Source organism: Lathamus discolor, chromosome 5, assembly GCF_037157495.1.
Source record: "Lathamus discolor isolate bLatDis1 chromosome 5, bLatDis1.hap1, whole genome shotgun sequence".
NCBI lineage: Eukaryota > Metazoa > Chordata > Aves > Psittaciformes > Psittacidae > Lathamus > Lathamus discolor.
Genome location: NC_088888.1, coordinates 336,515 through 624,872, shown reverse-complemented (window position 1 = coordinate 624,872; position 288,358 = coordinate 336,515). Strand labels below are relative to the sequence as shown.

The window sequence follows — 288,358 nt, the reverse complement described above, 5'->3', positions numbered from 1 at the left end:
AGGGAGTTCCTTGTATCTGCTTTTAAAGTGGACTGTGGACAAGGCAGTTCTGCTTTACCCCGCTTCTCTTCCAGCTTGCGCATTTATCTCTTTAGCTGTCTGAGGCATGCTGTCTCTCTTTGTTCTGATAAGAATAATCCGCTAATTCTCCTTCCTTTCCCTGCAGTATTCACATGGTGGCTGGCATGAACTGGCATCTGTATGGCATTCATCCCACTGAATGATGCAGGGAGCAGTGCAGGGCTGTGGGAGGACAGGTCAACTGGATAACCCTTGGGGCAACCGGACTGCCTCTTACCCCCAGAACTGCTGACCACTGTTATTGCACAGTGTAATCACACTGTATAACATCCCCCTTTAGACCTTTGCTGTTGGTTTATAACCTTCTCCTGGGAAACAAGCCTCCAGAGACTGTGCGTGTACATTTTAACCTGATCTCCAGGTAAAAAGCTTCTGACCTGGCTCATGCAGCATTTGCCCAGGGGATTGATAAACAACAGAAGAATCTGGAAGAAGAAAAGATTGGGATGGAAAGCCACCTGTACATCTTGAAGGTGTTGACAGCTACACAGTCCTCTGTGCAGACAGGCCCCACCTGTAGAGGTCAGTCCTACCCTGCTGCAACGGTGGGTTTGTAAGGAAAGGATGATGTGGTTAGCTCCGATTTCTTCTCCAGGTTTGCTGGCTTGCTGCCTGCTGTATTGTACATATTGAGTGCTTTGTGGAGTTCCTATCAGTATGGAAAGCACCATTATTAAGCCTTGGAATCCACCCTGGCTGCAATTGTGCAGACTTCAGCTGTCCCAACTGAATGCTGAAGGTTATTTCCTGCAGTAGGCATTTTTGTAAAGGAGCTAGAACACTGAATTTGAATCTACAAGACTTCCTGCATACCTTGCTGTACTGGAGGGTAGAAAAGTTTGAAACTAGTAGGAAATTCAACTGGAATTCAAAACCAGAGAGAAATCGAGGGAAAACTTAAACATTCCTTCCTGTCTGAAGCATATTAGGATATTGTTACTTAGAAGATCCTATAAATGAACAAACACCAGCAATTTGCCCACTGCTACCTCTCAACTAAGAAGAAAGCAGAAACATTTATTTCTGCTGCTTTGCAAATCCTAAGGAGAACTGTCACTGTTTAATGGCATGGTCAAATCAAAATCGTTGCAGCATAGTGCTAGAGTGTGCCTGCAAGCCATCGCTGTTCCCATGCTCACCTTCAACGTTCTGCTTATAGACATTTCATTACAGAAGGATGCTGAATACATGGAAAAGTAAGGGTTTGTTCTCAGAATGGGGATGCGTGCTTTCTGCCTCTCCTCATGCTCACAAAAGGGCAGAGGAACTTTCACAAGGTCACAAGGAAATACTCAGCAGGAATTGCTGTATATCTGAACGTTCCAAACTACCTGCTCCCTCAGAAACCCCCTTTGTGGAACAGCAACACTGCAGTTGTGTCTTGTTCGAGAAGCAGACAAACAGAACTTGCTTACAGAATCAGCACTCAGAAATTGACTTGAAAAGGCTGGAGATTGAAACCCTGTCAATGCTGGAAGTTTGTGAGGAAATACTGTGGGTAGACAAACCAAGCTCTGTTCTTACAGTTAAAAGCAGTGGGTTCACTCTTCCACTTAACATGCCTCAACTGGGAAATACTTGGAAGGCTGCGATTAAAAACACCCCAAATGTAACATAGCCAAAACCCCACTTCTTGTAGTTAATAGTGCAAAGAGCTATTTTACAGCTTCCTTGTCACTGTGCAGTTCTCATTTACAGTATCTGCATTCGCTTTACGTACCTACAGCTGATCAGACTGTGCACTACAGGCACTTCTGCTTACAAATACAACCACCCTTTTTTCTCTCCTTTGTTTGTCTGTTACTTTGAAAGGTCCCTGATGTTTCTTCTCCTCCCTAATACCACTGCTATGCTTTTCTAGTCCATTCAAGAAAGCTGCTAGCTTATGGCACTGGCACCTGAATCTGGCCTCACTACTCCCTCTATGCCCTAACCTCTGGCAGGAAAGGAGAAGGAAGGAGATAGCTGACTGAAGCACAAACCGAGGGGATGAGAAGGCAAAAGCTGAATAAAAACAGATCAGAAGCACAAGGGAAGTGCACAAGGTCATGATTCAAGGCTCAGTAATGACAGTGAAGGTAACTGACACGGGTTAAAATATCCTCTTCTTTTCTTCACTGTGCCTTCAAGTTGGTATGCAAAGGAGATCAATCATACCACATATTTAGAACTTGAAGAGCAAAGAAAAGGAAAGGAAAATGTACTGCTGCAGCACTATTTTTGTCTGAGAGTGCCTTTAAGAAACTTCCTTTAACTTTTGATACAGTACAAGCAACACTGTCCCATTTGTTCAGCAAAACAGAGCTTGAACTCCCTATTACATCAAGATGTGTAACCCGGTTTTGTTGCTTCATAGAACAAAATAATGCATCCATCAGTCGGTGAAGTTTCTCCTGTTCATTAAGTGACACTCTTGTCAAGAGCTTAAGCTTGCCCCCTGTGAGAAGGCAGGTGAGCATCCTTGTCAAACGATTCACTCCAATACTGCAGCCAGTGTCTGCTTACAATAAGGCATCTCATGCCCACTACACAATTTTCAGTTATAGAGCTTTCTACTTGAGTCCTCCTCAAGTTATTCCCCCTGATAACTTAGAGGAACATAACAGAGGAATGACTAACTCCTTCCAGCCTATGTAATCCTTGGTGTGCAGCGATATGGCCTTTTGGGAAGTGTGATAGAGTGAGATTTCAAGTTGCCAACAACACAAGGCCCCAGTAAAAGCCATTCTCATGGTTGAGACACACTGATTGCAGAAAGAGATAAAGCTATCATCACCACAAAGCTGTGTGAGCTCATGCCCCACGCCATGTGGTACTGGATCACAAGCAATGACTATCAGGCTAACTGTAGTGGGTTGCCCATCATATGTAGCCTTTAGCTACAGCTCTGGCAAAACTGCTTAAATCTGAGCTCCATTGCCTTACTCCTTGCAGACAAGGCTGATTAAATAATCCGAAAATGCCTACGGGCATGACAACATTGTGGAGGTCTTCAATATGAGCATGACATTCAACACAATGCATCTCTATTTCCAAAGTTAATTGAAATCCCCATGGGTAAGAAAAGCTTTTGTAACATTTGCTTCCCTCCTGACTCGCTGTGGGATGCAGCGATGACTCCCGGCTCACTGTGATGGATAGGCTCTGAACAGCAGTGGTTGACATTCTCTGTGTTGGCCCTTTAATATGTTTTATGTTTGCACAGTTGCAATGAACATTCTCCACTGCCTTTAATCCTGGCTGATAAATGAAGCATGAGTCTCCCTCTAACCTTGAACACTCTCGCAGCTGATGCTTGTTTGATATGATCTGCAGTTTTCCATGGATCCTGTTGGAAACTGTCCAATTAGCTCTCCCCCAGCTATTGAAGGAGCATTGCCACTGACTGCTTAATGCTTTTGCTAAAAATTATTAGGCATGCCTGCTTTTTTTTGCCATACAATAGTCATAAATATCATTTAACCAGTTCCCCAGATTGTATAAAACCTATACAAAAAGGTCAAGAGATCCTACAGCAAAAGGCAACTGAAAATCCTTAGACAAAAGAAGATGCTGTCTTACTGCCTGTAAATTGATTTAAATCCAAAGTCACGCAGCAAATCTGTGCCTTGGTTAAGTATATACCCATGGAAAACCAGTCTAATTCTGATGTCATATCTGGAATGATATGAGCATGAAAAAGAAAACAATAACACTAGGAATAATTCCCCCTCCTTTCTTTCTCACATGTCAGATTTCACTTGAAGGGCACTTTGTGATATATGGCTCTCCATGTATCTTTCCCCTTCTAGTTATAACCTTTTCAAAGCACACACTTTACTAACGAAAAAAAGCTGCAGATCAAAGCATGACAGTTGACACCACAAAAACAAAGAGACAAGGTTACTGGAATAAAACCAAGAACCAAAACTGATGAAAAGCCTTCAAGTCCAGAGTGGGCTGATGAAAATCAGTGTGCGCTGCATGAATTGAGTAAAAAGGGGATGAAACAAAAGAAAGTGGGAAAGACTGATGAAAACCAAGGGCTGAAGAAAGCACAGGAAGCTGATGACTTGGGTTTTCCAAACAGAAACTCTGCAATGCATTTAGAATTTAACGGAGAAACCACCGATGGTGGCATCAAACCACCAGACAGCTCTAGTGGAAGGTGTCCCTGCCTGTGGCAGGGGTTGGAACTGGATGAGCTTTAAGGTCCTTTCCAACCCAAACCAGCCCGGGATTCTAGAATTCTATTCAGAGAGGTGATAACAAACAAAGCTGTTTAACATTTATCTGAGTCTACCTGAAAGCCCATTGCTGTGTCCCCTGCTATTTTTTGAGCCCTAAAAATGGCTGGACAGCCCACAAATTGTGTAAAATTAGCCAGCAGCTAGAATGGGCTCCGATTCAATATCTGCATCTTCAGCTTCTTTTGCTGATGCTCCTACCAACCCCAGAAAGGAATAGGAGATGTTATTTCTCTTACAGCTTTCTCTTCAGTTAATCTCTTCTGGTATACGTAGGAAATGCAATTGCATTCCCACACACTTAGATGACAAATCTAGTGAATATCGCCAGAAAAACATTGCTTTTCTTTTAAGCGTCACCACACGACTTTAGTACATGGAATAAGGATAGCAGGAATCCCAACTCTTGCACCGTTGATATAGCCAGCAAAATATTATCTTGCCCTCCACCATCTAGCATGTAATGTATGGTCAATGCCTTTTTAATGCTACCTGAAGAAAGCAAATGATTTTTAACCACAGAATACTGCATTCTGTAACGTCTTTTTAGACTCTATGATACCAAGGAAACAAAGGGAGATCTATATTGCAGCTGCCTCGAATTCTTCAGTCATGCTCAGGTCCCGTTGTACTGTGTGTTCTCCTACCTTCAAGGCATGTATCAGTGCAGCAGACCTCATGAATGACATGAGAATACTGCAATGAGTGTTTAAACAGATTTCTGTCTGAATGCTTATGTCACTTCTAAGTCACAACTTAAAGAGGGAAAGAAAATTTGGAACAGCAAACGCTGGAACTTGGCACATTGGGAGGATTGCAGAAGAGGAAAAGAAGTTTGACATCAAACCACACTGTTTGTACCACAAGCATCCAGCTAATAAAGGATGATGCAGTTCAAATAAGACTTCCTCCCCTGTGCAGACACTTAGCCCTGCTCCAGTTTACCCCTATTTAAACAGTGCCCAGGGATTTAATCGTACTTTTGGGAAGTTTTTCCTTTTTTTTAACAGTATTTTTGTTAATTCAAAGCCAGAGGGAACTGGAGTCAGATTCACACATGCCCCAGATAAGGCAAGGGCACATTCCCAGGCCGTGGAAAATCCCATTCCTTTTCCTGCCAAAAAGGATTTGACCCCATAGCATCCACATTCACCAGAAGGAGCCCTAGTTACCATGCTGCTTGCTGGTGGCACCCCATACACACCAGGATTACTTCCAAGTCCTTTCCTCCTGCATCATACCAGACCTGACGAGATGCTGGTGAATATGCCCTGTCTTTGGGGTATTTCTTGGTGGGGTGGAGGCAGAAAAGCTGGGGTGCTGGCACCCTCCCTCCGTTTGCTGTCACAGGAGAGCTGGCCAGGGGAATGTGTACCCACCCTCCACATTCCAAGAGGCCTTAACAGTGAATCTGGGGGAAGACAACAAAAGAGCAGAGATTACAAGTTTATATTTAGGGTAGACAGATAATAATAGCCAGGGATGGGGAAGTGAATGCACTTCTACATCTGCTCCCCAGTGCAGGGTGCTGCTTTAGAAACAGTTCTTTAAACAGAAGAAAACAAAGAAAACCGAGGCTGCTGGGAATAGCCAAAGAGCTACTTAACACTGCAAAACACAGGAGCAGCGTGCACCGATTCCCAGCAAGTGCAGTGCATTGCGCCACGCCGTGCTGTTTAGCTCCCGGCAGAAATGGCCCAGGTGTCATCAGCACAGCAGACAGCACAAATAACATGAGGATGCTGCAATGAGAGCTTAAACAGATTTCTGTTTGGACACTTATCTCACTTCTAAGCCACCAAATAATTTCTGTTCAAGAAACTCCTTTTTGTTCATCACACGCAGTGACATTTCCTACACAGAGAAAATCAGAAGCACGGAATATGGAGGTAGTGATTTGTGTCTCGACAAATGACTTTTACTTCTGATCAGGCAATCTTGGGCAAAAGGACATTGCACATTAACAGCTGTGGAAACTAATTGGAAATGCGCTTGTGTGAATGACTGATGTACAAGATTAGGATTCCTTACATATAGGATCTGTGCTCGTAGAATTGTGTCACCTGAATATTCATGGGAAAATGTGGAAGCAGCACAATCGGGTGATGTGAATGCTTCCAGACTCTAAGATGACTGCTGCAGTGCAAGTTTTCCACTACTGGATCAGTGCTGTTTGGATAGCCTGTGAGTCCACTTATCTTTATACAGCCTTGAAATGCAGATTTAGGCAAACAGTGCTATAGTTTTGGGCAACGCAATGCTGTATTTTTATACTTTGCAAGGCTCACTGATGCATTGCCATTCTTGATGACCTTAAATGTAAGGTAAAACTACAATGAAGTTTGACATTATTATCAACCTGCTATTTAAACCTCCCAAGATGAACAGATAAAGCTGTTAAATGAGTGTTCTCCGATGAAGCTATGGAGATTATGCTACACAAAAATGATTTTTTCATTTATCTCTCTTTGGAAAATTAAGATTTCACTGCCCCTTGTAGTTAATGCACTTCATTGTTATCTTGGTGAGATGGGCTGCACTGGCCCGTTGGATGAGATTATCTTGAAGTGCTGCTCTGTGGGATCTAGTCAAATGCTGTCTGCACCATAGATCCTACCTTTAAGGTAGGTACATCTGTACGGACATCACTGCCCTAAAGACTAAATGGCAGTTCCGGCTGAAGCAGGGTGTGGGGGCCTTTTGCTTCAAAGCAGTTCTGAGATCACTCAGAGCAAGCACCCTGTGTCCACCGAAGCAGGACTGGGTCTGGGAAACTACCAAGCGGTAGCTCCCGTTTCTCACTCATCTGCTGCAATGGGGATGTCTCCATGTGCATGGCTCACATGCTTGCTCAGTGTGATTCAGGAAGCATCTTCTCCGTTTCACTGGAGGAGCTCTGCTTCAAAGGGCAAACCTACTCGTCACAGGAAGTAAGAACCTGAAACTTGCAGGGAAAAGGATGTGGAGTAAATGGAGAGCTGGCAGATGGAGCTGCATGCCAGGGATGGTCCTGCCAGCCCATAAATATTGATGACTTTGCAGTCTCTAAACATAGATTATTCAGGACCCTGAAGCCTGCAGCTGCACATTCACAGCTTGCTGCTCTCCGAAAGAGCATTCCTGACCTGCGAATGTGCATACTTCTGTCTGAGAATCCCCCACTGCTCTTTTTAACTCTGCTGAAACAATGCTGTCCTCCTCACGGAGCTTGTCGTTTATCATAGTAATGCAAAAGGCAAAAGAAAGGCGTGCTTTGCAAAACCCATTTGCCCTGCAACAGTTTAAGCAGGTTGCTACAAACCCAGGTTGCTACAAGGTAGGAGATAAAACTCTTCCCTTTCTTCTCCTCCTCCACAAATTGTCTTCATATAAGCCACTTTTTGTCTATTTAATAGAAAAAAAGCAGAATTTTCCAGATAGCAACAGGGACAGTTCATTTGTGTGTGCATCGTGAGTAACCTAAATGTATTTGGCGGATGGGATGCAATAATAAGAGCAAAGGGCAATCTTAGATTTGCTTATTTCCATTTGGCTATGGATCCAGTTAAACTCTGGGACTCAGATATCCTTAAGAGAAATGCTTTCAAGATTTGGGCTGCATCCTAAGTTCAATAAGCCAAAACTGGACCTGACATTCTGAGGATAATAAAGAAACATAGGAAAGTACCAAAGTACAAACAAGGAAAAGCCAAGCCACAAAGGATTCAGCAAAGTATTTCAGCATCTCTGAGAAAACGCAGAGTACCAGGAGCTCAGAGAGCCCATCATCAGGGGTTAGCTCATATTTTAAGGATAGAACTTAAAAGGGTACTATTTGACTCTACGACAAAACAGCAAAAGCTTAATGTTTGCTTATCACTTGGAAGATAAAAACATACAGATTGAGTTTATCATTCTCTCATTCTTCAGTACATGGCTATCACAAATTCATGCTTAAGGCCTGCTTTTTCCACATTAGGTAAGGTCTTACTCTACAAGTATTTTACTCCCTTACCTGTGCTCTCAGCCTTCTGTGCTCCAGCAGGGTCACGATCTCTCAATCAGCATTTGCAAAAATACTCAGAGGTGTAACATAGCTGCTGTAGATGCTCTGAACCTGGTCCACATGGAGAAAAGGCCAGAGCTGGGGCTATCAGACCGGATTTATTCCGGATAACTCTGCCACATGTTCCCAATTTTCCCCGAGCCTCAAACATGCATCAGGGCTTTCCTGAGGAGAGAGGCTTCTCTTCGCTGGGGGCTAGTACAGAAGGTGCTAATTGAATTAGGGATGGAATTGGGCACAGGTGTGTAGTGCTGCTGCGTGCAGCCAGTAACCTTGTGCCTTCAACAGCATCACAGAGTGATCGTTTCACCTGGGGCATTTCTGCAGTGGGTCAGGCACCACAGCTCACCTTTCACGTGGAAGAGCTTGCCGCTGAAACAAACCTGTGACAAAGCTTGCACTTCCCGTTACAGATTACCAGTAGCTTTAGAGGTTAATCAGTTAGTTGGAAATAGCTTTGGAATATTACTGTCACCTTTATTTAGGCCCTGTAGACATAAAAACGTCCTGTGTCTGTGCTGTTCTCAGCTCCTTCTGGAATCAACCTTTTTGCAGGAGTTCGGAACAGCCTTTTTCCCTGCAGCTGTGCCAGCACTGATCTGTGCTGTTTTCTCTCTGGCTTCAGTGTCCTGGTTTTCTTTCCACCTGAATGGCAGCACAAAGTCAGAAGCAATTCCTATTGAGCACACACATGCAGCTGACCTGGAGATATGTATGGAAATCCCAAACTGATAAAATAGTTACAAGAAACCCTTCCATGGGCTCCCACCAGTGTGTGTCAAGCTGGTTTTCTTCTTTCTCCTTAGCTCCCCTTTTTTTCCTTTTCCTATATAGTTTGCTTGCTCACAGTAAGGTCATTGCTAATGCCTTCCAAGACTTGACCAGAGCTGGTGAAAGAGCTGTTTTTAAACCACAAGCACTAAAAACTCACACTGAACGCACACCCAGACACTGTACACAATACACAAAAGTGAGATACCAGGTTTGAATCCAAATTGTTTAAAATGACCACTTTTTTCATCTCAAATCGCTACTAAGGCACACAGATAAACCCCTGTTTGAGAGCATGGGGCACTGATTCATTAGCACAAGCCTTTCTGTTATGGAAACCTCCACATGAGCTGCAAGCACAAACCACCCCCCAACATAAAGCCCTGGGGACCCGAAACTGCAGTGTCTTCAAAGAAAGAAACCTGCTGGATCGGCACATGTTCTTTTGCAGCTCAGGCTTTGTCCTCTGGCTCTCTGTTGGCTTGCCTTTCTTTAAGAATATGGCACTTGCACACTTGCATTAATGTTAATTCACTTTTATTTCACATTTTGATGTGATTTCTGTTTTATTCAGGGCCTCAAGCCAGGGTTTTCTGCAGCTCAACAGATCTTCAGTTTTGCTTGACTGCAAATGATTCATCCTTTCTTTAACAATAATATTTATTTCTACATTCACTTCAGAAGGTCTTAGTCTGTTGACACCAGCATGGTACCATTACCAATATATAAACAAAGAAAAATTATAACGCTGAGCCTGAATCAGACTCGTGCGTAGTGTCTGTGGTTGAATTTTAAATGGATGCAGCTCCAGAGAGTTTATCCACATAAAAGTAATAATTAACATTCCTGAAGTAATAACTGTTCGGCCACATTTCAAACTGCTAGCTCAGACATTTGCATGCTTCCAATATGAGCACGATACGGCTCAGTCTTAAAGCTGCCAAAGCACAGCAGGTTACTCAGCATGCATAAAAAGAACTGACATTACATTCAGCAGGGACTTTATCTTGTTTGAATAATCCTCCCTACAAGATCACTTCAGCATGCAATGTGTTTCATTTAAGCAAAGTCAGAGAATGCAAAATAATGTGGAGTAATTACGCTATTAAATGTTGCTATTACTTTTTTAAGCCCTCTGTCTCAAAGCATAAAGGGTTTTCTCAAGGCTAAAAATTGTCAGCAGAAGATCAAATGCACCTCTTGAGTAACCTCATTAAAAGCAAAGAAGTTTCCTGAAGATTGAAGTTGGTCCCTTGCGAAACTACACTGAGAACTAGGAAAAACACAGGAATACCATATATCATATGCTTCCAATTGGAATTAACTCGTATTTCTAGAACACCCCAACCTGAAGTTCTCAAAAGATTTTACAGTCCTCTACAGAATAGAATAACTCTCCTAGCAGACTAGCTGGTGACACCTCTCTGGGATAAGATGCATTGATGCTGTAACTGCATCCCAGCGGTGGGCACCTGCCAGTGTCAGCCAGAGCATCGGCTTTGGTTGCTATCTCACCGGGCTCTCTGTGTTACACTCATCTGGTTGGGAAACAGAAATGACACCTTCAGGTAGATTTAAAGAGAAACAGATGCCTAATGTTCCCAGGAATGTGTGTTTTGAAAACCTCTCCCGCAGCGGCTAACACATCACGGGCCAGCAGTCCTGAGTTCATCCCTAGTGCCCAATCCAGGCATGACACTGCAGAGCAACTTCCTGAGTAACTATGGACAACTGCTGCTCCTGAGGTCTGACGGCAGTCTCTTGCAGAAAAATATAGTGGAGTACTAGAGTTAGCAGTGGCTGTGAGCCATTCACACACTAGACTGAAATTCTCTCTGATTACTATTTGATGATAGCTTTGCTCGCCATGAGTTTGTAATCTCTCCACATCCTACACGAGATGGCAATGGATCATTATAGTGAATGAGGCAGCTATTGTAATTTTCATTGGAAGTACCAAAAAGGCCTTTTGTCTTTAAATACAGTTTATTTCCAGTCAGGATCAAAACATAATGGGGAAAACAAGAGGGAAGAAACTCAGCCAGGATTGCTGTTTGACAGAACATCACCTTCCCACTGTCCACAAAGACAGTAAAAATTGTGCTCGCTTCCTGAAGTTGTATTACTTTTAACAGCAAACACTTTTTTGCCTTACTGTGTAACCTTCTGTTTATTTTCATGGCTTTTTCTAGTGTCCTAGCCCTCAAAGGGAAGCATTCCTTACAAGCATACTTTATGTTGTTGTGACAAAGCTACATGGCTTATTGTAGGAAAGACTTGCTGGGATTTATTAGCTAGAGGGCTGCTTACTAACCTGACATGTGGAAAATCCTTTTCAGCTTTGCAACTGAGGATATTATCCAGTGGATGCCATCTGAGCAGTTACACAGAGCTGGTCTACTTGTACCAGCTGATATGAACATGTCAGTCTGGTAGAGCACTGATACTTGTATGTAAAGTTAAGCTCCTGAGCAATTACATATGAGCTCAAGTGCTGTGTTGGATTGAAGCCACAGGACCTGAACCAAAACTCATGGAACTTGATCAGAGTATTTTAAATAACTTCAGTGGATTCTGGATCAGGTCCATGCTGTCTGCTAGAGGTATTGGCTACATTTTTCCAAATAAAAGAAGTTAGGAATAATATATCAAAACCTTTGATCCAGGACTAGCAGGCCCAGGAATTAAGACTCAGTCCCTTTATATGATGAATTTACAGATTTCCTGAACTTAGGAAAGCATGAAAAACACTGACAAATACTTATGTTGACACACAAATACGTAGAGGAGACCAAAGGGTAGAAAAGGCATTTTAATCCTTTAAAAATATTGAACCATTCCAGAGCAGAGAGAGTCTAATGATTTCAGTCCCCAGTTGTTTATACAGCCCTAAACCCTGTATCCATGATGACATTTCATTTTACATCACTTGTTTCTTTAATCAGCTGTGTTTCATAAAAGCTCTCTTTCAGCCAGGTCAGCAGGGAATGTGCTGAGCTACCATGAGCAACGACTGGAGTCACTGATTTCATCTGCCTGCTTCACGGCCTGAACGTGTACGTGCGATCCCAACTCAGCTGCTGGGGGACCACAGTCTGAAGTCTGTGTGTCCCCAACACATTACCAGCTTTCGTAACTAGGATTACACAAACATCTCCTTAATGTCTGTGGCACCCTTTGTCTGTACTAAGAGTGTAATTTTTGACCCTGTCTCATACTAGTTGGTCCTTCTACCACGGCAATTACTGCTGTCTTTGAGTGCCTTCCAGTACTCATTAAGCAATGTGACTTCATATCCCTTACGTGTCACTTCTTTTTTCATCTTCCCCCGGAGGAGCTGTGTATACAGTGGAGCCCCTTGGACACAGTGTCTGCGGCCTGGTGCTGTGTGTTTAGCCAGTTTTCTTAGGGCAAGTTTATCTTGGAATATAAATATAGTTTCCAGGCTCAAATGGGGCAAATATCTGACAAGTGAAGCTTCAAGCGCTTCATTCATCAAAGCTAGTTACACTCACCAAAACAGACCACAGTATGAAAAACTCAACACGCACACACACACACACACACACATATATAATATATATATAAAGGATTTCTTTTCAGAAAACATTTCTTTTACAAAAACAAAAGAATCTAACATGCCCCTTAGATTTTTGACGGGTCAGCTACTAATTGGTATTTATAGCTGCTAAAACCTGTTTTCAGCCTTGAACCAAACAGTCCCCTGGCTCCAATTACTGATACCCAGAGAGTAGCTGAGAAGGGAGCAGCCACAAGCAGAGGAGGCCAGACAGAAAAGAAGAAAAGTAATTTATTGATTCTTCTGATCCCTCCCAGCTCTTTATTATTGCCGGGTGGTTTGAGCAGAACCATCCCAGACTGCCCAGGTTCTCCCACCCCTGCTTGTGTTCGCTCAGATTGCTGCAGCATGGCTCTTAGAAATATCCAGTGGAACACCAATCAACTAATACATCTACTTGGGGGGGGGGGTGTGTTCAAGCAAAATTACCTCCAACCAAACGTTTCTTTTACCAGGGTGCATGCTTGCATCTACTAAGTAAGTGTATGAAATTCCTTCTGCCTTCTGTCATCACACCTGATTAAACATCACATATACACTGTATTTCCAATATTTGTATTATCTTCCTCCTGATCACTTGCAGGCTGCTACTAATCAAAGAGCTCCAGCTGTAACTGCGAGAACAGTGACCTTATTGTAAACCACCAGAAAGATAGTCTCTGCTCCAAAGACTGTACCTGATTTGCATTGGACATGGACAAATGTTCCTGTATTTCTCCTGCAATCCTTGCCCAAGTGACCTCCAGCATAACTTTGGTGGCCTGAAGCTTCCCAAAATGCCCTACAATCTATCATGGCCCTTGTGACTATTTTGAGGCACCTGGAGGTGCTGTAAGAGCATGAAGAAATCTTGCTGCTGAGGCCACTGCTGAACTCTGCCTCCTTCCACTAGAGGTGGGCACAGCTTAGCACAGGGATGGTTAATTTGACGTATCTAAGAACTTAACATCTGAATTGGTTTCTTGTTTGATTTACAACTGGAGTCAAAGAGTAGGATTTTGCTCATGGGAAATTAACTTCATGGGTTTTGACACATAATTGCTGACTAAAGAGAGGAAAGAGATTTCAGTCTTTCCTCAGCACTAGAGTGCGTTGCATCTTCATACATCAATCAGTGAAGTAAAACTACTAAAGAAAATGCACCTCTCCCTGCGTACAAAATGTATCCATGTGCTGAAAGTGTTAGTAATCTGATAATTAATGGGAACACAGATGATTCAAGGACTTTCTTTCTTACTTCGTGCAAAGTTTTCCAACCTACTTGTGTTTAAAAGGCAAGAGTGGCACTCGTGCTTCGAAGCTTAACAGCTAAGAAGGGTATGTACCTTCCTTGAAGAAAACATTGTACTGAATCTATTGCTATTGTGTGGCACAGTGCCTACTTTTTTATCATTTCCTTTCCTTTCTATTTCAATTTCAATTAAATATCATGCTTCCCCCTGAAATAAAGCTCAAAGATGCAAAATGCAAACCAGTGCTAGAACACCCTGATAACAATATCTTCTGAAGATGGTAATGCTATTAGCATGAGTGACTGTTAGTAGAATTATTCTAGAGATAAATATAACCTGAATGGCGTGAAAGAGGGTGGAGGGAGCTCAAAGTGACTAAAAACTTACTCCTTTATACATTTCTGGGGTTGCGCTTGGAAACTGTAGTAACTAAGACGCTGTTACAGCTCCTAATTCCCCTCAGCCCTGTAGAATCAATTAGATGGGTTATACTCTTTCTTGCGAAGTCTTAGAAAGAACTGTTTGCTAGATTTCAATCCATGAGAATCCAGAGCTTACAGGTGTCAGAGGGCAGGTTTTGGCCTTCAGGCACTTTATGGCAGTTCAAGATGACTGAGAGGGGAGAATGCCACGTAACCTCAGTGACATGCATTTATCAAAGTGGCAGCTAAGAGACTCCTGCTCCTATTGCTGCATGTAAATCTCTGGAAGAGAACAATCACACAAACCCACAAGCTCATTTTTGTCTCTTTTAGCTTGGCTTGGTTGATTTTTTTCAGAGCAAGGCTCTACTCCAAGGCTGGAAAGTCTATGAGACTCCACAGGAGTGTTACCATGGAGTTTCATGGGCTTGGGCTCAAGCCATAAATATTTAAGTGGAAATAATAAAACAAAACCCAAAAGATGGCCAAATGCCCAAGTGAAACCATCTCGAGCCTGCAGGAGCTGGAGGTAAGGTTAACGTAATGTTGAAGATAAAGGAAAAGCAACATTTTAATTGACATATTTTCAGCTCCTATCATCAAGCCTTCAGAATGGGAGACAAGCTTGCTTTTAACATTAACTTCCCCTCGACAAAAGCACATATTTTAGTGAGGGGGAAGAAAAGTCACATATTTTAATAAAATAGAACTAGCAAGGACATAAAAATATGAATTTTGAAAGCCAAGCCTCGGTTTCCCAGTGGGAGGAAGTTCACGTCTGCCAATTTCCAATAGTTGGGATGCTGTGAGTACGCATGGTGTTTATTGACTTCTAAATTAAAGCAGTCCATTTCAAGGAAAAGCAGAGTGATAGGGGCCACTCTTCCCATTTCACACCGTGTGTGTAAAATAGCAACCATCAGCAAAACCTTACTGAATGAACTGCCACCAGTGCAGCCATAAGATACTTTGGAACAGGAGAACACCATCCAGCCAAATGTGCACCCGTTCTTTGCTTATCTTATCCTCATTTTCTGCTTTTTTCACTGTCTTGCTCAATCAATCCCATCCTTCCCCGCAACCAACAAGCAACCCTGCATGTCTCCTGGATTGATTTATATATACTACACACTTCAGTCATTCTCCTTCATTTGTTAACTTTTTCCAGATGACTGTCAGTAAAACTGTGTGAGTAATTCACAATTAATCATTTACTCAGTAAGTTTACCTTCTTTTTATGTTCTGTTTTCCTCCAACACATTCTTTGTTAGAAAGTATTCACTCACTGTGGGCTGGCATTGCAAGCGAGTGCCTGTTTAGCTACTGTTAAGCAAGGAACCCAATAGAGGTCCCAGTCTTACCCTTCGGATAAAGCTATTGTCCATCAATAACAAGATCAGGAAAAGATAATCTTTTCCACCAGGAAAACAAAATCAGTTGAGATGTCAGGGGTACAGCTCCTCCAAATTCTTCCCATTTAAGACAGAAGAAGGGAGTATGCCTTTTTCCTTTAACTTGTCTTCTTCCTCTCAGAGCCTGGTCCAGATCTTAAAAGCTCCAACATCTTTGCTTACTTACCTTGTACTACCCAGTATTTAAGCTCCAACCAGTTTTGATTGTTCTTTTTCTGTTGCATAGTTTAGAAACATGCAGTTCCAGTCACAAAGTCTTCTTAAATAAGCCATCAACAATGTATTTCAGTAGGGCAGACTTCTAGCTCTGGTTAGCAGAGAAGCTCCAGTGAAGGCAGCAGCATCACTTCATATTCACATGAAAGGAACTGAGGTGTGAGTGAGTGGCTGGGTGGGTATTTATCCATTAGCCAAGGCTAACTCAGCAAACAGCATGCCTAAATAAAGCACAACAAATACATCTTTGGCTCACCTTCTCTCAGCCTCAACAAGCAGGTGGTTGCTGCACTTAAAAGAGTGAGCCTGGGCCTCTGTTTTGCAATTGACTCTTCAAGTGGTGTTGAGGAAAAGTGCAAAAGTACTCCCACAGGGAAAACCTTGTGTTTAAGAAACTTACCAAGAAGAGGAGGGCCCTGCTTCAACACCTCTTTGCACATTTTCATCAGTGACCATAAAATATCATAAACATTACTTAGAATAAGGACTGGTCTTCACCCTGCCTTCTAAGTAACCTGAGCAATAGACCACAGCATAAGAAGGACATGGAGCTGTTGGAGCAAGTCCAGAGGAGGCCATGAGGATGCTCAGGGGCTGCAGCACCTCCCACATGGAGCCAGGCTGAGAACATTGGGGCTGTTCAGCCTGGAGAAGAGAAGCTGCGTGGAGACCTCAGAGCAGCTTCCAGTGTCTGAAGGGGGCCACAAGGATGCTGGAGAGGGGCTCTTCATCAGGGACTGCAGCAACAAGACAAGGAGTGATGGGTTCAGACTGAAACAGGGCAAGTCCAGGTTAGATCTAAGGCAGAAGCTCTTCCCTGGGAGGGTGCTGAGGCGCTGGCACAGGGTGCCCAGAGAAGCTGTGGCTGCCCCATCCCTGGCAGTGCTCAAGGCCAGGTTGGACACAGGGGCTTGGAGCAAGCTGCTCCAGTGGAAGGGCCCCCTGCCCTTGGCAGGGGTTGGAACTGGATGAGCTTCAAGGTCTTTTCCAACCCAAACCACTCTGTGATTCTATGATCCTATGTTCTTTATCCTTTCACATCTCTGGACCATCAACTCTCTAATTCCTTTGTTTTGAAAAAGCACTCAGTGTCATTGAGGAAACTATGTACCACTCAATTTCCCATGGAAAATGGTATTTGTGGTAAGGCACACTTAGAAGTGAAAAGATGTGGGTTTGACCCTCTAACTGAGAGCAAGAGCTTTCACCACAGCACTCATTCACACACAAACACCACTTACCATCACCATGACCATCTCAAGAGAACATGACCACAATGACGGTGTTGTGACGGATTAGAGTATTTTGCTGCACGAGTCTCTGGAAACACCTGCAAGATAAAGTGCCTCAAGAGCTTCAGGTAGAACAAAAACTGGTTTGGGGATGTCACGTAGAGCGGGGACACAATTACTTAGCTGGTCAAATCAGGCCAGTTTAGACCTGCACAAACCTCAAGGGACAACTGTTCTTTTGCCAACAGAATGTCTTGCACCCTTGAAGGCTATTGCTGAAAAACAGGCATTCTTAGGCATTCCATGCTGTAGGACGATAAATTATCCACTGTATTTACCTGATTTCATTGGGAGGTTTTTTCATTGTATCATTTACTCCTTTAGCACCTACTTTAGGAAATGAATCAAACCCCGAGAAATCTTCATTTCTTTCCACTGGCTGAAGACAGTCTGGCTTGGATGTATTATCTCCAATTCAGGCATCAATATGTTCTGATTAATCCCTCCCCAGACACATCGAGGACTGAATGTGCTTTACTGCTCGATAGCAGCTGAACAGGCCCTTTTTGAATGATAGGGTTTGGATTTAGAGCATCTGATTCTAAGAAAATGATGCTTTGACCACTCAAGTCTTTTCCTGGACCCTGCTTTTGCTGACCTTGTTGACAAACATTGTGCTATATGAATAAAACGGCATATCAACTGTTTTATATAACTGTATGCTGTGTTTGATAGAAATTGTGGAGCGATCTGTTGTCTCACCTTCTGCTAAAGGGATACCAATGTCCAGGTTTTCCATCCTTACTGTGGCTTAAACAACTTAGATTCCTTTGCCATTCATACACTGAGGAGATAGACACGAAGTTTAGAGTGGGAATGACTGTTTTAAGAGGGTGCTGTGTTAGAATGGAAAACACTACGCTGCTTCAGTGGGTAAGCATCTGAGCCTGCTTCCACATGAATTAGACATTTCCAGAGGCCTTGGCAAAGCCCAGCTGAACACAATGCTCATTCAGTTCATAAAAAGCGCTGCACTTTCTCTCCTGACAAATCTGACTCCCGAGCGCACAGCGTTGCCACAACTCACCTCTGAGCTCCCCTAATGCGAGCCAAAACTTCACAATATCCATTGATTGTTTTTCTTCATTAAGAACCCACATTCAAAATGAAATAAGCCTCAGGACCCACACTTTTCAAGACAATTGATGTATGGATTTGCCAGACCTATCACTTGCAGCACAGAGCCCATTTTTGTCCTTTTAATGTCCCAGGTATGTGAAACCCACAGCCATAAAATGGAATTCAAACAGGTCTAACAGTCAAGCTTGTCTAGGTACTTTTTGCCCCCAGAAAAAGTATTTGGTGGGTTGCACAAAAGTTCCACTGAGCTCTGGACTGCTGCAGGACCGACGGGCTGCTGAGCTTCGAGGAAACACGCAATCCTTTATTTTAATCATCTTTTCCTGTGCACCGCTTACCTTTATGCACATATTTGATTTGGAAGCACTCATAGTTTTCATACCTTCATTAATCATTGCGAATGAGCACTGGGGAGCTTTGGGGAAATTTCGGGGGGTGACATCATCACCGGGATCCTGAAAACGCTAATGAGGAATGACAGGAGAGCGCAGCTGGGAAATGAAGCTAAACTGATAACACATTGTGGCTGACTAATTGCAAAGTTTTAACCCACAAATCAAAGTGAAAGCGTTCCAATACTGCTGCGCAGTTGCTCTTCTATGAGCACAGCTTCAGTGTGAAAGATACAAATGCAACACGCAAAATGCTGGTAAAGAGTTAATTCGGCACCTTCCTGCTACGGGTCATCCTGGGAAAGTCACTTCTATCCATCTGCTTAATTTATGAAGTGAGCCAATGCTGTATGCGCATTTCTTGTTCTCCCCCCCAGGACCCACAGGGGCTGCATGCCTTCTCCCTGTCCTCATCATTAGTTGCACTGGATCTTATAGTCCAAGCATTCATAAGGAATGAGAAAAAAAATAGGAAGGGAAGTGGAAAAAGATTTACTACTAGAAAGAGTCTTGGACACATACATGTAATAAATCACAGGTCACTGAACTGGCCTGTAAGCAAACAGTTGTTTAGCGAAAGAAGTAGTTTATGTTCCTCTTATCAGGAATGACTTCATTAGCATTTCTAGAATTCTTCACCGAGCACAGAGCAGTTGATCCATCCTGCACAGAAACGGAGCTGAAAAGTGTCCAAGGCTTTATTATTTTTCCAGAAGAAAATGTCCTGGTTTTTCCAGCTGCAGGTTGGGCAAGCTCCATTTCGCGAATGTTTTTAAATCTCCCAAGCATTAATGTTAGAAGTAACAGAAGATTCATTAGCTGAGCTTAAAGTAGTTTTCAGAGGTGCACTTGATGGAACACGAGCTCATCCATGATGCTCAGAGGACATGGCAGATTACCAGTCATACAAAAGGGCGACTATTTGCTAACATACACATCAGGAAACCTTGGAGCCAGCCATTGAGATTCAGCACAAAACTATGTCTGACTGAACACTAAGGTTTTAGCATTTTGACATTGCTCTCAATTTGCTCGGGTTTTCATCCAGAAAGCAATGATTTAAAGACTAAAGGCTCTGTTTAGCAAAAATGTTCCACTGCTTTTGCAATGCTTAAGCCAAGAATGTCATGAAACAGCTTTTTGGCACCCAGACGAGCTATTAAGCAGCAGCTCAGCTGGGACCCCAAACCAGGTGTCTCCTGCAGAGAGCACTCAGGAGGTAGACTTTTCATGTTAACAGCTCTCCCCAGCCTTGCTCTGCTCCCAGACTCCATTCAGGACCGTGACCTCTCTTTCTGCAAAAGCAGTTTTCAGAAGTCAGTCTCTCCCATGACAAATGGTCTTGTCCCGAGCCCCACATTGTGAGTCCTGTGACCACACTGACTCCCCACCCAACATGGGCAGGAATTCTCTTCCCTCTACCGAGATTGCTCGCGGGTCTTTACACATCGTAGGTAACTGCAGACACTGAAATGAGCACGATTTCTGCATATGAGTCGAGCAGTGGTTGGTCTGCAGCTCCTCCAGAGACCTGCCAGCCCCCCGAGCTGAATGCTGCACGTTCCGAAAGCTTGCAGTGGGGCCCATTTGGTCTTTTCATCACCAGCCAAATCTCACGTGGTCCTGAAGAGAGAGGCAAATCAAACAGGTCCCTCTGAAAAGAAGGAAGATAAAAAACCCCATAAAGGCTCAGTTTCACGGCCGTGATTAAATAAAACAAACACTTTTGCCATCTGATTAGAGGTGAAGGAAAACTTCCAAAAACATTTGCTGAAAGTCATCTAAAGATTCCAACTGAGGGGAGAGTCTGGGGGAAGCGTTGGGAGGGTGAATGAACCCGCCTTGGTTGTGGGTTTGACCTTTCCTCATTCTCTGGCAATGTCTTGCAGCAGCAGTTAGCAGAGCAGGAGGCTGTAAATCAGTATCACAGGATATTTGCAGAACATCGGATTCAGGACTTCAAGTGCTCACATGTGAAACTACTCAGAGCAATGAGGCTCATCCAGAAAGCAGGAGATCGCAGGTGTCTGCTCAAAGCAAGTTTTAGTGCTGAACTTTGCTCTTTGCCTTGCAGATACAGCAATAAGCAGCTTCAGTGTAGGAGAAGCATCCCAAATAGGCTGGCAGGAACATTAATGTCCTACTGAGAGTGTTTCCTATCTTCAGTTCTCCTTAAGAGAATAGTAGTCTAGGAGTGAGACACCAACAACGGCGAGAACCATCTTCGTGCTCTTAGTATCAAGAAACAATTACACTGCTAAAATGTTCCTGTATTTATTAAGCTCCAGCTCACAAGAGGAATATTGGAGGAAAGGAATGGGCAGCCAAGGGGACAGGTGGCAGGGCTAAGCTTCTGTCAAAAGGGCCATCTTACAAGGGGAAGCAATTTAATACCGTGTCAGTGCCAATCAGTATTGCTTTCATGGAAGGCTGTAGACAGAGGGCTCTCAGGCCCTTGCTAATTAATTCTCATGGAGATATTGCTAACAGATGGTAAGCACACGATTAGTCACGGCATCTTTGGTGTCCACTCGAACAGAGTATCACGAAAAGGAAAGGACTGTACTGTTAGCTGTACAAGTTCTGAAGCTACTCACAAGATAATCCTACATTCACCGTGATAGCTCTGCCCTACAGGAATGGAAGTACCGTGTCCGTATTCTGCCTGGTAACTGTGAATTGTTCTGAGCAGAACAAACCAACACGCGGGCAAATGTCTCTGCCTATGGGAAAGCAAGGCTTAGCTCTGGTTTTTACATGAGATACCTCCCCGCTGCTTCAGTTCTCTGTTGTGAATGGCAAGAGATTGTTTCTTTCATTCAGAAACATTCTGAAATGGACAGAGCAACTAACATTCCTCACTCAGTAATACTGCCCATCAGCTTCCTATTCAGCACTTCCTTGTTGAGGAGAGAGTACACACATGGAGCTCCAAAGCATCAAAGGCTCATTTTATAAGTCTAATGTTAAAGTTATGTGCTGTTGCAAGCTAGGCCAGCTCCTAAAAGGCATGTAAAATCAGAGTAAATGGAGCCCAGCCTGGCAGCTGTGAAAACTTGGGCTGTTACTGCAGCCAAAGCAGATGCGGCGGCATTCAGCAGAACAGGCACCCAGGTCTGGCTTGTCTGGATGGAGGGCTGTCCAGGCTGGCACATGCCAGCATTCAGATGTGTTGTGTTTGGGTGTTGTCTACATAAAGGGACTGGAAAAGCATGCGGTGATAAACCTGGCATGTTCCAGAAGGAAGATACTTAAAAGAAACAGCATGAAACTAGATTATAGCTCAAGAAATCCCAACCTTGAAGTGAGCCTATAAACTACATACCAAACCCTCGCATGGCTGAAAGCCCCAGAACACATAGCACATACCTCAGAGGGGATAAGAAGGGTTCAGGGGTGGCAATAGCAGTGGTTCTGCAGGAGTTCCTTGGCTCCAGCCCAGCAGAGTCTGGGCTCGGTGCGCAGCTGGGAGCCAGGATGACCCAGAGGTGTTGGCACTGGCAGCCCCATGGCCTCTGTTTGCCAGCAGCTGGCACTCCGATGCTCCGGCACATTTTGTCTCAGCAGCACTTTGTTGCTGGTTTCTTAATGTGGCCCCAGTGCAGGAGCTCAGGTGTGAAAAGCTGTGGATGTGTGCTCGCTGTTCAGCCAGCCCTAACACAGAGCGATACCTGAGCACGCTTTTTACCTTCTTCTCAGGTCGAGGATAAAGCAAAAACCCCAAAACACGAGAAGTCTTTATGTGCTGAAGAGGAGAAAACATTTTCAAGGACAGTCACTGTGCTCCTTATGGCGGAGGTAGAGCCTAAATCCAGTGGGAGTCTGGCTGTTGACTTCAGTGGAGCAGCCTTGAGCCTTCACACTGCTAACACAAAATGTTCCCAAAGGGCCTGAGCAGGATGACTGCCCAGCTTGCAGGACAACCTGGGAGAGCAGAATGACTGGAACCACACAATGAAGTTAAGTACGGAGTGGAGAGTGCTTGAATGGGAGCTCTGAGCACAGGCTTTGTAAGTCAGAACCTTGCTAGGTCTCACCTTCATCCAGATCAGTTTTAAAACAGAAATACATGCATGTTATTAAATACATGGCAGGTCTGTATGCAGAAAGCTAACACAGTTTCCTATGCTCACTAGTGGAAGGTGAAATCACAAGTGTGTTGGTCTGAACTGAGTCTAACCCCCTGAGAAAAGAAAGGCATATTTACTGTCCATGGATGGAACGTTCTGTTGATACCAGGCTATATTAGGCTGTGTGATGTGCTTTGCTTTTTCCACTGCTTAAACTGTGTATTTTATCGTCCATTTCCAGGTGGTTTCCTGTGCAAAGTTCAAAGGAGTCAGAGAACTGCTGGATGAAGTTGTTTTTCCTGGGTGAAAAGATGTTTGAAATGCCTGGCAAGGTTAGCTAAGATCCAAACCCACTCCCATTAAAAGGCCAAATTCCAGTCCACAGAAGTTGATTTCCCGGTTGTAACAGTAGAAAATAAATGGTGTCTATAAGACACATCATGTGTGCCAGAGGGAACACTACTAAAAGGTGGCTTCTCAGGGACTGTCAATAAAGCCCCCCTCTTGCTTTGGTAGGTTTGCTGTTGCTTTTTCATCAGATAAGAGAGAATGGGCTCTTTCCTCCCCTGTGATCCATCTTGGCTCAAGTATTTCACTGCTCCAGCTCTCTCACCTTGCGTACCCCTGTTAGCTGCAGGGATGGTCTGGTATTTTCAGCGCTGGCTAGGAGGGACCACCTCCGAGAAAGGAGAAGAGAATCAATGTCCCTTTTGTGCCTCCTGGAACCGCATTGCCTTTCCCCAGAGTATTCAGCAGGATGGCCAGATCTGCACCCTTCCAACAGGAGCTCTGAGAGCCTTGACCAGAGACAAATCTCTGCACGCGCTGAAAGACTGCAGTCATTCAGGAGAAGCCTTTTTCCTTTCATACAGAGCTTTAAAAAAAGAGCAGGTTTTGCTCCGACCGAAGCCAGATTTTCGTGCTTGTTTCTGGCTGCCTACCTATACACACAAACTGGATTAGCTTATCCTCAAAACACAGCATTTACATTGGGGAGAGAATAGTTGGCAGTTATGTTTAAGATGTAATGAAAAAATCAGTTTGTCATCAGTTTGTAGTGGTACAAACATTTAGAGTATTGCAAGACAGCTTGAATAACATTGCGCTCTCCAAAGTAAAATGTTAGCGTTTGGTTAGTGGCAGCAGTGGGTAAAAGTGGATTCTTGCTGCTGGAATGGTACGGTTCTGTGAGGCTAACCACACTTTGGCCAGCACCAAGCCAGAAATTAGCCTCTTGGCTGCTAAGACAGCAGCCTAAATGTGCCGATTGATAAAGGAATAGCTGCTTCAGCCAATTCAGGGATGGGATAAGCGAGTCTAGCGTGGCTTTAGACTTGGTTAAACTAGGTCAGAAATTGACCCCCCACTACAACATCAATGCCAAAATGTAGTCCATCTGCTCATGATAATTGTACACCTCAATCAGAACTGGAATCCCTCAAATGAATGCACACAACCCCAGTGACCGACAGCTCACACAAGGGGTTAGCATCAGCTCTTCAGGCAGAGCTTGTTGAGGCAACAGGAGCCCAAGTTCCCCCATAGCTCCCATGAGAAGGACCATTGTTTAAATAGGTATGAATGTGCTGAATTTGAATCATTCAGGCAGAAAAGCTGTTGCTGCACAATTTGTTTCCACTTACACAGTTCATGAAAGCATCAGAGATTTGTGCGCAAGCGTATATCTAAAAACACAGAGGGCCTACTAACAACCACGGTCACTGGTTTTATGGTGACGAAACATCAGTATTTTATCTGTTGCCTTTAAACGTCCAGGGACTCTACAAGAACTTTCCACCCTAGAACCAGCCTCTCCCAATCTGTGACAGTGCAAAAAGGCTGCAGATGCTCGACACCGTGCTCTTGAAGTAGTCCCCCTGAGTCTTCAAAGGACAGGGTTTTGTCTGATTGCTGGAGTTAAAATTGCACTGAAGAGGAGAAACAGTTTTGTATTCAGTGAGATGAATCATTACAGTGTTTTTGACAGGAATTCCTTTAACTTCAATAGGAAATCCGGCACTTCATTTGTCATTGGCTTCCCCCAAAACAGGAAGTAAAGTCAAGTCCTGGCAAATATCTTCATGTTTATCCTTCAAATTACCTTTTACCTTTGAAGTGTATCAACCTATTTGGGGTCTGAATGTGCGAAGGGAACACAGATGTGACCACTGTCCCAGATGCATTCCTGCTATAATGAGGAAATGATGCTGAGCCTTCAGGTGCGAAAGAGGAACCTGGGACCCGACTTACCTATGAGTGAGTCTCAAAGAGCTTTACTGAAGGAGGCTGCAGGGGTTGCTGCGCTGGAACACACTCGCCGGCCTTTGATCTGCTCCTGCTTCAGGGCGGGAAGGCGGGAAGGCGGGAAGGCGGGAAGAGAGGAAAGCAGGCAGGCAGGAAGGGAAGGGAGGAAGGAAGGAAGGAAGGAAAGAAGGAAGGAAGGAAGGAAAGGAAAGAAGGAAGGAAGGAAGGAAGGAAGGAAGGAAGGAAGGAAGGAAGGAAGGAAGGAAGGAAGGAAGGAAGGAAGGAAAGGAAAGAAGGAAGGAAGGAAGGAAGGAAGGAAGGAAGGAAGGAAGGAAGGAAGGAAGGAAGGAAGGAAGGAAGGAAGGAAGGAAGGAAGGAAGGAAGGAAGGAAGGAAGGAAAGAAAGAAGGAAGGAAGGAAGGAAGGAAGGAAGGAAGGAAGGAAGGAAGGAAAGGAAAGAAGGAAGGAAGGAAGGAAGGAAGGAAGGAAGGAAGGAAGGAAGGAAGGAAGGAAGGAAGGAAGGAAGGAAGGAAGGAAGGAAGGAAGGAAAGAAGGAAGGAAGGAAGGAAGGAAGGAAGGAAGGAAGGAAGGAAGGAAGGAAGGAAGGAAGGAAGGAAGGAAGGAAGGAAGGAAAGGAAAGAAGGAAGGAAGGAAGGAAAGGAAAGAAGGAAGGAAGGAAGGAAGGAAGGAAGGAAGGAAGGAAGGGAAGGAAGGAAAGGAAAGGAAAGAAGGAAGGAAGGAAGGAAGGAAGGAAGGAAGGAAGGAAGGAAGGAAGGAAGGAAGGAAGGAAGGAAAGGAAAGAAGGAAGGAAGGAAGGAAAGGAAAGTAGGAAGGAAGGAAGGAAGGAAGGAAGGAAGGAAGGAAGGAAGGGAAGGAAGGAAGGAAGGAAGGAAGGAAGGAAAGGAAAGAAGGAAGGAAGGAAGGAAGGAAGGAAGGAAGGAAGGAAGGAAGGAAGGAAGGAAGGAAGGAAGGAAGGAAGGAAGGAAGGAAGGAAGGAAAGAAAGAAAGAAGGAAGGAAAGGAAGGAAGGAAGGAAGGAAGGAAGGAAGGAAGGAAGGAAGGAAGGAAGGAAGGAAGGAAGGAAGGAAGGAAGGAAGGAAAGGAAAGAAGGAAGGAAGGAAGGAAGGAAGGAAGGAAGGAAGGAAGGAAGGAAGGAAGGAAGGAAGGAAGGAAGGAAAGGAAAGAAGGAAGGAAAGAAGGAAGGCAGAAAGGAAGGAAGGAAGGAAGGAAGGAAGGAAGGAAGGAAGGAAGGAAGGCAGGAAGGAAGGAAGGAAAGAAGGAAGGAAGGCAGGAAGAAAGGAAGGAAGGAAGGAAGAAAGGAAGGAAGGAAGGAAGGAAGGAAGGCAGGAAGAAAGGGAAGGAAGGAAGGAAGGAAGGAAGGAAGGAAGGAAGGAATTTATACACTGCCTTATAAAGACAATTGCAAGGAAATAGCTACAAGCATCATGAGTGTGGAAATAACTGGAAAAGGGCATTTGTATTCAGTTTTTGTACTTCGGAAATCCTGCAGTATTCTTCTTGTTAGATGCTACCGTCTGCTGGACTTTGGATTTCACAGAGCATTTCTTAATGCTTTGTGAAACCCACATCCCTTTTTTAACACCAGGTCTTAGATATCCTGTGTGGTATTAGAGAGACACAACACATTCTGCAAGAGGCCGAGAGCTTTTGGCAAGTGGCAAATGCCCCATCCCTGGCAGGCTGGACACAGGGGCTTGGAGCAAGCTGCTCCAGTGGAAGGGGTCCCTGCCCGTGGCAGGGGTTGGAGCTGGGTGAGCTTTAAGGTCCTTTCCAACCCAAACCATTCCATGATTCTATGATTCTAAGATACCGGGCATGTTCACTCACTGCTGAGCCTGGCTTGTTGACCCCAGCCTCAGTTGTGCTGACTGCAGCTTCGCAAGTTTAAATGAAAATCCCACCCCTGCGCTTTATTTGCACCAAGATTAACGGAAGACACATGGAAAGCGCAAGGCAAAACAAAAATAAGAAGTAGAATTGCCTGATATTTCCTCTGTAACACACCAGTACATTTTAATATCACAGGAAGTCCGCCTTTGTCAAAATGCTTTATAACATACTGGCCTGAAGCTGCAAAACAGAGATAAAAGACCAACTCTGGAAATAGACGTGACACACACAATATCCTACACCTAAGCCCAAGGAAACCAGACAGCAAAAGCACTATAAATGCAAACGCTACATCAGAAATAGAGTTTATAAATACATATATTCGAAATATTTCCATGCCCTTCTTTTGGGAAAAAGAAACAACCACACACGCAGATATTAGGAGAGAGTTTGCAGGTTGTGTTGCTACTTCCTTCTTTTTAGAAGCTTTTGTTTCATTGTATAATACAGTACCAATAAAATAGCATGACTTCTGTCCTCTTTGTAATTCAGACATCAAATCGTGGCCTCAGAAAGCCATCACACTTGTACTGTCAGACAGTGTTTTTCAGAATTGGTTTGCACCGATGATTCCTGCATCTGACTTTGCCCAAATAAACTCAATACTGACTTCAAAGCCACTCTGAGTAAAGCCTGTGCTTTCCCCATAGGGTAAAATCCCTTGTGTTAGCAATACACGTGCACACAAAGCTGTCCTGAGACTTCAGGTCTCTACCACCAGTAAAAACCAACCTGCCCAGGACAAGAAGCAAAAGCCTTCTGGTTTTGTGATGGTTTTGGCGCCTGTTTGCATCCCTCCAGACTGTGACATACCCATGGCCAATCCTGATCCTGCTGATTCCCAGCTCGAGCAGTGCTTTGTCCCTACCGAAGGCCTACTGATTTCATCTGTTGCCTGAAAAAAGGCAGAGCCTGCAAGACCAGAGCCCAGCCTGCTCGTGGAGCTGGCTGCAAAGCAACCTGCTCCCACAGTGCGGAAGAGCAGGAGCAGTGACAGCCCACAGCTCCATGGGTTTAGCCAATTGTGAAACCACAGCGTAAGGCTCCCTTTCTCCACTCCTCGCTAGGCCAGCCCAAAGCACTAAACCCCAAACCTTTACTGCCGATAGATTATGGCTGGGAACTGAAGCATGCACAGAACATAAGCATGTCAGTGACACAGATACCGTCATCTTCTCAGCTAGGAATTTGACACAGGCCACTAAGAAGTATAGCTGCCTTCTCGTAGCTATACCTGCCACAAGAGAAGTTCCTGCTTTGCATTCACATTAAATTGTCAGGTTTTTCAACCTCAAAAATTACTGCAAGATGAGAGAAAGAGAAGAAGAAATGGTTTCCTGCTGAGCTCTGCTCAGCCCCTTGCCTGACTGCACTCTCCCTTCTCTGCCCAGATATGTGCAGTCAATATGGGAGCAAAGGCACAGGGGCTGGCTTTCAGCAGTTTACCAAGTCATTGCCATGGCTGTCCCCTTGCACGTGCTCCTCCTCGGATGGAAGTCCAGCTCTCCTATGCTCTGCTATAATCACTTGTCATGGAAGGAAAGATCCTTCCTCTGTGAGCTTTGCCACAAAGAATTTCTATCACCTTATAACTGTCACTTCCTTTAGTCTCCTTACAGCCCTGGAAATTGCATAGGATCATGACCATTTCTCAGAAGGGAAAACCAAGTTTTCCCTTTTTGGCATGTCAAACATGATAGCAATATTCAGTGACAAAACCCAAAATTCCCTGCTCCAAAACATGAACTCATGCCTCACCCATAGTGCTTCCTTGCTTTAACCAGTTATTTCTACTTTATTCAGCACATAAATTATTATACATCCCGACATATGTAATCCACTCTCCACTTGTATGTATGTCTGCCTAACACTCTCATCTTTGTATATTTGCAACATTGAACATCTTGCTGCATGTGGAGACACAACAACCGTAGGTGTTGCTATGTATGTGATCTAACTAATACAAAGACATGCCTTTTTAGGGAGCAGCAAAATAAATCAGACTCTTCCCTGAGGTGATATTTTATATAAGACGTAAACTTATAAAGCTATTTATGGAACCATCTAATTGCTTTATAAGGAACCTGAGGGCTCCTACTCTGCTGCAAGTCTTCCATGCAGCCTCTTCGTTTCCAAGCCTTTGGTTCCGCCTTATACAAAAAGGCAGATCCTTGCTATGAGCAGCAGTGGAGGAAAAGCACCACCAGTCCGAGCGATGGCAGGAGCCGGTCTCTGAAGACTGCAAGGTGCTGCCTACCTGCACTGGTGACAGTTCTCCCCGCTCGGTACCTTGGGCCAGCAATGACTCTGGGTGTCCCATGTCTCATTCTCATCTACTCTTTCCGAATTCTTGACCTGATGTGGATTCTGTGAGCACAGTATTTACCCCGCAGTGCCTGCCATGTGTGGATAACACTTCTGTGCAGAACTGAGCGCTCTAAACTGAGATCTTCTGGAGTATAAACTTAGGCAAAAATACATTAAGGCTGCTTTTAAGTACAGCTTGAAATCTCTTAAAGCAACGCTATGGACCTTCTGTGCACATAGGTGAGGAAAAGGGGGTTTCCTCTTCAGACACAAAAGAGAGACAGAGGCATTCATTTACACCATTACACGGCCTTCCCTGTGCCCAATTTGTTAGCCTTATACCACAGGACACTTGACAGCATAATGATAGGAAATTATGTAAAACGTAAAGGAAAGCAAACACCTATTTTGAAGAAATGGCCACTTAGCACTCAGCTCAAGCGCCTGCATCTCCCAGCTCAGCAATAACAGATTATTGGAGAACAAAGTACACATTCTCCTGCAAGAGTGGAAGGGCCCTGATGTATATTTCTATCACATTACATGCCTACCATCATGAATCTTAATCTTCACATTAAAGTCACAAGGGCTGCTATTGTTCAGATCCTTTCCATTTTCATCCCCCATCTGAAAACACACTCTTCCATTTGAAAAAATAATAATAAAAAGGCTTTGACACATGCCTGGATACAGGGAATTCCCAAGAAAAAAAAAGCAGTTTGGTTGCTATTCCTTCCAGTTGTGAAACAGGAATTGCTTTTGTACGAGCCTGGGTCTAACAGAGTGAGACTAAACATTTATAAAATCAAGTAGGGATTGAAATATAGCATTGTGGTTACTAACATGCTGCAGCAGCAGATCAAGTTTCACGTTTCATCAGCTGAATAGGGTCTGTGTGCTGGGCTATTGTGGTTCAGTAGCTGACAGCAGTCAAGTAAGTGCTGCTCTCTTCCTGGCTTAATCATTCCTATTACACTCAGTGTCAAAACAATAATGTCAGTGAAATGGGCTTGCTGACATTACAGATTAGAACTGAGTGATTCTGAATGTCCTCTGACTGAATTGCGCTTTATTTCCCCAAAATTACATGCTACAATTGCAAATTAAAGAGCTTAGATCTCAACGGGCTGTGTCAACAAATATGGAGCCGTGGACTCCAAGCTGCCAGGGAGATGATCCGTCATGAAATTCATGAGGTTTATTGTATACTAACAAAAGAGCAACTGCCGAAATCTTTGGCCATGTGTTTGCAGAGCATCACAAGAACAATCAGCTTTGTTAGGAGGGATGCATTCAGCTGCACAAGACCTGAGAGTCCCTGGGCTAATCTTAGAGATTTAAAAGGTGTTCCAGAACTCAAAAGAAATCACTCCCTTGATTTTCTATCTTCCATCTGCCAACCACCACAATTTACCAGGACTCATCTCCTGATCTTCACTCGGGGAACAGGTCGACACTCAGAATTCCTGAGTGACGGGCAGCTACCAAAAGACAAGAAGTAGGATTTAATGACCGCAGTCACCAGGACACTTACTGAGAAGAGCAGGGCATTGCTGACATCTGCCCTTTGGGTAGTACAGGGAGCAACTGCATACTTCAGTCTTTAAACCAAGTTTAAAACACATTCTCCAGACTATGAAAAGCTTCGAAATACAAAGGGTATATTACTGTTTGTGATTCCCTAGAAAATCAGCAGATCAGAAATTCCTCTGGAATTTGTAAAATCATCTGAGCCTCACAAACAATGAGTTTGATAGGACAAGGGGTGATGGGTTGAGACTGAAACAGGGCAAGTTCAGGTTAGATCTGAGGCAGAAGCTCTTCCCTGTGAGGGTGCTGAGGCGCTGGCACAGGGTGCCCAGAGAAGCTGTGGCTGCCCCATCCCTGGCATTGCTCAAGGCCAGGTTGGACACAGGGGCTTGGAGCAAGCTGCTCCAGTGGAAGGGGTCCCTGCCTGTGGCAGGGGCTGGAGCTGGATGAGCTTTAAGGTCCTTTGCAACCCAAACCAGGCTGGGGTTCTGTGACTGCATGAGTAGGACCAAGCTGGTAAAACTGCAGCAGGCACTTGCCTTTTTGGGAGAATAACCCAATACATTTTCTTACCTTGTTTTAAAGCAAGAGAGAGGGCTGCTGCAAACACCAGGCATTTGGTTTTTTTAAAGCAAGTACAGAACTAGAAGGCCACTAGGCACTTGTGTCTAAAGAACTGTTCATTCCTTTTAGGATAGCAAATCTGCAACAGCAGATCTGTGGACCAGAGAAAGGCAGTGTTGAGATGATTGCTGCAAGAATCAGTTACTCCTTGATCACAGGCTAAACTGTGTGTCCATAAAGGAACAAGCTTTGAATCCAGGTGGGCAGAGATAAGGGAACAATGAAGGGTTTCTGTTGCTTCGCCTCTGGGAGAAGATGTGACAATGTGCTAGGGAGTAAGTAAAGGTCTTAGCATCTTTCTTTTCTTTTCTTTATCTTGTAGTATTTTGAGTGTTTTCTTATATCTTCTCCTGCTCTTCTGTATCTTTTCTTTCTCTACTGCCTTCCTCCCCCTCTTCCACCCCCCCAGCTGTACTTTCCTAATTAACCATTCATGTACAGCTTAAATATCATTTTCTTGTTCCCTATTTTGTCTTCCAAACCTGAACAAACATACAAATACACGCAAATGTATACAAATACACGCAAATGTATACAAATACATGTAAATGTATACAAATACAGATAGAGGTGCGATTACCTATTGGAGAGTTTTCAATCAGAGAAACTGGTCACTTTTGTTCCTCTCAATACCTTCTAACCTCCTGAAAATACCCTTGGTGAACCTTTGCAGCTTCTCAGAGGAGTAAAGAAGGAATATCTGGGCTTAGGTTCATCTCCAAATCCAAGGCAAGATTTATTTTTCTGGTGTGAAATTCCTGATGGAACTGGGAGAACAAGGAATTCTGGTTTTCTCCTGAAACTAAGAGCCAGCTTTAGTCCTGTGTACATAACAAAGGGCAACAGAGCTGGTGCAGGGCCTGGAGCCCAAGGGTGATGGGGAACGGCTGAGGGACCTGGGGGGTTCAGATGGAGAGGAGAAGGCTCAGGGGGGACCTGATCACTCCCCACAAGTGCCTGACAGGAGGATGGAGCCAGGAGGGGCTGGGCTCTGCTCCCAAGGAACAAGGGATGGGATGAAAGGAACCAGCCTCAAGCTGCCCCAGGGCAGGTTTAGATGGAGCTGAGGAACAATTCCTTGCCCAGAGGATGCTCAGGCATTGGAACAGGCTGCCCAGGGCAGGGCTGCAGGCACCATGGGTCAGTGGTGGCCTTGGCAGTGCTGGGGAAGGGTTGGACTGGATGAGCTTAAAGGGCTTTTCCAGCCTCGTTGATTCCATGATTCCATAAGGTCATGTGTTGGTAGCAGAAGATTCTGACACATTTACCAATTGTGCTTTGATAGGAATTTTGCAAAATTCATTACTTTTACTCAATGCATGGTTACTGGGAAGCCCCAGCTTTACCCAGTTATGTGCCTGGCAACCTCCTTCGTGTAAATGAATGAGAAAGCGTGTCCTCATTTCATATTTAGCAGAAAGCCAGTCATGCACGTAATGAAGGGACAGGCTTTAGCACGGAATAATGGGTGCCAGGAATACAGCAATTTGTTATGTATAATCACAGAACATCTGTTGCTGTCTCGCCATGGGTGGTCCAGCTCCAAAACATCCCCAGTTTTGCACCTTTTGCAAGGCAGCCCAGATAAAGTAATGTCGTGCAGTACTGCGATCAGTGCTGCTTCCCACTTGCCACAGGCTAACACTGCTTTTCAGGGTGAACCTACTGTACAGCTCCAATAATAAAAGCAATCATCACCTGTAGCCAAAAGGAGAAATTGAAGAGTACGTGTGGCTAAACATACACACGCGGTTTTGGTTGATTTATTGTTACAGTCAGAAAAACACCTCTGGTTTTTCTGTCACTGTTTTCCCAGTGCTTTGCCAATAAAGGAATTCTTTTCTTCCTCCTCATAACTGTAGTGGTGGTGGCTCCTCAGGTCACCAATGACGCCATGAGATAAGGACAGTATGATCTCTCCAAGGGTTAGTTACGGTGTTTTAGCATTAACTCTGCATTTCCTCTGCCTTTTTCTTTCCACTGCCTCCTCCCGCCCCTCTCTTCCATGTTCGCAGAGTAAAGGGGACTCTCCTCACCCAGCAGAGCACTAAAGCTCTCTCCAGATGCTTCAGTCCTATCCTTCCCTGTGGATCTTGCTCCAGCAATGCGATGGAAGGATATTTCTTTTTAAGAATGCTCCCAATATTAAACCTTTATTAACGTGAGGTGGTTCCTTTCAAGTGACTATGGCAAACTTGATGTTAAGAATGAGAACAGAACCTGAACTAATAAGTTACAAAACACCCTTGTTTAGGGACTATAGACTGGGACACTATTCTGTTACGTGGATGGGCAACAAGAGGCAGCTCCTGGGTCTCTCAAAATCTAAAGTGCCTGGTTGCCGACATGCAAAGTGACTGACTATACGCTATATGACTATACACTATATGACTATACACTGTATGACTATACGCTATATGACTATACACTATATGACTATACACTAAAGTTCAGCAAAGACCTACCAAACCCTCAAGCATTCCTCAAGCATATCTTTGCCCCTGCGGTCACTTTTGCCTTCTTCCTGTCCCCAGAGCTCAGCCACAACTCAGTCCCTTCTGCCTGTCCACCTCCACCTCCATCACTTTTTCTCCCAAAGAGCAGAAACACCACCACCAAAAGGCACCTAAGGTGAGTTCCTCAGTAAGCAGCTTATGTCCCAGTGTCACTTCAGACAAAGAGAGGTAAAGGGAAGATTAAAACACATGAAGACACTTGCTTTTCCTAGATTTGGGCACAGCCAGGAGAAACAAAGGGCAGCTTTGATTTCCTCTGCCCACTCTCTGCCATGGGACAGGCTTATTCATTTTCCATAGGGAGGGAAGTATGGCTTGGATGGGTGGCAGCATCCAACCCACTCCTTGGCCAGCCCACAGCTATCATGGTGAGCCCCAGCTCAGGGCTGGCCTCAAACTGACCTTGGCTCACGGGGTCCTGCCAAACACTCTCACAACTGTCAACCTTAGGAAGAGTTTTAATGCCAGGACTGTTGCCTTGGGACTGCTGCCTTGAGATTATCACCTTGGGACCAAGCCCATCTCCAAGGCCAGCACATTTCAAAACAAGCTGAAAAAAAGACCTTCAGGAATAAATACCCTTTAAAGGGGTTTTTTACACTGCAGTGGAGCTCTGGCTCTCCCTTAAGGCACAGATCCACACGCTAATCAACAGGCAGAGTTTCAGCAGGAATCCGTGGAAATCTATACATTTTCCAGTCATTTCTATGAAGAAATATCACACTTCATTTTCTGATAAAGTCTTCTGACCAAGTTAATTTTAACAAAATTAGAATAAAAAGAGCAATGTTCTTTCTGGAAAGCCCTAATGAAGTCCAGGTATGTGGTCTAGGAAACACAGAGCTGCATAACCTGATGGAAACGATCATTTCCAATTGTCAGGACACTTCTGCTTCTTCTCACCCTAGTTTCAAGTACATCTGGTTTCCACCTGCTCTGTATAAAATTGGTTCCTCCCTTCTCTAAACATGAGCATCATGTTCTCTGATTTGGTCCATCACTCTCCAAGTGACATTTAACGCAAAAAGTCAACTCCACCTGGAATATGGATGCAGCCAGATGGGAAGGAGATGGGTGTCACAGGAAATTTATTTTAGCCATGAGGAAACATCCCAAACTTCAGAAGGGACATGGATATACCAAGCCTCTCTGATTCAAAACTTACACTGCTTCACTTTTAAGAACTGGATTCCTCAGCATAAGAAGGACATGGAGCAGCTGGAGGAAGTCCAGAGGAGGCCACGAGGATGCTCAGAGGCTGCAGCACCTCCCCTATGGAGCCCAGCTGAGAACACTGGGGCTGTTCAGCCTGGAGAAGAGAAGCTGCGTGGAGACCTCAGAGCAGCTTCCAGTGTCTGAAGGGGGCTACAAGGACGCTGGAGAGGGGCTCTTCATCAGGGACTGCAGCGACAGGACAAGGGGTGATGGGTTCAAACTGAAACAGGGCAAGTTCAGGTTAGATCTAAGGCAGAAGCTCTTCCCTGTGAGGGTGCTGAGGCGCTGGCACAGGGTGCCCGGAGAAGCTGTGGCTGCCCCATCCCTGGCATTGCTCAAGGCCAGGTTGGACACAGGGGCTTGGAGCAAGCTGCTCCAGTGGAAGGGGTCCCTGCCCATGGCAGGGGTTGGAATTGGGTGATCTTTAAGGTCTCTTTCAGATTAAACCATTCCATGATTCTTTGGTTCTGTCATTCTGACTTGTACTTTGATTAATGCTCTCCAATAACCTGGTTCAGCTGGCGGCCTTAAACTTTCACATCCTAGTTTTGCACTCTGTCTGGACGATATACCTCACCAGTGACCTGAAATCTCCAATGGAAAAGCATACCTTCTGTCTCCATTACTATATCCTAGAAGGTTTTCCATTTGCCACCAGTAGTGGCATTTATTGAAGGTAACGGTGGATTGTGAGACCTGTTAAAAATATTAATTTCATTTTAAATAGTCCTCCTAACGGTATAAAATGATATAAGTCTTAAATTCAATACCCAGAACTGAAGCTGGAACATGAGAATTTCTCCTTAGATGTAAGGAAAAGATTATTTACCATGAGGATCGCTGGACACTGGGATAGGAGTTCAGATTGGTTGGGAAGCTTTCTGGATACATGAAAGTCAGCTAGAACTAAAGTCCTGAGCATGCTAACTTTATGTAGGAAGACTGGATTACAGACGTCGGAGGTCTATTGCCACCTACACTATTCTGTGATGTGATTTTCAGCGTGGTTTATGTCCTATGACACCAAAATGTAACTACCAGGCAGGCTGCAGGATGAGGATCTAAAGGCCAAGAATTTCTGGCTGGTCCTTTGCTTCCACTTGTGGCAGAAAGGTCTCCCCACAACAGCCTGCAAAAACCAGGGGGATAGGAGCAGCACTTCCAAAGTCAAACTGTAGCTCTCAATGTACTGGAGCATCGTGACACTCAGCATTGTAAGGCTCAGGAAACAAGGCAGTCACCCACCATCAGATGTCACACTCTGGACAACTCTTTTGCCCTGTTCGAGATGAGGTTTCATGTATCAGGTTCCTTCAGGGGAGAACAGGATGTGTTAGCAACGCTGCAGCTGTGCTCTGGGCATGATCTGCTAACATGGAAGCCCCTGGAAAGAATCGTTCTGCTTGATACTGATCTGATTGTTCTGATCGAGGAAATCAATGTTTTCCCAAGGCAGCTGAGCTGATGCAACCACTGAAGTGGGCAATCTTCTGCTTCTTTCAGAACACAGCTTAATCCCCTGAAGTACCGGACAGCCCTACAATAACAGTCCCTCTCACAGATGTGTGATGCAGCTTTAGAGTGTTAGAACACGGATAAAGTGCTACTACACCTCCATGCAGATTGCTCTGCAGGTGCTCTTGCAAACCTTGGCTGTGCTGATCGCACACAGAGGATGCTTTTTCAAAGGACATCTCCTCATTTTATTTTCCCTGTTCAAAGCGCGATCCGTGCACAGCAGCCAGAGCCTGCCTCGCATCAAAGGTGTTTTCCAGGCTGCCCATGCAGGCCTAGCACCACGCAAACTGGAATGAGTCAGGTTAACGAAGCCTGCTATAGTTATGAAGACGGCAGAAGCTGCGCTGGGTGTGCAGCACTGGCTGAGGAAGGGGCCGACCCCCATGGTGCATGCTTACAGCAAATGAGGGCTTTGCCATGGAGTCAGTGCTTTTTCCTGCAAGTGAAAGATCCCTGGTGATCCTGTAAGTAAAAACTACGTGGCAAAGGTGCTGCATAAAAGGGTCCAGTTATCTTGCAGGCTGAACAAAGCCCATTTCCAGCACAGGAGTGATCCTCCTGCCAAATTTCAAGTTTCCATTACCTTTTGCAGAGGTGCTAGAACCATTAAAATCTCAAACTCTCTTAAATCATAAATTTTCCTTAATCACTTTTTCCTAACCTATAGGCTATTCAACCTTTCCTGACTTATATATGGGGAGAAAGTCACCCTTTGTCTAGGAGCAAGCATACAGATGTGCAAGTAAAGCTTGGAGAAAAATTAAACTGGCCTAAAGTAATTGAATGGCAGCAACACTTCATTGCATGTCAAGCAAATGACCCAGATAGAACCTTACAGAGTGTTATAAATGTTGCTTTCAGAGCCCCACATCATGGCATCAGCTGGTACCTCTGCATTAGTAGTTTAGTTCTGATCAGGGCTCTTTTTGAAGGGAAGAGTTGCCCCAGTTCCTGGGATGTTGTTCCCATCCTAGGACAGACTCAGCATGAAGGAACTGGGTTTCCTCAGTTTCCAGCCAAGACTGGTCTTTTAGTCAATGGGAGCAGGCTGGAGTTCGTGTGAAATCAAGCTCCTTGCACCAGGTATAGCTTGGATGGCAAGCTCTTCATGTCTGTTGTTCCACTGTACACATCTACTCCTATTGGCCCTTAACATTTGCTAAGGCAGAAATCCTGCTAAAAAGCAACAAATGCATGATTATTGCTGACAATGCTGCACACAGCAAGGTGGCATTATTGAAAATGCCACGTTTACTATGATTTGAAAACAGTAACTTAGAAACCCCCCCCAGTTCCATTGTAATAGTGCTGAAAGTGGATGCACAGGAATGATGAGTTTTGCCACACAAAGGAAGGGGTCAGGAAGATGTGTCTGATTTGGTCCTTCTCAGATGACTTAGTGTGAGGAGTCAGATTCTGAAGTAATTTCTTCTAGAAACCAGTTTACTGTCTAAGTAAAGCTGTTTCAAAGCCTACGAAATCTCTCCACAAGGGTAAGAACCACAAACTCATTTTGCATACAAGCAACCCAAAAGCAAGAGCAGATGGAAAATGCTGCCTAGAGAACACAGCCTTGGGGATGCTCCCACCAGCATCCTCTGGCTGTGGCTCCACAACTGCTGATGCTGGATATTGGGCACCGTTCGATTGCAGGATGACAGCTCTGACTTACATCAGAAGCAAGCAAACAGCCACATCTCTCTTGCAGTAACAAGAGCTGAAATTTACGCCAGCTTTCTGCTTTTACTTGGGCTGTACAAGGACATGCAGTATGTGATCAGTGTAGTCTGCTACTGCAAAGTTAACCTGTCAAAAGATATTGAACCAATTTGAAACAGCAAAGTGAGTTTACAGGGGATCAGCAATTTGCACCGCAAGGCTGTGGTACCTTTGTTCAGTGCTAGAAGTAATGGATTTACTGTACCATGGCCCTTTGGAGAATTCAGGCTACTCAGAAACATGTGCCCCCTGCTAAACCGACAGAAGCCTCCGATTCCCGTCTGCTGGAGCAAACGGTGACGCACTTTATGACATTATCACCGTTCCTCCTGCCAGCCGTGCCCCTCAGTCTGCTCCATCTGCTGCCAAGCAGTGGCAGAGACAGCAGAAGAGGAGGTGCTGCTCGCAGGCTGCACCCCCCCGATCTTGGTGTGGTGGCCAAGTCCACCATGAGGCAGCTGTGGGGTACACAGGAGCAGGATCTGCCACCAGATCACAATGGGAGGACCACAGGTAACACCCCCCCTCACCTGCCTTGCATGAAGGACTGTGACCCAGTGGCCAGTCTTTGTGAGGGACTTTGTGCTGGTCCCACATGGACCACTACACCGTGTCCCGCAGGCATTCCCTGAAACACAGAAGTAGATTCTATTTGCTGTCTCCAAGCACTTGTTTACCACAAATCTTCCAGGTAACCAGATCACCGGCCAAGCTAATTTGGAGGATATTAAATCGAAGACAGATGTATCCCAGAAACCATAGGCTTTCTAGGGACAATTCCCCATGGACATAGCAATCCATTGCAAATCCCTGCAAGTCCGTTCTTCAGCTCTCTGCCCTCTATGAAGCAGAAGACAGGAGGGAAGATGGGATAGTCTTGCTTTCTCTTTACATCAGATTTCAGGGTAGAGGAACTTGTTGACAAGATTTTATGTTTATTTGGTGAGAAGCAAATTGAAAGCACGCTTCAAAAAGCCAACAAAAACTGCTACAACAAAAATAAGGCAAAACCAATCCAGCAGTTGTCATGGGATTTAGCGTCATTCATACAGTTACAGCGGTAACTGTGAGTTAGTCTGGAAAAATAAGTCATGATACACTGCAGGCCTTTTGTTGTTTCCACAGGCTGTCTGTAGGTACACACAGAGGAAAGACCTAACACCCTAAATAATGGGCCATCACTTCATGTGTCATTCACAAGTGTGACAATTTGTTCTTCATGAGACAGATTTGCTCAGAATTAGCTGAATCCTGTAAATCAGCATCACCTGAAGGATGCTGGAACTAGATGATCTTAAGCTAGATGATTAGGTCCTTTCCAAACCTAATCATTCTGTGATGCCATTCCTCTACCTGGTCTGGTCAAGGGCTGTCTCTGCACAGGATGGCTGCATGAGCGTCTCTTCAGTCCTGAGGTGGATGGGTGATGCTCTTACACTCCATGCTCTCCCTGTATTTGTTGTGGTGACTGTTCTGGTCAGTTAACAACTGCTGTTATCAAAAGAACAGTTTTATTACCATTATTACATCAATCCCACAACAATAATTAGTTGTGGGAGGAACTAGATGTAAATTACTACATAAAAGCCATTCTATAGCATGCCCAGGAAGCTAGGCGGCTTCTGGATAATAGGCAAATTGAAAGAGGCTGCCAAAACCTTGTGGAGTACATTAAAAGAAATCCTTTAATTTACTAGGGAATGCGAGTGCCATTTTAAATGCAGAGAAATGCTTGACTGGGTGGTTATTATCAATTAGAACTGACCTAATGATTAACTTTTATAAATGGGGCAAATCCTGCCCAGAGGTAAGCAGAGTGACTTACCAGTTCTCAAAGGCACTTTCCTCTTACCTCCTTCCTGTGACCGAAACTCAACATTTACATCCCACTGGGGCCCCTCCTTGGCCCGGTCGGTTATTTCTGTCACTGCTGTGTTTTGCTGTGGGGCTGGGGCAGCTGGTGCTGCAGAAGGGAGTTGGTCAATCCAAAACCCAGGTGGTGCAGGCGAATCTCACGCACAGAGAGCTGAAGCGAACCCAAGCAATGAATTTAGCTGAAATGCATAGCCAGTTCGTGATGATCAAAGTGGTATTTAGACCATCAACCCTGCTTGGCTTCCTCAGCTCCAAGAGGAAGTTAAAAGAGGAAGGACAGGAGGTGTTAACACTGTGTATTAAAATTCCAGTGGAAGTATTTCCCTCCACAGGAAGCCCTGAATTTCTGGATCAACAGAAGTAAGCAAATAGGTATTGTGCAGTCATTTGGCACTTCAGTTTGATGATTTCACAGACCTCCTTAGATGAGGTGAATAATTACCCTTCCAAAAGACCTCAATGCTTCAGAAAGTCTTAGAAGTGGCAGGCAGTGCTTGCAAACACAAACTGTTGGCCTGGGGAGCAGCAAAATGTCTCTGAACATCAAGGGAATGAAGTCCTAGTACAGCCTTGAAACACAAATAGGGGAATGGGGGAATGATCTTGGAATCATAGAATAGGTAGGGTTGGAAAGGACCTTAAGATCAAATAGTTCCAAGCCCCCTGCCATGATCTTCAAGGTCTTTCCCAACCTAGTTGATTCTATAATTCTACGAGGTGACAAGAGAGAGGAAAATGACCCAGCTAGCCTGAAAATGAACAAACTCGCCTAACATAGGATAGAAAAGCAAATACAGTTCCTAAGCACTGTAAATTAGGAACTTTTGAGAACCTTAGGCTCATTGTCTTATCAAGGTCAGACATGAAAGTAGTAGCCTCAATGGAAAACACTCTTGAGGTACAGGCTTAAAATTCACTGTATGCATCTCCATATCTTTCTACCAAGCATCCTTATCTCTCTACCAAGTCATTTGGGCATTAGCTTGTTTTGACCACATGTATCACTACTTTGAATCAAAGCCTGTCTTAGGCAAAAAGCGAAGCACAAGTGCTGTGAAGATTTCAGTATACTTCAAGGTGTAATTCTGCTGGCACTCAGATACTTCTCAGGTTCATTGACAGTAACATGCTTTGAGACACTCAAGCATCTTTACATCTTTAGGCATTTTGAAGAACCAGAGCACTTAGGTAGGAAACTCAAACTTGGCTGCACGTTTCACCTACAGATCTCGACCTTTTCCTGAGAAATAAAGCTTTAAGAGCTTCTAAAGTCACTGGATGCTCAGGGGCCTGGAGCATCTCTGTTGTGAGCAGAGATTGCAGGAGCTGGGTCTGGTCAGTCTGGAGAAGAGCAGCCTGAGAGGGGACCTCATCAGTGCAGATCTCAAAGGAGGTGCCCGGAGGATGGTGCCAGGCTCTTTCCAGTGGTGCCCAGCGACAGGACGAGGAGCAATGGCCATAAACTGCACCACCACAAGAGTCACCTCAACACGAGGAAGAGCTTCTGTACGTGAGGGTGGCAGAGCCCTGGCACAGGCTGCCCCGGGGGTTGTGGAGTCTCCCTCTCTGGAGCAATCCCAAACCCGCCTGGACACGTTCCTGGGTGCCCTGCTCTGGGTGGCCCTGCCTTGGCAGGGGTTGGACGGGATGAGCTCCAGAGGGCCCTTCCAGCACCGATGGTTCCGGGATTGTGGGATTCTCTGGCTCCGGAGGTGCTGGAGCCTTCATGCCGTTAAGACCAGGCTGGAGAAGCACGCTCTGAGGATGCAGAGTAACCCAGCCGCACCGACGATGCGCGATGACAGCAGCCTGTCCCTGCCGCGCGTGGGGGGCAATGCGGGGCTGCGGGCCGCCCCCCCGTGCGCGCAGGGCACGGCGGCAGCCCCGCGCCCGAGGGCTGAGGGTCGCTCCGCGCTCTCCGCCGGTTTACCGGGGAGCTGCTGCCATCTAACGGCGCGGATCGGAAACACACCCGGGGGCCGGCGGGGCGGCGCGGGCGGGACTGCGGGCGGCTGCGGCAAGGGCAGCGTTCAGTACCTCGGCCTTCTCCTCACCCTTGGTCGCTAGGATGCCGCAGTACCCAGGAGAGGACGGGAGTTCTTCTTAGCCCCCCTTTTAGTGCTAATGTACTTGTAAAAAGGTGTTTTATCCTCTTCTATAGCCGTGGCCTGATGAAGCTCATCTTTAGAGGCTACTTGTGAGTGAGAGACCAGCTCACTCTGAAAGCCGTACAGTAACAAGTATTGCCTAACAGTGAGCCCGGGTGTTATTTCAGAGAGGGGTGAAGTGCCAGAAACAGGTAACAGTCCAAGTGCTCTCTATCCAAACAGCTTGCTGGCCCTCAGGATATCAAGAAGAGTACCTCTGCCTAAACACATGCAAACACGCAAGAAGCGAATCTGTGATTTGATTGAGTGATTTAACTGAGTTACACATTGATTTCCATTTAAAACGCAAGGTGGCAGGTAACACAAACTTACATGTAAGAACTGCCAGACGGTTTATAGGAAACTGAAGCTGGATATAAAAGAAAACTGCAAAACTTCCAGAAAATTCTTAAATGTCCTGTAGCTTTCCACAGCAATGCTGGAATTTGTTAGGATTACACAAGGCATTGGCAGACTTCAGCACGCAGCATTTTGGTTGAGTAACTCTAAACTTGGGGTGCTGAGCCCTCCGCATATCCTGCGTGATCGGTGCCAAGTCACGCTGCAAGTGGCTCCAGCAAGCCCCTGCCACACAGCAGCATCGCTCACGTCTTGTGGGATCTTCCAAAAGGCAAATGAAGGGGAAAACTCCAGGGCCCTATTATTATATGGTGGTTATCAATAAAGCTCTATTCAAAGAAGAATCCCACATTTCATGTCAGGTTTTAGGCCCTCTCTCTGAGACTGGGAGCCACAGGGAAAGCTGCAGCTGGTGAGGGAGGCTGCACATCCCACATCAGCCTGTGGCCACAGGAAGAGTGCAGGGATGGGGTGATGGCAGAGCAGGAATGGCAGGGAAGAGCACGCTGAGCTGCTTGTGCAGCCACCCTCCTTGGTTGCTGGGCACCACAGGCTCTGTGAGCTCCCTGGGGCCAGCAGAGCCCCAGGGCTCCTTAGCAAACCTGCTGCTGGTAGCTCAGCCCACTGACTTGTGCTTTAAAAGGTTAATGATACACTGAATGTTATCCTTTATTCTTTAGTAACCTCTACCAGTACCCTTCCACTGGTCACTTCAACAGCCAGGACAGGCAACAATATGAACTCCCCTCTGTGGTTCCTCCTCTCAAGGACTCTCGAAGGGAAGGCTGTATCTGCACACCCGCCTTGCAGTCAGTGCTCCACACACCAACACTTACAGCGTAAACTGCACGCTTCGGTTTAGGGCTTTTTGCGAACCGTGCATCCTCTGAAACCACCTCAGCATCTTGAGATCATCGACTTGCTGTGAGGAACACCACATCCTCTGAGTGACCAGGATGCTTGTTTCCCTTGGCCAGATGACAGTGCATGGGAGACAATGAATACCAACCACATTGTATAATGATGCGGTGCAACTATAAGGTTCTCTTTTTTCTCTTCAGGAAAAGCAGGAAAAGGTTTTTAGCCCTTTCATTTGAAGGCAGAGACCTGCTGAGTTCAAACTGAAAAGGCATCATAAATTCAGTGAAATGACTCTCTTACCCAGCCCAATGGTATGCTTGAAATACTGCAGAGGGAAGAAAACATGTAAAGAACATGCAGTCTTTTGAAGAAAATTATATTTTAGCCCATTTAAAGAAATGTTTTTCATTAAAAATCATTGTTTGGGTGTTTTCTCTGTGGTTCTCCTCATTTTGAATTACATTTTTGATACTAACCTCTGCTGAGGTATGGCTCTTTTTCATGCAGTAACCAAAGATGGAATCTGTTCTAAAATGACATCCATGGATGTTACATCCACTTTGCTGAGGCAGACTGGGGGATGCCTGCAGACATTAAAGGGTTATCAACAGGTAGGATCCATTCTCCTGAGTTTAGACTTTCAGAAAAAAAGTTGTTCTTTGATAGATTTCTGACTTTTAATTCTCTGAGGCTTGCGTCTGAGGAATTATTGTCCCCAGAAATCACTGCAGAAATAGCTTTGTGCTATTAATTGCCTAGAGACTTCATCCAGGAGAAGACAGAGCATCCTCTTATACAAAATCCCCAGCACAGTAACAAAATACTCTAGTCACATCTGAATGCCTAAGCCCCGCTGCTTACATTGTCTAGTACACCAGAGACTCTTCATGGCAGCTCATTTCAGTACTTGTAGCATTAAAATATCAGCTGGTTTTGAATAATAAAAAGCTAATAATTGCAAAAAAAAACCCTGAGCCCCTCATCAAATACAGTTTAAGGTGAATGCATGAAGTTGGGGGGGGGGGGGGAGAAGTCAGAGAAGTTCAGACAGAAGCTTTATAGGATCAAACAGAGACCATTTGCTGATCCGGTAGCTCTGTGACCTTCCGGGCTCCATCAGACCATGTTCTCCACAGGATAATACGGGAGCAGCTTTCCTTCAAACATGGCTTCAAAACGCTTCTTTCTTAGGAGTGACGTGAGAAGGCAGAAGGGGAGATAACACAGCCTGAGGCAGAACAACTTTTTCTGCCCAGAGCATAATGAGTGCTCCCTGCTTTCAGGCTGGTGAAAAAGGGATAAAATGGGATAAATGGGAATTGTTGTCTTTAAGGATCTCTTTCTGACTTTGACAGAAAGATCACAAGTTGCATTACAAATAAGTTAGAAAATAGAGTTCATGTTCCCCTATGCTCCCAGAGAATGACTGGAATACCATATTATACCAGTGATTTACAGCTTAATAACTGCAACAGTTTTTCATCCATGTTAATAAATAGACTGCCTGTATTCAAGTTCATATAGTATGAGCAGTAATAGCTTTGATTTAACAATGTTATTTCTTAGGAGCATGCACCTGAAGTATAGAGCTTTTATAATTGTGCTTTGGAAATTATGCATCCAGGCAAGGAAAGAAAGAATTTGATTTTTAGCTGGTTAAAAGAAAAGCACAGAATAACTATGTCCTTAGAAAGGCCTGGATGCTGCATTAAATAAATGATAATGCTATAGTGAAATTGTCATAGGGTGCATAGATGACAGAACTATTACTTAAAATAGTGACTGTTCACTCTTAAAAATAGGGAAGTGTGGAAGCACTACCTACCCAGTTTTCCTCAAGAGTTAATGTTCTGGGTAATGGACTGGAGTACTATAATATGAAAGGTGCCGCAAACCCTCTTCAAGAACTAAATCAAGATTCAAAGCGACTTGACAAGCCGGAGAAGTGGTCTAAAATGTGAAGGCAACAATTAGTACAGGCAGATGCACAGGAGGTTCATGGTGGATGATGGGTTAATTGTGAGTCAACAACAGGAGGCTATTGCAAACTGAGAAATGTTCTATACAATGTGTAGGAGATGATTATTGTATTCACCGCTGGTCAGATCCGAGCTGGTACTTTCAGCACCATAACTGAAAGAGACGGATGTAACTGGGGAAGGACCCCAAGGAGAGCAGCAAGTACACAGAGGGTTTAATGTGCGTTTAAAGAGGGTTTAATGTGTATATAAATGAAGTGGGAAAGCTGAAGTTCTCTACCATGTCTCTTTTAAACAAGGAGATTGAAAGGAAGTAAACCAACAACTTTCCATGGAGGGATAGCACACGCTCAGCTGTTCCTCCTGACCACAGTGGAAAGAAACAGAAAGAATCTGCTTGGTTTTCATCAAAAGCCACTCAAATCAGCCATTGGGAACAGCCTGTCCATCTGCAAAAATACTGAGGAACACGGGAAGGTGTGGAATTTCCCCTTTTTTGTGATGTTTTCGGTGGGTATTTGTCCTGGGTTCACCTGGGCTTAAACCACAGCAGTACGAAACCATCACTTGTGAACGGCTGTCCTCGTCCATTTGAAATTGTCCTTCTGCAGAAGTATGGACCAGATGACCTCTAGAGGTTCCTTCCAGTTCTTCATCCCTGAAGTTATAGGGAGCTTGGGGGCAGCAGGCAAAGGAAACAGCAACAGCTACTGAGTAACAGCTTACTTCACGGGGATGGTTTTTTTCTTCCCTGCCACTGGCATACATCCACATTCGGAATTTACATGCTGCTGAATTGCATCCAAATAAGTGTCTACACATAGTAACAAATATGTCCTGTAAGCCAAAATAATTGTTTCTTCTAACATGAATCATCTTGAAGAGCATTTTATTATTATAAATGAGAAAGTTTCTAAAAATATATTCTGCCCTATTTGGCATGGTATTATAAAAATAACATGGTATTAGCTTTGAAAATGTCCCCTCCAGCCAAGTCTTACCCAAGTTGACTGGTGTATCTGAGGGCAGAACTTGGCCTGCTGTAATTAAATCCAAGCACTGCATCAGAGTTTAACTAGCGCAAGGCCTTGCTTTTTGGTGTAAAGGCAGTGGAAATTTCTATTGTCTTTTTTTGTCAGTGTTTTTGGACAGCAACAGCCCTTCCATAGAATTTAATCATATGATGGACACAATTCAGAAGTCATGTATCTGCCCAGCAGGAAGGAATAACCATGGGTCAGTGGGACTAGAAAGGCAGAATTTAGAGCTAGAACTGGGTTTGCCCTCCCTGCTCTCCCTGTTTAGAAAGAGCAGACACTGATGCTACCTGATAGAAAAGCACATATGAAACGCGTGGACAATGTTGAATCACCACATGTGGACTCATCCGTGAGTGCTTATACATTTCTTGGCTGTTACTCTAAAGGTAAAAAGAGTGAGTTTTCATGGGACTGAGTTTTGAGAACTGTATCTTTTCGTTTGGAAAAGTACATCTGGAAGCATTATCCAAGTGCTTTTTTTCATGGGAGACAGCTGTTGGAAGCAAGCTGGCCCAGGATGCGGTTCTGTTTTGCTGGCTGACAAAACCACTCTCCCCAGTACCCAGGATGGGTGGCAAATCAGGTAAAAGACCGTGGGATAAAACCTGTAAAAACTGTAACATTTGATTAACTGTGAGCTGGAATTTTATAAAGCGATGTTATAGGAATGGTTCTTCGAGCTGAAAACCAGGTTCTGCTTTCAAAGTAGGTGTCAATTTGGCATTCCCACGAGCAGCAAACATCACTGTGAACACACTGCAGCTGCGAAGACAAAGTCATGTGCTAAATGATGGAGACTGGTTACAAACATTCCTATGGGACATGCCAATTTCCAGAACTCTCCAGAACTTCACAGTAACTTGGTTTCATAGCTTGGAAAAAAAAAAAGGGCTTAGCAAGCCAATAGTGTGTCATTTACCTTGCATGCAGCCAAACATGATAACATAGCCATATCTAGAACAGGAGAGGAGAGAAAAGGAGAGGAGAGATTTCTGCTGGAATGGACCTATGATGATCACTGAGTAGAACTGCAAAGTCTGTCCAAATCCCAAGGCAGTTGTTCAAAGTGTTTGTCTTTGCATTGCTTCAGAAACAATCCAGATCATAAAACTGAATTTTTCCTCCTTTAATCACTCTTCTATGAAATATTTTAACTAGACGTAGCAGAAGGAAGGTAGCTGGCCTTTGTTATTAGCCGGCTAATGCAGCCATTCATTACAAAGAGAGGTAAAAAAGGCAAATGATACTGGATGTTCCCGTTCCTATTCTGTATTATTTATGAGAAAGCCAAGTCTTCATTCAAAAATCCCTCTTAAAAGAACGGATGGCCAAAAGACAACAGGTAAGGAAAGGGTTGTGGGGGAAAGAAATGAGCCACTCGCACTAACAGACCTTAAACAGAGACTGATAGCAGAAACTGATAAAAGAATCTGACCACTAGTACAAATGCAGCAGCGCTCAAGGGATTCAAAAGAATTCCTGCATTCCCTAGGTGTATGTAAAAGGATATGCCACGCAATGTCAGGTGTCTGTATCCCATACACTGAACTAGGAGTGCTAGAGATCGAAGGGGAGGGGAAGTGGAGGAGTGTGAGAAGGTTCAGCAGTAGATTACACTAAGACTTGGAAAGATGCCTCTTCTAAGCTGTATTCAATACAGAAAAGGTCAACATTTCTGGCATTCAGAAATGCAGAAACTCAAACCCAAATGAGAAGGGTTCAGTATGGTGCAGCCCCTGGAACATGCTGTCAGCTCTTTAGCAGCTAGAAAAGATGTTATCAGTAGAGGCCAGAATGCAGAGGAATGGTCCTGGAAGCTTAAGGCAGATTAAAAGAAAGGAATAAGATGTCACTTGATTTTAACTCTTTCTCTAAGATAAAAAAGGTCTAGCAAACGAACTGGGTTTATAGAATAGGTGCCAGAAGAGAAAGTTTTAGTGTGAAGGGAATGAAAAAGAAACTCGTCAGTCATCAAAACTATTCCTCTTTGACACCTCAGCCAGGATGCCAGTGACGTGCAGCAGTACTTGGCATAAATACATGGCTGGCCATGGGATACAACAGTCTAGTCGTAGTAAACAGAGGTGAACAGGAGACCAGAAGCACATCTGACAGAATTAACCAAGCCTGCAGATTCATCCTTCTGCGTACCCCTCAGTGAAAAACCTGTGTTTAAACAGCACCCCTTCACAAACCAGGAGATAAAAGGCAAAGGTAAGACTGTCAGCCTATATATAGCCTTTAGCAGGGCATGTGGAAGTGTCTTGGTTCACAATAACTAACCAAGGTTCACTGAAAGCAGCAGCAAATATTCCAGATGCTTTATTAGGATAATAATAACCCTAATTATAGGAAAAACAAGTGTTTTTATATTGTCTAGTTAGCACAAAAGTGGCCCAGAGTCTGGAATTCTATTTCAGCCCCTGCCCTTAAATGGACTGCACAGTAGGTTACAACAGCTAAACCTTTGCTTTTATTTTACTGCCTCAGTCACAAGGTTTTAAGCTCTATTTATACAAGTGGTTTGAGTTATAAAACACACATTATTACTTAGGAGTAATTGAAAATAGCCTCCCAGACAAACAGAGACCTGGCCACCTGAACTGTAAGTGTGCCTAGCAAAGCTATAATTTGATAGGTGTGCGACAAATGGTAGATATCCGGCATTAATTCTTCTGCATGTCACTTGATACAAAGATGTAAGGAAAACAGTAGCAGAAGTATACACAGTTATTTCGAGCTGAAGTCACCAGGAAAATCATTGGGAAACTGCAAATGTCTCCCATTAACTTTTTAACTTTGTTAGTGTGTTTTCAATTTGGCTGACAGGCTCCTCCTCTGCAGGTCCCTCCAGGAATGCAGAGGAAAATAAGGTACTTGATAAAATGCTTCCATGCAGAATTTGGTTTCAGCTATGCAGCAAAATGTACACACTCACGGGCAGACTTCAGCCTTTTCCTCTTCAGGCTGGTGGAAACCAGAAACAGCAGAGAAGAAATGCTTTGCTTTCCTACACCCAGGCTTCTTCACCTACGCACCTTACCTGCCTACAGGGGAGTGGGTACGGAAGCTGCCATTGCCAAAAGAAAGGAAAACATTCACATTAGGGGGAAAGAGTCTTCTACCAACAAATGACTCAGGGCTTAATCCTGCTGCTGCCAAAGTCAAAGCAAATCGTTTCAACCACATTCCTTCTGACACAGGAATAAGGGCAAGTACATCTGGAGTAACTGGAATAAAAACTATCCCCGAAGTGTGGAACTTTCTGTGGCTACAGAGGATTGCAGCCAGATTTGTCATATTTCTGGTAAGCCTGGGCCAGATTTTCAAAGTCAACTGAGTGTCCTTGAAGCCTCACTCTTTGAGACGACGTAGGCACTTCAGACATTCTTACTCCATACCTCTTTCCAAACCACTTCTGCGTGTTTGCCTCCAACATATGCCCTTTAAATTGATGCCATGAGTGCACTTTGGACTGGAATGCAGCCAGCAGCTGGCCGGATAGATAGCAGCTCTGCTTAATTACAGAAGGAACCTTGTTTGCTTTTAGGCTCCTACAATCATCAGTATAAAATTCCAAATTCAGAACTTTATATGCTCATTTACACACTTCCAAATACATATTCTACCAGATGAAGTATACATTTAAGACAAACGTCAAAAACCCCACTACTGATGTTTTCTTTGCTGTATGGAGTGCTTTTCAGTAAAAACTAGGATAACAGATCTAAATCTCCATCAGCAGCATGGTTGCATGCCATGCCAGCAATTGTCTGAAGTGCAACTTCCCTTTAACTCCAAAGAAAAAGCCTGATTTCAAATTTTGGCCCTGATAGAGCTCTATCCCCGATTATACTGCCCACTGTTACTATTGGAAGTGCTGCTATAGAGGGTGACCAGCTAAACCTTAGAACAGCTTGGAAGGGAACTGCTGCTGTCACTGCTTTACAGTCAGCTGAACAATGAGAGAACAAGTTACATCCCTTTATGCTTTCTGTCAGATCATATTGAACACCACAGAGTTGACTTTTCTTATTTCCTTAACTCACATGCTGGGTAATAGAATTTTGTGTGTGTGTGCCCACAACCCCCTAAAACCTCATTAAGATGCTTCCACTGATTAAAAATAAACACTTCAGGCTTTATAACCATTCTAAGCATTTCTCAGCCTACAGAATGAGTAAGGCTTGAGCAGGGTTTCGCTAAGCAAGTAAGTTGGCACTAACAACTTTACCCCGTGGCAGTTGATTACCACAGTATCCGCATACCGCTAACATTAAGCTGATCTGGGGGGGACAGCCTGTTGTGCAGAGCATTCCCTGGGCTGAAGCATCATCCTGTTTGGAAGTGTTCTGGGCCAAACCCTACAGCCCTCACTGAGGCACGGCTCCAGCTGGCTTCATCGGCAGCATTGCTTGAGGCAGGGCTGCCGGGGTGTTCTTGTTGATGGGAACACTGATGCTACCCCTCGCCCACTGGAGCCCACAGAGGGCAAGTGACTCTGGTCTTCATGACCACCGAGGGGGCTTGGTGACAACAGCACTGTCACAACGTGTGCTACATGCTGCTTTTCATGAGTTACAGGCAGACTTCTTCAAACAGAACGGGGTGAAATTTTCCCTTTTGGAAAAATACTGGAAGTTTAACATTCCAAAACGTCTTTGGAGCCTCACTGAGCTTCGGCAGAGCACAAGTTGGAAAGGTGTGGTTTTCCTTCAGCATTGCAAATGTCTGAGACAAAGAGGCACTGAAGCTTGATTTCCAGACCAATTATTTCCCAATAAGCATCTGAATATGCTATTTGAACAAACTCTTTTAGCCTTTCAAAGCTTGCCCACCCTCAACTGATCTGCTCTTCAAAGCTCCATGGATTCTATAATACAGTAGCATTCTGAAACCAGAAGCAGGGCAGCACGGCTTAGTCACCACATGGTGATTAAAACTGCACATGAAGTAACACACACCACAGCCACATTTCCTACTTGGGTTATTCTGTTCCAGAAATCAAAGCATGTCATTGAGCTCAGTCTCCTATCATCAGGACCTAACCTCAAGGTTACTGAATGGTCTGGACAGCCCTGACACCAGAACTGGGGTTACACCATGCTACACCTGCAGACAAGGGTGGTCAGGGTGGGTGGCACCTCAGCTCTGAGGCTGAAGTCCTTCAGCAAGTTCTAAGTCTTTTTCACTGGTGTGAAGAGAGCATAATTTGGATCCTATGGAGATCAGTCGCGCAGGTCATGGTTTCTGTAGCCTAAATCACGCACTACTCTGTTAGTGGCGTGAAGGACAAATGTGTCCCCTCAAAAAAACCCTAAAAGATCAGTGACCACAGCTAATACAGCTTTTCTGACTGTCAGGGATCTCTACAAAGAGAGAAGAAATGATGCTGCTTATATTCATGCCATTGTGTCAAAAGACTATCATACTTCCTTTACATGATGCATTCCAAAAGGCTGCTGAGTAGCTTTTCATAAATGATACAGTACAGAGGAAGTTCCAGTGACCACAATAAACCCAGGAAATATGGAGAAAGGTGAAGCAGCTGTAAATAATAAATCAAGAGAAAAGAAAATCATGCTTACAATGAGACCTGAACCTTGGAAACATGAGGTGGTGACACCTGCATCTAAACTATCAAGCCAAAGTATTTGTGCCATTTAGACAGCCTGGGTAACATATGAACACTTATTTACATGCCTATCCTGCAGTTAAAATCTCTGCTGTGCGCAGGAAGTGACCAAATACCACAAAAGAGCTGCTTTCTGAATTTTGCTGCCTGATTGTGATCAGGGAAATGCCAGAAATATCGTGGGACCTTTTCCTTCCATTTGCACATTGAAAAAGTCTAAAGAAAAGCAGCTCCACTTCTGCAGCCTGTGCTGAGTTCATACCTGTGAGCTGAGGGTGATTGATGATTGAACAGTAAAGTGCCAAGGACTGGAAAACAGAGGGTGAAAGATACTTAATCTTCTTGACCCACCTCCTGGGTCATCTTATGATGGGATTTGATGGCATTTTTTAGGTAAGAAATCCTTGTTTTCAAATGAGACAGTTTCAGTTATCCTGTATGCTCATAGCTTCTGTAGTCACTTATCCCCGACTTTAGTGTTGTTTGAAATATTACATTTTAATCAGATCTGATAAAAGCACGAAAAAAGAACTGATGTGACTCTAAAGAGGCATTTTTTTATATAAGAATCTCTTAGCTAAAGTCCCTTAATGAGATCCATGTTCAAAGAAGCCGGAGTCCCAGAGTCAAAATAACTTCCATTTGAGCTGCAGCAGCCGAGGCTCGTTACTCAGAAAAACACCACAAGGTGGAGATGTTACAAGCTCTTAGTAGCAAATACCAAGCTGATGCTGATTTTCCCAGATCTTATCTAGGGAAATAGGCTCGTCTTTCAAATTACAATTGCCTCTAGTTAACAATTACTGGGCGATAAAAGGAAAGGAAGTTGGTAATAACACAATAATTAAAAGGAAAGCCATTTCTAGCTTGGCCTTGAAATCAGTTCCTTCTGTTTTGTAAAACGTAATGATACTCACTTGATTATTTCTTTATATGAAGTCACATGATTTATGCTAGTGAAATAAAGTGTGTTTGCTAATTATGTAGCTAGACTGCAAGTCAGATTTGCACAGTCATCCAAATGTCCCTTGAGACCTTTACACAGCCATGCAGAAACTATCTTGACTTTAAACTACAGGAGGGAGAACAGCAGAGAGAGAGTGAGAGCACAGGCTGGAGTGTGCTGCATTCCAGGTCTGATATGTACCTCTGTACGAGTGAATGTCACCTCCTCTTGCCATATCCACACCATAGGAACTGCAGGTAAGAGTTGCAACAAGCTCAGGAAACCTTCAAAAGAAGTAAAAGGCAAGATTCCCAATCGATCACATCTGTAAAGATAAGAAAGAGTAAGAAAGAATCCTGGCATCTGTATATTCTCTCCAGACAGAACGCCATGCAGGCAAGGCAAATGTGCATCCAGCTCCTCCCCTGAAATCTTTACAGTAGAAATTTGACTATAGCATCCTGACCACCTGAACCGTGAGGAAATATTCCTACAAAATGGAAGTGATGGATTCCAAACTTTGCTTTGAATAAAAAGGAAGGCTGTCCAATTGTCCTACTGGAATAGGTGTAAAGGAGCAACCAACACCTTCTCCTGACCTACATGACTTTTAACTGCTCTTGTGAGTCTGGATCCCAACTTTGCAGTTATTCACCTTCATGATTTTTAAAACCATTGGTTTTTCAGTGTGCAGTACAAATATCAGAAGAGGTTTATAAGATTGCTCCAAAACACAGAAGTTTCTAGGAATGATGGGGTTTTCTGTACCCAGAGAATAGTCTACTAATTTCTCTTCACTCTGTTTTCTAAATCCCTGCTTTTTGTATAGGCTGTGGGAATATAGAATCATAGAATCCCAGATTCTGGTTTGGGTTGGAAAGGACCTTAAGATCATGCAGTACCAACCCCCTGCCCTGCAGGGCTTTCCAAAATGCAGCATACTCCTGTCGCCAGTAATCTCAAGGTTTGTAGATGCAGTAGATGCTTTCTAGAGGAGTGGAACTTAATCTGACTGGGAACAGTGTGACCTGTCATCCTGAAGGGTTCTTGCACCACTATCTTGAGACAATTCAGTCGTATGAGATATTTTCTGACATGAAAAACATCTCTGGGGAGTAGTATTGGTGTTATCTACATCTGTTCAAATGCAGCACTTCAGAATCATTTACACTTAGGCATAAGCCATCTGTTCTCTTCTGGGAGATACAATCAGGTACAGAAGGAACTAGAAAGTTCAAGAATCATCACAGTTCCACATCTCCACAAAATGTGATAATGCTGTGTAATTGTTGGTTAAAAGTGGTGTATATGTTACATATTCATGGCTAAGAGTTGTACATTCACATACAGTGATAGCTTCTATCAAGCTCATCCTTTAGACCAGTAAAAATAATCCCTGTGGAGTTCTCATATTACGGAAATATTCTTGCTATGTGCCATGGGAAGTAAACAAATGGAAATTACAACTAATTTGCTCCTGTGTTTCACATATACTATTTGTGCCCCTCCATGTTCTTCTTGTGTAGTAATTAGGCTACCCAGAACAATGATGGTGTGGATGTTTCGTATGCTATGTATATATTTATCTACATAAACAGTTATTTCCCCAATTCAGTTTTCAAAACAACTTCATCATTCTTAGGAAGTCAGAATCTTTCTATTGCCAGCATGTTGTACAGCTCACGGTGACCCTAAATAGCAGTGTGTTACCACTGCTAGTATTAAAGATAAGAAATCCCTCAGACTCACCGACTTCTAATTTAAAATGCTAGATTCTTACCTCTCCTTTATGGCCTTACTGTATACATTGGTTTGACTTTACAGACTGCGTAAGGAAGATAGAAGAACTGCACAATGCCCAAACCAGACTGTAGAATACTAACTTTAGGTGAAACATCCTCCCTTGCAGAAGCCAGAAGACAACTCATAGATTGCTTAAGTGTATGGGCTGCAGCTGGCACTTCACAGAAGTTCTCTACCAGGCCCCAGAATGAAGTACTTAAGGCTGATCCAGACAAGTAAGGGATGGAAAGAGGGTTACTGCAGGAGGAAGAGGCTTAGCTGGTTTTTCTTCTTTATTTTCTGTCAGGCTCCATATTCATATTTGCAAACAGAAAGGACCTGGTGGTGTCAATTCTTTCTTATCAGCACATAACCCCACAATAACACATTCATTATGAGTCACTACCCACCTCTGCAGGAAGAGCTGTAGATAAATGCTGTTCTCTGAAAGCTGAATAATGCACCCACAGTTGTTTCTAGCCCAGTTAAGGAGGGAAACAGAATACATGTCTATGTGTGTTTAGATCAGCAAAGACCCTTACAAGGCAGCAAATCCTTAAAATCAACAGAAGTGTGAGCTGGTAGCCACTGTAATTGCTAGCAGTGAGTCGTGTTAACAGAGAAATGGTGAAATATGGCCTGGGTGATTATTATTATGAGGGGCTAGAGCTAGATTCAACTGAAGAATATAGGGCTCATGGGAAGCCTCATAAACACAGACATAATCAAGTATTGGTTTTAATACAAATTCATAAATTTTTATAGGTGTCGAGTTGTCAGGCAGATAATATATCGCCAAACTTGGGATAAAGTACATGGAAAAAAAGCATTCCAGAAGGACTGCAAATAGAACACGATCCAGCGCAGTGCCACCGAGGACTGCAGCTTTGCTGGGACCACAGCTGCGAGCGAAGGGGTGCACAAAGTGTCCTGTGTGCGGCTGCTCTCTGTGTTTCCCCAGTCAGCAGTGCAGTGTCACACACCCTGCATGAAACACCCCGTGTAGATGCTGGCAGCAGCAGGAGCACTGGTCACTCACCTCTCAGCTTTAGGCACAGGCTCTCTAGCTCCACACTCAGCACATGCAATGGGTGAGCTGCGGGAGATCCCAAGTGCTGCATCTCAGACTGGAAACAATGGGGATACAAAGAGCCTGAACCACCAATTTTACCATTGCAGAGCACATAAAGGAAGCATTTGAGAGCACAGATGGCTGCAGCTTCTCCCTGACTCTCACACACAAGAATGCGAGGCAGGGGCCCCTTTCCTCCTCTGCTCCATCACTGCTCTGCTTCCCCTGCAACCCCCTCCTCAACACTGCGCTTTGCTGGCCATTAGCCACTCACTGCTTCCCTACAGGCAGCTACAACTGCAGTTGCAGGACCAGGGGGTCTTGCCAATTGCGAAATAGTATATTCTGACATAACATCATCTCTCCATGTAAAATGGAAATGCATGCAAACAGCAAGCAGGATGGCTAATAAACTGAAGAGATGCAGGGGAGAGAAACTATAGCCTTGTTCAGATCAATGGCAGAATTCCCACTCTTCTCAGGGAGCCAGAATTTTACCCTAGATATTCATAACCCTTGTTAGCTACATTTTAGATAGCTAGTTTGGCAAATTCTGCAGTGCTTCATGCTGTGTGTAGGACTTCAGGATTTATATCCAGTTGATTGGGTTTGGAGCCCTTTTGCTTTGGTTACAGATCAATTCCAACCTCAAAATTACTAGTGCATTTGACGAATCAGTTTTTCCTGAGAAATACCATCTTCTTGCTGCTCAGGGGAGGTAACATAGCATTTGGGATGGTTACAAACTGTTTAAGGTGTTGATACTCCAAGCTTATAATGAACTTTATGCAACCAAGGGCTTCTGTTACATACTAAATTGCCCTATGCCTGCCCCAAAGGAGCCCCCTTACTGTCTGCATGCAGTGAGTCCCTGACATTCCAGGCCAGGCTGGATGTGGTTCTGAGCAACCTGATCTAGGTGAAGATGTCCCTGCTCATTGCAGGGGGTTGGACTGGGTGAGCTTTGAAGGTCCCTTCTAACCTGAAGTATTCTATGATTCTATGGTTCTGTGCTGAGACCTTGGATGCTACATGGCACCATCCGCTCCAGCCTTCTTCTGAATGTAACGTAAAGCCCCTTTTACACCCAGAAGGGATGCTGCAACTTCCCTCTGACAATGACTTTACATTTTGAGCAAGGTCAAAAATAGATCTGCCCCAGTGACCTGCCCATACACAAACCTTGTCATGCACCAGGACAGTTCAGTGCATCCACTGCACTGAGCTCCGCTCAAGGACATCAATAGGTACACTTCAGGACAGCACACAGAGAGAAAGGCAGGGATCTCTAAAAGTTACCTGGATCTATAGAAATCCCACGCTGTAGTAAGTCAAAAGGAACCCAGGTTTTAAAGAAAACGAAGTTCCCCACTCTTAGGAAGTTTGGCTGGAAACAGCACTGAAGTGAAAAACTGAGTCAAGTTCTCTGATCCATTCTGCAATACATCACATGCCATGTGTTGCCTTCAGTACAAAATTACCCTTCATCCTGGGCTGGGAATGGTTAGCAGGCTTTGGTAAAACTGAGCAGGAGCAAACAATTCATCCAGAACTTGTGCTCTTTTAATAACTGAGCTTGTTTGATGAATTTGTCTGCTTTGGACAGTGATTTAATCATTCTTTGACTCCAGACTCTCCCTGAAACAACCTTATATTTTAGACTCTTAAGGAGAGACAACCCTCTAATTTATGCCAGTTAATATATATTACAGTACCTTATAGCTAACATAAGCCCTTTGTTTTCCCTCAGAACATTACAGCAAGCCATATTATGAATCAATAAAATCTGCTGCCTTTTCCCCTTGTTCAACTGCATACACTTGGGGCCTGGGGCAGTGCCAAAGAAAATCAACACATACCAATGGAGGTCAGAGAGAAAGAAATCTTGACATCTTCTCCTGCCACTCATTTTAGCACAGGCAGCCTGGCTGGATGCATGATTTACTTCCCAGATAATGTGCTAGTTGATTCCTATTGCTCACCTCTCAGCAGATCTATGGGTCAAACCTCCAGCTCTCAGCTGATACTTCTGTTGTGTGAATACTTGTTGTGCTACAAAAGACTTCTCGTTAAAAGGGCTTTTTTCACCCTCTTCTTAATTTGTCCATGAGTGAGAATCAGGCATTCAAAGCTCGTTCTGCAGGGGAAAAAAAAAAGAACAAAAAGGAGGGAAAAAAGATCACAATTAATCAAAACTTTTAACCCTTCCAGGATTACTTCCTGAAAGCTCATAAGAAATAGCATCGTTTAGGACTAAAGGAAATTCACCCAAAACACGATGCTCCCTGCCTAAACCGCAGCATTTATTAAGTGTTGCCAGCCCTACTTCAAAGTGTGTGTGCTTGTTTCTATGGAGCACCCCTTCCTCCCACCAGGCTGTGGCTGTGTAAGCAGGCTGTCAGCACGAGCAGAATACTCACTGCTGAGTTTCATCTTCTAGACTGTTCGTACCACCACCTCCTCAGAAACGAACCAACCCTGCTCGCGCTGGAGACAACAACAAACCTTGGGTCTGCAACAGAAGCTGTTTGAAAGCGTAGCCAAGGATGAAAGAGGGTCAGGAAAGCTGGAGCTGCTCTGAGAGCCATTCCTGCGTTTCAACACTTCACACCAAAACACTGAAATGTCAACGTTTGGCCAAAGGCACTGATTTAACAGCAGTGAAGTCAGAGTCTGACTCCTGAATTCAACAACACTGGACTCAGCCCATCTGCCCTAATTCATATCTGCATCTCTAATTAGAAACAACACCACTGAAGAGTGAGTTTAAATAGTACTCTGGAAAGACAGGCTATACCTACATGCAGTTTAGATGTCCTATGCATCTCTAAATGCTCCTTTGTACCGTGGCTATGACAAGCAACCGTGACAAGAAACATGACAATAAAATAATATCACTTACAATTTTAGAGTTTGGAGCATTTCTTTTTGTAAAATAAAGCATTCTAAATGATTGAATCTAGAAATCAATGGATTTGATAAAAGTCCATTCAATACAATCTCCCAGCAATGGCTTAACAGCCTACTGTAGTTACAATGCCTGGTTTATAGATCTGCTTCTGCAACAGAGCTACTTCACAGCTGCTCACATCATGGAGAGGTTACAAATGATCTTAGCAAGCACACTTCCTCTGTCACCTTGCCAGCACTCGCTTTATTTTCCTGTGGGTCCAGACGAGTCTTGTCACTGTGATACTCCTCCCATTGACTTTAACAGCTCTGGAACAGCTACATGCTGACAGGAAAAGTCCAAGCAGAGGTAGGCCTTATGTTTGTAATCCATTACATTAATGTTTCCTTTAAAACACAACGCTCCCATGAATATGCAGACATTCTTTTGATCTGTCCACATTGCTCACAGAGACGCTGAACTGCATCCGTCCCAACACCGACCACTTGTAAGCTGCCATTGCTGAAAGAAGCTGGGGGCAGTCCTGGTGAAGGGAAGCCCAGCTTGAGTCAGCATCCCTGGCTGCCTCCTCATGTCCTCCCTGCCTCCAAGCATCCACAAGAGCTGCTGCTCCCCATCCTTGCTCTCAGCCAGTTCTTCCCCACCATCTTTTCCTGTGCACCTCAAAGCAAATTTGAGTACTGCTTTTTGCTATGTGGAAGAATTGGAACCTTCAGCCTTATTCATCATTCTTTAAGATAAATGCCTAGTGCCAGAAGGTCTTATGGTAGATAACAAAGAATTCATCTTGAATAAAATGTAGATGCTTCCAAGAAGAATGAAAACATCTGCTCAGACAGGACAAGAAGTGTTCAGACAGGATGGAAGTAGCAGGGTATTTTATCACCCACCCTCACAAATAATTCAGTGCAAACCACTGGGAGAGCTCTTGAAATGGATGTGCAAGTTTTACCCCACTGTAGCTCTTTGTCACTTCATGAGACAGCGTTTCTGGTGCAGAGCATCATTGTGATAGAGAACAAACTCTGTTATTCCCTACTGATCAATGTAGGATACATGGGGCCACATTCCAGTTCTTCATTCTCTCTCTCAAAAATACTACTACAGTTAATCTTGTAACCCGATTTCTCTGTTTAGTCTGAAGTTATACAACAAGAGTAATCCACCCAATTTCACATCAGTCATTTACAGGACTGGATTCACCGTGGAACTGCAAGTTATTTGCTTAAACTGCCAACATCTGAAGGTGTCTCTGAAGATAAATGCACTGTTGGAATCCCCCTGGGGCAAGATGGGACCTTTCCCTTCTCAGTTCTCCTCTCACTGCTTTCAGAAAGGGTGCAACTCAGGGATAGCTTTGCACCACCTCATTGCAGCAGGCCCTTGGGGAAGAGGACTGGCACATGTGTGCCTGCAAGGATGTGCTTGGTGGGCCCTGATGCACAGAGATTCCAGCATCTGCAGGTGGGATAATGCCCTGCTCTGCAGGAAGCAGCTCTGCTGTTGCCCTGTAACTGCAAAAGGAGAGATCTTGTCTTGCTCTCCATCAGAGCCAGTTCATACCCAGAGATGGGGATGTGATCGGAACATTCCGGAAACCCTTCTTTCTAACCTTTCATTTTCTCATCCAGTGCGACAGCTATTGAACATAGGTGCAGTCCTATTGCAAATGTTAACTCTTGATCATTCAACTTCAGCAAATTACAGAGACAGCTCAATGTAACATGGCTATTCTTTTACCATGACTATGGCCACACACCCTGCACAAAACATCGTGATACTGTTTTTATAAGCTCTCTCCTTTTAGCAGCCAAAGGCATTGGCCCTGGTTTGCAGTGATAATTGCACAGGGCAGAGTGAAAACCCGGCCAAGAATCTGCCTGATTTAGCTCCAACTTCATTTTTATGCCTTGTAAAGCTAAGGATCATTCGAAGACTATCTCCAAACTCCCAAGAGAGAGGAAAGCGCCTGGTGGCTTGTAAATATAGCCTAGTAAAATCGACGTGATGGGGTTTTAAACACGTGTACATTGTGCTCAGTTTGCAAACATGCAGCTGCATGCTCACTGCTTTGGGGTTTATTTAAACACTGGTTTCAGTTTAGGCTGGAATAATGCTTGACTGGAATAGTTAGTTTAGGCTGGAATAAATGTAAGCAGTCAAAGTATTTTCTATGTGGGCTGAAGTTTCTCCCAGAATCTGCTTTAAACCACACAAGACAATCACAGCGAGTCTCACAGAGTGCTATGGGCCTCGTTGGCTGCAGCCCTGTGAGAATAGGAAAAAATTAAGACCATCCTGATGATAACAAGGATAAAGCTTTATAACAACAACCATCAGAGCCACTGGATAAAGTGTAACTGGCTGTAAACCTCACTCAGGCCCATGTTAGGTTATTATGGCCAGAAAATGAAGATAACTGTGTTCCCAGCACTTCTTTGTGTCATAACATTATTAAAGACAGATTGCTTTACTTAAAAAGCACAGGATCCCTAAAAACTGAGCAAAATGCAAGTCTTACCAGAGGGAACTTGCATAAGAGACGTTTCTGCCTTCCAGTGGGAACTGATGTCCTTGCCAGGCTATCCCAAAACAATTGCTACAGAGACCAAATACAACCATTAAAGAAAATCCCTGTTCTACAGCAGTCTTTTTACCCTTAAACCCCATGAAAGCACTGTCAAATACAAAAACCACCTTTGTGTCTCAGCCTGGCTGCACATGCTCACCTAGTTCAGCCAGGTGAGGAACAGACAAGCCTCATCCCTTGTAAATCTCAATGCTAAAGAAGACTTCTCCCTCTGTAAGTAGGACACATGGATACTCTCAGTTAAGACAACTACATCTAATCTTAACAGGACAGTTAGCCCGGTGTTGCAAGTGCCAGCACACTGCCTTCATCCAAGCCCTCCTATCAGTTCGTGTCTCTGTGCTTTGCTTGGCACTTGAGAAACTTTGAAGGGCCGATTCAGCACGGTTCTATTATTCATCTGCTCTTGTACACCTTTCTCCTCTCTCTGGACTGTCAAAAGGGAGAGCTGGAAGGTGAACTGCTATTTTTATGCACTTGAAAATGAAGCACAAGCAGGAAGCAATTCCTGGGGAAACAGTAATAGGCAAAAACTATCTAAAAGAATGCACCAGAGCCTCTCCTCCTTTAAGTTTTTCCAGACATTGGCCAGGTGTCCTTAGCCATACATCACCGAGTGCATTAAAGCTCCATCCTGCACACTAGGTACCAAATCACTTGCAGATATCCTCTGTGTCATGCAGCGCTTCAACATCCATGCGGCAGTTCCTCCCAGGAATAGATCTGAGCGTTGCCCGCTTCAGGGTTCTCACCCTTTTACCTTTCACTACTTTGTCCTTTCTTTAAGGATAACTTCATGAAAACAGTGAGGAACTTTCCAAATGTGCATTTTTATCTGTCTCTCTCCTCTTGTGTGCAGAGAAGATTCATATTGGAAGGAATGGGAGGAAAAAACTTCTGCCAGCATGTTCAGAATGGGAATTGGCCTCTCCAGCATTGGAAGTGGCATGAGGATGAAGCAGAGCAATACTGAACAGAAGTCAAAGTTTTCTTGCTCTTCTGCTGTTTTGCAATCCTCATCACCACCTGCAATGGGACCTACAAACATTACCACCTATAATGGGAGCACTGAAGCTCCAGAAAGAGAACTGGGGCATTTGCAGGGAGTATTTCAATATCTCATTGTGGTTTCTGCTTTTCAAGTTTGTTTTGTTACGCATTCTGATCTCTATAACAGCACATTATTGTAAATAGGCGTCACACTGACTTCACCCCCAGGTCATTGTCGAGCTCTCTCCCTTGCCTTGCACTTGGCCGCTTGCTGCAGTCACTGTTTCAGATGCTTGAGTCCGAGTGTTGCTGAAACCTCCTTAATGTCTGTTTGGATTTCCTACCTGCTATACACCACAGAGCACTACCCAAATGTCATAGAATCATACAACCGTGGCCTTGCTTTTTGTGTCTCTAGATTTGTGTATCCCTGCATTTAGTGGTACTGATGCACCACTTGCTGTTCAGTAACTTCTGGACGTGTTCTCCAGCAGAATGCACACAGCTTGAACAAAACTGGGGGGACAAAGAGAACAAAAATCTTCTTATGGCTGAAAAAGTGATTTTTAAATTACTTGATCATAAAGACAAAAATATCATGAAAACCTAGGAACTTTCCATGTTTTTTCCAGCTGGGCTGTGGACCTGTGAAACCCATTTCTCGTTTGGCCATCATTCTGATGAACCTCTCAGACTTTTCAGATGGGTTATTTCACCTGTACAACAGTTTTCCAGGTCATTACAGGCTAAGGTTTGGGTGCTTTACGATGTGTTCTTAGAATTCTACAATGATTTTGCTTCTGCTTCATTCGCAGGACAAAAAAAAAGGTGTGAAAACCTATACACCAAAGTCCAGAAAGTTCCCACTTCTTTATGCACAAAGAGCCACCATGTCCTTGCAGTCCAAGTGACTTCCCTCAGATGAAATGGAAGGATGTGAGAAAGGACAAATGTTAAAGGCCCCAAGAGGGAGTTCCTTTCGCACGTTTCTTTGGGGACAGGCTGCCCCAGCTCTGTCACACAGCACACCAAACAAGCAGACTCCACATTTCATTAAAGAGCTCAATATAGACAAAAGATGACCAACAATGCCCAAAGCCCAATGATGCCAAAGTGTAATGTGTATCTTCTATACTGAAAGAGATAAGAGACCTAATCCCAGACAGCTCACAGCCACTAAAGATGCATAGCCACAGAAGTCTCCTTTGTGGCATAAAACATCAGATGCTTTTCCAGCAGAAAGGACCAATTCCTCTCAAAAAACATCCTGCCTATAACAAAGCTTTCTACCAAGATTTGTGTTTAAAAAAATGCAATCCAGACCATGTGGAAGAAAATTCAGCAGGAAATAAACCCCTAAATTGCACTGACAGCAGTGTTCTGGTATCTGTAAATCAGCTCTGACATGTTATATCCCCCTAGTCCTTTATGGTGTCGATTCAGCAGTAATGCCCTTATTCTGTCATTTTGTGAGCTATGGTATTCCTTTCACGGCTTTGAACAATATGTTCTCTGAGCTGCACTAAATAGGCCATGAAACACCTAAGTGGTCTTTCTTCAGATCAGGTGCTTGTATCTCTGATTTACCAATCATGATAGGTAGGTAGATAGACAGGTAGACAGACAGATGTGTAAACAGCATCTCTATAGACATCTAACAAAGCAAAGTTCAAACATTACTCTCAAAGTGAAAAGTTAAGGCTTGGAGAGCAACATCATTTAACCTGTATTTCTCACTATTACCTTATTGTATTGTCTTATGCTGTGGGACTGAAGGGACATGCTTCAAGGTATTCCTCACTAAAGAAGCAGCAATTCAAAATGCCACCCTGACCTGTAAGAGGACATTGCAAAGGTCACAGACATTTTATTCTCTGGATTTGAATTCAAAGTGAATCTGTTGTAGGTGTTGGCTGAGGCTTGAGTTCTCTCAGGTAAAGCTCACTTAAAAAAAAAGCATTTGGCACTAGTCTGGGCTTTATCAAAATATCCATCAAGTGATTTGTGCAAGAATTCCACATAAACATGGCTTTAGATCATGGAAAAAGTCCTAAGAAGTCCAAAGTATTTTAAGTTCTTAAGTGCTTTATATTTCTATAGGGTTTTACATCCTGGAAGAGCCCCCAGTTATGTGAAATCCCTAAATCTTTGGCCTGAGGTCCCTTTTGCTGCTGTTATTTGGCATTTAGTCTAGCTACATGCCGCCAGGAACCCCACATGAAGCCTGGCCATTCACGTGGTGACACACATAGGAAAGCTCTTCAAGGTAACACAAGAATATCACATCTTGTTGAATAATGAGGAAAAATAAGAATGCAATTGCCTATATGGAAATTTGGGTAACAAAATAACACTGACAACAGAATTTCTTTTAAAGAAAATGAAATTGATAGCTGATAGATGAAATCTATTCAGAGAGAGAGAGATAGATGAAATTGATAAATGGATGGAAGCTGGAGGTGCTGGCACTCCCTTTGCTGTGTGTGCAGGCTGGAAGGCTGATAGGATACTGCAGAAGGGGCCAACAGGTCACTCTTAACATTTCAGAGCTCTGGTAGACTAGTTCATTCAGGTCAGCTAACAAATGCTACCCAAAGACATTGCAAATCAGTCCCAACTCGTCAGGTCAGCTGCAAATGCTGGGGGTGAGTCCCTGTGTGGGATCACTAACTGAGAAGTTTCCAAGGTTTTCATTAAGCCAGAGAAAACCTAAAGATTGACTCTGAGCTTCTGAAATGCTCCTTGGAGAAGCTGCTATCTCGAGTGTAGTTTCATAATGACAAGACCATGAAAACTAGTCTGAATGACAGCAGTACTGCACCCACTGATATCACGAGGGAAAAGCAGTCACAACTGCATTGGGAAGCGGATGGGAAGCCTGTTTGCCTGTGCTCTCACATAGAAAAACTTAAAAAGAAAAGAAAATTGGTTTTCCAATGGAGGGATTTTCCAAAGTGGTGTTCCCAAGGTGAGTGTCGGCCATCCCAAACAAGTCTGTGTCAGGCTCTAGCTACAGAATGTCTTGGGAACTGCTTTCCTTCAACACCAACTAGACTCGATGCTATGGAGGCCAGACCTCCTTCCACCCCACAGCCCTCTTTTCCATCTCTTTCTGACTCTATCCAGTAGGGAATACAGATGTACAACCATCTGCTGAGTAACAGCTTTTACCCCACTATCACATCCAGAGGTTATTGGGATCCTGCCTGCAACTAATGACTAAAGGGGTATTTTCTAAAACTGAAGAGGACCTCATGTGGCAGAGTCACAGTCTGGAGCATTCGCAGGTGCTGGAGCACGAGGGCTCTCTTTTGCTGCTAGAATGGGTTCTGGCCCTTGCATACCTACACCAGTACTCTACAGACTGTTTTGTTGCTTTTCCTCTGCTTGTGCAACTCCCTTCACTTTACAGCCATGCAACTGCAACAAAGCTCTGCTCCCAGAATAATCCAGCTGCATCCCACTATGACAGTAATCCAAAAATCTAAGACCTCAAAACTTCAGCAGCCCTTGCCAGGTTTTCCCTCACCCTTCCTGGGTTCGTACTGCAGCCAGTTAAAACCACACTGAAATTACCTTTTAAACATGCCTTCAGGCACAGAGCTAAAGCAAAGATTTGGCACCGCTCATCGCGTTCTTAATGCTCTAATGCCATATTATTACTACTCATTGAAAAGCTTAATGCATTTAAACTCAGCCAGCGTGCCAAAACACACTGACGTTATTTAAGAGTTTGCCATATAATTTGAACTGATTGCATATTTATTGTTGAAGCAGTCTCAAACCGTAAAGCCTTCTGGTTTCCTCAGGAGCACTTACTCCTCTCACGCTGTGACAGTCTCTTCCCACACAATTGGTATTCACAGCAGGCTTCAGGGAATTATTTCTTTAAGAGGGAATATTTACATTTCTTCTGCCTTCCATCACTAGAGTTTTAAATCTGGGGTTCAGAGACTTTCCTGCTACAAAAGGAACAGCAATCTGCTGCAGCAAAAGGTCTCAGATTCTTCTGTTTCAAGACACTCCACCCCTGGCATACCCCGAGGAACAAAGATACAACTGCATTTTGGGATGTGTCTGTACATGCACCGCTAAGAGATGATCCCCCTTCTTTGTGAAAGCTGTTAAAAACAGGGTGAGCTACAACGAATACCTTTGAGGGATACGTCTGTAATTCCTGATGCCATTTTTCAGTTGAAAGATAGAACCTGGGTACCTGTCAATGGGCAGCCATTCTTTACAAGCATCTGAAATGGAACAGTGCATGTTCATGCAAGATAGGAAGGCACAGCAGAAGCCTCAGTATTTGTGTGAACAATTCTTTTTTACCATTTTACTTAAACTCTTTGTCCTCCTTTCAATACACATTTTGATTCCTGAGGCAAACTCAGAGTTGCTGGCAGAGTGCAGGCACAGAAAGATACACTTCTCACACAATTCACAATGGATTAAATACTGATAAATACCAGCTACACCCTCGAGTTACACCTGAGTTTTGTCCAGTGACAGTAGGACCCGCAAGCCAGTCAGTAGCATCTTTCCCAGCTGACCCTGTCTCTCACCCTTTCTTCCCCCCTCATCTTTCCCTTTACTCTCTGATATCCCTACATAGATGCCAGAACACCCAACTGCTAACTTCTGGATGCCTTTTCCCCATCCACTTTCAGGAAAAGCTTCCTTTCACTATATTACTCTGCTAGCTCATTTACTTGAAATACCCCAAGGTCAATTCCTTGAAGTAACAACGAAACACAGCAGTGCCTTCTATCACAGACATGAAAATAAGTCTCTTACAGCAAAGAGAGACACGTTCCATAACAGATCTGCTTCCCTCGCTCAAAGGCCTCCCTTTGGCAGCATGTTGAAGGAGAGAGAGATGCTCTGCAGTGACTGAGAACAAGACCAGGTCTCAAGTGCCCGCTGTCAGTCCACACAGAGGTAAATGGCAGAAGGGAAAAGTGTGCTCTTTTAGGCTAGAGCTCTCCATCTGGCCTCCAGGAAGGAAGACCAAGAGAAGCATTTGACCCTCTGTGTATTTAACAGGATCTGTGCCAGGAAAGAAAAACCCAGAGCCCACACACAGTCTGCAAATCTATCAAGAAAGCACATGTCAAGAAGTCAGGAACAGGGAGTCTTTCTGGGGCAACAACCGTGTCTGTGTTACAGATCACCTCTTCCACAACCAAACATGAGGAAGAGTTAGGATCTCTCTTTATTTCTCCTTTCCTTCCAGGCCTGTAAATCCGCACAAGGCACAAGCAGCCCCAAAGTCACCAAATGGGGCTTTGCTAACCCAGTTTATTTGTCTTTAAAACTATTGATCAAGCAGACTAGACTATGCATGCAGAGCTCTTCTTTAGGATGTGCCTTGTGCAAAAGTGAGGCTATGAAAGAGTTATAGCACCCAGGCCATTCATTTCTCTGGATGTTCCACTAATGGTGTGCTAAAATACATCTGCAGGCTAAATGGGAGCTGCTTTTAGACTAAAAGAGGACAGCGCTACAGAGGGTATGGGAGGCATGAAAAGAAACAAGGCAGAAAGCAAACCGTACTGACTCATGCTGGTCAATCAGGGTACAGCACTGTCACCCTAACGGAGGGGAGCAGAAACCCACAAAACTCCCAGCTTCAACCACATCCAAACAGGCCTATTTCACAGTGAAAGCTTCTGTAGGGACCTGCAGTGAGCCTGGAGCCACCCACAACGCGGGTATTTTGCTTGCTTGAAACTGACATGCTCCTGATGATAAATGAATGGGAGATGGAAGTGAAAGGGAATAAATAAGTCTCCCATGTAGAAATAAAGACATTTTCCCTCTTCACAGCATTAGGAAAAGAGCCCTTGCCAAGCTCTGAAACGCAGGGTGGCAACTGCGTGCCATTTTATCAGCTCTGAAGCCGATGGAGATGACGTCAATTGGAAAAATAAATCACCTTTGTCATAAAGCCTCTTTCAGCTTGATTTCTTGGTGTTAAATTAGGCAATACAAGTGAACTTCTGGTGTCAATGCTCAGAAGTCAGAGGCCAAGAGCTACAAGAACAGCCAAGAGACAGACAGTATTTCTCTAACATCTGGAAGTAAGGAACCACACTTGAACAGCTTTTGTCAGACAAAACTGTCACTTGTGTTCCTCTTCCCACCCAGATGTCCCACTCTGCTGAATGCCTCTATCTTACAAAGCTTTCTAATCTCCTCCTTCAGGTCTATGAAGTGCTCACATCTCCCCACTCTCAACAAACCAAGAGGCAGCCATCTCACCCTTAAAAGAGGCAGAGAAAAGACATGGTTAAAACCAAAGGTGGGTACATGCAGTCCCTGGGGAAAGAGATGGGCAGGTAGCTGGGAATCCCAGCATTCCCCATGCCTGGAAGGGGTTTTCTTACCAACTGCTCAGTGAGGCAGCTCTGAGCTTAGTGAAAAGCTATCATCCACACAACAGCATGTGGTGGATGAGTCCTCACACGTGGGAGCAGAGCCCATCTCCCTGGATCTTAGAGCAGGAGCTGCTCTAAGCCCTGGTAAAGGCAGCCCTGGTAAACCTGCTGCCATAAACTGCACAAACTCCAGGTTTTCCTTAACAGAGAGAGGAAGTTCCATTGGACAAGCATGTGAATACATTTGATTTTAGATGGTTCACCTGGGCAAGGTGTGAAGCCTGGATATGGCCCGTTTTCGTGATGTTGTAATGATGACCTTTATCATCATACCTTTTCCTAGGCCATTTTCTGCACTCAGTTTCACGAATAATCTCCTCGCTCAGTGACCACCAATTCACATCCTATTTTATATTTAACGTCTCTTTTCTTTTGACAGCTTTTCACAAAAAGCAAGTGATGCCAACCTTCCCCTGCAGTGATTTGTACTCCTATTTCTTTACCTTCAGAACACTGCACACGGAGTTGTGAGTTCCAGTGAATCACAAGCAAAGGAAGGATGGGACCTGCCATCTGGAAATGATTACAAAAACTTATTGTGCTACATAAATGTGCTGCTTGCTTTTTTTTTCCATCCCTGCTAATTCTAACACAAAGCAGTGATACTGAAACCAATGCCAGACTAAACAGTGGAGAAAACAATGCAAACATGAACTTTGCCACCAGCAGCCTAAGTACTCAGCTTGATCATAAAGGAAAGCACAAGCTGGAGCACACAAATATTCTGAAGTGGGTGAAATGGTCTGCGAGGGAAAGCAAAATGAAGTTTAGGTTAAGGGGGGGGGTTTGCTAACATAGGCAAAATTTGATATCACTGAACACTAGCTGGACCTAAGCTGCTGGAGTGTGAAATCACAGCAGAAAGATCTGGTTTCTAAAAAAGCCCTAGGAAAACACGCATCTCCAGCACAGAGGAAGTCAGAAGGAAATCAGCTCCAAAGAATGTCTGCTCGATTTCCTTTGAGACAAAGGTATTTCTATCTCCAGAAAAGGGGAAGCAACCCCAGCTTGCCTTGGGCCCCTCAGCCAGCTCATTCGGGTTCGGTAGATTTCCTTTCTGCAGTTGTTGTTGGGTTCCCACTGATGTGGCACCACTGTCAGGCTCCGTTTTAACGTATTTTCTTTTTGTTCAAATAATCACTGATTTTACATTTACATTTATGGCACTGGATTGCTCGACCTTGCAGGAAGATTCTCCTGTGTCCTGCAAATACAAGTAGCCTTGTGCGTGTATTTATCTGATTCGTCTCCTCTTGATTCAATCAAAACCAAGTTACCGGGAATAGCAACATCCTTCTGATGCCAACCACCCAGCACAGAGCAGGACTCACAGCACTGTGCTCACACTGAAGACTTCCCAGTCATGGCATGTGGCAGGAGTACATGGAGAGGGTGAGGAGACAAAAGACACACTAAAGACCTACCCAAGCTACAATCAGTTTCCTGCCACTGCTCTGCACCCCTCAGGGGACTTGCCGCTGCTCCCAAACTGTGGCGAGCCCCAGTAAAACAAGTTTACCACTAACTGGGGCTGTGCTACCTGTTGCACACCTCATCTGTAATGCTGGTGTGCTTCCATCATGATTCCCATCTCCTTAGCAGAAAAGCAGGGTTAAAGTGGGAAGACCAAGCAATAGGCTCCTGTTTTGTTCAGTGCCTGGTCCCTAGCATCAGGATGCAGCTGCTGTGTACCCAGCAAACACAGGATCCCTCCTACCCATTCTCATGTGAGAGCTGCACAGCAGCCCTTTATAATCTCTTTTGCCTGTTCCCCATGGTAGAGCCCACATACACAAGAGCTTTCAATTTTGTCCCTGCCTTTCACATAACCAGAAGCTGGACCTGCAATTCTATCAATCAATTTTATGCACAGACTGAGGACTTATTAGCTAACTGGTAGGCATAGAGTACTGTAAGTCTGCCGGCGAGAGAGCAATCTATAGATCATTTGTATTAGGGTGTAGGATACCTGAAAATGTAAAGTATTGGTGTTAACCACAGGGATGTTACAAATGATCTTAGAAAAACTGATATTACATATAAATGTAGATATTATTATGTAAAAACAAATGTTATTTTCTATGTTTTGCTGAAATGCCAGAGTGAGAGAATTGTCAGGATATAACAAGCAGCAGAGCATGAGGCATAAGGCAGCTAGGAAAGCACAGCTTTCCTCTCCTGCTCCACTGCATTTTTCCTGTGTAGAAGGGAGCACCCAAACTTTGGAAATTCTTGTGGAAAGAGGTGGCCCCAGTAAATAGCCATGAAGCAGCTCAGGAAATTGCCTGGCTAGGAGATGGCTCCACGCGGAAGTCACACAAGCTATACCCCAGTCTGTCTTCATCAGCCACAGCCAAAGGTGGTCTCAAGTCATCAGCCCAACCTGCCTGGGGGGAATGGTTCAAGGTCAAACTACTCCCCATGTGGGGCTTGACTCTTCCTGCCTGACAAAACGGAGTTGATTTGCCTGCGGCCAAGCCGAAGCATGAGCCAAGAACAGGAAGGAGGACGGTGGGAGAGCCTGGACTCCAGCCACAAGCCAACATGTAATTAGAGCACAGATAGTGCCAGAGAGCACTGCTGAAAGCAACAAGTCAGCTCTGGCTGAAACCAACAGTGCTGTGTTATCATGCAGTTATCTAGGCAGGTATTTGAGCTGGAATCACATTATCATCTGACTTCTCATGCTGCATAAGGGAAGGGGCTGATTTCTTTACAAGTCTTTGGCTGTGACTGAATGAGGCCCAGAAATGAGCAGGTTCTCAGGTGCTTCATCCTTAATATACTGACCAGTACTTAATCCGGTCAGTTAAATATCCCCAAGTGCTGCATTGCTTTCATTGATCTGAGCACAGAAGTGGGAGTTTTCAACACTGAAGTGCTCCAAAAATATGATCTGAAATTGCTACTCTGCCTCTTTAGGTTTCCAGCACAGTCCCACAACTACTCAACTGCACAACTTTTGTGTCCCTGCTTTTCTATTCCTGATGCCTTGTGGATACCAAGTCTGCTGTTGGCATCCAGGTGCCTGAATGGCCCACTGTCCTTCATGTCTCGGAGCTAGAGAGTATCTGGAGATGCTACTTTAAAGGGATGAATGAACTTTCATACAAAAGCAAGCAAAGTACATGACCCTAACAAGAATGATGAATAGGCTTGAGCAGACATCTGGGAAAGAAGATGGGCAACGAGAAAGAAAAAGAATGATGTACACAGAGCAAAATGTGAAAGAGGAGCATCCAAGGATGCGCAAGGAGGGCAAACTGCAGAATGCACAACAGGGAGAAGGAAAGCAAGGATGAGAGGTGGTTAACATGCTCCCAGAACAGCACTGCCAACGGCAAAACCTAACCCTGGCCAGGGCAGAGCTGAAGGAAAAAGTGGGTCAGCAGGCACGGGGGAAAGCAAGCTGAAATCTTTAAAGCTTATGCTTTAAACTGAATCTTTAACTGAATCTTTAAAGCTTATGCAGCAACCTGTGGTCTTGTACCCCAGTGAACTGTAAGACAAACCCTGGCCCTGCGCACTGCTGGCTCTTGAAGCGACTTTAAGCACCTCCCTATGAAATCAACCAGAGCAGCTCCCCTAGACCAGACAGCAATGGGGGACTCCTGACCCCAAGCCCACAGTTCGCTGGTTCTGTTCAGTCCTAGAAAACCCTTGCCGAGCACAACAAACATCTGCTTTGAGCTATTCCAGGCACAAGCAGCAGGTCTGAAATGCAGGCCAAGGACTGTGGTCCCTGAGGAACAGCTCTTTGTCTGCAAGCCCCTCAATCAGACACCTGCAAGGCTCTGCCACAGGCAGCCCAAGGCTGGGAGGAAAGCTCTCCTACACATCAGCTTCTAAACATGCAAGCTTCGTAATTCAAGCTCAGAAAACTACTATCAGCCTACTCACAGACGATGCTACCATGGAGCGCAGCACCTGGTCAACAAACCCCAGCCCCTTAAGGGTACCTTGATGCGACACCACACACAGCTGTCCTCTGGGGTCTGTATAGTCACTGCTTAGCAGGGAAATTCCAAAAGCATGTTGATAAATTGGAGAGGCTGCAAACGTGATTTGAGTGCTGGGGAAACCACAGCACCGTGAGAGCTGGCGAGCTCAATCTGTGCAGGTTATCAAGCAAAAAAGTGAAAGACTGATTGCCACATGAAAACCATCAGAAAAGACAGCACCAGTGACTAAGGGCTCTTCACTTTAAAGGACAGAATGATTAAGACCCGTAAACAGCCACCACAGCCAGACCAGAGTCAAATGAGACCGCAGGCACACATTTTAACTGCGATGGTGATTAACTACTGTGGCAAAACTGCCAAGGAAGCGGTGAGTTCCCCACACCTTGCTATTTGTCTTAGCATGAAGATAGATGCTTTTCTGGGGAGGATGATTTCAAGCAAAACAGAAGCTCAGTGCAGGTCTGAGTGGAACCCCGCAGCCTGTACTATACAAAAGACCAGGGTGGATAATCTAATGGTCCCTTTTGGCCTCCGAACTCTGGCTGTGGGTCTATGAGCCCCGTCCCTCACCTCCAGTCACGCTGTGTGCCAACACAAGAGAAAAGCCAGTAGCGGCCCTAACAGCATCCCTGAGAGCACAGCAGCGCTGCCACCCCTGCCAGGACGGCTCGCTGAGGGAGCCCACACCGCAGGACAGCCATGATAAATACACACAGGGAACCACCTCCCTCCGCCTGCTGCTCCCGCTGCTGCTGCTGCAGCCCAGCACGAAGGTGGTTTCTGGGCACTGGAGCGGCTCATGGTCAGTTTCTCATCAACCAACACCCCCAAGGTCTCCCCCTCAGGCTGCTCCGAATCACTGCCCTGCACAACCTGTACCTGGGATTGCCTCAGGCTGCTCCGAATCACTGCCCTGCACAACCTGTACCTGGGATTGCCCCAGGCTGCTCCGAATCACTGCCCTTCACAACCTGTACCTGGGATTGCCCCAGGCTGCTCCGAATCACTGCCCTGCACAACCTGTACCTGGGATTGCCCCAGGCTGCTACGAATCACTGCCCTGCACAACCTGTACCCGGGATTGCCTCAGGCTGCTCCGAATCACTGCCCTGCACAACCTGTACCTGGGATTGCCCCAGGCTGCTCCGAATCACTGCCCTGCACAACCTGTACCCGGGATTGCCCCAGGCTGCTCCGAATCACTGCCCTGCACAACCTGTACCCGGGATTGCCTCAGGCTGCTCCGAATCACTGCTCTGCACAACCTGTACCTGGGATTGCCTCAGGCTGCTCCGAATCACTGCCCTGCACAACCTGTACCTGGGATTGCCCCAAGCTGCTCCGAATCACTGCCCTGCACAACCTGTACCTGGGATTGCCCCAGGCTGCTCCGAATCACTGTCCTGCACAACCTGTACCTGGGGTTGCCTCAGGCTGCTCCGAATCACTGCCCTGCACAACCTGTACCCGGGATTGCCTCAGGCTGCTCCGAATCACTGCCCTGCACAACCTGTACCCGGGATTGCCTCAGGCTGCTCCGAATCACTGCCCTGCACAACCTGTACCCGGGATTGCCTCAGGCTGCTCCGAATCACTGCCCTGCACAACCTGTACCTGGGATTGCCCCAGGCTGCTCCGAATCACTGCCCTGCACAACCTGTACCTGGGATTGCCCCAGGCTGCTCCGAATCACTGCCCTGCACAACCTGTACCCGGGATTGCCCCAGGCTGCTCCGAATCACTGCCCTGCACAACCTGTACCTGGGATTGCCCCGACCCAGAGGCAGCACCTTGCGCCTGGCTGTGCTCCGCTTCACGAGGCTCGCCCAGCAGCCTCCCCAGCGCACGCAGGTGCGGTTTTATACCTCAAGTCACCAATAAAGCACGGCTGCGGAGCGGCCTTCCCGGAAGGGAATGCTTCTAACTCCCAGTAGGAGCGCGGCTCAGCGCCCGCTGCAGACGGGTCCTAGCGCCCGCCGCCGCGAACGGGCCGCCAGGGGGCAGCACCGCGCCGAGCCTGAGCGTGTGCGCGAGGAGCCGCAGAGCCGGTGAGAGGCCCCGGGGCCGGGCGGGAGGGAGCGGCCGTGGGGCTGTTCCCTCAGGAGGGGTGCCGAGCTGGAGCCGCCGGCTCAACGGGGGAGCTGAGGCCCCAGCTTCTCTCACTGAGAGCGGAGGCAGAAGTCAATGGGGTGTCGGCTTCAACCACACTTGTGGCGTTTTGAAGGGGTATGGATGTGTTGAAGCCACACAACCGTTGTTGCGTTATTGCTCGTACACCTGAGCAAGAAAGGGTTCCTGTGAGGGAAGCGACCCTGGCGCGCACTGGAATGAGTATCCATGGGGAAACCCAAGTTGTAAATGTCTGATTCTTCGGCTTGGTAACTGGTGTGGTTTAGGCATTTGCTATCCTTGTAAACTCGGAGGGTCTGGAGCTTTCGTAAGAGACGTGCTTGGTGAGCCAGCCCTGCTCTCTGTCACGCTGCATTTACGTGCCGAGCCTCAGCGCTGAGCCCATAAATGCCAGTTCCAGGGCGCTTGAAGAGCTCTGCGACACAGCAGTGGCTTGCACTGAGTTTGGCCTCCTTTCTGAGCACGCCAGGCAGGTGTACCACCTCTGTGCTGATAACCAGGCAGTTACAGCTTGCAGCAGAGCCATCCGTCACCTCCCGAAGCACCCAGCTCATTCCCAGGGTTTGTACTGGATCTGTGGCGATGCTTCAGGACACAAGTGATGCAGGAGTGGTGGAAGCATCCCAGTTACCCAGAAGATGAAGCTTGGCCTCTCTTTTCCCCCCATGCTGTGACTTTTGTATTTGCCAAGAGCAAACTACCAGGAAATTAGTTGTGGATTTGAAGTTACCGAGCATTCAGTGCCTATCACTGCAAGCCCCATTTAGACTTCTCGCTGTTGCCCTCCTAGGAAAAGAGCTCTCTTTGCCATTGCCATTTCTTTCATGTGATCAAATCCACATTTTCCACCCTAAGTCCTGCCTGTCTCCTTTTCTTACATTGGTGAAGAGCAGCAGGAGAATTGGCTCAATGCTTTTTTCTTAGGGTTCTTTATTTTCTTCAAAAGCCTCTTTTTTGTTCATTAAAAAAAAAAAAAACCCAAAACAAACCCAAAACCACAAGATTTGAGTTGGGATCTTGAGGGGATAAAAATCAAGAGGAGATTTTGCTTCTCTACTTCATTTCCTTGTATTCTGTCACTTGAAGGTTTGTGTCTTTCCTTGAGACTTTATCAGCAAGAAAACGAACAGTTTCTGATAGACGGCAAGTTGCATTCCCTGTGCTTGAAAGGGAAATGACAAGAAGTGATTCGGATATAATTCAAGAGGAAAGAACTGTACTTCAACACCATGGGCAGTTTCTTGGTTGTATTTGTAGATTTATTGGTTATTTATTCATTTGGACTGAGATTTATGTGAAATAAAAACCTGCAAGGTTTTCTAGTATCAGCTGTAGCTCCAGCATCACAAACGGTGAACACCCTCACTTGGATGAAACAGTCTGGAGAGCCCTTCAAACTCTTACCTATTGCTGCTACCTACTCACTGTCCCTTTGATGCTGAAACAGTTAAAAATGTCTGAAACAGATCGACTGGGCAAAATTACTCCCTGCAATTCCATAGAGTATATCAGGGATTAATTTAGCACCATTTCTCCAGCATGATAACAGCTCCATCCAGTCATTAGCCAGTTGATAAATTATTCAGGGGGTTTTCTTCCATGTGGCCCATTAGGGGCAAAGAAAATCCTTTTCTAATCAGTCATTGTCTTTAATTTTGGTACCATTTTAAGAACCACCCCCCTACATTAGGGAGTGATGAATAACCCAGGCAGGCAGTTGTGCTGGGTGCAGCTGGAGCCTTTCCCACAGCAAGCACCAGCAGCTTGGGGCTGAGAGGCAGGCAGCTGGTGTGTGCCCTGCCTCCCAGAGCCCCATGTAAGCCATGGGGCAGCCCCACAGAGCCCAGCTGCTGCACTGCTGATTGCTCACTCTTAGGGGCTGCCCAGGTGCTAATTGATGCCATTCCTGATGGGGAGCTCTGCTGAGCACAGGTGTCTGCAGCAGCAGATTCACACATACAACTTCCTGGTACTACTGACACAGGCCATGGCTAAAGATGTGCAATGAAAACAAAACTGAAGCCTGCATCATTGTGCATCCATCTGCACAGCTCGCCCCAGCCTGTCATTATACTTATCAGTGCTTATGGTGAACTTTTCCTGTTCCAGGGTTTTGGAAGTGGTCAGGCACTGAACACAGCATGGCACATCTGGGTTTGTTGATGGTGAGGACAATGTCACTGCCATAGAATAGCTGCAGTAGTCACATAGTGACTCAGCCACGTGGCTTTGAGTTCAGGTGCCCGAGTCCCACGTTGCTGATTCTTCTGCCTCCCAGACTCTACAAATACCCTCAATCTCTCAGCATCAGTTTCTGTTTCTGGCTGCAATGTGCAGCCGGAGGCCCAAGTCTTTAAGCTTGCTAAAGCCATGTTACATATCCAAACACTTTGGGGATTTCCCACCAATTATGCCTATTTCATTGTTATGCATATTGTAAGAATAGCCAGTGAACACCATATGCAACCTGGTGAGAAGCAATCAGATAAATTGTGGGAGATCTCAGCTAGAATCCCTTGTCCACCAACTCTTTCAGAACAGGACATTAAACTTCCATCTCCTATTTAAGTGAAATTCTCCCTCTTATCTGCATCAAGTCATCTTTAGTGAGCCCCTGTTAAACTTTGCTGAATAGTTTTTGGTTTGTAGACATATTTTAGCTACAAATCAGAGGATGGGCAGGGGTTGAGGTCTCCCACCTGGACACAGGGTTATGGACTCATTGCCCTTCAATGTAAATAGTTAACTGTACTGAGGATCTGCCATTGGACCTTACCATGAGCATCTGAGATGCATAAGCAGCCAAGAGGGACAGAATTTCTCATCAGAGGCCAAGAACAACAGGATGAAGGTGGTTAAAGGTATTTTTCAACTTAAATTGAAAGAAAAAAACCATGGAGAACTAAACTGTAATCACAGACTTTGATCTGGATCATTTAAAAGCAGGTCTGCCATGTAAATCAATGTTGAATTGGTAAAATAGAATCATACAATTTCTCTTTTCCCTAGTTCTGTTGTTTCACAGTGTTTCTAAAAAGGGATGGAAAGTTTTCCATCTGCCTAGCAGGAATGTTGGGAAACTGATCTGCCGAAAATGAAAAAGAAATCAAAACTATTGCTGAGTTCAGAAGTGCAGCATCTTGTAGGTCAGGCATTCACATCCACCTGGCATTTTAGGAGAGCTCTTAGGAAATGTGGGGAAGAATTACAGCAGTTTCTAGAAGGCAGAGGGGAGTATGAACTGTACTAAAGCTGTCTTCATGACATGGCAGTAGTTTTATCCCTATTTGAATTGTAGCATTCTTCTGATACAGTCTCACCATGAGATGAATACCTGGCCCACTCTCTCTTCTAGGGAAAGAATAAGCAAAGCCAGCAGTTGGGGTATGTCTGTCATACCAGTTTGGGCTCATTGCATCCAAAAGACAATGCCTAGCTGTGCAGCAGAATACTTGCTCTCTGTCATGCGGATGAAATGAACTCACATTAGGAGATAGAGTTACATGCTCATAAAGCAAACAAGCATGCCAAAGCTTTGATGCGTTATATAAAAACTCAGGATCAGTTTTCACTCCCCTTCACTTCTGCCTCACTTAAAAAATTCCCCACTCAAATCTGCTCTTTCCAATCCAACACAAATTCCTTGTGATAGAAGCGAGCACAGAGCACAGTCCTCTCCCAAACCAGATGATATTTAAATTAGCTTCGTCTATTTGCTTATTTAAAGCAGCATGACAGCAGGGATAGCTGAGCTCCACCTTGATGGCATAATAAACTTGAACTTGGTGATATGTGCAGGGGATTGATTTCTGCTGTTGACAGATTCTAGGCTCCAGCAATGAATGTGTTAGAGGGGATGTAAATGCAAATGGCCACATGGTTTCCTGAAGACATGAGTGCTCCTATGGTCTTACACTAATCACTTCCACATTAAACTCTTCTTTTTCTCTGTGTAAGCTCCCTGCTTTTCAGCAGAGGGTTATGACCATCCAGACTGAATGCATTCATTCACCAGGTCAAAAGGTTTGGGCATAATAAGCACCAATTCTAAACCAAACCAACCAAAACCAAATTAAACAAGAAAATAATTTCACTTTGAGAAATATCCCTTGAAGGTACCTTCTCATACCTGTTAGAACACAACCCTGACTAAATGAAAACTGACATAGGGTAAAAATCAGTATAAGGAACATTAACCTGTATTTCCTGTGTTGATAGAGATAAATTTATACTCCTTTTTTCATCAGTCGCAAACACCTATCTCTGATAACAACCTCAGGTTTTGCCAAAAGGCAGGGTTGGTTTTCTCCCTATTCCAACAGCCCTTATCTCTCTCCCCTTCTCAAGAACCACATAGCAATCTTTAGTGCCTGCTCTGACTGACTTCCAGAGCATGGGTGTTTTGCTGCTGGCTTGCAATAAGACAAAAAAGTCCCCGAGATGTTGTTACCTTTCCCCAGAATCCTTTGCCTTGCATAAAGCAAAACACAGATTTTGAGATACAGCAGTGTGAGAGGGGGAATCCTGATCCTTTAGCATTAGAATTGCCCACTGAAAACTGACTCAGTTCTCATCAAGATAACACAGGCGCAGCCATGCTGTCAGCGTGGTAGGGAACGCTCAGCTCCTCAAGATTCCAGGAAGCCCCACTTCAGACAGCTCCTTCCCGAAGCCTGTCTCATGCAAGCAGCCATTAGCATGGTTGGCTTTTTGAGGAAGGAAATTGCCTTGCCCGGAGGGGATGGGGTCACAGACAAACCAGCCCTGCAGTTAGGAGAGGAAGTACTGAGTGCGCTGCTGAGGTCACCTTTTCTCCTCTTGATTCTTGCAGTGAAGGAAACAGAAGCCAGGCACGGTTAGAGGAATATCTTGACTTGTGGTGAAGTCATTCTCACGGTTCAAGCTTCTGTGCAGCTCCTGACAACTTGGATGAAATTATGAACACAAGGGGCTTGACTTTGGTGTGTAACTGGTGTACCGTAAGTAATGGAAGGACAGACAGAGGCGGCTGTCCAACTGCAGCTTGGCGGGCAGCAAATACACTCACCTGCTGGCTGATACCGGCCAGCAAGAGGTGCCCAGTTTACAACATAAGCTTATTTCCTTGTCTCTTTGTATTTAGGCAGCCTTGGTTTTTGTTCTGTCTCTTCCCTTGTACTCCAAAGGGAGCAAATGCAAATGCATGGGTTTTCTCAGTTTCTCTGTGGAATTGATAGTCAAATCAGCGTTATAGATCTGTGGTTTGGGCAAGCTCTGCTCAGGAGCATTTTGTTTTCAAACTATAAAATACAACTTGGGCTCTGTTTGCCCTTGATCTTGAAACTGTTGGTGTTATTTTTATCCTTCCCCTAGAGACATTTAAGCTAATGTGAGCTTTTCTGTTGTAGTAAAAGAAAGAGAGAAAGAAATGTAATGCCAGGAGTCCAGAAAATGGAGCCTTAAAAACAAAGTCACAACTGTTAAGTAGCTTTGATAAGCTTGAGAGCATTGCATATCCTGCAGTAGTCATGCAGTCTCTGCTGTGTTACCATGTAAAGACGCACAGAGAATAAAGCTGGTTTAGCAACACCCATGTTACAGAAAGCCAACCTTTCAAAGCACACCAGGAAGCCAGCTCTCTGCGCTGGTTCCCTGACCCATGGCAATGAAACCGGTGGCAAAGTGCTGCTCACCACCCAGTCACTGAAGGCCCTCTCACAAAAAGTATGAATGACCAAAAAAATCATTACTGATTTTTCTTATTCTTTATGCTTAATGTCTTGGTTTTATTATACTTTTATTATTTAAAACTCTCAGAGTTATGGGCTATGGGGAAGTCTGTTAAATCATTACATTACACTTCCTTGTTCTTACGCATTTCCCTTTATGAACCTGAAACCTCACAAAGTTCTCAAAGCAGGATTTATTTCTCTTGTTTTAGAGAAAGGGAAATAAATGAGGTTGCCCCAGCTAAGGCCAGGAAATAATGTCCGAGTTATGATTAGGACCCTGTCGTTCAGCCCCAGGCCAGAATAGTCTTTGGTGGACAGGGGTCCATCATTGCAGGCCCAGAGGGGATTCAGCTGGAAGCTGCAGGAATCATAGAACCATAGAATTGTCTGGGTTGGAAGGGAGCTTAAAGCTCACCCAGTTCCAAGCCCTGTCACGGGCAGGGACACCTTCAACTAGAGCAGGATGCTCCAAGCCCCTGTGTCCAACCTGGCCCTGAGCACTGCCAGGGATGGGGCAGCCACAGCTTCTCTGGGCACCCTGTGCCAGTGCCTCAGCACCCTCACAGGGAAGAGCTTCTGCCTTAGATCTAACCTGAACTTGCCCTGTTTCACTTTTAACCCATTACTCCCTGTCCTATCACTACAATGCCAAGCTAAGTGTACATAACTGTGCTCAAGGAAGGTGCAGTTCTCCACACAACTGGGAGAAAGGGTATAGTCTGCCAAAAGTTAAATTCAAAGTAATAACCCAACTGAAGAGTAAAACTGCAATTTCACTAACCTCAGCTGTTTCCAAAAGACAGCATCAACCTGGTGCTAGCGTATAAAACAAGTTCAGTCACTTTAATAATGTTTGTAGCTTGGTCAGCTTGGTTAGAATTTAAGGGACTGTTGTTTGTGCAGCCTCTGTACAAAGTGCTTTGCTGTCAAAACTTGGGAGTTATCCTATGGACCAAAACTTCAGACACTGTTCAATTGGCCAGAGCAGAGTCTTGGATAGTCTTTGTGTGATCCATCTTTTTGAAGCAACATACACATGTTTCTTCCTGGAAAGCACAGCAGAGCCACAGGGGGCTGGGAGCTGGACAGTGTCAGAAGGGCAAGAAATCAGTATCTGAACAACCAAATCACACCAACTGTGCTTGGGTAATCAAATTGAAGCAGCCAGCAGGGCCGCTCTCCTTCCAGGATTTCTTCGTAATAGGCAAGAGAGATGAGTAAAATACTTCAGATTTCACTTGGCTCTGGTGTCTCTTATAACCTCCACAGCCTCAACACTCAAACCTGTGCATTTGGCTATTGTCACTATTGCAAAGTGTCTCAAAGTTTAGAATGCTTTGTGGAAGACACTTTGCATAGTCTAGTAATTCTTTGGCTAGGAAAATAATTCCTCCTTTCCTACCATACTTCATTCAACTTAAATTACATTCCTCTTAACTGTCTTTTACTTCATCGTAGTGTGATGCTGGAAAAGGCTGCAAAGCACCTCTTGGTACTTCAACTTATCATCCTTACTGTAAATTTTCACATACACTCACACTGAGTACTGTGTTTTTCAGTGTCATATCTGCTCACAGAAGAAGTTTCATCTACTTTTGAAGGGAAAAATGAGTTGAATGCCCCTGCCTCCAGGGCAGTCACTTTTTAAACGTTTTCATTTTATTTATAGCCATATAATCCAGCTTCAGAAATTAATTACCCTGCTCGGTGTGATGCAGTTGCTGTGATTTAGCAACTGTTCATTCATATTCTGGTCACAGGGTAGAAACCCAAAACAGGTACCCCGGGAGAGACCAAGATTCCTGACCTTAACTGTAGGTGGCATTCTTCATCTGTTCATCCGAGTTACTGCTCAAGAAACAGAGGCAGAGGAGTAATTTTCGTGTAGCCTTGATTAATGTTTGCAGCCCTCTCCCAAGTTTAATTAAACAGTACTTTTAGCTGGAAGGAATGCAGGTTAATAAAATCTGAAGCTGTGTAACTGTTACACCTGGAAAGATTAAAACAATTTTCTGCTGTTCTTGCCCTGGAAGCTGGGGAAATGGCAGTGTTTGAGTGATCTGGAGTGTTTCCAGAGAAATTCTTCCATCATGTGCTAGGAAGAAGAAAAAGCTGTAATGCCCAAAGGTTTATCCATGGCCTGGAGACCATTTGCAATTACCTTGCAGCGAGAGTGAGCAAATACAACTACATTTTAAATTATCAGTGTTATCTCTAGAGGAATCTCAAATAATTTCCTTTTAGAGAGGGGGTTTTGGCATGCACAGCGTTTCTCATGTGGACGTGGTTATCTGAGACAACTCCGCACTGTTCCAGCAGTAGAAAGGTTACAAGGGAAAAAAAGAGGAAATTTTATTCTCCAATTTAGCTAAAAATTGAGTGAGCTTGAGAAAGAGAAGTAATCCTGCTCGGCTAGAGCCAGGCTGAACTGCAAGCATGTTATCTTTGAGTATCCCATGCAGCTCTGAGCACATTTTGCTCTCAAAGCTTTCCCAGCCCTGATCCTTGCTCTGCTGTAATGGCATCAGTGGTACCAGATGATGCAGGCAAACATCCACCGAGGATTAGACTGAGGACACAGGGTTCATCTACACTTGTGACCTGGGACAGCTTCTAATCCTGTGAATCAATCTTCCAAATAGGAATGCAAGTCAATTAAATTATTCATTTCCCTTCTTAGCTTAATCAAAGATTAAACTACAAGAAACTTGTACTAGTGCCAGAGAACTGAAAACAGATGGCTAAGATTCATTTTGTTCGTCAGAGGCATTGGTAGGTCAAAGACATCAAACCCCTCAAATAGCAGGCTTTCTTTTTAAAGCAAATAAACCCCTCAGCTTGTGGGTGCTCGTTTTCTTTCAGCATTTTCATTTCTGTTATGACAGTGAGGTGCAGTCTAAACAGTTAAAAGAGCTGAGAGGATTCCAGGAAACATTCCACACATCCAGTTTTCCACATTGTTTTCTCTATGAAATGTGTTATCAAAAGCAAGACAATTTCAGCCTTCTCTAGGACCAAGTTAGAACCAAATCTTCTAGTCTTATCCAAGGGGAATGGTCAGATAAAGGCTAAATCAAATATTCTGAAAAGTTTAGATTTTTGGTGCATTAGATTATGGGGAAAGGGCATTACTTTATTGGTTTTCCTGTTTGCTCACCTACTTTGTAAAGCACGATTGTATGAAAACTTCAGAGACCTGCCCATCAGGCCTAATGGATGTCACAAAAGGCAGCCTCCAGCTTTACTGGGTATAGTTAAATCCCACCAAAATGCAATTATGGGGATACATTCCCAGGCTAGTCAAATGGTTGTATAACCTCTCCACTCTGCCCACTGTGAGATGGTTATGGATCCTCTACAGCAGCGCGGGGACTGAACTAACACATCAGGGCAGCTGCATTTCATGTCCTGTGCCATTGCACCAGAGTCTCACAAGTGGCTGTAGTAATTAGTTCACAAAACTGTTTTCTCAGGTTTAATAAAGGGATTTGGCTAAGCCAAAGATCACCGTATAATCTAGAGAGAAAGCGTTCAAAGAGAAATCCTCATCAGAGCATGGATTTAATAATCAAGCTCCAGGTGACTCACCTGGACCTTGTCTTTGCAAACCTTGCTGTGATTTTTCCAAATCAAGTTCATTCAGTGCTTTGGAAGAGTGCCTTGGAAAATGAATTCTTCTCCTATCATGTGGACAGTGTAGGCATATTTTCCCATAGTGTAAGAATAGATAGCGCATTTTCCCACTCCCCTAGAAACTGAGTCGATGCAGAATGACTAATTCATCTTTTCGGACTGTCAAAATGCTCGTTGTAAACTCAATGCATCATTCAGCGTAAAGTACATTGCAGCAAAGGATACAGTCCAAGGAACACAGTTTCTTTTCTCTTGATTAATAAAGGCTTGGAAATCATGCTTAAGAACGTTCTCTGGTCCCTCAAGGTCAAGAAAAAGATGCAATATTTATGGGTTAGAAGTAGTTCACTCCAAGGCACCCTACATTGCTCAATAATTTACTTTAAAAACTTCCATGTGGCTTTATCTATCCTTCCCATCCCTGCAGTGTTTTGCTTCCCCATTGGGATGAATAGTGCAGACCTAGGGCTGCCCACTCAATCTTCATGGCCTGGGCAGTGGTGGTTTGGCAGAGCTGTTGGAGGGAAGCACGAACTTCATTCTTTTATGGTGTCCATTTCATGGAAATACTGTGCAGAGCCCTGACAGAAATTAGGGCAACAACACAAATTTATTTGCCTTTTCTGTATGATTTCTTCAGTTTGGAATTTGCCAGTAGATAACGCAAGCTTACTTCACAAGTTTGCTATAAAGCACAAGGAAAGGTCGGGTGTTGTAGGAAATACAAGGTCAAGTTTTGTAGAAGCTATATGCAGCATCAACAAAGATTTTCCTTGCAGCCTTCTTCTCAGGGGTTTATTTCCAAAGTAAACTGCAGTGATTGTGTCAGCATTTAAACAGTCATTCCCCTGACTCCCCAGTGCTATTCAACTTTGTAATGCACATCAGGAACAGGGGGGGGTTCAGGCAAAGCCAGTCCATTTTTTCTGTCATAACACTGCTGAATAACAGCATAGGGAAGGAAAGTATTTATGAAGAAAGATCAACAAAGCAATGAGCATCACCTGGGAACAATCCAACTGATGCACGAGACAAAAGCTGGAGCAAGGAACAGTATGCATGACTTATGCAGACACAGTGCTGGACTCAAAAGCACTGGCTAGAAGGGGAAAGTCCACTTGGGACCACTGGAAACATGCTGCTATGCCCTCAGTGGTGAGCAGGACATTTGCAGTATTAAAATTCATTATGCTGTTTGGGGTTTTTTAGCCATTTAACAGAAAACCAATGATAGTATGGTTCAACACCATCTCCTGTTTTCTGTAACATCTTACATACACCTTATTAGTATAGTGAGTTTGGAGAACTTGGCTAGAAATGCTTTCAAATGTTTCTTGAAGCAGCAACACACTGAAAGTACTGTTTTCTCTCTTGAACCAATAAAAAGGCCTTTGAATGGCTTTCGTAATATGCAACACCAAATGTCCTGATTAACAGAACCCCAGGGGATATAGACTAGAGCTCATATCACAGGAGCAATTTGAAGGCCCAGAAGCCTAATATTTTGTAAGAATTACTATGGTAATTCAAATATGTTCATTAGGAGCATTTCTATTTTATCATCACTGGAATACTCTAATATCTGCTAGGCAATTTAGGAATGTCAGAGTACTGCAGGAGGAAAGCTGGATTTGGAAAGGGTGGAAGATGCTCATTCATCTCTCTCAGGAGCCAGTCTGAACATAGCAGGATAATATTGCTGTTTGGAAAGAACAGATTGGAGCACTAGAAAAAGGTGATTGTGAGGTTCAGGATTGTCTACACAGCATTATAAATCCATGTATTTCAAGTACCATGGATGGAGAAAAGGCCTAGTAAGAAAAAGAAATGTCAATAAATACATGAATTTCACATCCTAACAGTTCACCCTTATTTCCAATATTCCTCTATTAAAGCCCACAGTTACTTAATTATATCCAACTGAATCAAAAGCAAACTGAAGACAGAGAGTCTTTATGTGAATAAAAAATATAGCTAACTCTGCCCCAAAATGATAAGGTTTGGCAACAGCAAAATACAATGACCAAGATAAGGAGAGCAAACTGAAATACTCAAAAGTAAATGAAGCTTTAGTTAAAGGATGCAGTGGGAAAGGATAGGAGAAAGAAAAGTTCAGGAAAAATACGGCAAAAGGATAGAGCTTAAGCAAATGGGAAAGAAAAAAATAAACAAGGAAAATGCTTTTTTAAAAAACAGAGCATGAAATATTATATTCCACCCTCACTGAAAACAGGTCTAGTGTCTACTTCTGTGTGTAGAAGGGTAAACACTGAGTAAACCACACTGGCTTCCGAAGAGCGTTGCCAGCATCAGTGCTGCCAGGGAACATGAGCTGTGCCTAGTGCTTGCCCCAGAGTGAATTCTGTTGTTCTGACTTCATAGAATAGTTTGGGTTGGAAAGGACCTTAAGATCCTTCAGTTCTGACCCTCTGACCTCTGTCCATGCCTACCAGTACTGTAGGGACAAGATAAAGTAAATACAAGGTTACTTTAGATATAGAATGTCACTGAGCCTGGATTAAAGTCATGTTTCTTTTCCCTTTGTGAAGAGTTGCTATGGCTCCTCCACACCCTTAAGACACTCAGAATTATAACAATTTGGGGAGGAAAAGATGAAATATTTTTGTATCATGTTTGCATTGATTTAAAGAAAACCTTACCTTTACTTTAAAGAAAACCTGGCTTTGCCTTGAATATTCTTCCTTTGATGTAGGAAAGAAAGGAAACATCATACTTGAAATCTTTTCATGCATGAATGCAATATATACTGAATTCGTGTCAGGAACAAACATTTCTCCTCTTCTTCCTTGCCTCACCAATTAATTTTGCAATGAAATGACAACATTGTCCTTATTAAAATGCCTGAGTTTGTGGCCCAGCCTTTTTTTACAACTAAAAGTGTGAGCTAAAGTAAACATGACTTGCTCGCTGTCTCCTATGTATTTGAAAAGGTGGTCTATGAAGACACTCACTGAACCAAAAATACCCAGCGAGACATGGAGCTCTCAAAGCTATTTTTCCCATAGTCTGGAATCTGGAAATTAGTCCAAACTAGAAAACGCTTAGGTACAGCTGTATGATACCTATTGTTTGTAGATAGTAAGCACAACTCTCTGCAATGACCTTTCAAGGTTCACATACTGCTCAGTATTTTCTTACTCAAGAAGCAATGTTCAGCTGCCTCCTGTCTTCAATGAGGCAGTAAATTTCTGCTGACAACTATGAGTGCGCTTGCAACTCAGATTCCCCCAAAGCCTAAGTCATGACCCCATAAGACTGATTTCCTGTGCCACAAATAAATAATTTTTTGGTACTCTAAAGGCAGATCATAGAACTTAAAAAGAAAAGGTGTAATTAAGCAGCATAAGAGTATCAAGAAAAAACAGGTAACTGTGTTTCAACTGATCACAGCTATGAAGTTCAGCTAATGTTTAGCTGAAACATTGGACATGGTTTGTCTTTTAAGTCAGGAAACTAAGGGTAGAGTATACTGCAGATCTCGTCTGAGCAGACAGCAGTGATTTTTGTGGTGGAGAAGACGAACAGAAAACCTATGTCAATTATCTCAGGAGAGCACTGGCCAGCCTCTTAATAACAATATTGCAGAGTGTTTCCCACCAAGGTAGAATTATTTTCTTGTTTTTTCCCATACCCTATCTTGAGAATGAAGAACAGGCAACAAGAATCAGAGGATCCCAGACTGGTTTGGGTTGGAAAGGGCCTTAAAGCTCATCCAGTTCCAACCTTTGCCACCTTCCACTAGAGCAGCTTGCTCCAAGCCCCTGTGTCCAACCTGGCCTTGAGCACTGCCAGGGATGGGGCAGCCACAGCTTCTCTGGGCACCCTGTGCCAGCGCCTCAGCACCCTCACAGGGAAGAGCTTCTGCCTTAGATCTAACCTGAACTTGCCCTGTTTCAGTTTGAACCCATCACCCCTTGTCCTGTCGCTGCAGTCCCTGATGAAGAGTCCCTCTGCAGCATCCTTGCAGCCCCCTTCAGACACTGGAAGCTGCTCTGAGGTCTCCACGCAGCTTCTCTTCTCCAGGCTGAACAGCCCAATTTAACTATCCAGTACTAATGTTTTGAACATACCATGCATGCATGCATACATACATACATACATACATACATATGTGGATGTTCTTAAATGTAAAAACGGAATGCAAAGGTAATGTATGACATGCAACATCTGGGCAATTTTAGGGGAAAGGACATCAAGATCCCTGATTTTTTCGAATTTATCTTAAGATATATGAACAACATGTCGTGAATGTTCATTCTCCTTCCTTGGTTATTGTTGTTTGCTTTTGCTACTTTCGTATTTGAAAGGAAATGCAGGCTGGTTTAAGGGTGAAACTCAGCAGGGTTAGAGTAATGGTCTCCAGGTAGCAAATTCCAAGTCTTTCTGCCTGCCCTCTATGAAGTTAGTTGCTGTTTCTTTCTCCTTTCCAAGCAGCCTGACAATAGCAACTTACAGCAGTGAAAATGCAGAGTAAATACTCCTGAGAATGCTTGACAGACAAACAAGCTATCTCTCCAATGGAAAGCTGAAAAAGACATTTGTTTAATGGCAGAGCTTTTGCAGAAAGGTTGCTCTTTTAAGCCAATGATTCAGTAGCATTTTTGAGACCAGGAAATCCTCGCTCTACAATGGCTGCTTTGTCGTGCCAAGAGACTGATCCAAAACTGCGTTGTGACTCATTCCCAAGGCATTCAAACATTTTTATTTTCTTCAAATGTCTGGAGTTTGAATCATGCAAATCTCCATCAGAAGCAGCAGCGAGCGAGTGCTTTCCCCTCTCAGACGGGATGTTTTGAGAGGAGGCTATGCCTATGGCCAGCCAGCACGGACACGTGTGGTGTTTGCGATCTCCTGGGCGCTGAGGGGCTGCTTACCAACTTGTCTCTGCAGATTTTTACCTCTAATAGAGCCTTTCAAAGCGCAAAAGTACTTTGGCTGTGTTAAGGTATGTGTACATCATAATGGCTTTGTACAAGCTATGTACCGTTGAAATTAATCTGTTTAGACAAGTTCCTCATCTGATTCACAGCTTAAGTAATATACCCTGAAAAGATTTTCATGGGGTTTATTAATTTCCTGTGTTGCTTCTATTCAAGTAGTGCTGCTGTAAAGGTTTTTAGGTGAATACAGGAACAGCAAAGGTCTTTATCACTGACATGTATGGAAACCCCACAGATTGCTTTCAGAAGTGATTTTATTCTCTGGTACATGGTATAGATTAGAAAGCATCACTAAGGAGTTCACAGGGGGTTAAAGAATCAGTGCACAGATCTTTTAAGTCAATGACCACTTGTGAAATGTCACTAATAATCTGTGAGTGTTTTTTCTATTGTGTTCATGCTGGTTTTCATTCTGATCTTCTGCAGCACTGTTCATTGCTGAGCCCTTTTCACTTGTGAATAGTGGAAAATGGAGCCATAGGGGGAGAAAGTTACTTTTGATGTCTTCTCCCTTTTTCTTTTATGTGAGAGTGATTGGGCTTTCATCATAAGTTACCACTGCCTACAGTGAATTTAAAACAGATAGGAGATATACTACACAGGGTAAAGGAACAAAACCGTTGCCTTTTCAATCAAGTGCAAACCATACTATGCTGTTGGCTGAACAAGTGCATCACATCACAGGGAAAAAACTACTCAGCTCACATGGTTTGGAGCATATCAGTATTGAAGTGGTTGGTAACTGTTAATGGCATGTAGTTAACCAGTGCTCACTGAACTGTACATTCAGGATCAATGCTGATAATACAACAGATAAATCTCAGTACCGGGTTACTGACATGTTAATAAACACTTGACTATTCCCAAACACATTCCTAGCACTTCTGCTGTTTCCAGCCCAAGGGCTCACCACCAGCTGCAGCTCTCCATGCCTCTTTAGAGACCATCACCTTCTTCCAAAGCTTGTAACAACTATCAGTAAGCAAGAACTGAGAAATACCGAGGTTCTTGCTTACAAGCCAAGCGAATTAACTGAATTATTAGGATTTGTTCACTCAGCTGTCACTGAAATGAAATACAACACCTCAGATTTAAGATTCTGATCCTACAGGCTTCTAAAGCCCTTGTAGGACTGCCTGATTTTACCACAAGGAGTAGTTCCATTCGGTCACTGACACAAAGAATAATGAGAGTAAAGCAAACTTAGGAATGTATGCTAGGTTTGTCTTAAAATTTGGAATATTGAAACAAAGATATTCAACAGGTTAAGTTAAACTTGTTGACTACTTTGATTCAGTGCAAACTGCCCCTTCCCATGGCAGTGGGTTGGATCTGGGTGATCTTAAGGTCCTTTCCAACCCAAACCTATGATTTGATTTTAATAATAATCCAATTTCTGGTCTCTTCATTGCAGTCGTGATTCAGCAGCTATTTGCTACAAGCTTTACATATGATTTCAGATTATCTAGAATTAAGCCGGGGGGGGGTTATTTTTCAATAAGTTGGTTGACTATTCCATTAGAAACAAGTCATTTCACACAGTTTTAATACACACACAATGTTTAATCTGCAATGGGGAAATACAAAACCCCCCAGCTGCTTGCACAGCCTGGGAGCTCGCATTTGCACAAAAAGGCATACCTGAGATTCCAAGCTACAGCTTTCCAAGATTTCCAAGCACTCCACCTTAAAAAACCTTATCAACAGAAAGTACAGGCTCTCCACATCCTCAATACCCACTTCTGGCTTTTGCAAAGCAGACACTCAGATATTGTGAAGATTGAACATACACAGCATATACCATGGCCAGTGTGTCATGCATCAGCCTGTGCATTTCCACCAATGGCATGTATATGGCTGTAGCAAGGTTTAGGAGGTGCTAAATATGTAATTCCATATTTTATATTTTGCAATCTAAAATTAAAACCGTCTTTTCTTGCAATTTCTGTCCATGGTAATGGGCTTGGAAAAACCCTGGAATCTCTGCAGAGCAGTTCTACCACATTTGTTTCACTGTCAGCTAGATCATTACAGGAAAACACTCTACTTTTGTCTACATGAGGCTATTAACCCAGCAGAATTACCTATTCAGATTCAGAGATGTACATGCAATGGAGTATATTGTCTTTTCACCTGGAATACATCTATAGAAGAACTGACAACTGCAAAAATACTGGTAGGACAACAGACTACACCATGCAACCATAAAACCACAGGAGCACGGTTTAACCCCCCTTTCTGGACTAATTTGTCCTTATCTACTGTAGCAAGGCTTATTAAATACAGAGCAAGTTCAACATCAGCCTTTACGGACACTCACCAGGCACAGCAGGTGACATTTTAAGGTAGATCATAACTGTGGGCAAAATCCCAACCTCAGCCTCTCTCTCTGGAATGCCATTGACTCCAGGGGACAGAGGGCAAGAGACAGTTGGAATCTAATTGTTATTTGGAGAAAATAATCATATTTCAGAGCTCTTAAACAGCAAAGTAGACACTTTTGCTTTAGATGCTGCTGTCAACCAGCATCAGGCTGCATTTTAGTTTTCAAAGGCAAGTTGCAGCCAGTAAAAGTCAGTACTGACTGCTACTAACTTGCAGGGAAAACTGCAATTTCCACAGGATTCTGTACTCAGCTGCTGTTAGGGTGGTATTTTCCTTGGGCGCATTTGCAGCCCATACCATTAGGAATCCTCATGCAATAGTGGATTGAAGCTTGACTCATTGAAGTGTAAAACACAAACTGCCCTGGAACAGGATATCATTCATGTATACCAATCCATCATAGCTCATGAATGGCTGTAACAGCACAGTAAAGTCCCTTTGAATAAGAAACAATTAACTTCTAAACAGCACTCCAGCAGAAAGCAACCGTGAAGTCTACCTAATAGTAAAGCAAACAAACAGAACCTACTGGGAAGGAGCTTCGGCTATCACAGTGAGCCATGCCACGTATTTTCCTCCCTATCAGCCCTGTGGACCCAGGAAAAAGAAAGAAAACATGATTAATGCCTCTCTGCAGTCCACCAGTTGCTAGGTACCAGATTGTCCTTCTGTGCCTGTTGGCTGCTAGCACAGGCTGGAACCGAAGCCATGGTAATCTCAGCTATACTGTAAGGAAAACAACCATCCCACTGAAGGAAGGAACACTACAGTCTGCACAATCTCTGCTCGTCCTCCCCTGGTCCTTCTTCATCAAGAAGACTTCAATACTAAAAAACATGCAGTGCAGAAGAGTACTTTATTTGAAGCAAAATGTGTAATGAATATACAGAGCATAGCTCAAGACATGCAAAAAGCCCAGGAGTATTACTACCAAAATGATTCTCCAGGGGGCACATGGCATTCTGTAGCTCTAAATTCGTACACAATATGAAGACTCACGTGGTAACCACCAGGAAGCTAAGGAAGAGACTAACTTTTCAAGCGCTTTTCTCATTAGGAAATGTTTAACACAGCACATTTACATTTACAGTATTGCTGCTAACAAGAAGGAGCTCTCTCCTGGAAGAAGGCATTGGTGGTTTCTTTGGCCAAAAGACACATGGCAGCAATTTCCTTCAAGTAGTTCAGAGGGCACAGACTCCTGTTGACCTACGAGTTCTCCCAGCTTCACACCCGACTTCTCTAGGAATGCAGAATGGGAGACAGTCAGTATCTATCCAGATCTAGCACAACATGTCTCTTCCGAGCTCTGCTGCCAGCATAGACAACTGGCAACAGGTTTCCTAGTGTACAGAGACTAAGATAACCAGAGGACTAAGAAAAACAAGAAGTAATTGCTCATAGACCTGTAATCAGTCATTTATGCAATGAGATGGTGATGGAAGAAGTTGCCTTTTACTGTACTCCTGTCATGCATTCTGGCCAAGCTCATTTTAGATGTCCTGTGAGACTGTTCCAGAAGTGGGCATGACATGAAGCTCTGGCTCCTACCCCCATGCACTCAGCCTGGGCACTTCAGTGGTGTCAGCAACACTCAAAGGCTGCTGACACTGTGGTACCTGCTCACACATCCACGTCCACCGTAACACCCATCAGTGCTTTCCCTTGGGGAAAGAAAAAGCTCCTCAGGTGAACATACTCAAGGCAGCAGAAAGGAGGCAAAACATTCCAAGGCTGGTACTTTCCAACTGACCACTGCTGGTTACTGGTGACTTTGGACCATCCCAAACCAACGTATAGTTTCAAATGGAGTCATTCTCAGACACAAGGCAACAGGTTAACAAGGGCTGCATAAGAAACAGTGATGGGACTGCTTCAGAAACAGCCTTTAGAAAAACCTGTACTTTTCACTCATTCTTTACCTTAGCACTCTTATTATGAGTGCTAAACCCTTCTGTACTGCAACCATCAGTAATTGCAAAGCAAACATCTCATGTAATCATGCTCTACGGCTCTGATTCCTCCATCAATGTCAAAGTACTTTACAAAGGAAAAGAAATACTGCTATTCCTACTCCAACTGCATGGTTCCTGTTTCACAGATATAGTTACCATCCCCTCACACAGCAGTTATGCTTCCTAAGCGCAAGGGCTAGCTATAAAGAGATCCAGCCCAGTGGTGAGTTTGCACCAGCACACACAGGAGAGACAAACACACGGCTTGAAGCATTTTACTTCAAAGCCTGTATCTCTAGAGGACATATGAAGATTAGAGAAGATCTTTCTCACAGACACACAGGCCCAAACACCTGTATGTTCTTTGGGGCTGATTATATAGCATGATTTTTCTTTCCATTGTGTTTTCCCAGCACATCTTCCAGACAACTGCAAATGGTTAGAAACCAGCAAGAAAATGGGGGTGGGAGGGAAGCAGGGGGAAAAGAGAATATTTGCCTGCTGCTTTCAATATTTTCCAGATTTGAGGTTTTGGGGTGGGGGGAGGGAAAGGAGGGGCCTGTTTTTCTGAAAAAAAAAAACATGGGAATCCAAAAGTGGAAATCTTTAGATTTCCAAATGCCAAAATCCAATGGCATTAAGTCAAACCAGATGTTTCACTTCGTGTTTTCAAAGTGCATCTCAGTTTGAACATTGTCATTTCATAACACAACATTCTGCTTTAAAAAGTCAAGCTGTAAAGAGCTCCATTTGCCTTGTACTTGAGTCTTTTGGAAAGAGGTTTCTCCAGGGAATTTTCAACAGGAACAAAGAAGGGGAGTTCTGACCTCCTCTGCCTCCAAGCTTGACTTGAATCTGCAAAGAAAACAGCTCACCTCATGGTCTTTATTATGCAGTGCTCAGAAAAAGATGACCAGAGAAGGTGTTAGAATATTCCCTGTTGGACATTATATGATGATATAATGAATTATGGCCACTGCAGACACTGCCTTTTACCACTTAGAATTTATGGGGGAATAGTAGGATAGAAAACTGAAGAAGAGGCAGAATGTGATGCAGAAATGGTGTATTTCTTACCATTGCATAGCCCTGGGGTGTCTTTCGTCTTCTTTCACCTGACAAGTTTGTTAGAATGTTTAATAGACTTTTTGATGATCAGTGCTTGCCATTTAGTGGCAAGCATTTGAAAAATGGAATTATACTCACTTGAAAGAACCTTTGAGCAGCCCATGCAAACATACATATTGAGAGGATGCAAATGTACATGCCTCTGTATTTTCATTTTAATCTATTTTAATACCGAATGCCTTCGATACAAAGGGGGGAAAGGATTCTAAGCACTGATTTTCCTTGGCTTAACTGTTTGCTGCATGGAGAACACTGTTTGTGAATGATACAGTTGACACATTTGCAAAGAAATGCCAGTTCTCTCATGACTTCTGAAACAAATTACCCTCTGCAATCCGGTTCCCTTGTAGAGATTCCTGAAGTATGTTTACAGTAACGTTTATGCAGGTGTGCCCACTGGGGTGAGACTGAAGTTAAAGGGATTTTTTGGTACAACAGATAAGAATGATTGGAGAGGAAGAAAAAGGCAGTTGCAAAAGTTACAGTAAACAGTGTGGATCCTGTGTGGGGTGAAGGACTCCAAGGATTCAAGCTAAGAAACACTAGGATTGCTTTGCAAAAGGCAGATGTAGCTCTTGCATGCTGTTTGTGTCTTTTGCAAAGTCTAAACAGCACACTGGAGCTCAGGGTCAGGTTGTTCAAAACACAAAGGATGTAGGCAAAACAGTTTGGATGCCGAGGGGAAAAGTGTGTTATCTGGCATCTACCTACCTCCCACTGCAAATCGGGAGGTGAACAACCCAGTTGTGACTGTAAAACGTCAGCCCCCACCTCCACACGCAGACAATCTGTGTGTGAGCAAGCAGCACTTCCTCATTACCGTGTTTTTCCAAAGTGCCTCAAACAGTGATAGTGTAGGAGAGCTCTTGGGCAGAGAGCAAAGAGCAGCAGCAGCTCTGCGGTACAGCAGGGCATCGCTTTATTCACTGTGAAATCCACACACGTGGCTGTCCCTTCATAGTGCAAGAAAATGCATCCTTTGCGTTGGGTTCCTTCAGAGCTGGGCGATTTCAGAGGCCAGGAGGAAGCTCTCTGAAAGAGTGATTTTTGCTCCCTTTGCCTGGGCCTCACCCCCACCTGTCTGCAGTGCTGGGGCAACCTTTTATTCTCATTCAGATTACCAGGACTCAGACTTCAGAGCCTGGTGAGTTCATTAATGCAGAAGATCATCTCCTGGGGGTGATGAGGTGGCTCTGGGAGTGCCTGAGCGACAAAACCCAGCTCCTCGGGGAGCCCACATTTGCCTGTGGGTACCAGAGGAGCACTGATGTGTGAGGGAGGGGGATGCAGCATGTGTGCGATGGGTCAGCTCCATCCCTGACCCATCACAGAATGACCTTCTGTTTGCACCTAAATGTATTAACACTGTCCCTGTGCTGCTGATGTGGCCTGTCCCTGATTCAGCTTGCTGCCTACAGCGTGAGTAAATCCCAGTTTATGATGGGAATGTGCAGCTAACATGTGCAAAAGTTGCTTCTGGTCTGAGACAGGGCAAAGCACTTCTGTGCTTAGGAAAAGGTTGAAGCAGAACAGCAACTGTGGCCCAGAAAGCTCTCTCCTTTTGTGTCCATTGGGATATTTTCTATTATGCAATTTTAAGAGTAATCAAACCCAAATGATTCCAAGCAGCAGTTAAATACAGTAAAGGAAAAGGTGAATGTAAGATACAGAAGAATTTTCAGTGTAAGCAGGCAAGAGTGTGAGGTGTCTGCCCATGGCAAAGGGTTGGAACTGGATGATCTTAAGGTCCTTTCCAACCCAAACCATTCTGTGAGTCTATGACTCTAAGATGGGCGAGACAGTGAGACCATAAGGAGAGCACAGACCTCGCTCAGCATCGCAGAAGGTGCTGCTGAGAGCCAAACAGCTTGAATCTCACTCCTTTTCTCTAGCTATAAACCATGTGTCACGGTTCCCTCTGCTGCTCTTTAATGGCTCAGGAGTGAGTCTTCAGTTCACACACAGCAATTCTCCAACTTAGTTTTATTGTTTGGCTCAAACATCCCCCTCCTTAAGTGTGCGCTAGGACAGATGGGCATTTCTGATTCCTTAAACACCGTATGTTCATACGACTGTGTTTCAGCACCGAAGTCAGTTTCAGTGCTTACTGACATTGACAGAACACTATTTACACTTACGTACAAAATCGTTCCTACTCAAAATGGTTGCCTTTTCCCTCAGAATCATTACTTGGAGTTGTTTTTTCCCCTTTCTCCTGGTCCTTCTTGCATTCCCTTTACCTTTCAAACCCATCCTATTTGGGGGTCGGTCTCTGCTCCCAAGGAACAAGGGATGGGACAAGAGGAACCGGCCTCAAGCTGCCCCAGGGCAGGTTTAGATGGAGCTGAGGAACAATTCCTGCCCCAGAGGGTGCTCAGGCATTGGAACAGGCTGCCCAGGGCAGGGCTGCAGGCACCGGCCCTGCAAGTGCTCACACACCGTGGAGACGAGGCCTCAGTGCCATGGGGCAGGGGTGGCCTTGGCAGTGCTGGGAATGGTGGGACCGGATGAGCTTAAAGGGCTTTTCCAGCCTGGTTGATGCTGTGATTGTGTGATTCTATGACCTGCCACAGCTCTCATACAAACTGATTGGCAGCTTTGTGGGTTTTAAGATACAGGGCAGGTAGAGGGGTCTGACTGCCTGGCTGATGGTGCAGCTTCCCCAGAGCTCTGGCTCGGGCTATGAGCTGTTTCAGAGCTAGATGACATTATTACACATGATTACTTGCTCAGAATTAAGCAGGTTATGTCACCACGGTCTCAAGAAATGATTACTTCTCGACAGTCCCTTTGTCTTGCCATCAGCCTCTATTTTACTGTAACTGGGTGACTGAAGTGTTTCTTGTAGCATTTCATCATTACTCAGAGCTGAACAAGTGCAGCCAGTGATTAATAACACATTCATTGTGGGTCTTGGATACCTGGTGATCTGCATCACAGCTCTCAGTTCCCAACATCTGCTATGTGCAGAAAGCACAGTGAAGAATGGGGCCTTTGTAGTGTTCCTCTGAAGGTTTCTCAGCATGTTTGCTTGCAGTATGTTTACAGCAATCATGTACATTAGCCCCATGCTGGTGGAACTTGTGAGCCCTGAGCTACGTCTTGGCACCTGCATGCAGACTTTGTATAAATACATACAGAGGAGCTTTTTAGGCTGCTCAGGACTGGACTAGCTATTGCTTCCTGGCAGTATCTTAGCAGGCAAGTTTGTTGGCACAAATACTCATGAGTTAAAACAAGTCTGAAGTGGCTCTTATAGTTTGAATTGGTATTGTGTAAAGGCTTAGTAGGAGCCCAATTCCCTGAGGTATAGACATCTGATCAAGGAATGTGCTGGAACACTCTCATCCAGCAAACATGCTCAGCTTCATGCTCTTGAATGATATTAAATGATTGCAGAGAACTGACAGATTATGGCACCCCTCCCCATCCTAAAATTCCTTGTGCTCCCACTACACCTGGGCTTTCCATCAGCCAGTTCCCCAACAGGAGAAAACCTCTCCACCAGCACACCTCACAAGGAGAAGGGATGCTGGTGCCTCTGCTGCTGGGGATGTCCAGAGTGGAACTGATGGATTGCAGCCCCAAGGAGCAGCTTCTCTCCATCCCTGCTTGGGAGCAGACAGGCTCAGCCACAGTCTGCTCCACATCTGGTTGGCTGCTCCAGCTTCTGGCACTGAATCCACGTGGATTATTTGCAGTCTGTCGAGTGGTTTGATGAACATGTCAATATGATGGTCAAGCACAAGGGTTTCCATTTCGCCGCGCATTGCCAAAATATGGTTTTTATTTAAATTGAGGCTATTCTGAAACTCCCTTTCATTCTTCCCTGATGGCTCACAGATTACGGAAGAACAGGCTTTCTCCCTGTTGGAAAGGGCTAGATTCAAACCATGTGAGAACTGTCCCACAACAGGGGAGTCTTCTTCAACTCAAGATAGTACACAACAAGGAAGGAAAAGAGAAATCTGTTTGAATGAGCCTTTCTGTACCCAAGGGTTAAAATCTGTGCCCTTTCTTCCTTGCCCCTGTCAAATTCCCTGCTGAAGCATACTTCTGCAGCAAACCCTTCCCTAGGAAAAACTCCTACTCCCTTTCTACTCCTGAACCATTACAACTGGCTTTATTTCCCCCTTCTCAGTGGTTAGAATAAGGACTACCTGAAGGGGGAAGGAACGAGTATTACAGGAAGGCTAAAAAGCCTTCAAAAGGGCAAAAGGGGGCTCAGAGAGAACCAGAGTATCAGCCCAATCAGCCAGTCACTACAGGAGAAGTGTCCCAACATCATTTAAGTTCAGACTAACCTCTTGTTTCTATGCCTTTCTATGACATTTCAGATCACTTTTCTAGTCCTGCTTTGGGTTTCTAAGGAAGAGTTCTAGATGCAATTAATGGTGCATTTATGGTACCATTGCTTATGGTCTAACCCCCTCCCTGAGGTACTTCCAGGATGCAGGAATACACTGGTACACAGCAGCCTTCCAAAGTCTTAGTAAAAGGCAGATGCTGCTTCCAGCCCACTAAGAGTTAAAAGCACAGCTGCAGCATTCCAGTAATAACATCCAGGAAACTTCAGTTCCCATAAGATCCCATTGACCACAAAAATCCCTCAAGCTTAAACACAGAGAGAAATTGATTCCTGCTACTTTTTGAGAAAGCCCTGTCTAGTGACAACAGGTTTATGAAGTAGATTTGTAGCCACAGTTATGGAGTGTGTCAAGTGTATTTCCTCTCTGGGAAGACAGAAGGATGGCAGAAGGCACCATCCGTGTATTTCCTCTCTGGAAAGAGAAGGACAGCAGAAGGCACCATCCTCCAAAGGGCTAAGAAAATAAACCCTTGAGGCATGATTGTTCAAAGCCTTTTCTCTCAAGCCCTCAAAGAGGGAAGTGGGCATTAGCAGTCATCACCTTCTACACTGGTGCAAGATCCATTCACAGACCCCACACAAGATTAAGCCAGTTTCCAGACTGGTACCAACCCAGCAGCACTGGAACTATGTCTTGTTTGACAACCTTCGATAATATGATAGCACTTATAGAGCAGTGATGAAATCCTTTTTCTGCCCCAGGGCTCTGGCCTGAGTTGGTTGTGCTCAGCAGGAGTTGAGCACAGTGTGTGTCCGTGCAGAGCAGCGCAGGATGGGTTATGCCTAGGCAGCTAGCTGTGAGATGGGAAACTGTCTCTTCCTGGGTGGGATGGATTGCAGCATCTCACCTTACTCATCCTCCTGTGGCACCCTGACAGGGCTCAGGTTTGTCTGCATAAAGTACTGCAAAAACACACAGGGGTGCCAAGACCAGCCTTAAAAAGTGTGTGATCTGAAACCTGTGTGTGTGTTACCTGCTTTTCAGAGAGCTCCATGGGTAACCATCACTGCCTTGACATTAACAAAGCACAGAGCGAGGTATTTGGAGAGTGGCATGATGAGGCAAGGTCTGCAATGTCTTCTGAGTATCTGGTTTACTTTTCCCTCTCTCCAAAACATGCCTTTCTTAAGGCATGTAACAGAGGTATGTTAAAGGAACAGCAGGTAACAATAAGAACACAAAGTTGCTTCCAACATAAATAATGTACATTTTCAAATGTTAAGATGTTAAGTAAAATCCTGGATTCAGGCATATTCCATTTACTCAGCCTTAGTAAACTTACCCAGCCTTAGGTCTTAACACCTGAAATATGGCCTAGCCAATATTTCTGACTTGTTGCTTTAACTTTTGTTATAACAAAGTCACTGAGAAGCTCCTGCCAACCCATCTGTTTGTGCCACACATGCAGAAAGCAGATCCTTTCTTTGCTTGTTCTGTTTCTCCCCATGCACACTTTGTGGCACTGTGTATATCTTGGAAAAGATCTATTCTCCAAAGCATTACAACTGCAGAAAACCAGAATGGTACTCACAAATGTGAAACATTTAGATGCCTGTTTGGGATCAATCTGCAAGTCTGGATTGTTTCTCTAACTCTGTTTCTGGAACATGTGCAAGCACAGATGTAAAAGGAGAGGAATTATTTCATGATACCCAAACTGAGTGGTAACTGCATCTCACATGGTTTCTTTCAGCTTTGGCCAAAACCTTTGCTTTGCTAATGCCGAGGAAACTTGAAGGATGTGGAAAAATAATAGATGGAAGTTCTCGCCTGGCAATTGTTTATTTAAAAGCCAGTTCAGCACCAAATAATAATAACAGTGATAATAATGATGATGATGATGATGAATACTACTAATAATAACAACAGCCATCATCACCATCATCTGGGGCAGTTGACAAAGGCACTTCTCCTACTCCTTTGAAAGGGCAGCAGAAAGCACTACAGACAATCACAGTGATCACTGAACTGTAATTTACATCTTGAGCAAAAGCGTTCCACAGACAAAACCACAGCGGGTGAATCAGAGCTTTTGCCAGTGCACCAGCATTAAGCATCACATGGATTCATCCAGCAGAGCACCAGAGCCTCACCCCCTCCAGGGATGCAGGCATGGAGAAGGGCACCCGCCAGCATCAGCAGTGAGCCAGGTCCTGGTCCCCGTGGTTGGAGTGAGGCTTTGGGTCAGCACTGGTGGGAAGATGGGGCCGTCAGCAGCCCCACCAACCTCTGGAGGTGTGGCTGACTCAGAGGGAAACGTGCCACCCTCTGCCTCCTGCAGCACCCGGGGTTTTCCCTGGCTACTCCTGTCACACGGAGATGCACTGAGTTACGGGTAAGGGATCAAGCAAGACGGGAGTCATCACACAGAACGAGAAACTGGACCCACTTACTGCACTTTCTCCCTTTGCCTTATGTGGTTTAGGCTTCAGTTTATATTCAGCTGAGCTACTGTAGGTGTCAGAGTAAATCTTGCTTGAGAGGAACTTGCATGGTCCTGCTCTGCAGTAGTGTGCAAAACACTGATTTTCCAGTGAGATAATGTTAGTTTCAGGTTTATGGGCTCATTCTGTTAATAGCCATTCCCACAAATAGAGCATCTGTCCAATGTATACATTAGCCCCAGTGGACTTCCCAGGTTTGCAGTTGTCTATTTCAGCTTCCTTCTGCACATACACTGAATGCTGGAGAGGGGCTCTTCATCAGGGACTGCAGCGACAGGACAAGGGGTGATGGGTTCAGACTGAAACAGGGCAAGTTCAGGTTAGATCTAAGGCAGAAGCTCTTCCCTGTGAGGGTGCTGAGGCGCTGGCACAGGGTGCCCAGAGAAGCTGTGGCTGCCCCATCCCTGGCAGTGCTCAAGGCCAGGTTGGACACAGGGGCTTGGAGCAAGCTGCTCCAGTGGAAGGGGTCCCTGCCCGTGGCAGGGGTTGGAACTGGATGAGCTTTAAGGTCCCTTCAACCCAAACCATTCTGGGATCCTATGACTCATATTGTAGAAGCTTTACATCACTAAATAGTCCTTATTGAATTGTCCTTATGCATCCTTACAATGATGAATAGTGAAAGAGTTCTAAATCCTGATTTTTTAATTATGCTATTTTACATTGTTGTATGGGGAGTTTATGATGCTCTGTCTGCAGAGGGAAATGTCTGTATCTCTCTTTTTGTGCCAGATTCTGCTCCTGTTCACACTAGTGTTACTTTTGAGCAACTCTAGTTACTTGGTTTATCTGGTTGTATTATATAATACTATTTGTATTGCTTCAGGCAGAAACTGGAAACTTTTGTTCACAGTGAGTGAGCCAAATTGTACTTTGTTACATGACCATGCATCTAAAGCGAACCCTGCCAAAATCCATTGCTCTCAGCAGAGGTAGCATCTCCTCTCACAGTTTTCATCAGTGATATCCAAAGTCTTATTTTCCTTTGCACAAGATAACAAATCTCATTTGGGTCAACCTGGAAGAGCTTCTCCTTGAGCAGACCAAGTGTCAGAACAAGACACCACCTATATTTAACACAAACAGACAGAAATACCTAGAGAAGAGCTCTGTGCAGGTCTGTTCTGTGAAGCAGGTGAGTCCACTAGGTTTTGATTTAATCACATTCTGGTTCCTGCTCACGCATGTAGCAATTTGTCTTTTTGCATTAGGGTTAAAATATGCAAGCTGTCATTGTAGTACATGTGTTTTCCCTTCTGCTTCTGTTCTTCTTTCGCTGGCAGGCCCCAGACTCCATATTCTGTGTTGAATTCCCAGAGTTTGGATGTGTTTTCTTTCAGCAGATCACATTCCAAGGCTTTTCTCCTGCACATGTGAGATCAGAAGTTGGCTGAGCCTTCTTGCCTTAAAAGTGGGACTACCAAGGGTGCAGATTGGAGTAATCTGCCAGAAGAAAGGGGCTGAGTACTCAGAAAGAGCATGGTGCCTATTAAAGAGGGTTCTCATGCTATTGCATATTCAGGTTTGTGGCTACCCTCCTCTGGAAGGGAGGACCAAAGGACAGGACAGCACAGGGGACCCAGTGGCAGTTTCTCTGTCCCCTGTATCTGGGCAGATGTGCTCCTTCCTCAGCCTCCTCACGGGGCCTTCATTGGGCACAAAAAGGCTGAAAGTTCGCAAAGCTGAATTTAGAGACACGTCAAACACAGACAGAGGAGCAGAGGAGGAGGAGAAGACCAAGACCACCCCCTGGAGTAACTCATTCCATCTCCTGGTAACACCCAGTATAGAATCATAGAATGGGCCAAGGCTTCATCCAACCTGGCCTTGAGCACTGCCAGGGATGGGGCAGTCCCAGCCCAGCTTCCAGTTAGGAATGTGGCTCACAGCGCACCTCACAGGGAGCTGGCAGCTGCCTCTAGCACCCTGTGCAGTGCTCTACCTATGCCTTTAATAGCCCTCACCCTCTCTTAAACACCTCCTTGTTTTAAACACCAGGCTCGTGTTGCAACCACCTCCCAAGGCCCTTCAGGTGCTCTTTTCTGACTGCTGAATCTTCACAGACGAAGCCTGTCGCAGCTTGCATGCATCTTTCTCGCTGCACTTCCCATCCCGAGCTCTGGCCATACAGACAGTTTAGCTTGCATAATGTTATCAGAAGCTTATGCAGTTTGTAATTTTCCCAAGGTCCCAGCTCTCAGCACGCAGCATGGTTTTGGCTTTCTGTTTCATACAGTACAGTTCTGGCCCTTGCGGAAGGAGGAGGTTTGAAAATGAAGTGCTGTCAATCCAGAAAATAAAGGGTAACCAAATCCAAACCCCATAGTTATTATGTGCAAAAATACATGATGTCGGACTGTCTCCAGATTTCTGAAGCCTTGGGGTTGGCCTCTATTTCCTTGAGTCTGGAGAGAGATGTGTCTGCATTGCAAAAGCACAGCAACAGAGATTTCATTCTTACCCTGTTATCAGCCATTGTCACTCTGCCAGGCACGACACACACACACCATTGCAAGCAGTCTGGACCACATCCTTATTTAGGGAATAGTCTCAGCTCCCTTGTGCTTTTGCTGGGTGCCTGCTCATGCCATGCAGTGCATTAACATAACAGCTGACAGAATTAATCAGCAGTAATAAGAGCACTTGCATGACTTGACCCATGTAATCTAGTTGAGGGCATCTCTCTCTTGCTCTTTCACTCACCCTCTGCTTTTATGTCAAGCTCATTTTTACCCATCATCTGCAGAGCAACGGGTACACGCTGCAGTGCTGGTGTGATTGCTGAGCTACACAGCTCCGCGATTCCTAATGCGTGACATGATTTCATGAAGTAGTAAGTAAGCGTTCGGGGCTGTAAAGGCCAAAAGCATTACCTGTAGAACAGGAGGACTCCAAGCCACACTTCTCTGGTGTTGGAGGAGATAATCTCGGGAAGTTCCCAACTTCTCCCCAGGAACTGCTATTGGTCACTGTCTGTGGGAGGATAAGGGAGTGAGGCTGCACAATCTTTCTCTATACCTTGTCTTCTTATCAACAGATGCAACAAATAGGAAAGTTCTACAGGTATTTTAATTCACTTTAAATTCCCCAAGTGACTTCCATACGCAGTCTCACAATGGCTCATAACAATGCTATTGGCCTGTCGTGTTTTCTTCCCTGAAGCCAGCTCTTGGTGGTTCTGCTGAGTCTGCCGAGCCTGGATCCATGGGAAAGCTCCAGCACTAACCGAGACCAGCAGAGAAACTGAGGGGGGTCTTGGGCAAACATGTTCAGAATGCATGGAATCATGGAATGGTTTGGGTGGAAAAGGAGGTTAAAATCACCCAGTTCCAACCCAGCTGCTCCAAGCCCCTGTGTCCAACCAGGCCTTGAACACTGCCAGGGATGGGGCAGCCACAGCTTCTCTGGGCACCCTGTGCCAGCGCCTCAGCACCCTCACAGGGAAGAGCTTCTGCCTTAGATCTAACCTGAACTTGCCCTGTTTCAGTTTGAACCCATCACCCCTTGTCCTGTCACTGCAGTCCCTGATGAAGAGCCCCTCTCCAGCATCCTTGTAGCCCCCTTCAGACACTGGAAGCTGCTCTGAGGTCTCCATGCAGCTTCTCTTCTGCAGGCTGAATAGCCCCAGTGTTCTCAGCCTGAAGCATCACTTGCTTCAGTTCAGTGCAGATAAAACTAGCCAACAAGAAATTGGCTGGGAGGCTCAACCGTTACATCTAGGACATGGAAGAGGATGAGCCTACTCTTCATGTGGTGGAAGGCAGAAAATGGCCACCAAGCCATGACCATGAAAGAGAGAAGAACTGGGTAAAATTTGTCATAGGCTGAAGCAGCATCAGGAGCACAGAGAATGTAGAAAGCAGGCTTGTCATTTTAAACATAGCAAGTGGAATGTAAAAGGAAGTTTCTGATAAAGCTGCATCGGAAATGCGTTTCATTGTAAAAAATGGAATAGGGAAGGAGAAGCAGAAGTGAAGGCCAACACGGCTCAGAACAGTGAGAAGACATCTTTAAAAGATTAGGAGTGAAAGGACCAAGTACTTCGGTGCGTGCACTGGAACAAATGGTCAGCTCTGAGAGAATGGCCAGGTTTTCAGCAGTACTAAACAAACAAGAATGCTGTAAGTGGGAAGGGCTGGACAGTTTCTACTCAAGAATTTTACAAGAACTGGCTGAGGTCTTTCCTGAACAACCTCCTTGAGGCATTTTTGGTTGTGGGGCTTTGTTTGTCTTCTGCAGCTCTTGGAATACAGGGGAGAACCTTGGACTAGGGATGAAAATCATGTGGGACTGTGCCAATGTTTAGAGCAGGTAGGTAAGATGTAAACTCTGACATGGGTGCTTGTCTCTGAATCTTGAAGGGTAGATCCAGATGTCTCTCATCTGTCTTAAAGAGTACATCTGTACTGCACAGTGCAACTCTTTGCTGAGATAGTATCTTAGTTTCAGGAACAATATAGCTGTATCACTGCAGCCTCTGCCCTATTTTCATTTGCCTGGGCATACCACTGTGCTGATGCAGCTAAACTGTTTCCAGTTCTGGAGGTGGTTCAGTTGGAGTTATGTCAGGTATTGTAGCATGATTTGGTATTGCACCATAAAGACAGAAAGGCCAGACTCCATATGTCTGGCCGTGTAGTATATTGCTCAACGGAGGGGTCATATTTGTAGCAGTAAAGAGAACTTCCTATTGGAAGAATAGCCAACAATACAACATAAATCTCACCAGCTATCCTTCCAACAGGGTAATTTGTACTTGTCTCCAGCAGTCGCTCACTTAAGCGTGTTACAAACAATGATATATGAGCATTCATGTGAAATATGGTTCAGATGTTGCCACCATATCATGAGCCGCTTTGCATGAGACTCCATAGTGCAGATGAGGTCAACAAGACGGTGCCAGCCATGAAGATTTATGCACAGAGAACCAAAACCAAAACCAAACCAAAAAGCTGAGAAAAAACCTCTCAATCTGAAAGGGAAAGACAAATACTGAACACATAAAGAACCATTGCCTATTCTAGGGCATGTTTTGTGGAAGGACACAGAGTGAGATCCCCCATCTGCGTAACATTTGGGGTTTCTGCTTCGGAGTTGGGTTTTTTTTGTAAACAATTTCTCTTGGAGTCTTATGGGACTTCTACAGGAACTGCCCTGGAAGCTATTATCCTAATTGCACAGCTAATTTGTGCAACCCACAGGCTCATACTTGGACTTGGCTTTCCCTGCTGCCAGCTTTGCTTTTTCCCCATCAGATTTTCTTCCTTGTTTAGTGCCACGCTCCTCGTCTTTCTCTTTTCCTCCCTGCTGTGAAAACATCTTTGTTTTCTGCTCTCTCTAAAGGAGGAGGAGATGTGGGATCCTGCGGAGCCATCCACGGGCTCGTACACAGGAAAACAGCGGCTGCAGCAGCCCCTTGCAGGGTCTGTATCCATGTAAGTTACCTCCAGGCAAGCCCTGCTGGCTGAGGAGCATCACCAGGTATTCCTGGAGGAGTGAATCTATGGCTATCCTGCTCCTCAATGCCAGCACTTCCTTTATGATACTCCAACTTGAACGTATTTAATTGCTTTCATTGTTAAAATGACAAGCAGGTAGGATTCATGGGAGCATGGACCAGAGGTAAACCCACTTGTCCCTCCCTCCTATCCTCCAATACATAGCAGATGTTGTGGACTCCCACCCATATCTGCCCTGCCCTCAGCATTCCCAAGGCCTCCAGCCCTGCTACCAAAACATCCCTTCAACATCCCAGAATGAAGAGCAAAGTCATAGGAAGAAAGAATGAGAAAGAAAACACATTGTCTATATATCTATGGCTGCTTGAATGGAAGGGCAAGAGGGAGGTAAAGGACTAAGGGAAGCCCAAGACTATTTCATGGTGGCAGGAAGGCTTTCCTTCCCAAGCTAACACCCAATCTGCTTCGCTGTGAGATTAAGGAAGAAAGAAACACAGTCTTCATGATTAGTTCCAGAATCTGTAGGGAGATGCTGAGCTCTTTTCTCATAGAAGGGCTTTTGTGTGGATGTGAGATGCTTTTTAAAGGCTTTGGCAACCTCCCATCACTACAAGAGATTCACTGCAAACATATGCATTGGATTAGTAAATTATATTGTCCTTTACCTTCGCTCATCGTGTCAGCAGTATCAAGTTCTGGAATTAATTTGATGTCCTCTTTCTTCATTCTAATTGTAATAAGCCAATCCTTCACAGCTATTCAGGTCATATTTTGAGTGTAATAGTTCTAACTCTTACCATTCGAAGCTTTGCTATGTTGTTTGTTTTGGTTTGGGATGGGCTTTTAAACTCTGGTTTCTAGAGTCCTGTAGATTCCATTTCAAACCTAATTTGCCCCCAGGATTGGAGAGAAAAGTTGAAATTGAAAACTTCCAACAGCCCAAAGCAAATGACAGGAGTTGCACAACGGCTGTTTCTCCATCTCATGATTTTTAGGCCAATTTAGTAAAGCCTGTGATTTCCCTTTCGACTTTTGAATGCGTAGGGCTGGTGCCTCTGCTTCAGTGCCCACTGTGCAGAGGAGGCATGCTGTTCACATGCTGAAATCATCGAGCTCAGGAAACTGCCCTGTCCCATAAAGAAAGGATCAAACACTGGGCAACAGCTGCTCCAGCTGAAAGAAGGGAGATGTTCTCTTTGAGGCCATCAGTGCCATGGGTTAGTGGTGGCCTTGGCAGTGCTGGGGAACGGTTGGATTGGAGGAGCTTAAAGGGCTTTTCCAACCTGGTTGATTCTGTGATTCTTTGATTTTCCATCACTAATAAAAGGTGTTTTGTTTATGAATTTGCTCAGGAATTGCTCAGGGTGGACAGGAGTGTTCCCTTACCAGACAAGGACAGCCCATGTCTTCAATGCAGATGTTATCCTCACTGCCATCAAGGATACCCTACTCCTGATTTACAGCTTTCCAAAGCAGGAGCGAATCAGGGAATCAGGTTTATGGCATCCTATCTTTCTCCTGAGGTTGTTTTTGACAAGTGAGGTCTTGTTACAACTCCCTGGGCACAAACCAGGGTCCGTCAGCACAAGCTGCTCATTTATCTGTCCCATGGACACCTGCTTACTGCCAAGCCTCAGCTCTAAGCCAGTTCCCAATACACACACTGTACTATGCAGCCCAGTACATGTGCACAGTTGAAGCAAAATGAGTCTTTTCCTGCATTCTCTGCACGTATTGCGTATCTCTGTTTCATACAGCTAGGGTAGAAGTGATTCCAAAAATGAAGGTGCTAAAAATATCCAGGCTTCAGAACTGAAACAGCATCCACATGATGCAGGGTTTTTCACCTCTAGGTGTATGTCCTTCTTATCGAGAGATGCTAATGAGACTCTGAGCGCAACCACATTACAAAGACAGGAGAAACACATCTCTTTTATAATACTGTATTTTCTGACAGCATAAACACAGACTTCTGGCTAATAAGCACTGGAAGACATAGCACAAGGCTACCCCAGTGCTCACGTCTGTACAAAGCACTGAACCCAAAGGAATCCAGAAGACTCTGCCTCCCTTCTTGACTTTCCTAAATTAAATAAACAGCGTGCCCCTTCTGGAAAATGCACACCACGTTTCCAGCATTTAGTCATAATGAAAACCAGAAGGCCACAGTCTGACTGCTCCGGAGCATGTGTGTGCTGTGGAGGAAAGGAATAAGGACCATTTCCTCTGTTTGTGCGTCTCTTGTGAGGGAGCTGAAGGCTCTGAAAAGTGGTGGGTTGAGAGGTTGCAGGGTCCACATCCTGAGGTCCAGCCCTAATGCTTCAGCTCCGGTGTACATCAGGGCCACAGGGAAGAAAAAACAGTGGAAAACACCAGCTTTCTTGTATGAGCAAAGCCTGATTATAAAAGCCCCGGGCTGGAGGAGTGGGAATTGTCCCTCTCATCCCAGCGGTGTGTTGAACCAGGGTCTTCCAATGTACATTTTGGCCCAAGAGACAAGGGATCCAGGGGCAATGGGCATGATGGAGACAGGCCCTTGTCATAGCTGAGGGGCATGGGAGCACCCAGGGGAGTGCAGGCAGAGAGGGGAGCCCTGGGGTGCCATGGGCTTCCCCACCAACATCCTGCTTCCCCAGGTGCCTGGGGACCCCCTGATGCCACCACCACCTCCACAGGCAGCAATGGGAACAGGGTCCCCCTGATGTCACCACTAGCACTACCTTCACAGGCAGCAATGGGAATGGGGACCTCCTGCCCACAGGAAGAAAAGGTGAGGAAGTGGTAGTTACGGTCCACGGGGGTGTTTTTAAGTAACTGCTCAGTTGGATATGAATTGAATATAACACACTCTTAGCTAATACATCTAAGAGTCAGCTGAAGGCACTGGAGACAGCCAAACGCTTTTCTCTCTCTGTAAATACATCTGATTTCCCTCCATCTGTGCATGGCACTGCTGGATCAGAACAGCCACAAACTGTACTGACATGTCCTTTCCAAACAGAAATCAAATTTGCTTAATTTCTGTTCACATCCTTTTTGGCTCCTCTTTCTGAAAGCATCCTGCTGAAAACGTCTTCTTTCGGAGACTGCTCGTCTTGAAAGAGCAAGTGCTGCAGAAACTCCTAACGCGACTAAGGTGGGGGTTTGTCACTGCAGATCTGCACAGAACAGTGCTGAAAAGGGACCACCAGGAACTGATACTCGGGTGTCCCTCTTTCACTGGGGGTCTGTGATGCAGAAGTCCATCTGCTGCACCTGCAGTGAATAAACCCTGGGGTGACTGCATGGAAAAGGAAGAGGCTGAGCTGAACATCAGTAGCTAACTTTCGCCTCTCAGGTTCACTAGCAGTCCTTCCAGGCTCCCAGCAACACCATTGAAGACTGGCAAGAGAGGTGGTTTGTGTGGAGGGAAGGATTTGTTACCTCCTCAGCATAACACTGAAGAGGGGACAGCACTAAATTACATCTGCAGTATGCTTGAGGAACAGGTAGGAGACACGGGAAGTCAGAAGTAAGGCGCTGTTGACAAGCAGAGCACAGAGAAAGGAAAACCCTCTGTCTTGCTGAACACATTGCTCTGTTCTCTGAGTGTTTGCAGGAGAGAATACTGACCTCTCAAGGAACAAGGGATGGGACAAGAGGAACCAGCCTCAAGCTGCCCCAGGGCAGGGTTAGATGGAGCTGAGGAACAATTCCTGCCCCAGAGGGTGCTCAGGCATTGGAACAGGCTGCCCAGGGCAGGGCTGCAGGCACCAGCCCTGCAAGTGCTCACACACCGTGGAGACGAGGCCTCAGTGCCATGGGGCAGGGGTGGCCTGGGCAGTGCTGGGGATGGTTGGACTGGGTGAGCTGAAAGGGCTTTTCCAACCCAGCTGACTCTATGAGTCTATGACTCCATGGAAGCAGGCAGGGCTGCGGTTTATTTCCTAGGAAGCCCATCAAACCCAAACATTAGATTTTAAAACCATCATAACGGGACTATTTAACAAGCCATGGAAATAAAACAGAATTCCAAGAATTGTACCCAATGAAGCACGGCACAGGAAAGAATGGTGTGAGTGGCGCACCCAGATCAGAGCTCCAGATGACACTGTTTGAATAAGAGCTGCGGTTATTTTGCTAGCTCAGAAATAGTTCTTGCAAAATATGTTCCTCATAGATAATTAGGACAATCCAGGCATTCACAGCCTATGAGGAAAATGGGAACTGCATTCGAAGTACAAATAAACACATAGCTCTGGTTTGACACTATGTGCTGGTGCAACATGCTCAGATTTGCATGCACTCAGGGATGGATCCAGGTGCCGGTGGTTTTTAAAGCTGCTTGATGTTAACGGGCACAGCAGATCCAACTGTGTTCCCATTGATTTGCCCATGTGGGGCAGTCACAAGGGATCTCTTATTGTAGAGCCACACTTCCTGCAGTGGATTAGGAATAAAGATTGGGCTGCTGTCAGGGTGGGCAGCAGGGAATTCTCCAGTTGCAGGGAACCAGTTGCTGTGATTAAGGCTTAGAATGGCAAATGAGAAAGAGAGATTTTGATCTCACCATTATCTCCTCTGCTTTTTCTGCCAGGTAACATTATCTCTTTGTCTCTTTATAACTGGATAGCATTGTTTTCATCATAGGTAGACCTGCCTTAAAATGAGATTAACAGTAACAGCTGTATTTAGGAGGGTTATTTAAAAGGAAATCTTGGGAATGGGAGCCTTAGGGTATAAGATATGGCCAAGCAAAAAGCTGTTATTGCATATAGACAGAGGACTTTTGTAGTGAAGAGAAGGAAGGAAGATCTTCTACCAAGTCATCTGCAAACAGGGAAAGGGCAGAGGCTCAGTTATGGTGCTTTTGCAGCACAGGCCAGCCCCCACAGCACTGAACTAAGCAGACGCACATTAGGAGGTGGATTTTACACGGCCTTTTCCTGGTATTCTTTTGCATGCTCCCAGCGCTCGGTGCTGAGCTGTGAAACTCCCATCTGTGGTCACCAGCCCCAGATCATCCTGACAACCGCTGGTCACCCCAGCATTGCCCTGGCACCGTCAGGAAAAGAGCAACTTAAAGCAGCAAAAAAGAGCTGATTTTAACCAGTGAAAGGACAAAATGAATCACTGAGACATGCAGTGTCCTGGGAAGCTGCTCTTAAGCATTTGTCTCTTCTGCAGGCAAGAAAATGGAGCTGTACGGACCTTGAAATCCCTTTTAGACAATAATGGGGAAACATTAGTTACTGCATGCATGAAAATGCAATTACAGAAATTGAATTGAGTCCTGGCGGAAGGCTCTCTCTGCAATCACCGGCTGCAGCCATCAAAAACCATTGAAGTTTGGTCACCGAATTCAAAGAAATAAGGATTTGATCCTTAATTCTATTTTCCAAGTGAAATTACAGGGACTCGTGCCAAGCGTTTGGAAGCTAACAACAGAAGAACGTCAGTGGATTTAGTGGCGGTAGGAAGTAAATTAACAATGTACGAAGGAACTACCGAAAATACACAAGAATATTACCCAGATCTTCCAAAATGCCATCTTCGGGTCCTGTGCAGTGTCTTGGTTATTCAGCATGTATCAGGAAGTGTGGGTGAAGCGAAAGGAGTGTTTTGAACTCTGAGCCTACTGCTTTTGTAGCAAGTGAATCTTTGCCTCTCATTTCTTTCGGAAGCAGTTCTACTCTTGTCCAGAGCAGCAAAGCAGGGCAGAGCGTGAGATGAATCAGTGCCACAGCCTTGCTAAGGCAGGATTTTAAACGATTTCTGTGTGCCGAGGGCCTGCCAGGCACATCCCTTGTTCCTTGCGTATGGAGTTTATCACAGAATCTCCTTGTCTCTGACAAGATTATTGATAAACAATATTAAGCCACATTTCATTTGACATTGAACTGATAGTTTTAATTGGCTCAAAAGAGGTTGGAAAAGCACGTTCCCAGATGGAGGGTGCAGGACCAGGTTTGGTACCTTTGCTTTGCTTGCTCTTACCATGAGAATTTGTCCTTCTTTTCAAAGAGGCGATGAAGAGCTGCCTGTATTTACCCCCAAAAAGATCCAAACTCAAGGGCTGCACCCAACAGCCTTTCTCACACTGGACGTGCCTGACTTCCCCAGAGCCCCTTGGGCAAGGCAATGTGCCGGGATGGTGTCCGTACCAGTCACAGCCAATTCCTCCTCAGAAGGCAATGCCGGTGTGGTGCAAGTGATAAATAACAGGTGGTTAGTGCAAAGGAATCTGAGCACATAACGAAGTCAGGATAGGGTTAAAACATTGGGGTTTTGCCTGCAGCTGTCCATGATAAATATGCATAAGTTCATTTTTTGCTTAGTTATGAATTCCTCCACCCGTTTCCCTGCGAGTGCCAGACATTTTGTACTCTAATTATTACCAGGTCCTTTCCAAAGTCCATTTAAGTGAGACAAAAGAAGTTGTCACTGATCTCAGGGAACTGGGATCAAGCCATATGGAGCAGTTTCACTGCATATTTATATTACAGGTTCTCAAGTTTGACCTTACAAGAGCAAGCATATAGAGAAAAAAACACTGATTCTTTTTGCAAGGGACTTACACATTCTGTGCTCTTCTTATTTCCAAGAGGGTTTTAAAAATAAACCCCTGCTTCTGTTAAATTATTCCAACAGAAATCTTTGTAGAACCAGTAAGTCAGTGGAGGGTTCAGAGCCGCAGCCCCAGCCAGCAGAGAACGGGGGGCCTACAGGGATGCTGGAGAGGGACTCTGCATCAGGGACTGCAGCGACAGGACAAGGGGTGATGGGTTCAAACTGGAACAGGGCAAGTTCAGGTTAGATCTAAGGCAGAAGCTCTTCCCTGTGAGGGTGCTGAGGCGCTGGCACAGGGTGCCCAGAGAAGCTGTGGCTGCCCCATCCCTGGCAGTGCTCAAGGCCAGGTTGGACACAGGGGCTTGGAGCAAGCTGCTCCAGTGTGAGGTGTCCCTGCCCGTGGCAGGGGTTGGAGCTGGAGGAGCTTTAAGGTCCCTTCCAACCCAAACCAGGCTGGGACTGTATGGTTCTATGGCTCCCACCACAAGTCAGACTTCAGACCTCCCCAGCTCAGCTTTCACACTCTGCAGAGCTGCTTCATCTGCAGCACATTGCCCATAAAGCAGGTGAAGCTTGGCTGCCACAGAAATGAGGACATTTCCTCCTTCAGACCACCACGTTGCTCCCCATTGATCCTTCTGATGATTATTGCTTTCTACCTTCTCTTTGATTCTTATCTTACCAGTTTATGTCTGATGATTTTATCGCTACTGCCTTTGTACCCAAGTAAGACCACAGGGTATCCTACAGGCACAGCCGATCAGTTGACTCCCCAGGCACAATAACAGCCCTCAGAAATAGAAACTAATCAGGAGAATAGCTATAATCCATGGATGCTCCAGAAAACTTCATGTATAGGTGTGGAGATTTACCAGATAATGAACAACAGCAGAAAAGGGAATACCTAGAGGTAAGTTCCCATAATTCCACAACTCTGCGGATAACCAGATGTACAAAATATGAAGCGTTAGCAGTTTCAAGTGAGTTCCAGGATTTGTTTTATAGATCTGGAACTGCATCACATAATATGCTATATATCACTTAATAATACATTTAATGAGGTAAGCCATCTTATCATGCAGCCTGGCCATCTTTAGACTCCATTTTCCCTTATAGTGGAACAATCAGTGAAGCAGTTTGTTGAATGTGGCTACTCAGAATCATTCAGTCTCGTGCCTTATTTCATAACAGAACCTCTAGTTAATCAACATCAGACTTATCTCCTTTTATTACTGTCTGGTATTTCCATTGGAGATGTTGGCAGGGCTTGAAACCGGGGCGGGAGAAATGTGGTTTGCATTTCAAAACTGAACCTGTGTTCACTGGCACATCTCTGCACCATTATTGCTGGTGAGTCCCTTGGGATGAAGATCCTCGTCAGCCAGGTTTCAGGAGGTGCATGGATATGATGAGGTGACGGTGTCCCAAGTGGCTAGTGTGCACAATACAATATGAAATCAGTCTTCCAGTCTTGGCAAGTAAATGGAAGAATAGCTGGCCTAGGCTTTTTTCTTTAATATGTCTTTAGTTGTAATTCAGATTTCTTTATTTCTACTTTCTGCTTCCATTAGAAGTAGATGACATTTGGCAGGTACTTTTCCCTTCTGCAGTAGTGTAATTTGCATTACCTGTTAGTGCGGACATACTTATGTGACCTGTCAGTAGCAGTCAATGCTTCGGAGCCAGGAAAAAACCAAATCATCAGGAAGGTGATTTCCCCAAAGCAGTTTGCTTTTTAAAGGCTGGAGCAGGAAGGTTGAAGCATCTACTCTGGGTATCACACTGGTGATAAAAGCGGGCTGGGTTCGCCTTCTGCTGACCACTTTTCAAGCGATACTTTCATGGCTAGCTGAGTAAGAGCAACAGGGCCCCTCTGATCCTCCAAGAGAAGAGAAGCTGTGTGGAGACCTCAGAGCAGCTGCCAGTGTCTGAAGGGGGCTGCAAGGATGCTGGAGAGGGGCTCTTCATCAGGGACTGCAGCGACAGGACAAGGGGTGATGGGTTCAAACTGAAACAGGGCAAGTTCAGGTTAGATCTAAGGCAGAAGCTCTTCCCTGTGAGGGTGCTGAGGCGCTGGCACAGGGTGCCCAGAGAAGCTGTGGCTGCCCCATCCCTGGCAGTGTTCAAGGCCAGGTTGGACACAAGGGCTTGGAGCAAGCTGCTCCAGTGGAAGGGGTCCCTGCCTGTGGCAACGTTTGGAGCTGGATGAGCTTTAAGGTCCTTTCCAACCCAAACCAGGCTGGGATTCGATGATCCCAGGCAGGATGGGAATCCCTCCACTGGATCTAGATGTAGAGAAGCAGAGCGCCTCGCTCAGGATGCCCCAGGAGAGGCTGAGGACGGCTCTTTGTGCTCCAGGTTACTGCCTACTCAATTGATCCATGCCCTCTCTTGCTAAGTGCTGTGCACTCAACTCCAAGATCAGATCTACACCCTTGATGGATGCAGTTTTGAAAACAGCAGCTGTGCTGTGATTAGTTCCACACAGAAACAATATGCTGCATTTTCTGCTTCTGAAAACTGCTGCAGCTCTGTGGATGGCGAGTGATTTGCTCAGCAGTTCTTTTGTGAGAGATACCACTACCTCAGGAAAAACTTTGAAAACTAACTATAGATTTTTATTGCAATATATTGTGTTATAATGCTATGTACATAATATACGTTGCATTAAAATGCAACAGTCAATGCATTATTATGTATCTATCATATCATTATTCTTGACATAAACTCTTTAATATTGTAAAATTGATGATGGAATGAGAAGTCTTCTCTGACGTCCTGAAAAGATGAAATCCAATTACAAGAGAATTTCAGGTATGAGTTAACAGCAACTTCCATATCCCCTGGTGTGAGGAAAGCTCAAAACCCTCAGCTGAAAGCAAACTGAGCTGAAAGAGAAGCAGAACACACGCATTTATTAAAGCCTTCTGTAAGCTGGGTGCCTCCTGTGAGTAGGAGCTGATTAGAAATCTGATTAAAACCAGTAAAAATCGCTAGCAAACGCAACCTGAAATAACTCTTTGCCCTGCGCTTGGCCCCAATGCCTTCAACCTCCTCCGCTAAGGCAGAGAAATTTTAAGAGCCACCTTTCCCTTTTGAACTAAAATTCAACAGCAGAACATAAAATAGAAACTTCCAGAGATGAATCTGCTGTGTGCTGGATAATGTGCTTTCCACTGGGATTGCAGCAGGACAGGCTGCACCCACTGCTGCTGGGAATTAAAGAGGTTATTAGCAAGGCACAGGCAGAGACGTCTAACCAGGTGAACCTGTACAGCTCTGAGGCAACCCACAGCGACTGCCAAGACAAGATGAAAGAGAGTTAAGGCTTCGCTTTGTGTCCTCCTTTGATGCACAAATACACACAGCAAGATTAAAGCTACGTTTTTAGTACGATCATACAGCTGTGATACCTGATGCAAAACCGCACTTGGCTTTAGAGGCCTGGCCTGCATCATAAACCTCATGTATGAGAAGTTACTGGTTTATTTGGCTCTTTATCCAAGACAAAGCCTCATTTCTCAGAAGCATCAGGATTTGCTGTAAAGGGACTTGAAGCTTATGGGAAAAACATGCGTGGCAGAAGCATGCTGAATTTACCATAACTGATCTACCTCAGGAAAGAAGTTCTGCAAAGAAATAGCCCCTGAACTTCATACAAATAGAAAGTGCGTATTCCTAGTGAGCCTGGACTTCTGGTGAGGTTATCTCATGCATTAGATTTCACCAGAACCAACCCTTAGTTAAGCATCGCTAATAATGCATTTTAAGTCTAAGATACATATGCAAAGGGAGGTTAATTGAGGAAAAGAAGCCTGAATTTTGCAGCAAATTGTTTTCCTTGCAGAGAAGCAGCCAGAATAACTTCAGTGTAAGTGGACATCAGTAACAGCAGACCTCATGGGCACTAAGCAAGAATTTATCCTTGCTTTTCATCGGTAATAAACTTAAGAACCTGGAACAGAATAAGCTACATAGTACTAATGATAAGAAAATGAGTTCTGTTGTATCTAGTTATGGTCGTGACATTGCTGCAAGTGTGGATGCCGATATGCTGGTAAGAGAAAGTATCTTTGGAATACCTTTCTAATGTAAGTCTTCCTTTATTCCTGTCTTCGGAGAGCTTGAAATCAATAGCTCGGGGTAAATCTGGTTTAACAGTGAGAATCCACTCTTCACTGGTGCTTATTCTTCCTCATTTCGCATCTGGTACAGTCATTTTGAGGTGTGCAGGGTCAGTGCAAAATGTTACAAAATTAGAATCAGATTGTTCCAAATGCCTTTATGAAGGTGCACAAAATATAAGGCAGGAAACTAGAAAGGCACTCCCAGTGTCTTCTGGATCTCCTACTGATGCTGGGCTGGGTTCTAGAGTTATTCAAGTGAATTCTTCAGATATGACTCTCTTTGCCATTGATTCACAGTCAAAGATGAGATTTATGGACCTGAACTCACTAATTCAACCATCTGCAATGAAGTTTCTTTGAAGAAAAGGTAACTGGTTATAAAGAGGGGAAGACTCTCAATTAATCTCCATGGGGGTTTTTAGGCATTTAGAATCATAGAATCCCACACTGATTTGGGTGGGAAGGGGCCTTAAAGCTCATCCAGCTCCAACCCCTGCCATGGGCAGGGACCCCTTCCACTGGAGCAGCTTGCTCCAAGCCCCTGTGTCCAGCCTGGCCTTGAGCACTGCCAGGGATGGGGCAGCCACAGCTTCTCTGGGCACCCTGTGCCAGCGCCTCAGCACCCTCACAGGGAAGAGCTTCTGCCTTAGATCTAACCTGAACTTGCCCTGTTTCAGTCTGAACCCATCACCCCTTGTCCTATGGCTGCAGTCCCTGATGAAGAGTCCCTCTCCAGCATCCTTGCAGCCCCCTTCAGACACTGGAAGCTGCTCTGAGGTCTCCACGCAGCTTCTCTGCTCCAGGCTGAACAGCCCCAGTGTTCTCAGCCTGGCTCCATACGGGAGGTGCTGCAGCCCCTGAGCATCCTCGTGGCCTCCTCTGGACCTGCTCCAGCAGCTCCATGTCTTTCTTATGCTGAGGGCACCAGCACTGCACACAGTGCTGCAAGTGGGGTCATGAATTTGGTGGAATTCACACAGCAGAGTCTGCTCTGGGCATTTTGCTGGACAGAATATGCACAAAAATACTTTCAAAGTAAATGCAGCTGGTCCTAATCCTGTGATAATTCAATCTGCTAATGCATCCTGAGCTTCGGCATGGACCAAGCCATCTGTGAAACGTTAGTTACACTAGAAGCCACCAGCCGAGTTCCTGACCAGACCCAAGCCGATCACTATGACTTGCTTTCTTTGATCTTTGTATTTTCTGTAATAATGGCAGGAAACCAAACCAAAGTCACCACGAAATCAGTCCAAGCCATGATGCAGGCTTAATACTACCAGGAGCTCTGTTTGATGAGGGGCTTCATTATTGGCAGTTTCTCTGCTCACCACATGCATTCCAGTGGTGATTCAAATTCTTTTGCCAAAATGAACTTGGAGGATAAACTGTACCTGCAATCATAGAGCAATCAGTAGGGATACTAAAAAGGAAATGTGATTTTTATCTTAAAAGGCATATATGGTGCCCATTGCTTTCCTTTTCAGATGAAGTCCTGACCAACATTGCTTAAATAACCAGTATAAACATTACAAAACCAGAACACAGGAAGAATGCTGAGAAAAAATAAACCACAGCCAATTCCAAGTGCACCAAAAGCTTTTTATGCACATCGTATGTTCGTGTTACATTCGAACTATGCTTCCTGCAGCCCCTCACATCCCAGCTATGATGTGGTTTCAGTAACATTTACAGATAACAGCTTGTATTTAAAAAGAAGAAAAAAAAGAAAAGGTGGTTTTAATAAAAGCAAATGACTTTGCATGAAAAATACCATAGTTTTGGTGCAAGCCCCTTTATGCGTCATGTAATTTTCCTCCATTTGTGAGATGCATATTCCTCAGTCAGGATTTTCACTATCCCACATTTATTTGACAGCCAGTTGAGCAGGAATGGGCATAGAGCACGGCTGCTGGAGTAGGATGGAGTTCTGGTTTTGCTTTGTGCAATTGTCCATGCGTTGGACAGATGAACAGGGTGAGAAACTGGTACCTGCCCACCAGCTCCTCCATGGACCTTGCGGAAAGGCAGCAGCACTCGAAATGCCGCCGAGTCCTTTTCTTGGCTATGTTCAGGGATGGTTCAAATGCAGCTTTTCACCCGCTGCCCAAATTACAGAGCATGCTTTCAGAAGAATGAGGAGTCCCCCTCCAGCATCCTTGCAGCCCCCTTCAGGCACTGGAAGCTGCTCTGAGGTCTCCACGCAGCTTCTCTTCTCCAGGCTGAACAGCCCCAATGTTCTCAGCCTGGCTCCATACAGGAGGTGCTGCAGCCCCTGAGCATCCTCGTGGCCTCCTCTGGACCTGCTCCAACAGCTCCATGTCCTTCTTACGTTGCATAACTGCTTTCTCTGAGATATGGGCCTTCCTGTGACAGAGACAGCTCAATCCTGTCACGCTTTTCTCCTGATGTGAGGGGGATCTGGTTTTGTGTAGGATCAGACCAGGGCTTCAGTGTTTAAATACAGTCATAGAAGTAAAATTCCAGGGCAAGCTCTCACTTCCCCAGGTCTCTATTTAAGAGCTATCATTTATTCATTTGACCCAAGACATTTCTCTTTACTTCTGCTGCCTGTTTCAGGGTGGGCTGTTTTTTACGTTAATTCCCATTTGGGCCAAAAGAAAGGTTGTTCATTCCTGCTGGGAAGCAAAGGCGGCAGGTGAAGAGGGGAAATGATGCGTTCATTCCGGTGTACTGTATATTTGCTAGAGTAAATTTTAATTGGGCAACTTGCATAAATGGAATGTAAATGTGCTGTAAAAGCCAAAGTTCAACTCCTGATGTCATTAATTAGGAACTAGCATGAATAAGTGTAGGATAGGTAAAGGAAATGAAACCAAATGTGCTTTATTAACCAGTTCTTCAGGCACAGGTAAATCCATTTGAAGATGAGTTCATTCACCCCAGCTACACACTGCATACCTTACAGCCTTATTATGAATAGGGTAATAATCTCCTGCGTTTGACTGCAGAAAACCTAACTCGCTTGGTTACATCCGTTAGGGACCCACGTCCAGGAGTCACGGTGCAGGACAGGTTTGCAGCTTCATCTTGGAGTCTTTATGGATTTGGTCCAAAGAAAGATGAACTGTCACCTCCCCCCTTACACTGTCTGCCTGAATGACTTTGTTATAGGCTGAGACAGAAGTTTTGATGACCATTAAGAAATGATTTTGATTTTCTTGATGGCTTGTGGTGGTCCTGGTGTTAGCAATTCACGCAGACACAGCCAGGTCTCTCATTATGTTTGCACGTTTCTGTATAAGCCATCCTGCTAACGCAGCTGACGGCGTGTGTCCAAGAGCCTGGCAGAAGCCTCCGTCCTTAGATCTACATTTTCCCATGGAGTAGTAAAGTAAATGTCTGATACTGCAGACATGGAAGATAGCAAAGCCTAAAAGCTCAGATGTGCACTGCTGGTGTACAGAGAGCAGCCTTGCCCTCCATCCAAGTTACCTATATACAGCTACTATTGCAGGATTAGTATTTTTTAATGGGCATAGAGTTTCATAGAATCATGGAATGAGCCAGGTTGGAAAAGCCCTTTCAGCTCAGCCAGTCCAACCGTTGCCCAGCACTGCCAAGGCCACCCCTGCCCCATGGCACTGAGGGCCTCAGCTACACGGGGTGAACACTTGCAGGGACAGTTATTCCAGGGTTTCTTTCCATTTTCATTCTCCAGGGTCCTACAATAACACCCTCGTTGGTGTTCCCAGTCTGTAAAAAGGAGGATGATCACTGTGCTGCTCATTGCATTTGTGTGCTAACGCTATCCTTTCTCAAGGACACATGGCACACCTGCCCTGCTAGCTAATAACCCTTCAATACATGGTGGTCACAGATTAGAAGTGTAGAAATGGAAAAGAATCCCCAGCTCACAGGGAGAAAAAGACCAAACATGAGAGCAATTTATGGCAGAGCAAGGCATAGCTGAAAGACAAGAATAGATTCCTTGAACAGGGCATAACAGGACAAAAGAAAAGCAAAACCTGCTAAACCACGTCTGTTCATTCTTATTATGGGGTCGGCTGCAGACTCCCAGCCTGTTTTAAAATCAACACTTCCCAGCAAGAAGCTATACAGTAATGGATCACTTCTCTGCAGGCACTTCCTTCCCCTGACAAATGGCTCGAGCGCAGTAATAGCTTAACCAGAACTGCACAGAGGGCGAACGGCACTGATGGAGGATAAATACACTCACTGATGTGAATGTGTGTATTTACAGACACATACACATGCACACAGGCCATTGTGTGGACCAGCTCTTTAGTGTGGATAATGATCTGTATAAAATGCAAAGCCACAGGAGATGCTTTAATAGTCAAGGGGGAAAAAGAATAGGAATTCCACATCATGCTCGTTTCTTCTGGCCCCGAGGGATGTCTCCATAAGCTCATCAGCCTAAACATCAGCTCCTCTTCCAGCAGTTGTACCTCTTCCTAGTTAGCACCCCCAATTAAGCACATGAGCCTCCTAGTTTTCCTATTCAAGAACAGCAAAGGGACTGCTCCAGAGCTCAACATAGTGCTCCCGAGTACAAGCTGAAGCACATTTTTCCCTGAGGCAGAGAATAAACTGCACCCTAATGTAAATGGCTGATACAAAGCCAATGCACTGATTTCTGCCTCAGCTAAATCCTTAACTTAGCACTTATGTCAGACATTAGACTTTTATAGGGCTTGGGCCAAGGTCTGAATTTCATCAGGAGCTCACTAGTTTGAGAAGACAACCCAGTGTGCTCTGTGGGGTGACAAACCAGAGCACTTACCCACGGGGGAGATGTGAAGGAAGAGAAGATTCTGGTTTTCCAGCTTTCTGGAATTTCAGCTTTCCTCATTTAATAGAAGTCTGATACAAACAAAGGTTTCGGAGCGCAATTGTGATCTCATTTCCTGGTTCCGAAGCTGAGCCTTTCCCCTCAGCTGAAAAGCACCCAGAATATTGTGCACGCGGGGCTTCAGCAATCTCTGCCAATCCCGGCAATGCTGAAATGCTTGGAACTTTCCCTGGAGACGTTCCAGGCCGGGCTGGATGTGGTTCTGAGCAACCTGGTCTGTGTGAAGATGTCCCTGCTCATTGCAGGGCGTTGGAACTAGATGAGATCGGAAGGTCCCTTCCAACTCAATCTATTCTATGATTATGGAGAACAAGCTTTCTTTGCAGCTCTCTAACTTTTAATGTACTTCTGTGCAAGCTCTGCACGATCCAGGTCATTGAAGGTGAATATTCATTAATGCCCCTCACTGATTTCAGGAGGAATTAAACATCTACCTAAGGATCCCTGCTGTTGTCTTCACCTCTGTACCTCAGTTCCCAGCCTATGGAATAGAGGTGACACTTCTTTACGTACAGCCCTAAGGATGTTTTCAGTAACTCGGTCCCTGTGTCTGAAGGATGGTCCTGCCCAAGGCAGCAGCTGGGCACGCTCTCTCTTTGGTTGGTTAGGCAGGGTTTGTGCTAGTTGGTTAAACAAGCAGCTCGCACCCAAATCCTACCCAAAGAACTTGCACACAGCTCTGCTGCAGGGGGGAAGGAGCCAGTCCGAAGGACACTGCTCGCAGGCTCTGAATTCCCAGGGCACTTTTCCTAGCTAGAGGAGATTCCTCTCTCTGTGCTCCCAATACTCTAAGCATCTTGAAAAGGAATAAATGGGGGTGGAGAGGTGGGACCGGAGCTGTTGTGCCACCTTCTTGCTTTCCTCTGTAAAATGAATCACTTCAAACAGAATATTGACTGGACTGACTACAGCCCTCATTTGCCCACAGCTACAAGGCTCTGGAAGTAGCTTATATAGAGCCCTACCACAGCAACAGAGCCCAGGGTGAGGTAGGAAGTTTGATAGCAATTAAGGCTAATGATGCCTCATTTACAGCAGACCCACTGAAAGGCATCTCTTTCGACAAGGACACGTGAGGGCGGGTTATTGATGTAGTTTGCAGGCAGCCACACTCGCATACATGGCAGTGGCAGCTGCTTAGGAAAACCTGATGGAGATTAGGTTTTGATTAACGATTTCAAGGTGTTTTCCTCCCATGTGAGCAAGCAGAGCCCTCTTGGGTTTATTTTCTATGGCGCAGCAGCAAGGGAATGATGCTTTCACCTGGGTAGAGGGGAGGTGCTGGGGAGCACATGCCGGTACCACAATGCGTTACTCCCCAGCCCGGGAGGGCCCTGCTCGCAAGGCACCGATGCATTTCTCTATCTGCAGCAGGAACGCGCTCATAGCAACAGGATGTCGCAATGGGTGCGCAGCTCTTCCTGACCAAGAAGAGACCGATGCACCACACCACTTGATGTTGCTTAACACAGGGAAACGTCGTGGCTCCGCGGCCAGATCCGCAGCTTCTGCTCCAGCGTGCGGCTGGGAGTCAGAGCCAGGGCAGCGCGGCTGGCGGCGCGATGGAGCCTGAGGCTGGCGACCACGAGGAAAAGCTCCCCCAGGCTCGGCTGACCGGGCAGGCTCGCCCGGCACCCGGCCAGTCCCCGCGGCCTCTGTCAGACCGCGCAGCCGCCCGCGCCCCGGGCCGCCCGACGGGGCGAGCGGGCCGCTACCCGGGGGCTCCGGCCGCGGCCGCAGGGGAAGCGGCGCCTGCCAGCGCGGGCGGAGTCGGAAGCACGACAGCACGGGGCGCTGGGGCGGCGCTGCCGGCGGCGGGAGGAGCTCGGCGCTGCCTGCCGCGCGGGGGTCGCGGCGCACGGACGGAGCGGGGCAGCGCCGCCGCCGGCCCCGCAGCAGCGGCAGCAGGAGGAGGAGGAGGAGGAGCCGGCGCGGGGAGCCCCGCCGCGGGCAGCTCATGAGCCCCGGGCCGCGGAGCCGCCGGCGCCGCGCGGGTGAATGAACCTGTCCCGGCCGGCAGCGGCGGCTTCGTCTCGGGCTGCGGCACCGGCCCCGCCGCGCGCGCAAGATGGACGGGTTCGCCGGGAGTCTGGGTGAGCGGCGCGGCCGGGCCGGGGCGGGCGGGCGGGCGCAGCCCGGCCTGGGGCCGCGCACCTGCGGGGCCGGGGATGCGCGGGGCCCGGGCCGCGGGGGGAAGGGGAACGGGGGGGGGGGGGGGCGATGCCGTCGCGAAATCTGCTCAGCTTCAAACCATCTGTTGCGGGCGCCCCGGCTGCGCTTGGCGCCTTTGTTCTTCCCTCGCCGGGGCTGGCGCTGCCGCGGGGTCCGTGCGGTGTGGGTGAAGTTGCGGTTGCCCCCTCGGTACTGACCGCTCTGCGTGCGATCGCTTTATCCCCCCCCCCCCCCTCCATCCCCGTTTTGCTCCGAGCTGGGAGCGGTGGCAGCGGCCGCGGAGGAGGCGGCGGGGTCCCGCGGTGCCCGGGGAGCGCCCCTGGCTCCTTGGGTGTCGTGGTCCGCGGCTGTGCTCGGGAGCACTCGGTGCCTTCTCCCGGTATTCCCAGAAAGCGGCCGGGCTGCGGCAGGTTGGCATCGGCTTCTTCAGAGGGAAAAGCGTAGCCCGCTTTGCGAGCGGAGCGGAGGGCAGGCGGCGCCTCGCGTGAAGTCGTCCTGATGGAGTGTGTGAGCTAGAAACCTTTCCGAATGCCAGGGTTACAGAGCGTGGACGTTCTGGGTATTCCTTGTAAGTTCCAAGGGCACCGTGGGGCCGAGCGTTGGCTCCGTGGTGACGTTACATGTGGTCCTACCTGCTGGTGCTCTCCTGCGCCTTCTCTTTGCTTTCAGCACCTAGTGCCGGCGTTCGGCGGTCGAGCTCCCTCCACCTCTTGCGGAGGAATAAATCCGTGCCTCCCAAAATCAGATCAATTTGTTTTTACGGCGCTCCTGTGAGATCCGCAATAATAGCGAGCGGGTCTCCGTTTTCTGGAAAAACTGACTCATTTAAACCCTCCTGAGCGTGTCCCGAACCCTTCAGGTTTGGAAATGTCAACTCCTGCATTTCGGGCGCCGGTCCAAGCCAAACTGGTGCACCGTAATTAACAGTACACGTTGGTAGGCTGGCTCTTTGCCTCATGCTCTCTCCTCGCTCAAGTAACTGCCGTGGTCGTTTTATAGCCGAGGAGGATCAAAAAGCGACACGCGGAGGAGCGGTGCGGGTGCTGTGCCCGGCTTCCAGAGGGGACGTTGTGCCTGTGGGTGACACATGTAAATGATGCGCATGTGGCCGGTTAATATTTATGAGCCTCTTTACCCAGCGGTGGAGCTGATCACCATATCAAAAGGCACCGATATCGCTATAACTCATGGCGTATTGGCCCCACGGAGGTTGGGAGTTAGAAATAACCGTTTTCTGTTGGGAACGGACCCCCCCACCTCCAGTTATTTCGCAGCACTAAAGCATCGTTTTCCTGGAGGTTGGATGCAGGCAGGCTGGGTGGCTGGAGGCGTGATGGGCTCCTCGGAGCAGCCCTCTTAAGGGGGGGCTCCATCTGCACCTTCGTTTGTTTCACTGTTGGGCCAGGAAGGTGCTGTGATTTTATTAGGATTTAATGCGGATTAAACTCAGCTCAGTCTGTACAACTGTGTATCATGATATACAGTCAGCTGCCCTTTGATTTTGCTGCTGTTGTGGTGAGCAGGGCGGTTGGATGTGGGCTGAGGAGAGGCCGTTCCCAGAACCCTTAAAGTGAAAAACTTTATGTGGCTGCCTTGTTTTCAGGTTTGGATCACCCTACTTAGCCCTCTCCCGTCATTCTAATCCCTTGTTGCTTGCTCTAGCTGCTAACAAGCCTGTAGGGTACACAAAGATGTGTGAATTGTTCCGAGATGGGGTTTTCTTCAACATCTCTAATTAAAATCTAATGGCCTGAGTTTAATCAGCTGCCTGCTAAATGGCTTTTAGGAAGGCCATAAATTAATGTAATTTTGACTGAAACATAAAAATTAATTAAGAATTCTTGGTGGCAGAACTGTGCGATCGATGTATGTGCGTGCTCAAGCAGTCAGGCGAGCTTATTAGAGAGCAGGTTGTCCTTTTAATGCCTCCTCCTGGCATTATCTGGAAGGCAAACTGTTATTACAGATTGTGCCCTCCAGCACAGGCAGAAATACCTCCTTACGTGTCTCGCGGTTGAAAATGCGCAGCTGTTTTCTTTTGGCTTCCACATGGCAATTTTTATGAGAATAAACAGATGAAAGAAACCGTTTTAGATGTAATTTAGAAAATGGGTTTGGTTATTGGTACAGTAAATGCTTATGTAGCGCTCGACTTAAGAGTATACAGTTACTGTATACAGTAAAGAGAAATAATGTGTTCTGAGTTAGCTGAAATAGGTATTGATTTACTCTCTTGATAAAACACTTGGGTTATTTCACATTTGCTGGGGCTTCAGTACCTTTTGAACATCACCAGCAGCAAAGTGGTTATTGAATCCCGTTTATTGTCTCAAATAGGACACTCGCGCTGTACATTTGACCATTTCCAACGTGTCAGAGGGCTCAGTGGGTTTTGGCCATCCGCTTTTTCAGCTGCATCCCTTGCAGTGAAGGAATGTGCTTCTGAGTGGGAATAAGAAGCCCGTGAACTTGGTGTGAGGACTGGGCTCCTGCTTTGTGCCCTCACTGAGACAAGAGCACAGCATGGGTACCTGCTCCGGCTCAGCCAAGGTCTCTCTTAGGGTCACACTCAAAGCAACCCACAGATGGTGTCTTTAGGGGAAAGCCCTGTTAATGCCACCAAAGGAAGCAAGCAGAGAGTTCTGCCACAAAAAGAGAAGGCAAACAAGCAGAAAGCCCATGTGGGAAATAGGGCAGCGGGGGTCGCCCTGCTTTAGCTCGCTCTCCGCTCTGTGCTGCGCTACTGCCCTGTATCTCTTCCATCCTCACACTGGTGCCTGTGAGCCCGTGGGGAACTGGTCCAGGGGTGCCCGACAGGGAGCTGCAGTAGACTGTCGGTTTTCTGGCCGTCAGCAACTTTGATTTTTGTGTATCACCGTGGATTATGTCCATTTATGACCCCAGCTGTGTTGCCAGGTTTCTGCTTAGACTGGCTGGTCAGAGGGTTGGAGAAACAGGATGTGTGGTGGGAGCGCTGGGGTACGTGGTGGCACTGTGGATAGGTGGCAGCTCTTAGGTTGGCTCTGCTGTATTGTGCAGCGTGGAAGGTGATGCCTTTTTTGGGCCTAAAATGTACCTTTCTGGTGCAGCTGGTGTGCACCTTCAGCTCAAAGGTGTCTCGGTGCTATCTTAATGTGAAGCATTTGTCACTCTGTCACTTGTCTGTGGCACCTCTTAAGCTGTTCATTTATCTTGCTTTCTGTGAGGTCAGCTGGCTGAGGTACAGGTCTGTCAGACGTGGGCTCATGAAGAGTCAGCCTGGGGCTGGTGAGGGGTGCGCTTTGGTGGACAGCTCTCCATTGCTTGTAGCTGCCTCATTGTTTTCCCTTGTGAAACAGCTTCTGCTAATCGAGCTCTGTAACAGTAACTCATTGTAAAGAAAGATGTGGAAGCATTCATCACACTGTCTTAGACAAATCACTACAGCTGGTTGGGTGCTTGTCACCAGCAAATGATAGCAACGTGGCGTAAAGCATTTCAACTGCATCTCACCAGCGATGAGATCTGGGGCAATAGGGTTTTTCTTTAAAGAGTAGTTGAGCTTATGCATTTTTGTAGAGAAACAGAAGGCAAAGGAGGGGTGTAAGGACGAAGTGGAGAGCAGCTTTTGCTCTGCTGTTGATGTAGGGAGAACAGGAAAAATAACAACGTTCATTTCATGTAGTCTCCATATATTGTTCTGCCACTGTATATGTCAGCTGCTGGCTGCCGTATATGCACTAACTACCTACTGGAGAGGTGGCATGTCTGTCGGTTCCTAATTCACCCCGCTGCCGTTTCTTCTAGTGGGTATTGTATGGAAGTTGTTGGAACACATTCCTGTCTCACAGGTCGGTCGGGTCTGCCTGGGGTAGCTCAGGCAGTGGTGAATGTGCTGCTCCTCTGCACTGAAGAGCCACCAGCGTGTCTGGAACACATGGCTCTGCTAGGACCCAGTAAGTGACGTGAGGCAGGTATGCTGAGAGCTGGAGCAGAGAGCCCTGGAGCTTGGAGCCTGGGGAGGGTGCGTGCATCGTGATTCATCTCTGGCTGGGCTCAGTACGGAGCGGAAGGAGTGTGTGGAATGACTGGCGGTGGCAGCCTGGGGAGGTTTTGCTTTATTTGGGCTGGGACATGAAGTTTGGGGGTTGCCCATCTAGGCTGTGCAAGCAGCCGTGGTGCTGCAGTGCAGTTGCTCACAGCTACAGGAGTTCACCTTCATTCCCAGCGCTCTGCCCGTGGGATTGCTGTGCGCTGTTGTCAGTGTGATGCTGAGGAGCTTTGGCAGGGCATCAGTCTGTCCTGCCTGCGGAGGACGGCCTCGGGTGCTAGAGCGGTGAGAACAGGCTGTTTGCTTTAGGAACCCGGTGGTGGCCCACCTTTTGCTGACAGGGTCTCCAGTTGATGGGCAGCGAGGGGGAACGTTTTGGTCGGTAGCCAGCTGGGAAGCAAAGGATGGTGTGTTTAAAGAACGGCCCTTTCTCTGTACAGAGCAATCGCCGATGTTTGGCCTGGTTGTGAGTAACACGCTGGCTTTTAAAAGCAAAAGAAGAAACAGAATCCCAATCACAGGAGTCTCCATTGGAAAGACTCCTCTCTCCTTCAGAAAGGCTTTGAATGCCTGGGATGCTGGGAAGAGTTTTTGGCCTCACAGTGTGTTTTTCATACTCTTTAACTGAATCACTTTTGATAGGAGGACTGTAGTTACCTGACAGGATTTTCTCTTGCCTGAAGAACCTAGTCTGGAAGGATATTTGTGTGGTTTTCTGTGCTTTATATCATGCAGGGTGTAAAGATACAGTAAAAGATGGGTCAAGAACAGTGCTCTTAGGAGCATTATATTGGTGATTGTGCAGTTAGTAACAACTCACTAAACAGGGAAATCTGTAAATCACTCCTTGCCCTTCAGAGTAGCTGCTTCCCTTCTTTGTGTTGTTCCTGTGAAGTATAGAGGTTTATTTTCCCCTTCTCTCTTTAGGCCCTTGCTAAATCTTATCTTTATGAATGCAATTTTAAGGCCGAGACCGTAGTTCCTGTTTTGCTTGCGCATAATGTAATAGGAAGGGGGTTAGAGGGTGATTAGTTTTCTATGAACGTGGCATGTAGGATGACAGCGCAAGTGGCTCTGTGCCTGCTGGTGTTGGGCATTTCTAACAGGGACATTCTTCTGTTTAAAGAGATGAGAATCGCCCAATAAACAACTTCTAATCAGCTTTACTGATGGCCCGAAATCTTACTTGCGATGCAGAGTTCTGGATTGCCAGGCTTGCTTTCACTGGGTGCTGCGGGATGGGTACCTGGGCACTGTGTGGTGATGTGCAAGCTCTTCCGAGAGGGTCGACTCATCTTCAGGAAGCACAGATGTGTGAGCTCGGATTGGAAAGGGCTTGCAGCCCGAGCTGATAACTCAGTCAGTGGAAGTAAATGGGTGGGATGTGAGGAGAGACACCAGAGTCAGTAAAGCCTGAGCTTATTGCTGAATCTTGGAACACACGAAATGTTTTCCTCTTCTGGTTTTGCTATTTCTGTTTTTCATCGTGGTTTTTGTTCTTTTCTTCCTCCTTCCTGTTCCCCTTTACTTCTGTTTAATATTTGTGTTTCTTTTTGCCCCATGTTGTAAGTATTCGTGCTGCATGCCATCAGTGAGTATATTACAATAAGCTTTCTGCCCTAAGACTTCTTACTGGGTTGGCTGAACTAGTTGTTTATTATTGTTTGTATTGTTTTGCCTCTCAGTGGGTTGCCTCTATGCTCATCCTCAGCAGTTTCTGCTAAATATAGCTGTGTCTTTATGTTCTTTGACTGCTTGTTTCTCATCTGCTCCTCTGAGTTTTGAATGTCTGTGCAGCTCTGCTTTGCACAACAGGGCTGTTCATCAGGAAAGAACTGCTTTTTCAGCAAGGGTTGGAGAGTCCAGGTCCTTTCTTTGGCTGGTGGTCCACAGTGCCTTTGCGCCCCATGTCATGATGTGCTTTGCATGCTCTTGCAGCTTTTAGGCAAGATAATTTTCAGTGCAAATCTGCTTTACTGTAGTATTCGTAACAGTTCTGTATTTAAATACGTTTCTTTAGCTCTCTCAAGCCGTTTGCATGTGTAAGCAAGCAATGGAAGTGTAAGCAACGGAAGGAGCAAGAGTGGAAGCAGCGCGGCTATGTTCTGTAAACAGCTGTATATGTTGGAGAGGTACAACCACCTTGGATTTCAGATGGATTCAGTGAAGGAAAGCCACTCCCTGTTGGCTTTTGCATGAATTCAGTCTTGTTTCGATGGAACCCAGCCCGTAGCTGTGAGTGCAGTGCTCCAGCCTGGAGCTGCTTCCCACTTCTCCTGCCAGTTCCTTTGGGCTTACAAAAAAGAGGGGAAGTGGAGGGGGGCTGCTTTGTGTTGGAATGTGTTTTGGGTTTGTGTAAACAGTTTTAATGCATCAAGCTCGGTTGGCAGGCTGTCGTAACCCCCTGGGAAAATTGGGAGTTTGGAGCCCAGTGGATAAATTACAGTCACAAAAGCTTCTAAGCCCCAGATTTGGGTCCCTAAAGGGATGCTGCAAATTAGTTAAGCCTAGAAATGTGGTTTAATTAACGAAAATGCTTTTGCATGAGAACTTTATAATTATAACGACCAGAGTTGGATTTCTTTCTTCTGAGTTGAGGGCACAAAAGCAAGGAAAAAAGCTGCTAACAAGAGAAGCTTCTAATTGCTGTCCAGCCACAAGAGGTGATGATGTTGCCACTGTTTTATGGCTTTAAATGGCATTATGACATAAAGGTGTAGAAATAGTTTACAAATGCTTCATGTCAGTCAGGGGCTGAGGTGAGCAAGCCCTCGCATGTGTAACTACACTTGTAATCCCAAATGTACAAGATGAATGGTAGAGCTACTGTTTTGCTTATGTTTTACTCTGTGTTACATTTCCCCCCTCTTTAGAGAACACATCAGGGTTCTGATGAGGTTTGCACCCATCACTGTGCAGAGCAGCAGCAGGAGGGGGGGCTTCAGTTTGTTTCCTTCCACCTTCTTCATGGTCACCAGCAGACCATGCTGTGTTGTGAAGAGGTCCTGTTGAGTGCATTGTCTTCAGTTAATCAGACTTGTGAGTTTCATTGGCAAGCCCTGTTTAAAAGGGCAGAATAAAGCCCAGTCCTGCAGGTTTTGGAGTGTGGATGTCACCTCCCCAAACTAACTGGGGCTTTTCTTTAGGCTTACAGTACAGAGTCACAGCATCACCCAGGTTGGAAAAGCCCTTTCAGCTCACCCAGTCCAGCCATTCCCCAGCACTGCCCAGGCCACCACTGCCCCATGGCACTGAGACCTCGTCTCCACGGGGTGTGAACCCTTGCAGGGCCGGTGCCTGCAGCCCTGCCCTGGGCAGCCTGTTCCAATGCTGAGCACCCTCTGGGGCAGGAATTGTTCCTCAGCTCCATCTAAACCTGCCCTGGGGCAGCTTGAGGCCGGTTCCTCTTGTCCCATCCCTTGTTCCTTGGGAGCAGAGCCCAGCCCCTCCTGGCTCCATCCTCCTGTCAGGCACTTGTAGGGAGCCATCAGGTCCCCCCTGAGCCTTCTCTTCTCCATCTGAACCCCCAGGTCCCTCAGCCGTTCCCCATCACACTTGGGCTCCAGGCCCTGCACCAGCTCCATTACTGTAGGATAAACATCTTGCAGTGCCTCTGGCTTTTATAACCAACAGACTTTGGAGTGGCTCTGAAGTGTAGGTGTAATCCTTTCGGGAGGGCACGGCTGCCTGGGTTCCTTTCCAGGAGCGGTAGGTACTGGAAACCTGACCGTGTGGAATGGAAGGAAAAGTGTTGCTGTTAGAGACTTCCTTGCATGTCTCCATATGGATGTAGCTGTGGTGAAGTCGCACTTGGAGCCGAAGCACTTCTGAGATGACTGCTACAGATGTGCATGCATCTGGGCTTCTCTGGGAGCAAAGGCCAGTTCGGGTGTATTGATGTGCATTACAGCAGTTTGGGGTTTCTTTGGGTGCTGTGTGCTTGAATTGAATTGAATTTCAGGAGAGCACTTGTGTAAACGGGCTTCTTGGTATTTCCAAGGGGTGGGGTGGAAAGGAGGAACCTCCAGCAGTAGGAGCCATCAATTGAAGTGCTGGAGCTGCAGGGTTCGGAGCCCTGGCAGTGCTCACAACTGCACAGCATCACTTGGCTCTTGTAAACGAGAGCTCTAACAAGGAGAAAATTACACCTTTGTTTAGCTGTGAAATCCTGTATTGAGCTGCTGTCACCTCCTCTCCCCGCATGGACTGTGCAAATGCCCTCCGAGAGATGGAGCTGGAAACCGGTGCTTTGTGTGGCTGTGATGCCTGCTGTCTGAGCTCTGAATGTGTCCATTAGTCATGAGGCAAAGGGGACAGCAAGAGCAAGAAGTCCAAACTCTTTGCCTTCTTTTTTCCCATGGGATAAGCGTGAAAGAGCTCCAAGTCCTTATTGACAGGTTTGTAACAGCTGGAATAAGCACTGCTTTGAGATGGTTTTAGACTCGTGTGCATCAGGATTGGTGGTGGGGATGATTGCTGCATGTCTGTTCCCTAAAACACATAGCACGTGGGATGGCATTTTTCCATCAAAATGATGTGACGTGTTTCATGTTAATGTTTAATAACTCGGGTTTGGGTTGGTTTTGCTGTATTTTCTGTAACCTCTGACCATAGCTACTTGATGAAGGATGCTCAGAGGGGTTGGTTGGCGTAGGTAAGGCAGCAGTTAGGCTGTGACCATGCTAACAGTCTGCACAATTCTTGGGCTGAGTCCTTGCTAGAGGTATGAGTGTGTCATTACCATGAATATGTAAGTTGCTTTTGGAGGTAGATATGGGGAAATGCTCAATTTCTTTGAGTTCATTCTTCACACTTTAGAACTGGAGTAGTAAGGCCATCCATGTACCCAGTACAGACTTGATGGTGATGCTCCTGATGTAAATGTGTGGGGTTTTTTTTGAAGTATTACTTTTTGCCTTAAAAATGCATTAGGGGAGATGCTGTTTCTGTCTATTGACGCTTCTAAATTGTTTTAACTTCCTTTTAGTAGGCTGGGTATGCAAAACCACCTGGAGCTTGGGCAGGTATTCAGCCTGAAGCTAAGACATACCTGGAATCTTGTTCTGGGTTTGGTATGTGTGCTTGGTTGCCAGGGAGAGCTTCCCGGAGAGTATATGCCTTTTCTGGAGCATCCCTTCTGGGTTGTTTTCCTCTTGTTTCTCACCCCACAGCAGAAATCTGTTGTAGCTGATGTGGCTGAGGACTCAGTTTCTGACAGGTCAGATTAGAGGGACTAGGAACTATAAAAAGAACCCGTCTCATCCCGGTTCACAAAATAGGATGCCAGGTTCTGGTCCCATACACCGCACACCTGGCTGCCGAATCACCCCAGTGAAAAAGCAACAGGCATTTCCTCCAACTGATCCACATTTCTGCATTTGCAGGATGTTAACCCAAAAGAAACCATTCTGCAGTGCACCGATTGATGTAGTGTGGTGGACTGGAGGGGCAGCGCCCAGTGGTGATGAGGGCAGATCCAGTAAGGCAGGGTAATAGAGGTGATTATGTATTTCCTTGTGACTTTAAGTTCTGCCCGGTAGCATAATGCTCTTTAATTCTAGACCTAAAGCTGTGTTTCGTGACTCCAGTCAGCTCATGGGGTTGGCTTCTCCCAGTTTGCATTGTTGGCTTGGTTTAGGTAGAGTGTTTAACTTTGATTTCTACTTTGTATTTCAGTTCTGTTTGATTTTTCAAATCCTGGGAGCGTTCAACCATTATTGGTGCTGTGAGGCTAATAGAAGCTATAGCTATGAAGTGTTTAGTGGCTCTATCAGCAAAGAGTGATTTGAGGTACACTCAGATTAGATTTCAAGAGGAAATGGCTTGTTTTCCTGTTAAACAGGGGAAAATGGGTATTAGGTGTAGTAGTAGAAAACTGTGAATAATTCAGATTCTTGAGCACTTCATCTGGTTTATAAGTGTTTCATTAGAAGTGATGCTCCAGCTTGGCACTGTTCTGGCGCTGTTTGCTGGTGCAGCTAACCTGACTGGTCACAAGCATTGAATGGGTGTGTACCCATATCCATTAGTGCTCATGCGCCACCTCAGTTGTCGAGGTGCTCACCAACTGGGACCAGTATGGCTGGGTGACTGGGATGCTCTGGGGATCATCATCCAGGGAGTGCAGCAGTGTGCCTTTTCCAGGGAGCTGCTGTACCTTGGAGGAGCACAGATACAGAAATGAATCATCTCAGCTGCCTTGAGGTGAATGGTGTGCATGTGTGAGAGGGTTCGGAGCTGCTCTCCCTGTCCTGTAGTGGGTTTGGGAGGGAATGATTGCTGACCCCAAGTGCAGTATTACAAACTGATACACGTTTAAATGTGTATCAAAGTGCAGAGAACACGGGTGATTTTTGTGAGATGAACAGCAGCCCTCAAGCTTTTCCATGCTACCTGGTTTAGATGCAAAGAAAGTAGATCTCAGGTTGCAGTCTGGAAGCTTACAAACTGATGTTTAGAACAACCTCCAGAACAGAGAAACAATGCAACTTTATTGGTGATGTGCAGATACAGACTGTAGGTTATTATCTAATCATAGAATCCCAGGCCGGTTTCGGTTGGAAGGGACCTTAGAGCCCATCCAGCTCCAACCCCTGCCACGGGCAGGGACCCCTTCCACTGGAGCAGCTTGCTCCAAGCCCCTGTGTCCAGCCTGGCCTTGAGCACTGCCAGGGATGGGGCAGCCACAGCTTCTCTGGGCACCCTGTGCCAGCGCCTCAGCACCCTCACAGGGAAGAGCTTCTGCCTAAGAGCTCAGCTCAGTCTCCCCTCGGGCAGGTTCAAGCCATTCCCCTTGGCCTGTCCCTACAGGCCCTTGTCCCAAGCCCCTCTCCAGGCTCCCTGCAGCCCCTTCAGGCACTGGAGCTGCTCTCAGGTCTCCCCTTCAGGAGCCTTCTCTTCTCCAGGCTGCCCCAGCCCAGCTCTCTCAGCCTGGCTCCAGAGCAGAGCTGCTCCAGCCCTCGCAGCATCTCCGTGGCCTCCTCTGGCCTCGCTCCAGCAGCTCCACGTCCCTCTTGTGCTGCTGCCCCAGAGCTGGATCAGGGCTGCAGGGGGGGGGTCTCCCAGGGCGCAGCAGAGGGGCAGGATCCCCTCCCTTGACCTGCTGGGCATCGTTTTGATGCTGCTGCCCTTGTTCTGCTCCGGGTCTCTGATGGTTCTTGTCTCCATGAGCAGATCCTGTTGTCCCCCACACCAGCAGCTCGCTTGCCCTAAGCCTTACAAGTCTGGGATAAGGGCTGAGCAAAGACAAAGAAGGGAGGTGATGTGTGCTGCTGAGATTGGAGTCCCAGGTGGGACCTGGCTTACTTGATCAACCGCCCTGAGCATATCTAGATCTAGAGGTTGGAAACTTGTGTGCCCTCTGATCCAGGTTCAGTTGTTGCCCTGCTCGGTCACACAGGGATGGCTGTAGGGCTTCACGCTACCATGAGTTTGCTTCATCTGCATTTACGTCATGACTGTTTACAGTAGACATTTCAGTTTCCTGTTCCTATAGCTAGGGCAGAAGGGCTCGCACTGGGCTGCCGGCTTTGTGTACTGATGGCAGTGTTTGCTCTTTCCTTTTTATAGACCACAAAGGGATGTTTTGTCAAAGCCATAGAAAGAATGGCAAAGGGCATCGCAAGAAAGCAAAAGGGAATGGACAAGAAACATGTCTAGTGTGTCTGCAGCATGAAGCTGGTATTTACTGGGGTGTGTGGATTTGTGCTTGTGTTTAAGGGCCACTTACATCTGTCTTTCAGCTGCTGGTTGAAGTTAATTTAAACAGATAAAATTGGAATAGGCCTTACTTTGTTTGGAGAGCCAATGGAGATGAGTCCAGACTCTGGTGTGTTCATCTATATACCCCTGCCCCCCGCCCCCACAATTAAGAAATAAAGGTTTTAGTTAAAGGGACTCAGTTCTGGCCGCCTTTAGTGCATAACTGAGCATTTCAAAGGATGCCATTACAGTTTGCTCGGGACCTGGTAATATCGTCCATTTACAGCATCATTTACAACAGGGCTTTTTGACTTGTACAAAGCACTGCATGGAAGCATTGCACAGTGCTCCTGTAATCTCATTAAAGTATATATGCATTATTCAGTTGAAACATTGCAGGTACGTTATACAGCCCTGCTTTCACGTACTACTTCTATGTGTGATTAATACGTATTTCAGTTTCTTTTTGGTGCTCCTGGGTTTTGATTCTCTTATGCACTGCAGTACATGTTTGGTTTTGCAAAGCTTTAAGCTAACTTTGAAGTAGCTTTTTTCCCCTTTGCCATAATGCTGTGTACGAGTCTTTTGCAGACAATGTATGGTTTAAAACCCAGATACCACAAATGTTAAACTACTGGGCATGTAAAAGAAGCTAGAAGTCTTTACTAGAAAGAAGTGACTTGCTTTAGGTGCACAAGAAGCTACATTTTGGCAAAGAGCTCTTCTGTACTATCATATGATCTTTGTGTGTGTATTTTTAGAAGAAAACTGGGTAGGGTTGGTGTCACCTAAGAGTTGCCTGTTCACTCTTAACTCTTCTTCATCAGCTTAATTACACTGGGACGTTACAGGCTCCGGAGTTGCAGCACTGGCAGAACTGCCCCGGGGACCGGCTTCTGCTTTTGATCTGCATCATTCTCTGTTGGGAAATAGGGGTGCAGAAATAACCATTTGGGAGTGACTTTTGTCATCTGCTTCGTTGGCTTTGATGTGTGTGTGTTCATGTCCTATCTCCTGTGCAGTGCATGGTACGTGCTGTAGCTGAGCTCCATGAGCCTTAAACCACATGCTACCCATGGGCACCATCGTGCTGAGAAGCAGAGCTGGGTCCTCACTGGGGTTTGGTGTAGCTCATCCGGGGGAAAGCCCTTGAGGAGTTGCTCACGATGGAAAACACCCGTGCAGAGCAGCTCCTGTGTCTTGTGTTAGTCCTGTCTCTTGTGTTAGGCTGCCATAACACGTGCTCCTCACTACAAACTCCTGGTGTGTCCAACACCATATAATGCTGCCCTCCCCTCCATAGTATCTGTAGGGATGCTGTGTTGTGCGGGGTGTGTGTTACACTTCTGTCCCTTGGGTAACGTTTTCTGCTTCTCACTGCCTGCCATTTAAGTTACTTTTGGTTGCTGAAAACCCGTTGAGGTGAGTCCTGAGTATTTCTGCTGTAGCTGCAAGGCTGCGCGCTCATCCTGCGAGAGGAGGCAGGGGGAGGCAGGGAAGGTGATGACCATCCCTGTCCGATGGCAGAGGGAGATGGTGCTGTGGGCTTTCTGCACGGTGCTGCTGTGCTAGGGGGAATGGTGGAGGTGCCGTGCTCTTTACATTGCTCTTTATACAGTAAAAATACATAAACTGGAAATGGGGAGGCTTTCCTGTCTCTAGCAGATTCCTTATGGATCCCTTAGCCCCAGCTGGCAGCTGCACTCCTGTTGATGGCTTTGGGATCAACAAGATCTGGTTTGGGATCCAGTCTCATGGTGGTGACACAATGCAGTCACCTCTCAAGCCCGGGGGCCACTGTGGCACGCACGCAAGCAGCAGGGCTAGGATAGCCCTGCTCTGCTAACAGTTCTGTTTGTCCAAATCTAGAGGTGCACAACGCGCATCTTGTGTTCTCCCACTGTGCTATTGGTTGCCATGGGCTATTTTATGTCGTGTCTGTCTTTTTCTAACTTGTGTCCTCCTTGGACGCTGCCTTTGGATGGTTTCAGAGTCACAGAAGGCGTTGCCTCTCCTGAAGCAGCTGTCAGGATAGGGTTCAGCCGTTTCAGTTCTGTGCTGTTAACCATCACTATTCTCCAAATGGAAAACTGAATCACGTTGACGCTCTGGGAGCTTGATGTGTTGCTGGGCCACGTCCTGGGAGCTTAGAGCAGGAGGATGCTGCCTGGTCAGTCCAACAGGCATCTTGGGTTCGTCTGACAAGAACCATCCTTTTTAAAGCTTAGATGCAGGTCGTAGCTGCCATATGGTTTTCTTCCTTTCCCCTCAAGTTTGCATGTGTGTTTATGCACTGACAGCACCAGGAGGACCATTTCCCTGCTGGTGTAACACTGACAGTAGGTAAGCTTCTGTTTGTTGTTCGGGACAGTGTGTGTGCTCATGGTTTAGTGAATTGGGAGAATGCTTCGGTGATGTTTGTGAAATAGGCTCCATGAGTTCCCAAAGGCTCTGCATGTGGTGGGTTAGTTTTGGCTTCTTTGGTTTGCAGAGTGGTTCATGCATTTGAACTGTGGAAATAGGCCATGGCTTGGATTTGCAGAGTAGAGCTGTGCTTGTTTAATGTAGAACATGTAATGGTGAGTTTTGACACTCTCAGGTGTGTTCCACTTCTCCTGTTCATCACTGTGCTCTGATTTTGTGTCTTGTTTCTCCAAGGACTTTTATTGCAGCAATTACCCACCTACGACAGGAAACCCAGGAGGAAGTGGAGCATCAGATCTGCTCTCTTACAGCTGATGTTTCTGTTCTGTGGTGTTCAAGTGAATGATTCCTTGCCTGTTTGACATGCAGGGTGTGTATATTGTGTCTGCTTTATCACTGAGGGTATTCTTTTGAACCCACACACATCAACACAATTAGTAGGAAACTTCTCTTTGGTTTTGCTATTGAGTGCACAGTTGTACTTAAGTGCTTTCTGGTGCTGTTGCTCTCGTTGGTTTAGGAAGTGACCTGTAGTAGCCATACCGAATAGGTGTAATTACCAAGGGATAGTGCAGCTCTCTTGCTAGATATCGTGATCTTGTTATTGCCGTGTCATCTTCTGCAGTCATACCGTGTCTCTCTTTCTGCTCCCTTTTGAGTAAGCCTTAAAGAGGAGCTGTGCGTTGAGCAGTTCCGCTGCTTTCTACCTCCCAGCTCAGTTTTCATTCTGGGGCAGTGTTTGTAGTCCTTTGGCACTTGTTAAATACCCTGTCTCAGTAATTGCAGCTGCACTTTCATGGTAAAGTAAGAGAAATGCAGCTTTAGGTTGTAGAATCCCAGACTGGTTTGGGTTGGAAGGGACCTTAAAGCTCATCCAGCTCCAACCCCTGCCATGGGCAGGGACCCCTTCCACTGGAGCAGCTTGCTCCAAGCCCCTGTGTCCAACCTGGTCTTGAGCACTGCCAGGGATGGGGCAGCCACAGCTTCTCTGGGCACCCTGTGCCAGCGCCTCTGCACCCTCACAGGGAAGAGCTTCTGCCTTAGATCTAGCCTGAACTTGCCCTGTTTCAGTTTGAACCCATCAGCCCTTGTCCTGTCGCTGCAGTCCCTGATGAAGAGCCCCTCTCCAGCATCCTTGTAGCCCCCTTCAGACACCGGAAGCTGCTCTGAGGTCTCCACGCAGCTTCTCTGCTCCAGGCTGAACAGCCCCAATGTTCTCAGCCTGGCTCCATATGGGAGGTGCTGCAGCCCCTGAGCATCCTCACGGCCTCCTCTGGACCTGCTCCAACAGCTCCGTGCCCTTCTTATGTTGGGAACAGCAGCACTGCACACAGTGCTGCAAGTGGGGTCTCATTATAGTTAATGGAGTCTTCACTGTTCCTGTATCTGCGGTCTCTTGGGACTCCTGATTCAGCCATGGTTTGTAGGAATCCTCTGGTGCTCTCACCCACCTGTCCTGGTCAGACTGCTCATTCTTGATCCCCATGGGCAGTGCCTGAATCATGCTTCAGGTCCTTATTAGTTTTTATGTGCTTATTCTTTATGAGAAGGCACTAGGATATCCGAAGGTAGCTCAGGACAATCAGTGCAGTTCTTAACTATCCATGTTGATTGGTGTTTTCCTTGCTTTTTATTACTGTTATTTTTTATTTACTTCTTCCTCGCACAGTTTTAACAGTGTTTTGTAAAGCTGTGTTGTAGGAAATAATAACTGTACCCATAACAATAGAGCCTTTAAGTTCTATCACAACATCACACAGGGGCCTTGTGTGCCCTATTAATAACACAGATGGTAGGCTTGAGAGAACTTTATCCTTCTTTTACTACTTCTGAGGGCTAAAAATGTTGTTTATTGATTATTCAGGAGTCATGTGAAGTATAAAATAGGTCTTTCAGAGCCTTGTGGCATTTAAGACTTTCTAAGCTCGCCCCGGTGGCTTTCAAATGGTCAGTGAGTAAAGAGCTTTTCCTGTGCTTTAGTGAATTGCTAGCTGGTTGTGCCTGCAAAACGGGGGGTTTCTTTATGCGCTGTAAGAAAAGCAGAGTTCTGTGGCACATCCTTTTACAGCAAATGTGAACAGGGATAAGATCTGAACGTTCCCAAAACATCCATTTCAACCGATGCTGTAACTATGTCTGATTGCAGAGATATCTGCAATCAGCTTGATCTATGCAGCTCCATCTCCCAAAAAGCAGCGTCTTTGTGGAAATGTGCAGCTCAAGTAAAATGGTTTCTGGAGTACAGAACCTCCTGTCCAGGGCTATTTCTGCAGTACCACGAGGAAAGAGGCCAGGATTAGAAGGGAGCAAAATTTAGCGGGATGGAGACTGGGATTGCTGACAGCATTTTCTCATGCTTGTGACTGTACCGGTTTTATGCAGCAGTGTGCAGGGGGAATGGCTTCAACCTGCCAGAGGGGAGGCTGAGATGAGCTCTTAGGCAGAAGCTCTTCCCTGTGAGGGTGCTGAGGCGCTGGCACAGGGTGCCCAGAGAAGCTGTGGCTGCCCCATCCCTGGCAGTGCTCAAGGCCAGGCTGGACACAGGGGCTTGGAGCAAGCGGCTCCAGTGGAAGGGGTCCCTGCCCGTGGCAGGGGTTGGAGCTGGATGAGCTTTAAGATCCCTTCAACCCAAACCATTCTATACAACACATGCCCATGCAGAAGTAATTTGCTGGAGATTGGAGGCATTAAGATTCGGCAAAAGGAAAGGGGATGCTGTAACAGGAGGTGCGGTTGCCCAGCGTATGCTTCCACCAAAGAAACAGCATTTTTTCAGGTGAAATGTGAGACAAAAGGCAGCTCTGTGTCTCTAAGTGAACCCTTAAACGCTTCATTAATATATTACATCAATCGATGTAAAAATGCATGGAGGAGAGGGTGCACTGGGAGCTGTTGCAGACCACTGTCAATGCATTCCTGAAGGGAGATTGCAGAGGTGGCTTTTCTACATTTGAAGAAGTAAAGATTAATTGTAGAAATACCAAACATTATTCCAAGTGAGACCCATGCTGGCCTTTCCTGCAGAGCAGAATTTGTTACCGAAGTGACGATTTTTTAATATGTAGTAGTTCTTGCGCTATGCAAATAGAGTGTAGTCTGTCTTCGTAGCCTGGGTTGCCACAGGCGATTGCAGTAACCAGACTGTGTTGAAAGATAAGATGATGCATTGCACAAAACCCTCAAGTGTTGTTGACTGAGACAACTTCGTGATGCAGTGAGTCTGCTCATAGAGGAGTTTCTCTGCATCACTGCTGCTCCAGCAGCTCCGTGTCCTTACGTGAGGACGCCAGCTCTGCACCCCGTGCTGCGAGTGGGCTCTCAGCAGAGCAGAGGGGCAGGATCACCTCCTCCCGCCTGCTGCTCACGCTCCTGTTGATGCAGCCCAGGACACGGGGGGGTTCTGGGCTCAAGCACACACTGGAGCTGGGTCATGTTGAGTTCCTCATTGACCAACACCCCCAGTCCTTCTCCTCAGGCTGCTCTGAGTAATGGATGTCTCAGTGTTTTGGCCAGCAAAATGAGGAACCTTCTGAATTTTTCCCTTCTTTTCCATTCCTTTCTTGTGATTTTTTTTGTTTTTCACATGGATCAATGCGCCGTGCCAGTAACTGCGCAGCTCATGCAGAAACCCTTATGATAGAGGCTATGTTTTCCGGATGCCAGAACTGACATTACTGGTTGGGTGCCTGCTCCGCAATGTCTCTCCACCTCCAGTTTTTACACACAGACCTTTTAGTGCTAAGTTTTCCAGTGTTTTAACTTCGGAAGTTGCTTTCACCCAGGTCTGGTCACCGTGGTCTCCTTGCTTTGCCTGTGGATTCCTTGTTTGCAAATGCTCGCAGCTTAAAGCAACTTGGAGTGAATGTGTTCTTGCAGCGGAATGCTGGAGAAGCCTGTTTTATCTCCCTTCCTTTTCCCCCCAGGCTATCAGTGAGAACAAAATTCTTCAGAAGAGCTGTTTTCAAATGAAAACGGCGTTTTCAAGAGAGTAGATGAGGTGTGTCCTTGGAATTACGGAAGCCAGAAGATAAGGGGGTGTGAGAGCCAGCTTATTCCCGGCTCTCATGGAGCCTCCAGGTTCTGCTGGCACCTAAACCCTTCAGCAGTGTGGGTTCCTCATGGTGCTGCCTGCAGGCAGCCTGAGCTATGGCCGGGTTCCAGTCTGCGCAGTGAGCTTCAGTGGCTGTGCCCCTGCGCTGGGCACCGGTGAGCCCGCACTGCGGGGTTCAGTCTGGAGACGAGACGGCTCAGGGGGGACCTGATGGCTCCCTACAAGTGCCTGACAGGAGGATGGAGCCAGGAGGGGCTGGGCTCTGCTCCCAAGGAACAAGGGATGGGACAAGAGGAACCGGCCTCAAGCTGCCCCAGGGCAGGTTTAGATGGAGCTGAGGAACAATTCCTGCCCCAGAGGGTGCTCAGGCATTGGAACAGGCTGCCCAGGGCAGGGCTGCAGGCACCGGCCCTGCGAGTGCTCACGCCCTGTGGAGACGAGGCCTCAGTGCCATGGGGCAGGGGTGGCCTTGGCAGTGCTGGGGATGGTTGGACTGGGTGAGCTGAAAGGGCTTCTCCAGCCTGGTTGATTCTGTGATAAAGCTAACATAGACTTCAGACACAGAATATTAAATAACGCTTATTAACGAAAAGGCAATAATTACTCCTGTACTCTACGTGTAGAGCAGACTGGTTTCCTATTCCGCTCCCGAGTTAAACTCGGGCATGGAACTGACCCATCCCTTGCCCTGTTCCCCTTCGCAGGCTCTCTGTGGCGGGCACTGCCCGCTGACATAAATCCAGGTTCTCACCACAGACGTCGCTGAAGCCTTTCCACCACATGCACCCAAAACCCAGCAGGCCGTATCCGCGCTGCTTGGTGGGGATTAACACCGGACGAATTTCTGTCCCAGCATGTCCAGTGCTCTCGGCTCCCCAACGCGGCTCTCGGGGACATGTATGGTGGGGGACAGTCTGTTGTATCGGCTGTGCTGCGGGAAGTCTGTTTTCACTGGGCTGTTTATTACAGGTGTTTTGTGGTGCCTTTGGTGCTCGGGGATGGGTCTGTGCTAGCATGTTGCTTCCCCAGTTTCTTTCACGATGTTGTGCAGTGAAGTACCCCTGACTGAGACAGAACAGGAGGGACGTGCGGATTTAATAGGTGGCACTGGGAGTTGTTCAAACACATTGAGAAATCCCAGCACCATCGGTGCTGGAAGGGCCCTCTGGAGCTCATCCCGTCCAACCCCTGCCAAGGCAGGGCCACCCAGAGCAGGGCACCCAGGAACGTGTCCAGGCGGGTTTGGGATGGCTCCGGAGAGGGAGACTCCACAACCCCCTGGGCAGCCTGTGCCAGGGCTCTGCCACCCTCACGTACAGAAGCTCTTCCTCGTGTTGAGGTGACTCTTGTGGTGGTGCAGTTTATGGCCATTGCTCCTCATCCTGTCGCTGGGCACCACTGGAAAGAGCCTGGCACCATCCTCCGGGCACCACCTTTGAGATTGGCATCGATGAGATTTGGCCCTTAGTCTGATCTCTCTGCACTAACCAGGCCCAGCTCCCGCAATCTCTGCTCATTGAATTATGCCTTTGGAGGAGGTTCTAGTGGGGTAAACCAGTAGACAGCATCTTAAAAAGATGATTTCCATTTCAGAACAATTACCTTTTGTCCCAGTTGTTTGTTCCACTGCAAGCCAAGTCATGCATCTCTGCTACCCGTGTCTGTTGCTCAAGGTTGAGCCACAAAGTGCCATCATCTGCTGTATTTAAGGTAGCAGCTCTTTTGTAGAGATGTGTCAGAAAAGCTGTTTATTTGCATTTCTGGTTTCGTCTTTCTTTCCTTCCCCTTGCCCATGGGTTTTGACCTGGCATTTTGGAGCATCTGCTGACAAGGGCACGTCAGAAGACTGTAGAGTAGTATTTGCTATTCTTGCTTTTTGGCTGGCAGTGTGTTTTGGCTTGCTGGTCTATTACATTTGTAATCCTATACCATGCGTGCCCTCCTAGAATAGATCAGAGAATCACTGAAAAATGTAGGTTGGAACCGCTGGAGGTCATCTGGTCCAGCCCCCCCAGCCCTGGAGCACTGGCTGCGAAGATGGGCTGTGTTACTCAGGGTCTTGCTCCAGCTGAGTTTTACATGTCCAAGGAGGGAAAGGGCTTTCTCTATCAAATGTGGTGTTCAGAACATCACCCACAAAAGAATGTTTAGTGGTAGAGGTCAGAATTGGTGTTAATGGAAGTGAATAAAAAATGGTTATTGCAAATGTGCATGTGATTCGGCTTTGTCCCAGGTGTTGAGCAGTTAGTTTGAAGGTGGCAGTAAACCAGTGTGACACCTGATCTTCAAACAGCTCTTGTGAAAACCAAACCAAACCCAAAGTCTTAGAGGAGTTCTTGCAGTGGGTTTGGAAATCCTAAGATTTCCATGAATTTACATGAATGAATGAGTTTACACAGCTAGGCATGGTACTAGAGATGCTTGTGTCTAGAAAGGAGGCTGAGGATGGACCAGCCTTTTATTCTTAAACACTTGAGTTAGCTGGAAGCATGGAATAGAATCATATAGGATAGTAGAATCCCAGGTTGGAAGGGACCTCAAGGATCATTGGGTCCAACCTTTCTGGGCAAAGCATGACCTAGACTCCATGTCCCAGCACCTTGCCAGCCACATCTTAGCAGTGTCCTGTGCTAGGGAGTCACCACTTCCCTGGGAACATTACTCCAATGGCTGGTTGTTCTCAGTGTGAGCACTTTCCTCTTGCATCCAGTGGGAATCTCCCCAGGAGTAACTGTGCCTGTCACCCCTTGTCTTTTCCATGGGACACTATGAAAAGGGAGTCTCCACCTTCATAGCCACCATTTAAATACTGGATCAGGGTCCCTCCTCCTTCCCCTCTTCTTCCTTCCACACATCCAGGATTATAAAGCAACATTACTCAAGGTGTCGGATGTATTGACTGATGCCAGCAGCAGTACTCACAATAAAGAGAATGCCTTGGAGTAGGAGCCTGTTCTCCATACCTTGAAGAGTAGTTGCTCTCCTAAAACCATCTGCTGTTAAATGCTGGGAAAAAGTGGGAGCTATCAACTTGCACCTCGTTTACCTGATGGAGGATGTGTGCTGGTGGTGTTACGGTGAAGTGTAATGCTCTTGAGAGTGGAAAGTGAGGGGTTTTTGATTTGGTTCCCTCCCACCCCTCTCTGCATGTTGCCTGAAGCTCATCTTGCTGCGGTTGAAAGCAGAAGAGAAATGCAGAAGTTCCTGCTACCTTCTGGAATGCTTTTTCCTCTTGCAGATTTAAACCGCTGGCTGAAGCCTTATCTGCACTCTGTGTGCCTATAGGTGAAATTCAGACTGCAGGCAGTACTTTGCAGCCTCAGAACTGATCCCTTGGTGATGTACCAGCCTGTTCACCACTGTCTCTTGCTGTGCATCCTTTGCTCTCATGGCTTAGCTGCTGCCTTTTCTTATCTCCCCCAGGTGCAGGCAGGTGCTTAAAGCATCTGGCTGGCAGCAGCAGGCAGCTTCTTCCTCTTTGCTGGTGAGATGTGTTGAGGTCACAACATCCCACCTCAACACACGGGCTTTGCTTGCTCCAGGAGCTAGGAAATTGCATTGCGTTCTGTTCTGTTCCAGGCAGGTTTCTGTGAGGAACTGCAAGGAATTCCCATGTTTGTATTGTCTTAAGGGTTTCTGTTGTTAATGATTCGGCTGCATGAAGCTGAGACACAGATAAGCCTTTACCATTTATACTACCAGTAACCTAGTTATAACAGATGAATTTCTCTGTATGTGGCTCGAAAGTCAGATGGTGAGTGTCTGAATGCATCTGTCTGAATGCATCCATGTTTAACCATCTGTAGCCAAGTATAATTACACGTATGGTGAGGGCAGTGGTAATTACTCTGTCTATTAAGCATGCGGAATTCTTCCTTATTGGAAGATTATCATAATAGTCTCTTGGTATAGCTTGGGGCTGCAGGGAGGTGGATCCCTATGCTGCAAATAAAACAGGAAGAGGTGCATTTGTGTGTTGCATCAGCTTTCAGCAAGCTTAAAATAATGCACTGGGCAAGAATATGTATCCTGCGTTCTCTAAAGACCATTGACTAGTTTCACTTCTTTCAACAGACACCCCAGCTGCACATACACAGAAACAGTTCATATTGTGTTCGTAGCTCATAGGAGAAAGCTGTGTTCATGTAATAGAAGAACTTGTCTGTTTTTCAGCAGTGTTCTAAACCCAGGAGGATCTGCACGTCAGGTGCAGATTACATTGAAGTTAGGAAAGAATCCGTGGATGTTAGCAAATGGTGCAAGTAAGGGGTGGCTTCAAATGTCTCCAGGCAGAAGAGGTTTGTTTGCAGTTTCTTGCCGAATGAAAAGGCTGATGGTTTGTCCGTGTGGAAAAGAAACTGTGTTAGCTTTAACTAACTCCTTACCCCACGCAACGCTTCAGGCCTGGGGAAGAGAGGCTGGAAGCTGCTCATGGGAAAGTACCTGGGGATGCTGATTCACAGAGCTGACCATGAGCCCCATGTGCCCAGGCAGCCAAGAAGCCACCAGCATCCTGGCCTGTATCAGCACCGAATAGGGTTCACACACCGTATAGGTAAGGCCCTCAGTGCCATGGGTCAGTTGGTGGCCTTGGCAGGGCTGGGGATTGGTTGGGCTGGATGAGCTTAAAGGGCTTCTCCAACCCGGTTGATTCTCTGATTCTAACTAAAATGCAGTGTTTTGAATTGGATTGTTTTGCCATGAGCCCTGGAAGAATTGAATAAGTGCTTTCTGGAAAGATTGTTGAGGTGTCCTTGTCCGTCAGTTTCTTTGTTCCCCAGGGATGTATAATGCAAGAAGCTGATTGAGGAGCAGGTTGGGAATTTGGGGCTGATGGGTTTTTCTGTTGGGTTGGTTTTTTGACAAGTGCAATCATATGTGAGTGTCTTGGCAGCTTTGGAGTTCTGGGAGGTCTGGGCTTATTATGTTGCTTACTTTGGAAATGGCGGAGTCTTGCTGCTTGTTTACAGGGCAGGACAAAAAGTAGCTCGGGAATTGTGTACAGGATGCAGGAGATCGCTGACACCCAAGTGATTCTAACCCTCAGCTTGCTGTTGTGGGAGGAGATGGCTTGTAAAGAAGGTGTTCTTGTAGCGTTTCCACGGTGAATGGATTATTGTGCTTCTTGATGTTTGAGACAATGAAATACAGCTGCTAATATCCTTTTATGTTGGCAGTGGAGCAAAATGAGCCCGTTTCATGGAAAGACTCACTGTGAGCTTTCTTTTGACTTGCAGTAACAGGACTGATCTGAAATCATGTCTTCTTAATTCTGTTCCTAGAGCCAGAATCTCTTGATTGCAGCTCCTGGACATGCAGCAATAAATGCATCCTTCCAGTACTGATTATGCATTATTGCATGTACTTACAAGCTGACTAAAGGGACTGCAGTATGAAATCTGTTGTACGACTTCCGAGGAGGTGCTTAAAAAGAACTGCACATTCCACTTCTGTGGTTTGCTTTAGTTGTAGAATAATATTTTTGTTCTCTACTTTGGTGAGGTTTGTGTTTTGCTTCAGTATAGCCGATACTTAAAAAAAGAGCATAAATGGTTGTTCCAGTAGGCTAAATGGCTATTGACCCTGAACATTTAAAGCTTAGCTTCGAAGTATCAGTCCATAAATGAACTGTCAGCTCCAATGTTTGAGACTTATTTAGCTTCTGCTCCGTTTCTCATTGTGATTTTTTTTAAGTGCAGAGTAAAAATAGTGGTGGTGTTGAGAACAAAAAGCACTGAAAATGTAATTCCTATCTGTGAAGATAGGCACTTACACAGACACAAGTTTGGGTGTGCTGTTTGCAAGCAGGTATTGTGCTTCTGAGGCATCCATCCGCTCGGCTGGACCTTGCGTAGTGTGGTCCATCACTGCTCCATGCTGGTGCTTCTCCCATTTCTCTTAAACCAGATGTCGGCTGGCTGTAAACCTTGTCTGTAAACTCCCCAGGTCCTTCTATCTGTCCAGTGCTTATCGCTCTGATCTTTGTCGGGCATCTCTTGGGATGAGAGCATGGGAAAACCAATGTGTACGAATACCCAAACTCATCCGGCTCGAGAGACCGGTCTGTTGGAAACCCACTGCAAAGACGTGTTGTAGTACAGGATCAGCAGGCAGTAGTGAGGTTATTTTGTGATATTATTTTCTCTACTTAAATCAAAATCTGAAGTGGAGTGTAGTTCACACAATAGCCTTTAAAGTGCAGAATTGCTCTTTGTCTGTAAAGAATTAAAAGATTCCAGATCCGGGGTCTAAAGTTACAGTTAATATTCTGTTAAGCTGTATTAAAAGCCTGCTGTATTTAAAACCCCAAATCCGTAGAAATGATGCTGTACCTAATCAGCATTTGATACGCTGTTGATCTTTACTAATCTACAGTTAAATTAAATACATATAAATCAACATCTGGGTTTTTTTTTTCCTGTGGTTTGAATTTTACATCAGATTATAAGGGACTTAATTATGAGCCCATTGCTCTTGAATTATAGCCTCACAGAATGGTTTGGGTTGGAAAGGACCTTAAGATCATCCGGTTCCAACCCCCTGCCATGGGCAGGGACACCTCACACAGGACCATGTCACCTCCATCTTTTTATGTAGGGTACAGAGTCTCTTAAAACTAGATAAATGGCCTGTGTCTACACAAGGAATGTTCCCTGCCTTAACTAATTACTGATACAAAGCGTATCAGAGGTATAATTGGGTTTCTACCTTTTTTTGATGTTTAATTTGTTTTTGCTTCTAGGAAATGGAGCAGTTTCTCATCCATAATCCCAGTTAGCCCTAAAATCTTAAATCCTCTGCTTTTGAACAGCACATTTCCTTTCTGTGTCATGTTGCTCTGCGTTTCTTACTCCTCCGAATATGAAGGAGGAAAGTGTTGGGTCTTTTTTTGCCAGTATAAGAACTATTTCATACAATTCTGCATTAAAAGGTGTTTACTGGATTTTGGAAGCACTTCCTGAGCTGGAAAGATGAGCAAAGCTGCACAACGTGCTCTAACAGGTTCTGCAGTTCTGAATGCCTGCCTTTCAGATGCTGTCAGTACGGAGGCAGCCGACTGGGGCTGGCCAAGTCCTGCTGCATCAGTGGTAATTATTTCAACCCAGACATACCAGCTATCACTGGAAAAACAATAAAACTCAATGAACATCTTTAGAAAGCTCTTCCTCTTTTATCTTCCCCTCCTGTATTTAAAGTGGAAGCAGATTAGCTCGCAGTCAGAAAGCTTTGTGATAGACAAAGAAGCCAAGCTCTGATATTTGTCTTCTTTACATAGGAAAGTTTTTTCTAGCTGTTTTCCGAACTGTAATGTGCAGGAGTACTGCTGAAGTGGTGACTAATGCCATGCCCAAACAGGCCCTGGGAATCTGTGGAGGAAGGATGTAATTCCTGCCCTCCTCCTCGTTCAGACACAAGTGTGCCATCAGTGATTTGACTTGGGAAGCAAAGAAACCTGAATGATTAAATGTGGGTCACAAAAGTTGAAGTACCATCCGGTCTCAGAACGGATATATATGGCTAGAAGGAAGGACAGAAGGGAAGCAGGAAGACAGACTGCAACACCAAGGCTCTTCAGAAAAGGGGAATTCAGGCCTAGTGAAAGCAATGCAGCAAGCCATAAAATACATCAGACAAACGTATGGGAAGGAAATCAGAGGGATGGTAAGGCTGTGAAGCAGATGGTCTACTCAGTAATGCGTCACCTCACAAAAATAGCAAGTAAGTGAAATAATTCCTTTTTCAATAGATAAAGGAAAAAAATCAGGTGGGGCTGTGATGGTAAGTGCTCTGGTTCTGCAGGGGAATGGGCGTTTTTTGACTTACAAGAATGAATTACTGTCAGGCGCTGGGATGTTCAGTAAAAAGATGCTCAGGCTGGTGCACTGCAGCACAGCGAAGTGTTGTGACCAGCTTGCCAAAGGATTCTGGTAGAGTTTTAGGGTAGCGCGATTGCTCTGTTCCGGATGTGTGTATGTGTGTGTGTTACTGTCAGTGTGAGCAATGTGCTGAGATGGCAAAAGCCGTTTGGGAATAGTCAGTTACTTGGTTTGGGTAAGACCAGGCAGGTTTATAAGGACTTGTGGAGCAGCCTGATAAAGCAGCACGAGGGAGCAACAGGGCGACAAGGACGTGGCACTAAGAGGATTAGCAGAGGCTTAGTTAGTGTCTTAATTCGTGAAGGAAGGGGGCAGGACAGACATGAGTTTATAGATAAAAGAGGACCTTGACAGAGAATCTAAATCCAGAATTGGGCAATGCTTTAAGTACATGGAAGAAAATAGATTGCTTTATCTTAGTGTTTGTCTCCAAGGGATCCAGGAAAAAAAAGGGGTGGGGGAAGTGTATGAGGCAATGGAAAGGTAGAACATGTCCTGTGAACAATGAACACTCAGCACAACTAAATCCAAGGAAAAGGAAATACTCCCACCCACTCTTTTTTCCTTATCCTTTTTCTCACAGAATTAGCATCTCTTTGGGAGGCTGCTGGGGCTGGGAACTCTCGTGAGGGTTGAGATGATTTAGGCATTTGTATGAGTGGAAGTAGGAAGTGTTACAGTAAATAAGCTGGGCTGAGGAAAGTGCAGAATTCCAGCGGTTTGGGGCATGAACTGCGTTTCAGAGTCGTTCTGTTGGTTTGAATTGGGGTTTAGTTTTAAATCCCTCCAGATGCCATAAATGGAGAAGCAAATGCTTGATGGGCTTAAAGGTCTTTTCCAACCTGGCTGATTCTATGAAAACAAAACCCCAAACCCCTTTGTTCTTATATGTTGCTCAGCTCTTGCTTGGGCAAGTCATCAGGAGCCACTCGTCTTGAGAACACATGAGTATCTTCCACTTTTAAGAAGTTGGCACGAGGCTGTAGTATGAGTGGAGATGTCGTGGGCCCCTAGCTCTGTGAATAGCAACAGAATTAAAGAGAAATTGCCCTGGCTGGATGGAAACTGAAGTGCAGTAATATTTGAGGTACTTCCCGGCAGTAGTGACTGCTGGAGCCACATTGCCTTCACCTGCCATTGGCATCCCAAGAGAAAAGAGGAGTTGAGATGTGCCCTATAGCCCATGAATTCCCATCTTGGGTATGCAGTGAAAAGTCTGAAGCAAAGGCTGGTGCAGTAGAATCAGTCTTGAAGTTCTCCAGTACACTTCTTGACTTCTTTCTTCTCTTAGTAAAGAGAACTGCGAAGTCAGTTGATGTCCGGTTGGAACTTCTTGTCACTCCTTGAGATTTCTGACATCTCTTACGCAGTTTCAAAATGGGTCTTTTGGCAAATCACATTGGAGAACCATCTAATGTAGTGCAGATGGTGCCTGGTGGCCATGCCCTCTCTTGGGGCACAGGCTGCTCCATGAGTTGTGATTATGAAAGAACCTTTGCTTTTGACGGGCAGGTTAAATCCTAACCAGTTGCCCTTAGTATGCATCAAATGGAATGAAGGAGGGTTTCAGAGGGGTTTTGAACTTTATAATGCATTTGGTGAGTGTTCATTTCTCATGCACTGTGTTTACAGAGCACATCTGGAAAGCATTCACGTGCCTGTTGCATTTATCCTAGGTTTGTTGGAGTCTGTTTTCACCCAGGGGTGTGTGTGTGTAAACCTGCTTGTGCCGATGTGTTCAAGTAGAAACCCCACACTTCAGAGTCTGTCTTACGGATGTGAAAAACTCTCTTGGGCACAAGGAGGCCTCCTGTTAAAGTGTTATCTCAGTACACGTTACTGAGGCCTGCAAAAGGAAGGTGCTCCACTTCTCTGCTTGGAGGGGGTGCGAATCCACCTTTTATTACTGTTTGCATTGAATGACAGGAGTTAATCATTGCCCATGTGTGTATGTGCGTGGAGAGAGAATGTGCTCTCTGAAGGCAGTAAATCTAACAATGGTTTCTTCATCTCCGTGTGCTCAAGAAGGTGATTTTCCTGCGTTAGGTGCTTTGAAAGCATTTTAAAATGCAGGAGCCACTGGTGAACAGTGTCTTGCCAAAACCGATCTTGTAAGGGTTATGTAGTCTTGTATGTTCTGAAACACAGTGAAGCTAAAGTAGAACTGTGCATCCTGAAATACAGTTCAGTCTACCAAAGCATTAGACATGGCGGCTCATACATTGCTTAGAGGCAAAAATAATTACAGCAACTGCATATGGTGTTTCCTTATCAATATTCATTTTATGGTAACTGAAAGATGAATACACAGGTGAATGAAAAGAAACTACTGTTTTTAACACTTTACCTCCCGTATCATGTATTTAACTTCAGGCATCAGCAGCTGATGTCAAGAGAAGTGTAAAACCTCCCTGCCAGGCAAATGTGGGATGGTCTTCCTCCTTAATAGAACTTGGTTTACATCCTTAAGAAGGATGCTTTGCATCTCTTCTAAAGCACTTGTGTTTGGGTTTTTATATACTTTTGCCCATCATGTCTGGTGTTAAAACTGACTTTTCTTTGTGGTTTCTGTTTGTTTAGGGGGTTTTATGCCTGTTTTGGTCAATAGTAATCTCAGTAATATTTTGGTCAATAGTAATCTCAATAGTATTTTGGTCAATAGCAATTTATCGCCCTCCTGAAAGGAATAAGTGACATTTGCAGGAATGGTTGTACCCTTTGACTTTGCATTTGTTCTTAGTATTACAAATACAACAATTCTTGTAATTAGAGTGCTTTACTGTTTTTAGGGAGCATGTTGATGTAAGTTGCGTAGCCTAACGTTAATAAATGCAAAAATGCTTCTTTTCCAAATATACATTAGCATTAGAGTTCCTAACATAAAGGAGAGCAAAGTCCCTGGTTAATATATTTTCTCTCTTAAAATTGTGCTGAAGGCAACATTTTCTTCTACCAAAATCATTCAAATGAGACATTTAATTTTGGTTTACTTTGCCGAAGTCATGCAAAAACAGATATCGTTGTAAAGAATGTTAAAAATGAGGTGTAATAGAGCAGAATGTGGAGCTCTGCAGTATCGATTGTGGTTTTGAATGGATCTTTTTGTTCACATTGCTTCGTGGTCAGTTGGAAGCGAGCACTTTGCATCCAGCTAAGCGTGGAAGGCTTGAAATACCTATCTGCTTGGTGTGAACATGAAAACTTTGCTTATGGCTCTTCCTGCCAGTGACCTTGACAGCATGGCTGCGCCTAAGTGCTTCTTGCTGGAACAAAAAATAGTTCTGTCTAAGGCTTGTTTGAGTTCAGGAAGCCGTGTTTGCTGAAGTCAAGTCTTGGTGACGCAACTGTCAGGTTGCAGCAGCCACACCTCTGCAGAGCACTTGGGTGCTCAGTCTCAACCTTTGTTCACAGCTATAAAGCATCTGAGCTGGTTTGCTTTCTCCTGCTAAAGGCAGGGCTTCCGAAGAAAAGGCAGCAGCAAGTCCTGTTGAGGTCTGCAGTAGTTCTGGACAAAAGGGACTGGATGGCAGCAGGATAAATGGATTCTCTTCCTAATCATTGTGGTAAGGATAGGGTTCAATGTTCGGAAGTGTTGGACGTGGTCTTTGTTAGAATAGGATTTCATAATGCTTGAAACAGGAAAAACAATGCAGAATGCCATCATTTGGCTCCAACTGCACAGGGATACTGGATCAAATTAAGTAGGTACATCATTAATGTCATAATATGGTTTTCAATGTGGCTCTGGGGTATTGTGTTAACATTTGTCTTTGGTAATGGTGTTTAATGCAAGAATACCTTCCTAATGAGCCATGCTGCTGCAAGTGCTCCCTCTAGGACTGTGTAAAGCTAGTTTCCACTGCTTTATGATGAGGATTTGCTTTTCTGTAATTACGGATTTGTAAGAATCCCTTCAAAATTAATAGCTTTTGGACAGCAATTACAGTTCTGAAGCATACTTCACTGCTCATGTGCGGGGTTGGTCCCTTTCCCTGTCCTGTTCCTGCTGCGGATATTGACCTCTGTTCCCATGCTGCACGTGCTCGGGTGAGTGCACACACTGGGTTTCTGATGGGCGTGAATTCTCACCGCCGTCAGACTGAAAGCGAGCGTGTCGTTGCACATCGGGTGTTCTAACTGCTTTGGGGAAAGCCCAGAGTTTTGAAATCAAGTCCTGAAGGATCAGCATTTCAGAAGCAGATCATCCATTTCTGCCTGGAGCCACACATATTTATGCACACACAGACACATGTGGCTCTTAACCATCAAATGCCAAAGTCTGGTACTGAGACTTCTGGAGTTTGCTGTTCAGATGCAAACGCTAATGTAGCTCAAGCCAAGAAGTGCTTTAAGCATCCTTTTCGAAAGCTTGCTGACTGTAGACGGCTGAAATAGAGAGCTGTGGGCTTGGAGAGCGTTCAGTCCTTTATTACTACTCCTCTCCAACCAGATGTGATGCCAGGGCTTGAACCCTTGCTTACAGCAGGAGTAAATAAAGCAATCTTTTTGCAAACGACTTGTGAAGAAGTGATAGTAGCGGTGTGGAGACCATAGTTTTTCTGTTGCTGTGTTCAGCTATGCCTTGTCTTCGTACTGATTTACTACCAAATGATGGGGCAGCTGACAGAGACCCTCATTGGACCATGCTGTGTATAACGTGATGTTCATCACCATGGTCCACTGTTGGTGAGTTAAAATGGGTGTGCAAAATTCTCCCTTTACAAAAATAGCCATGTTTTTCCTGTAACTTGCCAAGAATGCAGCGTTTCTCTTACGTTTCTGCTTTCTGACTTGACTTCTTCCAGGGCTCATCAACACTACTCCTTCCCTAAGGCCCTGGGAGGAACTGCCGAAGGATATAGGCGTAAGACTAAACAGCCATTTCCACTAGACATGGAGTAGGCAAATGAACTTATAATCCCAGGTTTTCTTCATGGGCAGCACTGTCTGACTGACACAGGGTGACCAGATTCAGAAACTGTCTTTTTTCATTTCTTTAAGATTTTAATATAAAGATTTTAAGATTTTAATACGGTTACCAAAGTATTTAATGTAATTTGCCATTGGGGGAAAAATCACCCCAAACAATTTCCTTATTGAATGTATTTCCAGGCACTGATACATGCTGATTTGCCTGCTGCAGTGCAAATAGGGATCCAGTGTGCTCAGAGCTTGTATCTGTCTAGGAGACAGTGAGAGTCTCCAGAGAGACTAACAACAACTTCACTTGAATTCAGCCTGCTTGCTGGAAGAGGCAAAAGAGGAGGTTTACAACAGCTGTTAGGGAGGAAATAGTTCTTCTAGTTTCCAGGACATTGACTTGACTATTGCCTTCCCCTTGGGCCACAAAGTAAGTGGTGACTGCTAAGGTGATGTGAAAATGGGATGGTAAAAGACTTGGGAAAAGCATGAAATCATCTACTTGAAGAATGTTTCAATTGAGCATTGGTTTTCTGGCTGCATTTCAATAGAAATGATACCCATTCATATGGCGTGTGACAAGCTCTGAGAAGGGCCTGGGTATGCTGTGGGTGCTTTTTGCTTAGTTAGGAACTATGGAAAATGGAGAGTGTTGCTAATTGAGTACTTCACTTTATTCTATGCAGAGATGATCCTTTTTACTTGAAGACAGATTTACGTGATCTTCGCAGCCCATAAATCACTCCTGCATTGCCTCCCCACAAGCCTATTGGCAGTAGAACACGTTACTCAAAGTGTGCCTGTTTTCAATTAGCTCAAGGAAAATTCTCTAGTCATGGAAAGAACATCCATCTCTATTACCTGCCCTGAGACTTAAACACCCAAATATGCTTGCATGAAGCTTACTCTGCATAAGTAGTGATTAGCGCTGATTATTACATAGGAAAGGGCAGGAAGACTTAACACAACTGCCTCTGAAGTGTTTCTAATCCTAAGGTTCGGAGCTGTGACCAGTTGTGGGATAGCTCCTAAGAAACAGAGAAGTGCAGCAAAAAGTGGTTTTGGCTTGGCAAGCAGGAAAGGTTTCAGAGAGCATCTGGGCATCTGTGGCAGGTCCAGTGTGTGCTGGAGCTGGTGGGTCACTGCTGCAGGGGGCCAGGACTGCAAGGCAAGGCAAAGCTGTTACCTCACTTGTCCTAGAATTGCAGAATCCCGGCCTGGTTTGGGTTGGAAGGGACCTTAAAGCTCATCCAGCTCCAACCCCTGCCACGGGCAGGGACCCCTTCCACTGGAGCAGCTTGCTCCAAGCCCCTGTGTCCAGCCTGGCCTTGAGCACTGCCAGGGATGGGGCAGCCACAGCTTCTCTGGGCACCCTGTGCCAGCGCCTCAGCACCCTCCCAGGGAAGAGCTTCTGCCTTAGATCTGACCTGAACTTGCCCTGTTTCAGTTTGAACCCATCACCCCTTGTCCTGTTGCTGCAGTCCCTGATGAAGAGCCCCTCTCCAGCATCCTTGTAGCCCCCTTCAGACGCTGGAAGCTGCTCTGAGGTCTCCACGCAGCTTCTCTGCTCCAGGCTGAACAGCCCCAATGTTCTCAGCCTGGCTCCATACGGGAGGTGCTGCAGCCCCTGAGCATCCTCGTGGCCTCCCCTGGCCTTGCTCCAAGAGCTCCATGCCTTAACTCAGTCTTTTCTCTTCTGGGTAGAAGAGCAGTACTGGTGTTTGTTGCTTTTCCTGTTTAGCAGCAGTTTTCTGTACACTCTGTGTACAGCCTTCCCCCTTTTTATCTCTGGTGTCAGGGAATTGACAGCTTTTTAGTTTTCTTTTGTGTTTTCTGCACTGCACGTAGACACCCTTGCTTTATATTTGTTGTTGTGCCCATTTCATTGTGCTGTGGTTCAGCAATGGTTCGTTGGTCCTTGGAGTTACTGGTTACAGAAAGATTGTGTGTGCCCTCACGGTGTTTCTTGTATAGCTGGTTCCACCTCTCCTGCAGCGTCTTTGTTCTCTTAACTGGAGAAAAGGCAAAGGACATTGCCAGCTTTCACAGAAAGCTGCCTGGCTTCCAAGGGGAATTGAAATAGTTTTCATCTGTGACTTTTCCTATTGAAACCCAAGTCTGTGTGAACCAGCGTGCTTAGAAATGAACAGTGTCCCATTAACGTGGTCAAGTCAATCCCCTTTTGAAGGCAGAATGGGTGATGTTGATTTGCGTGAGGCTGCCAAAGTAAATGTCAGTTAAACGTGGCTTGCACTTAGCTGGAACAATATACCTGGCCTTTAAATAAAGGGTTTTTTCATCCCGATCCAGGATGAAGCCCTCATTTTATTCTGGTTTGCTGTTAGTGAACAGATTTTTAAGGGCCACTGAATTAATAAGCACAACTGTTCTCCATTTTCCCAATGAAAAAGGCATTTACTTCAGCACGTACATTTTGATGTGTAAAACTGAAGATGAAGATATGACATGTTTAGGAGCATCTTGTCAGCCTGTTCTAGTGGGGAATACAGGCTGCTTGAGAGCACATGGACGTGGGTGTGATTTTGGAGGAGTCTGTTTTGTGAACATAGTGTCTGGAAGGGGAAGATCTCTATAAATACCACTGCGTGTGTTCAGCTTCAGCTCCTGGTGGTGTTACTTTGGGAAGTGCTGAGCATCTGGGAATTTACTTTGACTAGTCACTTTTCCATTGTGGCCAAAAGAAGTGGGTCATCTTGCACCGTGCCTATACCACAGAGAAGCCTACTCTGTGGCAGGATTCACTGGGGCTTGCTCAAGCATGCAGAAGACTTCATGCTAAAGAAATACTTGATGTACATATATATGCTCTCTAATGAGAATTACTGGCATTTTGGTTAATGGCTCTTAAGTTTGTGACTTTTAAGAGACGGTACAGATCTTCATGCACTTTGGGGCTGTTCAAGAAGCTCTGTGTGTAGATGTGTTAGTAAAGGAATGAGCTTCTATTAAAGACTTGGTAGAAGTGGCTGTAACTTATCATAGCCTGGAGTGCTCAAGAGAAAGATGTGTTGTGGCAGATCCCCGCTGAGGGACCTTTGTCTGCTTGGATTACACTGCTCAAGATGCAAAATGTTCTTTACTAAGCTTAAAATCCTGGCTGGGGCTTCAATGTCACATTTGGAGGAACACATCTGTTCATCGTAGCTGTAGTTGGAAGGTGAGGGTGGGAGAAGAAGAGGAGAGCCCTGACCATGATAAGCTGACTTGCACAAATTCATGTACCAGGCGAGTAGCTCTCTGCTGTATAACTTAAAGAGAAGGAGCCTTAGGGTTGCCTCGGTACCTTGGGGGAAGCAGCCGTGGGGAGCTAACAAGTGAGAGAGGTTCTGCTCCTTTTGGAGTCAATAGGAGCTTTGCCCTTGGCCCCTGGGGAAAAGCACAGGTCCAGCACAGACTGCAGCGTGTGCAAAGCTACAGCTCTGTGCATCTTGGATGATACCTTCATGTTTTGTTTCTGCCTGGAGTACTTCCTAAAAGAATGCTTTTGAGGGATGGCAGGGTTGTCACCACAGCCCTAAGTTAAACCTGCCGGGGGCTGGGTGCTGTACTGAGATGTAACATGAAGGGCAGGCAACGCTTGCACAGCGCTTTGGGTTGCTTTTAAGGAACAGACAATGCTCTGCAAAAAGCTGGGGTTTTATCCCTTGCAGAGAGCAGTTCTTGAGTTTAAACATCCTGTCTCTTCAGGTTGTTTGGATAGAGCTCAGGCGAGCACAAGGAGGAGAAAAGAGATGCTTTATGCGTGAGGAAGCACTCTGTTTAGCGCAGTAGAAGGCTGGTATGTGCTGAATACGTAAAAGCAAGAAAACTGCTCTTTTATTACTGAGGGGCTGATGCATTTAAAAAGGGGGGAAGGGAATGAAAGGGCAGAGAAAGCCTGATGGGTTTCCTCCAGCCATGACTGATGGAATCGCTGTTGCTTATATCGGTTGTGAGAAGGTGTTCCTAATGGCAATTGGGTCGTTGGTTCATGGGCCTGGCCAGAAAACCTTCCTGCAGAAAATAATGGAGTTAAAAATGTGATGGAATCAGGTGAAACTGAGAGGGTGGATGCTCAGCAAGTTCAGTTTGCAGTTTGCGTGTGACACTCGGAGCAGGTAGCCCTGTTTGCGGGATGCCGTGCAAACGTGGCAAGAGAACAAAAGGTACCGTGAGGATTTCTGACTGAATCTGGAAGAGGTGTAGGTTTCCTTGGTCATCCAGAACAGTTAAACAAAGCAAGGGTATTGCCACTAAAATGGGATTCACATTCACCTTGCAACACATTGAGTGTGTGAGCTGCAGGGCTGTGTGAGCCGCTTCGCGCTGGGGTAAGCGTTTCCATCACGAGGCCTTTCATTGCAGTTTGAAACCAAAACCTAAATAGTTCCGTTTTCTTCTAGCACCGAGGTTTTTAGCAGGGGAGAACTTGTCGAAGTGCTCAGTGCATACCTTGTCATGGAAATTGTGGGAGAATGTGAATAGAACAGAAATAGCCCCAGCGTTTATCTGATAGCTCCACAAAAAGTAAATATTGAGATTTGTTTCTCTTCTTGTAATGGGCTAGTAAAGTACAGCTGGGTTGGGAGTGGAGGGCTGAGGGGGACAGTTCCCCCCAGCAGTCATGTAAAAGCAGGAAAGGTTAAATCTAGATGGGCTTGTTGCTCCCTGTCTCCATGTGCTCTAACAGATTTAAAGCCTTAATAAAAAGGCCAAGAGTGAATAAACTGTGCTGTGCCCCAGGAGAGAGCAGAAAAGATCAGAGGCATTTTTCCTACACCCCTGTTACAGCAGGGAATGTACTAAATTTAAATGAGTAGCCGAGGGAGGGAACACATCCTACCTAAACTGCAGAAATCTGGCCCGAAAAGGACTCGCTCACACAGTAGTACAAATAGGAGTAAGGTGCTGAAGTCTCTTTCCATCCAGAGTGATGCCTCTTGCGCTGGGGCAGTGGGAGACCTTCCACTCGAGCCAGGCTGTGGGTTGCTGGAGCTTAACCTGCTGTCATATAGTCTGTAATGTATCAATGAACCTGCCTTGAGCTGCCTCTTAGGAAACCGGCCAGACCGAAGCCTCAGAGCCAGAGCTCTTGGGTTGCCTTTGGTCCTCACGTGTCTGAGAGTCTGCTTGAAGCAGGGTTTGCTCCTTACCTGCCCCATCCATTTGACAGGCGCTCCCACCCTCTGCCTCTGCTCTTCCCCCTGAACAAGCCTTCCTTTGCTATAAGCTCCAGCCTGCTTTACACAAGACTGTATCAATAGAGCTGCATTGCTTTAATTGCTAGGCTAGAGAATCACAAGTGCTTTAGCTGCCCTTAGAGAATGGATTTTCTCTACCCTGAGCCTTCTGAGTAGCCACAACTAGATACACAGAATTGCAAATAGTGGCTTGCCAACACTTTATATAATAGATTGATTCTGGTTTTCTCCTGAAAATACCTTTTCTGTGTGTGTGTAGAACTATTGCAAATCATGGCTAACACACAGCGGTTGAAAGGGCTAATAGGATCCTGTGGTCTTTTGATGTTCTGACAGATCCCTTCTCCCCTTCATCTCCTGTAAATGGGTCTTAGATCACAGCACAAGTCTATATCCATAATGGTCTTTATGCTCTTAAGTTTCATTCCACTTGTGTTCCAGCTCGCCCAAAAGACTGTCTGATTTCCTTAAGGAGCAGGGAATACTCCAACCCTTGGTCTCCCACAGGTTGTTAGAGGATACCTGCTTCTTTGTGTGGTCACTACGTAACTTACCCAATAGCCCTGATGTCCCAAACCTGCAGGAACGCTATGCCTTCTCCTGGTCTGGATAGCTTATCTTTTTATTGGCTGTCCTTATCCACTGCTTTGTCCATCTGTGAAATGTTGTAGGTCTCTCCCTTAAATATTATCCACGAGACACCACGTGGGCTCTTGCTTTAACTCTGGATTAAGTTCATTGTATTATCCTTTTCTGAGGACTAAATTAGCCAGGTAGAATCAAATCTGCCTTGTCTTCGTGTCACTGTTCAGTTACATTTCCTTGATTTCTTTTGTCCAGATCCTGTATTATCAAGGTCATGCTTATGTGCTCTTAGCACCGAGATTGCTTTTTCCTTCTCTCCCAAGCTACTTCCTTTCCCCCTCCCTCTTGTAATGATTTTGGGAGTCTCTTTGGTTCCATGTTCCAATTATTTCAGTGTTGTGGGCTGGAGATTATCCAGATCCCCTCATTCCTTTATTGTAAATGGTCTCATTTTGTTTCCACACTGCATGTGGTAATAAACATTATCCTACGCACATCTTCAGTGCAGCGTTTTATTCTCTACTGAAACTGTGCCTGCTTACTTTTTCCTACACAGCCTCTTAAACCTAGTGTGTAGTGTTCTTCCTCTTCTGTGGCAGGACACTCCAGTGCTGCCATTGTCATCTTAATGTGGAAAACGATTCATCAAGCAAGAGAAATGTGTGCCTGAATTCCTTTGTGTGTGTGTTTAAAGGAAACCCCCTTTTCTGCAGGAGACTATTGCTCTGGGACCAGAGGCTGGGTGGGAGAGCTGAAATCACTGGAAACATTTTAGAGGGGAAATAGGGGCAGATTTTTAGCTGCTGGACAAGAAATGGGGCTGTCTGACCCCAAGGAGTTGTATGGGATTTTTTCCAGACATGATCCCTTTACCTTTAGTTGCAGTCTTAGGATATGAGAAGGTTTAGGAATGGAAAGAGGCATAAAATGTCTGACTACACCAGTGGTTGACTCCGGTTCTTCTAATAGTAGAGGGAAAGCGTTAGCATCTTGTGATGCCTGGCAGGGTTTGATTATAGTTGAAAGAACCAGTTATGATTTATGTTGTTTAGGTTTTGATGAGGAGGAAGAGGAAGTGGGGCACATCCTGCCTAACGACTGCTTGTGATGCTCTATGATTTGTATTTGCAGCATGCGCAGTGATACTGTTCAGATGAGGATGAAAACGTTCTGTATTGTCAAATCTTGAGATTTCTGCCTCGTGTTGTCTGTGCTAGTGGACAGTTCCAGGCTCGATTCTTCTCTGTAGACCTTTGCAGTCAATTAGCCTCAGGCATCTTGCTGCTGCTGCTCAATAGGAGTGTGTTTTCAGTGTTGATGCCAGCACACCCAGGGAAGGATGCTGAATGGGTCAGAAGGGGTAGGGTGAGACAGGATCTTTCTAGAGCTCTACAGGGGTGTCATGTGGTGACTTGCACCAGAAAAAGGATCTCAACACTTTTGAACCCCAGACCAACTCATTTATAAATACCGTTTTGTTTTCTCACTTAACACAGAACTTCCTTCCTCTCCTTGATGATTGCTGAGCCGATGGAGCACCCGTTAAAACTCAGCTGCATTTTGTAGTAAGCACTCCCTACCTTGGTTCTAGGCTTGTCCTTTACGAGCTGCTCTGAGGGGCCAGGTAGGCTTTGTAGGTCACAGATGCATGCATACACACGTTGATACGCAATGTAGACTTGTTGTTTAAACTGTATTTGGTGTTAAGTTGCTCCAGAGCTGTGGTGGTTTAAGATTGTAGTGAGCACAGCACATTGCTCGCTGTTGGTGTTGGTCAGTGAGGGTGCCTGTGACTGCAGTGGGGGAATAAAATACATTCTATTTCTTAAACAGTATGTGTTAAATACACATACCTACGTAGTGTTCTTAAAATAGCCACATTGAAAGGCCACTTTTATTTGTCCTCTATGTAGGTGGGATATTGTTTGCTCCTATCACTAGGGGACCTGCTTAACCCCATAAGCAGGTTATTTTTAAGAAGACAGCATGTTGAGATCTAGGGATTATTAGAACCAAGTCCCACTCTGTCAAGAAAGGGCATCTTTAGGCTGCATTTGGGGAAGTGCAAATCTTACTTGAATGGGGAGCGGTGTTAGTTGCTATTTGTAGGTTTCAATTTTATCAGGGTCCTTTTGGGGAATGGAGTCAAGTGTAACTTGTAAATCTCTTCTCTCTGCCTGTCCTCTTGATGCTCAGAGGGGGCTGGAGCTGTGTATGTTTGTGAGGAATCCTGCACTAAGGGTGTATGTTTCTAAGCAGAAATAGTCCTAAGAGAAACAAACTGAGAAGTTAAAAAAACATCCTTTCATAATACACTTGAGCATCTCTTTCAGCATAATAGGAGCCTTTGGGCAGTTCCTATCATCAACAACTCATGCTTTAAATAGGCAAGAAAAGCAAAAACAGGCTAAAAGGAAATACTTAAAGGCAATTCAAGTACTTTGGCCCTCTGTTCTGCCCTCACTGCCAGCTTCCCCTATGTACAGTTTCCTGGTTGGTGCTTAGTGTCAAACATGCCCGTTTCACATCTCTGTTCCCAGAGCTATGGAGTTACCACCTTTGTGCACATTGACAAAGAGGAGCAAACTGGGTCAGTGCTGTGATTTTAAGCAATCCATGGGGGAATGTGGAAACAGATCCTTTGTGCAGTGCTGCTGTGGGGCTTGTGGTGTCTGCTCCCATCTCCTGCTCCTAGGAGATCTTCATTGCTGTGGAGAGGCTGGGGCTGGTGTGGGTCACGTCTCTCAGAGCTGGAAGTAGCCTTGTATGCACTAGGAAGGCATTGCAGGCAGGGATTTGCCTTGGGAAAGGCCTTGTTCAGTACCATGTTTGGGAAACAAAGCACTGGCTGAAGTAGGGAAATCCATCGCATCGTTAAGAGAGAGCCTGGGAAGGGTTTGTGGGGTGATCCGTGTTCATGGGGCTTGTGTTTTGGTGTTTAATTGCTGTAGCTGGAATACTGTTGGCCTGATGTCCCTCTGAGTTGTTGGATATGGCTAATAAGCTCCTGCTTCGCTAGATTTTCCAGTGGATTGGAGATGTGGCTGTTCCCTTAATATGGAAAAACGATGACTTTGTTTTCATTGATATACTTTACTGCTTAGTTTTCACGATCTACAAAGGAATTACACACTGAAATGGGCCCCAAATGCCAGCGTGCATCTAGAACAATGAATAGAAGCAAAAAATACCCAGTCTTGGCTGGCTTAAACTGAGACTGGAGGAATTTGGCACTGCTGATTCCCATGTGTGGATGTGCTGTCAATGTGCAGCCCCTCTTAAGTGTGGTGGGAATACTCCTGCAATGTCAGTGATGCTGAGAGCAGGGAATGTGGCTGGATTTTAGGAATTGTGTTAAGAAAGGCAAACTCCTTATTCTTCCTTGTCAGTTCCATGTTTTGAAATTCCTTTGGGAATTTACCTGTCCATATACAGCCTTGTGCAAAGCCTTTGACACTGTCCTGCGCAACACCCTTGTCTCTAAACTGGACAGGCATGGATCTGACACATGGACCACTCACTGGATGAGGAATTCGCTGCATGGTTGCACTCAGAGAGTCATGGTCAGTGGCTCAGTGACCAAGTGGAGATCAGCATGTGTTGGAACAATCAATATGACCTGTGGAAATCAGAGGCTTTGTTCACTTTTGCTGTGAATGTTCAAGTAAGAGAAGAGAAGGGAGCGTTGCCAAGAGCTCTGTGTTCAGGGGCTGAACTCCAGCACTCCTCCTGGGGGAGGCTTTGTGCACCTCCTGGTGCGGGGTTTTTACAGCATCATCAGCACTGTTGCTGTGGGTGTGACTGTGGATGCGTCACAAGTCTGGGGGGTTTAAGGGCCCTCTTGCTGAGGGAAGGGGATTTCTGTGTTTAATAACACTGGGAAGTCAGTGGCCCTCAAAGCTGCAGGAGGAGAATCAGGTGTGCAGCATGAAGGGAAAAAATACCTGGTCTGATAAAGCATTGCTCCCCTCCGTCATTCAGCGTTCTGAGGCTGGCCTTGTATTGCAGATCTGCTTCATGAAGTGTAAGAGCTCAGATGTGGCAGATACCTGTCATATAACACCTGGTTTAAACAAACATTCAATCTAAACTGGCACTGTTTATAGCAAGCTGCTATCTCACTAACCCATCCTGCTGTCTGCTCCTCCTGCATCCCTTTTGTGTGTTGTGAAGCCGGCAGATGGCTCTGAGTACGTTAACGCTGTGTGTAGGATGGTGCACTGTCTGCTTAGGTTAGATTGTAAAGAAACCCAGAGCAGTGGAACATCTGGAAAAAAGAATGGATTGAATAATGCATGCCTTGCTTGGGGAGTTAGTTTATACTATTCCATACCATGAGGGGTGGTATCTGCAACAGTACCAGGGCAGCAACCTAGAGGGGGAAAGATGACTTTCTATTAGTAACTGCAAAGAGTTATTTTTCAGACTTCAGTTATACCACCTTGCTTTTAAGATAGAGCTAAAACATAAATGACAAATCAGTGCCGCTTTCTCTCTAAGGAGAACGTCTATGGTAGTAACTGGTGTTCCAGATTTTAATAGTAATTAACTGGTGTGGACTAATTCTCAGGTTTGCAGGCTCCTGGGAGGCAGAACTGTACTTAACATAGCACTCTATAATACAGAATCATAGTCCATAGACTCATTTCTAATGAACAGCAGTGAAATTCATCCGGTGGAGAAGCAAGTCAGTGATACCTGTGCTTGTCCTACTTCATGGCGTGCTCTAAAGCAGTTGCTTCAATGGCCTTCTGTCTGCTTTTGTCATCTTTATAAATGTATTAAAAATACACGGATGAAAATCGAAGCACTTAAAATTGCTTTTGCAACTTATTCATCTGAGGGAGTAATAACATTACTAGCCATTCCTTTTACAAAGGTACCCCTGATAATCTTTTGGAACTTGATGCCACAAAAGCAGGAATGATGGTATCATGTATTTGCTATAGCCCAAGTTGTCCAAACGCTATTTCTGTATAGTTCTATTAAAGTGTTGTTTTTCAGAGTGCTTTTGTACCTGCATGGCTGCCTTGTTTTAGTAACTTGTCAGAACTCCCATGCTATGTTAAATGATATCAGTGTAAAGGGCACAGTAGCCTTGAGGTGAGTCCCGGTTCCCTTTGCAGTCAGCTGGGGTTCCTCACTGATTTTAGCCTCACCTCACTTGGGAGTGTGTTCAGAGCCATGTCCCCTTTTACCCAGCACCTCAGCTGCCCAGCATCTCCTCCCGCAAAACTGGGCAGCGGGATCCAACAATTCCTTACCAAATCACATCTTCCAACAGGGAATCTAGTTTGAACTGCTCATTTGCTAATGGCTTAAACGAAACTCCTCACTCAAGAGGCTCGTGCCAAGTACAGGCTATTCCCACTCTAACCCCTGTTACTGAAGAGTGGCACCTTGAAAGCAGTTATCTACAAGTGTTTTACGGTGTGTTTTCAGGGATGGCTGACTCATTCCCACAGCCGGGCTCCATCCTGTCTGTAGGAAAGTGGACCTGTGCTGAAAAGCCACTGTGCTCTTCCCACCAGCATCAAAGTGCTCCACACCATGTATGCCTGCATGTGGTACAGACAGCCCAAGATGTCCCTGCTCATTGCAGGGGGTTGGACTGGATGAGCTTTGAAGGTCCTTCGCAACCCAAAGCATTCTGTGCTTCTGTGATTGTTTTTCTTCTGTAGACCAGATGTTGATCACACATTGACGCGTGAAGCTTGTGCTCAGTGGTCTCGGATGCAGCCCATCTCTTGTCTGGCTCTTGGGGTGGGAGATCGGGATCAAGCTGCAAATGCAGCTCTGCTGGTTTGCTCCTTTCAATGCATGTGCTGCCTAAGGAGCGCAGTTGACTCCTAAATGAGAAAAGGAAGGAGACAGTGCAAATCGGCAGTGTTCTCTCCTGTTGGTTTTAATGCCGTAGACCTGATTTTATCACTGGAGACAGAAGGCAGCAAGCCGCTTCCTCCAAATTGTTGCTTAATTTAATCCTTTCCTCTGTACTACTTCCCACTCCCCCAGTGCTGCACGTATCCTCCATGGATTTGGAAGATGCAGCAGGAACAAACTGATCTCCTCTGGTTGCAGGTATGCTTTCAGACCTGTAATTTGCCTTAATGGAAGGTGAGGCTGGCCACAAAGCAGATAAAATCAGCTGCCTGAGTACCCATCAAATGCGTTACTCATTAAATCAAATAATCCTCCTTAGGTGAAACAAAATGAGTGATTTGATCTCTTTCAAGAGACTAGCAAAGAAAAATACTGGTCTAAATCCTCTTGTTAGGAAAAGCTTGCAAGCTGTGAAGTACAGTGCAATCCACAACTGCTCTCTCTTGACTTTGGAAGGGGCTGGGGGAAGCTGTGTCCTTGTGATCCACCTTACAGTGATGCACACTTGTCGAGAAGGTGTTGTATGACAAGGAAGAAAGGGCAGAGCAGCTATTTTGAGGGTAAATATTGAGATAGGAATGTGTTTAGTGTTAAAATGTGAATATCCCAGGGATTCAGGGGCAGGAAAGCTGCCCATGTGACTTGCAACAATTCCTTATTTCCCGATTGCTGTAGTGTAATTTTACGCTTTATTTTCATGTGGGGTGGCAGAATATTGAGCAGTTTGACAGAAGAGTGAAAAATGGAGATTTTGATGGGATGGTGACACTTAAGATTGCTTCAGATCTGTTCTCTTGCAAAGTGACTGCCTCCCCAAACAGTGCCCAGAGAAACACACGTTCAGGGAAAATGGGTGCTGGAGAGGGACTCTTCCTCAGTGACTGCAGCAACAGGACAAGGGGTGATGGGCTCAAACTGAAACAGGGCAAGTTCAGGTTAGATCTAAGGCAGAAGCTCTTCCCTGTGAGGGTGCTGAGGCGCTGGCACAGGGTGCCCAGAGAAGCTGTGGCTGCCCCATCCCTGGCAGTGCTCAAGGCCAGGCTGGACACAGGGGCTTGGAGCAAGCGGCTCCAGTGGAAGGGGTCCCTGCCTGTGGCAGGGGCTGGAACTGGATGAGCTTTAAGGTCCCTTCCAACCCAAACCAGGCTGGGATTCTGTGAAAACCCTGAGGTGGAGGTGTCTTGATTGTGACAATTTGCATGTTAAGCAGCTACAGTTACATGGAGCCTGCTGAGCATGCGCTGGGGATGCCCTCTTCTGTTAAGAAACGTACAAACGCTGCCATAGTCTGCGTTTCAAGGAAAGGTGCATGGGTAGGCTGGAAATAGCTTTTATTCTTGTAGTTTATTTCCTATGCAAATACATACATAGATTATTCCTCATCCCAAGCCCTCGGGAGCTTAGAGCAGTCAGTGTTCTCATCTCTGCAAGGGAAGAAGTAGCCTCTAGGTGTAGAGGCATTTTATTCACTTAGATCACAGACTTTCGTCCTTCTCAAAGAAGAGATGGGTAAATTTCACTTGAGGCTTGATTTACTTCCTGTTGAAGTTGTGACTTCAGTATGTCACGGGTTGTTCTCTCATTCTCCAGCTCTTACTACTTGAGGATGACTAGATTGATCTGGAGTACAGAAGCGTCCTGTGGTGAAGTCGGGACGTAGTGAGCTTGATTCATACCCTGCCCTAACCATCCCCAGCTCCTTGGCTGGGAGTTTTGCGGTGTATGAAAATGCCTCTTTAGGTAATAGGATACCATCAAATTCCTGCCGCTTCTGACCTTTAGTAGGTCTGGGAAGCTTTGGTAAGCTGGATTCTTGGGAAATACAACTGCGTTTCTTAAAGCCACCAAGGACCTTCTTCATTTTCCTTGTTGTAGGATGGTTTTCCCCCATAGCATGACGTGTCCTTGGTGACACCACAGCCGTTTGAGCTTCCAGTTCAACTGGACTCTACCGCTGCACACCACCGTTTCCTGCCTCTCCTTCTCCCTTTCCCTAAGCAGCTATTTTGTTCTTGGCTGTGACCTTTAGCTTCATAACAAGATTGATGAGCCAGAGGAAAGAGGTCTTTTTCCTGACCTATGGAATGATTTTTATCCTGGTAATATCAACAGACTTTTCTGTAGGCAAACATTGCCCTTGGTTTTGCCATGTGAAAGAGCTACCAGTTAAGATGCTGGGTTGCTTGTTGTCTCTTGCTGTCCTTTGGTTTTTCTCCAGAGGGGCTGGCAAAGGTGTCAGGTGTGCCAGCAGTTTGTAACATTACTGTTCCTACAGGAAGAATGAACTGGAAATCAATACCTAGTTTTGGATCAATAAATGTTATTCAGGCTTTCGAGTAAGTGTGACTTCTAGTGTGGCAGGTTGCTTTTGTTGACATAGTTGAAAGGCCTCTTGGCCTTTGCATGTGAACCAAGCTCGTTCCTCCTACTGCCAGTTTTTTATCAAACATGTCATGGAAATAGTGGTGCCTTCTTCTCCCCATTTTATATGCACCAAGTTTTCAAGTGAAGCTGAAATAGGATGTTGAGAACACTACAGAAAAACGAGAAAAGTAAGCAGAAGTTTTATATTCGTCTTTGAAAGAAAATAGCTATGTATATCTGTTATGTTCTTACAACAGCATACCTCATCAGCCCTGCCAGAGGATTTCACAATACTTCAACCCTATAGTTGTAAATAAGCCATGATGTTTATTACAGTGACCCATTTTACTGACAGGACAGAATCTGCCATCAGCGCAGCTTAAAGGAGTGGCAACGGTATAAAACGGTCTCTCTACAGTAGACTCCTTTTAAATCACTTTGTTTAGGAGTCTGCCATCAGAAGGGTAATTAATTTATGGGCTGTACAGCTGTTATATATAATGTCACAACTGTGTCGCTATAAATGATCTTTTGATAAGGTCAAACCCTCAAGTGTTGTAAGAGCTTAAGGTCTGACACCTACATCACATTGGTGTGTACAAGGTAATATTTAAACCAGAAGTACTGTGTTCATGCTGTGTGGTCACAAATGGAGATGATCACCCCACCCCTCAGGTGGGGCAGTTATCTCAATACAAATATATCCTCAATACAAATATATCCTCAATACAAATATATCCTCAATACAAAAACATCCGCAATACAAATACATCTGTAATGCGGAGCAGCGCTGTGTGAGGGATTGCCCTTCTTCTTGGGGATGTTTTTGTAAAGGCTTTTCCACTTCCTCAGCATCTCAAAGTGGACAGTAAATGAGCAGCTCTCTGGTCTCTGTCATAAGTATTGGACTCAAATTCTGTTGGGTTTTCCACTTAACTGGGTTTATTTTTTAATGCTTCTGAAAGGAGTGAAAATAGTCACTGACAGAGCAGCCTGTTGGTGGAAATGGCCAACATTCAGGGGTGTTTTGATGCGCAAGAATGACCTTTAATCCTGTTTTGAAGGAATATGCTGCTCCTGAGCAGTGGCATGTTTCTAGAAGTAGATACTTTATTCTGAAAACATGTTTGCAGTTGGGCTTTCCCCTGCTGTTTCCCCACTTCTGCATGGCAAAAGGAATGTTTTTCTTTCTATTGGCATGAGCTAAGTGATTGGACAGCAGTCACTTAATCACAGCTAGTCCATAACCATAGCCTTGATAAAACTAAGATACCAAGTAGTTGTCTTTAATAGGACTTAAACTTCTGCTGATCACTTTCAGAAAACAGAAACCACCATTGTATGACTGACCTGTAGTTTTAAAAATAGCACTTGTGCAAAACTTGTGTGCTTGAAGCTGTGCAGGTTCTTGAACAGAGACAAAACTGTGGTTCTCTGCACAGAAATACTGCACCTAACAAGGATGCTGCTGCTCAGGCTCTGCCTTTTCTCAGGGACAAAGCTGCATGTTTTCATGGGCCACAATGCAGGGATACACAGTCTGGACTGTGGTCTGGAATATGCAAGGATGCTGGAGAAGGACTCTTCATCGGGGACTGCAGCGATAGGACAAGCGGTGATGGGTTCAGACTGAAACAGGGCAAGTTCAGGTCAGATCTAAGGCAGAAGCTCTTCCCTGTGAGGGTGCTGAGGCGCTGGCACAGGGTGCCCAGAGAAGCTGTGGCTGCCCCATCCCTGGCAGTGCTCAAGGCCAGGTTGGACACAGGGGCTTGGAGCAAGCTGCTCCAGTGGAAGGGGTCCCTGCCCGTGGCAGGGGTTGGAACTGGATGAGCTTTAAGGTCCCTTCCAACCCAAACCTTTCCATGATTCTGTGATCTGATTGTTCATCAAGTTTTCTGCATGCTGTCTATGATTGAGTAAAACTCCTGTAGGACGAAGGAGCTCAGTCTAGAGTTTGCAAGGGGTGGTAAGGGAATGGCTTCTGGCACAGCTCTGTGTTCTCTGCCATGTCTTGGCCTGGCACTGCTCAGTGGGGGACTTCACGCTCGTCTGTATCAGTTGTTTCACTCAGGTTTTGGCAATGAAATGTGATTTACAAGTGTGGCTGTTTCACAATCACCCTCCGTCATCTACGGGCAGAGCTGCTGGTGACAGGCATGGTTCCCACCACTCTTCCCAGAGGGTGCTGCAACACTGCTCATTGTGCCATATGCCATACGACTGGCCTGGTGAGTTTCCCTGTTCTGCTGTGAAGGGTTAGTTTTCATGCTGTTCCGTCTCCCAGTGTGCTTCCCTGGGCAGCCGCGTGAGCTGTTGTGCCAATGGCAGGAGCAGGATGGGGATGGGAAGGATGCAGGAGAAGGGCAGGGATGCTTATTTTAGCAGTAGTGCTGCCATATGCCAGCTGTAAGTGAGCTTAATCATAGCCAAAGGTTCCGTCTTCCGTCACTCTTGGTATTAATGCTCCAGAGAATGGGACTTTAATAGGTTTTATTACAGTGCCAGCAGCTGGAGTGAACAGGAGGAGTGAGCAGAGGCTGCTGCATCCTGCAGTTAATGGGAGCACTGGATCCCTTGGGGCTCTCCTTGTCCTCCATAGCTTACTAACCTCTGTCCACCTCACAAGTGGAAACAGGAATCACTTGCCTGATGCAATGAGCGTCCTTAACCCAAGTGTGTATTTTTGTCTGATCTGGTCAGATTGGTTGTACTGGTTAGGTGATTGCAGGGAAAACATGGCTTTAAAAACGCTGTTGCTACCAGAAAGGATTTCTGTTTGGCTTTTTTCCCACCAAGGAAAAAGGAGTAAAAGGTTTTAAGTCTTTAGAAACTGGGTAGCAATTAAAGAAATCATCGTTATTCTCTTCTCCATGGGGTATGGATAATACTTGGAACACAGATGCATGCGACTGCTGAAAGGTGATCCTGTTTGGCCGTGAGGTTAATTGCTAACTGAAACAGGGCTGCCGGTTCTTTTCAGGAAGAGAAAAGCCCAGTAATTGCAGCATTGTTTGCCAGTGGAAATGCAATTAGTTTTATATGTGTGAAGAAACAAAATTAACTAGTGCTGCCCTCTTGCAGTGCAACAGCAAGACAGTCAGTAAACCAGCTTCAGTGCTTCGCATTGTTCAGGCACAGCTCTACTTACGGGCTTTTTGAAGGAAAGGTAGATAGGGGTTTCCAGTCGTGCTTTGGAGGGAAGATAACAATGTGATTGCCTCATGCGGCAGGGCTTGGATCTACAGCCTCCTGAATTTGGAGGAGATGAATAGACCCTTGCTTTGTGAAAACCCATTTCCCGATTTCATGGAACTGCAGGTACTTTCTTAGCAGCAGGATCACTTGCCAAGGAAACTCAATGAAGAATCTTGCTCTGTGGTATTTAATTACTAAAGGTGTCCTTGGAATATGGTATCTGTTTTGCTGGGGGGAGTGGTGGCTTTGGCAGGGGGCACCCCCAGTTTCCTCAGCCAGCTCTGGGTCACTAGAACCACCCTAACATGGGATGTGGGGTAGGGGACCCCCTTGCTCCTCTTCATATGGAAGCGATGACTCCAAAGAGTTAATGCCTTCACTGTTTGCTCCCACCTCTGAAGAGAAGGTGGCTTGAAGTGGGTTTTGGTGCTTGGAAACCTGAGGTGTGTCTAAAATGATTCCTTTCATAGCTTCATAACGTGGCGGCTGCTGTGGTCTTTGAGACATCCGCTGTTCTTATCAGATGTCTGATGTTCCTAAGTATCCGTACGCTGGGGACACACAAGCAAGGGATGAATACATGCCTGGGCAATCTGCAGAGCTCTGTCCCTGATCTTTAACTGGCTTTATTACGTTAGATTGAAGAGGGTTGGTTTTTTGATGGTGTAACATTGTACTTTGTACTGCTAACATTCCAAGAAGGTTGTTTTTTTCTAAGCAAAGGTTACTTGCCTGTGTCATATGTGTTTTATTTTGGTCTGAGCCATATTTTAAGTACTTGTTTCATCATTTGTGCTTATCTGAAATACATATGAAGAGTATCTCGTCATCCCCCCACCATTCATGTTAATGGTAAGAGGAGCCTGAGATGGTATTTAAGGTTAGAGATAGACAGCTGTTAAAGATGGGAAGATTGCTTAGAAGGATGGGTATGGGCCAGAGCTGGAAGAGTGGCAAATTCTGATGAGGAGTTCAGGCTTTCAATGAGAGATTTAAAGGCAGATCCATGAATTTTGATGCAAGTCTTTAGCCCAGCAGGAACAGGACTGAGACTGGTTCTGTTTTCGGGGTGAGCTGTATACGGTGGGCCTTCTGAAGTCTTACTTCAAATGTAAGAGCATCATTCTGAAGGTGCTCTGACATTCGCTTTGGTTCTTTCTGTCTCCCCCTGCATGTTCTTTATTCAAAAGGCATTACTCTGTGTTTAAAATTCTGCTGTAATGCAGCTTTATTCTATTTCTCTATGCTGAGGTAATCCATTATGTTACAGCTAAAAATTAGGGTCATAGCTACCTGGGAATACCAGTATTTCATAGCCTTTTAAGGAGATCCTAACTCTTTAAATGCAAAATGTTTTGCTTACTCTGAAAATGAGACATTCTAAAAACATTCATTAGTTTGAACTGCTTTGGATGCTGCTTTGCCAGTTTTATTTAATCTCTCATTGTTTAGAGCACTAATGACCTCTTAAAATTGCAAATCAAGCCTCTTTCTACTCTCTGTGCTGGTCTTTACCAGATAATACAATGTCTGTCTGGCCTCAGATAGCATTTTTGCCAGCAGTATCTTTCAAGGCTTCGTAGTTGTATTAGGGAGGATGTTGAGTTTGAAGGGATACCACAATGTATGTCTGTGCATGTTCAGTAGTTCTGTGTGTCCAGCCCACCCAAGGTAAGACTCAGCGTTTCAGCTTGCAATCAAGAGTGTTTAACCTGACAATGTGATGCAAGTAGAGACTGGGAGAAGCTGGGAGCATGGGTTCTTGGTCAATCCCAGTGCCATGGCTGCGTATTGAGGCGTATGGCTTCATTAGGCCCCTTTCCTTAATGGCGTGCCCTTCCCTTTTACCCTTTATTATCCTCCATCATTCAGTCTCTTAGTCCCTTCCTTTTCTTGATGATGGTAGTTGTGTGGCTGCAGAGCTGGCTTCACCTGACTCCCTTTCTCTTCTCTTAAATCACTGCAGAGCTCGTTCCTCCAGCATGTGCTGGGAAAAGACAGTACTGCTGAAATGATGTAGATGGATAATCCTGGGGAAAACACGCAAACCCCGCTGTATGCTCTCTTAACTGCGTATGTTGCTATGGACCTTCTCATCAGCCATTTGTGACAGTGGAAAAAGTCCTGCCCCTCCTTGTTTTTTGAATGAACACATGGGCTTCCCCTGTGCTTTTTTCTCTTATTATCTCACTGTTGTCTGGGAATCAAAACCTTGGTTCAGAGTTACTTAATATGCTTGCAAAGCTTGAAAATCATGAGCTATGTGAAGTATGCTAGAGAGGAGAGGCAAACTCTATGCAGTACATACTCACAAATAGTTTTGTTTTGACATTTATCTTGCTGTAGTCGTCCTGCCAATTGGCTTCAGGCACGGCTACCAAAAGAATGAACACATGTTGCATTCATTAGTTCTCATCTGGCTGCGCTTCATCCTGCAAGACAGACGAAATCACGGCCACATTAAATGGATTGTAATGCGTTTGTAATAGGAGTTGCCTTCTGCTGAATAGGACGCCAGCTTCGCGAAGCTGCCGCTTTTAAGCCGCGGTACTTTGCTCCGGTTTAACATAATGGATGTGAGTATATTGCCAGTGATGTCATTGCTTTTTCGTCTCGAACGATGTCAGATGAAAAACATTCGGATATAACGCTAAACAAACACCCTCCGCCTTCCTCTCCCCTCCTCCCCCCGTGCGAACCGCTCATGTCGCGTTGTTCTGATTAGAACCGGGGTGTTTCTGACACACAGGCGTGCTTCGGGGCAGTGATGGTTTATCTGAAGTATAAAACCCCTTTCCGTTAGCGGTTCCTTACGCCCGGACCGAGGGCAAATTGATTCCTGCTGCCTTCTTACGGTTAACGCCGGGGTTTCGGAGCCAGCCGGCAGTGCCTGGCGCTGGGAGCAGCGGGTTCCTGCGGGCAGGGGAGGCGGCCCCGGCCGGCTGTTCTCGGAGGCGGCCCTGGGGCAGCTCCCGGGCCATTAGGACCGCGGTGCCCGGGGGGTACCGCCGTGCTGCGGGCGGCCGGGGCCGGCTGAGGCCCGGCGCTGGCCCCTCCCTGCCGCAGCCGCGGCGGCTCGGCCCCATCCCGCCCCCTCGGGCCGCGCTCTGCTGCCGGGGCTGCGGGACCGGCGCCTCCGGCCGTGCGCTGTGGCCCGGAGGGTCTCGCCCGCCGCATGCGGGCCGGGCCGGGGCGCGGCGGCTCGGCCTGAGCCGTGCCGGGGGGAGCAGCCGCGGAGGGGCCGGCTCGGCGTCGGAGAGAGGGATGGAAGACGGGCTGTCCTGCGTGGGCGCGGGCTGCGAGCCCGCCGCGCTCAGCTGCGGCACGGGTAACGTACCGCCGCGCCGCCCGGCCGTGCCCGTCCCTGCGGGGCGAGGAGGGGAAGCGGTGAGGGAGTACCGCGGTCGGGACCCGCTGGTGTGGGGAAGCGGGCTGCGCCCTCGCTGCCGGCGGCAAGGTGCACTGGCGCGGGCTGCGGCCGCTCGCCCCGCTCCCAGCGGTACCCTGACCCCGGGCACACGGAAGGAGTACAAACGGCGTTAACCGGTGTTTGGGTGGCTGTGACAGCACAGGCGGTGTGGGGGCATAATGACAGCGCTAATGCGGGGGGGGCTCCTGGTGTGGGCGCTCCCGCGCTAAGCAAGGGGACCCTTGGGAAGGAGCTGCTCGGGTCGTTCATCCCGACCTCTCGTTTCAGTTTTACAAAGGAAAAGCAGGAGGAAGGCGCTGCAGGACGGGCGGGCTGCGTGCGGCCTCGGGCAGGCGGCAGCAGAGCCTCGTTCATAACTGTTGCTGCAGCTATGCTTTTGTGTCTGTAGAACATGCGTTTGCCCTTCAGGACTGAGCTGGTTTGTTTCGCCCCGCTTTATTTTTACCAGTGCTGTGGGAAGAATGAAATACTTCACACCCGTCTCCTTTCTTTAGACGGCTGCTATCAAATCAGTGTAAATCACGTAATAGCAGCGTTCTAGCCGTATCAGCCCAAAGTATACGAGTTATAGCTGCAGAAGACCCATCAAACAACCCACCAACAAATGGCATCAGAGGTTAAATGTGGTGCTGCTCTTGTGTGCGGTGGAGAAGCGTGTTACGGAGGAAGGAAGCAGACCTCGCCGAGCAGCTCGTCTTTGTTTGCTGGGTCATGCCGTGCGGTTTTGATATGAATACAGCATCTTGCATAGGAAACTTACACTTCTGGCCTGAAGCAGGAAAGTTTGTTTGAAAAGAACGGTGCAAAAGAAAGGCGGGGTTTAGTGCATGGGTTTCTGTGTGTATTTGCTGGGGGAAAGGAATGACCTTGCTGCAGTGTACTTTCTTCAAGCAAGCAATGCGCTGCGCTTTATCTGCTTCAGAATTCGAAGCATTCGGTTTAGAATCCGAGATGTTGCAACCCCGGGGAAGAGGTAGGGTGAGTTGGAAACTGGAAAACTACGAGTCCTGCATGCAGCCTTTTGCAGGGATTTTTAAGGTAGAAAAGAAAGGTGAATGCTGAATGCTTGGCTTTTTATCTTCAGAATTGCGGAGAACAGCCGTGTCTGTGGCTGTAACTTGCAGCTTTGTTACTCGTGAGGAGAAGTTTATGTTAAGACGTTTCCGTTGGCACTGAACCATAGCAAGAGTTTCTGTGATTGTAAAAGAATGTAGTAGTGTCTGAGACTTGAGTTTGAGGCATATCTCGAGTTTCAGCAGTGAGTGTGGCATGATGGGCTTCCCTTTGGGATTTGCCTGTAACTCCAGCGGAAGGTGGGTGAAATCCATTCTTTTCCAATACATGTGTTCTTCTTTGATTTTTATTTTCCCTGCATCTCAGAAGTTTTACTAAAATCTTGATACAAGGCTGAGGATTTTGCTGAATAAAAGAGCATTTCTCATGAAAGTGCATTTCTAACTAAAAGCAAATGTGGCTTTGGATATTCTTAGCTGTGCATTGCTAAGAATTCTGCTGATTTAAATCAGTATCCTGCTGATAGGAAACTTGATTCCTACTTATGTCATTAAACCTAATGTACCTTTGTATAAAACTGAGGAACGTGTTGGCTGGCAAATTCAAGTGATAAGAAACTTGTGTACTGGAGAATCAACAATTGCTGTTCCTATGAGATCTCTGACATCATCCTTGAGAGCTCCTTGCCTTGAGGGCTTTTTAGCAGCTTTGCAGTGGTAACAAGTAGGAAAAAGCCTGAGAATGAGCTGTAGAAACTATTGATTTTTGGGGGTGGGAGGGCATACATGCTCATTCTTGCTGTACTGGAAGGAGATGAAGGCTTTGTACTAACAGTTGGGTATTTCAGGTGAGGTTTCGTACCCTATAGTGATACACCTTCCTATAGGAAGTTCTCCACCTTACCTTTGCTTGTGATTTGTTTTGTGAACAGGTATACCTGCAGATGTCCGTATGTCCAATTGCTCATTTCTTGCCAAAGCGAAGAGTAAATCCCCAATTCAGCATGAAGAACTAGCCCTCCTTTTGGGCATGTGGGGTATCAGTGCTGTTGAGCAGCTTAACCACGTTTTTAGAGGAGCTTTGCTTGGTGTCAGTAGGGATAACTGATCATTTTCTACTTGTATTTAATTAGTAAAGTAATAAAGCTCAGGCAAGGGCTTATGTCATAATGTGTTCTTCCGGAAGATCTTAGCTATCAGTTTAGATCTGGACTAGAATTTAGCTTCAGTGATACAACTCGGCACAGAAGTGTTAAGACCAGCAGAGAGGTTGCTTAGGTGGTCTTTTCCCACCTAAGGTGGGGTTTGCCAGTCACTGGAGGCAGTGGTGTTAGAGGTGGTGGTGTTACAGTGGCTCTGTAGGGGTGAGACTGGGTCCTCCTTGGGCTCCGTTCTCCCAAGTGGGGAACTCTGCTTTAAGGATTTAGATGTTACAACAGCTTCTTCTTTCTAGTGCCTGTTACGTGGGCAAAGCCAGGCAAATTTGACATAGAAGTCCTACTTTCAGCTTGATATTTTCGCTAAAATTGTTAGGGACTGAATAAACCAACGATCAGCCCATTCAGGAGATTACCTCTCCCTAAATAGTGTTTTTTCTTATAGCCTTGAGCTGCCCCAGCTGCAGTGTTTGTGTTGATGCAGTGAAGCGTTTTGAAATGAGACAAGTTCTGGGGTGTAATTGCTTTGAAAGCTTTTGAGCTGGCCTTCCAGGCAGTGCCAGTGATGATGATAAGTGTAGATCTTGGTATCTTAATGCTTCTGAAGAAATCACATTTAAAAAAGCAGTCTGAAAGCGCCCGTATCACCTGACATGTTAGGGTAATCAGGGGTCCTTGCTGTGGGTTTCAGTGGATTTGACCCACGATTTGACTGTGTGGGAGTCAGTGCTGTCAGAGCCAGTTTTAAAGCTGCTTTAAACGACTTGTTCGGAGTATTTGTTAAGTAATCAACTACATTATCATTCCCATCTCCCAAATGTATCAGCCTCGGAGCAAGCTCCTCCCTTCAGAAGACAGGTTTTTATGAAGGAGGGGAGAATTCCCACCCACCTGCTTATAAACCTGAGCTGTGTGACCTGGGAGAGAATTCCAAGGGGCAAGACCAGCGGGGACTTTTGACATACCACGTGTGTCTGAACCTAGGGCTCAGTGAACAGCATTTCCCTGGGGAATGAGGGTCAGGAATGCTAAAGTGGCCCAAGACTCATCTCAACATTTCTGCTGTTGGGAAGTTCTATTACTGAGGAGGTTTGAAGAATTAAAAGCAGGTTTAGAATAGGATTGGCCACAGTCCTGGGCTAGGAATGTGTTACGGGTGTCTCTGAACTTGCTTTCCCGTTTTCCACACAAAACCCTGTTCGACAGTAGCATGCCTAAAGAACCCCAGTGAGTTTCCCGAGGGAAGGAGGTGGTGTGTTTTGTTTTCTAGGTCTAATGAAGTGCACCCCAGCTATTCCATAAGAGCCGGGGCTCCTCTCTCCAAGGTTACTGTAATCCGGATGCTTTAGCCTGGATTTGGGGAAAATTCTCTGCCTCCTATTGATCCCCAAACAGTAGGGCAAACTGGGCCCTAGCAGTAGTAGGAGGAACCAAGAAATGGATATGGCCATTCATGCTTGTAACTGAAGGGCTTAAATGCCTGGAAATGGGGTTTTCTGAATGTAGGGACAGATGGGGTAATATTAGTCTTCTTTTGTGTGCTTTGTTGCTCATACTGTACTTGACAGAAGGAAATGGTGACAGCCACTACTCTTTACTGGCATCATTTTCCACATCTTCAGCTAGGATCCTTGGCTTGCATCTAGAGGTGAAATCCCATCTCCTTACAGTCTGTGAAAGTACCATTGCTGCTGTTTGTGCACCCAGAAGTCTACCATCACTTGCAGGATAACGTGTACTTGTTGTCAAGTTCTGCTTCCTTATCAGGTTAGCATAATTTTACTTACCACCAGAGTTAAATCAAGCTCTGATGGGGTGGTTGTATTGTGTAACTAAGCACAGGTGGACTAAGTAGTGTTTACTTGCTTTGTGAGTTAGCTGAGTCTGCTTAATGCAGGGAGCTGTGAGCTAGATGGGTTAGCTGTTGCCAGGTGTCGTTACATGAAATTGGATGTATGTCTCTGCTGAGAAATGAAACAAGATGTCTTTGGTCAATACCGTGCTTTGGTAAATAGCTGCATTATTACTCTATAGTACGGAGCTAAATATCTGCAGGATTGCACTGAAACGGCAGTGCTGTGTAAGCACAACGTAAAATTGCAGATACCATAAAGGTCCTGAGGGGTTTTCTCTCGTGCTGTTTAGAAGGTTAATGCTTCCCCCGGCTCAATGGCAAAGGCTCATTTCTCTGACTTGTAACCACACTTTTAGCAGGGGCACCTAACTTTTTCAGTAGTGTGTCTCCTGCTCTGCCTGGCCAGGGCTCTGCCTCGCTGCTCACAGTTCTAGGAACACGTATTACTCATCAAAAGGGGGTTGAGAAGATAATGACTTGTGCAGGGCAGCGATTAGCAGTTCCCTAGCAGTTGCAATAAGTAATTGCAAGGTGGAGTAACTGCAAGGCACAGCTGAAGCTGCTGAATGTCAAAGTTAATGAAATACCAAAGGTCTGGTTGGTGCAGCAGACTTGGCATTAAAGGTCAGCTAAAAAGGGTCAGACTGCACGTACTTTCTCGGCGCTGAGTCTTTGCTCTCAAATTCTGAGTAATGCCCAGATTAAGAAACCTAAGAAGGTGTCTTTATGAACCCTCCATCGCACCTCTGCTTCACCCAGGTACGTAAATGAGTCAGGAAAGCAGCAGCGTTGGAGACCTCCCTTTTGCAGCATGCACAGCTGAGGTGTTGCTTCAGCCTGCTCCCTCTGCAGTGAGCCAGAGCAGCTCCGAGAGCAGAACTTGCAAAGAAACACAGGAAAACCACCAGGCAGCCCCTGCCCTGTGAGCTACAAAGGAGAAGGAATGACCAGACAAGGATGGTCGTTAGTCACAGTTGTTTATTGGGCAATGAGAAGATGCTCTGATACAGCCATAAAAACCAGGTAGAATTTAGGTGCCGTGTCTTCTACCTTTGCTCTTCTCTCCCAGCACCTTTCTTGTTCTTCAGATGCTCTAAAATTGCATGAAATTGCTGGGATTTGCCCTTGTTTGTCTGTGATGCTCAGAAGCGTGTAAAACCATGAGGATACCCTCAGCCGTACCTGAAATGAACAAGAAGCTGATTGAATCGATCCCTCAGGTTTTTGCATGCTGCTGCTCAGCTCGGTTTTACTCGGTTGCTCAATGGCTTAAGTGGCTCAATGGTTTGAGGAAGAAAGGGGCTTGAGGGGTTGGTTTTCTTAGATGATAAAGGGCAAAACTCAGAGCTGAAAGTGGCTTGTGCTGATCGTGTGCAATTTCTGCATCAGGGTTACAGTGACATGAGTGGCCCTGGGGGCTGTTGGGCATCGGTTTGGCAAAGGCAAAGCTGTGCTCCTGGCCCTGCTCCCTATGCACCGGAGCAGTGAGGCTGCTGGGGCAGGGTCTTTCCTCCTGTGTGTTGATGCTGGGAGGTGTGAAACACTTTTCAGAGGTGGACAGGCTGCACCACTCTTGCATGAGCGTGTTTTTGCTATGTGAGCTGCAGGTCGCAGGGGTTGGTCACACCTAGACAGAGCGTGGGCTTGCACTTGAGTTGCAAGGAGCTAAGGGGAGGTGGAAAGTTTGAGCGTGTTGCCACACTAAGTCAGGAAATGTGGATTAGTAGGTTAAACAGCCTGGCAATTAGTCTTGAGTAAGTGTGCGTTTGAGTAGCTACTGCGTGGAAGCTGTGATGTTGTTAACTCCCTCTTGGGCTCACTCCCTGGTAGTTCATGTGTCTGTACCCCAGGTTGTCACCCAAAGAACGTGTGCATCCTATCTCAGTTTTAGTTCATTCCTGCTAACACTGGAAATAATGCAAGGTAATCAAAAAAAGGTTAGAAGAAGCTGAAAATGTATAACCCAATTTTGTTCTTGTTGATGTGCTTTGTTGTAGTGGTGGTGGATTCTTCTCATGCATGAAGGATCCTGTTACTTTGGCTGGCAGTAGTCTGCAGAAATAGCATGCTCCTGGATGCTTCTTTAATACATAGAAATAGCTCAATTAGTAATGCTAATGCTTAATAAGAGTATGTGGAATTAATCAATCTTAAAACAAAAGCATTAAAGGAATAAACTGGATAATCTGTGACATAAAATGATAGCTGCTTTCAGAGTAACTAGTCTATTTTTTTTGGCTTTAAACTGTTCCCCCCGCCCCCCCAGATACCAAAGTTAGAGAAATCTCTAGGATTTTAAATGAGGGAGAACTGAATTTGAAGCACAGTATATAGCTTTTCCAAGTTTATTTGCTACTTCATGAGTTTGAAGTATATTAGTATGAAATGATAAGCTTGCTTTCCATGGGTACAGGCAGGCTTTATCTGGCATTGCTGTTCCTGATCTGGTCTGAAAAGCTGGAAGTGATACACCCAATGTACTGCAGAGGTGGCTCTGCGAGTGGCAGGTTGGGTGGCAATGCAGAGGCTGTGTGGTTGCATTGGTGCTGGTGGGCATGGGCAGCAAAACACCCCTGCTTTGTTTGGGAGTACTTCAGCACATACAGAATCCCTCTCTGAGGAGGCTTCGGTTGGCGTCAGTTCTTGATGAATGAATGCCATGATTCTGGGGAAGAAGAAAATGGGGACAAAATGCAGCTTATGGCTTAAGCTATCCCTGGGAAAAGGCATATGTTTGTCTCATGCAGGCAAATTCCATACAGGCATTCATGACTGTTTCATGTGATTTATCAATAGCAACTGTGACACTTCAGTTTCGTGTAGGACTTCTACATCTCAAATGTTCTGTTCAGGGATTGCTTTTTCTCTGGGAAGTTGCAGCATCACCTAACACTGTTCCTGGGGGTTTGTTTGCTTGCAGGTGAATTGATTCTGAAACCTGCTTTGTGGATTGGCCTAAATAAAGATGAGACCTAATTCCTTCCTTTTCAGCGGAGCTTTCCATTTGAGGCATAACGGTGTCAGGATTAACAATGGAAATGATCACTGAAATTGGCATCATTTGTAATGTGTTCAGCCCAACTGTAGCTGTTCACAGTACATGTGTAGTCGCACATAGGAGCCTGCCATGCTGTTCAAGAGTTCTGCATGAATTAAATGAGTTTAATTTCATATAGTGTTGGTGAAAACTTCCTGTTGATAGTGTCCTTGCTAAGGGAAACGTGGCAACGCATGGGGGTAGTTTGCAGTCTGGGTTGTTTGAGAGAACATCTCTGTTTGCAGGATCAGCAAGGTTAACACTCGGTACGCACACAGCAAGTCAGGCAGCAGCAGGAAAGGTGTGAGCAATGCCTTCCACCTACACCTTGTTTAGAGGTGGGAACTTCCAGGCTTTGCTGGGGCTGTTTGACTGCCAGCAGAAGAAACCAAAAGGAGCTTAACTAAAGAGCTAGCAACTTTGTTATTTGTATTTATGCTTGGTTCCCCTTTCCGAGGGTGGCTGTTGACTTACACCCGCACAGACGTTTCTGCTTGCTGTCTGGTCTGAGCAGTGTTTCCTATGACACAGATATTCATTTCCCAATTCTTGCTGCTCTGTAGTAACTGAAATGGAGATGATGAGTAATGTGCAGTGAGTAGTTGCAGATAACCACCTGTGGCTGTGTGGGAGTCAGCAGCTTGTGCTTTATCCTGGACACTAAGCAGATAGCTTAGCTGCATCTGTACTCTGACTGGCCTCTACAGAGAGGTTTTAGTTCTCTACTAGGTAAAAGCCAAACCTGTTGTTGATTTAGTTCCACCTGCAGTAAGCATTGGCTGTTGGAGAGGTGTTCCTCTAGTACCAAAGCTGCAAGAAGTTGCAAAAGTTGGGGAGGCATCCTTGTGGAGGTAAAAAAAGTGGGATTTTGACTGCTCCTTTTGGAAGTGTTGTGTTGGCTCTGGCTTGTGATCAGAGAGATTTAATGTCTCACTCCCAAGAAACAACAGTGGATTTTAACAAACACCAAAAGCAAACCCTGTGTCTGTTCTCACCTACATGATCCAGGAGAGGTTTAATATCCCCTGTTGCACCAGAGCTGAAGTAAAGGGTGCCTGCTGCAGGAGATGCTGCTGGGGTGGAGTGCGATGGACATCCATCCTGGTACAGCACAACCATCTTGGGCCTGCTGTGGCAGTGGTTGCAGGAGGAATCTTAACCCTGGAGTTAGTGCTCCCTCCAGAAGGCTTCTCTCCTGATAGAGCTTATTGTTGTCCTTAGCTTCTGGATAAGAAAGCGCAAAGGAAGACAGCAGCTTTTCAAGGTCACTTTAGCTTGTTGGAGAGAAGGTTGGCATTTTACTGAGTGGGCTTTGGTGTGGGGAGGTAATAAAGCATTGGCCACATAGGGCTGTGAATAAGTGGAAGGAATTCCTATACCTTTAATACCAGAAAGCTAAGATAAGGCAGCAGAGTTGTTTAGTCTCTTTCCAAACAGATTTAACTTTATCTGGAATCACTGTGTCCTGTGGCTTGGAGAGATAAGAGCTCAAATACCTTGCAGTGACACCAGCTCTGGTGCCTCCTCTGTGTAAGCATGTTTCTGCTGAGCACAGCCGCCCAACAGACGCTGCTGTTCTCCCAAGGAACCAAGGGATGGAACAAGAGGAACCGGCCTCAAGCTGCCCCAGGGCAGGTTTAGATGGAGCTGAGGAAGAATTCCTTTCCCAGAGGTGCTCAGGCATTGGAACAGGCTGCCCAGGGCAGGGCTGCAGGCACCATGGGTTAGTGGTGGGGAACGGTTGGACTGGGTGAGCTTAAAGGGCTTTTCCAGCCTGGTTGAAGCTGCGATTCCCTCACAAGTGATTGGGAACAAGTGGTTGGGAAGGGGGGGAGCTTTGAGCACCCATGGGGATGCTGGCACCATGAAACCAAATTCCAGTGGGGCTGTGGTTCCCCAGCCTCCCTGGGAAGGGGCTATGGGAAGAGCGTGGCATCCTGCCCTGCTGTGTAGGCACCCACGAGGGGTTCGCTGTGAATTTGGGGGAGTGCTGATGAACAAGAGTGCCTGCATTTGGGGCCTGAAATGATGCTGCAGAGGACAGGCTCAAGCAGGTTCTCTCAAGCATGAAGGAGGATGAAGATGAGCGAGAACAGCATGCACTGTGCTCTGTGTTTGATAGCAGTATCCGGAAGTGAATCTCGTTACTGTGGCAGTACGCTACTACAGCTGTTCTTATATGTATGCCCATTATTTCAATAGGAGACTGTTCTTGCTGAGTAAACATAATGCTAAATCTGCAAGGTAACATCCTCTTGGCTGTTAAACACAAGCAGCCACTGCCAGCTGCACAACCTGTGCAACCTGGGCAGCATGGACAAAACCACTTTCCTTTGGGAAAGGAGATTAATGAAATAGGCCAGGACTGTCTTTTTCCTGCCTTGATGGAGTTGTGTTTACTGGCATTTCTGATGGATTGGCTTAAAACAGCACGGAACGACATCAAAGAAACTCAGTTTGCACAGTGGTGGTTTTGATGTTACAGATTAGGTACACGAGGCCTGGGGGAAGGCAGAAAAAGCAGCACAATGAAGCCGGCAGTCCAACAGATTGTAGAGCTGTTCCAACACTTGGGTTTACAGTGATAATGTCTGACTTGATTGGTAGGTAACAGGAGCTGGAGATCATTCATTCGTGTTTCAGGGTTTGAGAGCAGTGGAATTAGCAAATAAACGTTGCGTGGTACAAGATAAACTGCATCCATGAAAGAAGAAGGGATGTTGCTTTGCCTGCTTTATTTCTTAGTGAGTTCAGTGCTTTTCTGTCCCGCTGCTGAAATGATAGCGTAGAATGGATGAGAATATGGCAAGCTGAAAGAGCAGAAACAGCTTTCCCCTGGTGCAAACCCGCACTTGTTACCAGTACTCCGCAAACAAAACCCCCGGGAAGTTTGTTGCCCAAGCAAGTAATAAATATTTAAGACGTTGGAAGGTTTCCGTAGGTTTTAGGTTTGATTTGTGTTGCTAATCCGGAATTCCAGTGTTGTGCAGCAGAGGCCATCCGCTGCAGTGGTGGCAATTGGACTTTCCCTCTGGTGTTTCGCAAACTTGGATTTGATTTGCACGTTAATGGAAGAAACTGATTGGAAAGGTAGCTTGGGAAAGCAGAGGTAACCTGTGTGGATTTGGGCTTACATTCTAAGGGGAAGCACGGTGCAAATCCATGAAGACACACATCTCCGAGCAGGAATTACCACCATCATCGACAAGAGCAGTTAGGGCACCAGTGGATGCAGGGAGAGGTGGGCAGTCTGAGCTTACTGAGAGTACTCTTCTCTCCTGTGTTGTTTCTTGCTGTCCCCCCTTGCCCGTTATTTACATGCCTTCTCACCAGCTCCCTTCCTGGCAGGGGGGTACCTGTGTGTGGAAATGAGATGGCAGAATACTCCAGGAAAACCAGTGTTCCACATGGTCCCGTTGTTCTCTGTGAACTCGACTTGTGCTGGACCTGGTGATGTTTTGGATAGCTCAGCCTGAATACGGTTGTTACTGTCGCTCACTGCATTGAGCAGGTCTGTGGCAGTCAGTGCTGCTCTCGTTTGTACGTTCATGCAGTAATGGCGTACGGCTAAAGAAACGTGTTCCGGGTGGGAAGTCAAAGGCTGAACATTAAAGTCAGGATTGGGTGGATGCTTCAAGCCTGTATTTATTCTTCTGGATCATATAGGTATTGAAATGCAGCCTTTACTTGGTCATCGTCTCCCCTAACTCAGAACTTGGAGAAGGTTATTCTGCCTAAAAAACACTTGTTCAGGGTTTTGAGTTGCTTTCAGTTTCTTTCCGTGTCTCCCTGTATAATTTTTATGCAAAGCTTTGAGTCTTGCTTTTTGAAGAAATGGGTGAATTGAAAGTGCTGCTTTGCTGCAGCTCTTACAGTAGTGCCTCAGTAGCCACACACCTTTCTGCTGTGTGGGATGGTGCTCGCATTTAACAGATGAAGAGTGAAGCTGAAGAGAGATTAAGATCAAAAGCATCTCCTGATTACCTAGTTTTCTCACTAAGTAATCGCCCAATTTAAAACTCGGGAGGAGACGTGACTGTCACCGTGCAGCCCTGGGCACATCTGGTGCGAGCTACCTGTGGGAGCCCAGCGCTTCCCCATCCTGAGCTTTCAGGTTAGGCTGAACATGCAGGTTCTTCCGTGTGGCCTTGGGAGTGCAGGAGAGCTGCGTCCTGCTCCTCATGTCCTGCCCTGGAGCCCCAGGCAGCGGCTGCCTTTGCCTCTGTCCTGCAGAGCTGGAACCGTGAGTCACTCCATGGGGAGGCTGGGTGCCATCTCCTTGTGGTGTTATATCCTATGTAGTTGCATGCTTGTCTAAGTCAGTAGTTCGTGACTTAGAAATCGGGATTTTATCATGGAAATACTCTAATGCTTCTAGCACAACCTGAAATCCTTTGGAGAAAAGAACACCGTTACATGTGCGCTAAAGTGTTCTCGTTAATGCACATGGAACTTCCAGCAGAGCAGTTCCTGGCAGTTGCTCCTTTGGTTGCGATGGGAGCCTCCAGATCTAGGTGTGAGAAAAGGTGCTCTGTGCCCCCCTCTCTCTTACTGTGACACAAAACCAGGGTGGCATCAGGTATTAAAAAGAGCTTGGGGTGGCTGAGATTGCTGCTGAGGGAGTTACAGGGGGATGCCAAGGAGGTGAATTCTGTCTATGGGGTGTAGGGGTCACTTGTGTTTAGCAGAAACACCACTTTGGAAGGGAAAGGCTTGTCCTGCTGGATGCAGGCCAAGCGTCCAAGAGTCTGGAGCTGTGGAACGCTGTCAGGAACATCAAGAGCTAAGCAATGTCAGGGGAAGAAATGTACTTGAAAACCACAAGGCTTTCTAAGTAGTGGGTGGTGAAAATCCCATCAAAGGTCTTACTGTTGAGATACATCTTAATGGAGGTGGAGCTGATGGGAAGTATGCAGTTGGGAAAGGATACATGAGAGCATCAGCATAATTACCTGCCTCTTCAGTAACTATGGATGCCAATGTCAGGTATGAGCAGTGTGTGTAAGTGCTGTGTTTTCTCAGTCTAACTATCCAGACTAGTACTGGCAAGTTTAGAATCTGATCTGTTTCTTCTTAAAACGTTCACCCTGTAACGAATACACTTACTGGAAACTTAGGCAAGCAGAACACTTGTGTTGGTCAGGTACAGCATGGGTTGGTTGCATCCAGGAAAGAAGCCTGTGTGCGCATGTCTGTGTAGCATAAACAAATAGAGCTATGAACTCTTAGGGGTGAAGTAGATCCTCTTCTGTGCCACACCAGCTGTCTGAAATGAGATGGCCTGGAAGCATGGGTACTGTTCTTTATAGTGTAATGGTGGGGTAGTACCTTCACAGACCTGAACTTGCTTCACATAAAAGCTAAAGCAGTCTGCAGACAGCAAAGAGCAGGAGCAACTACTGCATTGCAGGATAGTCGTGCTGCAGGAAAGCCATCTCATGGATCGTGTGCAGACACAATACCGCAGTTAGAAAGTGAATGAATGCTGTGGTCAGTTGGAAAGTCCTAAGGAAGCTTTGGCCAAAGTAATTCCATATTGTTGTTCTTTTAAAATGTAATGCAGTAGTGCAGTGTTGTCGGGATTTAAAGTTAGACTTTGTGCCCCCTGGTTTTTAACTGAGTTTTGGGGGGTGTGATGAACGGTACGGACCTACACAGATCTGTATGCGTCTGTGCCAGGTGGGCCAGTTTACATGTGTTCGAGTCCTGCGTGAATTCTTTACAGGGAATAATAAGCAACCTTTTTACATGGTTTATGGTTAAAATGCAGGGAAGCCATTGGGATGATCACTTTGGATGTTTAAGGCCCTGTGCGTTAGACATTGCACTCTCGTTTATGGGCCGATTCTACAGTAGGATCTGTGCAAATAAATTTACTGCTGCTCTGGACTTGTGTTCAGAATGGTTTGTGAGAGGCTCGTGGGGAGTTACTGCATCCTGTTTGATGAACTAGCTCCCAGGGGGCTGAAATGAGATGGAACTATGAAATGTTAAACAGTCTCAGGAGCTGGACAAGGAAGGCAGTTGTGTCAATATGGTGGTCCTGGTGCAGCATCGACCCTGAGCAGAGTGGTGCGTGACAGCGTGTTCTTCCTGGAAACCTGAAGGGAAGTCTGTGCATTGTTTTTAATTCTGAATGGAAAAGCTGGGAGATGAGGGAAAGAGAGCAAACAAGTAGCAAAGGCTGTCAGAGGTACTTGGAGTAATTGGGAGTGTTAAAGGGGAGTCTTGCATCTGCAGGAAGGGAGAACTTCCCACTCTGCTTCCATGCCACCAGGTCTAGCTTTTGGGAGCACGTAGAACTTAATACAGAATTAGCTGGGGAGTGAGGAGCCCTTTTAATCTTCCACATTTGTGTTGTGTGGTTTAATTCCTGTTCCCACGTCCTTTCCAAAACCAAGATAAATGTGTGTTGGGCATTTGGAGGAGGTGAAGGAGATATTGTGGGCCAAAGTGTGGAGTCTAATTCTACTTGCTCTACTATGTATTAGAGATATGGAACAGAGCTCCTGAGCTTTGCACTTTTTATAAGGTTGTCTTAACTGAGTTGCAGAAAATGGGATTGTTCTTTCTCTTCATGTGGTAGGAAAAACAGATGTGTCAGTTATCTCCCTGGCAATATAAGCATCAACCGGAGTCAAGTTATTCATTGCTCTTGAGAACAGTGAAGAGCTTGACTCCTCACTTGCAGCACTGGGTGCAGTTCTGGTGTCCTCAATGTAAGAAGGACTTGGAGCTGTTGGAGCAAGTCCAGAGGAGGCCACGAGGATGCTCAGGGGCTGCAGCACCTCCCCTATGGAGCCAGGCTGAGAACACTGGGGCTGTTCAGCCTGGAGCAGAGAAGCTGCATGGAGACCTCAGAGCAGCTTCCAGTGTCTGAAGGGGGCTACAAGGATGCTGGAGAGGGGCTCTTCATCAGGGACTGCAGCCACAGGACAAGGGGTGATGGGTTCAAACTGAAACAGGGCAAGCTCAGGTTAGATCTAAGGCAGAAGCTCTTCGCTGTGAGGGTGCTGAGGCGCTGGCACAGGGTGCCCAGAGGAGCTGTGGCTGCCCCATCCCTGGCAGTGCTCAAGGCCAGGTTGGACATAGGGGCTTGGAGCAAGCTGCTCCAGTGGAAGGGGTCCCTGCCTGTGGCAGGGGTTGGAACTGGGTGATCTTAATGCCCTTTCCAACCCAAACCAGTCTGGGATTCTATAAAAATGCCAAGTTGTGCAAATACGCACTCCCTGAGCACGTGGACAGATCACAGTCCTAGTGACAAAGGGTTCTTTTGGGTCAGTTATCTCCTGACATTTTCAGCCCAATCTTTGTACAAGTCCAAGTAGTTTCTGTTGCTTTTCTGTAATAAAAGACTCCTGCCACTCTGGAGAAAACAGAGAACCATGTGGGTGCCTTCGCAGACAGGGGTTTAAAAATACCTGTGGTTTGTGTGGCTTTACTGGATCAAAATGTAGGACTTTCCACCCTGTGGTTGAAATTTCCATCTGCTGGAGTTTGTCAGATTTGTTTTTCTGAAATGGTGCTCGTGTCTCACATGGAGCCCTTCAGTTTAGTCGGGACTGGGAGGAACTGAGTCAGAGATGGGATAATGGATGCTCTGGAACTGGTGAGGGGCCCTGGAATAGGTGGTTCAGTGGTAAGAACTGCAGCCAGTTTCTCCTAGTCAGTGAGTGATGAAATGCTGTTACGCTCACGTGCCTGGTTGGTGACATGTGAGGGGTGATACGTGGGCTGGGAGGCCTGGTAAGTGCCATCACTGTGTGTGGGATACCCCTATTGAAGCTCCTGGTGAAAGCCTAAGGGGTGGTTAGAGCTGCTGCTTTGGTCAGTCTGCTGGGAGTGGTTTGAGGAGTCCCACGCAACAGAATGCATCTGTTTAATGCTGCTCACTGGCTGTGAGAAATGAGCCCTGTTTTTAGGGTCATCCAGATGTCTCAGGGGTACTGAATACTGAAACAGGGCAAGTTCAGGTTAGATCTAAGGCAGAAGCTCTTCCCTGTGAGGGCGCTGAGGCGCTGGCACAGGGTGCCCAGAGAAGCTGTGGCTGCCCCATCCCTGGCAGTGCTCAAGGCCAGGTTGGACACAGGGGCCTGGAGCACCCTGCTCCAGTGGAAGATCTTGTTTTGAAACTGATGGTTCCTTATGTGTACACTTCCATGTTTCTGCTGCCATTTGAGTACCAGCGCTCTTACCCTAAACCACTCTTTAGGGCCTTAGGATCCCGCCTGTGTGGTTGTCTCCTCATTCCTACCTGCAAGCACTGCAGATGGTGCTTTTATCGCAGTGACTCTTGTTCCCAGTGGACCTCTTGTAGGTCATGGGCAGCTTTGGAAACGTGACCAGCAGATCAGAAATGATGCTGATTGTTTATCATAAAAATAACCAGATAACTGAAAAGGTCTTTGTGAAGCGAATGGCTGATCAGTAGGCACCTGCACTGACAAAGTTCCTGCTATGTTCCCTTAACTAGTTTCCCTCTTTACATAAATAAATCTCCTTGTAATGCAGTAAACTGAGAGAGGCTCGTGGAAGGCCTGGATAGATATGAGACAGGGCGAGGGAAAGGCCGGATATGAAGCAGAAGTCCATCTCCTCCCTTCCTCTTCTCTCACTTCTAAATGGGTGACTGAGTTCGTACTTGCATAAGAGCTCTTTCCCCTCTGAGGAGGGAAGGGCATGCCCTCGAAGGAAGCCTTGTGTTCAAACTGTTTAGGAGTAGGTCTTTGAAGCAGTCTGGAAGAGACTTGGAAAGCTTCAGTGAAAAGTGGAGTTCTGCGCAGTGCAGGCTTCAGAGTCTCTTAGAATCAACGAGTTTGGAAAAGACCTTTCAGCTCCTCCCGTCCAACTGTCGCCCAGCACTGCCAAGGCTGTCAGATGAGTTATAAAGATTAAATGTTATAGTAGTTGCAAAAGAACTGTCCTTGTTGTCTGCAGCATCCATTTTGACTGGTCCGCTGCGTATGTTCAAAGGCTAGCAAACGTATGAAATACATGGCGCTTCTTACATTCCATTTACTTCCTTGAAGGAGAAGGTTTCCTCCGTCAATTAATGTACCTTTACCTTAGCTCCTTTTTATATGCTCCATCAGTACTTGTACTTGTCAGAACTTGTACTACCTCCTTAAAATTCATGCGAAAACTGCTTTCTTGTAGCAGTTGTTTTGTCAGTGAAATCTTCACTGTCCCTTTCAGTTTAATAATAACTGTGAATACATCGCACTACTCGTATTAGGGGGGTTTACTAATCCCTACTGCTAGCATTGTGAAAACATGGCTGTGACTTCTCATTTTGGTCGGTTCAGTTCTTGGTCCTTGAGTAGTGAGTGTCATGTGTTACCTGGATGGAAGGTGGCATTAAACTCCTTAACCTCATTCATATTTAATTCACTGGAGGGGTTTTGGCTCAGTGTTTCTTTTACTTAACATCTCTTTAAGAGTGCCCTTATGCAAGTATGTCAATGAATAAGGCTTTTTAAAGTGAAAAATAGAGTTTTAGGATTGTTGCTTATGTTAACTTGTTCCCCCACCCCTTGGTAATTCTTCATAAGTTCAGTGAGCTTAAAGTTGAGCTTGTATATGATCACAGTAATAATACCAGCTATTTACCCTTCAGTGTAACGTCCCTGTCTGTCTGTCTTTCATGGAACATGAGCTGACTTTGTCTGCATGGGGATAATACAGGTAAATTTTGTAAACCGGCGATAGAAGGTTCCTTCCTGAGTATTTAGCAAGCCCTAAATGAGGCTGGGGGAGGAACTCGGTCCCTTGCGACTGAGCAGCATAGTCTTTTATGAGGCTTTTTTAGTGGTTGGCCTGGAACTTGTTGGAACAGCCAAATAAAAAGGATCTGTTCTGTGTTGTTTTGGCTTGGCAGAAATAATGCAAAGGACTGTCAAAGGCAAAGAGTATGCAGAAGCTGTAATCTCCCTTTTACCGCTGAAGAACAGATTTGGCTGGTTTGTGTCTTCAATGCTAACCTAGCTCTGTGTGGCCAGACAGATTTCTGGAACCTTTCTGTAGCCTGTTTATTTGCTGTTCACTTCAGGCCAAGTGTTCTAAGGTCATGGGGCTTCTGGCACGTCCAAGGTGGTGATGCGAAAAAAGCTAAAGGGAAGAACTCTGAATCCAGACCACTGAAACTGAGGTTGCCACTTGATGCAATTAGGTCATGGCTAACAATACTTGTGTGGTCAAACTGTGGCTTTATATAGTTATTTGTTTAACTTTACAGCTTGCTTTAATATTAAGCCATCATAATGAAAATTCTTCAACAGATCCCGCAGAATATATAGTGAAACTTTACCACAGTTAGACAATTTTAGTTCATTCACTTGGCTATTGAAATAAGCTTAATCCTGGTCTTCTTTCTAATGGTAAGCACTATTTTACAGAAAGCACATAGTCTTTTGTGACTGTAATAGAGCCATGCTCTTTAAGCCTTCTGTCTTAGCCAGTGATGAATAAAGTTTTTGTCTTGAAGCATTAATTTGATGAGTTTAACTTAATACCCGTTCCTTCTTTGCCTGAACATGTTTGTTTGAACACCTTCAGTACTGCAGAATGGTGGGGGACGCACACTCAGGCAGAACATCATGTTTTTGGTGGCTTTTCGTTTAGAGCCCATCAGTTAAATGCCTCTTTCTGCTCTGTTTTCCGTCTGTACAGATGACAGCATCTCAGCTGCGAGCACGTCTGATGTCCAGGACCGCCTTTCAGCCCTGGAGCTGAGAGTACAGCAACAAGAAGATGAAATCACTGTGCTCAAGGCAGCGCTGGCTGATGTGCTGAGGCGTCTCGCCATCTCTGAAGATCATGTAGCTTCTGTGAGAAAATCGGCACCAAGCAAAGGTAAGGCCATGTTTGGTGAATTCTTTATAGGGTTAGAATGTTGTCATTTAGAATGTTCTCCGTTGGTCCCTTCTTTTTTCCCTTTTCTGTCGCATTTGCAAAGGTAGGTATGCTTTGAGCTGAAGGACTTGGGTTTTTTAGAGTGGCTTCATAGTATATGGCTCTGATCTCTGAAATGGCCAGTAGATCTCTGAAATACCGTATTTATCTGACTGTTTGCCAACATGTTTACTTGACACCTCTAAACATTTACCTTCCTTCTTGTTGAAAGGTTCCTGGTTTCATTTAAATGGTGAAAGGCTTTACAGCTGCAGCCTTTAATCTGCCACAGGGGCTCTGGGGCTTATGGGCACTTCTGAGTCTCAACTTTGACTTCACCTACAAGTTATTCAGTTGAAGGGGCATGTTAGAGGCTACATCTGCTCCTAAATGAAAACCAAAACAAATAGCCCAGATCACATTGCTGCCAAATGAGGAAGCTTTCTGGCTGTAGTTAATTTTCGTTCATCTGCTGTTCATCATCACCAGGAGCTTCCTTGGAAGAAATAGCCCTGTAGCCACCCAGCAGTATCTCTTTTGCTTAGTGGCTAGTGAGTCGTACATTGCAACTTGGAAATATATAGGGTTGTTTAAAAGTAAAGAAACCAGATGATTAAATACAAGGCTAGGTCATATTTCAGATAATTCACGGTTGTAATTCACCGTAAGTGCTTGTATATCCCTACCAAGTCATGCAGCGTGGAGTTCTCTGGGCTCAATCCCTATGTTCAGCCTTGAAGTACACCCATGCCACCACCAGTAGTGTAACACTGAGCACATCAAAGCCTGTGCTTGTCTGGGTGGCTGCGTTGTGCAGGCTGAAAGTGCAGGAGATGCAAATGCTGGAAGTTTGAACTATCTTAGATGTGGCAGAGAGATCACATTCCTTAATGAAGTGTTTCTGCAGTCTCTCTGCCAGATGGAAGGAAGTGATGGTTGGGCTCTGAATCCTGCCATTCTCTCTTGCTTGCTAAATGGTAGGCTGCTGTCATCCTTGCTTATAAATGCAGCTTTTATCTACTCAGCATGCAGTTGCAGTCTCATTGAGATTGAGACTTCCTTCTCTAACTCGGTGTAAAATAGAGCTCTAGCAAGGACTGCGACTAAATCATTCTCTGCTGTTTGCTGTGCATTATGACAAGAAAAAGATATCCAAGTAGAAAACTCTGAACAAAATACGCACGACATAGGACCCTGTTCTTCCCATTTAAATGCAGAAGAGCTGGGATATGCACACGTGGCTAAAGACCTTTGGCTTGGAGTTGTCTAGTACCCAGCAAACTCCATGCACCAGCAGTGCAAACTTGGTGTCTTCTGCAGAATGCCTTGGAGCTGTCTCCTCCCTGGGATTCTGGGAGTCTTTGGCCATGCCAAGTTCTCCAGGGGGATTTATTTGGTGAAAACTAACTGAATTATTTACTGGGGGGAGGAATATCTAAATATCTTCAGCTTTGGGCTATTACATCTCTACCAGTTAATGGCAATAACATGTAACTGTGAGGAAAGAGATGGGGGCAGGCTCAGAGATGTACACGTGAGAGGTAATGTATTGAACTTCAGTGAGTTCTAACTAATTGGCACTGTATCTAAATTGTGGTGGATGTATCCCTGTTGTGTTCAGTTACCCAACAGGCAACACATTAACTTCACTGTTAATAAGATACTAATTCACTAATAATGAAATCAGCTCCATGTAGCTGGTATAAAGATGTCCCAAAGGAAAATGTTTCACAGTCACTGCAGTTTTGCACAAGTCTAAAATGAGACTTGATGAAGAAGTTCGAGGTGAACATTGATTTAAACATTGATACATTAATGAATATTTCAAATCGCACTCGCACATAGCTTTTTGGAATACCTTAGGTTCTACTTTAGGTTTCTGTTATGTTCATTCAGTAGAGAAAGAACTGTTGAAGTGTTTTGACAAGGGAAGGGATTCTCGTAATGAGTGACCAGGGCTGGCAGGAGAGCTGAATTGTCAGGCAAGAATAATCCTGAAGGAAGGAGTTGTTACTTTGAAGTAACGTACAGGTACATAACAGGCTCTCACAGGGCACATCATGGTTGCTGCAAAAGTAATTGTATTCCTCCCAAACCCTTGTTGGTGTTCATGATCCTGTTAAGAATCTGCATTACAATGATTGCAGGTTCCTGATAAATATTATAGGTAGGTTTTCTTAAGAGGAAGAACTGCTGAGGCTTTGATTCACAGCAGTATTTGTCTTTCCAGCAGCCCTTAAATACATGCTGGCAGAAACAGGGAGTAAAGAGAATAGCTGTGGCTGTCTCTGAATACTGAAGATGTTTCATTTGAAGGATGGCAACACAGTGAGATAGATACTTCTGAAATATCCTGAGCTGACAGGAATCATAGTACCAGAAAAAGCCATCTTGAATCTTCCCATCAACCAGAAGAGTTCTGGTTGGAGTAAGAGGCAGTATCTAACCCAGTCTGAGCAAGTCTTTCCTACTTGCTGCTGAAAAGGGTTTTCTGAAACCTCTGTTTTGTTTCGTGTTGCCACTCCAGCGGTGTCTTTGAAGAGAGCTTCTCCATAAGCTAAAAGTAAGGCTCGTGAATAGACCAGGAGTTGTGCTGAAACGGACAAATCCCCACCATTTGTCCACTCGTTTTTCTCATTCAGTTTATGGCTCAACTTAGTGCAAAAAGAGGTGTCTTCATCCTTTGTGCTCGTTTGTCTGCATTGCCTATCTGGTGAGCTCATTCTGTTCTGAGTTTACTTATCCTTTTAGTTTGGATTGATAGATCGACGCAGCTATAGGAGAAGATAACTTGTTTGCATTAGCCTTGTAGTCTGTCTGGGTTTGTCTTTTCTCCTATATTGCTGTTGCGTGCTTATTTTGAGCTTAGTCATGTCTTCAGTGGAAAAACTCAGGTGGGCATGGGTAGATTTCAGTTCAGACCCGTGGGCTGTCAGGCAGGAGGTTATCTGATGCTGTCTCTGTAGCCCCGTCTGAGAAGCAAGCTGCTCTGCATGCAGGAGAGGTGATTTGCAAACTGCATGAGATATAAACAGTGAGAATTTTTAGCCACTTCCGTGCCTCCTTGGTGAAGCACGAAGTGAAGATACTCTGTGAGGGAAATACCTTTAGTAGGGGTTGCAACAGAATTGGCACTTGCCTGTTATTGCATAGTGGAAAGCAGGCTGGGAGTGTTCATAGGTGGCTCGTTTCCCTGTTTAGTATTTCTCAAAGCAAAGTCATTCTAAAGGGAGAAAATCTTTTCGGATTAAAAAGGCCACGGTGGTACTTCTCCATCTCTGCACACAGTTGAGGAGGAACTACACAAAGGAGAAACAAAGAGGACCTGAGGACGGGAAATGTGGAAGAGCTTGAATAGGAAACAGGTTCCCAGCAGCTACAGGGTTGGGGGGGGGGTGTTGTAGTGTGTGGAGTTTGCTTGGTTTGATTTATTTTTCCTTTCTGTCTTTCTTTTCTTATAGTAGATGGCTTGGTAAGAAGGATTTCTCTGGTGGGCAGGTCTTTGCTTTTGGCTGCTCTGTGCTCGTGTTGCCACACGTCTCTGCTCTTGCTGTATGATTGATGCTGTTAACACTCACAAAAAGTTCCAAACCCAAAGATTACCTGGACCCCAGAGGAAAGGAAAGCGTAAAGCACTCTGATACCTGTGGCTGCCAGCAAGATAGATCGGCTCACAGCTGGTGCCTGGAAAACCTGTTGCAGTTTTCCAGGGTGTCAAAATGTGTGTAACAGGAGAATCCATCCCTCAGGCTCTGGGTGTGGAGGCAAGTTCGTGGCACACAATAGCACCAGTGAAATGTCTCAGACTAGTGATATCACTGGGGCATGAGCTCCTGCCTGAAGAAGTGCCCCTCTACCTAAAGCGCCTCTGGTGTCTGCCTGTAGCGAAGCGGAGAGTTCATGTCCTTTTTCTGGACCTGGAGGTGATGAGGAGCCTTGTCCCAGGTTAAACCTTTGGAGGAGCATTCCCCATTGCTTGGGCAAGAGTAGATATCAGATAATCCATGCACAAATTCAGCTCACAGAGGGAAACTGAAGCAGTGGGTGGCAGTTCCCAGAGAGGCTGCCTCAGAGTGCAGGCTGGCAGACCAGGAGGCAGCTTAGTTAAAGCAGGGCTGTTTGGGATGGGTAAAAGCAGCTCTGTACTGAAGCGCGCTGTGTTTTTATAGTGGGAATCTGGAGAGTTTTCCTCTCCTGCTCCCTTCTCTCTTGGGAAATAGTGTAAGAATCCTAAGTAGCATTTTGCATCAAACGCCATCTTACTGCGTTAGTGGAAGCACAGCACTTCAGGTGTCATGTTCATTGCAATGGTTTCATTTCACTACCGTTAAGGCATTTGGGTTTGTATTAACGAGAATTGACTTCAGTTTCATTGATGCAAGCTTCATCAATGAAAGCATGAAATAGACTTGCCCTTGTGGTGTTGGTCAGCATGCTTTCATGTGCAGAGTTGCTCTAATAACGGTGCACATGGTTAGGTTGTCTAAGCAGGAAATACAAGTGCAAACAGGAAAATGCCTATGGTTAAAGGCAGGATATAGGCTCTTATCCGTGGTATTAAAATTAACCTGGCAGTTGTTCTTTACGTTTCATTGCACATAGAGCGTGGCATAGCTCAGCTGTGGCTGACCAGGGTTTGGTTCTGGAGTGTAAGAAAGCCTGGTGTGTGTTTGACGTGCAAGAGAAGTCTGCCCATGCAGTTTGTCCTAGGTATTGATGTTTTGCTCTGGGTCCAGATGTTTCAGTTACTTGTCCAAGAAATGATAGATTCAGGAGTTATGTGTCATTTATGAGTCACTTCGGTTCAGCAGCCTTCATCTCCACCTCAGGTCTGCATGCCAGGTGTTGAAATGAGGAAGTACTCTGCAGGCTGACATCAACATCTGCTTTACTGAAAACCAGCTAACCCCAAGCCTGCCGCACGCATCCTTCATCGTTCTGGCGTTCCTCGTTGTGTGGAGCAGTGCACGTTCCTGCCATGAGCATGCAGGGATGTACGGTCTTACCCATAATGTGTTTTGTCCTTGGATGTAAGGCAGGAACTGACACTTGTCATAGCTAGTAGGGGGAATTATTCTAGATGTTGTCAGTGAAGAAAATAGCAGTGTTCCTTGCTTGACAAAACTGAGCAGTTTGTTCCTCATCTTATTAACTTCTCATAGCGTGTCTGTAGCGTTGATGTTCTTTACACTCCCCGCTGAGTGCTTTCCCCGCTGTCCTGGGAACTACTGCTACTGCGTCTCCTGATCCGTGTTTCTGGAAAACTGTGCTCGCGCTGGTTGGAGAGGCATCGATCTGTTATGATGAGCAGACGAAGATGTTAAGGTCACCCACAGTTCAGGAGTGAATCATAGGCATTGATATTACACATCTCCACAAAGAAGATGATTTCTTCTGACACTGAGAAGAAGCTTATTTATAGGCTTTGAATACTAAAAGTGCTTTTTAAGCTTAAGCGCTTTTGTTCTTGCAGCTGAGTTAGAGGGGTAAAAATCACTTCAGCTTCCAAGGTTTTGTGCGATATCTTCATTTTTAAAGTAAAGTCTGTGTTCCAAATGTGCATGCTACAAATAAAAGGGTCTCAAAGTACCAGTGGTTGGAAGGAATGGTGCTGGTTTGATTTATGCAGAGTTTAGGAAGAATCTTTGCAGTCTTTATGTAAGTGGCAGGCTGAGAACACTGGAGGTGTTCAGCCTGGAGCAGAGAAGCTGTGTGGAGACCTCAGAGCAGCTTCCAGTGTCTGAAGGGGGCTACAAGGATGCTGGAGAGGGGCTCTTCATCAGGGACTGCAGCCATAGGACAAGGGGTGATGGGTTCAAACTGAAACAGGGCAAGTTCAGGTTGGATCTAAGGCAGAAGCTCTTCCCTGTGAGGGTGCTGAGGCGCTGGCACAGGGTGCCCAGAGAAGCTGTGGCTGCCCCATCCCTGGCAGTGCTTAAGGCCAGATTGGACACAGGGGCCTGGAGCAAGCTGCTCCAGTGGAAGGGGTCCCTGTCCATGGCAGGGGGTTGGAACTGGATGAGCTTTAGGGTCCCTTCCAGCCTGAACCAGTCTGGGGTTCTAACTGGGGGGATTTTTTTTTCTTCGGTGTTCCTTTATTCTCATTTCTGCCTGGCATATTCTGCATGCTCCTTTTGGTTTTCCTTTCAGATGTGCTCACGTGTTGCTTGGTGCATTTGAAGCACTGTAGGTTAGTGCAGGTCAGCCTGGTTTTGCCTTCATCACATGATACTGAAATCTAATATACCCTTAATGGGTCCATCTCATATGTAAAGTGCTTCCTTAAAGTAAGAAGTAATTTGCCTCTCAGCCTGCCTGGTAGAGTGTCATGTAGTAAATGGACCAAACGCTGGTGTTCAAATGAAGCATCGGTGTGAGTTTGCTCTCTGTGTGCAGAGCAGTCAGTTCTCCCCCACTGGTTTTTTACTCCTCACTTTAATCTTCAATGTGTGGCCTCATGCCTTATCTATGTCACACTATTCCAAGCCTGCCATGAACACAGAGTTGTTATTTCCCTGAGTCTCCTGTCTTTTGTACTTGTTGCTGAAGTCAGTGACTGGACATCATGACCCCATGAGATGCAGTAACAACTTGTTGTTTGTTAAATGGGGATGTGGCACAGAGATGGGGTCTAAAGTGACTGTTGATTTTTGAATGCTTAATGTGAGATTAGTCCAAGATGTAATGCTTCAGAGGGGGAAAAGCACAAGTTTAGCCCCAAGGGGCGGAGGGGGCAAAGCTCTTTTCTGAGTAAGACCTTAGATATAAGACAGGTGTGCAAAAAAAGGCTAGAGACAGTGGGAAAGGGAGAAATGTCAGGTTTAAGTGCCTTGTATTTCCCTGATGGGCTGGGGCAGAGGCAGGTCTGGGAGCCAATTGCCAGACGAGCATTCAGCTCTTTAAATAGAAGAGCCTTCGCTCCCCCTGTCTTCCTTGCAGTCCCCTCCCACATTCACTGCATAGTTTCAAACTTCTGCAATGAGTGAAGTGGGCATCTGACAGACAACAGCCTTCTTCACACACACACAGCCTTGATTCATCCCCCAAGGGAGTCTGTCATGTCACTGCGTGTGGCAGATGTTCCACGGAGTGACCCGTAGCAGCAGCTTTATACCATAGTTCTGTATCGACCTGTACCATGGGGCAATAGCTTTTTAAGATGGAAGAGGCATCTGAAAAGCTTGATTTTTGAATCCTTAGCATCACAACCCTAAAATCACTTACTAATGCTTTTAAGTACAGTGAGGGCCTCTGCCTCCGACTGCCTTCCTCTTAAGTAAAAAGAGCAAACTGAAAGCAGGAAACCTCATGTGGTGTTATCTGAGCTGTGATGGGTTTGAACAACAGAGTTGGAATAACCAGATCTGCTGTTCCACAGCTGCTGGAGCTATCCAACTTCCCAAGGCTAGCCATGGTCTATGATCTCTGTGGATCACAACTGGAAAGAGGTGTGCTACCTCACTGCATTTAAGTACTTTCTGGCAGCATGACAGTGAAGAAACTGACCCCTATCAAAATGGATTCTTGCCTGTCTTAGTATCCCAGCTCTCCCATCTCCAGGTGAAGGATTTCATGAGTGTGTGTCACTGGATGTAGGCTAGATAGCTGTCCTGAATGCTGGGGCTGCTGCCATTGTGATATTTGGTCCACATCTGAAAGCTTTGGTTGTTCAGATGGATCCTTGGATACAGCTGTAAAACCTTGTGTTCTTCACTCTTTCCTTCCCTAGGTCAGCCAAGCCTCCGAGAAGCGATCTCCATGTCCTGTATAACCAACGGGAGTACAGGAAGCAGGAAAACAAGCCACAGTTCATCTGTTTCTGTTGCCAGAAAAGAAACTCTTTCATCTGCTGCAAAAAGGTACTGGCTTGTTCTGAGCACTTAAATCATTGTCTTTAAACAGACAGAGTAAGAGTTTGAGCTTTGCCTCTGCGTGACCCTCAGCAGAGCTTCCTCAAGTCTGGTAAGGCACAAATAGACTGTGGACTTGTACCATGTCCTCAGGCAGCTTACAGCAGGGTTCCAAAAAGAATTCCCAACTGGAGAGTATTTCTGTAGGGTCCAGTTTCCAAAGTGCACAAGGGACAGAACAGGCAAAGGTATTTCCAATACAAATGGCACAGTTTTGCTTCTGGTATTCATCTGCATCTTTATTCTTTTATGCAGGAAATGAAAGGACAAAACTGACTTCATTGTCTGCAGGGTAAATAGTAGGCAATAGCACAAGAGCTGTGAAACAATAGTGAGTTGTGTTAAGGTAAAAGTTTGTAACTTTTTATAGACATCTTAACCCAAAATATGGCTACTTAAGCTTTATGAAGGATATCTATATTGGATTTCAAATGTATAAAAATAACACTGTTTGGGTTAAGAACCAAACAATGGCCTTTTTCCCCCTTTGTGCCATGTTTTCAATTGCACGTGGTAAGCACGGTGTTTGTATAACTGCTTTCTTCTGTGGGGCTGTTAGATAGTGAGTACATGCCTTCTTTAATCAGTAGGTTTTGCACTTATTCCTACTTGCTGGGAAGAACAGGCTGCCAGATGTAGCCACAGGGCAGAGAATACTCTAACGTGTAACTGTGGTGAACTATGGGAACAAATTCTTGGCCTCTGTAGAGTACTCTGGTAACTCCAGTGGCTGGTTTATCTTCTAGTGTGGATGTAAATACTGTGCTGTACAACAAGACAGGCAAGTGATATACTTCAGGGAATAAAAATGCTGCATGCAAATAGAAACTGCATGAGGGCAAGGCAGAAGAAGCTTTAGCGCCCTTTGGAATTTGGAAAGCAAGGGTAATGCCTTGCTCTTCACTCTTCAGTGTGTCACGTTGCGTATCTTTATTGACTCTTTCTGTTTACTTTTCAGCAGTAAATCAGGAAGTGGTCCCTGTGTGTCTCTGTTGCTAGTGTGACAGGCACTGGGACAAAAAACATTCCTGCGAAAGGGATTCCTTAGTTAGCACTTTTCCATTAATCTTAGCCCTGTGGCTCTTGGCACTTTGATGAGAGCCAGTCCAGTTCCTGTGGTGTTCAGCTTGCCTTTGTGCTGAATCACCTTGATTCATTGGCTGCTCAACACTTAACTACAGAAGAAAAGCAGAGTGGAGTGGCCAGCATCCCTTTCATCTGAGTTATGGTCTCTTAAAAGGAGACCTGCATAGGCCAAATGAGGAAAACCGTAACATGCAGAGGGCAGCTCTCCCTGGGTCCCCAGATAACTGTCAAGGGCATGTTTTGGTGCTTCCAGTGAAGCTGAAGATACATGACTCCCTTCTTCTTCTCTTGTTTCAGGAAGGTCTGAATCTCTAGTTATCTTTCCAGCAGTTCCTTTCCCTCTCCTGTCTTTATATATTCTTCCATCGAATTTGTTTTGCTATTTAGAAGAAAATAGACTTGCCCTTTTGTAAAATTACCAGGTCAAGAAAAGTGAAAGAAAATGCCTCATCTCAGGCTTTGTGCATGTGGGGTTTTAATAACAGCATGACTGTCCAGTACCATATAGTGTTCCTGATAGAAATGGTGGCGAATGTCAGGAGCAGTCTCCTTCCCTTAACAAAGTTAGGGTGAAAGTGCGTATTTCTAACACTTGGCACAGTGAAGAGGAGGGAAGCCAAAGGAGACCATCAGCTGGTTGTGGGATGCTGCAGAATTAAGACAGGTAGTAATAGCTCACAACTCCTCACATGTAGACTAAAGAAATCCTTCATCCAGTTGGGATTTGGAAAGACCTTTTGGATGCATTAAATGGTTGCTTCCCAGAGCTACTACTGGTTAGAATTGGTTTCATTTGTTGCGCAAGACCTAGTTAAAGAGGTGTGAGTGGGAGAGCCACTATGTAATAGTCAGTCATACTACAGTTAAGCTGAAGATTTCAGCAGAAGTGAGCAAACCAAAGTAATTCAGCACAGAGATGCTCAGGGTGCCACACATCTACATCATTTACTTTCAAGTTAAAACAGGAGTCAGAAGAAGCAACCCACTTGCAACCTGGTGATAGATAAAAGCGCTGCGTTGGAACCCAAGGTATGCCTCGTGCTGGAACTCAAATTGGAACCAGAGTGGTCCAGTGATTCTTATGGCCCACCTGAGAAGTCAAGGAGTGAACTTAGTGGCAATGGTGTGAACCAGACAGCCCCCAGCTGACAAACTTGGTAAAACATTGAAGAGGTTCCCCCACTGCACCTGTGGGTTCTAGGAGATGGATCAGATCAAATTGCTTGCAGACATGCAGGCTGGAGATGCACGAGTCGTTCTGTTTGTGTGTTCTGCCTCCTCCTGCTTCCCTCATCTCTTTTACTATTGGACATTTTGAAATCCCCAAGTAGATGGCAGGGGGAAATTGGAAGCGTGTCTTCCTGAAAGATGAAATCTTAAACTCCCAAACCACCCAAAAACCTCTGTCCTAGTCACTGAACCTTGTTGTGAGAAACTGGCATTTATGGGAGAGTGCATGCAGAGGTCTAGGAGCGTACCTTGTGGAGCAGGAATAGACACTTGTTTAGTGACAAGAGTCAGTGCATTAATGTTGCTATACTGCTTTTCTTGCCATGGACTGCGAAGTCATTAAGATTGCATTGTGTGCTTGCAATGCAAGCCAAGTCTTCTGATTAAAGAAGAATCGTTTGAATGTTTCTATTTAAGAAGGGGACTACCGGCTATAAATTATTACGCAAAACCCCATGGGTCTTCAAGCTTTTTTCTGTTTGATCCTAATAGATACCCGCAAGACAGCTCTGATTTGTTTTCATCTGTTGTTCTGAAAGGCAGATTGAACTTCAGTGGGTTCTGTTGCCATTTTTCACAGGTTTACGGAAGAAACCCGGAGTGATCCTTTACAAATGTATTTTGAGGTTCATATTGCTTTGCATGTTTTGACCTGTTCTTCAATGCTGCTTTGGAAGCACTTAGGCAGGTTGAGCTCAAATAAGCATTGAGGGCTCTGTCTCGGTGGTGGTAGATGATAAGTTTTAAGTGAAATAACAAAAAAAGGGTCTGTGAATGTTACATTAAAATTTGGGGCCCATTTTTAGTTAATTAATGTGACTATTATCTTCCTGGTATTGAGTGTTTTGGGGGGAAGGGTAAATGGAAACACATATAATGATGATTATACAATGGCTCAGCAGGGATTTAGCGCGAGGGAATAGAAATCTGGCTTTTCCCCATTGGAAAGATAGTATTTCTTTACTTTGCAGGTTAATTCTTGTTTGGTATTTTTCTTTTTAGCCAGTGTTTGTATCTTGCTTTATTTGTTCACTGAGCTATTTATTGAAAGATGGGGTTTTAATCTTAAAAGAATTAGGCCATGTGTTACAGAATAATCTTCTCTTGCAGGTTTGTGTGCTTCAGTATATCGTAAAGCATGCTGCTGCGTAGAAGAACCTTTTAATGAATCTTTCTGTCCACTTAGGGGCCCTTTGGTTAGATTCTTAATGGGTTTCAGGTTGTTAATGACATGTACTTAAAGCTGTTTCAAATGGTAACCTAATAAACACAGCACTATGAAACTAAAGATATATCCTTAGCTGTCATTTCCCAAAGGCGTTAAAGAAGCATCAGGACAATGTGATGTTAATCGGGTACAGATCCAAACAGTGATGTTTTCCTTTGAACTCTGGTACAGCCAGGGACCAGCAGCAGCATTTTCCTCTTCGGTGACAGTGCAAAGAGAAGTGGTACCAAGTGTATCCAGAAACACAAAGAGAGGAATAGGTTCATGGCAGGCTTCAGCTAATCAGAGAGAATGCAGGTCACAATCCTTCCTTTCGCTTGTGCTAAGCCTTGGCTGGCAGCAAGGAAAGGTTCTCTGTGAGCTGAACGAGAGGATGGGTTTTCTCTGAGGGATGGCAGACTTGTGGTGCATCAACTTGTGTAGAAGCACCTGCAAATGAACAACACAGAAGCACAGAATAGTTTGGGTTGGAAGGGACCTCCAAAGCTCACCCAGTCCAACCCCCTGCAATGAGCAGGGACATCTTCACCTAGATCAGGTTGCCCAGAGCCACATCCCGCCTGGCCTTAAAAGAAGCTCTTCTTAAGAAGAACCTGCGTATTCAAATCAAAGTTGTACCTGTTTTAAAATCAAAGTCAACTTGGTACAACTGCACAGGAAAAATCAGGATGTACCCTTCCGTGCCTCCCTCCCCTTCGTTGTTGTGAATAAATCTTATTTCAGCAAAACAGCCTGAAGAGAGTGAGGGAATAATCGAGGTGTTCTTTCGGTGATTATATACAGTAAGTTGTTACATGCTTCTCCCTTCTTTTCACAGTCAACTTTTTCTCTCACCTTTTTAATTCATTTGCTTGTTTTGTTTTTTCCTCCCCCCTCTGTTATACTTTATTTTACAGCGGTACAGAAAAAAAGAAGGACAAACCACCAGGACAGAAAGAAAAAAAAGAAGAATCTCATTCTAATGATCAAAGTCCACAAACTCAAGCATCACCTTCTCCCCAGCCCTCCTCCCAGCCTCTCCAAACACACAGGCAAACCCAGGAAAGCAAGAGTTCTGCTCCAGCTAAAAGGTTTTCACAGTACCCCCGTACAGAATGAGAAAGTGATTGTAGTGATACTGAGCTCATATCTGACAACAAGTCATGTGAAATTAGTCCAACCTGATGAGCAAGTGAATGACTGGTAGTTTTTGGGCTAAAGGAGATGCATTTGACATGCATTGCATCAGAGCAATTGTGTACAAATGAATTCATGAGTAAATCTTTAAGTTTACTGGGTGTGGGGGGAGTTGTTTTCTGTGATTGAAACCCTCTAATTGGGCGTTATTATAAACTATAAAATAGTGAATGATAACTCTGACTTGATCATTTACAAAATACACTTCCTAGCTTCTGGCTGGCGTAGCTGAATTGTGGAGTGTATTTTGCACATGCCCATTTGCTACCTCTCGTAACAGCAGTTGTTAAATACTGGTATCATTGCAGCACTCTGGGAGTTGTTCTTCTCAAATTACTCAATAAAGTGGCTGCATTTGGCTTTTTGTTTGCAGCACTTCCCTTTTCAGTCCCTGCTAGGTTGCAGGGTGGCTCACTTTGGTTCTGATTCTTTACATGATTGAAGTTCTGGTTTCACACCCAAATCATAGATGTGCTTGACTTGAGTGATCATAGAAGTATATTTAGAGTCGCCTCCAAGTTCCCACTCATTTCAGTGGGAATTAGGCGCTGAAAAATGATTCTTTTTAGTGGCTTTTTAAAGTCAAGGAAACTGGTTTTAAGATTTGGGTGATTCCTTCTGAGCTTCAGAACTCTACAGATCACTCTATTGTGTTTTTTCTTCTTTCGGTTCATGGTCAACTTTATGGAAGGTGTGAAATTCTCTTGTACTGTTTTGCTTGTAGGAGCCTCAAGCTCTTAAACAAAAGCCATTTCTTCTTCTGAAACTTGCTGTAGTTCACAAGATTGTTGTCTTGCATTGCTCAAATTCACAGCTCTAATCAATATTGAAGCCTTCACTGGTGCATGTTATAACACTCCATAAAGGCTCTGTCTGCGTGTCTTGCCCGCACTCTCGAGTTGTCTGAAGCTGAACTCACGGCCTGTTGCTCTCCTGCCTGGGATCTCCCTGTGAAGATGTTTGTCTGGAGTCTTGCTTACTAATCTTCTGCAGTGTGGGGAAGGAAATAAACACCTCATTCAATCTCCTCCTGGTTTAACTTGATGTGATTAACCGGTTTGTCGCAGGACCTTTCAGCCTCTCGCGGTGCTGTGGAAGGAGCTTGCCATTCCTGAGGTTGCAGCTCAGGACTTACTCCTGCAAAAAGCATTTCTGACGGGATGAAGTAGGATACTGCTAGCAGGACATATGCAGATCTTGAAGAATCATTTGGGCTTGCTCACTTTTGATCATGTTTCCCATAATTAAAATGGATGTAAAATACAGTCGCTGCAAAGCTCCCATTCGTGTCAATTGGCTACGCTAAGACTGCTGAACATTGGAATCCACATTCATGGGTTGAATCATCTGTAGCCTTGGGCCAAACCTGGTTTGCTTGATTCACGCAAGGAGTTTGCAGATAGTTGCTTCAAAAAGCTTAACCCCAGTAATGTGGTTTAGAATGTAGGATCTGCAAAACAGCCTGAGGAAACTGAGCTGAGGGAACTGTTCTGCCTCAGAAGTCAGTGTGTTAAAGCTGGTGAACAGTTAATCAGGGGAAACAAGTCTTCTTCCCTTTGTTACCTTCTGAAGTGACTTTGTTCCTAATTTATTCTTTAAATTAGCCTCATTTTTTTCTCCTTTAGTAATTTCTTAGCAATGTAGTAATGGAGTGCAGAGATTGTTCAAGTCTGTACGTAAGAGCAGTTGAAAATGGAAAGGAATGGATAAAACATTTGGCAACTGTCTTGCTCAGTTGTTTGCATTCATCCAGTTAGAACTTTTTGACTAATCTTTTTTTCCCTGTTTCACGCTTCAGCTGAAGGAAGACCTTGCTCTGCTTTTGTCTCCTGCTGCTTCATCTGTCCGTTGCATAGCAGTTCCCCTTGCTCTTGCCTTACCTTGCTTGTCATTTTTATATGGTTTTCTGTTTCTTCCAGCATAAAGAAATCCCTGACTGCTGAGAAACCTCACAGTGCTTGGGAGAGCTCAGACGACAGCCGGAACAAGCTGCTGAGAGTAGCATCGACATCTAAATTAATATCAAAAGTGGCAAAGAGTGTGGATAAGTATGTATCAGCTTGGTAGGGAACAGCGAGTGAACTTGAGAGTCAAAATGTTATATGTAAAAATTGCTATATATATAAAATTGCTTCATTTTAGTGAATCTACTTATGCATATACCAGAACCTTTTGCATCTTTGTTTTTATCAGGAGTAACTACTTGCATAACCTGCCTATGTGGCACTCCACGTGCCTGTGGAATCTTAGCAGTTGTTATTAACTGCAAATGCAGGATTTTGGTGTAAATGTATTTTAATATTGCCCATTTGGGTTAGTGAAATGATGAACAAGGAGTTACGATTTATAGCTTAATGCCACTGTGGTGATGCTTCCGACCATATTTTTTCCCCTAATGAAAACTGATTTGAAAATGCAAGTGTATTTCCTTGGAAGTTCATTTACTGGATTTGACGTAGTGTGTGTGTTTCTGAAGTTAACTGTGAATATACTTGTAAGACTTCGCTTAGGTCTCTCAAACTAACCGTTTAATGGGTTCCTGATTGCATACTCTAGATATCAGGCGGGATCTTCTCTTCAGTTCCCCCTTCAGTAGATGATGTGCTGTAGCCCATCGTTCTCTCGTGCCCTTCTTCAGTAGCAGGCTTGATCAGTGGAGGCCTCACTGGTGATGAGTAGCACCAAATAAGTTACTTCTGCTCCTGTCAGCACAAGGCCAAGAGTTTGCTCTTAGCTATAACTCTGCGTTGCTGACCCCTGTTGTGACTGACTTCTTGTTCTTAACCCTCTTTGCCAGTTGGGTTTCCCACCTCAGAGTCCCACAGGTAGTTTCTCCCTTTGACCTTGTTGTAATCTTGCTGGGTTTGATGAACTTGCTGTGTTGACTTTCTGACTGAGCCCTCTTCACTTTGCTGAGATCCCCCCAGTGTGCTGGGAGCTTCTCCCAGCTCAAAGTCATCTGCAGACTTCACACATGTGCTCATTAATCCTCATTCCAGTAGCCATTAGCTGGTCCAAGGCTGAACTCCCTGAAAACCCTCCCACTACAACAGAACCCTTCAGATCTTTCAGTGATTTCCAGTCTCCTTCTGATTGTCTCTGTAGTGCTCTCCTTAGCTGACATCTAAGACTCTCAAATACATACTTAAAGTCAAGAGCAGTTTAAGTGCATTCCTTCTTTCTTAGGAATGGGAAGAACAAAACCACCTTAAGTTGATCTTGGGCGTGGATATCAGCACATTTACTGAAAGCTTTCTGCTTAGCCTGAAGAGTTGTGCAGAGCAGGGAAGTGCTGTGTGAGGGATTATGGCTCACGTATTTTGCAAGCATTTCTTTTCCTTTTATAATGGGTTTTCACTGTTGGAATTTCAAAGCCCTTTGGCAATTCAGGTTAGAGCAGGAGACTGCTAGGGTAATACTTGGAAATGAAAAACCCTCTGTCTTGATTTCTACTTACCAAGATTCTTTTCTTGGCTTTTATTATGCTACTAAAATACCTTTCACAATGTGGTATATGCTTCACATTTCCTAATAATAAAATATGAATTTTGCTTTTATTGACCTTCTTCTTTGGTCTGTTGGTTCAGGCATGGTCAGAATAGAGGCATCTTCTTTCATTCCCCTGTGAGTCTGCTTATTTTCTAAAAGATTTTAAATGCTGCCCTTCTGCAGTATCTAACACAGAGAAAAAATCAGGTATCTAACAAAAGACTGGACAAGGAAAGATTAGGGTTAATTATTAGTTACTATTATAATAATAGAATAATTATAATAATGAAGTTGTCTGCTCATAACTTGAAGCTGTTGTGTCTTAAAAGTATTTGGAGAAAACAAAGCTTCAAACATTACCAACTGTAGACTGTCATCTGGTTGAAGACTGGCTGTTGGATTGTTTGTGTGCCTTGTTCTGCTCAGATTTAGAATAAAAGCACCCTTTGCATTCAAGAGCACACATTAATACTCATTTCTTACATCCTGTGTGGCCTGTTTCTAACAGAATTGGTTGGCATTGTGCTAAGGCATATTGTTATATTGCATTTATCATTCCCAGTCGAGTAATGTTAGCCTAATCTGCCTGAAGTTACCTAAGTCTGGTGCAAGGGAATAGAATTCAGCCCCTAACGTGGGCCCAGGACAGAACTGTTTTGCACATGCTTTGTGCTACCAGCCCAGGATATGAACTTTGTTCTGTAAGCTCAGCATTGAGCTGTAAATCAGCCTGATAAAGCCATTAGTAAGCGGGTTCGCACAGCAGCCCATCATGCAGTATTCTGCAGGCAAGACTGGGAAGCCAGCTTTCATTTTCCACTTGGCAGCGTGGTGCAGGCTGGTTCTCCCAACAGCCAGAGATGACTTTCCTCAGGCATATGCTTGACCTTTGTCGCTGTTACAAAAATGTGACCTCCATCCAGCTAAAAATACTGGATGCCGCTCATACCTTCCTGCTGGATTTCAGATGAGTTCAAGAGGGGGTTGATGCAATACACACTGCTGTCAAGGAGTGGTTTTCTGGTAAGAAGTAGCTAATGCTGGAAATGAAGATTTCTTCCCTCTGCAAATAAGAGATGGAAGAGTTTTGTGAGTAGTTCTGGTGAAGAGAGGCATCGCGGCTGCACTCCTTTGTGCTGTACAGCCAGTAATTCCGCATGGATCTGGTTTAAATGGAACTACAACTTGCTTACATTTAATCCATGTATCCATTAGGGTTAATTCCTAGAAAAATCTGTGGTGTTGTGTGCTGACAGCTTCTTTTTGACAGGTGTTAAATGCTTTGCATGCAGGCCTCAGGGTGCTTGGCAGCTTAAAACATTTGGGTATTCCACGTCTGCTCTCTCCACATGGAATTTTCCATGCACAAGGAATATGCCCTGCATTAATGTATCTTTAAAACCTTTTTGTATTGTGGTGTTATCCCAGCACTTCTTAGGAACCCTGGCCAGAGGGCCAAAGACTGGAGGTTACTCAAAAGGTACAGTGAAGTGCATAAAACAATCTCGGGGTAAAAATGCATCGAGATGAGCAGGAATAGTTCTTTAGCATCCTATACTCCAGTTACACTATGCACAGAGTGTGATGAGCTTGCCAAATGCAGTAATGGGTAAGAAGTAGATGCTGTTGGCTTGCTAAGTGTGTCCCATCTTCCTAACAATATGACTTTGTATTTTTCCCCAGGCACAAAGATGTCATCGTCAGCCAAGGTAAATACAAACATTCCTTTCTAAATGCTGGCTGAAGTAGAAATGCTTTGCTTTTGACTGAAATGGGAACGAATGCACATGAACCAGGGCTAGAGAGCTGAAATAGCATTCATGCTTACTGCAAGAATTCCTCTGGCCAAATATTCCTCAAGACCTGTACAAGGATCTTTGAAATGGTGGAGAAGTGCCTCATCACGTTGGAGCTTTGGGGGGGGCGGGGGGAGGATTCCTTTTACTTCTGTGAAACAAGAATCCCCTTTTCCTTTCTCTGTGTGCATGTGCACAGAGAGAGGTTCTGAAGCCGCAATGTACGGGTTTGACCTATGTGCCAGTCTTCACCCAGGCTGAATGAGTGAGCGGGGCTTTAGAAATAGTTTTAAGATATTTTATTTCTGTCCCATAACCAGCAAAAATGTCAACTCGTGAAAAAAACAGCCAAGGTAAGAGCTAAGCTATGCCTCTGGTTGCTTCCTAACTGAGCACTCGCACAGGTCTTTTACTTGGCTTTTCGCTGTCACACAGAGCATCAGTGCATGATCTCTTCCAAACTTTGAGCACTGGAATAAATGCTTCAGCTTTCTTACTATGGAAGCATATATACATATGTGCGTTGCATATGTGGGGATTATTTGGGGGTAGTCTTAACCAAATTGGTACACACGTCGTTTCCTCAGAGGAACGTGTGTTCGGTTAAGGTTCTAGAATTCCTGCATTGTTGCCTGAGATGTCAGACTGCGAAGAGCTGCCAACTAAAAGATTTGTTTTATCTCAGCTTTCTGCCTTGCCAATATTATAACATGCACACCCTGATCAGACACGAACGGAGACTGAAAGCTTTCATATAGGCTCCTCAAATGAAAAATGAGTAGCTTGTAAAGTGTATGTCTTTGACTGATGAATCTTGCATTCTGTGGCTACCTGCTGCTGCTGGCTTGTTCCGACAGGAAAAGGAGCCATCTGTGAGCGTGGTGGGACATAACAACAAAGGAAATCCACTTCTTGTGTTGCAAAACTACTCTGCTTTGATGTCCTGCACAGTGTACTGGAGCATGCAGTTTCCAAACTAAAGCATGTAACCCAAGTGCATGCTGTACACAGCATAGATCTATGTACAGAGGTTCTGTCTCATGCTTTCCTGCTGCTTGTTAACCAATCTGTAGTCTCCAAATCCTGTGCTATAAGCAAGATGACATTATATACACTTCGATTACTTCGGGTCTCCTCTGGATTTTCTTTTTAAAAGAAAAAGAAACCCTGAATTGTTTTGGAAGTCAATATATGAATTGTAGTGAAAGCAAAATCAGCATCAGTTCAATTGGTGTCATCCTTTCTAATTCATAGATCCAGTTTCAGATTTAAAAATACTCTAAACTGATGACTGCCAAAAGCATCCTTCAAAGACTAGAGGGGTGATAGAAGGTGCATGAGCATCAGGTACAAAGGAGAAATGTTTCTTTTTGCCAGGTTGCTTAACACCAGTGGTGGAACGGTACATATTTTCCTGTAAAAAGCAAACTAATGCTTTAGTGTCCAGCTGCAGTGCAGCTTTGTAAGAATTAAATAAACCCTTTTTCTATCAAACACAGCTTTTCATAAAGTCAAGCTGCATACAGCTCAATACCTTCAGTCCTAATTCTTGTCAGTGTGCTTCTACAATTGTCCGCGTTCTGCCCAGCATCCTTCAGTTCTCTCACCCTGGTACCTGTAACTTACGTGGCCTTGATGTGTATGTACCCTGCTGTCTGTTGTGTTACTCTGCAGATGTGAGCTTTTACAGACGGGTGAATGGGTATCCACCGTGTGTGTCATGCCATAGGCTGTTCTTAGCCCAGCTGGAATGAAAGAGAAATGTGATGCAGATAACAGTGGCCCCACATATATGGGAGATGGAGAGAAAGTCTGCTCATGGGAAATGCGTTTGCTGACATTTGAAACATGTACAGTGCCAAAACTCTGTTCTGCCGTTGACATGGGTGCAGTTGCAGTTAGCAGGATTCAGCCTTCAAAGATTATGTTTTTATATGGACCAACGGGGTGTATTTTTGGCAGCTTTGAGTGTGTGTTTGTGTAAGGCTGTGTTGGGTTTTGTATTGTATTTACTGCCACAGGAGTAACCACCTCTTAGTTACTGCAGTTGCATAGGATCCTGCCATCCTTTCCAGGATAAGCTTAGCAACACTCAGCCAATTCTCTTGTAGTGCAAACTGAAGTGCAAACTTCAAAGAAAATCTACCTAAAAACACTTCGGTGTCTTTAACATACACATAAAATAAACTTGGAAATGCAGTGAACTTGCAGATTATCCTAGCAGAAGGTGTTTGTGTGGGATAATAGGATAGAAGATCCAATTCTGTGCAGCTTTCAACATCCTGGAATCGATTTGTTTTGATTCAGCTATTAACCTGCTTTGAAACATGTTGATTATAGAGTACCACAAAATAGAGAGAAATACCAGTTTGCACATTTGGTTCTTGGAATCTTATTTATTCTAGCAGCAGAAGTTACTGTAGTATTACCTGTAGTGTGTCCGTCTGTGCATGTTCACTGCGATTTGTGCTGCTAGTATGTATTGTCCTCTGCAGCAGCAGCAGCATGGGGAGCTGAGCCCTCAGCTGCCTTTGGGCAGTCACTTGAGGTTCCTGTAGTATGCACCATGCATGGTACCACTGTTCATCACCTACCTTCTACCTTGTTACCCAGTTTTGTTCCCTTAGAGCCTTTGTCTCTCTCAGTTGGGTTGAGTTGTCTCTCTTGCACATGAAGGTTGGTCCTTAGCTTTATGCATCTGGGTATGTGCTGCAGCAGAGGTAGTACAGCCAGGAACACTTGGTGATGCCAGTCCAATGAGGGAAGTGTTCTATGTACTTCCATCCCTATGCTGAAGTGATTTTTTTTCAGGTTGAGGTTTTTCAGCTTATTTTCAGCCATCTGTCTGTTTATCCTTACAAGCCAGGACAACATTTTACAATCAAATCCAATATTAAGGAGGTATTAAAATTCCATGAAAACCCAATAAAGCTGTGGGTGAAAGGAGCAGGTGCTTATTACAGCCTTACAAGGACACTAGCTCAGATTATTCCTTACCAGCAGGTGTTTAGAATTGCCTGTAAAAGCCGTCTTGCTTCTCACTTCAGCACAGACAGAAGACATGGCTTATTTTAAGATAAAGGGTAATTTTTTTGCACTGAGATCCCATGTTGGAGTTTGGGTTTCAGTGATAGCAGCTCAGTATAGGAATCACTTGTTACTTATTATAAAGCAATAAGAGACACTTAGCTGGTTTGGGCTGGCAATAAAAACCATATGTGAAAGAATTAATGAAAACCATTCACTGCATTCCTAAGCTTGTTTCTTTTTACATGGTGCTTTATTAGTTTCCAGTACTTCTTCTTCTGTTAGTTTAACTGGGCTAGAGTTGTAGCTTCACAGAAGGGGTCAGTTGTGAAGCATGAGTGTGTCACGTCCACTGAGAGTGCTACGTGCAGTAACTGCATCAGGTGAGGTGTGCTTTAGGCACAGATTTCTGTCAGATGCTCACTGAAGGTGCTCATGTACCTGAGCTCAAATGGAGACGTGGTCTGTGGCCCAGAGGAGGCCACGAGGATGCTCAGGGGCTGCAGCACCTCCCCTATGGAGCCAGGCTGAGAACATTGGGGCTGTTCAGCCTGGAGAAGAGAAGCTGCGTGGAGACCTCAGAGCAGCTTCCAGTGTCTGAAGGGGGCTACAAGGATGCTGGAGAGGGGCTCTTCATCAGGGACTGCAGCGACAGGACAAGGGGTGATGGGTTCAGACTGAAACAGGGCAAGTTCAGGTTAGATCTAAGGCAGAAGCTGTTCCCTGTGAGGGTGCTGAGGCGCTGGCACAGGGTGCCCAGAGAAGCTGTGGCTGCCCCATCCCTGGCAGTGCTCAGGGCCAGGTTGGACACAGGGGCTTGGAGCAAGCTGCTCCAGTGGAAGGGGTCCCTGCCCATGGCAGGGGTTGGAACTGGAGGAGCTCAAGTTCCTTTCCAACCCAAACCAGTCTGCTTGCTCTCCTTCAGGGATGTTATTAGAAACCATAGATACTGTCAGAAAAACAAATTTGTATTTGTGGGCTTTTATCATTGATTCTTCCTGAGGTCAGGATTTTATTATTCAATCAGGAAGCCAGTGTCCGGTGCTCCTTTCTGAGTCCTTTAACTTGAATTATTTCAATTCAATGGTAACTGTTAATACCTAGGTTCTTAATATCACCTGATGCATGCAAACCCAGGAGTGTAACTGTGATTTATTATATAAAATTAATAGCCAAAGATCTATTAGGAAATCACAAGGCAAAGCTGTAAAATCATTCCAAATCTCTCATCTCATCTGCTTTTCTTTGACTGTTCGATTTGCATTGCACCAGCCCTCAATAGCAGCAGTGCATGTCCACTTGTGAGGCTCAGCAAGCACTGACACAGGGCTCAGGGTGAGATGGGGCAGATGTACAGCTGGATTTTCATTCCACTGTAACTTAAAATGTAATGGTCTGGGCATGATGGCTGCATTTGGTTGTGTTCATCTCTGCTGCTAGCACTTGTTTAAATTAGAAACAGGCTTCTGAGCCTTTGTCTCTCAGGTTCGTGGTCCTACAGAGTTCTTGGACACAAGCCTGAAAGCAGAAAGCTTGTGGGAAAGAAGCTATTTGTAGTATTAAAAAGCATAACTTCACTGGTCAAGCCACTAGAAGGTGGAGACAGATTAATAAATGTACTCTGGATGTGGTAGTTTATTGTATGTTAGTAGAGAGTTCTGCTTGGCCAAGCTAGCTGGAGTCTTTAGGGGTTTTTCAGTTGCTTGTAATTCACTTCAAGGGTAAGATTGAGATGCTAAACACAAGTAGAACTGAGCCGAGGGTTTGATGCATCAGTCCGTGTTGCTCTTCCAAACTAGATGAGGGAATCCTACTGAAAAACAGTCATTAATAATTTGCAATAGAAGATTATTGTAATGGTGCCTTAAGAATTAAACTTCTAACCATGTAGAAAATAGATAATTTGGATATTTATTCACTATTACCTGCTCTGAGAGTGTGTGTATATATATGTGTAATCTACTGTATGCTCATTAGACTGCCCATGCATACACTTGCTAGCTGAAGAGCAATTCATTACAGCACAGACCTCAGGGTCTGTCTAAATTATGATATAAATGTGATATAAAATGCATTCTCCTAGTATTCTGTCCAGTTTTGACGAAGAAATTGGTAGGGTGAGGGCTTCTCACATCCTGCTGGAAACTGCTGTGTCTTCCTTGGCGATCTCATTTGGAGGATGGTTTTCTGGAAACCAGGAGGATTTTGGTTTCATTACGTCCTGTCTTCACATTCCTGAAGGATCTGAACAGTAGCTTTCATGTCTCCTGCATCGCACTTCTCTGTAGATACTTGTGAGTTCATGTACAAAGGCTTCTTTGATTGTTTCTTTTCATCCTCCTATCAGTTCCTATTATTTTTGTTATTTTCACCTGGAAACCTTCCATATTCCCCTAAGAACGTGATTTACAGAAAGTCATAAATTGCTCAAGTGTCAATGCGTGAGCCTTCCTGTGCCACTTTCATGGAAGCGCTCATTTCACCCTTTCCAATGGTTTGATATTGCCAGATCTTGGCTGCCTGTTGTCACCTGCAGTGGTTTTCACTGCTCCTACCTTCCAGCTTGCTTTCCCTGAATCACTGGGTTTGAAACTCTCTTCCAGGGGTGAATTTATGTGCGTTGATGCATTGCTTGAAGGTAAATTTTACTGATGCCATTGTGCTGCTTTTTCTGGCTTTCTGGGTGGTTCTTCTTTTCCCTTGTGTGAGGCCTGATTAAAGGCTTATTTATTTTAACGGGAAACTCCTTTTGATGGAGGTTTTGCCAATGTCTGCTGCTTGTCTCCAAGTTTTTATTTGCCCTGAGTTTCAGTCCTGGCTTCTTAGTGTTGCTTTAGCAAGTGTCCTTCCATGCAGGGTAAGTGTGCTGCCTTACAGTGAGTGCCAGTGCAGATGCACTTGTTTCCTTGTAGACCATGCAGGCTGCTAGGGCTCCCTCTCAGTAGCACCACCTCGTTTTACTGACATCTTTATTCCTCTCTTCTCTAGCAGACTATAAACATTCCAAGAACCCACAATAGATACCCCGGTTGCTAGCATCTGCCTCCAGCCTGTTGGGACCTATTTGGCCTCGTGTTTGCACTAATGAACTTAACACAGGAAAGCAGGAGCCCTGATGAAATGTCACTGATGACATGAAGCTGAGAGACCCAACTGATGCAGTGGAAGCTGAGGTGTTAATACAGTGAACCTGAGATATTCCTGGGGCCTGGACTAGTATAAGCCAAAATTAAATCGCTCAAAGGGAAAGACCACACATGTAGGAGATGCTAGCAATGTTTTAGCTATAAAACCAGAATTAAATGGTGAGGAAAAGGGCTCTAACTCGCTAGTTAATCACATAAAGATTGAACCATCCACTCGCTCTCAAAACACAATGCAATCCCAGTATGTATCAGAAGGAATTCTAACAGAGATAGGCAGCCTTATGGAAAACATTAATGCATCAAAACCCTGGTAGGTTCTCCTCTGTAACACTGCGGTTAGAGCCACCCACAGTCACAAAAGGCAAATTTTGTGGTGGTGTGGTGACTGACTGGAACCTTGCTGTGCAAAAAGAGACTTAACCAGCTGGATGGCTTTCTTTGGGCAGACTGAAGGCTGGGAGGAGGAAGGGCACAATTGCTTTTCTCATGCCCACCCAGTGCACTTTCGGGCAGCAGATGGGCAGAGGTGTGCTGAAGTTAACACCCACGCTGTCACACGCACAAAGAGCAGACAATCTGGCCATGCTTTATTACCTTGGACGTGGAGAGGTTCCGAGCTCTTAGAAGGAGGCTTTTGGGTGACATTCTGAAAGCAGCAGAGTGTGTTTGCTCGTATCTCAACAATAGCCCAGTCTCTGCTGCCCAAAGTGGGTGCTGCAGTACCAGAGTAGAAACCGGAGTTTCACCAGAGCCCATGTGTGCATCTGTCAGGCTGTTCCTCCAGCTCGTGACATGGGATTGCAGAGCCTGGTGACTGATCAGTGCTCGCATCCATCTGTAGGTGGGCCCTTGCCAAGTCGATGGGCTCTTGTGTTTGTGTCACTCCTCCTTAGCAATGTTTTGAGTCCCTTCAGCTGACCGGGGCCAAGACATAGTAAAATCAAGTGTTTCTGCATCTCTGGAGCTGATTTGATAGATCCCCAGACCTCTGAGGATCCCACAGAGAGCTGAGACCTGCATGGAGTTTGTGTGGGTCCAAAACACCCAGAGGGCTCCCGTGTGAGGTGAATAAGCCTGAGCCAGTCCTGGGAGTAAATCTTGGAAGTGCCGGTCCTGTGTCCCCTGGCACTTGCGCAAAGGAACTGGTGAGGCTGCGGAGGTGAATTATTGTGGAGCCGAGCAGAGTTTGGCAAGGGCTGCAAATCTGAGCTCAGAGCTGCAGAAAAGCAGTTACAGCTGCTCCTGGTGCAGAGCCGGCCCCTGAATCCAGAGTGCTGCATCCACTTGATGCTGCCTTTCGTAGCATCCCCAGGCCTGAGCCATTCCTTCTTGTGTGGTGTGAATAATCCACAGCGCCTGGGTGTGCCATCTCCAGAGCTTGAACTGTGTTTTCAGGTTGGTTTGATTCATTTTGGAAAGGATTTATAGGATGCCTGCAGCGGCAGATTAACTTAGCAAGCACTGAAGACCTTTCAGGTGTGTCCTCCTCTTCCCCTGTCTACACCCCCAGTACTCCTGCACAGCGGCTAGTGGGGCTGAGCATCTTTTTATATGGGGTAGAGAAGTTCTATTTTCATACCTCCTGTTTCCAGGCTGGTAGATGCTAGTGGTGTTGAGGATTTTTCTTTGTTGTTTCCTCACACACACTCACTCTCCTGACCTTATTTCCTCTATACCCCCTCAACCAACAAATCTGTTAGGAGATGACCAAGGCTCTTTTTCTTCTAAAATATCAAATGAGGGGAAAAAAGCATCTTGATGTATTGCTTTGTACCTGGAAATAGTGAGAATCATAGAATCACGGAATGGATTGAGTTGGAAAGGACCCTTAGATCTTCCAGTCCCAGCCCCGTGCCATGGGCAGGGATGCCTCACGCTAGACCATGTTGCCCATGGTCCGTCAGACTTGGCCTTGAATGCTGAAGGTCAGGAAATGCAGGAAGGGAAACAGTCTCATGCTCTTGAGCATTCAGTTGAGCCAGTATGCTCTGAAAGAGTTAAATTGCTGCTTTTCTTAACTTGCAAAGACTTTGGCTTCAAGCAATTAGTTGCTGTTTGAGAATGGTTTTGTTGATATGCTGCCATCCTCTCTAGTATTTCAAAAGACTTTTACATTAATATTATATCTGCCCTACAGGCTCATGTGATGAAAGGAAATTTAGAGTCTTGGACAAAAATCTTTCAGTAGGTTGTCTCTTCTTTTTTAATCCTTCCTCTTCTGTAAGGAGAGGCTTAATCAAGTTATGCCTAGCCTGTGTCTCTCTAACAAGCTTGTTGAATGTGTATCTTCAAAGGTAATCTTCAATAACATGCAGCTAGCTAATAAAAGCAAAGGAAACGGGAAGTTCCAAGAGCTAATTTGTATCTGAATGCCTGGTAGAGAATCTTTTCCCTGAGCTGCAGGAGAGCCTCATCTCTTCTGGCCAAAGACCGGACTGAATTCCCCTTGGACTCTACATCTCTCATCTGCAGAGTCCAACAGGTGCCTCCATCCATAGGGATTTCAGTTGCAGTTTGTCTCCACTGTTCTAAGCAGCACTAAGAAATTGGATCCTGAATTTGTGGTACCAATTTGCACTGATCTTGTGGAACTAGAAGTGCCAAGCTTGGTGTTAAATCAAGGATTTGACCTTGCACAAAAGACTGGTCTTCACTAAATACCCATAGGCTGTGCTGTGCTTTGATTTATAAGAGTGTGAGTGCCAGATTTTAATAAGAAGGTCATTATTAATACTTTACTCTTGGGTTTGGCCAGTGTTGTTTCATCTCTGTAAAACACATAGTATTGAAAATGAGACACGTTACCAGTTTGTAGTGATTATCTACACACTGGTGTCAAGCTAGTGACAAGAGCAGTCTTTAGCATGCAGTGAAGCAATGCACCTTTGGTAAAAAAACTCAGAATTAGCTGCTGAGAAGTGATTTTCTTTATTCTCTGGTACTTGATCTGAGGCAAGTTTTCCACTGTTGTCAGTGGATGGACTCCCAGGGCTCTCACTAAAAGGAACTGTATTGGTTCTTGAAAAGCAGTGGGATGACCGTTTCCATCTTCTCTAATGGAGCACTGTAACACTAACGCGTGCATAAAGGCTTTGCCTTATTTAGAAGATCAGTACAATGAGAGTTGAGCCATTCATGTACAGCATCAAAGGAGCAAATACTTAGGAGATACTGTATATTTACAGGGAAGTCTGTCTGATGTTAGTCATTGGAGAGAAATACAAAAGTAATTGTTTAAAAACCTGAATTTTATGGCTAAATATTGGTGGCATCCAATACTAGATGGATCCATAATCCAAATGCAGTTAGAGATGTCTTAATACAGTGCTGCTGCTTCACAGGTACTGTTCTACTCAACTCTTTATGTTTTGGTGTGAAACTCTTGAGTTCCCCGTCTGCTGTGATTTTCCCAGTTCCTACTTACCAAAAACATTGCAGTTCCAGATTCAGAGCACGATAGGATATGACTTTGTGTTTGTGCTACTGGTTGCATTAACAGTGGATATTCATTACTAGAGAAGTTGAAGACTGATACAAGGTTGCAGGTTCATTGAAGTAAAATGAGTTGAACGCTGGGATCTGAGTCATCAGTGCCTTTCAAAATGAACCTCCTGTGTCAGCAGCATTGGAGGCTGGCATTAATCCTGGTGGATTTGAGGCCTGGTTTAACCTTAGTGCTGGTTTTGCTGGGTGGGTAGTGTCCAAGCCACTCTTCTACTCTGTAATGAGTTTATTCTGGTGGAAAATAATATCGTGTTCCTTCAAAAGGAACTTCTAAAGGCAGGAAGGGCTCAGATGCCCCAGCAGAAAGACACATGTATTTTGTCACAGCTATAGAAAACGTTACAATGACAGTGTTAGAATATATATAACTGTCATAATGGTAGTGTCAGAATATATCTAAGTGTTACAATGACAGTGTTGGAGTCTGTATAAGGAGCTCTTGCTTCTCTCCATTCCTAAGGATATAATGCAAGATGCGGCAGCATACAGTGAATGATTTCAGCGAATGAATAATTCAAGTTAGTGTATTACTTTGTGATGGTCTGTAACTCCAGATAGTACTCCTTCAGCGCTTTCTCCTGCAGTATCGTTGTCTCTCAGCTTGGCTGCTATGGTTTGGGTAGGTGTGTAAAGGAACCAGTTTGATGGTTGGTGTTTTGGGAGGGTCGTACTCTACCTGGTGGCCAGTAGGTACAAGTGGAGTCTGCAGGGCTCTATCCTGGCCCTGTCTTGTTCAACATCTTCAGCAATGAAATGGAGCAGACAAGCACAGCGCACACTCAAGTGTGCAGATGACAGCAGCTCTCATGCTGGAGAGCAGAGCTGCCAATCGGGGATATCTGGGCAGGAACCTCCTAAATTAAGCAAGGACAAATGCCAGGGAAAGAAGGGCCCCTGGCAGGGATATAGCCTGAGGACAGAGGGGCTGCTCTATGAGAAAGGGGGTGCTGGTGAGTGCCAAGAGAGGTTGTTCTGTCTCCATCGTTGGAGGTTTTCGAGGCTGGACTATGCAAAACCCTGAGCAACCCTCGTCTGACCTCATGGCTGAGGCTGCTTTGAGCCAGAGGTTGGACTTAGACTTCCTGAGCCCCCCTTCAACGTGAAATACATTATCCTGTGATTGTGTGACTACTTACTCCATTTCGGATTGAATTTGCATTTGACATTTGCCTTTACAATTGAATTTGCATGTCTAAAACGTTACATGCTGAGTCTGTTCTATCTCAAACCCAACTAATGCTTCTTGTGCATGTGTGCGTGTGTGTTCAGTGTGCTGGGTTGTTTTCTGTGCCAGAGTAAACGGGTCCTTTCCCAAGCTCGCCTTTCAAAAGCAGTTGCTCTATCTCAAGTGTTATTTGCATCTCTGTGCTTACACCTTTCGTGCTTGCTCCTTGTGCAAACTTGCCGCATGATTAATCCTCTTCTTTGTTTCTACAGAGGGAGAATATATCAAGATGTTCATGCGAGGCCGACCAATCACAATGTTCATTCCTTCAGATGTAGAAAACTATGATGATATTAGGACAGAGCTGCCTCCTGAGAAGTTAAAACTGGAGTGGGTGTATCCTTGACATCAGGAGCTACTTGTTGGTCCCTTTTTGTCTTGCCTTTCCCCCCTGCCCCATTTCGACTCTGGTCTTGAATTCAGAGGTAAAAATTACATAAGAGTGGGGAAGAAGAGTTCAGTGTAATGCAACAATTGAAGTGGTTTGTAGCTGCGATTGAAATGAGTTTAAGCTGGAAAACAGGGAGGCGCAGGAAAGCCACACTTTGTTTTGCTGTTGAAACCAGTTGCAGTTTAGTTTTAGTGTGAAAGAAAGTGTCTTTGGAGGGGTACAGAGTTTCAGAGATGTCCTCCTCTGCCGTAGTAATGGAGGCTTTGCTTTCAGGAGCATGCTTTTAATATCCATTCTTTTTGAGGGGGTTTTAGAGCTATGGAGGATCTGGAATTTCTCATTGTCCTCACCTATGGAGCGAGGATTGCAGAAGCAACCACTCCTTGCACTGCTTCTGGTTTGAGCTCTGAAGTGAAGGGGTTGATGTCTTGGACACGAGTTTACATTAAACACACTAAATACATTTATCATTTGAAGAGTGGAGTTGGGGTGTGGCTGGTGACAGTTCTCCAGGGGTAATAGACAAGATCTTAAGTTCATTATAAGAGATGTAGGTTTGCGCACACTTGGGTCTTCCTGACCACCCCCATCTCTGCACATGCTTCCAGTGAGATGTGGTGGTGTACGTTTCGCAGTACTTCAGTGAAATGACATGTCTAAGCAGCACTTGAGTTCATGGGATAATCCCAAGTTTGATCCCTCTGATGTTGCTGAAGGCAGGAGGATTTTTAGGAATGTTGACGATAGGCTGTCCTGTGCCAGGATGGGTACAGACAGAGGCTGCCGGTGCCTCTCAGCACACCCGTTACTCACGAAGGCATGCAGGTATTTTCAGCCGCCCTCTGTTGCTCAGTTTAGGAAAGAAGATTCCTCTATTATTTTTCCTGCTTTTATTAACTGATGGATGCTTGAAACAAAATGTTGGGTACTTGGTTCTGAAGAGCTGCTGTGGAGCTCATGTCCTCTGAACTTTTCAGTGAGGCTGTGGAAGCTTAGACCATAAAGGAGAAGCTGTGGCTGCCCCATCCCTGGCAGTGCTCAAGGCCAGGTTGGACACAGGGGCTTGGAGCAAGCTGCTCCAGTGGAAGGGGTCCCTGCCTGGGGCAGGGGTTGGAACTGGATGAGGTTTAAGATCCCTTCCAGCCCAAACCAGGCTGGGATCCTGTGATTCTATAAACACTGAAGTTCAATGGAAATTAAACATCAGAGTTGTGTCACCCCTACTTCTGGAGAGTTAATGTATTAACAGTTATTGTATTGACACATCTGCTGCTTCCTTCTGAGTGTGTGAGGAAAGAAAGAACCGCTGCGGAGCAGGAACCCTGCGTGTTTTCTCTCAAGCAAGGCTGGGTTGGAGAATGAAGAAAGCAAAAACTTTCTCCCACAGAGCAGCTCCTCTGCACACTCCTAAAAACACGCTCCTAGAAAATGCAGCCACTCTTTGCCATTTGTTATGTAGCAGGGGAAAGGAACGGAAATGCACTGAGAACATGTAACCTACGTTTTGCAGTCTCATGGCTGCCAGAGCTCAGTGGTGTTGGGTTTTAGCCTTAGCTTTGCATGGGAGACTTCTGCTGTGGAAAGGCGTGTTTGCCTAAATCACTAATACTTTTCTAGGATGGATGTTCAAAGATGTCAATCTTACTAAATCCTTATCAATACACTCCCTATTGTATCCAGAACTTTAATGAGATCTGCCTTTCTCCTCTGAGAAGGGATTTAGGATAGCATTCTTCATGCTTCTGGATAGACAAAAGATGTTCACTGCTTTGCAGCCCATTGTTTTTGGAAGCTCAGTGGTCTGGTCGGTTTGGTTTTTAATAAAAGGCCATTCTGGAGTTTCTTTTTGTTCTATGTGTTTAAAAGAAGAAGAAAGAGGAAAATTTAGTGGGAAAGTAAACAGTGATGGAGAAGAAACAGAGACATCTTCTCTTTTTTCTTGCCTGCAGCATTGTGTTGTATCAGCATTCCTCTCGATACCATTTGCTGAGCAAGGGAATAACCTCTGCTTCAGAAGAGCCGTTGTGTTCTGAAACAGAAGGCAGCAAGATAGAAATCTGCTTGGCTTTGAATACGCTGCAGAGATTTAATTGACAACTGAATGCAGTGTCCCACTTTGAACTGTTGTTTAGTTACAGCATGTGTTTAATTTTGCATGTGTTCCTGTGCTATAGCAGTCCTGTGGCTCAGTGGGGCTGCAGAAGAGGACAGGTAGTGTGGTGGGGCATTTGGGGGCTGTGGTAGTATTTTTGGTGGTCCTTTCCCAAGAAGAGCAGAGGTCCAGCTCTCAGCTTAGGTGATGGCAGTTCAGATACTCCCAAACGGGACTGCTGTATCTGCTTTCATGTATGGGAAAGGGCCACCTTCATCCCTCCTGCTTGCTCTGTGTGGGTCTCTGACTCCCTTTTGTTTACCTGGTTAATAAGGAACTCAAGCTGGAATCTTTTAGAATCCCATATTTTCCTTGCTGTTGCAGGTATATTACTTGGCATGGAAGTGCAGGACGTAACAGGAAAATGGTCTTTTTTGAGGCTACAGGGCAACTGTTAAAATCTCGAGCTGTTAAGTCGTAGCTGGTGACGCTGGGAACCGATGCACAGTCAGCCACATCAACAGCCTAGAGGAAGAAAATTCACCTGTTTTCTAAGAAATAATGACTTGTAATAACCCGTGATCAGTGCTCATCAAGGCTGGTTCTCTGCGTAAAGCCTCTGAATGTCATTAGCAGCAGGTTTCCTGCCACAGTTCATCCCTTTAATATAGTTCTGATAGATTCAACTAGTGTAGTTTTCACTGTGTTGGTGCCTTTTGAGTTTTGTTTGCTTTAAAACCGCTTTAAAACCACTCTAAAACAGTGTAAAGAAATGCTGCCTGCACTTGGCAGCCACAGTGCAGAAGCCTTTGTGTGAAGGACACTGGGAATGTTCATGTGCTTCTTCTAAGAGGCCAAAGGAAAAGAATGCTCTGGTGCTCAGGGTGAAGATGCATAGCTCTGTTGCTGTAGGAAATGTTAAACCAGAACAATGAGTCCTGCTGTTACCCAGTGAAATGTCACATGAAGGTTATCATACAGTGCCAGTGCTGTATTTGTTCTTCTTACACATTTTACTGCTTACATCACTGAGCATCACTTTTTAAGGGATTTGGTTTCCTGAACTCCAGTTGTATGGGGTTGGGTTTGGTTTTTAACATGCTCCTGAAATTGTGCTGGAGTTCCAAAGGGAAAACATCAAATGTGCTTGGGGACATGAGAGCTCCCAGGGAGGCCTTTAAGGGGTAAGCTGTGGTTTGGTTTTGGTTTTATTTTCCTGCTATAGAGTGATTATGAAAACCTTGACTTGAACAAAAATACATGTGTAGATATGGGTATCGTGGAAGAGACTGTCGAGCCAACGTTTACCTCCTCCCTACCGGAGAAATCGTGTATTTCATAGCATCAGTGGTGGTACTATTTAACTACGAGGAGAGAACTCAGCGACACTACTTGGGTCACACAGACTGTGTTAAATGGTTAGTATAGAACATTTGCATGTAAGTATGTGTGTAATAATGCAGAAATGTATTGGTTTTATTCTCTCCTACTGTCTGTATGAGCACAGTGTCATCATAATTGTAGTTATTTTCTGTTCCATCAGTCCCAGTAGATACCACTGTAGTAAACACTGAACAAATGAATGGTGCGAGAGCAGTCCATGCTAGCTTAGGATCTCTGGCTTGAATGTAAACCAGCAGCATATTTGGACAATGTTAGAGTGCCACATGAGAGAAAAGACCTTTGAGTTAAGTTATTCTAAACGGATATCCCGGAAATGAACAGCATAATTCTAAAGCAGTGATTTACCAGCAGTATGGCAAAGATGTAGTCTTAAAGATGAGAAAACCAAAGGGGAAACTGAGCACTAATTTTCTCCCTTTTTAATAGATGTCCATCCAAGTATTAAGAGTGTCTGGGAAATCAGAAAGACATTTGTAAAGCAACACAGAGACGCAGAGAAATTGAAGGCGATGTTATTGTGGGGGCAGGTGTTGACTTTATTTAGTTTGAAGAGTAGAACACTTAATGCAGTGGTGAATATAAGCTCACTACTGTACCTCAGTGCAGAAGAGTTGCCATCTAAACCTCTTCTCCTGGCTGTGCTTTGATGACTGCAATTGCTTCCTGTGGGAGGAGTGCTGTCAGTCTTGTGTTCTGCACTTCCATTCAGAAAGCTAGTCTGACTCATAAGTTGTTTTGGTGTCCAGCATTCTGACCCCTTCAGGCTTTACCCTCCTCCCCATTCCTATTCCAGTGGCTTTCTTCACCTTTGTAACTTTGTAGAGAAAGCACATAAGAAGGTCAGTCAGAAAACCACTAGTACTAAGAGGGTGTGTATTGTGAAAGCAGACTTTTTTACTTACACTTGTAGTGCACCACATGGGAGAACTCAATGACTACCGCTGCATCAGTAACTCATTGCAAGTGGCAGTAATTCCTCACTCCTGGGTGCACAAGCCACCTTTTCAGCTGGTTTTTTCCCCAGATTCATGCTGTCTGTAGGTTTAGGTGTAAACTGTGCTGTGGTGCTTATAAATGTGAAACAGAACTACATGTAGAAGTTCATCGTGAGTCAATGTATATCTTGTTACAAGTGGTCTCCCCGGTGTTGTGCAAACCTTAGATGTGTCAGAGCACATGTGGAGGTGGCTCCTGTGGCACTCCTGGTTGTGTGCCAGCACCCATGGCAAGAGCCTGACCCATACAGTGTGTAATGAAATAGCCTGATGAAAACCATTCAAGCTGTCTCATTGAAAGTGGGCTTTAGGATCATTAAAGTGTCTTCATGGGCTTCTGTTGAGAAAGAAAACTTTACAAAAACCTCAGTTTTGAAGACCTCTGACAGCAAAAGCAAGTCATATTTCTGTCTGTCTTAGTCTTGCAGTTCATCCAGACAAAATTAGAATTGCAACAGGACAGTTAGCTGGAGTGGATAAAGATGGAAGGGTAAGTAATAGAGCTGTTGAGCAGTAGTATCTTGTTTTGAACATCAGGAAAAAGTGTGGTTTTGGTTTTGGTAATCTCCTCCTCACCTTCTGTTTGCAGTTGAGTTTATGCACTGCACTTCCTGAGCTGTGTTGCTGTTTCTAAGGTGGCAGCCTGTATTCTAGCAAAGGCCAGTTACAACTAAGCACTCATCCATACCTCGAAAAGAGCAGAAGCTCAGAACGTCCTTTACCTGGGACGCAGGAAACTCAATTTGCAAGCGGATGGAAAGCTTGTCGTTGATTTCTAAGGCCACATCACTTCTGTCACATTCCTTTCAATAAGTCTTATCCCAGAGGAGAACAAGTCCCCAGTTCTATGGGTCACTCTTAAGGCTTCATGGAAGAGGAAACCAACTTGGAGAATTCATGGAAGGTGTGTCAAGCCTTCCTGCAAACTTGTCCATTGGAGAGCAAGTGCATTTAAATGCTCTTGTCTCTGGGCCTTGGCAAATTCTGTCACAATTGGAATAATTGGATTACCTTATGAAGTGAGAAGGGAAAAAAGGGGGTGGGGAACCAAAAGATAGAGCCTATGAGGTGCAGAAGCATGTTAAAGATAACCCTTATTCAGATGTTCAACTTGATTTCTTAGGTTTTGTAAGCAATGAATGCAGGGGGTTTGTATAGATGTTATGATTTCCACTGCCTCTCTTCTTAGGGCTGGTTGCTTTGTTTTCCATCAGTGGGATGATTTATTGTCACCTTCTGTGGTGAATGCTGTCCTTAAGCCAACTTAATCCCCACTTCATTTGTGGTTGTTTCACGTTTCTGAAGCTAAGCTGGTTTGGGATCTCTATGAAACACAAGCATGGACATGTTCATTCACTGCTTGGTGATGGTCAGGGTACTCGCTGCACCAGCATTTATTTCTTTTCCTACTTTATATATAAACCCCGAGGTTCGATCATTAGTATCGGTTGTTGAATAAGATTGCTAGGGCTGGGGTCTGAAATGCAAGATGACTCTTCCATTATTTGTTCTGTGACTTAGACTGGGCAGAGATTTGCCTTCACAGCTACCAGATGCTTTATATCCTGCCTCAGCAGCACTGCTGCCATGCCTGTAGCCCAGGCACAGGGAGCAAGTTTGTCTTGACTCTTGCCTTTTGAGCTTCAAGATGCTGCCCAGCAGCATCATTGGCACAGCTCATCCTGCATTTCAGTCTGCAGCTTGTAACTCAGGTAGCATCTGCTTGACAAAATGTGACACCTGCAGATGATGCTTCCACTGTTGATGTCGCTGATTGTCCCCTTGCTCTTTCACACAGCCTCTGCAGCCCCATGTTAGGGTATGGGACTCGGTGAGCCTGGTGACGCTGCAGGTTATCGGCCTCGGCACCTTTGAGCGTGGAGTGGGGTGTTTGGATTTTTCCAAAGCGGTAAGATGGCTGTGGTAACTCGCTGGGTTCCTGGATCCAATCCCTTGTAAATGGGAAGGAAGTCTCCGGAGTGTGTTTATGAGGTTGTCCAGATGATCTGTTTGGGAATTCAAACTGTGTTAGTGAGGTTCATGTATACTTCATGGGGCAATCCCAGGCACAGGTACAGGCTGGGCAGAGCAGTGATTCAGAGCAGCCTGAGGAGAAGGACTTGGGGGTGTTGGTCAATGAGAAACTGAACATGAGCCGCTTCAGTGTGTGCTTGAGCCTGGAAACCCCCCGTGTGCTGGGCCGCATCAACAGGAGTGTGAGCAGCAGGCGGGAGGAGGTGATCCTGCCCCTCTGCTCTGCTGAGACCCCACTCACAGCACTGTGTGCAGAGCTGGTGTCCTCACATAAGAAGGACTTGGAGCTGTTGGAGCAAGTCCAGAGGAGGCCATGATGATGCTCAGGGGCTGCAGCACCTCCCGTATGGAGCCAGGCTGAGAACATTGGGGCTGTTCAGCCTGGAGAAGAGAAGCTGTGGTGTCTGAAGCTTCCAGTGTCTGAAGGGGGCTACAAGGACGCTGGAGAGGGGCTCTTCATCAGGGACTGCAGTGATAGGACAAGGGGTGATGGGTTCCAACTGAAACAGGGCAAGTTCAGGTTAGATCTAAGGCAGAAGCTGTTCCCTGTGAGGGTGCTGAGGCGCTGGCACAGGGTGCCCAGAGAAGCTGTGGCTGCCCCATCCCTGGCAGTGCTCAAGGCCAGGTTGGACACAGGGGCTTGGAGCAACATGTAAAATTGTCAAAACAAACTAGCATGTAAATACCTGTCAGCAAGAAAAACCTTAACTGGACACTGGAGTCTGTGCTGGTTTGTGATTTGGTTTTGTTTGTGAGGGGCTTGGGGTTTCCCTTGGGTGTTAAAACCAAGCTTGTTAGTGAGGTTCATGCAGACAGATTTGAGTGAGTTCTGATAAAAAAGGTGACTTTGTGCTTGCACAGCTGGAGCAAGTATACACCAACAGGAAATGAACAAAAAGCCCCATGTTATCTTGTGCTGTTTTTTTCCCAAGGAATGATTTGTTCAACTTGAGCCCCTACTTGTGCATATGCCAAAAAGAAACAGAATTTATCAGAAACATCAGTAGCAAACGGAGGTTTCTGCTTGGCATTGATAAAGATTTCATTTCAGAATTGGCAAGGAGCTTATTTGCTTTGGTAAAATCTGTCTGTTTTGATCTTTAAGCGGCCTTTATGTTTCTGCCAAAGCACTGGGTCATATCGCACCTTCTGAAAGGCCAGGCTGTGATTCTTGCATCCCGGCAAGAAGCATTAATACATGTGAAGAAGTGCAAAAGGGAGAAAAAGAATGTTCTATTGGTGTTGCTGAGAGAGGAAGAGATTCCCAGGAGAGCCGAGGTGGGAAGGGAGGTCTGGAGGTCACCTCATCCAGCATCCTGCCCCCAGCAGGCTCAGCCAGAGCCGCTGCTCAGGGCTGTGGTCCAGCTGGGTTCTGGGGGTTGCCAAGGATGGAGATTCAACAGGGGGACCTGTTGAAACTAAATCCTGCCTCTCTCTTGCAGCAGCTTCACTTGTGGTGGTGCTGGGTTCGTTAGAGCTAGGTTTTGTCTTTCGGTACATAAAGAGAAAGCGGCGGGGGGTTACAGTTAGGGGTAGCATAAATCAAGTAGAATGATTTGAAAGGAGGGCTGTCATTCCTGTTGCTCCAATAAACCAGTAACACTGCTGAACTCAGATACACTTGTTTTCAAGGTGAATAAATACATGTTCCATCACAAACACTAAGGTATTTTTGAGGGCTAGATTTTGGGTTTTATAGTTCCTTTTTGCAGCTGAGCCTGATTTTGATACCTTATTACAGTCTCACGTTTCCTCACTAGAATGAAACAGTGAATGTGCAGTATCTAGAGCTGTGTCCCACACAATTCCATCAACCCATGCAAGAGCTGTGTCCAGCACCAGTACTGTCTTTAAGGCTATTCCACTTCATCATTGACAAATATATTTGCATATTGCTGCTTGTCCATAGGTGCCAGTCTTTCTGCTCTGTAAGCCTCATTTTATTCAGAAAGTGTTAACTTTATAGCATATATATCAACCTTACAGTTACTTTAAAAGGACTTGCTTAATTTATATTTGTACCTTTATGGGTTTTTAAATAGAGACCTGCCCTGTCTCTGAACAGTATGACAGGACTTTGTCAGCACTTCTTTCTTTGTCTTTTACCTCTAGGACTCTGGTACTCATCTGTGTGTGATCGATGACTCTAATGAGCACATGCTCACTGTGTGGGATTGGCAGAGGAAATCAAAAATAGCAGAAATCAAGGTAATTCTTGCACAAATTCCTACCCTGAAAGAAAAGGGGTTTTATTCCCACGCATACAACAGTTTGTGAGAGACACGTTTAATCTTGCTTGGAAACAGCAACTGTGGAATACTGTGTAAGCGCACAAAAGAAACATGCTCTTAACTTGTACATTGGAAAAGTTTTGAGTGTTGGAGCACTTGCAAATGACATTTTACTTCTCCCTAAGAGCCAATTCAAATCCATTCTCTAATATTCTCTGGATTTAAAAATCAGTGAATGCTGGGAGCTTTCAGAAGCTGCAGCGATGGCTCAGGCAGGAGCTGGTGGTTTAAAACAAGCTAAATACTTACAGACATTCCTTATTTCTCATCTTTGTGTGACTCCAGTTCCAGGCAGTGATTCTTGGTACATGTGTCTCTTCTCATTTGAAGACCACTGGTACTTCTGCAGGTTGCAGTTCTCTCTGCTCTCCTGTTTCTTTTCTAACCACCTCAATTTCTGATCAGGAGAAATACTCAGTGGTGTGCTCAGTGTTCAGGTAAAGTTAGTTCCACTGGAAAGACCTCATCTAGTGGTGAATTTCTGTTGAAGACTTGTATTTTGGGACAGCTTGCTTTACCTTATACAACACCAAGCAAGGAAACAGTACTTGGATGCAGAACTAAGTACTTAATCATGTGTCAGCAGCAGAATACTCTACAATCATATGTCTCCATATGTTCCCAAACTTAGAACTGCGCGTAACAGAATCATGTTGGTTTGACCCATTTTGTTTGACCCATACTAGTTATATTTCCTGTTTTATTGACACTGGCTTGACTTCTTTTACTCTCCAGGGGCTTCCTTGGGATTTCAGGTCAGTAGGGCAGGGTCAGCTTGCCCTTCCTCCCTTTTAGGACTGATCTTGCAATATCTTAAGCACCTTCTGTGTAAGCAGAGTTTCGTCCCTTGGGCTCAGGTGCAGAACAGAAGCCTGTTCTCAGCTGAACTCCATTAAATTTCTCAGTCCTCAGTTTCCATCTGATTTGTGGCTGTAGCAGATCTGCGCACATGGAGGAAGCTGTGTGTGAGAAGCAGAATTCAATTAATGTGGCCATCAACAAAAAATGAAGGTTGTTTTTTTAAGCGAGCCACAAAATGGTGAGTTAGGAAAGGGCGCTCCCACACGTGCTGATTCAGCTGCACTTTTATGTATACTTCACTAAAGCATGGGCTTAGATGCCATTGAAGTAAATGCACTGATGCATTACTTTAAGTGTTCTGTAGAGCCTCCAGGAGGTTGTCTTCAAAAACAGTTTGGTTGAATATACAGTAGAAGTTAGATACTCAGTTTGGAAAGGGTGAAAAACACTCACTGATGCGTTAGTAATCCAGTAACAGTGCGTGCAGCCAGTAAAAATGCAAAGGTAGGACTCAGTGTTTCCAAGTTTTGAGATCTGCAGGCTTCTCTTTGGGAGGAAGAAAGAACCAAAAGGACTTTTAATGGGATTTTAGAAGAAAATGATAGATAAAATCCTTCTATGTTACCATTGTCCCACTTGCCTCTGGCACGCCTCTGTTATCCAGAAGAGAAAACCAGTCTGTGTAAAGACTAAGCAGGTATCTTTTATACATCATTCACTTTCCATCGCAGAAATCTGAGCTATTCCAGAGGGTGGAAGCTTTTGTGATTTAAAAAGTGAATGTAAACCCCTGACTTTTCTACTGAAGTTTTATAAAGATCTGTTACAAATGTAAACTATCAATATATATATAAAGTTACGTGTGGTTATTCAGACAGCTGATTTAGCACAGAACACTTAGATTCTTTCAAGCATACAATGAGCTGTTTTGTTTCTCCTATCTCTGTTCTGAACCTTGGTATTTTATATCTATTTCCAGTACTTAATGTCCCACCTGAATAAACATTATTCCTGTTATTCTTGCAGACTACAAATGAAGTTGTTCTTGCTGTAGAATTCCATCCAACTGATGCAAATACCATAATAACATGTGGCAAATCTCATATATTTTTCTGGACCTGGAGTGGCAATTCATTATCAAGGAAGCAAGGGATATTTGGGGTAAGAATGTCTTGACAGCAGGTCAGTTTTAAATCAATGGAATGATCTGCTTATGCATCCTATGTGTTTGCTCTGTTGTTCCCATGTACTGTTTGAGAAGAGGGGTAAAGAAACAGCAAAGGTTAAATTGTGCTCAAGTGTGTGCAGGGTGTCTGGAGGTGGATACATTATGCTACTGATGGAAAGAGTTCAAGCAATTGTCCCTTTCTTTTTGCTTTTCAGAAATATGAGAAACCCAAATTTGTTCAGTGTTTGGCTGTTTTGGGAAATGGTGATGTGCTCACTGGAGACTCAGGTGGGATAATACTTATATGGGGCAAAACTACTGTAGAATCTACTCCAGGAAAAGGACCTAAAGGTAAGAGCCATTCACAGTTAATCACAGATTTCAGCTAGGCTGCAGAAGACAAACATAAAGGATTGCATTAGAAAAGGAATAGGGGAGCAGGCATGACTAAGGGTGTACACTGGCTGTTGCTAACTGGCGGTATCGACGTCCTTCAGGCCTCATGAGTTTGTTGACTTAGGAGCGATCTGCTTTCTCAGCAATTAATGAGACTGTGCCTGAAATGAAGGAAAACTGCTTCATTTAAATGTCTCACATCTCAGACCGTGGGCAGTTCATCAGCTTTGCTTTCATCCTGAGGCCGTAGGATTAGTTTGAGGATTCTGCAGGCTACTTCTGCCTCTTAAGGCATATGCTGTGCCATGCTTAGTCTCAGAGGAATACCAGGAAGTGTTGAAGTTAATGTGAACAGGACTTCTATGCAAAGGAAAAACACAGTATGTAGTTGTACCAGTTGCACAAACAACAGTGTCTGGTTTAGCAGATACTCAAGTCTTGGCTGTAAAATATACTTTCTAACCCATCTGATTTGAAATTTGGGTTAAACATCCTCTTTAGGGCAAAGCTATTGCGAGAAAGTAAGGAAAATGATTTGTTACCCAACAAATGCAGACCTGGCACAGCTGAGCCCTGTGATAACTTATAAATGCAAGGATAATTTATTGCACTTGGCAGCTATTTCAAACGCTCTGGTTTAAATGGGTATGCCAGGAAAACAGTCCTGTCAAAAGTAAGGTTTTAATGGTAAGTCTGGTTTTGTAGGTAAATCTTTTTCTTGCCTTTGAAGCTGACTGCAATGGAAAACTAATTTAACACATTATCTGACATTCCTGTGTCAAAATAACCTTTTTCCGATACAATCTTAAAAGATATCGAATAGAACATTAATTTCCATTAGCTTAATTAAATGTGGGATTCATGAGTTGGGATCTGTTGATGGGTTTATCACATTAGATTGGTCATAGGACTTGATCTCAAACTCCTTGCTGAGGGAGAGAGCAGGCTGACCTGAACTGACCTGAGCCATAGGCAGAGGCAGCAAAGTTAACCTGGGGTGTATTTGGGGGGTGGTTTAGGCTTTTTCTGTGATTGCAATTGGAAAATATGCACGTCTCAAAGTGCCACATTCTCTCTTTTCTAAAAATACACTTTCCTACAGCAGCTCTTTTGACATCAAGACCTGATTCAGATGCTAAAGGCTTCCTTTGCTACCTATCTTGTTTGAGTTTCTCATCTCTCTTTCATTCTTCCTAGTGTTTTCCTTTGTGTAGGCTGCGGTATTGATAGATGGCAAATGCTGGTCCTGCTAAGAGTGGCATTAGGTATTAGATTCATGTATCCTGGAAACTTTGCTGTAAATAATATCCTTTGCATTCCCATGAGACTGTAGACAACAGGTCTTTGAGTTTCTTTTAATAAAATAGCTTTAATTCTTCCCTTATAATGACTCGCTGAATATTTCCTGACTCTAAAGGACAGTTTCTTTTGCATCTGGAAAAGCTGTGTTCTTTCGGAAGGCAAAGAAATGAAAAGTAGTTTGCAAATAGTTGTTCTTACCTTTACAACTTGTAGGACAATCAGTCACAAAAATGCTTCTCTTCAGAAAGGCATGTGCTTGATCATTTTGTCCTGTAAGAAAACACTACCACCTTGTGTTTGCTATACTAATGCAATACTAATAGCCTGACAGTCCAAATGGTATTATTTATTGCTCACTGTTACTTCCTTGTCCTGCCAAGAGGCACAGCTTCTTGTAAAGCCCAGCTGGAAAATCAAGTAGTGTTCTCTATTGTTTTCTTTCTGTGCATGTAGGAGTATATCAGATAAGCAGACAAATCAAAGCCCATGATGGCAGCGTGTTCACACTCTGTCAAATGAGGAATGGGATGCTGCTAACTGGAGGTGGAAAAGACCGGAAAATCATCCTGTGGGATCATGATTTGAATCCTGAAAGGGAAATTGAGGTAAGAAAGCAAGAGTGACAAGGGAATTGCCAGGAGCTGGGGATTGACTGGCAAGAGATCCTCCCCACACTTTGGAGGGTCAGTAGTTAGGATGATAGGATATCTTCTGATTGCTGTCTTTTTAAGTGGGTGGCAGTGCTTAGATACAATATACAAATGTTCGCATTTTCAGCCTACAGGTGAGCCCATATGAGGCTGCAGTTCCCCTCTCTTTAATTTGAACAGAAATATTAAGGTTTTCCTTTCCTCCAAGCCCTTCCTTAGGTTTTGGGGATTTGGCTTGGTTTTAATTCATCCCTTTTTGAGGACAGCTTTTAGTATTGCCTGGGGTTTTGTTAGGTTTGCCTGTCTGGAGAAAGACAATGTTACCAAGGGGGGTTTGACATAAGGCAGACAGTCCAGGGAATACATAGGGGCATGCTGTAAGAATTAATGATTCATAGGCTATGTCAGGAGCTTCTTTTAACTTTATCCTAAGCCAGGTTAGTGAATACGTGTGGCTTTGTGATTTGGCTGTATGATTTGGGTGTAAATGGGGATGGACTGGAAAAATAATGGACATTATGGATTTTAAAGTCCTTTTTTTTTTCATGATAATAGGATGAGCTCTCGAAATAATAGATTCTTCTTAAACAGTTGTTCTAATAATGGTTTACCCTACTTACCTCATGTCCGTTTATAGCAGCATTTTTGACTTAACACATATGTTAAGTTCCATCTAGAGTTTATTACTTTAAATCTAACATTGACCTTTAGGAAAACATGACTAAAAAGTGAGACTATCATATACAACTCTTAGGCTTAAGTGACAGACTCTGTTCACATCAGTGCCACTCTTTTCCTTTTGTTAATAATGTTATGTTAAAGCTAATATTTTATGTTGAGAAATATTACCAGAACCCTGACAGAAACTTCCTGAATGCTGGCATTGATTCCACTCTCTTGGGTGGCTAAGATAAGTATATTCTCTAAAGAGAAAGAATTTAGAAAACCAAACAAATGCACGCTGTAAAATAAAGCAGTGCCTTAGAATTTAAGCATGCAGTAAACAGACTCAATAGCAATCAGGTTCATTGCTGACATAAAGCATGGGAACCTTTACTTGAGGCTAATCAGAAAGCATTAGGAAAATCAGGAAGCATTTACTGTGGGCCATAAGATTTTTCTTAGTTTTCAGAAGATGTATTGAAAAGGAAGCAGTAGTTGTGCATTGTTCCTGCCCTTGTGAGCTGGAGGTTGTGGTGTACATTTGTTCAGTGTATTTGACACTCGAGGAATCCATGTAATTAAATTTGTAAGACATATTAAAATGGCATAATTGTGATTGTGTTGGAGTGAGATCATCTTGTACGCTTGTACTGAACAAAAGAATGAGGTAGGATTCGGGTCAAGTCCTGATCTAGTACTCCATGATTACATCATTCCTTTGAACTGGGAGAGCTGCAGTTCTGGTACTGTCGTTGTACTATTTGTGGCCTTCAGGAGTAAGCACCCCCCAGGATGCATGATGTGGTTTCTCATGTCTCTTCTCCTAGGTTCCTGACCAGTACGGAACAATCAGAGCAGTAGCAGAAGGAAAAGCAGATCAATTCTTAGTGGGTACTTCACGAAACTTTGTCTTGCGGGGCACATTTAATGATGGTTTCCTGGTAGAGGTACAGGTGAGCACAGCTTGGTTTAAGCTAAAGGCTTTCCCTGCTGGTGGGTTATTTTAAGGAGCCTTTATTGTGTTCATTGTTAAATCCTGTGTGTTTTCTTTCCAGGGACATACAGATGAACTCTGGGGACTGGCATCCCATCCTTTCAAAGACCTGTTCTTAACATGTGCCCAAGATAGGCAAGTTTGTATGTGGAATTCTGTGGACCACACACTGGAATGGACCAGGCTGCTAGATGTATGTAACCCTTTAGTGTTAAACAGAAAGCTGAAAAATGGGAGAAAAAAATTGGTTTCTGCAACACCATTGTCCCATCTGATTGCAAGAGGAGCAAAAATCCTGCAGTTCTGGCTTTAGAAACAGCTATTTGGAAGCTTTGATAAACTTAACTAAGCCCATCAGATGTCGCATAGACTGTAAGCTGGTTACCACTTCTGATGACATCCGTACAGTCCAAGCTGAATAAAACTTAGTCCTTTTTTCTTGTTCAGTTTAACTTTTTTCCCAGTTATTCAGACAGTTGAAACAGGGCATCAGACAGTTATGCAAGGTTGTCTTTCCTTATCGTCATTGTCCATTTTGCCTAGTTCTGTCCTACTACCCAAGCAAAAATATGTTTTTACACAGAAATTGAGGCTTTTTACTTTCAGGAAGCTCATGTAGTGCATGTCAGTAGGAGAGGATTGTAAGCATGCTGCTACCTGAGTTTTTGCCTTGGTCAGTTCACCTCACTTGCAGGGTAGCTTTGGTATAAGGAGAGGTGTTTAACTGTAAGAAGCAGAAGGGTGAATGATGTTTCTGTGCTTCCCCACTCAGGAACCAGGGCACTGTGCTGACTTCCATCCCAGTGGAGCAGTGGTGGCAATAGGAACGCACTCGGGCAGGTAAATGCCTTTGAAGTGATTTGTGATGATTGCAAGTTTAAAGGAGACAATTTGATACTGTGCATGGTATATATATGAATTAACTTGCTTTTTATTTGTGCTTGAGGTTATGCAGCCTAAAAAAGCTTGGGGGAAGAGGGGAGGTCTTTCCTACATGGGTTAGATGAAGGCAGAAGGTTACTTGACTGTTGATAGTCTCTTTTGGTCTTAACTACTCTTTCATGAAAGCGCAGATCTTGATTTTGGCTTGTTTAGCTATTGTTTTGGTAGAGGGTTCCATGAGCACTCCTTATTGCCTTTACTAAGTATCAGATATTTTAACAGTGTGTGTGTATGTTATAGTATCTTATAAGACAGGTAGAGTTCAGATCTTTCTCTTTCCCAAACCAAACAACACCTGCAACCTCCTATATTGACGTGGAGAGGCAAGTGAACTTGTGTAAGACAGCTTTCAACATGGCACATTGCTGCAATGAAGTGCTCTTGAGCTGTTCCTATTCTTCCTGAAATCATCACATATTGGAAAGTTATCAAAAACCAAGCCGAATCTTTGAATTCTGGCTCCTTTTAGTGGTGGAAAAACCTTGTGTTACTTCATAGTCCAACTCTGGCTTGATACTCCCAACAAAGGAATCTCATGCAGTGTCTTTTTAGCAAGTAATAACTAAAAGGAGTATCAGGCTATTCATAGCATTAGAACAGTGAGAAGAGCAGATACTGAATCTACCAGCATGTTTATCCTGTTCTTCAGTTATGCCTCCTGGTTAACAACTCAGTGATAAAATAATGCATAGTGCATGTAAGAAAATGGGGAGTGTTTTGTGTGTGCTTATTTGCCCCCCCAACCCCAAATCCTTTCATACCTAACCTCATGCCTAAAAGTCATTGAAAGTTTGGTTCTTAGAAACTGCTGAGCATGTGCAGCACCCCTAGATTGTCCTGGAAACATAAGATGTTAAGTAGTTTCATAGGGAATTGCATTCTACAAAGTGAAGGTGCAGTCTGCACTAAATTCATTAGCTATAACAGCAGGCTAGGAACCTCGTTTTCACCTTCCTGAGAAAAATCTTGCTGAACTCTCACGTATTTGGGTTCCACATTGTACCTTTCCCCTTCTTCATCTCTTTCTAATTATAGCATTGAATTAAACAAGTGTTTCTACCTTGATTAAACAGCAAAAGATACTGGCCTAATAGTACTTGAAACAGGGAGAAGGGAAAAGAAGGTCAGGCTCCATGTTTTATGAGTTAATAGACATGTTTGAAATCACCTCAAAGCCCAGTCAAGGTATATGGAGTGGCTGAAGCATTCAGGCTGTTGTTTGCTTCTGATTGACTCCCCCACACCCCCTTCCCAGACCATTTAACATCACATTTTCAGTTCAGCATTTTCAGTTTCAATTCTTACTTTTAAATCACTTGAGGCAAGCAGTTTATACTGTGTTGGATGAGTTTGTGGTGGTGGCCTTGGGTTTGGGTTTGTTTGGGATTTTAATCTGGTCTTCTTGGAACCAAGCAGTTCCATTCTCGCTATTATGTTTTATTGGGCTCTGAAATGGTGTGATTTAGCGCTAGGTTTGAGATACACAAATGAAACTGAATTCAAATGAGGCCTGGTAAATGTACAAGCAGACAAGGAATAAATGGAGTTGTGAATCAAGATAAACAGACCGGTTTCAAATTTACTGCCTAACCAGGATCAGCACACAGTACTTTCTGTGCCAGAACAAATGGTCCAAGAGAGTTATTTCCCAGCGTAAAAGGGCTTCATGATACATCTTGATTAATGTATAAGAAAATAATCTCAGACCCATAACAGGTCATTTAATAACTTGATTCATAGCCCAAAATGCTTAAAGCAAGTATTAAAGGAGTCTAATCTCTTTAGGACCTAATAAACCAAACCCTTGGATGTGTCCATCTGTTGCTGTTCTAGTGGTGCTCTTCTTCCAGTGTGGAGGTCAGTAAGATAGGGCTAGGGAATGGAGCATTAGGGAAGTTGGGTTTGATGGTTCAAATTGTGACATCTGAAGAAAACAGTGTTTTCTGCCTCTCTTTGCATTCTTGTTGATTGTTTCCCAGTGGTGTGTTTTTACCGGGCCAACCCATCATCGTGGCTCTGATGTGTTTTTCACATACCACTTCCCATGATGAGCATTGAGGTATCATGTATACCTTACATACCCCAAAAGGTATCATTTCCCTTTCTTTGGCTGCAGGCAAATGGTCTGCTGCAGGTTTTGTTACCACTTCTTCAGGTGTCTGCTGTGTGCCTGATACCAGTTTTCTGGGATTAAGGCTGGTTTGGAGACAACTGTTTATGGATCCTGCTGTTTGCTGGAAATACACAGCTGGAAAACTAAAAAGGGCTGGCAGTTGGAAATCCTACTGGAAGAGTGGGGTTTTCGAGGCACTATACAGATCCTTTTGCTATGCTGCCAGTGGTATTACTTGCAGGGAAGTAAACCTTTCTATACCTAATCATGTGGAATATCTTGAGTGCTATACACGCAAGTACTCAAATGCACTGCAGAAAGAACTAAATACACCATTATTAAGAAAACTGAAAGGTGAAGGACAAGACCAGCATGAGCCAGAGCCGTAAGGGGGTTAAATCAGTTGACAGAGCTATTGAGACTTATACCAGTTCAGCATCTGTTGTGGTTTTAAGATGAAGAAGCCTAAATATCCCAGGGACCCAATGCTGTCAGATGGGTTGGTTTGTTCACTCTCTCATAAATGCCTTGATGGTTCAGCGTTCAGTATTAAAGGTGGGAATTGCAGGTATAAGTACAAAGCTATAGTAACTACTTTAGGATCTGTTTCCCTGATGATTTAATCAGAAAGTATTTGTTTCTGAAAGCCTATTTTTTAGCTAGGTTATTGGTATGCTTTTTAAAGGGAAGAAGAGAGATGCCACAGCACTGGGAGAGCCTGGAAGATTGAAGAGAGCAGGTCTCATCACATCAGACTAGATGTGACCTGTGCTCCTGTTCGTAAGCTCTGTTATCAAGATTGTCACGGTGCACTGGCTCTTCCCATGCCCAGCTAAGACTGCTGCTGGTATCTCTTGTTTCGAAGTTCTGGAGGAGGACTGGTGCCACAAAAGGCTGTATCCTAATGCCAGATGAAGTTCAGCGTGCACTCTAAAGAGCAGCAGCAGTTTTGCATTGGGTTTGATACCACAGTGCCACCTCTGTGCTTTCAGTCAAATACAGGAGGTTTGCATGGTTGTGAACCATCGAACGCCAGTAAATGGTTGTTCCTTCTTTGATAACATTATGCATAGAAATGGAAAGGATTGAAAGGGAAAATACCAAATTAAAGTAAGTTTTGGGTTTACAAGGAACATGGAAATGTTTTCCACCCCTTCCTGCTGCTCCTGATTTTTAGGGAGTTTTAACTTCCCTTCATACAAATTGAAAGATCAGCTTTTATATCAAAGGTGTTTTTCAAAATGGGGAAGAAGTAGTAGATGAAAATTCAGCTGTAGCCTTAAGACTTCAGGATGATGAGGGGCAGTCATTAGCTGTTTGGTGGCATGCTTATCATCCAGCAGGCATTATGGTGATCACTGCAGTGTTCAAGGGAGGGGGGAAAACAGGCTCTATTTAGAATCTTTTGTATATTCTTCATACAAGGCAGAAGCTCTTCCCTGTGAGGGTGCTGAGGCGCTGGCACAGGGTGCCCAGAGAAGCTGTGGCTGCCCCATCCCTGGCAGTGCTCAAGGCCAGGTTGGACACAGGGGCTTGGAGCAAGCTGCTCCAGTGGAAGGGGTCCCTGCCCATGGCAGGGTTGGAACTGGAAGAGCTTTAAGGTCCTTTCCAGCCCAAACCAGTCCGGGATTCTGTGAGACTCCTATCACTTTCTGAACCAGGAAAGCTTTCCATTAAAACCAGATGTGTGCTGTGCTGCCCTTGAGGACTAGCATGAGAAGGTGAAGTCAGGCAGTGATTATTGCTCTTTTGCTTGCTTTGTTTAGTGGAATTCTCACAGGAATTCTTTCTCCCTCTCTAGGTGGTTTGTTCTGGATGCGGAAACGAGGGATCTGGTTTCAATACACACTGATGGCAATGAGCAGCTCTCGGTGATGCGCTACTCAGTAGGTAGGCAGCCTTTTCTAGTCACGATAATTGCTGATTAATGTGATGTCTGTTCTGTTAACCTGTCTTAAACAGCACCCCAGAGTCACTAGAAAAGGCAGAGCTTTGGAAAAGATCTTTAAGGTGCTTAATCCTTAACTGAATATTGCTTAAAGATTTGCTTGTGCATGCTCAATCTTGGAGTCCTGCAACTATAAACTCTACAGTCGCCTTTTCTAGCTTTTCCTTCACGTTTCTCTGTGTATCAATAATATTAGCTTATATAAGTAAATATAAGTAAAATTAGCAATGTTAGTGATACTGTTCCCAGAAAAATTAGAAGTTCTCAGCTAAATAGTTAACAGGTTAACAGGAAAGTCTGTCAAAAGCTGTGATAGTTCATATCCTTCTTAGTTAATTTTCAAGTTTATTAATACTAAACCATAAAACGAAGCTCAGGTCTTTCTGAAACCCAGCTGGCTGTTAAGTATTTACTATGGGATTACAGGGAGTTCAGGCCAGAGCTGAGTGTCCTCTTCAGACGTGACATGACAGATCATCAGGGGCTGGCTCCTCACTATTAAAAGCACTGATGTTCATGATTAAAAGCACTGATGTTCATGGACACTAGAGGCATTTGATCATGATTCACAGCAACTCGTGTCCATGTGCTTTGGTTTTAAGTGAGGACAATGCAGTGAGAAAACTGCTTATAACATTTGAATGCTCCATGTCTTCTTTGGCCGTTAGTCAGTGCTGATTCATATGCAGTCCCCAGCTCCAAGGCCGAGCTAACCATAGAGTGATTTGTGTGATGCAGAACACTCAAACTGCCTGCTGTTGACAGGAAATCCAGTGCAATCTGAGGCTTTATCCCCTGTCCTAAGGACACTTCCTTAAAAAGAGCAGAAGTGAAAGAATGTGCTCCAAAAACATACCCCCAAACTCAGTAGATACTGACTGAAAAATGATTTAAGGTTGTGTCTCCTTAAGTCTGTAAGCAGTTGTTTTCATTGAGACTATCACCTTAGTGATCAATCTGAAATCATTAACACGTGGAAAACAGGCATGCTGTGTTAATTTATAGCAAATCTCTTGTGTTGTAGATGGCACCTTACTTGCAGTCGGATCCCACGACAACTTCATTTACCTCTACGTAGTAACAGAAAATGGAAGAAAGTATAGCAGATATGGAAAATGCACTGTAAGTTTTGGAGCAAACAGTCAGCAGTTCTTGTATTTAGGTGCTCTACAGACACTAAGATGTTAAGCAGTGGAACTCTATGGGCTGATACTATTCTGGTTTTAGTTTTTGCTTCATGTGTTCTGAGTTTTTTTCAGCATGTGATTGAATTTAAACTTGAGTGTAATGGGTGCTGCAACTGTCAGTGTTGGGTGAACACTTCTGCACCAAATGGGACTTATTTTTCAGACTATTGACTTCTTTGCAATGGGAAGTTAGCAGTCAGGTGGAGTAATGCCTTGTACCTAATGCTGAACTCATTTGGGGAAAATATTACACTTGTCCGGGTGTATTTTCCTCCTGTAGGTAAAGTCCTCCTTGGATTAAAGCACTGCACTTGTGAGACAAGGGATCAGATCTGCATCCTTCCCAAGGGAGCTCAGGCAGTGGGGAGGAGGCTGAGCTGACAGGGAGCTCAGACTGGGCCCCAGTGGGGCTGGTGAGGGCAGCAGCAAATGGCTGCACCTCAGGACAGCATTTCACACCATCCCTTACTCTTTAACCATGAAAGATGAAATCACTCAGAGATGGCTCTTCTTCAAGGCCAGGCTGGATGGGTGACATGATCCACTGTCTGTAGCAGGGGACTGGCACTAGATGAGCTTAAGGTCCTTTCCAACCCAAACCATTCTATGATTCTATGTATGTAGTATTTAGCTTGCTATGTACTTCAAGGTCTCTGTGAGCTCTTTGAAAATGTATGAGACTGTTTCTTTCTGTATATTGTATGTCCTATATGTATCAGGAGAGAGCATATTTGGATTTAAAGCAGCACCTCTATGTCTGTTTGCCAGGGGCTCGTAAAAACTGGGATGGGAGCAATAGGCACTGTTATACTCAGGCAGAAGCAGTAAGGCTTCGAAGCAGGTTTCTGTTAACTGTTTTTGTCATTCTGAGTGCCTATATGTAGAAGCCAGAATTGAGAACCTGGTTTTGGTGGAGACCGAGCTCCCCTGACCATGCCGGCTTGGGAGAAGGTATCAGTGTGTTAGCTGACTGGGATGACGATCCCATTTCCTATGGCTGTACCCTCCCTGCCGCTGCCTGCCAGCACACTGGGGTCCATCCCAGCTTGACGCTAAGCAGGGAGACACCGAGGCATGCCCAGGACCCGGAGCGCTGTCCTGGTGCTGGCACCGCATCCTGCTGGCATTCTGCTGTCATTCAGTAGCCTCGCGGGTGACCTCCAAGTAGTATGACTCAGTCCTCCTGGTGAGTCAACTTCTGGTTGTTTCTTCCAACTTGAATACGTTATTTGAATACTTTCAGGAGGATTTGATCTACTGCAGCAGCATCAGCTTGTGCACAAGGGCTCTATGCCCACTGTTACATTTAAATCCCTTTCAGTCACAGGCAGGCTTGCTGCTGCCGCCAGAGAGGCGAGCTGCGATCTGAGAGTGTGCTTCCAGTGAGGGACAGTGTTGGTTGTGATCAGAAGGAATTTCAGATGAGCTGAAACAACCGTTTTGGGTGGTGCAGCTGTTTCCTGAGGGCTCCAGCTATGCAGTCAGCAATGGGAAGGTATGGGCTGGGGTAGGGACTTCCAGCATGTCAGCAGCTCCAGGGTAGCTGGCACTGTCTCCGTTTGCCTTGCATCAGATCGAGTTGTTAGCAAAGGAGAAGCAAGTGCCATGCGTTCACAGAAAGGGCTGTGGGGTGAGAGCCCCAGGGGCAGCCCCGCTGAAGTGTTCGATGCACTGAACTTCATCTGAAATAATTAACGTGCCTGTCTTACAGGCTGCGGGCATTTCAGTCCTTGCACCGTCTTAAGTCTGAAACAGATGAACACTGCCAGTGAAGGAGAGGATGTCCATTTAGTCAGATAGTTTTATCAGCCAGTGAAGAGTAATTATGTTCATTCTATATAAAGGTACAGAAAAGTAAAGAGGGAAATGTTGCCTTATCAGTGGGCAGATCCCAAAGAAAGATTGAAATGGAAAACGGGATCCTCCTGTTGAAAATGCGGTGACAATGTTCTGTTCCAATTCATCATTCAGTGGTTGCTGCCTGAAGGGATTTTGCAGCGTGGAGCCCCTTCCCCACCACCCTCAGGAATTCTAACAGCTGCCAAATGTCTGGCAGGGTTTAGGAAATGACTGACCAGTTCTTTTCCATGTTGGAGTTTGCTTGGAAAGACTTGGGAAGTCAGGGAAGTGCGGGGCAAATCCTAGTCAATTGTGCATTGTTTTCTTGTTGCAAAACAAGGAGTGTGAGCATTGGTATCATATATTCCACCATGGCTGCAGAGCAGTTATGGCAATGCACAGTTCCTCTGCTTGAAGCAGAGACTAGTTCATAAGTAAATGAATCTTAAAGGTTAGTTTTAATCCAAAGCCTCTCGTAGCTCTCTATAGAGGAAGTTGGCGTGGTGGGTGCAGGCAGGGCCAAGAGACCTTGAGGGGTGTTGAGAGACGTGATCTTCATAATGCCCACTGAGAGAGGGATGAAGTGACATCCACCAGTCACGAAAGTGGCATTTTGTTGCCTGGCAGAATGAGGAAGGGGAGGAAATGGGTGGTCTTACAAGAGCTAGAGCAGCAGTAAGAAGCAATGGGAGGATGGAGGAAGAATAGTGGAATAGTGTGACACGGATGTCACTTTGGTTTATCGCCTACCCTTTCCTCCTCCAAGAAATGATTTGTACAAATCTTATACAAATCTGTGGCTTCTCTGGGGTCTCTACATAGCTTTATTGTTATTACTACTACAGAAAACTTCATGCACAGGACTGTATTCTGACCAGCTGAATTTAGCTTCTCCCTTCAAAACCAAGATGGGGTTTTAGCCCTCAGTGTGCTCTCCATGCTTAGAACTAACAATTAGGCTGAAGTGGTTTGATTCTTATCTAAATAACCCTGCGCTTATAGGGAAGGCTCCTTCCAAAGCTGGCACTGACATGCGTGCAGTGGTGGAAGAAGCACAGCAGGATACCTTATTGAGGGTATTTTTGTAACACCAGTCCTTGATCTTGTCGTTTTCCATGGTGGTTGTTAACCAAGTTAACCAAGTTTTTGGGGTGAGCAAAGGTTGTTTGAATGTGCATGTGTTTGGTGGAAATTCTGTTGAATGGCTGAAGAAATGGAGTCCCACCTGTCACTTCTTCTGTTGGGATCTAAAACCAATCCTGTGTAAGTTATTGCCTTTCTCAATTAGTAGCAATGTGCGCTTTAATTCAAGTACAAATGCGAGTTCATCCATATCTTAGCAACTTGCTAGGAGTAAATCACGCCGGGCTCTGAGAAGGACGTGGTTTACAAGTGAAGAATGTAGCTGTTTGTGGCACTGCCCAGTAAGGAGCCTTGAAAGGAGCACAAGTGAACTGCAGCAGACTGGGGTGGATGGGGAGGAGCCTTTTTGCTGTCCCAGCTGTGGGTGCAGCCTCTGCTTTGGTTGGAATGAAGAGCAGTGTTTCACATTGGTGTTACTGCATTCCTCTGCAGGGACATTCCAGCTATATTACACACCTTGACTGGTCCCCAGACAACAAGTATATAATGTCAAACTCAGGAGACTATGAAATACTCTACTGTAAGTATGAAATGAAATCTGCTGGAAACACAAAGTATGTATTAGCTGTCGGAGGGGTGTGTTTGGTCAGAACTGTACAAAATGCTTACTGACAAAGGAGCCAATTTGAACTTGTGTAACCAGATATCTTGATGTTATTCAGAGCTGTGTATTACCTAATGGCAATGCCAAATATAGCTTACTTCTTTACAAGGTCATAAATCAGCTTCACAGCGTAGAATGTACAGAACAAGTGGCCCTATGTTTTGATGTTGGCCCAAAGTTCCATAGATTGAACATAATATATACAGTTGTCTAATTAGTGTCAACAGTAACCAGTTATTCTGGGGGGAGAAAATCAGTGCCACTGTTCTCTTCTGGGCTTTCCTTTTTTGAACTCTCTCTTGGCTGGTGGTGTTGAAAACAACACAAAGCCGTAATTCTACTTTAATGGGTTAGGATGAAGAACGGGTTTGTCTTTTTTAATGTATGGAAATATGAATTTAATCTATAGTGGTTATGTCAAAAGTGTGTTTGACTTGTGTAGAGCAGATCAGTCTGGTTTTCCATTGATTTTTGTATTCTTATCTTCCTGTGGCTTTAACTAGATCCAAGAGGATTGTAGCTCTGTTCCTGCACACGCAAGAAGAGCCAGCAGTTCAAATATCTGTCAGCTTAACATATTCTTTCTGCCTGGCACAACTTAGGTTTCAGATCTGGGTAGTGCAGTATCTCAGTGTACCAAAAGGGAGTGTTGGGGCTTACAGTTGCCTGCATGGGGAAGCAAAGAGCTGCGACCCATTAGTAATGTTGGGGTATTACAAGATGGACAATCTTTCTTTTCCTGGTTAGAAGCTGAAAAGCAGCCTGAGGCTCCTCTGGCAGCAGTTGCTCACTCTTGTCAAAGCACAGCTTCCTGAATCATTGGTTCAGTTTTAGCATATCCGTGGAGCTGGTAGGAAGGAGACATTGTCCTCTTGCAGTCTCTATTAAAACATCTTGCAGAGTAGGTAGCGGGGGACTCAGGCTGTAGGGAAGAGGTTTTGAGGCACCCTGATCTGAAGAGAGAAATGAGAAGTAAAATGTGACTCACGTATGTGATAAAGATACTGGTTTGTCTTTGCCTCTACGATCTGATTCCAGATTGATTTTAAGATGCATTTATTTACTGTCTTAGCACCTTCAAAGAGCACTTGTGTGACTGTAGTTTTATATGGCATAACTCATCACTCGCTTCTTTTACAGGGGACATTCCAAGTGGCTGTAAGCTAATCAGGAATCGTTCTGACTGTAAGGATATAGATTGGACAACATACACTTGTGTGCTAGGCTTCCAAGTGTTTGGTAAGCACCATCTAACTTGCTTTTAAGCTATTCATGCTGTGCTTTGTGTTTGCTTTTACTTCAGTTTGTCATTAGAAAACCAGTTAATGATTGTTGAGGGTGGTGCTGAGATGACAGACCAAAGAGGCTGGCCACAATATTGTCTGTGATACAGAGCACTGGATGCGCTACAGAAAATGTATGGTTGATTTCTATTTAGTCTTGAAGATTTGATTCTTGGGATTTGATTTTTCTGCTGTCATTTTAGGCTACCAGTTTTGGAGTCACTGAAGCAAAAAGCTGGTATTTTAAAGTGCTTGTGTGACACATGTGCATTCTCCTTTGCTTACCTTATCTTGGGGCAGCAACAAGACTATATGAGTGTAGGTTATAGTTCATGACTTAAAGTCATGACAGCACGTTGATACCTGTAGTCAAAGGTGAGTAATACACACTGCTGAAGGCAGCTGTTGGCCATAAATGAGGAGCTCCTCTGGGAGTTAAAAAGTAGGATTCAGCCTGGCAGTGTTGTAAAGCCAAGTTGTGTGAGCAGGATGCTGAATGTCTCGCTTCCATCGCAGAGATCACATACCTGCCTCCCTTCTTCATGTTGGAAACATCAAAAGCAGGCAAATCATCACATTCTTTAGAGGTAAGGGTTAGGTCTACGTATCTTTTCTGGACATTGGCTAGGAGTTCAGTTTTGAATATCAGTTATATGCAGGGTAGAAGACTGTCAGTAGGTCTGACACCTATCATGCAGATTTTAGGATTGTCATGTGCTTCATGAGCAAGTGGCCTTCCGTGCTTGTTGCTGGGTAGATCACAGAATCCCAGAACCGTGAGTGCTGGAAGGGCCCTCTGGAGCTCATCCCGTCCAACCCCTGCCAAGGCAGGGCCACCCAGAGCAGGGCACCCAGGAACGTGTCCAGGCGGGTTTGGGATGGCTCCAGAGAGGGAGACTCCACAACCCCCGGGGCAGCCTGTGCCAGGGCTCTGCCACCCTCACGTACAGAAGCTCTTCCTCGTGTTGAGGTGACTCTTGTGGTGGTGCAGTTTATGGCCATTGCTCCTCGTCCTGTCGCTGGGCACCACTGGAAAGAGTCTGGCACCATCCTCCGGGCACCTCCTTTGAGATCTGCACTGATGAGATCCCCTCTCAGGCTGCTCTTCTCCAGACTGAACAGACCCAGCTCCTGCAATCTCTGTTCATAAGGCAGATGCTCCAGACCCCTGAGCATCCTTGTGGCCTCCTCTGGACCCTCTCCAGCAGCTCCTTGTCTGTCTTGTACTGATGAAAAATACGTCTCCCATTAGCCTGAGAACTGTGAACCAGGCCATGTACATGCTTGGTTTGGCTTTATTCAGTCTGTCTGGGTGAAGTAGAAGGGGAATGGCTGTTCCCTCCTGAGGCACTGTCCATGTAAGCCTAGGCTGACAGGGGACTGGTCCACAGCAGTTACTTCCTCACTGCCTTTGCTTCTGAGACTGAAATAATAGTGCAGCACAAATGCCTTGCTTTAAAGGGAGTATCAGAAGGTTCAGGAGATGCTAGAGAAAATGAAAAGCAAAACTGATGCTAATATAATGTCTTTCTCCAAGAGCAATGAAGCAACTTTGTAAGGACTGAATATTCCTTCTGGAATAGCCTTGGAGCTGAAGCCATTTTACGTTTCATGCAGAGTACTTAAATCTGCCCGAAGTGTGGAGGTAGCAGACAGTGGCTCTGTTGCCACTGGACTTCTACCATTACATTTGGTGCTAGAGCAGACAGGGAACTGCTTTGAATCCCAGCAGTTTTTCAGAAGTCCTTTACTCCTGACCTAAGGAGATGAAGTGTGGGAGTGCAGAAGGAGTCTGGTTTCACAGAGACCATTGGCTTTGTGTCTTCAGCAGCTCTTGGACAGAAGCTAACTGGTAACTGAAGCCAGGCTGGAGATGGGCAGCTCCCATAACCACTGTTTGGAGAAGCCTTTCTACTTGTTGTTTTCAACGAGTGGCTCAGTCAGCTGATCCTGCCTGCATTCCCTTTTGGATTCATACAAACTTTAACCACTCTGAATCAATCTCAGCTGCTCTCAGAATCGTCGGTGTGCCAGAGGGCCTGGGAGTGAAGTAGACAAAGCAGATAATGTGATGTTATTCTGGGGCAGAACAAAATGTATTTAACCTTCCAGCCAAAATTCATCATGTTCAGTTTTATATTGTCTGGGAGGCTGACACTCTTTGCAGAGACTTAAAATGCTGCTCGGCCTCTGACAAAGGCAAGGATTTTCCCATTAAATCAGACAGTGCAGCTCAGCCAACCTAGCAGGTATTTGCTGCCCAAAGGAAAGTCTGGCTTTGACCCGAGGGTCAGCTGGCTCAGGCATCCAAACAAGCCAGGGCTGCTCACTTTGATGTTCAGGAAAGAGGGTTAAGTTTATGGGATTTGGACTTTCAGGGTGTGTGTTTTACTAATTTAGCTCTGTGGAATAGTGTATCCATAGGCTCAGGCGTTGGGTTGAAAGGATTGAAATGCCTGCTTCAGATGAGAATAGCATCACTCCTTTTTGGCTCTTGGTATCACTACGTTGGCTCAGCAGTCTCCTTAATCTGCCTCCCGAGCACTTGAAGTCACTCTCTCATTTACTGCACATTTCCCACACTTCCATCTGAGCAAATTCTTTCAAGAGGCTTGCTGCTGGCAGCACAGTCCATTAAAATGGAAGTGCTGCCCTCGTACCTAATAACAACGTCCTGTGGGTTTTATTGCTTTTCAAGTTAAGAACTTGGTCATATAAATGTCTTGGGTTTTCCACATTTGCCTGCTGCCTTGAAAGCAAATCCTGCTGTCTTATGACAAAGGGTTGCCTTACCTTTAGAGCTGGTAAAGGAATTTGCGAACACAAAAGATATTAAATGCAGGCTTGAATATTAGACTTCTTAATCTGAAATGAAAAAGAAGAGGCGATGGCATAGCTGTTTGGCACAGTGTGCGTGCGGTGGTAGGTGAAATCAGGAATCTGATTAGAAGTTTGTGTATTATTACTCCCACCTGATGACAGTATTTTATATATAGAATGCAGGAGTTAAAATGCATTCATTTGGAAAGTTCTTAAATATCTATTTTTCAGATTGATTTCACTAATGTGAGAGCACTACAGCGATTCTAAATACTTGCTTTAGGGTTTCATGTCTTTACTTAGTACGTTAACCACAACACAGCTTACTGGCATTGAAACAAGCTGCCTTTGTTATTCTGCAGAGAAAATCAAGTACTCCACCCACTGAAGAATGGGGGGAAAAAAACAACTTTCAAGTTAAAGGATATTTGCCATTTTGCATAAAAACAAGGCAAGAGAGCGGGGGAGTTTGAGAAAAATCAGGCAATTCTTAGCTGGCGTTTTGTGCTGTACGAAATAGCGCACAGCACTTGGGTTTTATTTTACCAAAGTCAATGATTATAAGGGAGGAAGAAGATCATTCCTGTCTGATAGGGAGCATCCCTCTCAGTGAGTCAGGGACACAATTATTCGGGGTGTGAAATTTGAGGGGGAAAAGTTCCTTCTAACTCCTGAACTTCTCAGAAGCCCAAATCTGAGCTGTAAAAATATGGCACCTTTGGCATAAGTTACTGCCTTATAACCCCTTGCTTGCCTTCTGCTCAGCTTTATTTGCAGCTGTGAAGCAGCAGTTTTGCTATGGGGATCTCTAGGGTCTTTATTTACTGTTAAAATTAAAGCCTCCTCCCTCCCCAATCTGTTCAGTGCATTTCATCCAGGCCCTGTTGTTATTCTTTTGTCTAGACGTATCTGTGTCATTCTTTTCACTTAAAAGCATATTGAATTGTGCTTAAGCACTTGACAGCACTTACATCCAGGAAACTGCTGCAGGCTGGCTTTCTGTGCAGTGTCATCAGGCTCCTTTGAATCATGCAAATACTAAGATTTAAAAGACAACCAAAAGAAATCTCTGCATACTCTGTGTTGTCCCATGCTCCAGCACCAGCCTTGCTTTTAAGCCCTTTGTGCACAAACAGAAGTGTTACCAGTTTTAACAGCAAACTTAATCTTAAAATAGGCTTTAAACAAGACTAAGGTTTTGAACAGGAAACTTACGGTAAGTCCAAGAGGATTTCCTGGCCAAGGCTGAGGGTTTGGGGGAGCAGCATTAGGCTAGCAAAATATTAATACCATTTAATGCAGTATATATTCCAGCTTTCAGTTGAATGCCTTTTGTTAAGCTTCCCTTTTCTCACAGCTTTCTAAGACTGCCATCACTAAATACCTGCTCTGCTCTCTCCTAGGAGTTTGGCCTGAGGGATCAGATGGGACAGACATCAATGCCCTCGTCAGATCCCGGAACCGAAAAGTGATAGCAGTTGCTGATGATTTTTGTAAGGTCCATCTCTTTCAGTATCCGTGTTCCAAGCCAAAGGTAAGTCTCCAGCTCAGTCGTTTTGGAAGCTGGCAGCCAAATTTACATCTGCCAGATTTACAGCTCATTTATATCTGAGAACAGTGCTAGGGACAGAAGCATGGTTTTCCCCGTTGAGTTTATATAGAAAATAATATAAAATATCCCATAATATACCTAAAAGTGAAGTTGCAGTAGTTACCCCTAAGTTCTGGAGCACAGACCTGACACATTCTGTTTGCTGGCCTTGGTGTTAAGGCCATTGCTTTTTGCATTAAGATCTAAATCAGTCCCAAGCTACAAGCCTTAAGAAGGGGAGGATATATTGTTGGGTGAACCTAATATAAATGCAATTCTATACACTTAGGTGAATAAAGAGCTCTCTTGAAGGGCTAAGCCAAAACAGTGGTAGTTTTAGGTTTCGGTACCATGTGCTAGAAGAGCATATGATAGTCAACCATTCATCTGCTGGGCTGTATCAAAAGCAGTGTGAGCAGCAGGTTGAAGGAGGTGATCCTGCCCCTCTGCTCTGCTCTGGTGAGACCCCACTTGCAGCACTGCACACAGTACTGCATGTCCTCGGCATAAGATGAGGATGCTCAGGGGCTGCAGCACCTCCCCTATGGAGCCAGGCTGAGAACACTGGGGCTGTTCAGCCTGGAGCAGAGAAGCTGCGTGGAGACCTCAGAGCAGCTTCCAGTGTCTGAAGGGGGCTACAAGGATGCTGGAGAGGGGCTCTTCATCAGGGACTGCAGCCATAGGACAAGGGGTGATGGGTTCAAACTGAAACAGGGCAAGTTCAGGTTAGATCTAAGGCAGAAGCTCTTCCCTGTGAGGGTGCTGAGGCGCTGGCACAGGGTGCCCAGAGAAGCTGTGGCTGCCCCATCCCTGGCAGTGTCCAAGGCCAGGTTGGCCACAGGGGCTTGGAGCAAGCTGCTCCAGTGGAAGGGGTCCCTGCCCGTGGCAGGGGCTGGAACTGGATGAGCTTTAAGGTCCCTTCCAGCCCAGACCAATCTGGGATTCACTGATTTGTATTTCTGCTTGTTTCCAACAGGCTCCAAGTCACAAATACAGCGCTCACAGTAGCCATGTGACAAATGTCAGCTTCACCCACAGCGATTGTCACTTGATTTCAACTGGAGGGAAAGACATGAGTATTATCCAGTGGAAACTCGTGGAGAAGGTCACTCTACCACAAAATGACATTGTCGTAGACATCGGCACCACCAAAGTGCCCATCCCTGCCGGCGACAGCGCTGCACAGTCCCCTGCTCCTCTGCCACAGCCTTTCAATGACATGAACCAAACCGAAAGTGTAACTGGCAGCTCCCCAGCTTCCTTGGAGAGCAACTTGGAGCAGTCTGCAGAGGCCAGTGAGGAGCAGAGCGAGGAGCAGAGCGAGGGGAGCAGCCTGGATCCCACCGAGCCGGGCTATGAGGAGCCCTCCAACGAGGTGAGCGAGGAGCACAGCGAGTCCACGGTCACTGAAGAGCAGCAGGATAACTCACCGGTGTCTTAACGCTCCCAGCTCAGGCGGTTGTGGTTTCTTTTGGTGTGCGTGCTTTCATTACAGGGTGAGGGTTCAAATAGGGAGAAGTAGCTGAGATTCATGACCACTCCAGCTTTTTGAGTTTCAGTGAGATTTTTATAGTCTGAGCTTCAGTTCGATGTGTGGAACCATCCCAAGGGCCTGGCTTGATGGTCTGTGTCAAGATCCGGTCACAGTTAGTAGTGGACATTACCATAGATCCATTTCAGTTCTGAAATTGCTGTCAGGAAGTGGCATGAAGTACATACTGGAGAAAAAGGTTAGCTCTGAGAATTAGCTCAAGTGTAGACCACCTTAACTATGTGAAAGTGCTTTCTGAAAGAGCTAAGCTGCTGGGAAGCACTGAGCTGCTCCAGCTGGGGAGCACTGTGACAAAAAGACAACCAAAAAGCTCCTTGGTGGGGCTGTTTTCCTTTGGTTTTTCTTCATGAGAAAAAGAGAGGAAAAACAACGTCGTGATGCCACGTGTATGGCAATGCCTTCTTGACCTAACACATATGCAATTTTCTAACACTACTAATTCCTAGTGGAGTCTGGATGTGTTGGCAGTTGGTCTGCCCTGGGTGCTGCTAGTTCTAAGGCAAATCCTGTCGAGGAATGGCGTTGGCTGTTCCATTTTCAGACTGGTTAATAACAGACTAACCCAATGCTGTCATGTTTCACTTTCCATGACCTGAAACTGTAGGATGTCATTGTCTCTTCAAGGAGTTGCTTGCCTAGAGAGTTCGAAACTTCAGGAGGATCTTTACAGTGACTTTGACATGAACAGCACAGGAAGCAGGACAAGAACACACAAGTCAGATGGGCTCCAGTTATACGTTAAGCCTTCAGTCAGAACTTGCTCCATCCCTAGTAGGAGAACTATAGATACAGTTAACTTAAATTATTAAATTGGTGCTTAGGATTAGTGTATTCAGTTGATAATTCTTCCTTCTGCATTTGTAGAGAGAACTCTTAGGAGTCATTAAACTGCAATCTCTACTTTTGGTTTTTCCCCCCCGCTGGCTCCGTTAGCAGTTGGGATAGAAGCACACAGGAATTTAGATGAGGAGGATGATGTGATTTTCTTTTGGTTTTCCCCCAGGCTTGCTGATTTCTTGTTTTTGTGCTCTCTTTTGTTTGTTCGTTTGTTTCCACCCCCCCTCCCCGGGTTGCTCTAAGCCATGCAGCTCTCATGTGGCTATACCTGGCCAGTTACGGGATACCTTGGCATTTGTTATGCATTTGGGAAGTACCTTTTTTTACCACGTTTGTCAGATAGCTACAGTTTTCCCTTAAGTACATACGTTTCCTACTTTAAAGAGCTATAGACTTACTGACAGATAGCCATTTCCTATGTACTTGTTTATATTTTGATTACATAGAATTCTCTTCTTTTTTAACTCGCTGCATCGTGCTGGTATTTTAGTTCTTAGGTAGGATATCATGTTTAGAAACTTTGGATGAGTTCATAAGTCTTAATTGTGCAAGCGTTTACGTGATTGTGCCATTCCAAAGTGCATCAAAACTGTCATTCCCTTACTAGTATCTTCTCAGGAGAAATGCTACAGATCAGGTATTTAGTCATCATTTGGAAAGAAAAAACAAATGGACTCCCAAAGGACATTTAGAACATTTATATATAAAATATATAAATATATATATACACACATATATATATATATAAAAAATTATCCTCTTGTTTACAACAGTTCCAGAAAACCTCAAAGTAATTCCCTTCAGATGGAGGGAGATGTGGATTCCAAGCAACCCATCTGTTCAAACTGTGCTCTGTAGATAGAGTTGTATTGGAGAGCTCGAGTTTGCCTGACGTGCGGGTTTGCCAAATAGCAGCAATTCAAGAGAAAGGTCAGCTCAGCGGAGGTCTTGGTTCCAAATGAGGAATATGCTGTAGGATTAGGAAATAACCTTAGGAAAGGAAGGGTTGTGGAGCTGAGGAGGCACAGAGCTCTCTCTGTCGGTTTCATGAACGCCACATAACGCAACACATTTCGTTTTGGGACATCTGTCACCTGGGGTTGCCACGTAAAGTGAGAGTTATAGTTGTGATACTCTTGTGTTTGTAGTGCAGAAGACTCTACTAATATGCAAAAAGCCTTACAGCTTTCCATTGCTGGCAACTACTGTTTAACAAATAATGAAATCTGTGATAATGGATGGAAATGGGTGGGATTATGTAACTGTAGATGTTTTAGAGAACTAATTGTGAATGAATTCTGATTCCGAGTGTTTCATGTGAAGATGTTTGAGCCATTTCTATCTATCATGCATTCCTGTCTCAAGGCAGAAAGTTTTGAAGATTAAATAATAAAATCATCAAAATAATATGTTGCAGTGTCTTTGTTCTGGTTCCTTCTGTGTGCAGAGTGGATGCTGGGATCACAGGTCATGTCTGGGACTACGGGAACTATGGCTTTAGAAGAAACTTTGGAATTTGTGCTTTTTTCATAGCCTCTCAGACTAGTACTAAGTTAATTTGGCATCAGGACTAATGCTGGCAGTGCTGAATGTTCATCTTGTGTGCTTTCAGTGCTCAAGGCCAGGTTGGACACAGGGGCTTGGAGCAACCTCCTCTAGTGGAAGGGGTCCCTGCCCATGGCAGAGGTTGGAGCTGGATGAGCTTTAAGGTCCCTTCCAACCCAAACCAGCCTGGGGTTCTATGATTCTGTGTCTGCCTTCCAGGGTTCTGCCAGAAGTTTCCTTCTGGAAGTCATGCAAAAAGGACAAGTTTACTTTGGATGTAACACGTTAAATACCGTGATACTTCCACATTCCTGATAGTCTCTGTCCAAGTGCAGATGCAAAAGGTCACAACATGCTTCAGAGACTCCTTGTCAAAGGTTCTCGGTCTTTCGAAAGGCTTTGAATCATCTCCATTTCTTGCAGCTGGTTTCTGTCCTTCACAAAGAGGGAGGGTGGGGTAGAGAGGAAAGAAACCTGGAGGAGATGAATACCTCACGCTCCTTGCCTAGAGGGAGGAGCCCAACAAACCCCCATCACCGTCACCCCTGCGTTTGAGTGGAAACCTCAAGAGCTCTTTATTTCCCACCATATTGCCAGGAGAATGCTGCTGTTCCAGCCTGAGCACCGAGCAGATGGTCTGGGGTGGGGCTGTGCTGTTCCAGGCTCTCCAGGATCAGCTCAAGGCTTTTGCCCCCCCTTCCCCTGGGATGCTCGGTAAGGCAGGGGGTAAGGGGTCTTCTGTGGGGCCTCCCTTGTGGTAGGGGCGGGTTAGGGCTCCAAGAGCCCACTCTTGCTTGGGAGAGCAGCATCACTTCAGGTAGTGGCAGTGGCAGTGACAGTGTTGGCCATGTGGGGCTGAAGGTGAGGGTGGAAGGTCCACTGAAGGCATCAAACTCACAGCATCCCATTTAACACATTGAACGTTTACATTCAAAACCTGCCTTAAAAGTTGTCAGTTTAGGTCGCACACTGATGCATACGAGTGGTATGAAATGCCAAGCTCAAGTAAGTGTCCACGGTGGGCACGTGCCATGCAAAGTAACGTGGATGGGGGGTTATGTGTAAAGGGCACTTAACAACCACTGACTTGAGTTTGTTCTTTTTCTCCACAGCAGTTCCAGGATAGGTGAGGAAGAGGCTGGGATGTGGATGGGTAGGGATGAACCAAGAGATCTTGCTGTAACTCTCATAAATAACGAATGTTTCCCTATGCTGCAAGTCAAATCCCAGCCTCTTTCTGTCCCAGTCATCCCCACAGTGCCTGCACTCTGACAGCACAGCAACAACTCAAGTTTGGTTGTTACACTGATTACAGTCTGTACTGGTCAATATGTTGTACTTTCTGCCTCACCCATCAGGTGTGTTATATTTACCCCTTATATTCACTTAAGTTTGGTGCGGTGTCTCGGCTGAATCAGGCTATAAGTAAGTACAATGTGAGATTTAAGGTCGGCCGAGCCAAACAAGCACCAAATTCTCCTTTCTGGTGCCTCGTGCCAACAAGACCTTGGTTCCTGGCAGTGAAAGGATTAGTGTGACATGAGGTGGCTATTCCTTAGGCGGTGTTTGTTCTGCTTGTTTGCTTTCCTCCTGCACAAGCCTCAGCCCGTTGCCTGATCTCTGTTTCTGACAGATGTTTTCTACTAATGCTTTAATCAACTGAGACTGAAGAACTGCTTACAGTAGGATTATACAGTACAGAAGACTGGGCAGGGTACACACAGTAATGTAGTTCATGTGCATGGTGCGTCTGCGTGTGCGTGCAAGCAGCAAACCTGCGGCTGCTCAAAGCTTTGGGGCTTTTTGTTTGGAAGGGAAACACGGATGGCCTCAGGCCACAGTGAATTAAGGTTTAGGAGCACAGGGGGAAAAGCATTCCCAGTGGGAGGGCAAGGCAAGAGGACTGGGAGAGGTGCGGTGGAGGGACAGTGGTTGTACCAGAGCCGTTCCCTGGGTTGGGTCCCTGGCACCCTCCTGTGCGGGTCTGGCTCTATCGCTACAGAAGAGCCCCTCTCCAGCATCCTTGCAGCCCCCTTCAGACACTGGAAGCTGCTCTGAGGTCTCCACGCAGCTTCTCTTCTCCAGGCTGAACAGCCCCAGTGTTCTCAGCCTGTCTGTGTATGGGAGGTGCTGCAGTGCCTGAGCATCCTCGTGGCCTCGACTGTTGGTTTGGGGGGCAGCTGTAAAAACACCCTTCCTCAGTGCATTCTCAATGACTGAATCGGTCACATTGTCCCAGCTTTAGTGTTTCATAAAATGCCTGTAAGTTACCATTTCTAGGACACGCTTTTGTCTCATGAGCCCGGTAAGTGCTCCAGGTAGCTCTTGCAATACTCTATCCCCAGCTGTGGGACGTTCCATCATCCGCTGTTAGTTTCACACGTACCTTGTTTTGCCTTGCTCTGAGTCCTCATTGTCACAGAGCACACTCCGCGCTCTGTGCATCGCTGACCGCCCAGGCTAGAAGCAAGAGGTGGCATTTGCTTTTGCTGCTGCTTCAGAATCCATTTTACCTTAAAATCTGCTGTCTTGTCATTCCAGTCAGTCTCCATGTGTGTGTGGAGACATTATTGTATGTCCCCATTGTGTTCAGAGCTATAATGTTTAGTCTCTCTTAAGAGCATTCCCACTTTCCTGTGCTCCTGTAATTGCAGGCCAGAATATCATAAAGGAAGGAAGTCATAAGCTGCCTGCATCAGACAAGGAATAGAGCTTCTAATGCTGTCTAGTATGGAAGTACAGAAGCCCCTGGCAGTTCTTATGCTGTAAATGAGTGTCTCTGGTGCTGTGTGGGCACTGCACTGGAACTGGGAACTTAAAAACCTGTTTATGTCCTTGTTAAAAGGAACTTGGCACAAACACGGTGCTGTTGCTACAGGAATAAAGCCTGGAAGCTCACCCCAGAGCTCAGCAAAGCAGTTCTGCATCAGGGACTGCAGCGATAGGACAAGGGGTGATGGGTTCAAACTGAAACAGGGCAAGTTCAGGTTAGATCTAAGGCAGAAGCTCTTCCCTGTGAGGGTGCTGAGGCGCTGGCACAGGGTGCCCAGAGAAGCTGTGGCTGCCCCATCCCTGGCAGTGCTCAAGGCCAGGTTGGACACAGGGGCTTGGAGCAAGCTGCTCCAGCGGAAGGGGCCCCTGCCCGAGGCAGGGGTTGGAGCTGGATGAGCTTTAGGGTCCCTTCAACCCGAACCAGGCTGGGTTCTGTGATTCTATGCCAGCCCCCTGCTCCGCGCTGGTTTAGCAGACCGCTCTCCGTTGGGAAGCTGCTGTCGCAGCCGAAGGCTGTAACCACAACCCAGCAGGAGCCCCAGCTGCACCGGTGAAACCAAGGGGCTGATCCCGAGCAGGCTCCGTGCTGCCCTCGGTGGGATGCTCCTCCCGGTCCCTGCGTCCGAGCTGCTCGGAGCAGAGCGCGGGGCTCAGCTGTGAAGCGTTTTCCTTCTGGCAGCTCGCAGTCCTGTTCCAGAGGCACATGTGGAGCGCATTCCTGGGTAATCCGGGCGCTGCGGCCAGATGGTAGCACTCAGACGTGACCCAGTTCTCTTTAGCTCTCCTGTTCTCAGCTATGACTTCACAGGCCTCATGCTCCTCTTCCACCGCAGAACTGTCACCCTCCGGCGTGTCCCAGGGGTAAGGAGCTGTGTCTGTAATGGACCACGGCACCTCATGGCAGTCTTCCCCCGGTTCTGTGGATCAGAGGGATATCAGGCAGCCTTAAGCCTAAGGAGGGCGAGGGAGCGGAAATACTTTGCTCAGACTTTACAGAAGGGAAGCAGACACAAGTGGGACGGGTGGAAACTGGTTCCAGTTGTATCAGCTGGAGGGGAGGGAATGGCTCTCGAAACGGCCACGGAGCATTTTAGCTGAGGCTTGTTGTTCTGTAAAATGCCTGACCCTTGTTCAATGGGACACGCGTACAAGCGTGTCCCCCCCCATTACAGAGGGTTTCCCACTTGTGAAACCCACAGGCCTGGAGATTGCCTGCTCTGTGAGTCAATCAGAACACGCATTCACCCTCTGACATGGGAGCTCCATTGACATTCCATTCTCCATTTCCCAAACGCGGGGGAAAGGGGATCCCTTTAAGAGCCCTGCCTGCAGCACAGCCGCCTCACCTCAAACTGTCACGCCAAGTCTCTGTTTAGCATTAGCAGTAATACCGGTGTGTGCGCAGGATGCTGGCTCTCCCCGCTCTTCATTCTGCGGTGTCCAGCTCCTTGAGGAGCAATTCCAACCAGTGAATGCTGAAACCCAGCGGTTCTGCCCGCAGCGGAATCTGCGGTGTCAGCAGCGCAGAGCGTGCCCACCCGCAGCGAGGGTGCAGCTCCCACCCGTCCCGCACCAGAAGTGCGGTAGGAGCCAGTGTGGCACAGAGGTAACTGCCCCCGCTGGCCGCCACTGCACAGCTCTGCCTGCTCCCTCTTCCTGCATCAACAAACTGAGAACTGCTTTTTCTGCCTTGCCAAAGCCAAACACTTCAGCTGGCCTAAAGCAAAGTTCTAGGTATATATGTATGTACGTATGTGAATATGCATACATATATATTTAAGTGTGTGTATACATATATATATATATATACACATGCTCCCCCATCCCCTCTATTCTTTGGCATTTCTAGAGTACTTCGAACCTATTTTGGTCACATTTTCTTCTTCCATTCACATCCCTCATGCCACGCGCTGAGATGCGGAGCTCGCGGAACGGTCTGAACGCCCTCACCCTGAGCTGCCGAGCTCCGTTAACGGCAGACAGTGAAGAGTCAGCCTTACAAAGAACGGAATCGGTTCAGGCCCTGCTGTCACCTTCCCGCTGTTACTTCGTGGGCGCTCCTTGCACCCGTTCCGACGGCAAGTGAGGAGTGGATGTCCGGTCAGTATTTGCTCGCCGGGAAGAGCCCGTCTTTGGCTCCAAAGCTGCCTGGCACTAGGTGGCACTCTGCTATAATCAAAACCGGTTCGCCTTTGCTCTGAAGGCTGGTAAGCATCCGAGCGCCGGGAGCAGCAAAAGGAGGTGAGGCTAACCCTCAGGTCACCGGGACAGGCGCACAAGCGAGATGAGGGGAGCTCCAACTAGGCTGTAAAACTCTCCGGGCCTCCCTCATGCACCCTGGATGAGCGAGCAGGGAGGAAACGAGATCCATGTGCTGAGTCCAGTAGCGCCGTGCGTTGTACTTGCTGCGGAGAGCCCGGCTGGGTTTTGTGCAGTAAAGAACGTGGTGCCCTTTGGGGAAAGTGTTCCAACCTAAACTAATTCAAGGCCGCGCCAGCAGAGAACAGGACGTGGATTCTGGGCACTTACTACAGGAAAATGGCTCTTCAGCCCTGCTTGTTCTCAGTATGTTTTCCATCATAGAATCCCAGACCGGTTTGGGTTGGAAAACACCTATAAGGTCATCCAGTTCCAACTCCCTGCCGAGGGCAGGGACACCTCCCACTAGACCAGGTTACCCAAAGCCTCATCCACCCTGGCCTGGAGGCAGGGAGCAGGGCAGCTCTGCTGTTGCTGTTTATGATTTCCATGGATTTGCATTGCAGTGTTGCTTTGATTTGATGGACTCGATGTATGGGGTGTGTGAAGACTTTGCAAAGAGGTAGGTTTCTGGGACAGGTACTGCCTGGGAGGCTGCAGAACCAGCTGTGGGTCCAAGGAGAGGAGAGGGTCCTGGTAGCAGGTAACAGTGTGGGCATGCTTGCAGAGTGCACTGTTAGAGGAGGAAGTGGGACCGATGGATGTAAGGCTTGAGTGCTGCAACTCAGCTTCTAGTGATAAAGAATAACCCAGAAACTTTGGGGTGAGGCACTGTGATCCATCCAAGCTCATCTTCTAAGCAGGTTTCACAGGGAGGAAGCCTGGGTTGCACACTGTGCCACTGCCTGGGGCTGTGAACCCAAAGCACACCGGGGTGATGACAACCAGGAGAGATGTTCCGAGTGTCGGCTCCTGATCCAGGCTGAAGAAAATGAATTTAAAAGCATAGAGGCAGTGAGACTGTGCCCTGGGGCAGGCAGCATCCAGCAGTGGAGTCCTCCTGCTCCCGTGGAGGGGATGGAAGCACTGGAAGGTGAGCTCATGCCACTGTCCTAGACCATCAGTCGGTGCCAGTGAACAGCCCTGGGCACAGTAGCATGGATGCTGTGTGTGCTCTCTGCATACACCCTTTTTATCCCTGCATGGAGCAGAGTTTGTGTATCTGCTGCTCATCAGGAGCAATGGACAGCTTGAATAACACTGAGCTTGGGAATGCTGTTAAAAAGAGGGGTTTGGAAAATGTCTGTCAACCCTTTGTCTTATGTCAATGTTATTTCTGGGCAACTTGAGAGGAAGGGTGAGCTGTTGCTCGGGACACAAACCCAGCCCTGGGATTTCTGCTTTGATATTTGAAGTCCGATGATACAGGCTTCCGATGCGACCATGAACATGAAAGCTGGGTTCAGGCAAAGGCTCTGCTGCTTTAGCCTAACCCCCAGAGTTTGGGACCTAAGGCTCTGCAGCCAGTATGGGATGAGAGCAAACAGAGCAACTGTGTCCCTTACAAAGCAGGGGGTGCCTGGGTATCCCTTGCTGGTGAGCACTGATGTTTTCATGCTAGCCTGTGACATTCGTGGTTTCCATCCTCTCCCCAGCGTTAAAGGCTCCTCCTGACACACCTTGTCTTGTGCTCTGTGAGCACAAGCAGTTCCTAAGTGACCAGGCACAATTCCTTGAGCTTGGTTGTTTTCTTTCCCCTGAATTTTAGCCCAGGGCTTGTTTTGTGCTGTGATGTCTTGGAATGCCTTTATTCTTTGTTCACCTTCAAATACTTGCAAATCATTCACTCCCGTTTCTGTTCCATAGGAGATACTTGGTTGTTATAATGGCAAAAAAAAGGGCGTATTTTATAGATCTCTTCTAAGGGAAAGGAAATCTCAACACTTCTGCATCTGTAGCTGAAGGCTTGCATGCAAAGAAAGGTGAAACCAGATGAGGTTAAGTGGCTGCCTGGACACACTTATGTAAAGGTTAGTTTCTTTTCCTTTCACCTATTTCTTTTGTTCCCTCCCTTTAACGGTTACACGATAAAGATTTCCATATAGATGCAAATCCTTCTGAGGTGGTTCATAGGGAAATGCCCGAGATCAGCCCAGTGTGTGCTGGGGTACTGGTAAAACACACCGAGGCAGCCTGTCTCCCTGGGTATATTTCTGCTGGCAGGGACCCGAGCTCTCCTTGGCCAAGCATTCAGCGCTGGGATATAATTGAGATTCCCAGCAAATTCCATGTTAAGTGCAAGCTGTTTCTGGAGCCCAGAGCCAGAGATCAAGCTGCAATAAGGCTCAGTCTCAGAAGGATTTTGCAAACTGTTTGAATAACCCAGTGTGTACAAATATTTTAGGTCACCTCTCATATTCTCCCAAGAGCTGTAGGCGTTCCTGTGTGCGTGCCAGCAGCACTGCACGTCTAAAGCGTGGAACCAGTGCTGAGCTGTACTTCCACTACCGTGGCAGTGAATCCGCCCACTGCTTGATAAAGTCAGTGCAATGTGATGGAAAGTGTTCATTATCCTTTGGCTCTGGTGTTGGTTTAGTGCTATTTTGCGTCAATGCTGTGAAAAAAGAAAGGAGAAAAGGAGTATCCAGGGATGTGGATCAGAAAGTAAATCATCAACTGTTCAGAGACAAACTCACCTGGTCTTGGCTTGCAAAGCAGTGCTGGGAGCCAGGCTTTTGTTATAATCACCTTTAGATTCCTGGCCTTAAATCAGGGTTTGAACAACCCTCAGCCATTCCTTCTGCTGCATGCCTATAGCATCACATCCGTGGATAGCACACGCATACCCTCACATGGCTTCCTAGACCCACAGACACTTCGGGATGCTCTGTTGATGGGAGCAAATAGGACTGAGGATGTATTATAGCAAGAGATGAGCCCAGATCAACAGACTGCCCTGCTAACCAGCTCCCAGCTTGGTTAAATCTGTGCTGCAGACAGAGCTTAAGCTGGTGTCTCACTTCATCACAGTAACCACTGTGCAGTCTGCTGAGCAGCTATATTTAAGTATTTTGGCAGAATCCTGTTTAAAATTGGAAGGAATGCTTTTAATAGTCTGCATTTCTCTTGGAGGCCCGCATTAAGGATACAGTTGCATCCCACACATACATAAGTCTGATCGGGAAGCACGATATGGCATGGATGGACGTTGTGGCTAGGGGATGTCAGCAAGACAAATTGAAAGTGCTGTTGGCTGAATGACAGAAGAAAGATCCAGACATTTTGCAGTGAGAGGCCAGGTTCATCTCTCTCACATACAAAGGCGGCAGCAGCTTTGTTGCAGTCAGTGGTGTTACTGTGCTGTAACGCACATGAAAGGATTCTGCATGCCTCACTATCTGAACCAAAGCACAAAGTGCTTTTATGTCGCTGAGATTTTGTCCATGGGGCTGTGAACCTCTTAAGAAGCCCCTGTGCCTACCAGCTGCCGTTAGTTCTCACAGGGGAGAATTTAGCTCATCCAGAATTCATGCAGCAGTTGAGATGAGAAACCCATGGCTGCTCTGCAGCCTGTGGTATCTGAGAAGGGATGAGGTTTCCATATACCTGCAGTTAGGTTCTGGGGGGTCTTGAAAAGATCAGCTTCTGAGCTCTGTGCCGTTAGAGAGAACTCTGTGGTTTGCACACGCAGGGAACAGGTCCCACTATGCGTAAAGGCTGTAATGGGCTGTGTCAGCGTGGGGGTTGGATGAAAGAGTTGTCAACCACAAGAACTCACAGGTTAAGCATTGGTCCCTTTTCATCCTGCCTTCTCCCCCAGCCCCCATTTAATTTACCATAAGGAGAATTTATTTTCATAATGAATATGTTTGATTGGGTTTTTTTCCTGGTTCCCAAATCGCTGCTCCTGGATCACGGGATGGAGCTGTCCCTTTCGGCAACCTGGACAAGAAGCTTCTCTTCAAACCCGAGTGAAAATGTCACCAGGAGATGAAAGTCAGTGATTCCTGAAAGAGGCCTGAAGGGAAACACCAACAAAGAGACCACCAATACCCAGAGCCTATTGACAGGAGCCCAGGAGGAGACAACGGTGAAATAAAGAATGAGCAGTGTCAACTATGACCTGAGTGTCAGCAGGGCCTTGAGCAGGGCTAGCAACTTCCTAGAACATGGTGATAAGGCAAAGGAAGCTGGAAAAGGGAATGTGTAAACTGTCACACACCCATCAGATTGAAGTAGACAACTTCCACCTGTGGTGTACGTGGATGCATCACTTCACAATGCCCTCTTTTGCTTCGAAGGACCAGAGAATGTTCTACAGAGTGAGTCAACTCAAACCAGGTGGTGTGATCCAAGCTCACTCTTCAAAGAGGGACTTTGATAGTGACTTAATGTCTAGTGGTTAAATATGTTTCTAACACTTCAACATCGAACTATGAAATCTCTGTGGCTTCTCTTTTTAATGTGGAAGTTCTGTGTTAGCTGCAGTGAGGAACTTGAACTGTGGTCATCTCAACAAACCTGTCTGTCTTGAAAGACTGCTGACCAGCCTTTGAGTAATCTGTATTGGGTTACTGAGTGCATGCTGGTCAAGCAGTTCTGAAGTATAAAAGGACGTGTGGATTTGTAGCTGGGTGATCTCATCCTTCAACAGCATCTTTCTGTGAAGACCGGCAGACCCACCTCTTCTTACAGCAATACTGGTACTCACTGTGACTGCAACAAATACTGGGAGGTATGAAAGAAAGAGGTATATTTGAGAGAGGTGTATTTGTAAGTTAGATGTAGGTGGGAAAGCAGTCAAGGGAAGGTGAATTAGGAATATATAATGTCTATGAATGTAGAATAAATCTGTTCAGGTCTCACTGATTCCTTTTCAGGTTGGTCCGGATGAAGTAATTACTCCTCTAAGGTTATGCTGATATTAACAGCAAATGCTCTGCAGCAGGGGATGGTCTGTAAGGTAAAACAGTTAATGCTGGGGAGTCTGATGTCTGCAGCATATGCTCTAGCCTGATCCTGTGGACTTGCTGCCCATAAGCATAGTACGTGTGCTCCTTGAGCACAGGGAGTGGGATCCATGAGGAGATTTGCTTTAACCCTGTGCTCCTGACCCCAGCGGGCACAGAGGTGCTCCAGGCCTCACAATTTGTCCTTTTTCCCCCCTTTGGGAGAGCTGTACCTGGGAATCCTGACCCTTCTCATGCCTTTGCATCCGTCGGTCTGTCCCACTGGAGGCTGTGGAAACCAGGCTGTCCTGCTGTGGCAGCTGGACTGTACAGAAACGGGGGATTTAACCAAGACAGATTCAGTTCCAGGGAATCCAAGCCAGGCTCTTCTGGCTCTTGGCTGCACAGGTTTAAGTATCAAATCAGTATGGAGGAAATCGGGAAAGAAGATCAGAACAAATCCGCCTGATGTTTGCTGTTTGCTATGTGAGCATTTATCCCCCAGTCAGGCACCTGGAGAGGGGCCTCACCTGCTGGCGGGACGATTTTCCCTGGTTTTAGCACTGCGTACTCACATGCTGGGTTTTAAAACCTGCGCTTTGCATTTCAGTGCAAAAGATGTGTGTGCTCGCTTCAGGAGGGCACAGCTCCCTGCATTAAGTCCTGAAGCTTCCTTCCCTATTGTCTGACTTGCCATTTTTAGCTTACATTTTTCTATTCCTATGGGAAGCTCCCCACTCTCATTTCCATGCAGTCTTGAAGCTGGGAATCCCATTACGTTTTTTCATATGACCTCTGGAATGTGAGTGAATGTTTCATAGCAGTGTATCTCCTTGGCTGTTCTCCAGTGCCTGTAATTAACTCCACATATATTCCTCTATCTGTTGTGCCTTGGATTTGGTCTGCTGGGAAAGTAATAGAAAAGAAATAGCGAGGATGACAGTCAGTTGAATCTATTGAGGTTTTGGGAGATCAACTGGATATGATTATGCTTCTCAGTATGGACTGAGCACTAGTTAGCCCAGCCATTCCCAGACTAGAGGTATTTCTAATAGGCTGGAAATGTGTATTACAGGGTTTGGAGATTCAAGTAAGGAGAAATGTCTGTACATGGTACATGTACATTTGATATCCAGGATGTCAGATTGCTGGATGTAATGAGGAAAGGGGATAAGGGATGACACTTAGGTATTTGGGGAGGATCTTGTGTTTGCATTGAAGGGCACATTCTCCAGCTTAGTTAGGAGCAGAAGTTATCTTCTGGCTTCCTAGCCTTTGCTTTACTTTGTTTCAGGTAGTGAAGGATATAATTAATGAAATACCTCTTCTATAAGGCGTCTTTCAACAGCTGCTGGTTTTCCTCCCCGTAGCAAATTTGTCAGCTCTTCTAGAGACCATGGGCTCGTGTGATTACAATGATGGATAGATAGATTACAATGATGATAGAGACAGTCTCCTATGAAATAAGTCTGATGCCTGCTCCAATCATTTTCCAACCCAAGCTGCACAAGGATATTTCTAAGACTGGCCATGATCCCATATCTAAATAGCTAGCTGATGTGGATTTCCCTGACTGTAGTCTTAACTAAGATTGATAGAACATAACTTTTCTCCTGGGTTTAGGATTGACAGAGTTGGCAATGTCATGTCAGTTGGAAGTGAAACACAGACACAAAGGCTTTTTTATTAGGGACATTCCAAACTCAGCCACAAGGTGATAATGGAGTGACAACACCGAGATGTTGCCTACTCATAGTGTGAAAAAGTCAGGGAAAGCTGAAGGGGTTGAGATTAGAATTGGCTCTGTCTTCTTGCGTGGTGTTTTCACCCTCCACAGATGGCTTTCTACTGAAGAGGGGAGATCCACCTTCCAGATCATGGTACTGCAGCCTTAGGAGTGGGCTGGTGAGGACTGTGCCTGTGGCTCCTGGAGATACCAGCAGTGCAGCAGGTCAGCCGGGAGCTTTCTCACCAAGCAAGGGGTGACCCCAAGTTGTCTGCCAGGACACCTCTCTCCTTCTCCCTTCTGGATTTGCTTTTGTGCATAAAGCCCCTAACAAGTCGTGCGCGAGTAGGTGGAAGTTCCATTGTCGTACATTCTAGTGAAACCTGTGAAACCAGCAAATAATAGCGAGCCATTTTACAGCAAGGCACAGAATTAATAATGATCATTTTCCCTTTCCTCCCCCTGGATATCAGCAGTTAATCTTGTTCCTCTCCCAGCATAATGATACAAGATCCTTCAAATAACATGTGAGAGAAAACTTACCCTGAGATTGGCAGAAAGATTTACTAAATAAGCTTGAAACTAAATTGTTTTAATCTAAAGTCTAAGCTCTGTGAAAAGAGAGGACCTGGGATTTGTACCTCACTGCGGCAAAACCAACGTGAATGTCCCATGACGCAGTGCAAGATCTGTTCTGCTGGCTTAATAAAGGTTTGTCAGCATAGCAGTAAAAATGATGAATTATAAAGTGGTTTGTGCATCTCTTTGTGGGCAGTAGAGAATATTCCTACATGCAGCAAACTATTGGCAGGCTTCTGGGAGTCTGCAAAAACAAATACAAAACTGAGCATGAGTCATGATGCACTTTGCTGGTCTTCTCCTTTCCTGAATGATCTAGTGCTAAGTTGTGATGTGATTTGGCAGCTTACTGCTTTAATTTGTAAGGTCTTCCAAGCTGAGCAGAAGTGTGGGATCAGCACTTGGGGTGTCAGTGCTGCCGCTTCCCTCACCCAGGCAGATGCTCTGGACAAGGTATGATGTGGTGGTGTGACCTTGTTCTGTCAAGGAATCAACATTAATGCTGCTGATTAAGAGCTCACTGCAGTGGTGTTGCAAGAATGGAGTGTGTTCATATGATGGGTTCAAACTGAAACAGGGCAAGTTCAGGTTAGATCTAAGGCAGAAGCTCTTCCCTGTGAGGGTGCTGAGGCGCTGGCACAGGGTGCCCAGAGAAGCTGTGGCTGCCCCATCCCTGGCAGTGCTCAAGGCCCGGTTGGACACAGGGGCTTGGAGCAAGCTGCTCCAGTGGAAGGGGTCCCTGCCCATGGCAGGGAGATGGAGCTGGGTGTCTTTTCCAACCCAAACCAGTCTGGGATTCTATGATGCAGCCATCAAAATTACCTTATTTCGTTCAGGCAGGATCTTTCCCTTCTGAGGCTCAAAGGCTGCTTGGGAAGGCAGCCCTTTTTCGTCATTCACAGAATGTTAATGAAATGTCTGTATTCTAAGTGCAAAAAGGAAAACAAATAGTGGTTCTGTCCTTCATGAAAGATTTCAGAATTAATGTTTGGATAACGCAGCTGAGAAGTGACAGTTGGCAGGTATTACAGCTTTCACTGGGAAGGACTTCGGAGAGTTTCAGTGGAAATTGGGTTGGATTTGGCCAGCTTTCTGAGCCTTTCAAAAGTAAGAAGTGGATAATGTCCAGTGTGTAAATGGAGGTTGTAGTGAGCTGGGGTCTGTCTCCCAGCCATGGATGCTGCATCCTTGCCTTTTCGTGTCAAACGTAGGTAAGGTTCAGGAGCAGAAATCAAAGCTGAACATCCCTCCAAATGTAGTCTCATCAGCTGGACATTTTAATGCAAGCCTCAGGAAGCTTACTGCTGAAATGATCTGTTGATCCATGCAGGTGCATGCGTCCTGGGGTGCAAGTGAGGAACTGGAGAGTAAGGGAATGTCAGAGGAAAATTCCTTACGAGTTCCATCCATAACATGACATTTCCTGAGTGCTTGCAAGGTCAAAAGCTGGCAGAAAGCAGAAGGACTCAAAGAGGAGGCTGTGTAGGAGAACCCATGCTAAAGACAGGCTTCACAATAGGTTGTGGTCTTTACTGGGAACACTATTAGTATCCTCTGTGAGTCAACATGCTCTTTCAATAAATGTCTCTCCATTCTTTATGAGGAGCTACAACTTCATAAAATACAACCTATTTTTATCTAAAACCGTTCAGTAAATTATGAATATAAAACTATTTATTCCTATTTCCAGGTGTGTCCTGGGAGGATATTCTCTATGTAGACTTTCCACTCGTCTTTCCATGAAAAAGATGCTATTGTTCTCCATTACCCATTCCCAAAGATTTCAGCTGCTCTCACGTAACAGCCCAGAGCTTTCCATATGCCAAGGGGTAAGTTATTTCTTGAGTTAATGAATGTAATTTCATTGAGTTTAATATTTTAGCCAAGATTTATTACAGTGCAGTCACTAATTTACGTTCAGCTCAGGTGAATAGTGCCTTACATTTGTCATCATAATGATGACTGATCGGAGGTCTCATTACAAAGCAGTGCTGCGATGGCTCCCATTTTATTCCGAAAAGGAATGACTTGTAGTCTGGTGCATGTGACATTTTCTTGTCATTTTGCTGCAGTCTCAGCTGAGGCCACCTGAATCGGAAGGGATCTTTCTCTTTACTTCTGAGGCAGGTCATCGCTTACCTCTGCCAGATCAAGGAAATCAAAAGTATCTTATTTGTATCGACGTCTTCATATCTGTAAAATGTCAGCAATTATCTAACTTAGTAAAAGAAATGCCATGTACTTAGAATATTCCCTATTTTCCCAGAAAGTTATGCTTTCTCTCTTTAGAAGTATGGATTTTGGGTTTTTAAGTATTTATTCAGTCTTATCTGTGTCCGCTGTGGCTACAAGTGAGATATTTGTTATTTGCAATATGGACAAATTACTGACTAAAGCTCCTTTCCCGATTGCCTGTGCAAATAGAGCAGAAGGACTCTTCAAGTCTGAAGAGACAGCTGGCAGACACCCGCATGGGAAGTAGAAGTTGTCCCACTGAAGAACAAAATGACCTTGATCTATTTTTCAGTGTGCACATCGTCCTGGATGTGCGCACCAAAGAACGATCAAACTTTACAGCTGTACAGAGCATTAAAGCTAAAACCCCGTATCTTGTCTGCATAGAGCCCGAAACCGCAGCACATCAGCCATGGCTTCTACTGAGATGTAATAATTTCTGCAAGTGTTCACGCACCGCGGAGACGAGGCCTCATTGCCATGGGTCAGTGGTGGCCTTGGCAGTGCTGGGGAACGGTGGAACTGGATGAGCTTAAAGGTATTTTCCAACCCAGTTGTTTCTATATTTCTAAAAGCGTTGGTGCCTTTAGGCCAAACTGGACCTGAAAATCAAAACTCTCGAGGTCCTTGGGTTTGTTGCTCTCTTGCAATTTACTTTGGATTAAAGCCCTCTTGCATAATGAAGGATTAAAAGCATTAAAGCATCCTGAAGAAACATAAGCACGCAATTCTGTCCCAGTTGGGTTTGGACTGAGTAGTCAATGAGTTTAAATTATTAAAATCTAAGGGCTTCTCTTCCCCCTTTGCATTTCTGGCATTTGAGAATATACCACAGGCTGACCATCTTCCTGATCTGCTTAAGCTTCAGTCAGGTTTAAGTGTCTGCAGCTCACTAAACTGCAGTGACATGTATGCCTTACTTGACCATGGCAGAGCTATAGCTGGGATTTAGTCCAGCCAGCTATAATCCTAGCGACTAAATTGAAAATACAACTGAGACGGTTGCTTGTACTGTATTGGTAAGCTGTGGGGATGCATTTGAATCGTTCTAACCTCTCTTCCAGTTCAAAACCAGTAATTTCAACTATTTAATGCTTATTATACATTTTCAATTAAACTTTACATTATTATTGCATTTAACAATCATTAATATTGGTATTAAAATAGTTATTCCAGAACTTCACAAAACAGACCTAAATATATTCAAGAATTAAATATTAAAGAATCAAAGAATTAAAACAGCCTACATAGTATGCTATGTATGTTAGGCTGAAGTACAGGCTTATTTTGCCAGAAGAGATTGTGTAGCATGCACTAAGAAGGACCAGGTTAACTGCAGATTTGTCAGAGGTGCCCTCTATGAGCTGAAACAGCTAATCATGGTTTGTGAGGGGTGCACATAGGGTACACTCAGCCAGATAAGACTTGCTCTCCCTTTTCACAGTGGGAATGAAAGCATCCCAGACCATAAAACAAGCTGTCAGAAAGCGTGCGTGCCGTAAGGAGGTGCACGGCACTGACAGGGGAACACAAATCTCTGGTGGCATTCAGGGAGATGTGGAAAAGGACATTCAGGTATTAAATCAGGAGCAAATGCTGTGCTTAGCTGGAAAACACAGGCTGTGTGGTTTATATCCTAATTCGAAGACGGAAGAGTTCCTGGACTCATTTAGGCAGCTCATGGAGTTCCACATTTTAGTGCCTCCCCGGGTTTGCCATTGACCTTCGTTTTCATCACTTTAGGTGGACCTTGCGTTAGTAAGGCAAGGGCAGGGTACACCCAGCATCCACGAGGAAATGGGATCCCCATCCTGGGACAAGCACCACCAGGGGACAAGCTGACATCGTTGACCTGAAAACTTGTTTTCAACTGGCATTCAAGAGCTGATTAGCACTTCGATTGTTTCTGAGGTGGAATGTAACGACTGCAGGCAGGCAATTTCTCCCCTGCTCTCCCAGTAATTGCATTTCACTGTTTTGTGGCTGTATTTTCCAGGCTTGTCAATAATAGTAAACACTTTCTTACATTATCATGCTCAAGCCCAGTTTTGATGGCGATTGCATTGCTTGTGCTGATTGCTACAACCACAGAGAGGAGGTTCTCCCCCTCACACAAAATAGGTGAGAATCAAAAGACTCACCATAAAACCTGTTATCCCCAGTAAAACCTATGATGTGCTCCTTGTGCAGAGTCTTCATTTCCACCTGTTTTCTGTTCTTTGCTCCAGGAGTGGTGTGCTTAAGCAAGGACCTATCTCCAGGAGATTTGTTTCACCACGACTGAAGGAACGTAGTTATTTTCCTATGGGTGGTCTGCAAACATCGGTTAAGTAGCAGGTAAAAAGGATTCAAGGGTTACCTATTGCTCTGTAAGCATACGACTCAAAATAACCAGGATTTCTAGGGAACTGCAGATAAAGCAGCTCAGAATTGAACTGGTAGCAATTAGAAAGTAATGATGTTGTTAGCTCCTGGTCACCAAATCACACAAAGACACTTGGAAAGGATCAGAAAGTTTTTAAACTCTCTTAAGTTGTGGATTTTCTGAAAGAAATTCAGAAAAAAATTCAGAAAGAGATTTTATGGGGTGGAAAAAAAACCCCAAACCAAACCCTACACGATGTTCAGCTCCGTGTGGTTGCATTACATTGATAACTGGAGTCTAACTGGTGTTCTGCTGGTAAAGCAGCCCTACAGCTTGACCGTGCCAGTACTTTGTGGTGCCTCTTCTTTTGCTTCCATAAAAGGCCTAGATTTCCTGTTTTCCTATTCCTCATCAGCCACCATATGCTTATGCCTCTTGATCTACTCCTCCCTTAGACAACCTTATCTTTTCTCATGTCTTCTCTGATTCGTGACTTTGGTCAGCTCTTTGCAACGTGCTCTTCATTCACAGCTGCCCTTAGTACAGTCTTTTCCTTTTCCTTGCAAGCTGCAGAATAAATGTCTTATCAAAATGTATGTGTCACATAAATGCCTATGTCATCATTTTTGATGGTGACTCATCCTGGTTTGTCGTATTTTGCCTTCGTTTGTCATCTGGTCCTTGAAGTCACAGAGCTGAAGTCCTTTACTGAGGATGCCTTACAAGCCTGTCCCTGCAAGTTGGAACCATCTTGTCTAAAGCTGGCAGAAAGCGGTGTATTTAGGAGTGAGTGTTCTGGTTTAGCATCCTTGGGTAGGTATTGAGTGTGTGAGTGTTTTCTAACTTGATTTTCACCAGAAGCCCTTCTAATAATCCCATAGGACAAGAAGTTACTCTGCCTGTAACTGTCAGTCTTTGCTCTCAAGCTTACTGGTAAAATGCTGGTTTGACTGTGGAAGATGCTAAACAAACATTTATATTAACTTGTTTTCCGTAGTCAAATAGTTTGAAATCCCTCACGATTTAGTGAGAGATACTTATGGTTATTTCCCAAAAATCCACAGAAAACAGCTTGTATTTGTTAACTGCTGATTTCAGTGACTATCAAGTGCAAAAGAGTGGGATGAGTTAGTACTGTGCAGTAACAAAGAAAGGGAGAGGAAAACACAGTGACTGACATCATTGTTCAAGCTTGTACTTTAAGTAATGTCGCCTTTGTGGTAAAGAGATAAGATGGGACTAGTCTGAGGTACCCTCAGGGAGCTGATAAGTGAACAAATGGAAGGAGGCTTACGAGACTGGGAGGGAATAAAACGAAGGCTGACAACATATGGCATCTTGCAGCTATTTCTTCTGCCTCTCGTAGATTAATTTTAGCTGATGATATGTTTTTAGAATGATTTAATAATGAACAGAAGGTTATGGCTTAAAATGCTGGCAAAGGGAGGAATTTAGCAAATGACTGCAACAGAGGTCACAGGTGCTGAGGATTGTACTGGCAAATTACTACTAAAGCAATCTTCTGGCAAAAGGAGGAGTGGTAAATGCATTTCGGACTCAAAAATTAAATCAGAGAATGAGGATGTACACACCAGGACATCTTTGAGTATGGTCAAGCACTGTTAAAATTGTGGATGCAAGTCCTTGTGTGGTTCCCTCATGAGATACTTACAAGATTTATAAAGTGTGTGATTTCTGTGTAGCAATGGATGGTGAGTAAAGGAGGCCCTGAAAGGCAATGAGCTTCAAGAGGATTCGGGCTTACTCCTATTAAAAAGAAGATAGCCACTCTTTTGCTCTAGCTTTCTCAGCAGTGCTGCAGTGTGATTTGCCTCTCCATCACCACAGAGTCAACAGGACTTAAAGTTAACAAAACAAAATCATGGACACACGCAGGATTTGGTGGGAATTGAAGGAGATAAGACTCTCCTGTTCTTAATGCAGAACACAAATATCTGGGCAGAGGAAGCAAAGGAGAAGGCTGCTGTCTCTCTGTGGTCTTTAGAGTGCCTCCTGTACCTCACAGCCCTCTTTCTCTTTCTTTTATGGTTTATAGTCTTGTCCCTTTTCTCTTTTTCCTACTCAAATACTTGTTGACATTTTCTATCTTTTCAACAGTCCTCCTTGATCCTTCCCTCTCTACACTGTTCAATCTTCTGCTTATCTTATGACCTGCCAAACCAGTTCTGTCTCACATCCCATCCCCATCTCATACTACTTGTTTCTGCTCTCCCCTCTCTGCTGCCAGCAAGCACTGAGGCCTGTGTTTCATGTGTTTTACCTTCCATGGGGGGTCTACTAGGAAATTTAAGTAGAAAGAAGTCAAAACTGATGCTCAGGAAGGAGCTGCAATTGTATTTTGTCACATTGGAAGGAAAGAAAAGCATCTTCCTTACAAAAAGGAGTGCCTCTAGAACTTCTTTTCAGTATATAATCTACATTACAGGTGTGTATGTGGCTTCTGGGACCAGTTAGTGGGGACCGGAAACTCATGCCTTTAAAAAGCTGGCTTTAAGTTTCCCATCTTTAAGAAGACGCATCGTGCAAAACTCAAGCAGCTTTTACTCTGATGGGCATTTGTTTCTTATACCTTGCTTGTCTTATAGCTCTTTTTACAGAGAAAAGAAATCCCAACTGGTGCTGTTATGGAAATCAGGGTTTTCCAAAGCTTTTTCCTAAAGTTTTCAGGTGGATGTGTGGACTCCATGCGAACGATGTAGGCTTATGCCCAAGGAACTTCCTTTCCTTAGTTAACTTTTGAAGCTTCTTATAAGTATTTCAGAGATCCCCAACAGACTGTCTACCATAGGCTGAATGCAATCTGACCTTTTGTTATTCTTAAGGAAGAAATATCGATTCTGCTTATTACATTTGGGCTTTTTTTGTGCACGTGGGGGAGACGGAGGGTAGATGTTCTTTGTTTCCAGTCACAGTTGCTCCTGGCACTCCTAGTAGCTTGTACCACACCTGCAGACAGCCCCTGCATTGATGGGAGTGAGCAAACCTTGTGCCACCCTGTGTCAAGGCGTCCTTCTGCTGTCCTGTCACAGAAAACCTTTCTCTCTTCATCCAGTATGCATCAATCAGGAGAGTTTGAAGTGTCAGGGGTGGATGTCTGCCGCTCAACCCTAACAGGTTAATTTTATGCTATTGATGGTTGCTGTCAACTGGCTTACAACTATCGGGGAACTCTGCCCACTGCTAAATAATCAGTGTAGCAATTCAATAATTGTGTGAACCTCCTTTGGACAAGATAGAACTGGATAAGGTGCCGTGGCTCATAACCTGAAAATGCTCTCAATGCCTTAATAAGAAGTCATTTAAACCAGACACATCTGCATCCTGTTTCTTGGATAGTTTTCCTAATTGTTTTACTGATACCAAAGATCAGCTCTCCACTGATAATGCTGAGGTCTGTAAGCAGAATCACAGAAAAGTTTGGGTTGGAAAGGAGCTTAAAGATCATCCAGTTCCAACTAATGGCTAACCTAATATATGGTCATAGTTAGCTGCTCTACTTGACCTCAGAAGCTAATGGTCCTGGTGGATTCTAGTGTAAATCATGAATGAATTGCTTTATAAAAGTCACAAAATGCTATGGAGGTTTTGACATAGGGATCTCTATAGAGTATCCTCTGACATTTTGGCAGTGTTCAAAAGTTAGCAAGCAGAGGTCTAGCAGTAGATTATTTTACCACTGGACCTTAGGCAGCTGTGTTCAGTTGTCTGCATTTTCCCAAAGTCTTTCTGGGGATTTCTGGGGCCCAAATGCCAGGATCATGGAGACAGGAGGAAACTGCTGCGCAGATCGTGCTGCACAATAGAGACTGAGTGTAGCAGCTGGGGTGGGGATGCACTTGGTATTGCTGGGGGTTTGATGCTTTAACTTGAGCACCTTCCATGTACTCCATGTGCATGTAGGGGAAAATAATGAAAGAACAAAGAGAAGGGGAGAATTTCCCCTTTGTGGCTACGCACAGAAGTGCTGGGATGAGCAATGGTCAGTTACTGCACAGCCTCCCACCCACATCGCAGCCACAGGCACCTACAGCCAGCCCCTCTTACAGGAGTGCTAAAATGTGTGTCCAAACACAGCTGTGAATAGTATTTTTAGCAGGAAGACTGACTATTCTGTGTTGTGTGATTGGAAGGCTATGAAAGGTTCTGGGATGCCTCCATAAATCCCGAAGGGATGCATTTAGCGCTGCAGAGCATTAAACGCTCCTCATATGTTTTAAGTTTCATAAAGCAGTGACAAAAATTATTGCTCAGACTCAGCAATCCTCATGGAAATATTTAGTCTTCTGTCATGTGGGAAAGAGACTGCAGCTCTGAAATTCGGATCTGCAAATTCAGCGTCAAAGAGTGATGATTCCCAATGTGGGATAAAATTGATCTATTACACACAGATGCAGAGAGCAATGATTAGGAATTAGGAGAAGTCCTTGCAAGACCCCTGAAATCTAACTTGTTATTATGTTGATAGTATTGCTTTAACAGAGATAATTTAATAAGTAAAACAATCTCTCTCCTAAAATGGACATTCCTCATTTTTTGGACTTTTTCTTCTATTAGGCATATTAGCCTAAATCCATCCTTGCCATAATTTCACTGCTGTGAGCGGAGCAATGTGAAGGATGCACATACATGCCCGTTCGCAGCCACAGCACGTTGAGAAACTCTTCAGGTTGAGTAGGAAAGCCTGGCTTGCACAGTGCCTGGTGGTTTTCTAATGTAATATCATCCTATTTAAACTGACTGCAGACAGGGATGGGCAAGAAACCTCCTGTTTGGATAATTGTGCTGTTCAAGCATTCCTTGTGACACCAGAGTTTGTTAATTACTCTGTGAGGCTCTGTTTTTACCTTGGTCATGTGCTCTAATAAAACATTATGTATTCTATTATATATTATATACCATTACATATGGTATTTCAAGACTGCTCATGATTTACTTTCATAACCACAGCTTAATTAAGCCATATTATCCTTAAAAAGAACCACAACACACTGTTGAAGAACATTGTACTTTTGTTTTGCATGAAAAATGCTCATGTTTTGTACCATTATCCTGCATTTTAGTAGTTTAAACAGCTTGAAACCAATGATTACTAATACATGTTTGCATACACAGCCTCTCATATGACACTGTCTATGTAACATCTGGTAATCATGATTAACCTTTCCAGAGTGCACGGCAGAGAAGTCAAATGGCACTAATTATCCCTCTCCTGATCAAGTGCCGACTTAAATACATCGAGGTAATGATGGGATTTCCAGCTCTATTGAACTTCATTGAATATCAAGAATTTGTTGTCCTTCTCTCCATTTCTTGCCTTGAGTTCAAAAAACAAACCTCAAAAAACCCCACAGAACTCTAGGTTGAATTGGATAATCTGAAAGTATGCGCCAAGTCCATTTTATTTCAGATTATTAGTATTGTGGCATGTATGTGATAATTACCATGTTAAATATAAAGATGGAAATAGATCCTGTGAGACTTTCATAAACTGGAAAAGGTGCTGTTGCGTATAAAGCTCATCTCCCTCCTCCTCTCGGCTGCTCTGTAGCTCAGGGCTTTGAAAGGTGGTGTTTTTTTTCATAGAATCATAGAATCCCAGCCTGGTTCAGGCTGGAAAGGATCTTAAAGCTCATCCAGTTCCAACCTCTGCCATGGGCAGGGACCCCTTCCACTGGAGCAGCTTGCTCCAAGCGCCTGTGTCCAACCTGGCCAGGGATGGGGCAGCCACAGCTTCTCTGGGCACCCTGTGCCAGCGCCTCAGCACCCTCACAGGGAACAGCTTCTGCCTTAGATCTAACCTGAACTTGCCCTGTTTCAGTCTGAACCCATCACCCCTTGTCCTGTCGCTGCAGTCCCTGATGAAGAGCCCCTCTCCAGCATCCTTGTAGCCCCCTTCAGACACTGGAAGCTGCTCTGAGGTCTCCACGCAGCTTCTCTTCTCCAGGCTGAGCAGCCCCAGTGTTCTCAGCCTGGCTCCATATGGGAGGTCCCGTTCTTGAGAGCAAAGCAGATGAATTTTAGTCATAAACCTGCCCCGTGTGCAGCATCAGCTCTTCTTTTCAACCTGTATGAAGCGCAGACCCAGGGGAGGAAGGAATGAATAGATGATACAGCAAACCTGCCCTTTGCCTGGGGTGGGAGGGAAACGTGTGCTTCATGTCTGCAACTGGGAGCCAGGGGAGAGGATTGTGTGCAGAGGAGTTGGGGATGTCAGGCCTCGAGGTGGTGCCTGTCACAGGTGAGGTGTTAATGAGGCAGCTCTGCCTTGCTGTGAGCCCCAGCTCTATCTCACCCTGCTGATTCACACACAATAATGCAGTACCCAGCACTGCTCTTTGACCGCCACAGACAAACCATGGGCTGGGATGTTTTGCATCCCGCTCTCCACCTCAGAGACTGGATGGTGAGTACAACGAAACTTTTGCTTTACAAACCTATTTGGGTTTTTTTTCAGGGGCAACAGGTCAAGAAATAAGATTTGAATATGGTTTGTTTATTCATATAGCATCTGGTGCACCCGTATCCACTTGAGGAACAATCCATATGACATTAGAGAGAAGCATTTCTTGCCTAAGGTTTGATTTGGTCACTGAAATGGTTTTAAGCTAAGTTTTCTTTTCCGTTGCTGCGCTTGTTCATCTTACCAGAGCCAGAAAGTATCAGGAGAGTGCAGGAGATGATGTTGTCTCTCTTTAGAAATAGGAGACTAAAGAAATTTCATAAGAAACTATACAGTGATGAATAGTATTTAGGATCGCCCTGTTCTGGTGCCACCATGGTGACCATAAGAGATGTTTTCCAGTTTGTAAGCTATGAGCCGCTGAGGAGGTACCGTAACTGTGTGCTGACATTTAGCACATCAGAGACTGTGGATTTGGGAGCTTTTTGTACCCTGCCCTGCAGTGCAGAGACATGAGTATTGGAAAGTATGGAGAGCTAAGACATTCGGGCTTCGCTGTATGATGAATATTAACATACCACAATAGCCATGAGATAGACAAGAATTATCCCATGTGCAGACAGCCCAGGCAAGACTCCAGAGGATCAATGCTGCAGAAGCAGCTCAGGCGGAGCAGCCATTCCAGGGGCTTTTTGTCTTTCCATACTTCCCAGGAACTTGGCTGACATTTCTAAGGTGGAGAAGAGCAATAATCCTTGTACTGTGGCATGGGAAGCTGCAGCGGTTTCAAGGGACTAAGCTACAGCCCTGAGCACTGTTCAGTAGAAAAGGGAAATCAGTTCTTAGCCTCAAACAGAATTTCTCACACAGGAAATGAAGAGGTATTTATTTCATCCTGAAACTTCAAGTTAAAACATCCGGAAACTTCTTGTTTTCAGGGTGAGAAGAGTTAAAGCCTTGATTTCCAAAGGGAGCTCAGTCTGGCTCTCTAAACTTTCTCTTTGCTCTTTCACCTGCACACCATCATGGTTAGAAATAGTTTCATTTCTTTCACTGCTTGAAGGCTTAGCATGCATTTGTTGGCACAATCAGATTATTATCTATCCAAGTAATATAAACCAATCATGAAGTTATTTGCAGCCCACCTCCCTTTATCCACAATTACTATAAAGCCAAGGGAATGCAAGGAATGAGGTCTGGCTTCACCTCGGAACAAAGCAGACTTTTAGAACATTCACTTTAACTCCATTCACTCATCTTGTTAGAAAGGTAGTACATCAGGAAAAGGTTTCTGAGGCTTTTCTGTGACAGAAATGTAACCATATAAAACCTGCAATAAGAATGGTCAAATACAACAACTTTATGATGCCTGTTCATCATCTGGATGGTAAAAGGAAGGTTTCCTGAATGAATGCATTGATCTGGTAGATGAGGGACAAGGAAGAAGCAGCACAAAAGCAATGCCACAGCTTCACAGAAGAACGTAGAGGTGAATATCTGGAAGGCACAGGCACAAAAAGGATTTGCTAATGTACAGTTTCTTTTCCATTGCTGGTGGGGACAGGCAGAAGGCTGATGTTGGATGTGAATTCAGCCAGCAGGACTGGGCAGGACAGAGAGCCCAGTGCTTATTGCCCAAAGAGAGATTGTGTGGGGTGGAAGTGCGAGTTATCACATGCCTTGGAGGGTGTGGAAATCTGGATGTATGCTACTGACGTTGGGGGTCTTGGATTTGTTCAGAACCAGAGCTGGGATTACAACGGACTCCTGTAGGTGACCTGTTAGTGGTAGGTTGATTAAAATAGCAAGGATTTTAGAAAGGCGTATCGTTTCTCTCTCTATGCTGAAGTACAGCTATAGCCTCTGTGGAGGTGGCTGAGTGAATATCACAGTGTCAATAACTGACTGTGTCTATATCAGTGTCAATAACTGACAGCGTCAATATCAGTGTCAATAACTGACAGGCATCTGTGGGTGTTTTGGGGGGTTTTAGGGTATTTTTTTAAGCAAACTTTCCAGGGGCTTAGAGACATTATTATTAAAGCAGTCAGGACCTGAATGCTGCACCAGTGCAAACCTGCCAAAGGGGTTACGCTCCAGTAGGATCAGATCCTGATGGCCACAGCTCTGGCTGTTTATACAGGTGTGGATCTGCTCTGGCCAGCACAGGCATTAATCATCATGTCAGTGTAATGAAGCCGCCTTCAGCCCTCCACTGAACTTGTTGAGGTTCCTACCCCTGATGAACGTGCCATAGCAAAAGTGGTGTGGAAACACTCCTCATGCACCAAAGTGCCCCTTCCCGTGCACGCAGGGGGTTGTGAGCTGGTACCTCCATCACCAGTGGTGCTTTAGAAAGCTGCTCCATGGCTTGCACTGTGTGGCCATGAGGAGCTGGTTGTCATGGACTTGGTGAGGCTCAAAATCTGAGTCAAAGCTCTTTGCTATTAGTACATGAGACCTTTCCCTCTCTCTCGCAGCCCTATTGTGTCAGATTTGGTAATGCCAGCTCCCAAGGAGCTGTGGTTCAGCCCAAAGCATAGCACAGCGTCTCCAGATGATGAATTAAGTCAGCAACAGCTCTGAGGCAGTACCAGCCCTGGAAGGCACCAATGCATCATCTGCTTGGAAAGAAGCCTTAATGCCTGGTGGGAGATTTACATGTTAAAATGGAGTAGCAGCTACTACAGTGATGTATCTATATAAAAATGCTATGGATCCACAGGAAAATTGTGGGGCTTATAAGAAGAATTTATTATTGTGGCAGTCCAGTTTTTCCTTTCTCACTGGAACTGCAAAACTGAGTTTCAAGTTGAGATACAATCAGCAGCTGAGCTTGTTCTTAACAATGTGTTATTTCTGATAGTAATACTGATTATAAAGTATGGCTGGAAGTTTCTGTTCATCTTTAAAATACAACAGACAGAGCTGTTGTTCCAAAGCTCATACTGGAGAGTTGGCTCTTGCCACAAGCACAAAGGGAATTTACTTGCACTTAGGTGGGTCCAGAGAGAATAACTGCTTAACTTATGCGGCGTTCTGGAAGGCTGCTAAGACAAAGAAAAGAAGTTGTTGGGGTTCTTTTAAAGAAATTTCTCTCTCTATAATGGATGACTGACTTATCGGATGGGAATGTTCAAGATGAGTGAGTTTTTCCGTTGTTATTGTTGTTGTTATTAGGAAAGTAAGCAAGGGCGAGAACACAAGCTATAGGCTTCACCTGGAGCAGACCACTACTTGCTGTGTGTGCCGGAACAGTTTGCAGCTGTGCGATAGGGAGGAGGAGCGTGTGGCAGTGCCACACAACCAGTGTGCAGGAATCCCCTTGGGATGCTGTGAGTGAGCTTGAGGCACAGACATTGTGATCATGCACTGCTCAGGTCAGGTCTGAAACCTCCCCACAGGTCACAGGAATGGGCCATTTCCCATTTTCATCTAAACTTTGAAGAACTAACACTGAATAAACCAAGGTGCATGTTTTGCTCTGTGGTCTCCATAAATAGGAAGTTTCATTCCCTATTCTGCAGAGATCTCATTTTGTACTAACAGAACTTTCTGAAATCAAAAGTTCTGGACTAAAGAAGGTGTTTGGGAACTGAGGATGAGTCTTGCCAGTGGTCTTATGAATAGGAGTTTTAACACATTCAGGTTTTTAAGGGTCTTCACAAGTTTCCCTCAGGAAGCTGCAGTTTCTATATTGAGGTCTGAGTATGTATTTTAATGAATCAGAAAGTGTGAAAGCAATATGAAAGGAAGTTGTTAAGTCTTGGAAGGAACAGTCATTCAGAACTGGCTATCAATAGAAAACTGCCTTCAGGAGGCTACAGCTTTGCAGACGTTGAACAGAAAAAGGACTCGCTGTAGAGACAGTCAAATTTACAAGCAAAGATTTGATTCATCAAGAGGCTGCTCAAGTAAAGTGGGATGAGCACCTGACCTTGATTTCTAACTGCCCAGGCAGTGGTCCTGGGGCTGCCCCAGGGTTCCCTGGGTGCATCCGTTCTGAAGATTGGGATGCTACACATCACATGGCAATACAACGCTGAGAACAATTCCGGTTTAGGAAGTTGTGGGTTTTTTTCTCTTCTGAACTTGAATTGCTGAAGGAATTTCTTCCTCGTTTTTCTTTTCCCATCATGCGTGTGCTGTATCGAAATGGTTTTGGTCACTGGCAATATAATAGGCCTGAGAGATGAAGAAAGTGGGCATCAGTATGCCTGAGCATTCACTTGGCCCAAAAGGCTTAAATGCAGCAACAAGAACAAAATCAATACTTAAAGGAGATAAGCAAGAATCTATGGTGTGGTTTGGCCAGGGAACCAGATAGAAGAAAGCATAACTGTAACTCATAGATGCAACTTCTATGAGAGATGATAGAAGTATTGCAGCATTAAGGTTTTCATTTTTAGGGCAAATCACATCACAAATACTTTTGTCTGATTTTTACAATAGTGTTTCAGGGCCCAGTGGGCAGTATTAAAGAAAAGACGAGAGTTGGGTTCAGATATCATAGGTAATGCAACGATATCTGACAAACAGAGGGCTCACAAGCAGTCTGTGTGGTTTACCAACATTAATCAGGTTTACCAAATGTTAACATAAACCAATCAGATCTGCACAAACCAAAGCTGTTGAAAGCCGTTTGCAGGCTGGATCATAGAGAGATAAAGCTCAACAAACATTACATCCCACAGATAACCTGACCATTTTCTGCAATGAGCGTGGAGTACCTGACATAACTGGTGGCACGTTTTAGGCACCCTTCCTGTGACTTGAAATCAGCAAAGACCATCAGTATCACCTGCAAGTTTTCAAAGGCAAAGGCTGATTCATGCCAACAATCTGATTTGTGTTCAGAATTCTGACATATAACAGCACCTTGGCTGTTACCAGACTCTAAACAAAATAGGAGAAGTGTCCATTTTAACCCTCCTTGCTGAACTCTTTAGTCAGTTCTACCAAATACTGTTTGGTAGAACGATTCTTATGGTAGAAAACAAATTAGGAATTCGTCTTGCTGGAAGTCCTGGTGCACTTCTTTAAAGTTAGCTCTGATTTGCCAACTTACCTTCCTTGTGAGTCCTTATGTTTGTTTAGATAGCAAAGTGCAGAATTAGTTCAATCAGCTCAAGTGCAAAGCAGTCCAACCTTGTGCTGGGCTTCCCAGCACAGCTAGTAGATTATATCAGGCAGCACTCTTGTGGCTTTATAGCTGAAATAAATCTGTGTAAATCAGAGGAGAACTGGGGCCTGTAATGATTTATGGTCAAACGTTATGCCTTGAGATGATAGCTCTGCTTTTTTTCCCCCAGGGCTGTGAGACTTTAGCTCAACCTGTGTATTGGTTTAGACCAACTCAAACCAGATGAATTGTTCTTGGCAATTCAGGCAGAGAGAGCTTGGCAAAATACTACCAGTGAAATCTTGGCTCTCGCTGGGAGGTGACAACAATTCCGCCATTAACTTCAGCTGAGACAGATTTGTTCATTTGCTTGTCATCCCTGGTGGAGTCTACTTAATCCCTTCTTGGGCCAGCAAGACAGAATAACAGGATGGCATGGTGATGTAAAGCAGCAGGAATAATGTATAAAAGGTTTAGTCCAGATGGCTAGATAAATATTTATCTGTCCTACACCCAACCACAGAAGGGGAAGGGACAGATACATGTGGCTTTTGCTTCAAGAATAGGCAGAAACCCTTCCTAGAGCCTTATAATCCCTGAGCAAAGTTTCTCCAAAACCCACTTACTATCATGGAGTTTAAAGTGGGAAGTTCGGCATAAGAAATCACTTGTTTGTTACGCAAGCCAAATGAGAAATCTTTTACTTGTCAATCTACATGGATAAAGCTCTACATCTGGAAAAGAATAAGGTAAATTCAGAATATAGAAAATATTCCTGAATTCTGTGTTTTCCATATTGCTGTTTATGGTTAAATTGTCCTTCCTGGATTTGTATGGTAAAGCAAAGTTTCAGCACTGTTACAAATTCTTTATAAATAACCTTTAACAAAAGTGATACTTCACCGAGGAGACCTGGAAAATGTGTTTCATATGCCAATATCATTTCCAGGTTCCTGTGCAGTCAGCATTTGCTGCAAGTCCATCTGCCACTTCCTATTTAGGACTTGATTTTCAATTTCCACTGCTTTCAACTGAAATTAGCTTGATCTGCCAGAGAAACAAACCTCCTTGAAACTAAACCCAGAATTATTAGTGATATCTTTATAAAAAAGGCCAGTTTCAGTCCCTTACAATCCTGTATGTTATAGCTAAGACAGACATGGGTCTTCTGCTGCAATAAAAGAACAAACTGGGGAGAAAATCCCATGTGTGATAGGAGAATGTACAGTTTGCAAAGAGCAGTCCTCAGCCTTAAAACCCGACAGTTTTGGTAAGGTGCATGGTTTATTACACGCAAATTGGAAAATCTCTCAAATGTATTTTAAATGGACATCTAAATACAGGTTGCATTTTCATTCCCTAGGTATGCTCAAACATTTGGCGACTACACTGCCTTTAGTCCAAATGTCCTTTCCTACCATGCAGGGCGTGAGTTTACAGCTAGACATTGGTTTTGATGGCTGTATCTGCTGATTTTTGTTCCTTGTAAGTGATATTGTCTTAGGTGTGAATATTGCTGTCAGGTTTTCTTCTGGTCATTGTAACATCCAGTGTGTGGTTGGTGAGACTACGTGCCCCATGATGACTGCAGATACTCTTCCCACACGCTGTTCCTTGTGGATGCTCTATTTGAAGCCTTCACATCGCCATCATCACATGATGCCTTAGTCCTCAGGGCCCTGGGGAATGTCTGCCTACATGCAGAATGATATGAATAATGTAATAACTGTATAATGAGGTGAATTATTACTCTGTGTGCGTGAGCCACTATAGTAGCAGCTGAGAACCTCAGCAATTGACTGGTGTTCCTTTGCATCTGGTATTGGAAAAACACCACAGAATTACCTTCTAACTTGAATCTAGTTTCCAGTTTCTTTTCTAGCACCTTTATTCTCTGGAATCTGACGTGGTTTATATAAAAAGTTAACTACTAAAATAAAAAAACGGGGTATCCTTGTGGTCAAAGACTCTTCAGTGATAAAACAGTCGGGTTTTGTGTGAGCGTGAGCAAAGTAGGAAAGTTCATGTGAATCCATTTGGACTGATATGAGATACACAGATCTCGTTCTTAAACAAACCAGGTGTCAAGCATAGAATATTTTCTATCTGTGTAAACTATTGATTCT

At 45.3% G+C, this 288,358-nt stretch overlaps 1 protein-coding gene and 1 long non-coding RNA gene across 7 annotated transcripts; one reads left to right on the top strand and one right to left on the bottom strand.

Moving 5' to 3' along the window:
* Nucleotides 1-45,619: 45,619 nt before the first annotated feature.
* LOC136015983 (uncharacterized) lies at nt 45,620-74,810 on the bottom strand. Of its 2 annotated transcripts, none has more exons than XR_010613433.1 (5): nt 74,750-74,810; nt 58,081-58,235; nt 56,066-56,153; nt 53,446-53,569; nt 45,620-46,297 (listed from the first exon to the last, which is right to left on the bottom strand). It is a non-coding gene; the product is annotated as an uncharacterized LOC136015983 (long non-coding RNA). The 2 variants fall into 2 exon arrangements; XR_010613432.1 differs by lacking the exon at nt 45,620-46,297 and adding an exon at nt 52,060-52,211.
* Nucleotides 74,811-124,504: 49,694 nt separating this feature from the next.
* Nucleotides 124,505-257,726, top strand: EML4 (EMAP like 4). Of its 5 annotated transcripts, none has more exons than XM_065679286.1 (24): nt 124,505-124,770; nt 194,241-194,423; nt 202,192-202,321; nt 206,813-206,986; nt 209,012-209,140; nt 212,265-212,290; nt 212,698-212,730; nt 223,492-223,615; nt 227,031-227,180; nt 228,582-228,651; nt 229,960-230,070; nt 232,308-232,403; nt 234,314-234,448; nt 234,671-234,806; nt 236,607-236,758; nt 238,294-238,419; nt 238,522-238,653; nt 239,233-239,300; nt 243,317-243,405; nt 244,488-244,585; nt 248,065-248,152; nt 249,377-249,475; nt 253,743-253,873; nt 254,907-257,726. In XM_065679286.1, the coding sequence occupies exons 1-24, from the start codon at nt 124,746-124,748 to the stop codon at nt 255,369-255,371; spliced, it is 2,970 nt and encodes a 989-aa protein (XP_065535358.1). In that variant the 5' UTR covers nt 124,505-124,745; the 3' UTR covers nt 255,372-257,726. The 5 variants fall into 5 exon arrangements, with proteins under 5 accessions (XP_065535358.1, XP_065535356.1, XP_065535357.1 ...); XM_065679284.1 differs by lacking the exon at nt 124,505-124,770 and adding an exon at nt 176,204-176,408; XM_065679285.1 differs by lacking the exons at nt 124,505-124,770; nt 212,698-212,730 and adding an exon at nt 176,204-176,408.
* Nucleotides 257,727-288,358: the final 30,632 nt, after the last annotated feature.

Bases quoted from the DNA above. Each gene is read 5' to 3' on its own strand.
- EML4 (XM_065679284.1), top strand. From the start codon at position 176,345: ATGGAAGACGGGCTGTCCTGCGTGGGCGCGGGCTGCGAGCCCGCCGCG. The intron at 236,759-238,293 runs GTAAGAAAGCAA...CTCTTCTCCTAG, and splicing joins ATCCTGAAAGGGAAATTGAG to GTTCCTGACCAGTACGGAAC. The intron at 248,153-249,376 runs GTAAGTATGAAA...CTTCTTTTACAG, and splicing joins AGACTATGAAATACTCTACT to GGGACATTCCAAGTGGCTGT.